At 44.9% G+C, this 245,672-nt stretch overlaps 1 protein-coding gene across 4 annotated transcripts; it reads right to left on the bottom strand.

Annotated features, from left to right (window-relative positions):
* Nucleotides 1–7,851: 7,851 nt before the first annotated feature.
* On the bottom strand, nt 7,852–196,359 carry ASAP1 (ArfGAP with SH3 domain, ankyrin repeat and PH domain 1). Of its 4 annotated transcripts, XM_040431226.1 has the most exons (30): nt 195,980–196,356; nt 163,137–163,223; nt 133,382–133,508; nt 74,991–75,063; nt 69,191–69,336; nt 68,205–68,279; nt 64,830–64,879; nt 64,453–64,582; nt 63,194–63,279; nt 62,984–63,059; nt 59,590–59,676; nt 47,894–47,994; nt 45,797–45,866; nt 35,797–35,884; nt 33,349–33,397; nt 31,460–31,623; nt 28,486–28,619; nt 23,979–24,070; nt 23,690–23,876; nt 22,052–22,137; nt 20,594–20,709; nt 20,000–20,067; nt 19,766–19,873; nt 19,232–19,454; nt 16,250–16,411; nt 14,341–14,410; nt 13,729–13,787; nt 11,279–11,787; nt 9,864–9,986; nt 7,852–8,803 (listed from the first exon to the last, which is right to left on the bottom strand). In XM_040431226.1, exons 2-30 carry the CDS (start codon nt 163,193–163,195, stop codon nt 8,729–8,731), a joined length of 3,393 nt encoding a protein of 1,130 aa, XP_040287160.1. In that variant the 5' UTR covers nt 163,196–163,223; nt 195,980–196,356; the 3' UTR covers nt 7,852–8,728. The 4 variants fall into 4 exon arrangements, with proteins under 4 accessions (XP_040287160.1, XP_040287164.1, XP_040287163.1 ...); XM_040431230.1 differs by lacking the exon at nt 16,250–16,411 and having other exon boundaries at nt 195,980–196,359; XM_040431229.1 differs by lacking the exons at nt 163,137–163,223; nt 195,980–196,356 and adding an exon at nt 140,648–140,720.
* Between the last annotated feature and the right edge of the window lie 49,313 nt (nt 196,360–245,672).

Here is a 245,672-nt window from a genome sequence, read left to right as displayed (position 1 = left end):
CATGTTCTATCTTTGAATCTATCTATCTATCTATCTTTTACCTTCCGTTGTTTCTGCAGATCCATTGAAGTGAATGGTTCCGCATACGGACCGCAAAAAGAACGGAATGGAAAAAAAATATGGTCGTGTGCAGGAGGCCTAAGGCTGAACTCATATGTGACTGCAGTACACAGCATACAGTACCAGCAAAGGGGTTGAGATTTGAAATTTGCAGAATATCAATTTATGCTGCAAATCTTCCCAGCCTCTGCAATGGCAAGGGTGAAGTCGTTTTTTGTCTTGGAGCCGTGGACTTTTTCACTACCATTTCCAATAGTTGTGGACATACCCTAAAAGTACCAATTCTGTTTCAATACTTTTTATTGAGTTTTCAGCACATTGAAATGCATTGCAAATTGTGTGTAGAAATACAATTTCAATCGTAAAATAGAACAGGCAGTTGCGATTACAGATGAAGTATACATCCACTGTAAAGTAGGACAAAATGAAAACCGTAAAACATCAAGTATGAGCTGAATCAACAACTAATATCGATACAATGAGTAAATAAATGAAATAAAGAACTGTCTGAGTCTTTGCTGATCTCATCTATCCCTATTTGTACGAAGGGTGTGATGTCCACATATGCCACAATTTATCTACCTTACTATTATGCAGAAATCTATAGGAAAGTAGCTTTTCATAAGTATATGGTATGTTGAGTGATGCCACTACTTTCAAATCCGGGGTATTTTTTCTCCTTCTAGTGACATACCACCACTAGTTTTGCAATCATTAGAACATACCCCACAATAGTTCGGGCAGTTACCTGGAATGAATCTATATTCAAGAAAAGGAGAGCAAGGTCTGGGGAAGGTTCTAGCTATAGTGCAGTATCTCGGATAAAAGTGAGAACACTGCATTCCAGTAAGAGAGGAGGATAGGGCATGACCACAAAGTGTGGAGTAGTGTACCTCTTTGGCCACATAAACGCCAGCAGTAAGTGGTGAGTTTGGAAAAATGGTGTGTAGTCTGCTAGGCGTATAATACCAGCGTAAGAGAGTTTTCATAGCTGTCTCGCAATGAGTAGTACATCTAAAAGTTGTAGAGGAGAAAAGAATGGCCTTAGTCCAGACGTCAGTTTTTTTTATATTTTCCCAGGATATGATTGGGGTTGTTTTCTCGAATGTTGTGTTATGTAATAGAGCTTCATAAATTGGTCTTATTATTTTGAAAATGTTGAAAAGGGTTAGAATATCAGCATGGAATAGTGTGGTGGTGGGGGAAGAAATCTGTGTAGGGTTGTTAGCAAATGTTTGATCCTCAAGTATTTGTAAAAGTCCCTATTTGGAATTCCATAGGCTTCATGCAGGTCTGTAAAGGATCGTAATGTCTCTTGGGAGTACAATTGTTGGATTGAGTTTATCCCATTCTGTGTCCAATTACGTAAGGACATATCATCCAATAACATTTCTAGGGCCTCTAAGGGGGCGGCTGTAATGCCTACTTGGGACAGTTTACCTACCGAGGAGTGAAGTTTGCGCCAAAGGTTTACAGATTGCATTACCACGTGTGATTTACCAAGATTCATGGCAGGATCTAGTACAGAGCCAAACATTAAGGCTCTAAGGTTTTGGGTGGGGGCTACATTTTGTTCTATATGAACCCAATGCTTATCCGTGTTTCCTATCCACCAGTCTCTCAAAATAGAAATATTAGTGGCTATATGGTAGTAGAGAAGACATGGTAGTCTAGAGCCCCCTGTAACGAGCTATTCGGTTCCGTCAATGTAAAAAATATATTGTCTGCGTATAGGGAAATAAGGTGTCGCCTGCCCCCTATATTGGTTGCTTTAATATTATCATTTAATCGTAGGTGTTGTGCTAAAGGTTCAATGGTTAGTATAAATATCAGTGGAGACAAAGGGCATCCCTGACGTGTCCCATTGCGGATTTGAAAAGTACTCCGAGATAGCTCCATTGGTAAAAACTGTAGCCGATAGATTGCTGTATAGGTTTTGTATAGCTGAAAATATTGTCCCCTTGGAGCCCATATGCTATAACACCGAGAATGCAAAGGACCAGTTATTACGGTCAAATACCTTCTCTGTGTCTAATGTCACCACCACCACCATAGGGACTTTCTGTGTTTCAGCATAATCTAGTATATTCAGCACTCGTTTAGTGTTATTGAACACTTGTCTTCCCCTGACAAAACCAGTTTGGTCAGGCTTCACCAAGAGAGGCATGATTGAAGATAGTCTGGAGGCTATTATTTTGGCATATAGTTTAATATCAACGTTTAAGAGGAATATAGGCCTAAAATTTGGGGGAACGTCTGCTGCTTTTCCCGGTTTAGGCAATGTTACAATCAGTGCAGAGAGCATCTCAGGCGGGAATGGAACACCCTGTGTGGCTTGTTGGAAAACTGATTCCAAGCATGGGGATATTAGTGTGCAGAGCTTCTTATGAAATTCAACTGAGGCCATCTGGGCCTGGGGATTTGCCAGTGGGTAGTGTTTTAATGGTGATGCGAATCTCAGCTATAGTGATGGGGGCACATAAATTATTTAAATGTTCCTCTGTCAGAGTTGGTAGTTGTGCTCTGATTAAAAAAATCTTGTATTGAGGCAGATATGCCATCGTGAGGGGGTTGTTGATCTCCTATATTGTATAGAGCACGAAAGTATGATTTAAATTGTGCGGCAACATCTCTGGGATCTGTATATTTAGCCCCAGTGGCCGTGCCTTTAATATAGGGGATTCTAGAGCAAGAATGTTGGGATTTTAATTTAGAAGCTAAGAGTTTGCCAGCCTTATTGTTTTGGGCATAATATCTGGTTTTAGTTTTAACCAGGGCCCTTTCATAATCATGTAGTAGTAAGTATCTTAATTGGTTGCGTGTATTCCTTATGGATTGAGAAGTGTTAGTTGTTGGGTTCTGTTTGTTCAGCTTTTCAAGTTTGTCTCTCTCAGCCAATAAGGTGGTTTGCTTATGTTCTCTGGCTTTCTCATCTTTATGGCCTATCTTCATTAACACGCCTCTTGAAAAGCTTTATAGGCTAGCCATTCGAAGTACAGATTACATTATGTCCCTGTGATGAATTAGAAAAATTCTTCAGTGGCGGTCTCTATTTCTTTTCCATAGGTGGAATGGCCAAGGAGAAATGTATTATTTCTCCATATTCTATCAGGAGTTTTATCAGAGCTTTCTTGGACAGTGAGCGTTATCGCCGCATGATCCGACCATTTAATTAAGCCAATACTGGTTGCTTGACTCCTATATAATAATGCGCAGTCAACTAGAAACATATCAATACGGGAGTACGTCCCATGCCTTCCAAAGAAGGTGAAATCTTTCTCTGTACTATGGCGTGCCCTCCATACATCAAAGAGTTCCTCTGAGTGTACAAGGGACGCTAGGCCTGAATCAGCCAGCCTATTAGGGTTGCTGGAGTCCATAGATGGATCTATAATGCTGTTAAAATCCCCACAGATAAGTAGGCGTCCCTGTTTGACTTTATTGACTCTTAATTTCCTTACGCAGAAACGAGAGTTGTCTGCTGTTAGGTATATAGAGGTTGACAATGGTGTGACATTGTTGAGGAAACATACTAAAATTACGTAGCGGCCTTGTGTGTCCTTTATTTGCGTAACCTGAGTAAAAGCAACCGTGTTCCTAACGGCTATCAAAACACCCTTTGTTTTCTTTTCTGAATGTGACTGGATAATAACTGGGATGGAATGGTGCTTCACCCTCTGAGCGTCTTTCCCTAATACATGTATTCAGCATGATGTAGCAACGCTTCCCTCCACAGATGAGCTCGTTTCTGTGGACAATTAAGACCCTTCACATTAAGTGACATAAAGTGGAGCACCATTTAACAGGCATTGGAATACCGGGTATAATCGACCCAGGACAGTATACATAAAGGCAAAGAAACCTGAAACAGAACAAGAAAGGAAATCATTGAACAAGAGTCCTGTGAACTTGAAAGGATAAAGAATACGGAGTTCAGCTCTAGGCTGTTACCAGCAGGTTGGGGATATAGCCCCGATGTAGTACCAGGAGGGATTGCAGCATTCTGCACCATTCATTCTTGGTGACGTAGCATAAAGTCAGCCCAGTATAGATGATGGTGGATTCCTTTGTCGATTTTCATTCCTCCAGGGAGATTTCGGATGTTGAGGTGGTCCCCAGTCCGCCAAGTTGAGGTTCCATGAGGATAGCAGCTTCTTACCTTCTTCCAGTGATTTGATTGTATGCATAGTGCCATCCTTGTTCACCAAGATATGGGATGCTGCTCTGTCTCAATGTGACGTAATTGGCGCCAGCACTTTCCTTTGGCGAAGGGTAGTTGCTGAAAGATCTGTGTAAAGCTTGACGATTTGAAAAGGCTCTGGTAGGGTTGGAGTTTTCCAGGCGGCAGATAGCATGGCCTCTTTAACATGGAAGAAGTGCACACTCGCTAGTGTATCTCTGGGCACCGTATCTGACAGATATGCAGGTTTGGGGACCCGGTGTGCTCGGTCTTTAATTACATCTTGAGACGATAAATTAGGAATTAATGACTGCAATAATTTCTGTATATATGAAGTGATGTTGGACTAGGGGCCTGTTTCTGGAATGCTCCACAATTTGATATTATTTGGTCGTGAGCGGTCCTCCAGGTCTGCTAGCTTAGATTTCACCCGCTCCAGCTCCTCTGCCATGGGCATCAATTACATTATTTTGGGATTCTGCATATTCTCCCATTTTTTTTTTAATATGCAAGCGCATCATCAGAATGGCTGGCAGAATCACTGGTCCTCAGCTACCATCACTGGAGGACATCTTCACTGCTCGCTGCAGCAACAGGGCAAAGATTATCTGCGGGGATCCAACTCTCCCCGGCCACAGCCTTTTCACTCCCCTACCCTCCGGTAGGCGTCTTAGAGCCCTACATGCCTGCACCACTAGGCTGAAGAACAGCTTTTACCCCAAAGCAATCAGTCTCCTAAATGCTCAGAGATTATTGCCCCTTCCAAGGATAGAAACTACCACAGACTGAAAGTGACTGCTGCATTCGTGACCCCATGATGATCTCTTGTCTGCAGTGGTGTCTGATCAGTGTGTATATATACTCATAAGCACTTCCTACTTTGCTCTTGCTATGTATATATATATATACTGTGAACAGTAATGCTTTTTAGTGCAATGTGTTTCTTTTTTTCTATTGTAATACTTTAATTTAAATGTCAGTTCTTGTTCCTCTGTCCATGGCATCTAGGATTGCTCCAAACAACATTTCATTGTATTGTACAGTGACAATAAAGGCATCTTATCTTCTCTCTAGCGTCCCAGGCTTGTACAGATTGTACAGATGCTGATATGGGTGCTAGTAATGTCCTCATGGAGGAAGGATTTCAAGGCTAGGAGCATACATTTATGCACGTGTTCAGACACAGGGGAGTGAGATACAGGTAGGGCTGCTAGGGCATCCCGTGTATTACCAACTGACCTTTCATCCCTTGAGGCATTATCCTGCTCATTTGGTAGCTTCTGGAGATCATCAGGGTGGCTTTTCCTATGTCCCAGACTGTGAGGGTCTGGCCTGAAGTGCTGTGGCGCGCCACGTTCATGTTCAGTCGCACGGCTCATGTCTGGTGTTGCTCCTTGTGTGCTATTCTCTGCACTCTCCATTAGTGTGGAGGGGGGTGATAAGGTTCGATGACCCTGTATTCCTGGGACTGCGCCCACTGTATCTGGCTGTGTGAGACCCATTGAGGAGCACTCTGGATCAGATGAAGTCAGGGGAAGTGAGCGGAGCGGTGCGCACATGGCGCCGCCATCTTTACAGCACTCCGGCTAAAAGTACTGCCGGAGGTCATAGTCTGTCTTGTGCTGTACTCTGCGCGTTTTCCCCATCTCGACCGAATCGCTGCCAGGCAGGGGTGAAATAGCCTGGTTTCTGGAAGCTTTATTTCGTCGCTGGGTGCAGGAGCTTCAGCGTTATGCAGCCATCTCTCTCCGGTGCCTGGCCACGACCCCTAAAAGTACCAATTCCATCAGGAATGAGTCTGCCAATGTCTTATGATAGTCCATGGGTGCCCATTCTGGCCTTTCACTTACTCCTCCCATGGGTGCAGCTGTAGGGGTTACAAGTGGTAGCAACTGCATTCAGGGCTTTCAGAGTTTAGGGGCCCCCAAAAGGTCCCTTTGCCACATAAGAGGGGTCATAAATACTATATGCCAGGCAGGGCCAAGGAGCTTCAAAATATGCCTCTGGATCCTCCAAACAATCCATGTCTTTTTAATATCACAGGTCAGCCAGAACGCCCAATATCTTCACCCCAAAAGGTTTATCTTCACTAAATTAAAGCCTATGTACACCTAGTGGGCATTTTACTTACTTCGGGCTACAGATAATTGTTTTCAATAGGCCTTTATTAAAAATGTTCAGTTGTTTCTGAGATACAGGGTTGAAAATCAGGCTGTCAGTTTCCGTTTTCTTTGAATCCCATCATCTGGCGGCTCATACGTAGCTCTTATCTCTGAGATTCAGACCTCAAACACTTATTGAAGCCATATTCTTATCCGTGTGATAATAGAACTATTAGTGCTTATGAGGTCATGAGCTACACCTGAGCTGTCTGATGACGGGATAAAAAAAACCCAGACATGACAGCTTGAGACAGACTGATTTTTAACCCTTGTATCTCAAAAACAGCTGAACATTTTTAATAGACAGCAATTGAAAAAAGTATTTTTAGGCCAATGCAGTGATTAAAAAAAAATGGCCCGAAATCATGCACAAGATTTACATTTTTTCTTTACCTGAGGAGCTTATTTCAATATATGTTTCTGTATTTTCGGACGAAATGCTTATTTTAAAATTTAGTAATACATTTCATTAATATTCAACTATTTATAACAATTATCCTTGCATGTATTTTTTTTTTATAATAAAAACACCACTTTCTATCGCTTTTGTCACTTTATACATTTTTATTCATTTAAAATATGGAATGATTAATAAAATGAGCTTGTGACTTTGCATTAAAAACCGTCTACTGTACCAGGTTTTTCAAATACTCTGCAAGGTAAACTCCACAGACGGAGAGAAGCCAACGTCCCATCAAGTCTCTCTTTCCTTCCCGTCCATGACCCGGCTCTTAGAGTATTGCTGAAATACTTGAAAAATACATTTTTTTTGTTTGTCTCTTTCCCTCCATGCAAAGTCGGACAGATGACGGATAGTGGTATTGCTGCAGCCAAATTTATTTCTCCTCAATCGTCGTACTGAAAACTTAGGCCAGGAAAAAAAAAAAATTATAAATAAAATATTTCTCCATGCAGAAAATATGTGCCTTTAAAATAACCCAAATAATAGTACATAAAAATTATTTTCGAAGTGCACAGGAATGAGAAATTAAAAAACAATAAACAAAAAGTTCTGCCAACTTTTTTTTTTTTTTTTTTCTGGGTCCATGGCGGGGGAAATGATAAAATGGAAACCCTCCTACAATATGTACATTTTTTTTTCTATCTAAACAATTACCACAATGAACAGGTTCCAGTCCATAACACAATGATCCGGCCGGAGCCGTAGGATCCTACAACAGCCCGAGAAGGAGTCGTGCGTCACCCCAAAGGCGACCGGGGAGACCCCGCTCCGGCGTCTGCGTTTTTAATACCTAACAATATACACTGAAGTCCATTCCACTTTTCAGCTATGAATAATTTATGGTACAGTTTAAATAATAAAAAAAAAAAAAAAAAAAAATATACATAGGCATACATACTCATTTCCATGAGGCCCTTTGACCGCACGGATTTGATCCAAATTTTTATTTTTTATGTTACGTAATACTGTCATATAGATCTCTCTACTGGAAAAAATATTCCCCTCGATCCTCACAGCTACAGAACAACTTGGTCTACAACAAAGCATAGGACTACACTTTTGTCCCTGTTTTTTTATTTTTTTCGTATTACAGGTTTCAAGTATTCTGGAGTTTTTTGTTTTTTTATACATTTTTTTTTTTAAATTTTTGTGTGGTTTTCGATAAACGCATGCATAATGTAAACAGACCAGTCGTTTGTTTAGCTGTCGTTAGATTGGAGTCCGATGGGTCTAAACGGAAATGTCTTTTTTTTAATATATATATTTATGTATATTATATATATATATATATATGTATATCACTTCTGATAAAAGAAGCCTTTAGATAGAAATATATTTTCTTTTTTACTACTTGTAGCAAAGTAACAGTTATGTGTCGCAAAACGTCAAAAACAAACGAGTACGGAGCACAGAAAGACCAGATTTTTTCTCTTTTTCCCCCCCCCCAAAATCTATCCTGAAATTGCTCTATCCGTAATAAATACGCAGCGTGATTTGCTTTGCAGGTGGGAATACTGGTGGAGCGGATTTGCACGCCTTCCCTTCCTCCTCCCAGTATTGTGTGTAATTGAAGACGGACATGGAGTGCATAATCTATATACTGTACCTATAGGTATATGGACAAGACAGCTCTTGGCAGTACATGAAGGTTGCCCACAGAGGCTAAAAGTGCTGATAACCGGGGCGGCGGCGGCTTGTCTGGCTATAGTAATACTGGTGGAGGCAGGATAACATAGTACATTTACAATACACAGAATGGAAGTACTGGGAACAGAAGCTTATATACAGACGCAGGGGACACGGGAACGAGCCGAGGACACCGCTCAGGGTGGGGGGATTTGCAACACTTAAAATGTCCAGGCTCTACTCCGACAAGATGTGGACGAAAGACACTGGGAAGACTCCTTTTCTTTCTGGATTCCCTTCGATGTGGCCGATCTGGAAATAGAAAATAAAATTCAGTTTTCATCTAAAGGAGAAAATATACAAAAAGCTACTTGTGAATCCGCCTTACAAGTCTCTTGCAGATTGCAGAGTAAACCCCCTCCCACTAATCATACCCTGGAAACCACCCCAGTGCCTTTCTCCCTAACAATGACAGCAGAGTATCCCCCTTGCAACCCAGCGGTTACTGCAGCATCTCATCCCTTACAGTCACTCCTCCATCCCATCGTTTGGCTCCTAGCAGTCCCAGCAGGGCCTCCCCCTTTTCATCCAGTAGTTACAGCAGCACCCCACCATCAAACCATCCACTTCTAACCCAGGAGTTACTGCTGTGTTTGTCCCCTAGTAGTCACAGCAGTGTCTCCCACCGAGTGGTCATAGCAAGGCCTCCCCCTTTCACCCAGTAGTTACAATAGGATGTCCTTCTTTCATCCAGTAGTTAAAAAAGGTAACCCCCCCCAAAAAATAGTGGGGTCTCCTCTTTCACCCAGTAATTACAACAGGACGTCCTCTTTCCCCCAGCAGTTACAATAGGGACCACCCATTTTACCCAGTAATTGCAGCAGCACCTCACCTCTAATATTCACATCAAAGCATCCCCTTAAAACCCAGCAGTTACTGAAGCTTGTTCCTTAGTAGTCACAGCAGTATCTCCCCCTTTCACCCAGTAGATACAGCAGGGTGTCCTTTTTTCACCTAGTAGTTACAATAGGGACTCCCCCTTTTACTCAGTAATTACAGTGGGGCCTCCACCTTTCAAACAGTAGTTAAAACAAGGACCCCCTTTCATTCACTAGTTAAAGGAGGGCCTCCTCATTTTACCCAGTAGTTACAGTAGTGTTTGTCCCCTCCTAGCCATAGCAGGACCTCGTCCCTAGACATTACAGCATTGTCTTCCACCCACTAGTCACAATAGGGACATCCACTTTCACCCAATATTTATAGCGGGGCCTCCACCTTTCACCCAGTAGTTACAGCTGGGCTTCAATTACCCTTGCTGCTGATTGTCAGACCAATAGGTAAAACAAGAAGAAGATAATTTATGGACACTCACCCACCACTCATGGTCCTCTTCACCAGTCACTATGATCACCTCTCCCTCGACGAATGTCAGCTCATCATCATTGTCCGCCTGGCAGTCGTATATCGTCTTCACTCTCTTCAGCTTGGTTTTTCCCTTAAGAAGTGATTAAAAAATATATTACAGGCTATAGCTACTAGAGAGGGGTCGTTGATCCAGGGAGTTATTCTGATGCCTGATTGGAGTCGGGAAGAAATTTTTTATTCCCCTAAAGTGAGGAAAATTGGTTTCTACCTCACAGGGTTTTTTTTGCCTTCCTCTGGATCAACTTGCAGAATAACAGGCCGAACTGGATGGACAAATGTCTTTTTTCGGCCTTATGTACTATGTTACTATACATATTGTATGAATAGTGGGATGTGCAGAGTCACCGGAAACGCCGCCGAACACCAAGCTGTAATGTGGGAATCAGAGGTTTTCCTCCATATAATGGCTCATGCATATACAACTGTTGTTGTTTTGCGGTCCACAATTTGCAGATCAAAAAAAACATGGATACCAGTCGTGTAAATCCAGAACTGAATGCCCGGCCCCTAATAGAACAGTCCTATTCTTGTCCGTAATGCAGACAATAATAGGACATGTTCTATTTTTTTGCCGATCGGACGTACGGAAACGGAATGCACACAGAGTCATTTCAGGTTTGTTTGTTTTTTGCAGCTCCACATACAAGATGGAAAAAAATAAAAAATAAAAATGAATGGACATGGACAAAAAAAACAAAACCTTGTTTGTGCATAAGCACTAAGAATTGATAAAACCCCAGAATTTCCCTGGCGCAGCAGCTGTCAATCCGGGCATTATGGGCCAAGAGGGGTCGTTCCCCTTTACTTTCCAGCGTTAAAGGGTTTTTTCCAACTTTTTATAAAATTTGCACATTGTCGAAAAAAACAAAAAAGATCTGCAACTTTCTAAAATGATTTGTATTTCAATCCCTCAATACATTCAAGATCTTTGCTTGTTGTCAGTGAATGAAAACATTCTCATACCCTTGTAGAGCAGGGGCATAACTAAAACTACTGTGCCTCAAAAGCAAAGGTTTGAAGAATCAATTATGGAGTCAGGGTTCAAGTGTGAATTTTTCTGAAACTCACAAATTGCGGGACCGATATCTAATGGCGCAGCCCTGACTCTTTAAGTATATAAGAACTCTTTCTTGTAAATGGCCCTATACATAGACAGCCCCCTCAATGGCTGACAGCAAGCAGAGATACTCAAATGGGGAGGAATTGAAACACAGAGTATTTTGGAAAGTTGTAAAACTTTTCATTACACAATGATTTATTTACCTAAAACTTCAATAAATTCCGTTAAGGGAGGCTGTGCTATAATGAAACCTCACCATCCTGACCCCTTCTGTGTGTACGGTTTCCCTGGAGGACACTTACTGTGTTGATTTTGCGTGGAAGTGGCACCGGAGTTTCTGGAAGAGGAGGAGGACCATTGTTGGAAGCTTCAGAGCCCTGCTTCTGGACAGGAGCATGGTCGGCCGGCTGCAAGTTCTGAATCACTTCGGCTGGCTGAGAATTCTGGTTCACCTCTGGGGTTTGAGGTTTGGGGACCGGTTCTGCTACGGGGGTCTTGGGCACCAAGTCTGCCAGGTTAGGTTTGGGTGGAAGATCTTTTAGCTGTGGTTTGGGAGGTAGATCTCCGAGCTGTGGCTTGGGTGGCAGATCTCCCAGCTGAGGTTTAGGAGGCAGTTCTCCGGGCTTTGGCGGTAGATCTCCGATGTGCGGCTTTTGCGTGAATTCTGAAGGTTGCGGTTTTGGAGGAAGATCGGCCAGTTGTGGCTTCTGAGGCAAGTCTCCAGGCTGCGAGGATTTCTGGAAGATGTCCGGCTGCTGGTTGTATTTGTCCATGGAGAGATGATGAGTGGTGTCGATTTTTCTAAGAGCCACTTTGAAGGAGAATGGAAAAAACAGAGGAGTGGGTTGGAGCATGATACCGTGAATACCGCTCTACGGTGCGTCCATATCCCTGCAGACATGGAGCATGATACCCTGAATACCGCTATAATAACGCTCTACAGTGCGTCCGTATTCCTGCAGACATTAAACCCTGAATACCGCTATAATAACGCTCTACGGTGTGTCCGTATCCCTGCAGACATGGAGCATAATACCTGAATACCGCTATAATAACGCTCTACGGAGCGTCCGTATCCCTGCAGACATGGAGCAGCGCTAAATTCTCTCTTGGAAATTTGCATTAGAGGGGTTTCCAGATAAGAAAAAAAATGCATCTTCTTCTTTTCCAGAAACAGCGCCCCTTCTGTTCATGGGCTACGCTGGTACTGCAGCTCAGGTTAAAGGGGTAAGTCTGGTTTCCCAAATTGGGGCTTGGCCTCAGGATAGGTCATCAATATCAGATAGGCGGGGGTCTGACTCCTGGGATAGGTCTCTTCAAACAGCTGATTGTGAGTCAGACCCCCGCTAATCTGATATTGATGACCTATCCATTTAACCCCTTGTGGCGAAACCAACCTCGCCACTGGGTTTCGGAGGGGCCTGGATACCAGCCTCTTGCCTCAGGATTATGGCCCATACTAACTTTAAAGGAGGAGAGACCGGCCGCACAGCTTAAATCTGTCTTTGGAATTGTATTTTGTTATGTGAGGGTACCCAGATAGCTAATTTTATTGTATTTGTGTATTCTGAGTGCCATTCACCTAATAATATGCACTCAGACTTGAGCTATCTGAGGATATGTTAAATGTCTGTGTTTGCTGTGGGGGTGTGACATTGTGTGTTTGGGTGGCGATTTCTGTCCTGTTGTCTCCACATGTGTATTGGCGATTTCCCTTTGTCCTGAGAGATAATTGAATTGCTCCTCGGGTGTCTGCAGGGCAGAGAGGAGGAAACCATGATGCATTATGGGGATGTGTTTTGTCTGTGTTTCCTGAGTGCTACGTATCTGTCCTGTGTCACAGTCTTCCTTCTGGTCCCCTAGGGGTGTGTCCACCAGATGGGGACCTGCATAAATACGGACGGGTAGCCCTCAATAAAGAGTGCCTGTTTTATACTTCATCATGTTGAGGCTGGTGTTTGGGTAACTGATCAACACTGGGGGATTGCTATACGCTGGGAGATTTGCTATACTCCCCTGGCTATAACTACTAGCTCTTTTAAGAGCTGTTCCTGCTCTCTGGTTTTAGGAGAGGTTCACCCACTGGAGCCTGGAGCCTTGTCGTAGGTCCAGGGTGGGTAGGAGACGGTGAGACCTTAACCAAGCTTCGGCGGTTCGTGGGGTCTGCAGTGCGTACGGTGTCAAGTGGAGTGCTTGGAGTCCTCGGAAAGCACTAGGAGCATCTATCAACGGAGGTACCCGGTCGGGGTGCCAGGAGATCCGTTACACCCCTTAAAGGGGTTGTCCCATGATAACTCATCCCAATCCCCAGGAGAGAGGAGTCTGACCTATGGGGCCTCCCGCTGACACAAGAACGGGGGCTTGCGTTACCCCATGTAAATGGAGCGGTGGACAGGAACGTACGTTGCTGCTCCATTCAGCTGGAGATAGCCAAGCGCTTGTATTCACATGTAGCCGGTCAGACACACCATGTATTCCTGCCTGTCGGGGTTACACTGACGATCTGCCAATAGCGGATCTGGCGGCCTTTGTTAGGCCCCTGGCTGCCATGGTTTCCCACCGACACCCTGTCACACTGCAATGGGCCGACTCCTCTGTCAAACATCCAAAAGAGCTACTCAACACATTCAGCTCTGCTACATATGACTGGTCATAAACATATTGAAATGAGCAACAGTCAATAGCAGCCTATACACGCACCTCTGCTGAGCGCGTCACCGTATGTGCTGGGATCAGCGGGGTTACCACTTACCTTTTTGAGGTAGTTTTGGCAAAACTCTGGGCCCCAATGTAGTTTTTGTAGTTCCAGTGCTAAAAGAAGGGGGGAAAAATGTAAAAACTATTTAGAAAAACATCAAAAAATCATGGTAAATGTGTGTGATGTCAATCACTAAGAAGTATTGGACAGATTACCTATTTTCCCATTTTTAACCCCTAAGTGACCGCCAAATACACATTTATGCAGGTCTTTAATAGGATTATTGTAGAGTGCATAATTACAGCGAAAACCCCTTTAAGGCCCAAAACAATGTGGGTAGAAATGCAGCTACCTGGTGGCGGCCATATTAGAGACACATTCGCTGCTGGGGCTAATAGGACTGAGTCACATAGAGTCTGGCACTCTTTCCAGAAAGTACACCCCCCCCATGTCAGGAGGAGTTCAGGCTCCCCCCTTCTATTTCTAGTGGTATAATCCGGCCTATCTAGTCCCCTGCAGCACAAAATCCCCATCGCCCAGTCTTTATCACCACACTGCTGAAAAGAGAGGCACAAAACAGGAAGTGCTGGTCTGTGACAGGCCCTCTAGTGGACAATGTGAAAACTGCACCTTAATAATTCCCTAAATAACAAATCAGGCACCCACCTGGCGGAGTGAGTCAGTCTCTCGAACTTATTCAGAGATTTCTCTCCGGGGCTGTGGCCCGTGTCATTACCTGGCGAGGAACATACACACAAGTGAATAATAAGACAAGACTTGTTGGGTCCCATCATTCAGATTCTGGGGCGGCATCAACATCGGAGAGGAATTGGAACAGGATAAAAGCCTTAAGCAGAGAGGAAAAAGTGCGTTAGAGGCGAAGGAGAAGAGAAAACGTATGAAGAAGTGACGGCAACACCCCGCGCTGCTGAGAAGACTGGATCCTGTATTCCTATATGTAGCGGTGCATGTATTTTCCGGTTGTCCACTAGGGGGAGGTTTCTATAGGAAAACGGTGCACAATAGAAATACTATGCGTTATCCAGGCTATGCGTCCGTCTCTGCCATCCCCTCCCCCACCGTATGCAAGTCAGTGGAAGTATAAAGGCAGATTTTTAGGGAAATCACTGCATAGAAATGTCAGCGAGAGCAGAAAGGAATTCTGGGACATATATGACTAATTATCTAATACAGTATAGATCTTAGGCCCATAAAACAGGAGCGGGCAGGGTGTGTCAGATGTACAGCCTGCAGAAAAACTACAACTCCCAGCATGACCTGACACCCTACAAAACAGTGGTCTGTGCCTCTTCAGCTGCTGGGGATATGAGAATACAAAAAAAGAAAAAAAACTCACGGCCGTTCTCTTCCAGAAACAGCACCACTCATGTCTACAGGCTGTGCCTGGTACTGCAGCGAGAGATAAAATGGGCTGAGTGTCAATGCCCAACACAACCTGTGGATAAGAGCTCATGCACGCTACCGTATGGATTTTGCATTCAGCAAAATACGGATCCGCAAAGAAATACGTCCGTGTGCATTCCATATTTTGCGGAATGGAACAGCCGGCCCCTAATAGAGCAGTCCTATCTTTGTCCGTGATGCGGACCATAATAGAACGTGTTCTACTTTTTTGCAGAACGGACATACGGAAATGGAACGCACACAGAGTAACTTTCGTTTTTTTGGCAGACCCATTGAAGTGAATGGTTCCGCATACGGTCCGCAAAAAAAAAAAAATGGAACGGACACGGAAAGAAAATACGTTCCTGTGCATGAGCCCTAAAAGAGAGCCGCTGTGTTTCTCTTTTTTTTTTAAATCTCCTACAACCCCTTTAAATAGGACCCGTCCCCTCTCCTGACAACGACTAGCATTCCCCGTGTAATAACAATTCTGGAGCATCTATTCTTATGGCTCTGCGAAGTGTCATTCCTCTATTATTCCTGCTAGACGGTATGAATGAATTGCTAGCAGTTTGCAATGAAGGTCCAGATGGGTGTTACCCGTGGGGGTGTGTCCCTGCACAGCCTGCCACTATCCAATCACTGCTGCCAGTGTCAGACTGTGCAGGGACATACCAACAACAGGCAACACCCATCTGGACCTTTATTGCAAACTTCTAGGAATTCATGCACAACTTCTAGTAGGAATAATAGAGGAATGGCACATCATAGAGTCATGAGAATAGATGCTCCAGAACAGTTATTACACGGGGAATGCAATTTGTTACTAAAACAGACATGTCAGGAGAGGGCAGAGCAAAAATCTATTTGGAGGGCTGATGGTTTTGGTTTTTGCTTCCAAGCGTCGTCCTTTCTGTGAACGGCCCTGTTCATAGACCGGTTGGTACCGGGCCCCTTAAATGAGACTGGTGACAGCGCCACCTATCGGACGTTTATGACATAACGAATCCCAATAAGTCACATGGAGCAAGACAGCAGATGAATCCTTTCTCGTAAGACTCAGCTGTACAGGAGCAGGAAAGTAAAAAGGGACAGATGTCCTTAAGTAAAGCTGAGAAAGAGGCACAGAGTCTGGGAGAAGGGGGTTCATCACCTTCATTCCACAACTCACCCCAGGATACCGAGCCCTTACTGTGCGGTAGCGGGCTTGGCGGATCGGAGAGGGTTCGTTTGTGTCCGGGGGGTGGGGGAGGTGCTTTCTTCTTGGACAAAGTGAAGCTGCCGCTAGGGGACTGGGCGCTTAAAGAGAAGGCTGATGTAGGACCGGATGGAGCTAGAAAAGCACACACACAAATCTTACTGACTGAACAAGTCCTGCAGAACAGAAACCATCAGCAATACCGCAACGCGAGACGCAACGAGCACCTTCCAGCAGAGGAGTCGCAGCCTTTTCTAATATACTTTATAAGGCAAATGAGCAGCACATCTGCATGGGCATCCTATAAAAAGCATTGAAAAGGAAATGACTGGGCACACCTAAGGGTATTTAGTGACCAACAATTTATTTAGGTTAAAAAGGCAAGTAAGTTGCGGTAATTGAAATATCAGATATATAAATGCAGAAAAATTAGACAGTAAAAGGTTAATATCGTTTACACACTTGAACAATAATTCATATAAAAAGGTTCATATAAAAATCCATGTAAAGGGTTCTGTGTATTTGTGGTTAATGTGTAGACCAGTCACTAGATGGCAGCAGTACCACTCGTGACTGATAACTACACCTCAAACACAAATGGACAGATGGAATAAATACAAGATAATTGGACTAGTATCAAAACAGCAATCTGATGTCAATAAGAGTTCAATGCAAACAATAGTTAGTGGATAAATAACTTCGTAGAAATATAAACCGTGATCAGATGATGGAATGTAATAATCAGCTTGACATAGGAATTCACTGCCCCGGAGTGGTCATGGGAGTCCAAGGGAAACAAATGTTAGTTAGAGATAGTAAACTGGCCTTGGTATGGCAAAAGTGCAGGAATTGTAAGTTTTAACTTACTCCGTAGCTGACTTAGCGGCGTCCCGCTTTCAGTCAGAGAAGGATCCGACAATATGCTGGAAATATATTAAGGAACAGTCTTACCGGTATTGGAGGGTTTCTCTCGTATAGAAGAAGCCTCAGCCGTCTCTCGGAACTTTATTCCCGGATTTTTCGTTACGTTCAGGTGAATCCCGCAATGAGTAAATAATCTGGGTCACCTGTTACCCGTTTGACTTGCTGCACGTGGTTCCGCTTGTTTGAATGCGGTTGCAGTATCGCAGCCCTCCGGGGGAAAGTTTCAGACCGACTTTTCTTTGTGAAAACGGTACGAACTTGTTCCTGATTGGGGTCGATGTGGTGCACTCACATAATTACTGCACTTTTGCCATCTAGTGACTGGTCTACACATTAACCACAAATACACAGAACCCTTTACATGGATTTTTATATGAACCTTTTTATATGAATCTTTATATGAATTATTGTTCAAGTGTGTAAACGATATTAACCTTTTACTGTCTAATTTTTCTGCATTTATATATCTGATATTTCAATTACCGCAACTTACTTGCCTTTTTAACCTAAATAAATTGTTGGTCACTAAATATCCTTAGGTGTGCCCAGTCATTTCCTTTTCAATTCTTTTCTTTGTAACAGCGGGGTGACGCTGTAAGACTGAGAGCACCCTTCTTTGGTGTATCAACCACCCTGTGCATCCGACTAACACTATTTTATCCTATAAAAAGCCCCCCAATATGCCAGGCCCACCACACTAAATATACTTACCTGGCTCCCAGCACCGCTCCTGGCTCCCCGCACCGCCGCTGCTGCTTCTCCCAGTGTGCGAATGAAAACATCCGGTGTAGGGGGGGGGAGCAGCCAATGGCAGACGGGGACGAGCCTAGTGTCACCCGCGATGCTAGGAAGGCTCATCCCCGTCCCCTCCCCAGACACCGGATGCTTTCATCTGCGCACAGGGAGAAGCAGCAGCAGCGGCGGTGCGGGGACCAGGAGCGGTGCAGGGAACGGGGAGCCAGGTAAGTAGATTCAGTGTGGGGGGCAGTTTATAGGATTGGATAACCCCTTTAAATCAGGTGCTTATGCCATCAATTTCTAATTGATGCAGGTCCCACGTCTGCACCTAAATGGAGCCGGAGTTTCCACAACTACCATAGAAGTGAATGGAGGGCAGTGCACGTGCACTGCCACCTCTACATACAATCTCCGTTCTTAACAGGCCGGTCAGGGGACCCTATTCTCCACATAGGTGGGGGATTTGGAGGTGGCATCTACGTTTATCTGACACGTATGGCATAACCTGTAGTGGGCAGCACAGTGGCTTAGTGCAGGGGGGTGGTATTGAATCCAACCAAGGGCAACATGTGATGACAGCGCTGCAGAACTTGTTACATCAATAAAATGTTCTAGTTGGGAAGAACCATTTAGACAAAGCCCCGTTCATCTGTTACCCCACAATCATACATACAGTAAGTGTGTATTTCAGCTGCCTCTTGTCACCACTAGGGGGAGCTCTGTACACAGTTGAATAATCTCAATGATCAGTGCCACCCACAGCTCGCCCTCTAGTGGTGACAAGAGGGAAGAATGTGTGCAAATCAAATATATTAGGAAAATTTGCTAAATGCAACTAGTTTTTCTTGCTCAGTGCGATACGGTATATTTGATTTGACACCGTTTTTTTGTTCATTGTGTAAAACCTATCTGAAGCCCTGCAGGGCATGTAACAGTGTATCAGAGCCGTGTGCGTTATTTCATCTTCTTGTTTTATCGTGTGAACCGCAATGGTTCCTTTCACAGACTGCAAGCAGAGATCTTGATAAGGCGAGGAGCTGAAACAAAGTATATCACAAAGTTATGTAACTTTGTACGCTTTATCGCTGCACGGCATAATACTAAGCATCCTTACAATGTTATTGTGCTTAGATTCAAGGTTTCTGCTTGCTGTCAGTGAATGGGAATATCCTGCATATAGGTGGGGGTTCCATTGTGGAGGGGCTCCGTGGTGCGTATACCAACGGCAGCGACCAATACATTGACGCCCTGTGAGAAGTTTGCGTGTATTAACCACATCCATGTACCACGTACCTTTGCCTGCATTCCTGGGGGGTAGCGGAGGGGCGTCAGTGTTTGGGGACGTTGGGGACTCGGTGCTGGTGGACATGAAGTTAGTGAACGCTCCGTAAGACAACCTCTGCTTGTCTCGGGCAGTGCTGAAACCCGGCAGAGGCAGCTTGTCTTGAGGGGAGATACTGGAAGAATGGCAGAAGCTCTGGGGTCTTGGGGAACGCTCCTTCTTGATGGGACTTGGCTTTTTAAGACGAAGAAAAAGAAGAAAAAAATAAAATAAAAGATTCTTATGAGAACACAGCACAGAGTATTCCCTATATGTCATCACTGAGGACCCCAGGATATCAGGAGAGGGGGATACTGGGGTTAGCTGCATTTTTAGGTGACCTCACATACGCACAGCCAAACCCAGAACGCCCCTCTACACCAACCTAATGTGTACCGGGGCAGCCTGACCATCCCCTGAGGGGTAGGGAAGACAGATCGGACAGATTGATTTCAAGGTGCATCCTGTGAGCCTCCATTCACAGACAGCAATCGGACACATTATACCTTATCGTCCAAGTCGTCGTCACTCTCGTCAATCTCTTCCTGCCGCAGGTTCCAGTCGTACTCCACGTGGGTATGCGGATTCAGTTTACCGGCCGAGGCTTGAGAAAGCTGTAATGATGGAAATCAGAAGTGAATGAAACTCCCATCATCCGCTCGCTGCACCGGACTGGAGAGCAGCAGCATACGGAAAGGCCAACCCCAGTAATGATGTAACCCAGGGCCGCCGCCACTCACCGGCTCCTCGCACTGCGCTACCCTCAGTCTCTTCGCCATGTCGTACGCAGTCTCGCCAAGCTGGTTTACTACAAGAGAAGAGATCTATAGATACATCTACCATACCAACAGCAGGGGGCGCCATCACAAGTGTGCGTAAAGGAGAATAGAGACATTTCTGAGAAATCCAAAGCAAAACTGTCCTCTAGATTTTTTTTTAACCCCTTAAGGACTTGGGAAACATGCCGTACCGGTACGTCATAAGTCCTTAAGGGGTTAATATCCCTCATGCCCTGGAAGGCTTATCCCCCTCCTTGCATTTCATTCTGGATTGCTCCCTGTAAGAACAGGCCAATCATCCACATAGACTGCTGGTAGCCTCCACTAGGGGGAGCTTGCTGCATACTCTTTTATTCCCATAGACTTCTATGGAAGCTGTATACAATTAGCTCCCCCTAGAGGTGGCTGAAGGCAGTCAGGCAAGCGCAGGATCTCAGTTGAGATATTGGGAATGGATTTGCAGCACAGCTGACTGCAGCTTTGGATGGGAGTGGAGTAAAAGGCATGATCTGAGGACTCTTTCCATTCCCTCACAGACATGGCCGCTCTGCTCACCCAGGTCGATAGTTGGTTTTCCCCTCAGAAGCAGTTTTAAACATTCAGGCTTGTTATAAATACAGCAGTAGTGCAGCGCCGTGTTGCCTTTTCCCGTCGGCTTATCCAAGTTTCCACTGCGGAGAGAGAGAAGGCGAGAGACGGTAGAATCACGTAAGAGAGGAGGACGCAGCGGCCACTGTGGATATCACATGTCGGATAGCCCCACGTCTGCCGTCTCGTTCCTGCAGCGAACGGAAAGGCGGCTGTGCATGTTTAACACTCTCCATGCACTTCTATGGGAGTCCTGCAAATAGCCGAGTAGGCCTCTCCATTTCACAGCAGCTGCGAGATGGGGGGTCCGTTCTCGAGATAGGTGGGGGTCCCACAGACGGATAGGCTATAAATGTCCCAGATGGAATACTTTTTTTTTTTTTTTTAACAATATTAGAATAAACACCACAAAATATAGTTCATCAGTTGTTCTCTGCTTGCTGTCAGTGAATGGAAACATTCTTGATTATATCTCCCTGTGCACATGAACAGTAATATTTTTGATTTACTATGGGAAAAAACAGCCAACGCGTGCCAGCGTATGCCTATACAGTGGCGCATGTCGGGAATACGCGATGCATGAAACGAGATCTGAACTGATACACTGTAGCAAAATCAATGAGAGATTTGTGCTGCGGACTCCTATAGTATTGTGTAGATACAATTGTAACAAACCTTCAGCTGGAGGAATGATAAGGGATTATTCAGACAGATGATTTTCCTGTCTGGGGGCTGTTTGAGAGGAGACCCCCACAGCGCCCAGGCTGGATAATAGCCTGTTCAAAGTCAGTGGGTCAATTCACATGAGCGGTTTTAAACATCCAGCTCCAATTTTTCCCACAAGAATCTATGAGAAAAGCAGACCACACATGGACCACATGCAGTCCGTCCGTGTTTACATAAGTTTCAGCATCGCTCTGCATAAAAAAAGCCCTTAGACATGGACAGGATTTCATTCACTGACAGCAAGCAAGATGATTTTCATATTCAAAGTTGGAGATTCACTTTTTTATTTTAAAGATTTGGATTTTTGTTAGTAAGGAAATCAGTCATCGATCATGTCATCCTCTATACATTTTTAAAGGGGTTGTTGTACTGGTTTAGTAAACCCATTTCCGTACACCCCATTAGGTTATTCTAGGTTAGGGGGGTGGGGGTCCCCCCTAATCTCTTGGCCAGAGTGGAGAGCGGTTACAAAGAGCATTTCTTGCACTGGAAGACCTGTCCTGTCCTGCATCACACAGACAGCCCACTGATGTGAATGGACACTGTGTAATACTTCATTCCTCCTGTGGGGGTGCTGCAGGGAATCTCAACACTTGCTGCCAGGTTTCCTCACAGATCGCAGCTGATCGCTTGGAGTCAACAAAGCAATACCATAAAAAAGAAAAAACGACTCAATAAAGACAATAAACTAATTCTCACCAGTTTTGTACTAAGAAGTCAACTAAGGGAAGGGACGTGTGGTCGGCAGTACGCACTGCGAGGTGAAGAGCGGTTTCACCGGGCTCCTGCAAGACAGAACGAGACCTGATCAATGAATCTTTGACTTCACTTATACCCGCCAGTAGAGCATGGAGGAGAACTTCCAATATGGAGGCAATATTGCATTAGGGAATTGCCTTTCCAGCAATTGTCTAATATCCTACCCTGTTCAAAAATGTATTTACACAGCATTGAGCAAAATTTATATTCTAAGCACAGGGTTGTGATATCGCTAAGGCTACTTTCACACTAGCGTTCGGGTGTCCGCTCGTGCGCACCGTTTGAAGGGGCTCACGAGCGGCCCCGAACGCATCCGTCTGGCCCCAATGCATTCTCAGTGAGCGGACACCTGAACGCTGCTTGCAGCGTTCGGGTGTCCGCCTGGCCGTGCGGAGGCGAGCGGATCCGTCCACACTTACAATGTAAGTCAATGGGGACGGATCCGTTTGAAGATGACACAATATGGCTCAATCTTCAAGCGGATCCGTTCCCCATTGACTTTCAATGTAAAGTCCGAACGGATCCGCTCAGACAACTTTCACACTTAGAAAATTTTCTAAGTTTTAATGCAGACGGATCCGTTCTGAACGGATGCGAACGTCTGCATTATCGGAGCGGATCCGTCTGATGAAACATCAGACGGATCCGCTCCGAACGCTAGTGTGAAAGTAGCCTAAGGCTACTTTCACACTAGCGTTTTTGCTGGATCCGGCAGGGTTCAGCAAAAAGGCTTCCATCACTGATAATACAACCGTCTGCATCCGTTATGAACGGATCCGGTTGTATTATCTGTAACATAGGCAAGACGGATCCGTCATGAACTCCATTGAAAGTCAATGCGGGACGGAAACGTTTTCTAATTGTTTCAGAGAAAACGGATCTGTCCCCATTGACTTACATTGTGAGTCATGATCCGTCTTGCTCCGCACCACATCGCGGACAGAAAAACGCTGCTTGCAGATGGGGACGCAACGGAATGCATTCTGGTGCACTCCGTTTCGTTCAGTTTTGTCCCCATTGACAAAATGGGGAGAAAAAAAGAAGTGTTTTCCCCCCAGATATTGAGATCCTATGACGGATCTCAATAGCGGAAAGGGAAAGCGCAAGTGTGAAAGTAGCCTTACTTAAAGGGGTTGTCCAGGATTTCGATGGCCTGTCCTCAGGAAAGTCCATCAATATCAGATTGGCGAGTGCAGCTACGGAACTGCAAGGTAACAGCTGATCAGCGGAGGTGTCGGACCCCCCCAATGATCAGATATTAATGGCCTATCCTAAAAAAAAGGCCATCAATATAAAAATCCTGGACAATGGCTTTAAAGGGAAATACACTAGGAATACAATTATCAGAGAAAAACGATCATCGTGCAATTCCCTGGTGAAATAGTTAAAGTTGGAAAAGAGGTAATAAAAATCACATATATCCCTGTGCAAACGATTAGAAAAGCTTCAAGCTGTAGGACCTCCCTAGAGCAGCTATTCGGGGGCGGTACCATAAATACAGGAGGGTTGGGGCCAAAACAAATCAACGCCTAACATCAAATAGCACAATTCAGGCATTAGAGGAGTCATTGTCCTTACCTGCCCCGATTCTACTAGTGGTTCCAGGATCTCGACTCCTTCTGCATAGACTTGGATTAGTGCAAGTAAGTCCCTCGACTTCACAGCCTCCAGCAGCTCGCTCTGCTTCTCCGCCCCTGAAGAACAGATCCTCCGGCAGAACTTGTGCTCGATGTATTTGGCTGTGATATATTCTTTACGTGCAGTCCTATGAGGGAGGGGGTGGTGTATGAATCTTCACTGTAAACCGCCATTATCCCACTATTAGTTATTTAGCTCGGAGGGCCTCAGCTAATGGCAGGAAACTTACATGTCGCTGGAAGGATTCGGTTTTGGTGACGGACAAGGTAGATTCCCTTCCATAATTTCATTGAAGCTATTGTTTCCTACGTTCTTGGCCAGCTGAAAAGGAGCAGAAACGCGAGCCGTGAGGATCCGTCATGAACACAGAAGGTACATACACAACGTGGCAAAGAGGCCAATGCATTCACCGTGTTAAAGGGGTCCTCAGCTGTGTAACCGACATGTACTTTACAATTTAAACCTCATATATACATTTATATATATATATAGATAAATCAATTTCTGTCTGTTCTTTCTGCACAGACAAACGCCTGAAGCGGTGGACACCAAATTTGGCACGTAGGTACATTGGGTCTCAGCTCTCTAGGACATAATATTCTTGAGATAATGGGGAGCTGTGAAGGTCACTGATAAGGGGCAGGCACTTTGGAGGTGAAGGTCGCTTAAGGGGGTGGACCACCGTGAAGGTCACTGTGAGGGGGTCACTGTTAAAGGGGGGGGGGGGGGTCCACTATAGAGGCCACTGTTAAGGGAGTCATTCTTAAGGGGATGGGCCACTGTGGAGGTCAATCTTAATGGGGTGGGCTGCTAGGGAGGTCACTGTTAAGGGGGCAGAGTGCTGTGGAGGTCACTATTAAGGGGGCAGGGTGCTGTGGAGGTCACTATTAAGGGGGCAGGGTGCTGTGGAGGTCACTATTAAGGGGGCAGGGTGCTGTGGAGGTCACTATTAAGGGGGCAGGGTGCTGTGGAGGTCACTATTAAGGGGTTGGGGAGCTGTGGAGGTCAGTGTTAAGGGGGCAGGAAACTGTGGAGATCACTATTAAGAGGGTGTCATCTTCAAGCGGATCCGTCCCCATTGACTTACATTGTAAGTCTGGACGGATCCGCTCGCCTCCGCACGGCCAGGCGGACACCCGAACGCTGCAAGCAGCTGAGCGGAGCGGAGGCTGAGCGCTGGCTGGCGGATGCATTCTCAGTGGATCCGCCTCCATAGAGAATGCATCAGGGCCGGGCGGCTGCGTTCAGGACCGCTCGGGAGCCCCTTCAAACGGAGCGCACGAGCGGACACCTGAACGCAGGTTTGAAAGTAGCCTTATAATCCTGTGTGACCTTGAGTCATGTAATCAATTATATTACACTGAATTCTTATCAAACTGCACTCACTATTCTGCTGGTGCAGTCACTGTGTACATACATTACTTCTCCTGTACTGATCCTGAGTTACATCCTGTATTATACTCCAGAGCTGCACTCACTATTTTGCTGGTGCAGTCACTGTGTACATACATTACTTCTCCTGTACTGATCCTGAGTTACATCCTGTATTATACTCCAGAGCTGCACTCACTATTCTGCTGGTGGAGTCACTGTGTACATACATTACTTATCCTGTACTGATCCTGAGTTACATCCTGTATTATACTCCAGAGCTGCACTCACTATTCTGCTGGTGGAGTCACTGTGTACATACATTAAATTACTTATCCTGTACTGATCCTGAGTTACATCCTGTGTTATACTCCAGAGCTGCACTCACTATTCTGCTGGTGGAGTCACTGTGTACATACATTAAATTACTTATCCTGTACTGATCCTGAGTTACATCCTGTATTATACACCAGAGCTGCACTCACTATTCTGCTGGTGCAGTCACTGTGTACATACATTACATTACTTATCCTGTACTGATACTGAGTTACATCCTGTATTATACTCCAGAGCTGCACTCACTATTCTGCTGGTGCAGTCACTGTGTACATACATTACTTATCCTGTACTGATCCTGAGTTACATCCTGTATTATACTCCAGAGCTGCACTCACTATTCTGCTAGTGGAGTCACTGTGTACATACATTACATTACTTATCCTGTACTGATCCTGGGTTACATCCTGTATTATACTCCAGAGCTGCACTCACTATTCTGCTGGTGCATTCACTGTGTACATACATTACATTACTTATCCTGTACTGATCCTAAGTTACATCCTGTATTATACTCCAGAGCTGCACTCACTATTCTGCTGGTGGAGTCACTGTGTACATACATTAAATTACTTATCCTGTACTGATCCTGAGTTACATCCTGTATTATACTCCAGAGCTGCACTCACTATTCTGCTGGTGCAGTCACTGTGTACATACATTACATTACTTATCCTGTACTGATCCTGAGTTACATCCTGTATTATACTCCAGAGCTGCACTCACTATTCTGCTGGTGCAGTCACTGTGTACATACATTACATTACTTATCCTGTACTTATCCTGAGTTACATCCTGTATTATACTCCAGAGCTGCACTCACTATTCTGCTGGTGCAGTCACTGTGTACATACATTACATTACTTATCCTGTACTGATCCTAAATTACACCCAGTATTATACTCCAGAGCTGCACTCACTATTCTGCTGGTACAGTCACTGTGTACATACATTAAATTACTTATCCTGTACTGATCCTGAGTTACATCCTGTATTATACTCCAGAGCTGCACTCACTATTCTGCTGGTACAGTCACCGTGTACATACATTACATTACATATCCTGTACTGATCCTGAGTTACATCCTGTATTATACTCCAGAGCTGCACTCACTATTCTGCTGGTACAGTCACCGTGTACATACATTACATTACATATCCTGTACTGATCCCGAGTTACATCCTGTATTATACTCCAGAGCTGCACTCACTATTCTGCTGGTGCAGTCACTGTGTACATACATTACTTATCCTGTACTGATCCTGAGTTACATCCTGTATTATACTCCAGAGCTGCACTCACTATTCTGCTAGTGGAGTCACTGTGTACATACATTACATTACTTATCCTGTACTGATCCTGGGTTACATCCTGTATTATACTCCAGAGCTGCACTCACTATTCTGCTGGTGCATTCACTGTGTACATACATTACATTACTTATCCTGTACTGATCCTAAGTTACATCCTGTATTATACTCCAGAGCTGCACTCACTATTCTGCTGGTGGAGTCACTGTGTACATACATTAAATTACTTATCCTGTACTGATCCTGAGTTACATCCTGTATTATACTCCAGAGCTGCACTCACTATTCTGCTGGTGCAGTCACTGTGTACATACATTACATTACTTATCCTGTACTGATCCTAAATTACACCCAGTATTATACTCCAGAGCTGCACTCACTATTCTGCTGGTACAGTCACTGTGTACATACATTACATTACTTATCCTGTACTGATCCTGAGTTACATCCCATATTATACTCCAGAGCTGCACTCACTATTCTGCTGGTGGAGTCACTGTGTACATACATTACATTACTTATCCTGTACTGATCCTGAGCTACATCCTGTATTATACTCCAGAGCTGCACTCACTATTCTGCTGGTGGAGTCACTGTGTACATACATTACATTACTTATCCTGTACTGATCCTGAGTTACATCCTGTATTATACTCCAGAGCTGCACTCACTATTCTGCTGGTGCAGTCACTGTGTACATACATTACATTACTTATCCTGTACTGATCCTGAGTTACATCCTGTATTATACTCCAGAGCTGCACTCACTATTCTGCTGGTGCAGTCACTGTGTACATACATTACATTACTTATCCTGTACTGATCCTGAGTTACATCCTGTATTATACCCCAGAGCTGTAGTCACTATTCTGCTGGTGCAGTCACTGTGTACATACATTACGTATCCTGTACTGGTCTTGCGTTACATTCTCTATTATACTCAAGAGCTGCAATCACAATTCTGCTTGTTGAGTCAAGGTGCTGATTACTTACTTTTCCCGTACTGATCCTGAGTTACATAAAAAACCATGGTGGTGTGAGGCAGAGAAGTCGTTATTGACACCATCCCTGGTGGTTTAGGGCAACAAAGACGTAATGTTAGTATCCCTGCTAGTCTATGGCACAGAAGGGGTAAATATGTGCATCCCTGGTGATCTAGGGCAGTGAAGATGTTAATACTACCATCCCTAGGGGTGTAGGGCAGAGAAGGGGTTAGCGTGTTACTGTTAGTGGTCTAAAGCTGAGAAAAGGTTAATACCTCTAGCCCTGATGGCCTGGGGCAGAGAAAGGGTTAATCCCAGTACCCCTGATGGTCTAGGGTAAAATTAGATTAATTTCAGTATCTTTGGTCATCTGGGGGCAGAAAAGGGGTTAATGCAAGTATCCCTGGCAGTTGTCTAGTGCAGATAAGGGGCTAATGTCAGTATCCTTAGTGGTATAGGGCACAGAAAGTGTAAATGTTAGTATCCCCTCGTGGTCTAGAGCAGTGTGGGGGTAAATCCTTTATTCCTGGGTCCAGTGGTTACTCACCGTTCCAGACTCCAGTGTTGTCCTGGCTATGGACACTTCTCATAGGGGTGGGTGCAGCGAGGGGACGGAGAGCGCCGCGCGGCTGCTAGGCTTAGTGGGAACCATGCTCGCTGGCACCATACACCTGATGGGCGACTACATATGTGGCACCCAGATATCGTCCCGCCCCAGACGGTAATAATACTCACCAAGAGTTCAGAAGTGCCTAACTTGTCCAGCTCCAGAGACTGGATCCTAGAGATGTGAACCCCCATTTCCCGGTGTATGCCGGAGCATTCTATACAGGTTAATATTCCCAGGTTTGTAGACAGCCAGGTCGGATCTGCGGGAAGAAATGTAAACAGTAGGTGACAATGGGATGGACAAGACGCGGGGATATGACTAGGAACACATGATCCTCATTACTGTGAGAGTCTACTGGTGCCAGTTACATGGTCATCTTTTTTTTTCTCACTGGTGCTTGGCGTTTATAATCGTCCCCCTCCATGATTAAATCTGCATGGACTCCCTAATGATGTTTATACACAGCAGCCAATGTGATAAAGCAGAGCTGCAGTGTAAAGCATGGGGGAGTGACAAAGACTAATCTTGAACCCCTTATGTAGGCATCTCTGATCATCATACTTGTCAACCAGGCTCATAAGCTCCGACAATTCTCAGCTTGATATAACCAACGAGGCAGATACAGAAGTAGTGTATATGTATTAGCTCTTGTTTTCCTTGTCTTCCTTTAGTTGAAAGTTACTACATTAGTGCCTCATCAGCCCCCACCCACCATATTAATAGATTCGGGGGTTGGGGTGCTGCAAATTCTACAACTGCTCAGACGTGGCAAAAAGTGGTAAAAATCCTATTGATGGCGAAAATAATTGGTAATTGGCAGTTTCATCCAGCAGGTGGCAGCAGACACACACCTGTGAAATGTTGGGCATGCAGCAAATCCATAGGGCCTTGTGTCTTAAAGGGATACTGATGGCATATTGTTAGGCTAGGACATTGGCGGGTGTCCAACTGCTGGGACCCCTATAGATTCTTAAAATGAAGGGGTCACAGTCTAGCTACACCCCTTAACAGATTTCCCGCTGTGCACGGAATAAGCCTACAGGGACATCAGTCCCTTGATTCTTGAGACTGGCGAGGGTCTCAGGGTGGGTACCTACAGAAACCAGAATGTCATGGCATATCCTTATGATACAGGTCATACTCTAAGGTAGGAAGAGTACTTATGAAGGCCATCACAGCTTTCTGCGGCTCCTGAATGACCTCATTATGCTCAGTCCAGCAGCACAGTCGCTTGCTTACCCTAACAGTTTGCTACAATGTATCAGTGCAGGTAAAATCTATCTTCCTGGAGTCTAAAGCTAGTAGCGCGCCCTCAAGTATTAATCAGGACGGGTCTGTAGATTTTCATTCAATGACAGCAAGCACAGGGGGAGAATTGCAGCACAGAGTATATTAGAAAGTTGCAGAACTTTCAGCTTTAGTTCCATTAGACTGGACGACCCCTCGTAATCCGGTCTACATCCCGGGATAAATATTTTCCTCCGACTACGAGATGTGTCCACAGGCCGCGCTGTCCACGGGGGGCGCTTCCATATGAGTCTGTTAACGCTGGGATAATTACATTCCTTATGGCTATTAGAGGGCTAAGCAGTAGAAAATGACGCCGTCTTGGTGAAGAACGAACGCCCTGGTCTCATATTTATGTAACGCTGTAATTATCGTCGAGAGCGTGTAATTTTCTATATTATAACGGAAAAATGTGCAAATAATAGAGAGTTTCGTTCTCTGTAGGTGTGCGCGTACCGTGCAATTTACCAAGAGCTCAAAACGAAGGTATCGCTAACCACAGGGTAACTGGGCACCATGGGCAGAACCGGGCCAGTGCAGTGGAACCAGCGTAGAATATTTCACTTACCTCCCCTCCACCGCTCCGGCCATCTACTCCATATGACATGGGTGAGAGGACCATGACACTTCACACTACTCTCTGCAGAACATTTTATATACCACATCTTGTATTAAAAAATTGCCAAAAAACATTCTTTGTGGAGTGAAATTGAACCCCGCCTGCACAATTCCATTGTTTATTTTTTAAAATTTTTTATTACTTTGATCACTGTGTGTACGATTACGGTTTGCAGATTGCAGTTTTCTATTAAGCTTCACTATTTTTATAAAAAAATAAATAAAATTAAAACTTTTCCCGTTTCTTACAGCCATAACTTTTTTTATATTTTCGTTTACAGAGCTGTATGAGGGCTTATTTTTTGCAGGGCGAACTGATTGGTGTGTATCAGAGTGCGTGCGACCTTTTGATCGGTTTTCATTTAATTATAAAAAAAAAAATTGGGGGGGGGACGGGGGACAAGGTGATTAAAAAAATTGCTAAATTTGCAGTTTTATTTATTTTTCTGTTAAGACGTTCACCGCACAGAAAAATATTTTTGATATTTCAATAGTTTGGAAATTTTGGGACTCGACGCCTGTTATTTTTATTTTTTTATTGTTGTGGGGTTTCGCTCTGGTAGATGGGCTAAGCGGACGCAGTACAGAGGCAAAATACAAGTTCTTAACTCAAACTTCCGTGTTTATTCGCACTTGAGGCAGTTGCAAAAAAAAAAAAAAACTGTCACTTTGCAGTCTTTGGTGTTAATTCACACACAATGGAAAGTTCTTATTGCACAAGTCACCTGGTTGGCAGTTCTGCCTCCAGTAGTCCATGGGCAGGCTTTAGGGAGGGTGTTCCCCCTGCACATGGGTCTCAGCCCTCCAGCACAGCACAAAACCTCACATCCCAACACAGAGACTCAGCTGCTGAGCCCAGCTGCCTATTTAAGGACAGCCAGGTGCTGCCAAAACCCGGACCGGCACTTTAACTCCGGTCCGGTATTTGACCTCACCTGGCTGGAGGGAGCTCACAGCAATGAAATTAATACAGTTTTTTTTTCGTCATGTTTTGTCCAAGAATGTAAGATCCTGTGGATATCGGATGATACGGCCATGTAACGGTACATCACTATGGAGAAGTTTTCTATAGGCTGGGGGAGGGGGCAGGGCAACAAAAGCGTTGAAGGTAGAGGCACGGCTTGGACACATCCCCTGATTTCTTTTTACTGACGGCCAGTATTAGAAGAGTATTATAGGCGAGGAGGCACATACCTGCCGATCCACAATCACAGCAAGCGTCATTTCCTGGTGCCTTCTGCACGTCCTCGATAATTGCCTTCGTCAGATCCTCCAGGCTGCCCTCCCCAGTGCTCTGACCGTCACGGAAGGCCATATTCAGCGCTTCCTCTTTGCTGTTTGTTAAAACCGATATCCAGCTGTAAAAATGAAGAAAAGATAAAACTTAATACGACAACCAACGGACGGAAACCTGCACGGGCCTAAAACTTCTCACAGCTGAGGGTTTGCTACTGTTATATCCAGTCTGGACAATCCCTCTTCTGTCAGGACAGAGGGCAACAATGTATCAAGTGGGGGTAAATGTATCAGTATGGAGTCCTGGCTGGTAAGTTCATAGAGGATTGTGTAGATTAGATACAAGTGTAGCAAACCTTCAGCAGTGGGAGGTATTAGGAGTCTAAAGGGTTTATAGTCTCAGGGTAAACACCAAAATGTTTGCATTCACTGACAGCAAGAAGAGATCTTGAAAATAGTGAAGAACTGAAACACAAAGTACATCAGAAAGTTGCAGAGCTTTATAAAACTGGGCAATGCCCTTCAGAAATGTGTCGCTGGTTTATACTTGTATTGTCCTTTTATATATATTTACTATGGGAGAGTTGTGAAAACCAGATGTCAGCCGCTGATTATTCATCCTTCCTCCCAAGGGCCACAGCATCAACATCCCAAGGGCCACAGCATCACAGTTCTGGGACCCTTTAGCTATGTTCAGATGTACCAGAAACTTTTAGCCAGGGACTTAGGTGCAAAAATGTGGCCAAAGCAGCTCTTGAAATCTACAACCAACAAATCTTCAATGTGTGAATGAGACAAATGAATCACTGTTCTAGATCCTCAGCATCAAAGCATCTCTGATCTAGAACCTCCAAGTGTCAGAGTGCCAAGTGAGGAAGTAACTCTACAACCTCAGATGCCAAAGCACCACTGACCGAGAACCTCAAGTGCCAGCATGTCTCTTTCAGAATCAATGCACCACTGATCTAGAACTTCAATTGGCAAAGTGTCTCCTGCAGAGACACACAAACTGTAAGACCTCCGATCTAAAACCTCAGGTGCCTCAGACACTAGAGGCTCTAGCTCAGTGGTGCTTTGACGCTGGGAGTCCTAGATCCAGTGTCTTACAACTTGTCATTGCAGCACTGATCTAGAATGTCAAGTGCCAAAGAATCTCCAGTGATCTAGAACCCAAGTGTAAATGTGCCTCTGACAGAGTCAATGCCAAAGTATCTCATGCCCAGAATCCTAAATTGTAATACACCTGATCTAGAACCACAGGTATTGATGCACATTTGATCTAGAACCCAGGTATCAGTGCACACTGTTCCAGATCATAGATGTCATTGCTCTGGCCACTGATAGGTGTTGGCTGAACAATAAATATGTCACCTTGGCTGAGGGTCCATGGTATTACCACTGAAGCTACTAATCTTAAGTAAAGCATCAGGATCAGACAGGATGAAGTCTGATATGTCCAATCATTGTTTATCTAAAGGGAAGCACATGGCTGCCCACAAGACTACTCTGAATCTGCTGCTGCGGTCATGTTAAGTGTCACCATAGTTCTGATACCGCAATTATCACTTCTCCGCCCATCCAGGTCCTCAGGAAGTGTCCTTATAGGTGCAAGGGGGGTTCACTACTCCTCAAATGTTCCCAGTATTCTGAAGGCAGCTGCAGAGCCATGTATTCTACACAGGACGCAGCCGGACCTCCAGCAGTGACCTCCAGCAGTGACCTCAAGGCCATGAAGACTCTGCCAGAAGCGCAGATCCTCAGGGAGGGGACGCTACAGATTGAGGGCTTCTGCTCTGCCTTCATTTCTCTGTTATTTCCCAGAGAAGTCTGATAAAAGATCAACTTACGCTATATAATCCTGCTCGTCCTCAGCCTGAAAGTGGTACGTCCTGTTATCTGGAAATAGAGGGAAAGGAGAATTATCAATTATTATCCTCCCAGATCAGCAACCTCCTACAATCCAGCTGCAGATTCAGTATAATCAACCTGGGTAAGGAATAGAATGCCAAACAGTAGCTAAACTGACACATAGAGAGATAACTGGAAGAGGGGGCATCTATTACAACAGTAGAAGAGCAGCTCTGGAGTATAATACAGGATGTAACTCAGGATAAGTAATGTAATGTATGTACACAGTGACTGCACCAGCAGAATAGTGAGTGCAGCTCTGGAGTATAACACAGGATGTAACCAGGATCAGTACAGGATAAGTAATGTAATGTATGTACACAGTGACTGCACCAGCAGAATAGTGAGTGCAGCTCTGGAGTACAATACAGGATGTAACTCAGGATCAGTACAGGATAAGTAATGTAATGTATGTACACAGTGACTGAACCAGCAGAATAGTGAGTGCAGCTCTGGAGTATAATACAGGATGTAACTCAGGATCAGTACAGGATAAGTAATGTAATGTAATGTATACAGTGACTGCACCAGCAGAATAGTGAGTGCAGCTTTGGAGTATAATACAGGATGTAACTCAGGATCAGTACAGGATAAGTAATGTAATGTAATGTATACAGTGACTGCACCAGCAGAATAGTGAGTGCAGCTCTGGAGTATAATACAGAATACAACTCAGGATCAGTACAGGATAAGTAATGTAATGTATACAGTGACTGCACCAGCAGAATAGTTAGTGCAGCTCTGAAGTATAATTCAGGATGTAACCAGGATCAGTACAGGATAAGTAATGTAATGTATGTACACAGTGACTGCACCAGCAGAATAGTGAGTGCAGCTCTGGAGTACAATACAGGATGTAACTCAGGATCAGTACAGGATAAGTAATGTAATGTATGTACACAGTGACTGCACCAGCAGAATAGTGAGTGCAGCTCTGGAGTACAATACAGGATGTAACTCAGGATCAGTACAGGATAAGTAATGTAATGTATGTCCACAGTGACTGCACCAGCAGAATAGTGAGTGCAGCTTTGGAGTATAATACAGGATGTAACTCAGGATCAGTACAGGATAAGTAATGTAATGTAATGTATACAGTGACTGCACCAGCAGAATAGTGAGTGCAGCTCTGGAGTATAATACAGAATACAACTCAGGATCAGTACAGGATAAGTAATGTAATGTATACAGTGACTGCACCAGCAGAATAGTTAGTGCAGCTCTGAAGTATAATTCAGGATGTAACCAGGATCAGTACAGGATAAGTAATGTAATGTATGTACACAGTGACTGCACCAGCAGAATAGTGAGTGCAGCTCTGGAGTACAATACAGGATGTAACTCAGGATCAGTACAGGATAAGTAATGTAATGTATGTACACAGTGACTGCACCAGCAGAATAGTGAGTGCAGCTCTGGAGTATAATACAGGATGTAACTAAGGATCAGTACAGGATAAGTAATGTAATGTATGTACACAGTGACTCCACCAGCAGAATAGTGAGTGCAGCTCTGGAGTATAATACAGGATGTAACTCAGGATCAGTACAGGATAAGTAATGTAATGTAATGTATACAGTGACTGCACCAGCAGAATAGTGAGTGCAGCTCTGGAGTATAATACAGAATACAACTCAGGATCAGTACAGGATAAGTAATGTAATGTATACAGTGACTGCACCAGCAGAATAGTTAGTGCAGCTCTGAAGTGTAATACAGGATGTAACTCAGGATCAGTACAGGATAAGTAATGTAATGTATGTACACAGTGACTGCACCAGCAGAATAGTGAGTGCAGCTCTGGAGTATAATACAGGATGTAACTCAGGATCAGTACAGGATAAGTAATGTAATGTATACAGTGACTGCACCAGCAGAATAGTTAGTGCAGCTCTGAAGTATAATACAGGATGCAATTATGTTAAAATGTACTTGTTATGTCGACATTCTACAGCGTAAGGGTGCATTCACACGTCAGTATTTTTACCTTTCCAGATAAACGTTCCTGTTTTTTGCGGATCCGAAAATCTGGATGACATGAGGATGCTTTTAGCATGTCATCCGCATTTTTGACGGATCCATTGACTAGAATGGGATGACGGAACGCAAAATCGGACAAATAGTAGGACAGGGTATATTTTTTTCCAGGATCCGAATAACGGAACCCACGGAACGGAACGGAATCACGGAATCGGAGAGCACCATGAGTGCTGTCCGATTATTTGCGGATTCCATTGAAAATTAATGGATCCGCATAATGTTCCGTTTTTAATCGGAACGGATGCGGAACACCAAAACGGACGTGTGAATGGACCCTAAGAGGAATGAATCTATAAAATTTTAGACACAATCTATTAAATATTGGATGATGAAGAGATTTGACTTACGTGATATCAGGTCGAAGCATTTCTTCTCATCAGCGTTGGGTTTCACTTGGCAGGTCAGGAGGTTCAGTTTTGCAGGAGGCCTGTTGGACTGCGAGAACGAATACATATCAGAAACATGCCAACATTAAAGTGCAGTACAGGGGGATTGGGGGTTCAAAGACATGTGGGTACCAGAGCTGCCCATAATGATATTGATTAACACAATGTGTTCTAGATTATTTAAATACTTTAAATACTCAGAGGAATAGATTGCAACCAGCAGAATTGCAAATACAGCTCTGGAGCATCTTTTTTATATAAATATGGCAATATTCCAAAGTTACAGAAAAAGAGGGTATGCAAATCAGCTCCTATCAAGCTCTGCCTCTAAGTCTACCAGATATAAGGTAACTATCCTATAAGTCAATGTTCAACCTTTTCAACAGGCCTTAAAGGGAACCTGTCATGTGGATATTTGATTATAATCTAACTAATTATATACAATCATTAACTACTAAAAAGTGCCTTAGATGTATTCACTTACTGGTGTGACAGATGGTTACCTCATAATATACACACAAAGATGCCACATGCCGCATGCTAATGAGCCGATTTGAGTCCAGCGTGATGTCAGTGAGTCCAGCGTTTTTTTTTAATTCAGAGATATAGCCAATCCCCTGCCCACCTGCTGCTGATTCATATGGAAAATAACTGTCAATCAGCAGCAGGTAGGCGGGGAGAGTCAGGAGCTCATGAATATTCAGGACTCATCATTATCAGCTGGAGCTGGAGCTTTTCAATACAAGATGTTGGCAGATTGGGTCAATTAAAGAAAGTGACCCAGCATTGTGCTAAGAGAATCAGTCACTTATTTATGTTGCCCTTCGTTAGGACACCATAAAACTGGTGACAGGTTCCCTTTAAGACATGAATTGGATAATAACTAAGCCAGCATCTCAGCTGCAGACAGCTGTTTCAGGGAGATAGCCTGGCATATAAGACTCCTCACTCCAATTAGGAGCTTTCCATGTGAAGATATAGTATCTTCCGAATCCTGACCTAGGCCTCTCACCCAGTTAAGCCAGTGCTCTCTGCTCTGCACTGATTAGGAGCAATCACCCCGAAACAGCTGTCTGCAGATGAGATTCTGGCTTAGTTATTATTCAAGTCATGTCTCAAGGCCTGTTTAAAAGGTTGAACATTGACTTATAGGATAGCTGCCTTACATCTGGTAGCATCGGAGGAAGAGCCGATTTGCGTACTCTCTTCCGAGGATTCCAGATGAGCATGTATGGCCTATAAGGCTCCTCACGCAGATTAGGCGATCTCCATAAGGAGATACAGTATACCAATGGTAAATACACTCTTGAGTTACTTTAGAAACACTTTGCTTACTAATCCTATTCCTAAGAATCCCTACATCATTGCTTGCTTCCTGTTATGAAAGAGCAGTGCATTTTGGGAGCACAGACGACAGCGACATAGTTAGGTTAGGATTATGGGAAGCAGTACCACAAGTGTAAAAGCCAAGTGTTAATAGTTGGCTTTGTAAATTTCTGTCATAAAGCAACAGTACGAGGACACTCAAGGGATACTGCACCTTCTTACTACGTTGCGTTCTGTCTAGAGTAATGCAGTAATAGAAGAAAGGGAGGAGGAGGGAGATGCAGCTGCCACTGGGTTCAATGAAACAGCACAAGGGGATGTGAGAGGAGAAGCAGTGCAGAGGAGCCATCTGATTGGTCAGGAAGAGCCCCCCACTTAGCAAGTATGGAGAAAGAGGAGGAGCATTTATAAAGGCCAGCAAATGGATGGAAAACCTGATATAACTCATGATCCAGAGGAGATACAGAAAGTAAAGTGTTTACAAACTAACTCCATATTACAGGTAGACTTCAAGAGTATGTGCACCTTCGGGGGCAATTTTGTTTTATGATTGCATTTTACTAATTTTGGGCTAAAAGTTATTTTTTCAATTGGTCTTTATTAAAAATTTTCGCCCATTCTTTCACAAATGTTAACTGTCTAGCTTAGCTGTGAGAATCGTACTTTCACTTTCAGTTTGTGCAGATCATCCAATAAACCTTATCTCTAAATTGTTAAAATGTTATAAACACTTATTTAAGCCACATTCTTATCAGTGAAATAAGAATTGAGCTATAATGAGTGTTTAAGAGATCGGATAAGGAGCCATCAGCTGAGCTGCCTGACGGAACACAGCAAAAACGCAGAGCCTGCTATTAGAGAATCTCAAAGCTGTACAGAGAAAAGAGTTCAACATTTTTAATGAAGACCAATTAAAAAAAAGATTTTTAGTTCAAAATAAGTACAATGGTATCATAAAAAAAAAATGCCCTCAAAGGTGTACATAGCCTTTAAATAAAAAGTGGAGCTACACTGTAACGCCTTTTGCAGATGTACTACTCTAGAACTAACCCCGGTATTTGCTCATGGAAAATGATCCGTGTACTGACAAGTCAGTCGGGTTCGTTCCTGAATAAAGGCCAGAACATGCTCCGCAACGCAGGGGTCATCTGCTCAGAACAATGGCAGAGCAAATATTGACACACGAGTGGTAGTAGTCGCCGGGTAGAATACTGTAATCGCCTATAATCCCCTTCATCGAGTAAAGGATTAGGAGCTGTGGAAGGGAGGATAAAGCCTGACAGCCATGTGCAGATAGGTCCTGTTATTACCCCGCGGGCAGAAGAGGGCACAATGTATTAGTGTGGACCTGGCTTCACTGAACCCTGACATGAAGAATCAATAAAGCCCAGTGCCATACGCCTGTCATCTGGGCCTTTATCGAAAGACTGCTGGCACCAGCTAAAGAACTGTATGCACGCTATTAACCCCTGTTCCCCTGCCCCGTGAGATACTTCTCTCTAACATTTGAAAATGAATGTGCCACCAACCATAAATGCCCCCACAGTGCCCATTATAGGCTTTGTATAGTATTAACCACAGATGCTCCATATAGTGCTCTCTACAGATGCCCAGCTTAGTGCCTGCCACAGATGACAAGCAAGGCGTTTGCCACAAATAGCACCAATCACAGATGCCCCCCACCAGATGCCCACCATAGTCCCCGCCATAGATGCCCCACATATCGCTCTCTACAGATACCCAGTATTGTGCAAACAATAAATGCCCCAAATAGTGCCCATCACAGATGCCCTGTGTAGCACTCGCCAGAGATGCCCTTCATAGCACCTGGCACAGATGCTTAACACAGCACACAGTACAGATGCTCCACATAGTGCCTGCCACAAATGCCCCACTTAGTGGCTGCTATATATACCCCGCATAGTGCCTACCGAAAATGTCCTACATAGTGCCCAACACAGCTAACCCGCACAGTGCCCACCACAGCTAACCCGTACAGTGCCCACCACAGCTAACCCGCACAGTGCCCACCACAGCTAACCCGTACAGTGCCCACCACAGCTAACCCGCACAGTGCCCACCACAGCTAACCCGCACAGTGCCCACCACAGCTAACCCGCACAGTGCCCGCCACAGCTAACCCGCACAGTGTCCGCCACAGCTAACCCGCACAGTGCCCGCCACAGCTAACCCGCACAGTGCCCGCCACAGCTAACCCGCACAGTGCCCGCCACAGCTAACCCGCACAGTGCCCGCCACAGCTAACCCGTACAGTGCCTACCAAAACGGTCTCCCATAGCTACTACCCGTCAGCCACGTTAGCTCCTCTCTAGCTCAGAAATGTAATCCTTCCTGGTTTCTACTGTTCCCACCCTCTGTCAGTACTTCCCGTCAACCAATCACTGTCAGAAACAAGGTGGTTGCTGCAGAACTAAGGGTTCTGGACGCTGGAACTACAAATACCAGCATGCTATGGCATTCTGCAGCTTGTGGATGTAGACTCCTCACAGAAATGAATGAAAGGAGAAACTTATGTGCAGCAAAAGACGGGATAAATGGAAGTCTTGTCTGATTTATTCACCACTGTCAAGATCTCTGCTTGCTTGTCAGTGAATCAAAGCATGCCTGTTTACATCCAGAGCCTGAAAGCCCCACCTTTTCCTAGCCCTAAAAGAGAATTCGGATATGCTTTCACGAGGCGTGCGCCCATGTCAGTTGGACATGATCCAGGTGGTTTTTCAGTCTTTAGATGTAAACAGAATATGTTTCTATTCAAAGACAGCAAACAGTGAAAATATGTTTGAGTGAAGGTATATCAGAAAGTTGTAGAAGCTACCATTAAAGAAAAACCTCTTGGCTCTCCTAACATGATCATTTGTATTTCCCCAAAAAGTAACAGGAATTTCTTTTTGCAGTACTCAGCGTTGTGATGATCCTCTGTTATTCCTCCTGGAAATGAATGACTAAATTGACTACTAGACATGTCCATTTCTCCTCGTGAATGGAGTGTGCCCCTTCCTACTCTGACACTATACAGTCAGTATGGGCAGTGTCAGACTGTGCAGGGACACACCCTACTGACAAGCGGCAACGCCCCGAAGTCAATGTCTTCTATATTTTCAGGCGGAATAACAGAGGAACAGCACAACATCAATGTTGATGCACTAGAATACATACGGCATACGAGTATTTACTAAAACAAGGTGTGTCAGGAGAGCGGTAAGGTACACTTTTAATTTGTATAAAAGTGGAGAACCCCTTTAAGAGTCTTTTTTTGGGGGGATTTTGGGCTGCGTTTTAACCAAGCTCTTTATTTTCTGAGCCGGATAATTCTATGTCAGTTAGCGCCTCCAGTGCTCGGGGGGGAACTTCTGGAGGGACAGGTACACATTTAAACAGTGGAAAAATATCAAATCGCCTATTTGCTTCCGAGCTCCGGCTGTTCCTTTAATTGTGTAAGGCGACTTATTATCGCGGCGTGGAGTTAATGCATAATTAAAGGCACGCTTCGGACCGCGCCGCGGGTGCTCAGAGAGAAAAATACATTGTAAAGACGGCATTAAAACAAGGAGTAAAAAAGAGGGAATGTCGTAGAGCCCATCGGAGGCCAACGTGAAGGCCCCATTACAGCCCCCCTCCCTCCCTGAGGACAAATCGCAGGGCACCAATTAACCTAAGGACCGTACGTTGTAGAAGTGTGGGAGGAAAGCTGCCAAAATCCAAGCCTGTCCTTGTAGGAGTCGAAAACACCTGGCCCCAATGAGCAGCTGCCAAGGGCTCCTGGATAAGACGGGGCCACAGCTTAGGTTCGCACAAAAACAAGAATGAGAAATAACAAAGGGCCAAGCTGTTCTTCAAGGGGTGAGCCGCGGTGGGGGGTCAAACATCAGGTCCTTCATCAGGGCTACTTCGGATGGCATGCTCCAGGTGGGCGAAGGGCCATATTGCCCCATCATTGAGGCATCAGCTGAGGATGCAACCCGAGCCAGCGGAGAATTTGGCTTCTAGCTTAAAGGGAACCTGTCACCTGAATTTTGTGTACAGAGCTGAGGACATGGGCTGCTAGATGGCCGCTAGCACAACCGCAATACCCAGTCCCCATAGCTCTGTGTGCTTTTATCTCAGGGACAGGACTCCTCTCAGGTTAATTTGCATTTGTATCAAATCGTTATTTTTTTCACAATAAAAGCACACAGAGCTATGGGGACTGGGTATTGCGGATGTGCTAGCGGCCATCTAGCAACCCATGTCCTCAGCTCTATACACAAAATCCCGGTGACAGGTTCCCTTTAAAGAGGTTGCGGTGGCTGTCCAGATATTAACACATGATCGATATCTGACTGCTGGGAGTCCAAATTCTGCCAATTAGTTTTTTAGAAGGGACCGAGCGCTGCATCCCCTTCCTCAGCCTGTGACGTCACGTTCATCGGTCACAACGCCTTCGCGCAGCTTGGTGGCATTCAAGTGAGTTGAACTGAGCTGCAATACCAAGTACGGCCACTCTACAACGCATGGCGCTGTGCTTGGTATACTAGGAAGATGCCACAGTGCTGAATGGTTGGACCTGCTCAAGATTCTTTTTTTCCATTATCTCCTAGGAGGGACATCAATTGTGGGGAGGGCAAAAAATTCCAGTATTCCATAGGCAGGCTCCGAAGGTGCTTATAAGGCCGACAGTTCTTCCTCCGGCACACATGCATGCTTTACTCGGCCGAGTGTGCATGTGTCATTAGTGGGGAGAGGGAAAAAGCTGCAGGAAACACCTTTGGCAGCAGTTTATTGGCCATGCTGAAATCCAACAGCCTGATCATTTTTTGTTCAGTAGATGGTTGTCTGGTCCTCTGGGTTCAGCAGACGTTCAATTTAGGCATATGGGCCCCATTAAAGGGGTTGTGCAAGAATGGGGAGGTTTATGGCAACTCCTCCCCCCATTCTGCCGAACCTGCAAAGGGAAGATGACTTACCTGCTTCCCGGCATCAGTTCCCCGCTCCTTCTTCTCCCAGCCTGCGATGCTCCACATCAGGTTTGACATCGCTGCAGCCAATCACAGGTCAGACTCCCCTTGCATCATGACAAATGGTTGCATGGTCACAAGGGGAGCCTGACACCGCCCTGGCCTGTGACCGATGCCAAACTGGATGTTTACAGCGAGGGAGCCCAGCAGAGCATCTCAGGCCGGGAGGAGAAGGGGTGGGGAGCCAGCACCGGGAAGCAGGTAAGTCATCTTCCCTTTGCAGATCCAGTAGAATAGGGGGGGGGGGGGATTGCACCCCCATTTTTGCACAACCCCTTTAAGGATGAAAGGTAGGCAGGGAGCCCAAATCTGGAGTCCTCTCACCCTTATTTAGGCCTAAGGGTATGTTGACACGGGCAAAATACTCATTGGAGAAATGAGAACATGAGAACAGCACATTACAACCCTCAGGTCACCGTGTCAATCGTTCTGTGCGAGACGGCAAGTGTAAATTGCATATGGGCGTTGTGAATTAGTTTTCACGCCCTCCCCGGCAGGGAGATCTCACGCTATCACCACGTAAGATGATGATTACAGCAGCAGACAATGGCCCCGGCACAACAGCTAGAAGACGAGACCCTGCCGCACGTTATCCACATGAGCAGCTGTTCAGTGTGAACGCAGCGGCGCCCCGGCTCCTGTGACTGACTGGCTAATTGTTGTCAGGCCCGAGCGTCTGCCAGCGCGCGTCAGCTGCCGATCCAGGATGGCGAGGGAACTGCAGAAAAAATATTTTCCTCCGCACATGGGAAACATTCGGAGGAGCAGATTTATTTGCTTCAGCTTTGACGTATCCGCCTAAACACGGCGAACAGCGCAGAAGCTTCTCCTCCGGCGAGGTAACGTTTACATCCCCGCAAGATGAAAAATTCTAACACCAACTCGTACGCCAAAAAATTATAAAATGCACAAGGCCATGTACATTTTGCATTTTTTATATTTTTTTTCTACATTGTCAGTGGTTTATTTTAGTTTACGGCCTCATGCACACGACCGTATTTTTTCATGGTCCGCAAAAAACGGGGTTCCGTTGGTCCGTGATCCGTGACCGTTTTTTCGTCCGTGGGTCTTCCTTGATTTTTGGAGGATCCACGGACATGAAAAAAAAGTCGTTTTGGTGTCCGCCTGGCCGTGCGGAGCCAAACAGATCCGTCCTGAATTACAATGCAAGTCAATGGGGACGGATCCGTTTGACGTTGACACAATATGGTGCAATTTCAAACAGATCCGTCCCCCATTGACTTTCAATGTAAAGTCAGGAGTTAATATACCATAGGATCGGAGTTTTCTCCAATCCGATGGTATATTTTAACTTGAAGCGTCCCCATCACCATGGAAACGCCTCTATGTTAGAATATACCATCGGATTTGAGTTAGATTGTGAAACTCAGATCCGACAGTGTATTCTAACACAGAGGCGTTCCCATGGTGATGGGGACGCTTCTAGTTAGAATATACTACGAACTGTGTACATGACTGCACCCTATCTCTTATAGGGGGCTGTGATCCGCACAGCCCCCTGTGTTAGAATATACTGTCGGGAACGCCTCTGTGTTAGACTATACTGTCGGATTTGAGTTTTCCCGAAGTGAAAACTCATCTCTGAAAAAGCTTTTATGCAGACGGATCTTCGAATCCGTCTGTATGAAAGTAACCTACGGCCACGGATCATGGACGCGGATGCCAATCTTGTGTGCATCCGTGTTCTTTCACGGACCTATGGACTTGAATGGGTCCGTGAACCGTTGTCCGTCAAAAAAATAGGACAGGTCCTATTTTTTTGATGGACAGGAAACACGGATCACGGATGCGGCTGCAAAACGGTGCATTTTCCAATTTTTCCACGGACCCATTGAAAGTCAATGGGTCCGCGAAAAAAAACAGAAAACGGCACAATGGCCACGGATGCACACAACGGTCGTGTGCATGAGGCCTTACAGAGATAATATTTTATTTTTCCATTCACTGATTGGCTGCATGACTGTGTCAAGAGGAACAGGAAGTAAAAAACTATGAGCAAATCATGTATAAACAGAGGGAAGCTGATGAGAAGTGGATTAAGATATGGGGTGGTTGGAAGATTTGATTAGTTGTGATAACTGCTTTCTCTTTTTTTTTTTTGCGCATCACAGGTATGGGGATAAGGGGGAAAAAAAAAATATTGATATTGAAGTTGCGGATTATTTATTTAATCCTTTTTGTATTGTAATCTGTTTTGATACACTAATAAAGATAATTAATATAAAAAAAAAAAATAAGGAACAGGAAGTGCACAAACTGGAGGGGTATTCAGAAAGGTCACCTTGTCTGCGGGGCTGCTCTCGCCTTCTTACTGCAGTTCAGATATTTGTTTTTACAGCAGTCACATGGACCATAGGAGCCTGTGGTCTGGGGATGACCCAATGAAGTGTATGGGAGAGTGTTGTGGGCATGCTCTGTGACCTGTGCAGAGGTCACCGTGCAAGGAAGAGGAGGATGTGAGGTGTGTCCATCACCTATGGTGAATGGTGTCTTCTCCTCTGTTATCTACATAGGTGTTACGTGTCTGTGATGATAATGAGATGACTGCTGAGAAATGATCTCTACAGAACAGGAAGTGTATTTCAGAATTTTTTCAGAAAAATACACAAAAAAGGTCTTAAAAATAGGTGCAACATAAAAATGTGATTATAGCAGTTGTCTGGGTTCGAGATATTGTGACAACCCTCAGGATAGGTCATCAAATTCAAATTGGTGGGGGTCAGACACCCGCTGGCGCTGGAAAAAAACAAGGTGGATGGAGCTGGAAGCAGAGAGCTCCATCCACTATGTAGTGGCCGTGCCCAGGCTGCAGTTCAGCTCCCATTCACTTGAGCTGCAGTAACCCGGCACGACCACCACATGTGTTATATCTGGTGACGGCAGCTGCAGAAAAAGGCTGATTGGTGCTGACCCAAACCGAACTGATATCGAAGACCTACCCTGAGCATAGCTCATCAATATCTAGGGATCAGCAACCTACGGCACCCCAGCTGCGGTGAAACTACAACTCCCAGCATGCACACTTTGTGTAAGGAGAATTCTGGGAGTTGTAGTTTCAGAACAGATGGTGTGCCGGAGGTTGCTGATCCCTGATCTAGACACTGGAAAACCCTTAGGCCATGTACTTAGGACAAGTTAACTTTATAAGGTTTTCCCACGAAAAATATTCTACAGTTTTCAAACCAGCACCTGGATCTGAATACTTTTATAATTGCAAGTAATTAAAAATTTTGCATCGCCAGTGAGCTATTCAATAAAATGTATCTGTATAGCGCCACCTGCTGTTTATTCTTTTCCTTATTTCTTTGTCCGGCTCACTGAGATGGCCGCACATGCTCAGTTTCATCCTTCAACTGCCTCCTGAGCTGTGATAGGGAGAGCTGAGACACGCCCCCTGAGCTGCAGCAGAAAGGACACACCTCCCCTTGAGCTACCATCTCCATATAAATCTAGCAGAGCGATGAATGAGGAGATCTCTGAATCCATGTGAGGTACAGGGCTGGTTCTAGCTTTGTTAGAAAGAGGCCGTCATATGATGTCTGATCTTCAGTTTTACATTAGTCATTGGAGAACCCCTTTAAGACAGTCACTGTACTTACTGTGGCGTGGGATATTGTCAGGATGCCATTTTTCACCATACACTTTCTCCTTTGCCAGACTTTTCTCAGCCTGAAAAGAAAACACAATCCAATGTCATCTGCAGCCGTCATATGAACGTGCCGAGCTTCACTATAACATCCGTCATGTGGGAGCTAATTGTTATAATAGACGAGGTGTAATCCATTATTATCCAGCTGATCTGTACATCCTTCTGAGGCACACGAGGAAATTCTACTCCAGGAGACCTAACGGTGCAAAGACACAGCAGGCATAGGCTCCATGTGCTGGTAACATTCCCAGTAACAAAGATGGAAAACCGAAAAGCGAAAGATGGAGCATAAAAAATAAAATATATAATTATGCACAAAAAATAGTCTGTACCCCAGGAACAGTACAGTAGTAACAACATGTAATAAAAACTAATTGGATGTAATGTAAGATCAGTACAGAATAAATAATGTATGTACACAGTGACTGCACCAGCAGAATAGTGAGTGCAGCTCTGGAGTATAATACAGGATGTAACTCAGGATCAGTACAGGATAAGTAATGTAATTTATGTACACAGTGACTGCACCAGCAGAATAGTGAGTGCAGCTCTGGAGTATAATACAGGATGTAACTCAGGATCAGTACAGGATAAGTAATGTAATTTATGTACACAGTGACTGCACCAGCAGAATAGTGAGTGCCGCTCTGGAGTATACTACAGGATGTAACTCAGGATCAGTACAGGAGAAGTAATGTAATGTATGTACACAGTGACTGCACCAGCAGAATAGTGAGTGCAGCTCTGGAGTATAATACAGGATGTAACTCAGGATCAGTACAGGATAAGTAATGTAATGTATGTACACAGTGACTGCACCAGCAGAATAGTGAGTGCAGCTCTGGAGTATAATACAGGATGTAACTCAGGATCAGTACAGGATAAGTAATGTAATGTATGTGCACAGTGACTGCACCAGCAGAATAGTGAGTGCAGCTCTGGAGTGTAATACAGGATGTAACTCAGGATCAGTACAGGATAAGTAATGTATGTACACAGTGACTGCACCAGCAGAATAGTGAGTGCAGCTCTGGAGTATAATACAGGATGTAACTCAGGATCAGTACATGATAAGTAATGTAATGTATGTACACAGTGACTGCACCAGCAGAATAGTGAGTGCAGCTCTGGAGTATAATACAGGATGTAACTCAGGATCAGTACAGGATAAGTAATGTAATGTATGTACACAGTGACTGCACCAGCAGAATAGTGAGTGCAGCTCTGGAGTATAATACAGGATGTAACTCAGGATCAGTACAGGATAAGTAATGTAATGTATGTACACAGTGACTGCACCAGCAGAACAGTGAGTGCAGCTCTGGAGTATAATACAGGATGTAACTCAGGATCAGTACAGGATAAGTAATGTATGTGCACAGTGACTGCACCAGCAGAATAGTGAGTGCAGCTCTGGAGTATAATACAGGATGTAACTCAGGATCAGTACAGGATAAGTAATGTATGTACACAGTGACTGCACCAGCAGAATAGTGAGTGCAGCTCTGGAGTTACTCAGGATCAGTAATGTATGTACACAGTGACTCCACCAGCAGAATAGTGAGTGCAGCTCTGGAGTATAATACAGGATGTAACTCAGGATCAGTAATGTAATGTATGTACACAGTGACTCCTCCAGCAGAATAGTGAGTGCAGCTCTGGAGTATAATACAGGATGTAACTCAGGATCAGTACAGGATAAGTAATGTAATGTATGTACACAGTGACTGCACCAGCAGAATAGTGAATGCAGCTCTGGAGTACAATACAGGATGTAACTCAGGATTAGGGATGAGTGAATTTCTGTTTTAGAAGTTTGGGTTCGGTTCTGGTTACCGCTGAATTGCGTTATGGATCCTGTGACCACGGACCAAAAGCCAATTCAAGAACGGGATGTATAACAGAAAGCCTTTAGAGTCATTCCGTCATAATACAAGTCTATGGCCAGCATAACGGATCCGAACATAAAGGTTTATGAGGCACTGCATACAGCTGGTGTTACACCAGGGCACAAGTCCATGCAGGTGTATAAAGTCCTAGCCCTTACCCATCACTCTTCTTTAACAGATAGCCCTTCTTCTCACTGCCGTACTCCTTGTTTCCTTGGAGCTGGTGCATACTGTACCCTCCCTGTTTGCTCTGGGAGTCCTACAATGAAAGAAAAATACCATGATTTATACACAAAAGAAAAACATCTAAGTGAATAACTCGTTTCTGCAATATGCTCACTATAATAGATAAGTATAACGTAATAAACCATGATAATTAGTTAATTTCTACCTAGTGGTATTCCTGTACATAGGAGCAGTATTATAGTAGTTATATTCTTGTACATAGGAGGCAGTATTATAGTAGTTATATTCTTGTACATAGGAGCAGTATTATAGTAGTTATATTCTTGTACATAGGAGCAGTATTATAGTAGTTATATTCTTGTACATAGGAGCAGTATTATAGTAGTTATATTCTTGTACATAGGAGGCAGTATTATAGTAGTTATATTCTTGTACATAGGAGCAGTATTATAGTAGTTATATTCTTGTACATAGGAGGCAGTATTATAGTAGTTATATTCTTGTACATAGGAGCAGTATTATAGTAGTTATATTCTTGTACATAGGAGCAGTATTATAGTAGTTATATTCTTGTACATAGGAGCAGTATTATAGTCGTTATATTCTTGTACATAGGAGGCAGTATTATAGTAGTTATATTCTTGTACAGAGGAGCAGTATTATAGTAGTTATATTCTAATACATAGCAGGCAGTATTATAGTAGTTATATTCTTGTACATAGGAGCAGTATTATAGTAGTTATATTCTTGTACATAGGAGCAGTATTATAGTAGTTATAGTCTAATACATAGCAGGCAGTATTATAGTAGTTATATTCTTGTACATAGGGGCAGTATTATAGTAGTTATATTCCTGTACATAGGAGCAGTATTATAGTAGTTATATTCCTGTACATAGTGGCAGTATAATAGTAGTTATATTCTTGTACATAGGAGCAGTATTATAGTCGTTATATTCTTATACATAGGAGCAGTATTATAGTAGTTATATTCTTGTACATAGGAGCAGTATTATAGTAGTTATATTCTTGTACATAGGAGCAGTATTATAGTAGTTATATTCTTGTACATAGCAGACAGTATTATAGTAGTTATATTCTTGTACATAGGAGGCAGTATTATAGTAGTTATATTCCTGTACATAGGGGCAGTATAATAGTAGTTATATTCTTATACATAGGAGCAGTATTATAGTCGTTATATTCTTATACATAGGAGCAGTATTATAGTAGTTATATTCTTGTACATAGGAGCAGTATTATAGTAGTTATATTCTTGTACATAGGAGCAGTATTATAGTAGTTATATTCTTGTACATAGCAGACAGTATTATAGTAGTTATATTCTTGTACATAGGAGGCAGTATTATAGTAGTTATATTCCTGTACATAGGGGCAGTATAATAGTAGTTATATTCTTGTACATAGGGGGCAGTATTATAGTAGTTATATTCTTGTACATAGGAGCAGTATTATAGTAGTTATATTCTTGTACATAGGAGGCAGTATTATAGTAGTTATATTCTTGTACATAGGAGAAGTATTATAGTAGTTATATTCTTGTACATAGGATGCAGTATTATAGTAGTTATATTCTTGTACATAGGAGGCAGTATTATAGTAGTTATATTCTTGTACATAGGGGCTGTATTATAGTAGTTATAATCTTGTACATAGGAGCAGTATTATAGTAGTTATATTCTTGTACATAGGAGCAGTATTATAGTAGTTATATTCTTGTACATAGGGGCTGTATTATAGTAGTTATATTCTTGTACATAGGAGCAGTATTATAGTAGTTATATTCCTGTACATAGGAGCAGTATTATAGTAGTTATATTCCTGTACATAGGAGGCAGTATTATAGTAGTTATATTCTTGTATATAGGAGCAGTATTATAGTAGTTATATTCTTGTACATAGGAGCAGTATTATAGTAGTTATATTCTTGTACATAGGAGCAGTATTATATTAGTTATATTCTTGTACATAGGAGCAGTATTATATTAGTTATATTCTTGTACATAGGAGCAGTATTATATTAGTTATATTCTTGTACATAGGAGCAGTATTATAGTAGTTATATTCTTGGACATAGGAGCAGTATTATAGTAGATATATTCTTGTACACAGGAGACAGTATTATAGTAGTTCTATTCTTGTACATAGGAGCAGTATTATAGTAGTTATATTCTTGTACATAGGAGCAGTATTATAGTAGATATATTCTTGTACACAGGAGACAGTATTATAGTGGTTATATTCTTGTACATAGGAGCAGTATTATAGTAGTTATATTCTTGTACATAGGAGCAGTATTATAGTAGTTATATTCTTGTACATAGGAGCAGTATTATAGTAGTTATATTCTAGTTATATTCTTGTATATAGGAGCAGTATTATAGTAGTTATATTCTTGTACATAGGAGCAGTATTATAGTAGTTATATTCTTGTACATAGGAGCAGTATTATAGTAGTTATATTCCTGTACATAGGAGCAGTATTATAGTAGTTATATTCTTGTACATAGGAGGCAGTATTATAGTAGTTATATTCTTGTACATAGGAGGCAGTATTATAGTAGTTATATTCTTATACATAGGAGGCAGTATTATAGTAGTTATATTCTTGTACATAGGAGCAGTATTATAGTAGTTATTTTTTCATAGATATTGTGCAGTATTATAGCAGTTTAGTTCTTGTATATAGAGAACAGTATTATAGAACTTAATCTGATCATAAGGACCAATTATATAATACTAAAATTCTTGTGGGCTAAACTAGAGATAGCTGTGGTCGCTGATTTTGAAAATCAATAAAACAAATTTGAGAATATGAAGGAGTGAATATGGGGAATAAGCTGACAATGAAGTCAGACCGACAAATGATAAAACTTACTCTCCTAGACTTCGATCAGGGAAGCAAATAAGAGACAAGGAGGAAAAAAGCAGAACACTAATTAAACATTACTTACAAGTAAATCATGATCATGTTCACTCACTCCCGCAGGCATCGGTTAAATATTCATCCGCTCATCACAGTGTAATCATACAACCCCAATTCTAACACCACGGCAAAAGATTAATGTCTTCTTTTTCTATGACACTCCATTCATAGAGTATACGACACGTGATTCTCGTCAACACAGAGTTGTGGAAAATCGGAAAAAAATGACATGAATGGAAAAACACAATGCAGATACGAATACATGATTAGTTATATTACGTGGCTGCATCTTGCTTATCGCATATGCATACTGTCCCTTTGTATGTGAATCTAATGTACATGAAATGTAGATAATATATCACAAAGTCAGCTGTTTAAGATTTTAAATTAGCCCATATTATACTCCAGAGCAGCATTCACAATTCTGCTGGTTGTAATTGGCAACAGTCAGCAACCTTGTAGATTTGAATATCTTTAAAGGGCATCTTGTCAGCAGTTTTGTACCTATGACACTGGCTGACCTGTTACATGTGCGCTCAGCAGCAGAAGGCATCTCTGTTGGTCCCATGTTCATAAATGTCCACATTGCTGAGACAAATGAGGTTTTAATATATGCAAATTAGCCTCTAGGAGCAACGGGGGCGTTACCATTACACCTAGAGGCTCTGCTCTCTCTGCAACTGCTGCTCCTTCTCCACTTTGATTAACAGGGTCAGGCGTGATGACATTTACATTATCTGGCCCTGTCAATCAAAGTGGAGAGGGCGCAGGCGTTGCAGAGAGAGCAGAGCCTCTAGGTGTAATTGTAACGCCCCCGTTGCTCCTAGAAGCTCATTTGCATATATAAAACCTCATTTTTCTGAGCAATGCGGGCACATATAAACATGGGACAAACACAGATGCCTTCGGGTGCCAAGTGCACATTTAACAGGTCAGCCCGTGTCATAAGTGCAAATCACCAGAGTACAATCAGTGTAGACGCTGAACTAGCAAGGAGTGCTGACAGGTATGAGCTCTGAATTCTGCAGAATCGTAAATGCAGCTCTGAAAGATGAAAAGAATGCTAATTGTTTTGGGGGAAGGGTGGAGGGGTTATTTAGGGCTATAGGCAGTTTCTTCATTTTCCATATACTGACTGCAGAGCCAAGGTTAATCACAGGTAGAGGTTTCCTGTGCCTCACGTCTCATTACATTGTTAGAAGGCCTTCTGACTAGGGATCGACAGATTATCAGAGTTACCGATATTATCGGCCGATATTCATGATTTTCTAATTTATTGGTATCGGCATCTAACCTTGCCGATAATGCGTCCAGCCCGCTATCACAGAACATGAGCGCGCTGCTGTCAGCGCGCTCATGTTCCCTCAGCAGCACAGGGGAGAAGGAGTCACTCTCTCCCTCCCCCCTGTGCCGCGCTGCCAATGAGGAGAGACGGGAGAAGGAGGGGCGGGCGCACTGCGCCACCAATGAAAGTAAGTTAACGTCTAATACAAATACAGGAGGCGGTGCCCAGCCTATATGACAGGGCGCTGCGATCAGCAGCACCTGAGGGGTTAACTGCTGCCGCTGATCGCAGCTCCCTGTCAGAGGCAGGGTGCCGGCTATGTGATTCTGCCGCCGACACACCCGCCTCCTGTATTAAACGTTAATTATCATTGGTGGCACAATGCACCCTCCCCAATATTAAAAACATTGGTGCGCCCCCGCCACCCCCCCATGTATTAAAGTAATTGGTGGCGCAATGCGTCTTCCTCTCCACCCCCCAGTATTAAAATCATTGGCGCAGTGCGCCCCCTCACACCCCCCCGGTATTAAAATCATTGGTGGCAGTGGCCACAGGGTCCCCTCCTCTTCATTGGTGGCAGTGGCAGCCCCAGCAGTGTAAAAACCTGGAGCTCTGATCGGTTACCATGGCAGCCAGAATGCTGCTGAAGCCCTGGCTGCCATGGTAATCTCACTGCTGCTGTGTGCACTATGCACAGGGCAGCAGGGAGATTGTGAAGTCCTGTTCACCCAAATGGAGATATATTAGGGTGAATAGGACAAGGGATAAAAAAGATCCCAGGTTATAGCCCCGAAGGGGGGAAATAGTTATTAAATAAAAAAATAAAACACCAAAATATTAAGTATAAATCACCCCCTTTCCCAATTTTACATATAAAATATATAAACAATAAATAAACATATCACATATTGCCACGTCCGAAAAGTCACGGTGAACGCCGTAACAGAATATTATTTTTTTTTTTTTCAAAAATGAAAATGCACAGAAAATCGGTATAAATTATCGGCTATCGGCCTGAAAGTTCACAGGTTATCGGTTTCGGCTCTAAAAAAAATCGATATCGGTCGATCCCTACTTCTCTATTTTAGGCAGACAGCAGCATCCTCAGAGTGTACAGTACATTGTCACCCTGGCCACATACTGTACATGGTCATCGTCACAGAGCTGACATATCTGGCGGTACAGCACAGACGGCAGGTATCAATGAATAGTCTGCACAAGACTGTCATATAAAACACAGGAGATCCAAAAGAGAGCATGAAGGGAGATTAGATTAGCAACCCGACGATAAAGTTCCCGACTTACACAGAATCTTCAGTGAGCCGCCACCTCGTAGTAAACTGACTGCATTATAGCGGTACGTATTCTGTAAAGTGACACATTCTGTCAGTTCCTTCCCGCAGGCTGAAAATCACAGGTGACACAACGCCCCCTCTCCCGCTACAATCATTCTCACATTGATACATCTAGGGAAGTTACTCAAATGACAATCCAACTGATAATAGTAGAGAAGCTCCAGGATGCATCTGCACCCGGTGACGGCGCCCCTTAAAGGAAATGTGTCAAACATTTTTTCTGCCAGTTAAAGGGCATCTGTCAGCAGTTTTGTCCCTATGACACTGGCTGACCTGTTACATGTGCGCTTGGCAGCTGAAGGCATCTGTGTTGGTCCCACGTTCACAGGCATGGGATTCAGCCGGTTCGCTCCGGTTCTCCAGATCCAGTTGTTAAAATTACAGCCGGATGGGAGAACAGTGTTGCTGGCTGAATCCCAATCTGGAGCTCGGCAGCAGGTCGGGGAGAGGCTATCAGAGGCTGGCGCAGGAGGAGCGATGACGTCATCGCGTCCACCTCAGCCGAGATTTGTACTGCGCAGGACACAGGCCGGAAGAGGCCTGCATCGCTACCAGCATGGAGGTAAGTATTAGTGTTAGTGTTTTTATTTTATTTTATCAACTGGGGGAATTACTGGCACATGATAGGGGACAGTATGGGGCATTACTGGCACATTATGGGGACTCTATAGGAGCATTACTGGCACATCATGGGGGTATCTACTGGGGGCATTGCTGGCATATGGGGGGCATCTACTGTGGGAATTGCTGGCACATGGGGGACACTATGGGGGCATTACTGGAACATCATGGGGGCATCTACGGGGGGCATTACTGGCACATGGGGGCAACTACTGGCACATCCTTGGGGACACTATGGGGTCATCTACTGTGGGTATTGCTGGCACATGGGGGATACTATTGGGGGCATCGCTGGCACATGGAGGACACTATGGGGGCATTACTGGCACATCATGGGGGACACTATGGGGCCATCTTATACTGGAACATTATGGGGACACTATGGTGTTGGGGGGAAGAACACTATGGGGGCATATTATATAGGCACAATATGGGGGCACTAAGAAGAGGCATTTATACTGGCACATTCTGGGTGACACTATGGGGAAATCTTATACTGGCACATTATGGGGGCACTATGAGGAAGAGGAGAGGAGCATTATGTGGGCATTTACTAGGGACATTATATAGGGGTATTTTATACTTGCACACATTATAGCGGCACTATGGGGACATTAGCTCAACTGGGGGAACTGAAGGGAATATTTTTGTCCTGGCACACAGAACGGGAGCATTTTTGAATTAGTGCACATTATTATTATTATTGAAGGTGGCAGGTGAGTTGTTAAGAAGGTAGGAGGAAGATGGAAAAGTAGGAACCTAAGATGTCTTTTGTCAAACTGCAGAGATGAGAGATGGGTGAAAATCATCATGGCGGTCTGCTCTCAAAGGAGGAGATGAAGAAAGAGAAGGTCTGCATCAGAGGAGAAGTCACTTGATGTAAGAGGTATGTGGTGCTGCATTCTGGATAGCACAGAATATAATATGTCTGCAAATATGTCTTTAGTGCCAGGAACAAATGTGTATAAATGTATATGGTGTAGGTAAATCTACTGTAAGTGTATCCTAGGGGTCATTTATATACTGTATGGTGTATATGTGATTATATGAGTGTAGTGTCTATATAGTCTGTTTATGTATGCATACCTCCCAACCATCCCAGATCTGGCATAACTACTGTGTGGGGGGCACAATGGAGACTAAGCAGGGCTGGGACATGTACAGATAGACATTGGGAGGGTTAGAGATGTCGGCCAGCGCTGGGAAAAAAAAACTTCGCGCAACACTGATAGTTTAGCTCCTTAGGCTTTTCAAAAGTATTGTGGTAAGTGTGTGTAGTGTATACATGGGGGATTTATGTATGTGCACCATGTATATGGTGTATTTATGTGTATGTGTGTTATATATATATATATATATATGGTGTATGCATATGTAAACGTGTTGTGACGCCTCGTATTTGCCATTGAGTAGGGAACCTGTTAAAAATTTGAATCCCACCCCTGCATGTTCCTATGTGCCCGCATTGCTGAGAAATATGATGGTTTAATATATGCAAATGAGCCTCTAGGAGCAACGGGGGCGTTGGCGTTACACCTAGAGGCTATGCCCTCTCTGCAACTGACGCACACGCTGCACTTTGATTGGCAGGGCATAGTGCAGGGGGTGTGGCAGTTGCAGAGAGAGCAGAGCCTCTAGGTGTAATGGTAACGCCCCCGTTGCTCCTAGAGGCTCATTTGTATATATTAAAACATAATTTTTCTCAGCAATGAGGGCACATAGGAACATGGAACCAACACGGATGTCTTCAGCTGCCGAGCGCACATGTAACAAGTCAGCCAGTGTAACCTATTTTCTGATTGCAGTTTTTCTTAATCTAAGTTCTGAACATAATTATGGGGGCAGCCATCCTCCCGGAGTGGTTATGCTTTACAGCAGCCACTATGGGCCATAGACACAATGGACAGGAGCTGACCCCATTGCCTTCTTTGGGAGAGTTTTTTAGGCATGTTCTATGACCTCTGCAGAGTAGATAAGCTCCTGTGAATGGTGGATTCTCTATCTCTCTGTATATATATATAATATCTGTCATTCTAATCCTGCCTGTAATGATAAGCAGATAACTGCAGTGAAGTGATCTGTACAGACCAAGATGTGGCGTCTATTATTGGGCTTAGTGGCTAGTGATCTTTATTTTTTTTGAACAGATACAGACATGGAAAATGAAAAATAACCACCGGAAATTCTTTAACAAAATATGTTTAACCTAAAAACATGATTTAAACAGTAGGTCACTTTGTGTTTCAATTCCTAGTTTTTTTATTTTCCCCAAGGTATTTGCTTGCTGTCAGTGAATGAGGGTCCTCTTTCTTGTACTGGTGACCACAGCTGCTACCTGTAAACACCGGGTAGTCACTGATACGGGAAGTCATCGACAGCCAGGAAGAATGAGGGAGGCACAGGTAAATGAAGACGGGATGATGAGAGTGGTACATTTCCAGCAGCAGGCTGCATTACGCTTTAGTCTGATTAGAGTGAAATCAGTTCTGCAAGTGGAGTTCCCCTTTAATCATCTAATTGACCACATTTCTGCATCCTCATAACTGATGTCCGGGCTCGTTCTCAGCCGTGATCGGATACACTGCATGCCTGATTTTGAGGTCTAATATGACACCGACATTCCGCTCTTACGGGTGTCACATTTTTTCCCACGCGGGGACGGGAGTTTCCCGGAGAAGCGCTGACATTTGACTTTCTTTGACAAATCCCACTGCAGTAAGAAATATTTGTGGAAACTGCGATTGTGAAATAACACAAGATCTCCGCCCCGCACATAACGTGTCCGTATATACGGTGGTACGGTGGCCTCCAACTCCTAGCAGGATACTTACTGACACTTTGCTAGGGCATACTGAGAGTTGTAGTCTTGCGACTGCTGGAGTGACACCGGTTGGAGATCACAGCCACGGGGTGCAATTTAATCGATTATCAGTACATATTAACGGACGGTGATATCCATGGAGTAAGATTCCTTATAGGATTCCCTGGAATAACCTGTAGCGATACACTTTATATTGCACTGCTATACCGTAATATGGCTATATAGCACTAATTTCATATGATGATGCGCCATTATTCTTCTATCATACTTTGATGCAAAGTAACATCTCCTATCTGGGGTATAAACTGTATATGATACTCTGCTACACCACAGTGTAACAGGAAATAGTCCAAATGGAATTCTTCTCCATTATGACATCTGCTGACTCCGACCCCCTGCCCGACCCCATACTGTTTGGTCCAAGGACCATTGTTATACGTTATATACACACAGGGTCTGTACATGATAATCTACAGAGAGTCTTCCTGCAGCGCCACCACAGGGCAAAGGAAGCGTTGCACTGATCCCATTGATATCAAAGAGTCAGGGGCCACCAGTAGAGGAGGGTCCTGAATCAGGGATTCCCTTTATTAGCTCACAATTCCCTTCAATTATATACTTTGTGTTTCAGTTCCTTATCATTTTCTTGATCTCTGCTTGCTGCAAGTGAACGGTAACCCTGTTTCTAAAAAACGGCGAGTCTCAAAGCTGCTAATACTGCACTCTAAAAATGCAGAGTCCTAAGGGAGTAAAGCGACCCCCAAGCTGCCTGGCTCTCAAGCCTATCTGCACTGCCAACCTTAGCGCCGAATGTATGTTCTGTCTACACAGTGCGGCACATAGACTGAGCAGCCAGGGTGGCACAACACTGGTTGCCAGGAACGAGTGTAAACACACTGGCTACCAGCATGGTACAGCACTGACGACTCCACCAAAAGGAGAAGGTGGCACTGACGGCATTAAAACGCACACAGAAATAAAATGGATCAACAAAACAAAAAACTAATATTACAATATCTGCATAATTTTCTATTTCTGCCCATTAATTCGTCACCCAGTGGTCTAGAAACCGCACTAATCTGACGTATCGCAAACAGAGCCCCATGCTGTATTCATCAAAAGATGTATTTTGTTTGTGTATTTAAAAAAACTACTTTTTTTTTTATTTATTTTTTAAGGTCACTGAACAAACATTATCGCCAGAGCACATCTGACCCTCGGACATAATGTGCTATTTACTCAGACATTCCAGATAAAAATCTTAACTAGTCCGGAAGAAAGGTCATACGCTCATGGGAGAAGGGGGAAATTACCAGTCAGATTTTATTTGGAACTATGGTGTTTCCTTGCAACAACAGATTTCAAGATGTCTTAAAGGGTACGTATCGGCAGGACCAACCTTATTAAACCAGGTGGAGTTGATCCAGCTGATTAAAACGATACCTGTCTTGTGAAAATCGGCTGTGGCCTTCCTGAGCAAAAAAGATTTTTGTTCTTTACGCAAGTGAAAGCATCACGACACTAAGGGGTGGGGCCTAACCACTCAGTGCTGGCCACGCCCCTCGGTGCAGTAAAGCCTCTTTCTCAGGAACGCATGAACCGATTTTCACAAGAAAGGTATCATTTTAATCAGCAGGATCAAATCTACCTGGCAGTAGGCCTCGTTTAATGGGGTTGCTCAAAAAGTCTGCACCCAGGGAGATTACTACGGCAGTAGTCTAAGCATCAGACATTTCTCATCAGTTACAGCAGGGATGCACAACCTATTCTGGTTGGGGCGCCACATTGTCAGACTGAAGGAATCCCAAGGGCCGAAAATAAAAGTTAACTCTATCCAGTCTAGCCAATGGTTTGTGGGAAACTACCAAAGATTTCAGCCACTGGTATTAGCTCACAGGGGATTGACTAGGCTGGATACAACAGTAAAAAATTCAGGATAGATGGTCACAAGTGTCTCTATTCACTGTCGGCAAGCAGGTATGGTAAACATCGAAGCAGGAACTAGTCCTTCTACCATAAAATGTAAAAAATAAAAACATATCCCTAGAAGTCTTGGGCACGTGCTGTCTAAAGCTAAGTACGTGGCTCCACCAGTTCATCAGCGGGGTGCCTCCATATAGGCTGGAGGCCTCAGAAGACTCACGGCTCCTGCATTCTCCACATTCCTCCCATACAGGAGAGCAGGTGTATACAAGATATCTTACAAGACATGGAGGATAGCGTGATCTGCAGTACATCAAGTTCTTGCATGGAGCAGATATCATACTACAGATCAACTAACCTTAAAGGGAACCTGTCACATTAAATGTAGTGCCCTGAGGGCAGCACGATATAACGTAGGAGATTAGAGGATGTATATATAGACTCGTGGGAAAAGATTCTGAACATTTCATCCGTTATTGAGTTACATTCCTGGGGACGGTCCTGCTCATATACAGCAGGGTGTCAATCATTCAGCAGGACCGTCCCCTGAAAAAGAAATAAATGAGATTCTTCTGAATATTTCCCCGCAATAATATGTAGTAATCTGCTCTAAAACATGCCGCAAAACAGACAAAAATAAGAAAACTCTTCATCGTTCGCTTCCTTCCCCATCGCTGTGATCACAGAATGAACAGGAAACTACCTAAGGACACCTACCTCCTTCTGATCCAACTGCAGAGAAGACTTGATGAGGTCTCGCAGTGCAGTGAGCTGCTTCTTCTCCTCATCCTGTGTCTGTTTAATCTGTAAAGGAATTTATTACACATAATAAGATATCAGACACGTACTTCAATAAGTCTCCACTCACTTCTTCTACCTGCTCACCTCTATATTCCTGTCTATTGGGGGCAGTATTATAGTAGTTATATTCTTGTACATAGGAGCAGTATTATAGTAGTTATATTCTTGTACATAGGAGGCAGTATTATAGTAGTTATATTCTTGTACATAGGAGCAGTATTATAGTAGTTATATTCTTGTACATAGGAGGCAGTATTATAGTAGTTATATTCTTGTACATAGGAGCAGTACTATAGTAGTTATATTCCTGTACATATGAGCAGTATTATAGTAGTTATATTCTTGTACATAGGAGCAGTATTATAGTAGTTATATTCTTGTACATAGGAGCAGTATAATAGTAGTTATATTCTTATACATAGGAGACAGTATTATAGTAGTTATATTCTTGTACATAGGAGCAGTATTATAGTAGTTATATTCTTGTACATAGGAGCAGTATTATAGTAGTTCTATTCTTGTACATAGGAGCAGTATTTTAGTAGTTATATTCCTTTACATAGGAGGCAGTATTATAGTAGTTATATTCTTGTACATAGGAGCAGTATTATAGTAGTTATATTCTTGTACATAGGAGGCAGTATTATAGTAGTTATGTTCTTGTACATAGGAGCAGTATTATAGTAGTTATATTCCTTTACATAGGAGGCAGTATTATAGTAGTTATATTCTTGTACATAGGAGCAGTATTATAGTTGGTAGATTCTTGTACATAGGAGGCAGTATTATAGTAGTTATATTCTTGTACATAGGAGCAGTATTATAGTAGTTATATTCTTGTACATAGGAGCAGTATTATAGTAGTTATATTCTTGTACATAGGAGCAGTATTATAGTAGTTATATTCTTGTACATAGGAGGCAGTATTATAGTAGTTATATTCTTGTACATAGGGGGCATTATTATAGTAGTTATATTCTTGTACATAGGAGCAGTATTATAGTAGTTATATTCTTGTACATAGGAGGCAGTATTATAGTAGTTATATTCTTGTACATAGGAGCAGTATTATAGTAGTTATATTCTTGTACATAGGAGCAGTATTATAGTAGTTATATTCTTGTACATAGGAGCAGTATTATAGTAGTTATATTCTTGTACATAGGAGGCAGTATTATAGTAGTTATATTCTTGTACATAGGAGCAGTATTATAGTAGTTATATTCTTGTATATAGGAGCAGTATTATAGTAGTTATATTCTTGTACATAGGAGCAGTATTATAGTAGTTATATTCCTGTCTATTGGGGGCAGTATTATAGTAGTTATATTCCTTTACATAGGAGGCAGTATTATAGTAGTTATATTCTTGTACATAGGAGGCAGTATTATAGTAGTTATATTCTTGTACATAGAAGCAGTATTATAGTAGTTATATTCTTGTACATAGGAGCAGTATTATAGTAGTTATATTCTTGTACATAGGAGCAGTATTATAGTAGTTATATTCTTGTACAAAGGAGCAGTATTATAGTAGTTATATTATTGTATATAGGAGCAGTATTATAGTAGTTATATTCTTGGACATAGGAGGCAGTATTATAGTAGTTATATTCTTGTACATAGGAGCAGTATTATAGTGGTTATATTCTTGTACATAGGAGGCAGTATTATAGTAGTTATATTCTTGTACATAGGAGCAGTATTATAGTAGTTATATTCTTGTACATAGGAGGCAGTATTATAGTAGTTATATTCTTGTACATAGGAGGCAGTATTATAGTAGTTATATTCTTGTACATAGGGGCAGTATTATAGTAGTTATATTCTTGTACATAGGAGCAGTATTATAGTAGTTATATTCTTGTACATAGGAGCAGTATTATAGCAGTTATATTCTTGTACAGAGGAGCAGTATTATAGTAGTTATATTCTTGTACATAGGAGCAGTATTATAGTAGTTATATTCTTGTACATAGAAGGCAGTATTATAGTAGTTATATTCCTGTACATAGGAGCAGTATTATAGTAGTTATATTCTTGTACATAGGAGCAGTATTATAGTAGTTATATTCTTGTACATAGGAGCAGTATTATAGTAGTTATATTCTTGTACATAGGAGCAGTATTATAGTAGTTATATTCTTGTACATAGGAGCAGTATTATAGTAGTTATATTCTTGTACATAGGAGCAGTATTATAGTAGTTATATTCTTGTACATAGGAGCAGTATTATAGTAGTTATATTCTTGTATATAGGAGCAGTATTATAGTAGTTATATTCTTGTACATAGGAGGCAGTATTATAGTAGTTATATTCTTGTACATAGGAGCAGTATTATAGTAGTTATATTCTTGTACATAGAAGCAGTATTATAGTAGTTATATTCTTGTACATAGTAGCAGTATTATAGTAGTTATATTTTTGTACATAGGAGGCAGTATTATAGTAGTTATATTTTTGTACATAGGGAGCAGTATTATAGTAGTTATATTCTTGCACATAGGGAGCTATGTTATAGTAGTTGAATGCTATAGTATTTGGATGTCTTAGTGCTCCATTCACACTTGTGGAATCCTGACATTTTCTGTAGTTTACCGGGAGGGACTGTATGTGTGAATGCATACATCTGCATAATCTGTCCCGGACTTTAACCAGACCTTTCCTCCCCAGAGTGAGTACATGTGAATTAAATGTTCCAGAAAATCACAGTGGCCATGCCTAAAGTTCCCGCTCCTCGCCTAGGGACCTGGACCATTTCCTTTGTGGTGAGAACGCACCCGACATGGAACATCTCTGGGGTAGGAGCTACATGTGTGAAAGGCCGACTCTGGCAAATCTCCAGATCTGATAATTTTGGTGTGAAAACAGGTTAAGTACATTTCACTAATAGGTAGACTGCCTGAAGTCTACACTTACCGAATAATTTTTTTTAAAAAAGTGAAATAAGTTGTATATAACAGGAAGTTTCTTTATTGAGTTTATATAAGATTCGTGAACAATTCGCCTTGTACATTTTTTACTTATTATACATATTTCAGGGGGTTACCACGAAATTGACAATTAAAAAGAACGTTGATTGCGGTCTTTTCTGCATACTGAGATACGACAGATGATGCATTGTGAGATGCACAACATTTACACAATCATTTTAGTACTATGTAACACACCTTCTCTCCACGGGTTAGTGCCAAACGCTGATTAGACAAAATGACCGCTGCAATACCGCACACAACCTCTGTACAGGGGTGGAGCTGTTTCTGCAACCCCAATTTAGACAAGGTAATCTACAGCGCCCCCGTTACTTACATTGTATAGGTCCGCAGCCAGCTTCTCAATGTACTGCTTCAGTTTATCTGCGGTTTTCAGGCCGTCCTGGAAGAAACTGAGAAGAGAGACGACTTTAATTTATCATGCGCATAATACGCTGCTGTCATGGGGTGCCGTCAGATGGGCTCCGTATGTGCAGCCCGCGTTTTTGCCATAGGGGGGAGAAGTCGCACCGTAGAGCGCACTCACTTGCATTGCGCGTGGTAATACTTGATCAGATTCTGCAGGAGGTCCACGCCCTTCTTTGTCTTGATTTCATTAACTTTAATAAGATACTGTTAGAAGACAAAATACAGCGGTTATAGATAATTGCACGTGTGGGGGGGGGGGGGGGCTAATTACATAATCATAGCTGTGGTATCATGTTAATATCAGACATCCAGCTGGTGCTAGCGTACAGCAATGTGGAGGAGGCGACTATATACTAGGTTACCATATTGTATCTGTGCAGATACAAAAACTGCATCCAACACCCTCACACACAGCAGTCAATCTGATCCCATGAAACATTTTTTAGACTAAAAGCCCTGAAATGCCGTTAAAGGGGCTGTGCCACCACAAAATGGTATTTTAATGCAATTTAGCATAAAAAAAATAGTTACTTTTACAATTTAATTTCTGTTACAAAAATGTTCCAGTTCCGAGATATTCACTTGAATTCAAATTTATTATCACAGCGCCCCCTGGTGTTCCACCTGTATAGTGACGTGCACGTTTACCTACTGAGGAGGCCGCTCATGTGCCACTGGTCCAAGGGAGAGAACTGCAGCAGAAATTCCATCCGAATTTCAGGGAAAATTTGATTTGCTGCGAAGCCGAATTTCCTCGTGCTTCGTGTCAGCGAATCGATTTTCCCGGAATGGCAGTCAAAAACAAAACGAAACAAAAAAATCACGCTTACCTCATTAGCTGAAGATCTCGCACGAAATCCTGTGCGCGCGACGTATGACGTCATAACCCTGGCTGACGTGATGACTTCATCGTGGGCTGCGCATGATTTCGCGCTAGATCTTCAATCAAGATGGCGGCGTCCGGCTTGTCGCAAATGAATGAGGTAAGCATGTTTTTTTTTTTTGTTTTTTACTGCCATTCAGGGAAAACCGATTCGCTGACACGAAACACGAGGAAATTGCAAGCAAATGGATGAGGTAGGTATGATTCCATTTTTTTAAATTTATTTTACATTGTATTATTACTTTCAGATGCCGCGATCAGTTATGAATGCGGCATCTGAGGGGTACAATGACGGGGGGGAAGGGGGCGCTATCACTGTTCCCTGTCATTGCACCCGCTACTGCCAATTTTGTAAAATTCGGCGAAGCAGCTGAATCAAAATTTTTGAACCCTTCGCTCACCTAGATGAGGGTGTCACCAGTATAAGGGAAGTAAATGGCGGGGGGCAGTGGTTACTGCCCAGATCTATAGAGCGGCAGAGTTACAAATCTCACCTCGCACATCTGCAACTGGAACAATCTCCTCTCTTTCTCCATTTCTTCGGCGATCTCCGCCCCTGTGATCTCCGTCCGGATCATTCCGTGCTGTTTTGCATGCTCCCTCTTCTCCTTTTCAATTTTTGTGCTAAAAAAGAAATAATTAACAATCATTATTAATAATAATAATAATAATAATAATGAACATTGTGCTAACAGGCGGAAAAGCTGCATAAAAATGCACAGTGAAGAGCATGCTGCAAAAAATAATAATAGTAAAAAAAAAAAAAACTACATCCCACATGCCAATCTCTGCAGAATAAAACTAATTAGGCGAAGTGCGACCTTTGTGGTAGTGCACCATGACACACATCAATAATGCGGAGAGAACTCACAATTTGGTTTCATAATCTTTCCAGGCCTTGTCGAACGGCTTCTTGAGGTCCTTGGGAGAGGAAAAAACATAAAACGACAAAAAATAGTGAACCAGATGTAATCAGGAACTCGCTGGACAAGAAAAATATTATTGTATTTATAAAGTGCAAACATGATGCTGTGTAAATCATAGCCCTGCTTGTTCAGTGTCTGCACAGGGATGACTGTGGTTACTTACATTCTGGGAGGTGTTGTCTAAAACAGTCACTGTACAGTAATGTAATGTATGTACACAGTGACTGCACCAGCAGAATAGTGAGTGCAGCTCTGGAGTATAATACAGGATGTAACTCAGGATCAGTACAGGATAAGTAATGTAATGTATGTACACAGTGACTGCACCAGCAGAATAGTGAGTGCAGCTCTGGAGTATAATACAGGATGTAACTCAGGATCAGTACAGGATAAATAATGTATGTACACAGTGACTGCACCAGCAGAATAGTGAGTGCAGCTCTGGAGTATAATACAGGATGTAACTCAGGATCAGTACAGGATAAGTAATGTATGTACACAGTGACTGCACCAGCAGAATAGTGAGTGCAGCTCTGGAGTATAATACAGGATGTAACTCAGGATCAGTACAGGATAAGTAATGTAATGTATGCACACAGTGACTCCACCAGCAGAATAGTGAGTGCAGCTCTGGAGTATAATACGGGATGTAACTCAGGATCAGTACAGGATAAGTAATGTAATGTATGTACACAGTGACTGCACCAGCAGAATAGTGAGTGCCGCACTGGAGTATAATACAGGATGTAACTCAGGATCAGTACAGGATAAGTAATGTAATGTATGCACACAGTGACTCCGCCAGCAGAATAGTGAGTGCAGCTCTGGAGTATAATACAGGATGTAACTCAGGATCAGTACAGGATAAGTAATGTAATGTATGTACACAGTGACTGCACCAGCAGAATAGTGAGTGCAGCTCTGGAGTATAATACAGGATGTAACTCGGGATCAGTACAGGATAAGTAATGTAATGTATGTACACAGTGACTGCATCAGCAGAATAGTGAGTGCAGCTCTGGAGTATAATACAGGATGTAACTCAGGATCAGTACAGGATAAGTAATGTATGTACACAGTGACTGCACCAGCAGAATAGTGAGTGCAGCTCTGGAGTATAATACAGGATGTAGCTCAGGATCAGTACAGGATAAGTAATGTATGTACACAGTGACTGCACGAGCAGAATAGTGAGTGCAGCTCTGGAGTATAATACAGGATGTAACTCAGGATCAGTACAGGATAAGTAATGTATCTACACAGTGATTGCACCAGCAGAATAGTGAGTGCAGCTCTGGAGTATAATACAGGATGTAACTCAGGATCAGTACAGGATAAATAATGTATGTACACAGTGACTGCACCAGCAGAATAGTGAGTGCAGCTCTGGACTATAATACAGGATGTAACTCAGGATCAGTACAGGATAAGTAATGTAATGTATGTACACAGTGACTGCACCAGCAGAATAGTGAGTGCAGCTCTGGAGTATAATACAGGATGTAACTCAGGATCAGTACAGGATAAGTAATGTAATGTATGTACACAGTGACTCCACCAGCAGAATAGTGAGTGCAGCTCTGGAGTATAATACATGATGTAACTCAGGAGAAGTACAGGATAAGTAATGTAATGTATGTACACAGTGACTGCACCAGCAGAATAGTGAGTGCAGCTCTGGAGTATAATACAGGATGTAACTTAGGATCAGTACAGGATAAGTAATGTATGTACACAGTGACTCCACCAGCAGAATAGTGAGTGCAACTCTGGAGTATAATACAGGATGTAACTCAGGATCAGTACAGGATAAGTAATGTAATATATGCACACAGTGACTCCACCAGCAGAATAGTGAGTGCAGCTCTGGAGTATAATACAGGATGTAACTGAGGATCAGTACAGGATAAGTAATGTAATGTATGTACACATTGACTGCACCAGCAGAATAGTGAGTGCAGCTCTGGAGTATAATACATGATGTAACTCAGGATAAGTAATGTATGTACACAGTGACTGCACCAGCAGAATAGTGAGTGCAGCTCTGGACTATAATACAGGATGTAACTCAGGATCAGTACAGGATAAGTAATGTATGTACACAGTGACATCACCAGCAGAATAGTGAGTGCCGCACTGGAGTATAATACAGGATGTAACTCAGGATCAGTACAGGAGAAGTAATGTAATGTAATGTACACAGTGACTCCGCCAGCAGAATAGTGAGTGCCGCACTGGAGTATAATACAGGATGTAACTCAGGATCAGTACAGGATAAGTAATGTAATGTATGCACACAGTGACTCCACCAGCAGAATAGTGAGTGCAGCTCTGGAGTATAATACAGGCTGTAACTCAGGATCAGTACAGGAGAAGTAATGTAATGTATGTACACAGTGACTGCACCAGCAGAATAGTGAGTGCAGCTCTGGAGTATAATACAGGATGTAACTCAGGATCAGTACAGGATAAGTAATGTAATGTATGTACACAGTGACTGAACCAGCAGAATAGTGAGTGCGGCTCTGGAGTATAATACAGGATGTAACTCAGGATCAGTACAGGAGAAGTAATGTATGTACACAGTGACTGCACCAGCAGAATAGTGAGTGCGGCTCTGGAGTATAATACAGGATGTAACTCAGGATCAGTACAGGATAAGTAATGTAATGTATGTACACAGTGACTCCACCAGCAGAATAGTGAGTGCAGCTCTGGAGTAACTCAGGATCAGTACAGGAGAAGTAATGTATGTACACAGTGACTGCACCAGCAGAATAGTGAGTGCGGCTCTGGAGTATAATACAGGATGCACACTGTAAGGCCACAAGTGCACGACAGTATGTGTTTTGCAATCCACCGGTCGTGTGCTGTAGAAAAACAGGACAAATATAGGACATGTTCTATATTTTATGTGGGGCATATGGACATACGGATGTGGACAGCACAGCATTTTTCCCCCTTTGTGATGAATGGGTCTGCATCCGCTCAGTAAAAAATGGATGCGGAGGGAGAATACGGTCATGTGCATGGGGCCTAGCTCTGCTGTGCCACATTATAGATGCTGCATTTACAACAGGAAACATACAGCAGTCCTATAAAGCAATACCTCCCCACATACACACAGCAGAATGCACCGCAGAAGCTTAGTGAAGTGGTCTAGGAAGATCTGGGTGTGACTAGAGAAGACATATGCTTTGCATGAAGATGGAAAATGTAAAATGATGTTCAAAGGCAGAACACACAAAATGTTATAATATAATTGAGTTAGCGAACCAAGAAGGATCCCACACGGACGCCAACAGCTCCTCATTACTTACCCCCTTCACTCCTTTCAAATCCCCTTTAAGAAGTGAATCCAGTGTAAAGATGACATTGTGGCTTAGTCCCTGGAGCTAAAACAAAATGAGGTAAAGAACAAGTCTAAAAAAAGGGCTTTTCCACCAACAATACACTCGACCACTTTACTGAGAAGGTCACCATGACAGGTCCCTTTAAGACGATTAGAGGCTTTTATAATGCTACACAAATTGCACCCACATTAAAATAGTTGTCCAGGATTAGAAAAACATGGCAGATGACTTCCTAAAACAGCGCCACACCTGTCCACAGGTGACACGTGGTATTGCAGCTAGGCCTCATTCACTTCTGTAGGGCTGAGCTGCAATACCAGACACGAACAATCGACCAGGTGTGTTGCCGTTTCAATATAGCTACCGTGTTTTCTAAACCTGGACAACCCCTTTAAGTTTTTTTTTTTTTAGGGTACGTACCCCGATGGTCTGTCCGGATAGGCTAATAATGTGTGATCTCGGGGTGGGGGGCAGCACCAGTCAGCAGAACGGAGGGGAAGAATTAAGGGATGCCTACTGGAGCACCTGACAGAGCGATGCCCATAGGTGTTTGCTGCAGGAACGGACAGAGGTGCTCCAGTGGGCATTACTTCATGTTTGTCTAATGGGAATAGTAGAGGAATATAATCATAAGAATGGCTGCTCCTGATGCAAGTAGTTACTGAAAAAGCCAGCAGAGGTGACAGGACACACCATCAATGTTTAACCCTTGGAGTACCCCCAAAGTATATTCTAAGGGCTGCTTAATAGCTTGTCTCATAAGGTCCTCCGACAAGGTCCAGGATCTGAGAAGGTTCAAATGTTGTGGCCTCCTGGGACCAGGAAAGGCTCCGAGATTGGCACTTCGAAGGTCCACTGGGTGGGTGCAGTAGCGCCCTCTAGTTCCCCTTTGCTAGGACATTGACACACACTTATGTGCGTGGTGACACAAGGCGTGTTCTCCCATCACTTACCAGGTTCTTGAGGAGTGTCGACAGCTCCTTGGTGAGAGTGGAAAACTTCACAAAGGCCGTGCCTAAATCGGCGTTATCGCGGCTCAAGAAGTTGCTCCCGAATTTATCTAAAGCTTGTGCGTAGGTCTCCTCGTTCTGGACATGATCTGAAGAAGAGACAGTGACAACGTCTTACAAGACAGGAGATGTTGGCGTCTCCCCGACCCTTTAAGACCAGGAGCCTTCACTGGGTGCTGCATACAGAATACCAGCCAGATTTCTCACACCTCTGACAAGATCCCCAGCAGTACAGAGTATTTCAGGAGATGAGAGTGCTGCCCTAGTGGAGGGCCAGGAGGAAGCGCAGTGGCAGGCTGCATACGGACAATGAAGGAGCAGGGGACCCAGCAGCACAGAGGATTTCAGTAACATCATGGTCCTGTAAAGTGTTGCACTATATGCAGTGCCACCATATATTTTAGTTTACATAAGTTGCTAACTCCTACAGATCTGAGAATTGAAAAATGGAGGGAATAGGGCCCCTTGCAGCACAGAGTTTTTCAGCAAATGAGTGGGCTTGATCTTACGCGATGCTGTTAGGGAGGACAGGGCTGTAGGCAGCAGGGAAAGGGGCATGATGTGAAGAGGGGGATGGAGACAGAGGGAAGAAGGAACGAGGTCCACAGCAGCACAGTGTGTTTCAGGAGAGGCATGTTTGACCTTGAGAAGGGTCCACTGATCTGTTTTGAGGGAATAGAGACAAGATGGAAGTCACAGGCTGATGCTGGAAGGAGATGCGTCACCAGTAGCACAGAGTGTTTCAGGAGAGGAGTGAAGGGCACTGACCTGTCCACTCATGTGATTCTGATTTAGGATAAAAGGGAATAAAGACAAGACTACACGGTCACTAGCAGCACAGAGTATTTCAGGAGAACAATGTGCTCTTATGTTGTGATGTTAGTGAGATCAGGGTTTAATACGATTGTGGAAGTGTCCCTATGAGAGAACGTGGGCGGTCACAAACTGACAGAAGAACAGGGTCACCATCACCAGCAGCACAGAGTACTTCAGGAAAAGAATGTGCGCATCACATGAAGGTTAGTGGCCCGAGCACTTATGTTGTGATGTTAGTGAGATCAGGGCTGGATACCATTGTGAAAGTGGATGGTCACAAACGGATAGGAGAAGAATGTCGTCAGCAGCAGCACAGAGTATTTCAGGAGAACAATGCGCTTATCACATGAAGGTCGGTGGCCTGACCTCTCATGTGGTGGTTTGTGAGATCAGGGCTGTGTACGATTGTGGAAGCGTCCCTATGAGAGAACGTGGGCGGTCACAAACTGACAGAAGAACAGGGTCACCATCACCAGCAGCACAGAGTACTTCAGGAAAAGAATGCGCGCATCTCATGAAGGTTGGTGGCCTGACCTCTCATGTGGTGGTTTGTGAGATAAGGGCTGGATACCATTGTGGAAGTGTCCCTATGAGGGAGAAAGTGGACAGTCACAAACGGATAGGAGAAGAATGTGGTCAGCAGTAGCACAGAGTATTTCAGGAGAACAATGCGCTTATCACATGAAGGTCGGTGGCCTGACCTCTCATGTGGTGGTTTGTGAGATCAGGGCTGTGTACGATTGTGGAAGCGTCCCTATGAGAGAACGTGGGCGGTCACAAACTGACAGAAGAAGAACAGGGTCACCAGCAGCACAGAGTATTTCAGGAGAAGAATGCGCTCATCGCATGAAGGTTGGTGGCATGAGCTCTTATGTTGTGATGTTAGTGAGATCAGGGCTGAATACGATTGTGGAAGTGTCCCCTATGAGAGAACGTGGGCGGTCACAAACGGATAGGAGAAGAACGTGGTCAGAAGCAGCACAGAGTATTTCAGGAAATATGTAGAGTAGAGCAGTAACATGAGACTCCTATGAAATCTGCTTTTATACACTATGCCATCACGTAGCCCAACAAAACTGTACTGGGATCTGGACTCCAGCAGGGGTGCAGGTAAGGGGGGCAGAGGTTACATAAGATGACGCCAGTATAATAACTGCACATGGATTCACTCCTACCCCCCTGGATTCTGGCCTCCATCCTACCGGTGTAACATCTCTGCAAACCCCCTGGGGTATAATTTGCGCCGCGTGCAGTCCTTCCCCCTCCATACAGTCCATCTCATCCAGCCGTAACATCGGATCTTGCCTGATTATTCAGGCCGCTGTCCAAGCGCTCGCTCTCCTGACATGGCTGCTCGTACAGTGTGTAGTAGAAGTGCCTTCTCCCAGCATATGGCCTTAATCTATTATTTAACAAGTATCTTGGCATCTGCCCAAGGACTCCTGAGGAGCCAACAAGAAAACAAGATTTTTTTTTTTTTTTTACTTTTCTTGCTGAATAATTACATTGTGGAGGACGCGGAGCTATTTATATGATACCTTGTACTGTCATCCGTGAAACCTAAACCGCCGCTGCAGCATCTCATACTGACATTTATAGAAAAAAATAGAAATTAACTAAAATGTTGCCAATAAGTGATTGCTACACTCTAAGGAGAAAATATGAGCCCCGGGAGATGAGGCCACGCTCTGGCTGTAAGGCAACTGGCTGCAGCAGGAGCCCTCCCCCCACAGCTCTGCAATAGAATATCTAGAATGGTAAAACAGCTGTGAAGTCATGGCCACTAGGGGGTCTCACTTCCGCCTACGTCGCAGTCCGCTGTCTGTTGTCAGGCAAGATCCGTCCCTGGTAACAGAAACTCGGAAGACGGCTCACAGAAAGTGGGGGCGCGTCAGAGCTAGCTGAGATCCTGAGCCTGGTAAAAGAACTGCTTCTGAAGATCACTGTAGAGTCCTGCCTTTCTGTAAGTGTGATCTCCCCCTCCTTATCTGTTCTGTGAGCTCCGGAGCTGAAAACAAACAAAGTAAAAAGTAAGGGAGAGGACATTACAGCGGTACAGCGCTGGCAGATTCCACCGTAGGGAGACATTCCCTGCTTCTGAGAGAAATGCATCTAGCTGTGCAGCTGAAACAGGGAACAGTATGGCTGAAAAAGACTTTGTACAAAGAAGCATAGCCATTATGCAAACTTTTTTTTTAAAACTCAGGTACGCTTTAAGCCCTGTCCCTCAGCCACTTGGAAAGGAACATTCTCAGGATGTCAGACCCCCATTAATCAGTTAGTAATGACCCATCTTTAGTGATCTAATAAAATGGGAAAGCCCCTTAAATATCCTGCAATGGAAACTGCATTAGAAAGTGACCCCACAAATACGCTAAAAGGTAAGAATGTAACCATTTCCTGTTTTGGAGATTGTTCATTGGAGGCTAAGAAAAATCTGTTTTCCCGCTCTAGTAGCTGGACACTGAATGCAGCTTTGGAAGTGACTAGAGCATAAAATTCTAATTTTTAGAAAGGCAACACGTTGGCATTTTTTTTTTTTTAACTGTGAAGAATTATATTCAAACGTAGGATTTTAGAATAGTCCACGATCGGCATACTATGAACCAAAATTTAACCTGATCCAAAACGTGTCCGTTTTTTTAAAAATATATATACAAAAATTTTTAGTTCATGTTGAAATAAAGTATTAGGATTTTAATGAAGATTGTGGTGCTAGAGAACACGCTTTTGGTACTTCCACTGAGTTTTGCGGGGTCCTCTCCGTGCAGCACTGCAGAGGTCAGCGTCCGAGGCCAGGAAGTGATTGATAACATATATGAGCGGTCAGTCGGAGACTGATCCATTAGGGACCCCCGACTTACAAAATAACTTGTAGTTTTCCATTTTCTGCCCCCTTGCTCATGCCAGGGGGATGCCTCGTTACCTGGGCCTATGGGCATGTGCTGCGCTGCCTCAAAAAACACACTATTTATAAGAAGCAGGGAAGAGAAGAAAGGAGGCGCTCCGCAGGAAGCGGGTCTCTGTACCGCAGCCAAGACCAATCCTGCCTCTCCACGTGAACACGGCTAGAAAACTAATGGCTTTCTAAGTGTTTAATGACATTCAATTGGCAGCTACATGGACGTCCAAAAGTGCAGGCGGCAATCTGCTAACCGCTGCACTATTTCATGGCACCAATTACACACAAGTAACCGCTCCACATATAATCACCGTAATCCCTCTGTAAAGCAGCGCGCACACACACATCTATCACATGCTTAAAGGCCATGTCGACCGTCACAAGCATTGATTTGTGACCGGCCCAATAAATCAAAAATGTGAAATGAAGCAGCTTTGCTATAGGATTTCATTAAAAATATCCAATCGTTTTGTTTCTGCAGCTCCTATTGCAGGCTATGCATCGCCACGGTAACAGACTACGACGGGATTCTGTGTAGTCTGATCCTGCAGTCTTATACTTCCTTCCATGTGTCCCCTCCTTCTTGCCATCATACATTTGGTTCACACGGCTGCTTTTGGGCTGAATCCAAGCAGATTTGTACGCCTCAAAATTACGTGCGTTTTCACACGCGTATGTGCGCATCTCAAATGGTGCGTTTTTTTCTGCTTCCCATTAATATGAATGGGAAAATCGGCGCCGATTCTGCCCCACGATGGGACACGTGCTGCTTCCAATTGAATTAAATGGGGGGCTGTTTTGAGGCATTTCTGGAGCAGATTTGGAGCCAATTTTGAGGCAGAAACGCTCCAAAATCAGTGCCAAAAAACTCTGTGTGAACTGACCCTAAAAGTCTGCACTACAGGGCGGTACATTTTACCTGCACTGATACATTGAAACAAACCATCAGGACAGAGGAGAGGTTGGTGCTGCTGCTGTTGTATTCATCCCAATGACCTTAGACTGGACGCGCCGATAACCGGACAGTTTCTCCGCAGCGGTCACTGGAAAGATATGAACTGCTGCTGGCGCAGAGGCTCACGGGGGTGTCCTGGGCTCATAGACACAGGGAGCGGACCCCTTTAACCGCCCGCTCTCAGATTTCATTCTGTCCAATGGCAGCTTAATGCAACAAACTAACCGTTAAACCTTCCAGCTACACTATGCAAAAGCTGGTAGAAAAAAACTGAAATACTCTGTGCTGCTGGAGGCCCTAACTCCTCCTACTATCAGTCTGCGACCTCCCACATTAACCCCCTCTGTCACTACAAGTTGACAAGTTACCATCCCCCACAAGATTAGTAAATTCTTCTCCTTAAATGTTCTGTGCTGCTGGAGACATTAACCCCCTCCCACACTGCCCCCCCTCACATCAAACCTATGCTCTTGTAATTACTGGCAACTGAACAGGTCACTGCCACCCACCAGATTAGCGCACTCCTCTCCTGAAATGCTCTGTGCTGCTGGAGACACTAACCCCTCTGTGGTCTTCAGGAACATCATCATATCTGCTGGGGATCATCACCTCCAATATGACCAGTGTAGCATCCTGAAATACTCTGTGCTGCTAGCAGACACTGATTCTTTCGGTATCTATTAGTCTGTGACCTCCCTGCCCTTGTCACCTGCAGCACTGACCTCATTAACAACATCACATGTGGAAAGGTCACTACTTGCTGAAATCTACTCACCCCTCTCCTGAAATACTCTGTGCTGCTTGGACCGCTTGCTTATTCTGCGATGTAAGTCTCAGCCTGACACCTTCCACTTGTCTACATCTCTTTCCTCCCATCATAGCTCCTGTCACACACTACCCTGTGCTCACCACCATCGTCATCACGCGAGTGGACAAGCCATTAACCCTCTCAATACTCGTACACTCCTCTCCTGAAATACTTTGTGCTGCTGGGGACCCTGGATAAACTATGTAAATCTCACCTTAGCACCTCCCACTAGTCTCCACACTATCCGACAGTCAGCGCTTACCTTGCCCTGAATTATAAATGGCTTTGACGGATTTTTTCACTTTCTGCAGTGCAGTCCGATCCTGGTCTAAGGCCTAAAGGGAAAAAAAAGCCAAAACAAAGATTTTTCATTAGAAGACATGTATACAGCAAAAATATACATAATACACATATATTTAGGGATGAGCGAATCATGTTTCATCTGAAGTCGATTCACATAAAACTTTGGCTCATCGGAGCCAATACATTCTAATACTGTACGGAGCTCCTGCTCCGTACAGTATTGGAACGAAATTTTATGCGAATCGACTTCGGATGTTTCATCCGAAGTCGATTCGCTTATCCCTAAATATAGTCAAGATTTCCAATACGCCAGAAAAGTAAGACCTGCAAGACATCAGGAGTTAACGCTCGGCACTGGTGATGAGCGAATTATTGAAAAGTTTAATTCGACTGCATTGCCAAATAAAAAAAAAGAAAATAAAAAAACTTTGTGACGAAGCGCATTTCTTTGTAAGTAGTGGGTGTAATAACAGGGAGCGGCAATTACACCGCCCCCCGTCATCGTACCCCTGAGATGCCGCGTTCATAATATAAATAATAGTGTGTAAAATTTTAAAAAATCTAAATAATATATATAAAAATCACACTTGCCTGATCGCTTTGCTTGCGTCGGGCTGGCTGCCGCTATCTTGCGTAAAGATCTGGAGCAAAATCTCGCACGGCCCGTGATGACGTCATACGTCACCGCGCTCGGGATTTCGGCCGAGATCTTCAAAGCAAGATGGCGCCGGCTGGCCCGTCGCGAGCAAAGGGATCAGATGAGTATGATTTTTATTGTTTCTTACTCTATTTCAGGTTAAAATCGATTTGCTATCGCAAAGCACGAGGAAATGCGGCTTTGGGGCAAATCGAATTTATCCCGAATCGGGGCTTCGATTCGCTCAACACTACTCCGCACCTAAAAGCCAAACTCCAAGAATGGCAGCTCAGTTTTAGCACATGGCGGAGCAAACAGATCAAAAATTCTGCAACGATTAATTTCTCAATAACTTCTGATTCTGAGCTCCAAACCATAGCCATAGAGGGGAAAGATTAAATTCTGGGTATCTTTAGCCGCCACTAGAGGGAGCTCACAGCACAGTGTTTTTCAGTGAACTCTAGAATCACACAGTATACACCAAACTTCTGCAATGCATACAGAACTTTCTATAGGGTTGAGAGAAGAGGGTTTGGACGGATCTGTCCGAACCCGATACGTTCTCAAACTTTGTTCATATTATGCGCTCCGTACAGCCTTACAATGTATGGGCTCCGCAGAGCCAATCTTCCCATCGCTCCCAGTAAAGTGAGACTTGTTTAGTCTTGAGCCTGGCTCGTTACAGTCAGTTTCTGCGCATGTTTTAAATTCCGAATATGAACCTGGGTTTGTGGCTCATTAATGAACCCGGGTTCGGATTTTGAAACATTAATGTATGTGCAGAAACTGTAACGAGCCAGGCTCAAGACTAAACAAGTCTCACTTTACTGGGAGCGATGGGAAGATTGCCTCAGCGGAGCCCATACATTGTAAGGCTGTACGGAGCGCATATTATGAGAAAAGTTATGGAACGACTTCGCTCAACCCTAATTCTATACGTGAACTGTGAGGCAGTGACTATAAATCTAGTGATATTCCACATATACAGACACGTCGGACATGTGAGCCTTTGGCTAAACCCGAATACCATTCACCATGAAGATATAAAAAGGTTTCTGTGAAATTCTCATTTTTTTCGGTGTAAAATAGGCCGACGCAGATGTAGCAGAGCCGATTTCTGCATTCTTCTTTTGAGCACGTTAACAACCTGCCCTTTTTATGTTTAATTCATTTATTAATATATCTTTAGAGCGCTTGATACAGAGCTCCAAACCCCCTGCATAGACATAGAGGTAATTCATAAGTTTCAATAAGTTTTCGTACTTATACCTCCAACAGCCGGCAGAGAATACAAAAAGCAAAGACGCAGTAAAGTTTCCGCGTTCAAGCGAAAGTCCAACAAAAACACTGGTTATATACATAACACCAGGAGAAGAAATCCTAAAATATACGGCGAAAGATGCTTGGCATGGGCACTAGACAACCAAGGCATCCATCGACGGTGGGCTATGGCGGTCATTTACTATTCTGAAATATGGCGAAATTAGGCATATTTCAGGCGCAGATGATGATGCAATTATTAGTTGCGCCGCCATCTGTGACTTCACCCCGCTCACACCAGAAAGCAGTGACAAGAGGACAATGCCACCACATATGACTTGGCGTCCCTACAGATCTGCATCCTCTATAGAGGTAATTCATAATGTTCTATCTTCCTGCAGTCACCACTAGGGGGAGCCTATGAGCTTACTGCATACTGTGTTAAGTAGTCAGCTCCCCCTAGTGGTGGCTGCAGGCAGACAGAATGTTTTTATGTAATGGCATGTATTGACAGAATTGAGGGCATTTGCTTTAATATGATTATGTACATGATTTTTAGGGCAACGGAACTTGATGATTTTTGCATAATTCTAATGGGTCCTTATTTAAGGGAGTCTCCCTCCCTGACATTGATCTGTCCAGTAAAGTCTTATTGCCGTGTTTCTGGGATTTGTCAGACTAGAGAAACTGTATTTTATTTCATCTGTTTCTGGCTCTCGGTACGGAAAAGATGAGCGAGATTCAGCAATTTGTCTGCCACCGCAGGAACGACGACTCATTCAGTATAAGAACTATTCTAGCAGGTCACAAGGCAGCAACGAAGAAAAAAGTATGAGAAGAGCTTATCCACATATACACCCTCCAGCCATAACAAAAGGGAGTCTGTCAGCAGTTTTGACCTTACTAAACTGCCGACAGCACTATGTAGGGACTGGGGAGAGCAGAAAATTACGTATATATCTATTGTGGAGCTTTTCTCATAAGGAGAAGTGAGAATATTAAGTTTTATTCTGCCAGGTTCTGCTCTTTAAGTGCCCAGGAGGTGGAGCTTCACTGTGAAGTGCTCTCTGCATTGAGCTGCATTACAGCCCCTCCCCTCTGCTCTGAGTGACAGGTGTAGCATCCAACCAGGAGACCAGAACACCTGTCACTCAGAGCAGAGGGGAGGGGCTGTGCATCAGCTTAAAGCAGAGGACACTTCACAGTGAAGCTCTACCTCCTGGGCACTTGCAGGAGCAAAATCTGGTAGACTAAAACTTCATATTCTCACTACTCCTGATAATAAAAGCTCATCAAAAGGTTTGTTTATCTTGCTCTTCCAGGTCCCTACTTATAAGACTATCTAGTGACAATGGCTTACATCAAGGGGTGGAAAATATTATGCAGCGAGTGAACAGTCAGTTCTTGAATTTGATGTATTACAAGCTGAGGCTAGCAAAGGCTAGCCCGTCTGGTCCTATAGCACGGTGCTGACAGCAAGATGTCAGATCACACATCGGAGCTTGCTGTGTATGGGGCTACATACCCCAGTCTGGTCACAGACAGACCCCTGTCCTCTACCAAAAGCCCCTACAACGGACATGTGAGCATCAGAACAGGACCAGCGCAAGAAGGCAGCCTGGTCTGATGAATCAGGTTACTACATCACGTGGACAGATGAGTGCTTGTGCGTCACTTACCCACAGAAGAGATGGCACCAGGTGGACTATGGGAAGAAGACAAGCCGACGTAGGCAATGCGATGCTCCGGACATGTTTTGCTGAAAATCTTGGATCCTGGCCTCATGTGGATGTGACATGTACCATTAACCTATCCATTGTACAGACAAGTACCCCTGTCATGGCAGCGGTGCCCCCTAATATCACTGGCCTCTATTAGTAATGCCTCAGCCGCACTGTAAAAACGGTCCAGGAACGAGGGACATGACAAAGAGATCAAGGGGATGACTTGTCTCCAAATCCCCAGATCATGGTCTGAGGGATGTGCTGGAAAAACAAGTCAGATCCATGGAGGCCGAACCGGGCGACTTACAGGACTCCTGCCAGATACTACAGGACTCCTCAGAGGTCTTGTGGGTCAGCGCGGGGGAGCTACACAATATAAGGCAGGTCATTTTAAGGGTGTACAGAAGACATCCCTTATTCTTAGCGTGTGTCTTGACAGGGTCACTTACCTAATGTGTTGCGAGGTAAGTAAATGACTCGCGTCAAGCAAGTCTCTCACCGCAAATGGTTAACTAAGTCAAGTGCCGATGGGTAAAGCGGTTTTGTTCTGTACAATGTGGCGCGGCGAGTGTAACGCAATCCCTTCTGTACACGAGGTGTAATTAATGCTCCGGTGAGGCCCGAGCAGCGGTGCCCCTCTTTACACAATGCTGCATCACTTAACGCAATAAACAAGCTAATCATTATAATCAGCCTTTCCATTCTCCGACGCCGTTCTCAGTCTTCAGGAAAACAGACCATTATAACAGCAAGTAGGGTATAGAGGAAACGGTCGGGAGGACACATCAGACGCTAAAATCCAGGAATCGGGGCTGAATACGCCAAAAACGCGCACAAATAGTGCTCGTAGCGTTCTATCAGGATATCAAGTTGTCACGATTGCCACCTGACAGTCCCCAGGTTTGGACTTCTTGCAGTTCGCGATGCGCGCCCACGAGTTGCGCTGCAGGGAGCACGGCATCGCGAAGTGGGGTCACACGGCGCACGTCACGGACAGTCTCGCCATGTATCCCTAGCCTATGTCTGACGGCCTTTATGTGACCGTCCCAAGGATGAAAGATACAAAAACAGATAGAAATCCGGATTACAGATATCAGAGGTTTCTGCCCCTATCCTTGCTTATGCAGATAAGTGTTGTCATAGGGACATCTTCCCTCAAATCAAGTGCTTCACAAGCCACCATCATAACGGCACCACAAATGTGCGCACACAACCTCCGGTACTATAAAGGAGAAGTCGTCCTGGGTGTCAGGTAAGTACAGCACAGATAAGTGAGCTTCAGTAGGAAGAAGGCCCTTCTGTCTGCAGGTCAGCAGGAGAGGGAGGGGGACGCCGGGCCCCGCTATAATATTAACCTCTTAACATCTCAAATGGTGAGTTTTTTTCTGCATCCCATTAAAGGGGTTCTCCAGGCTTTTTCACATTAATGACTTATCCTCAGGACAGGTCATCGATATCAGACCGACGCGGGTCCGACACCCGGCCCCCCCCGCCGATCAGTTGGTTGAAGAGAAGGCCGCGCTCCGTGCCAGCGCTGCTCGCCATCAAGGATGCAACGGTGATCGGGTGTAATTACAAGAAGCTGTCCCATTAATTTCTATAGGACAGCTCCTTCATATTCAAGTGTAGAAGTGAATGGGGCGGCTTCTTGCACTGCTCACCGCTGCAACGTTGATGGCGAGCAGGTAAACAATGAAGGGAAGGCAGCGCTGGCACAGAGCGCGGCCTTCTCTTCAATCGGATGATCAGCGGGGGTTCTAGGTGTCGGACCCCCGCCGATCAGATAGGATCGGATCCCGAGGATAGGTCATCAATGTTAAAATCCCGGAAAACCCCTTTAGAGGGGTTATTCATATTTACATTTTTCCCTTCCCCTGCCGGGCTCTGAAATTTACTAATGCACATGCGCTACTTTTTCTGTCTCTCTACGGAGATCGGGAGAGTGGTCACGTGACTGCGCCTTCTGTGTGTCTCCTCCGACTGCAATTATTACTTTTAGCAATGATCTATGGTACACTCAGGTCCATAAATATTGGGACATGGACACAATTCTAACATTTTTGGCTCTATACACCACCACAATGGATTTGAAATTAAACAAACAAGATGTGCTTTAACTGCAGACTGTCCGCTTTAATTTGAGGGAATTTACATCCAAATCAGGTGAACGGTGCAGGAATTACAACAGTTTGCATATGTGACTCCCACTTGTTAAGGGACCAAAAGTAATGGGACAATTGGCTTCTCAGCTGTTCCATGGCCAGGTGTGTGTTATAACCTCATTATCCCAATTACAATGAGCAGATAAAAGGTCCAGAGGTCATTTCCAGTCTGCTATTTGCATTTGGAATCTGTTGCTGTCATCTCTCAAGATGAGATCCAAAGAGCTGTCACTATCAGTGAAGCAAGCCATCATTAGGCTGAAAAAACACAACAAACCCATCAGAGAGATAGCAAAAACATCAGGCCTGGCCAAAACAACTGTTTGGAACATTCTTAAAAAGAAGGAACACACCAGTGAGCTCAACAACACCTAAAGACACGGAAGACCACGGAAAACAACTGTGGTGGATGATTGAAGAATTCTTTCCCTGGTGAAGAAAACACCCTTCACAACAGTTGGCCAGATCAAGAATACTCTCCAGGAGGTAGGTGTATGTGTGTCAAAGTCAACAATCAGGAGAAGACTTTACCAGAGTGAATACAGAGGGTTCACCACAAGATGTAAACCATTGGTGAGCCTCAAAAACAGGAAGGCCAGATTAGAGTTTGCCAAACGATATCTAAAAAAGCCTTCACAGTTCTGGAACAACATCCTATGGACAGATGAGACCAAGGTCAACTTGTACCAGAGTGATGGGAAGAGAAGAGTATGGAGAAGGAAAGGAACTGCTCATGATCCTAAGCATACCACCTCATCAGTGAAGCATGGTGGTGGTAGTGTCATGGCGTGGGCATGTATGGCTGCCAATGGAACTGGTTCTCTTGTATTTATTGATGATGTGACTGCTGACAAAAGCAACAGGATAAATTCTGAAGTGTTCTGGGCAATATTATCTGCTCATATTCAGCCAAATGCTTCAGAACTCATTGGACGGCGCTTCACAGTGCAGATGGACAATGACCCAAAGCATACTGCAAAAGCAACCAAAGAGTTTTTTAAGGGAAAGAAGTGGAATGTTCTGCAAAGGCCGAGTCAATCACCTGACCTGAATCCGATTGAGCATGGATTTCACTTGCTGAAGACAAAACTGAAGGGAAAATGCCCCAAGAACAAGCAGGAGCTGAAGACAGTTGCAGTAGAGGCCTGGCAGAGCATCACCAGGGATGAAACCCAGCGTCTGGTGATGTCTATGCGTTCCAGACTTCAGGCTGTCATTGACTGCAAAGGATTTTCAACCAAGTATCAAAAAGTGAAAGTTTGGTTTATGATTATTATTGTGTCCCATTACTTTTGGTCCCTTAACAAGTGGGAGGCACATATGCAAAGTGTTGTAATTCCTGCACCGTTCACCTGATTTGGATGTAAATACCCTCAAATTAAAGCTGACAGTCTGCAGGTAAAGCACATCTTGTTCGTTTCATTTCAAATCCATTGTGGTGGTGTATAGAGCCAAAAATGATAGAATTGTGTCCATGTCCCAATATTTATGGACATGACTGTATTTTAATGAATTTGTGTTATTCACTTTCTTGTCATCTACCATTACGCTGGGTGTAGTAAACTAGACCAACACTTGGTCACTCTGAGCCAGACGCATTTTTTGTGTTCTGTGTTCTTGTCTATTAACTATTGTCCTCGTAACAAGCCGGTGAGCGTCTCCATACACGGATTTATCACAAATGCGTACACGTATTAGGCCTCTTGTGTGTCCCCAGTGGCCCGCATACGGCGGGTCCACAATACACGGGACACCAGCCGTGTGCATTCCACATCCCGGATGCGGACCCATTCACTTCAATGGGTCCGCAAATCCGGAGATGCGGTGCGGAACGGAACCACGGAACGGAAGCACTATGGGGTGCTTTCGTGGGGTCCCGTGCTTCCGTTCCGCAAAAAAGATAGAACTTGTCCTATCTTTTTGCGGAACGGATGGATCGTGGACCCCATTCAAATGAATGGGGTCGTGACCCGCATGTGGCTGGCCCACGGTTAGTGCCCGTCCACTGCGGACCGCAACGTTTGTGTGCAAGAGGTCATACACGGGAGACCGGCTGTGTGCATTCCGCATCCCGGATGCGGACCCATTCACGTCAATGGGTCCGCAAATCCGGAGATGCAGTGCGGAACGGAACGGAAGCACTACGGAGTACTTCTGTGGTGTTCCGTTCCGCAAAAAGATAGAACATGTCCTATCTTTTTGTGGAACGGACAGATCGCGGACCCCATTCAAGTAAATGGGGTTGCGATCCGCATGCGGCTGGCCCACGGTGCAGTTTGCGGTCCGCAGCATGGGCACGGGCAGCACACGTTCGTGTGCAAGAGGCCTTAGGCTACTGCCGCCGAAGCAGTCCTAGGCTGAAACTAGTCATAGCTTTCGGCCCTAAGTCACCTCCATTAACCCCTTCACTATCCCAGACCACAAATACTAAGTGCTGACCACAAAGCCGCCCTGGACCTCTAGGGATGTTAGATATCATCTTACCCTTTACCACCATCACTATTAACAGCTCCATCACACCAAAGCACGCGATACTATGAGTCTGTGATAGAGCGCAGTAATTATACCGGTGGGGGGCGCTGTGCCATCTCCGAGGTGGGCACCGGCACACCCGATAATATATGTCCTCTTCGTGTAGGTGCTCCGCTCCGCTCTTTCCTCTTTACCAGAGCCGCTGACATATAAATAACATTCTATCTTTCGGGTCAATGAGTTTCAAATTCATATGCAAATTTTGCCCATTTGCATACATGCAAAACGGCCGCGGCTGCTTCCCTTTTTGGATTCGGTTGCTCGCTCCTGAAGATCGGCCTGAGAACAGAAGACGCCGAGGTGCCATGTGTTTTCCCTATGGAGCGGAGTGAATCATCCGGCAGCTCGCAGGAAAGGAAGACGAGGAAGAGGAGGCCGACAAATGCTTGTTAAGCCGTGCAAACTGCAGCTTCAGAAAATCTGGCAGCTTCGTGTCATAGAACATATCAGCCTCGCTTTGTTACCCCAGAGAGCAGCGGCACAGAAGCGCCACTTGTCATCTGACTTTGGAGGTTTTTTCGGGTGAAGCTGGATACAAAGCTCCCGGTTGTAATCCAGAACATCTGCATGTGTTACATGGAATTATTAGCAAGAAGGGAACCCCCCATCAAAATCCTGCCCTATATCCTCCCAGCTTCTGGGCATCATATTGGCTGCGGTAATCATACTGGTTTCCAGCAGAGGATCAGTTCCATACCAGGGAGATTTGCCAACTCTTCCGGGAGGTCTCCCCGTTTTCCAGGAGTTGTCAAGTATAATCAATACTAGATGCCTGGCTGCCTTCAGAGACAGACCTATTAAGGGGGAGCAGCAGAGATAAAAATGGGGCAGCTTGACATCATCACGCTTCTAACAGGAGGGCCAGGTGCACCCACCCCAATCGGCACCGGTGGGGACTATGGGGGGAGATTTATCATCTCCCTTGCACCGAAAAGTGGCGTCAAAAAGTAGCAAAATATGTGCGTGCAACTTTTTAAAAAAATTTCGCATCCCTCAGATTTTACGAAGGTTTAAAGGGGCGTGGCCAGCCGCCCTGACAAATTTATCTTCATTTTCGCCAGTTTTCTGGTGCAAATGCAGCCAGATATCTACAGCAGTTCCGAGTGGTCGTAGGGTTCTTTTAGGCGCATGGACTGCGGGAGGAGGAGACTCGTCATAAATTAGGCGCATCCTCCGTCAGAGCAGGGGATATAAAGACCGATGCTTTCTACGCACCCTATGTCCCTGTACAGATTCCCTCTGCCCCTCTCCGGTGTCCTATAGGCGATGCCATGCTGCTGTACACAAGTCTGGAGGATTCCTCAGAGACAACGGCCGATCACACAGGACAACCGAGATCTGCCGTTGTCACCCGATGTTTGAAGGGACAGTCGGAACGAGACAACTGAGAAGTCGCCACTGCAGATTCTTGCAAAAAATTAAGACCAAAATTCCGCTGCATGCCGGGAACCGGACGGACCTCGCTATAGTCAATGGGATCTGCCAAGTGCCAGCGGTGTCCTGCAGATGCCGGATCGGTGATTCCTTCTATATCGGGGGACCAGGTTAGCATCAGAGCAGCAGCAGTGGGGATCGGTGAAAATAGGTATTAGGGATCAATATAGATTTTTTAGAGCCGATACCGATAACCTGTGAACTTTCAGGCCGACAGCCAATAATTTATACCGATATTCTGTGAATTTTTTCATTTTTGAAAAAATAAAATAAAATTCCTACACAAAACTGTGGAAAATGAATACGTTTATTGTTAACGTGTAGTTTTTTTTTTTTGTAATTCTTTCTTTTTCATTTATACTTAACTTTTTTTTTTTTTTTTTTACTATTAGCCCCCTTAGGGACTAGAACCCTTGTCCTATTCAGCCTGATAGAGCTCTATGAGGGTGAATAGGACTTCACACTCTCCCTGCTGCCCTGTGCTTAGTACACACAGCAGCAGGGAAATTACCATGGCAGCCAGGGCTTCAATAGCGTCCTGGCTGCCATGGTAACCGATCGGAGCCCCAGGATTACACTGCTGGGGCTCCGATCAGAAGCTGCCACTGCCACCAATGAGGAGGAGGGGATGGGACCCTGTGGCCACTGCCACCAATGAGGAGGAGGGGACCCTGTGGCCACTGCCACCAATGATTAATACTGGGGGGCGCACTGCGCCACCAATGTCTAATACTGGGGTTGGGGGGGCGCACTGAACCACAAATGTCAAATACTGGGGTTGGGGGTGGGGGGGGGCGCACTGAACCACAAATGTCAAATACTGGGGTTGGGGGGGGGCGCACTGCGCCTCCAATGAAGATAACTCTCTCATTAATTCATATACAGGAGGCGGGAGCTGCAGAATCACTTAGCCGGCTCCCGACCTCTTTGAGCGGTAGCTGCGATCTGCGGTAGTTAACTACCGCAGATCACAGCTACTTGTCATAGCAGTGCGCCCACCCCCAACCCCAGTATTTGACTTTGTGGTTCAGTGCGCCCCCCCCCCCCCCCCCCCCCCCCCCCCCCCCCCCCCCCCCCCCCCCCCCCCCCCCCCCCGATACCGATAACATTCGAAATCCTGAATAGGCCGATAATATTGGTATGCCTACTTTTATTTCTCTAGTCGATCTCTAGTAGGTATGCCTACTTTTATTTCATTTTTTTTTTGCCTATTTTGAGTCCTTTCTAATGACCCCTCCCCCACCCCCTTTAAGAGCCTGGATGGCATTAGGTAAGTAAATTAAAACTGGTAGTTCTAATTGCATATGGCCCCAATAATGCTAGTCAGGAACAAACCGAACACTTACCTGGTGCCCTCCTTTTCACCAATTCCCAGGCTTCTGTCATCCAAGATGGCCGCACCACTTCCCAGAATACCTGGTGCGCGCTGTTCATCAGTAGCCCAAGACACTTCCTGCTTCTCCAGCTCTGCTCTTGGATTGGCTAGCACTGTTCACGTGATCAGTCCTGGCCAATTCGAGGGCAGCAGGAGGAGTCTTGGACTACCAACTGCACAGTGTGCACGGGGCAGTCTGAGAAGAGAAGCGGTGCGGCCATCTTAGATGAGAGAAGAACAGATCTGCTCTGGATTGTCATCAAGGAGGTCACCAGGTTCTGTTCTTTCCCCATTTTATGTGAATATTTTTTCTTGAACTGGGGGAGGGCTTTAAGACCCTGGATGAGAGAGGAAGGGAAGTGTTTAGTGTAACCCCCATCTCATCGGTGGAGGATCACCTAGAGGTTGGGGATACGTGGCAAGCTATTTTCCATCCCCTGACTAATATCTATACAACGTGCATCTCCAATCCACGCTAGATTATCCGAATTTCACTGTACTGTCATTTCAGCAAACAGAGGATAACATACAGAACAGTCAGCTGGAATATGAAATAAATTCCCAAGCATATCTGCCGCGCTCAACAAAATGACGATACGGCAAAACGTCCCTTTGGGTAAAACCGCCGCCTGTCAGAGGGTCCAACAATTCAGCTGATTGTTCAATGGAAAGCTCAGCTGGCTCGTAGGAGCAATGGGGGGCGTTGGCGTTACACCTAGAGGCTCTGCTCTCTCTGCAGCTGCCGCGTCCTCTCCAATTTGATTGACAAGACCAGTGGGATCACATTTACACTGCCTGGCCCTGTCAATCAAAGTGCAGAGGGTGTTACATTGACACAATTCTAACATTTTTGGCTCTAACACCACCACAATGGATTTGAAATGAAACGAACAAGATGTGCTTTACCTGCAGCGGTGTCAGCTTTAATTTGAGGGGATTTACATCCAAATCAGGTGAACGGTGTAGGAATTACAACGTTTTGTATATGTGCCTCCTACTTGTTAATGGACCAGAAGTAATGGGACAGGAATAATAATCATAAATCAAAACTTCACACTTTTTAATACTTGGTTGCAAATCCTTTGCAGTCAATTACAGCCTGAAGTCTGGAACGCATAGACATCACCAGACGCTGGGTTTCATCCCTGGTGATGCTCTGCCAGGCTTCTACTGCAACTGTCTTCAGTTCCTGCTTGTTCTTGGGGCATTTTCCCTTCAGTTTTGTCTTCAGCAAGTGAAATGCATGCTCAATCGGATTCAGGTCAGGTGATTGACTTGGCCGTTGCATAACATTCCACTTCTTTCCCTTAAAAAACTCTTTGGTTGCTTTTGCAGTATGCTTTGGGTCATTGTCCATCTGCACTGTGAAGCGCCGTCCAATGAGTTCTGAGCATTTGGCTGATTATGAGCAGATAATATTGCCCGAAACACTTCAGAATTCATCCTGCTGCTTTTGTCAGCAGTCACATCATCAATAATATCAAGAGAACGAGTTCCATTGGCAGCCATACATGCCCACGCCATATACTACCACCACCATGCTTCACTGATGAGGTGGTAGCCTTAGGATCATGAGCAGTTCCTTTCCTTCTCCATACTCTTCTCTTCCCCATCACTCTGGTACAAGTTGATCTTGGTCTCATTGTCCATAGGATGTTGTTCAGAACTGTGAAAGGCTTTTTTAGATGTCGTTTGGCAAAACTCTATCTGGTCTTCCTGTTTTTGAGGCTCACCAATGGTTTACATCTTGTGGTGACCCCTACTGTATCACTCTGACCTTTTATCTGCTCGTTGTAATTGCGGATAAGGAGGGAATAACACACACCTGGCCATGGAACAGCTGAGAAGCCTGTTTTGGATGTAAAATACCCTCAATTAAAGCGACAGTCTGCCAGATAAGCACTCTTGTTCGTTTCATTTCAAATCCCACTTGTGGTGGTTGTATAGAGCCCAAAATGTTACAATTGTAGTCGAATTGTTAACAATTAGGAGGAGCATTGGAAGCTGGTGGTTCGTTACTCTGCTGCTCGACCAGAATGCATGAGAGCGTTCTGAACAACAATGATTGGCTGACAGCTAGGTAACAAACACGGCTGTCCTCGTAATCTCCTTCCAACTGTCCTTTCTAGTTGGATGCCAGGTAAAGTATATATCCTTAAAGTTAGAAGCTTTGTACACAAGTGTTAGAAGCTTTGTACACTGTGCCTAGCATCCAGCTGAAAAGGACATTTATGAGGCGCATTGGGAGCTGTGGTAAGACACTAAGCTGCTCATAGGCCGCCAGAATAAATATTATAAACAATACTGAGTGACAGCATATGACACGGCTCTCATTTTCCCCCATCCTCCAACTGTCTTTTCTAGTTGGATGCCAGGTACTGTATATAGTATTTATTGGTTGTATATCATGGTTACAAAGACAAGATATAGCTTTAGTAATTCCCAAAACAGCGGAACTGCACATTTCAACCCCATTACTAGGACACAATAACCTATTAAAAAAAAAAAAAAAAAAAAAGCTAGAACCAACGTTAGGGGAAATTGTACGCTGCATCCAGCTGAAAAGGACAAAGAGGACACCTGCCAGGTACGGTATACATCTTATGGCAGTTGATTCAGTACTGCGCTGGTTAAACGAGCGCATGGCTGGCCCCTGAGGGCAAGTTTACGTGACCCTCTTGACTAAACATCACCCATCATACCCACGTATCCCTTTAAATCTGGAAATCAATGCATTTAGCAGGCGATGCTGCGCCCCTGGCGATATACCCGCATCCTCTACATAAATATTTCTTATTTCTGCTCAGATTATTGCTGACAGACCTCCCATCTGTTACTACGTCTCAGCCGCAGCCGAGTAAACGTTCATTCAGAGGCGGCTGAGAACGATGCTGCGGACAATGCAATGCCGGGTAATTACTTCCCCCCCCACGCTAAACTCCGCTCATTAAATTCTAAGCTTCTCGCTGCCACAATTAGTGCGATTTCATTAGCAAAACAAGAAGAAGAAGAAGAAAAAAAAAAAACACAAAAAGAGCCTGAACGAGCAGCGCGCTACTAAGGGAGACAAAGCTCGTCTTGTGCGCGCAGCCCCGGGCTGTACAATGCGGCCTCGCCACGTATAGCATAAGTCCATAAAGACTACAATATCCCACCACTGGGACCCACGACTATCGGAAAGCACACTGCGCATGCGCTGCGTCCTCTCCATTGACTACTATGAAACCTCCCAGAATAGCCGACTGAGCAGTCTTGGCTATTTTTGGAAGTCCCATAGCAGTGAATGGACACCAAGCAGCCCAGGCACCCCTCCATTCACCACAAGGGGACTTCTGAAGATAGCCAATCCAGTGCTTAGCTATTTTCAAAAGTCCCATAGCGGTAGGAGGCTGTACATGCGCTGCTTGCTCTCTGTTCTAGAGATAGGTAGCACCTGCACGTATTTATGGCACAACCTATCGATACACAGTGGTCAGCACTGGTGCCTTGCAGCCCTGGGGTCCTGGGTTCAAATCCAACCAAGGACAACATCTGCATGGAGTTTGTAGGTCCTCCCTGTGTTTGCGCGGGTTTCCTCCGGGTTCTCCGGTTTCCTCCCACACTCCAAAGACAGACTGATAGGGAACTTAGATTGTGAGCCCCATTGGGAAAAGAGTGATGATAATGCCTGTACAGCGCTGGCGAATATGTCAGCGCTACATAAGTGCATGAAATAACTAAATAAAAATAAAATACACCATAAATATCCCTTTAAGCTGGAATGAAATGGTCAGACATGCCTACTGCCGCTCAATGCAGAGCGGAAACCCCCCATTCTCAGGAATACTGGGGGTCCCTGTGGTCAGTCATCCATTTTGCTCGGACTGACGTCAGCGCGCTGCATGCCGCGGCGTCCGTTCATGAAGAAAACTGCGCGCTGCCAGGTTTGGTGGCCTGAAGACACTCAGGGGATTGGTCTAGGGTCTAGTTTATGTTAGGGATTGCTCTGGAGTGGGTGTAAATTTTTTGGGGGAGATCTGGGGTGGGGAGTGTGAATTGGGGGGGGGGGTCGGTCAGTTACTTCGTATTGGGGTGTAAGGAAGATGGAGAAAGAGGAGTTTTGGGGGGTGAGGTCTGTATAAACAGGCCTAAAAATCTTGAGCTGCGCCCACAGCGTGCCACTGATCACACCGCAATCTCCCTGATAACAACTAGGAGTATGTTACTGTGCGGCGGTATGCGGGACGTGTAGTGCTCAGGATTAGGACCCTCCGACAATCTTGCCCATTGGATTTCAACACTAAGAAAACGGAGAAAACTTCAAATCATTTACGATTTTTAAGGAATTTCTCGATGACTTCAAGAATCTAATAAGAAGCTACAGAGATATGTGACATCATCATCATCAACGCATCTGTGGCAGCCATGATGTGCCCCTTGCACGGGTCTCCCGACAGATGTCTGCCAGGGCGGATACACTTCGGTTCCTCCTGGCGAGGGGCCGGCCAGCAGAGGGGCATCGGTGCTGCAGGTGATTGTTCTGGAGTCCTCATGGAAGGGACGTCTACAAAAAACCCTCCAAGATATACAAAGTGTCCGTGAAATGTATAAAACCTAGGCACAATGTAACTAGTGTCACCGGGCGGCTTAAAGGAGTCCTCTGGCTTTATGTAAACTGTAATCACTGAATAACGGAAAGAACATTTCTATGGGTAAATACTGCAGATTTAGGTGTGAATTATGCGCCAAAATCTGGGTGATGTTTCTGTGAAGTTGCTCATTTGTTGTGTGATTGGCTCAAAAGCATCACATGACAGGTAGCGGCACCGCCTTCTGATGTTTGGCATCTGGTCACCACCATACAGATATATATTACAATGGGGTGACCCACAGCATTGTCTCGAGGACCCGTACACCCGAATTTACCGATTTCCTACATGGCGATAGGCTCCCTTTAAATGACACATATCTGATCGGCGGAGGTCCAACTCTCAGCATCCGCTCTGATTAGCTGGGTCAGTGACGCGGCCTCTTCCTCAGCCTGTGATGTCATGTTCATTGGTCACATGGCCTTCCTGCCGCTCGGAATGGGATTGAGCTGCAATACCAAGCACGGCCACTATACAATGCACGGCGCTGTGTATAATATGAAGAGGACGCAGCGCTCGAACGAGTGCTTCAAACAGCTGATTGGTGGAGCTGACGGAAGTCAGACCCCCCCCACACTAATCCGATATTAATGACCTGTCCAGAGGAGAGGCCGTCAATATTCAAAGTCCGGGAAAACCCCTTTAAAGTAAAATTTAGTTTAGGATACAGAAATCACCAAAGGGTTAACCAGGTTGAGTAATTAATAAAAGGACGTCCCAGGGAGTCCAGACGTTGGAGACCGCACAGATAATTACTTCTCCGTGTCCTGGTTTCTATACCGTGTCAGACACCGAGCAATTATAACCCTACCTAGCGGCCTAACAGCTGTGACTGCCCAAATACTGTGCTAAGACGGGGCGCGGCCTGAGCCCACCGCCGCCATACTGACAGTGTCAACTCGTATACATTTATTATAAGTTCATTTTTTCTAAACTACTTTGATCCCTGCTCGCTGACAACAAATGGATGATGATGTTTACACTGCCTGGCCCTGTCAATCAAAGTGCAGAGGGCGTGGCAGTTGTAGAGGTGTAATGGTAACGCCCCCGTTGCTCCTAGAGGCTGATTTGCATATAGTAAAGACATCATTTTTCTCAACAATGCGGGCACATAGGAACATGGGACCAACACAGATGTCTTCAGCTGCCAAGGGCACATGTAACAGGTCAGCCAGTGTCATAGGGACAAAACTGCTGACAGATGCCCTTTAAGTGGGTGCAGATACACAGGGAAGAAAACTTGCTGGGAAGCACTAGGTGTAAATGGAGATACATAAATTTACCGAAAAGGTACAGAGCTAGCAGTGGTTAACACAGTAAATACAAAGTTGCAACAGAAGATATCTTGACTTTCAGTGGCTTGTGTTTTGTTAAAGGGGAACCAAAGCCAGAATACAAACACAAAAAAAGAACAAAACGTAACATAATCTCCTCCTGTGTCTTTGTTATTTGCTCTATACAATAGAAAAGCAGAGCATTGTTCTCTCAGGCTGCAGCCATCACTATTACCCCTCCCTCTCATGATGGTGCACTTAAGGCCTTGCTCACATCTCCACGTCTGTTTGATACCAGTGAAGATGTCTCTGAAGGATCCGTGTTTGGTCTGCATGTCCATTATTTACCCTCCGTGTGATCTTCTATATTACACAGACACCGCTAGGCTGAAAATCTCCTATCGTCGGTCAGTGAAAAACCGAGCAAACAATGATGTTCGATGGGCGTGTTTGGTCTGTATCATGGACTAAAGTGGTGCAGGAAAACCACTGATGTGTGAACAAACACATTAAAACCAATGGCTACGTGTGCTGCCCATGGAAAATGCGGATAGCACATGTCAGTGAAAAAACGGAAATGTGAATGAGGCGTAAGGGAGGATGTTTAGGGGGAGGGGGCTGGGTGTGGTCTGGAAAACTTTTGTGGCCATTTTGTTGGAAGGAATCTCCCAGTTAGTAATACTAAAACATAGATTTGGTGACCACCACGTGGAGCTGTAATAGACAACAAAATACTAAATCTACCAAGATAAATCCCCCTCCTCATTCCTAAATAGTGCCATAGTGAGGCAGATTTGCCTTTCAGAGTCCTGGGAAAGCTGGGTTACTACCATGTGGAGCTGTAATAGACTGCAGAATACTAAATCGACCAAGATAAATCCCCCCCCCCAGTTCAATATATAGAAATATAACCCCGACGAGGCCTGTTCTGATGGAGACCTTCCTCGTCTGCCAAAAATCTGTCAGATCTTCCTCTCTCGTGTGAGACGTTATTACTCAAGTGTGTAAGACTGGTATTATGGGGCAACAGTGACCATTATCAGGAGAGATCTACAACTCCCAGCATGTCCAGACTGCTAACATTACATGGAGAGGGGTATGAGAAGAGAGAACTACAACTCCCAGCATGTCCAGACTGCTAACATTACATGGAGAGGGGTATGAGAAGAGAGAACTACAACTCCCAGCATGTCCAGACTGCTAACATTACATGGAGAGCGGTATAGGAGGTGAGAACTACAACTCTCAGCATGTCCAGACTGCTAACATCACATGGAGAGGGTATGAGAAGAGAGAACTACAACTCTCAGCATGTTCAGACTGCTAACATCACATGGAGAGGGGAATGAGAAGAGAGAACTACAACTCTCAGCATGTTCAGACTGCTAAATATTACATGGAGAGGAGTATAAATAGACAGAACTACAACTCTCAGCATGTCCAGACTGCAAAACATTACATGGAAAGTGGTATAAAGAGAGAGAACTACAACTCCCAGCATGTCCAGACTGCTAACATTACATGGAGAGCGGTATAGGAGGCGAGAACTACAACTCTCAGCATGTCCAGACTGCTAACATCACATGGAGAGGGGTATGAGAAGCGAGAACTACAACTCTCAGCATGTCCAGACTGCTAACATTACATGGAGAGCGGTATAGGAGGTGAGAACTACAACTCTCAGCATGTTCAGACTGCTAACATCACATGGAGAGGGGTATGAGAAGAGAGAACTACAACTCTCAGCATGTTCAGACTGCTAACATCACATGGAGAGGGGAATGAGAAGAGAGAACTACAACTCTCAGCATGTTCAGACTGCTAAACATTACATGGAAAGTGGTATAGGAGAGAACTACAACTCCCAGCATGTACCAGACTGCTAACATTACATGGAGAGCGGTATAGGAGGCGAGAACTACAACTCTCAGCATGTCAGACTGCTAACAATCACATGGAGAGGGGTATGAGAAGCGATGAACTACAACTCTCTAAGCATGTTCCAGACTGCTAAATATTACATGGAGAGAGTATAAATTAGACAGAACTACAACTCTCAGCATGTCAAGGACAGCGAAAACATTACATGGAAAGTGGTATAGAGAGAGAGAACTACAACTCCTAGCATGTCCAGGCTGCCACACATTGCATGAAGATGGGTATAGGAGGTGCGAACTACAACTCTCAGCATGCCCAGACTGCTAAACATTATCTAGATGGGTATAAAAAGGAGAGAACTACAACTCCCAGTATGTCCAGACTGCTACACAGTACATGGAAAGGGGTATAGGAAGGGAGAACTACAATTCTCAGCATGTACAGACTTTAAACATTAGATGGAGAGGGGTATAAGCGGGGCGAACTACAACTCCCAGCATGTCTGGACTTCATTACATGGAGAGGTGTAGTATTTGACAACTAACCTCACACACACAGCACAGGAGCTCCGCCCACTTGGTGACATCACTCAGGTCCTTCACCTCTTTGGTGCACTGCTGAGCTCCCTCTCGATGCGTCAATGGGGTGAAATGAAATTGGCTGGAGTGGAGGGAGCAAGTTAAAAGGGATGGGGGGGGGGGGGGGGGGTGAGAAGCTGCTGAAGCCTTGCAGCCTCCATATTGTTTGACAGTCTGTTAAAACGTGTAGCAAAAATAGCGTAATTGTCAGCCATGTGATGCGGGACCCCCCTGTGCTGGTGAATACAAAGATATTACGGCAGTGATTCCTTATTTCTACAGAAGGTTGCGCTTTTTGCTTTCCAGGATTTAGTGTCCCTTTAAGGCTACTTTCACACTAGCGGCAGCCTTCTCTGGCGGGTGAACAGCCTGCCGGATCCGTGCTGGCGCTAGTGCACGCGTGCCGCCGGAGGTCCGCTTCGGCCCCATTGACTATAATGGGGTCGGCGGGGCCGGAGTTCCGGCGGCAGTGCGGCAAACATGCCGAGATGCGACAGGAATAAAACTACGACATGTTTGCCGCACGTTGCCGAGTGTCAAGATACTGAACGCTACGTCTGTAGCACCGAGATCTCCACCAGCCGGATCGTCACTCCCATTACTGTTCGTTAATGAACGCCGTACAACCCCCGCGCCAGCTCCCCGCAGACCCTGACAATACAAACTACTGCTTTCAGCGACGCAACCTGCGGAGAACGCAGCGACTATATCAGAACCGGCAATTTCACCTGCGAGGAAACCCATCATTTTCTCGGTTACTTCTTTAATTCTTTAACAAAAACCACAATTATTTCAATTCTACTGTGAAAACAAAAGTAGGCGGCGCATCTGCTCATAGCTCCGCCATTCCCAACCTGCTTCCTGAGGACCTCCATCTAAACTCTCAAAAATGCCCAAATATTAGTGAAATCGTAAGTTCCAGTTCTCCCTACAAACCTTTCTGCAGCCAATGGGAAGGGGAATGACGACGGAAGGACATTGACGTGTCTGTGGCCACATTGAATGCCATCATGCAGGCTTGTAAGTTGAGAAAGGAGACCGGGAGACCGGGCGACGCTCTACGATGTATCAGATTTGGTAGAGAATTTCTGGTAAATACATTCACCGGTCTGTAAAATATGCTACATTTTAGATACAATGGAAAGGAAAATTGTCCATAGCAACCAATCAGATGAATCCTTTAATTTTCCAAAGGAGCTCCGAAAAATGGAAGGTGGAATCTGGTTGCTATGGGCAACAAAGCCCGTTTTGTAAATCTTCCCCGAATGACTATTACCAATAGGAAGAGCATTGACGATGAGTGGGCACGACCTTGTCCATGGTAATGTATCGCAGGTTGAGAAAGGATGACCGGGAGTCCAGGACCAACGTCCTGTGATGGAGCCAGTCTGCACAGACATTCTCTTGCCGAATTATGGAAACAAATCCTTCATAAACCAACAGGGAAGGGCGCTTGACAACTAACGGGCGTCAGGTAGTATTGATGTCATCGTGCAATGGCTTGGTCGGTGAGGAAAGGAGACCGGAGAGCAAGACCCGAAGTTTTCTGTTTTAAGCTACATGCACACGAGCTGTTATTTGTTTCCATGTCGTTCTGGGTTTTTTTTTGTGCGGATAGGATGCGGATCCCATAAATTTCAATGGGTCATCAAAAAATGCGTGCTGTTCGCATCAGTATGTCTGTTCCGTAGCCCCACAAAAAAAGTATAGAACGTGTCCAATTCTTGTCCGTTTTAGGCATTGTTACAATGGATCCGCAATAAAAAAAAATCTTTTTTTTTTTTTGCGGACCTCAAAACACATACGGTCGTGTGCATGTAGCCTTAGGGCGTTTTTCTTTTCCGGCACTGAGTTCCGTCCTAGGGGCTCAATACCGGAAAAGAACCGATCAGTTTTATCCCCATGCATTCTGAATGGAGAGTAATCCGTCCAGGCCATGCAGCCAGATGTCTTCAGTTCAGTCACTGAACGGCGTTTTGGACGGAGAAAATACCGCAGCATGCTGCGGTATTATCTCTGTCCAAAATTCTGGAACACATGCCGGAATGCCGAATCCGGCATTAATTTCCATTGAAATGTATTAGTGCCTTAAAATAACCATATTGACGGATCCGCTGTTCCGGTCTGCGCTTGCACAGACCTTTAAAAATGTGAAAAAGAAATAGAAACTGATCGTTTGTCCGTTATGACAAACGAGAGACGGATCCGTTCTTGCAATGCATGTGTGAGACGGATCCACATCTGGATCCTTCTACAAATTGCTGTCCGTTTGCGTACTGATTGATGGAGCCGGCAGGCAGATCTGGCACGGAGCTGCTTGCCGGATCACTCTGCCGCAAGTGTGAAGTTCCCTTACCGTCTGGGAAAAAACGCTGAATATTGTCAAAGACGGCTACAACAAGCGTTGCTCTTACTCTAAATCTGATTGACGTAATCTACCTGGGTCATTATGGTAAGGAGTTCTGATACATTATATTGCATGGGCGGTGGAGGCATACGGATAGTATATCGCATTTTGGCCCGTGTAACTTCTGTTTCAGAATGACTAGTAGATCTCAATATTTCCACAGTCAGGATATTGCTTTCTGCATGTGATAAGATATTGAGAACTTCAACTAAACGGTTAAACCTGTGGTTAACCACCCAAAGTATAATACTTTCCCTGAAAAAACGCCTTCCCTTTATTAAAGTCTATTTTTCTTTTGATGCAAAAGAATAAAAGAATTATTTTTTTTTTTAAAATACACCGTCATAGACTACTGAGCAGGATACAGGGCTTTGTAATGATACTTTAAAGGGAACCTGTCATCAACGTTATGCTACCCACACTAACGGCAGTATAAAGTAGAGACAGGCGAGTTGATATCAGCGGTCTGTCATTTAAAGGTTAAAAGTAAGTGGTTACAGAGAACCGACATCACAATCATTGCAGACTGGGCATGGAAGAGAGTCCCGGCCACCTGAGAAGAGTCCTGGTTATACATGGATTCCTGCTCTCCTGCTGATGACTGACCGTCTTCTACCTAGTTTTCTCTCTTTCTCTCTATAGAGAACTGACAATCATCAGCAGATGGGCGGGGAGAGCAGGAGATTATAATAACCAGGACTCTTCTCAGGTAGACTGGACTCTTCTCCAGGCCCGGGCTGTAATGATTATGATGCAGGTTCTCGGCAACCACTGACTTTTAGCTCATGAGTGACACAGTGACTGCACCAGCAGAATAGTGAGTGCAGCTCTGCCCTCAGTGAGGTCAGCATAATGTTGATGACAGGTTCCCTTTAAAGAGGCACTAACCCTGAAAATTCACCACTCAAACACATGTATATATCGGGACTTCCTGCATTTCGGTGAGCCTCTCCCAAAGAGATGTTTCATGAGAAAAATGAATCACATAGTGGCCATAAAGTTCAACTTGGGAGTACTTATAGTGGTTTTCTCCCTATTACATGCAATAGCACACCACTAGGGTACAGAGGGTACAGCATAACCCTCTGATTCATGCAGATGCGACTGCTAGGACCCCCACCCAGAGTGAAGGGACTGCAGAGCTTTATAAGAGGCCAGGAGGGCTGCAGAGCTTTATAGGAGGCCAGGAGGACTGCAAAGCTTTATAGGAGGCCAGGAGGGCTGCTAAGCTTTTATAGGAGGCCAGGAGGGCTGCAGAGCTTTATAAGAGGCCAGGAGGGCTGACGAGCTTTATAGGAGGCCAGGAGGGCTGACAAGCATTATAGGAGGCCAGGAGGGCTGACAGCATTATAGGAGGCCAGGAGGGCTGCAGAGCTTTATAGGAGGCCAGGAGGGATGCTAAGCTTTATAGGAGGCCAGGAGGGCTGCAAAGCATTATAGGAGGCCAGGAGGGCTGCAAAGCTTTATAGGAGGCCAGGAGGGCTGACAGCATTATAGGAGGCCAGGAGGGCTGACAGCTTTATAGGAGGCCAGGAGGGATGCTAAGCTTTATAGGAGGCCAGGAGGGCTGCAAAGCATTATAGGAGGCCAGGAGGGCTGCAAAGCTTTATAGGAGGCCAGGAGGGCTGACAGCATTATAGGAGGCCAGGAGGGCTGCAGAGCTTTATAGGAGGCCAGGAGGGCTGCAAAGCTTTATAGGAGGCCAGGAGGGCTGCAAAGCTTTATAGGAGGCCAGGAGGGCTGCAAAGCTTTATAGGAGGCCAGGAGGGCTGCAAAGCTTTATAGGAGGCCAGGAGGGCTGCAAAGCTTTATAGGAGGTCAGGAGGGCTGCAAAGCTTTATAGGAGGCCAGGAGGGCTGCAGAGCTTTATAGGAGGCCAGGGGGCTGCTGCACAGGGAAAGTATCTTCTGATGTTTTCTGCATCGGCGGGGCGCCCACAGATCAGACCCCTAATCATAATATTATGAGATATCCATGTGAATGATGTAACATTATATGATGGGAAACCCCCTTAAAGCTGCACATGTCAACAGATTTTACAGTCCAAATGGAAAATTCATCTACAACAAAATGTGGGTCAATTTCTAAATACGCTGCATTTACTATCCTGTACTGATCCCGAGTTACATCCTGTATTATACTCCAGAGCTGCACTCACTATTCTGCTGGTACAGTCACTGTGTACATACATTACTTATCCTGTACTGATCCTGAGTTACATCCTGTATTATACTCCAGAGCTGCACTCACTATTCTGCTGGTGCAGTCACTGTGTACATACATTACATTACTTATCCTGTACTGATCCAGAGTTACATCCTGTATTATACTCCAGAGCTGCACTCACTAGTCTGCTGGTGCAGTCACTGTGTACATACATTACATTACTTATCCTGTACTGATCCTGAGTTACCTCATGTATTATACTCCAGAGCTGCACTCACTATCCTGCTGGTGTAGTCACTGTGCACATACATTACATTACATTATCCTGTACTGATCCTGAGTTACATCCTGTATTATACTCCAGAGCTGCACTCACTATTCTGCTGGTGCAGTCACTGTGTACATACATTACATTACTTACCCTGTACTGATCTTGAGTTACATCCTGTATTATACTCCAGAGCTGCACTCACTATTCTGCTGGTGCAGTCACTGTGTACATACATTACATTACTTATCCTGTACTGATCCTGAGTTACATCCTGTATTATACTCCAGAGCTGCACTCACTATTCTGTTGGTGGAGTCACTGGGTACATACATTACATTACTTATCCTGTACTGATCCTGAGTTACATCCTGTATTATACTCCAGAGCTGCACTCACTATTCTGCTGGTGCAGTCACTGTGTACAACATTACATTACTTATCCTGTACTGATCCTGAGTTACATCCTGTATTACACTCCAGAGCTGCACTCACTATTCTGCTGGTGCAGTCACTGTGTACATACATTACATTACTTACCCTGTACTGATCTTGAGTTACATCCTGTATTATACTCCAGAGCTGCACTCACTATTCTGCTGGTGCAGTCACTGTGTACATACATTACATTACTGATCCTGTACTGATCCTGAGTTACATCCTGTATTATACTCCAGAGCTGCACTCACTATTCTGCTGGTGCAGTCACTGTGTACATACATTACATTACTTACCCTGTCCTGATCCTGAGTTACATCCTGTATTATACTCCAGAGCTGCACTCACTATTCTGCTGGTGCAGTCACTGTGTACATACATTACATTACTTACCCTGTACTGATCCTGGTTACATCCTGTATTATACTCCAGATTAACATTGCTACAGGCTTTACAGCTGAAATCTCCCAGTATTCTCTGCTTGTTCAGTGTCTGCTCATAGCTTGCTCTGGAAATTTGTATTCTGGGAAGCGTTGTTTCAAATCAGACACTTCAAGGTAATCAGATGCCAGATACCTGTAGTGTCGGCCATGCTATTGGTGCTCATGGTATTGTGTGCCGCCATATGGTGCCTCCTCTAGGAGCAATGCTTCAAGGGGAAAGCACCTCCCTAGTACAGCAGGCATATAACATCAATGGCACATAGTAATCTGAGCAGAACACAGATCCATGACACCGCCATGTGCATGAGGATGAAAATTAGGTTGAACAGATGAATGTTGCTTCAATAAAGTGTAAGGCGGTTTGACAGAGATAAGTGGTTCCCAGTTACTTCTGGCGCTGCTTATCTCCAAAGCCTAATTCTTAGTCACCCTAGAGGCACGTGTCAGGATGTGTCTGGTGTGTACTGACATTTCCCACCAACAGGACCTACCTACAGATATGATGATGCCACCCCCCTGCCAGTTACCACATGGCAGCCTCTTGAATGAAACCGCGCCATGACAGTACTATGAGAAAGTGACAAAAAAAAAAAAGGCAAAACGCATCTGAAACCAACGGCTTTCCCTCCCCCTATAAAAAAAACTTAAAAAGAAAGCTGCCGGCAGTCGAGCTGCCTGTGCCCGCATGACAGGAAGGAAGTCTGATGCCATGTACGAGCCCAATACCCAAGTCTTAATATTTCCGGCAAAACTTCCTCCTTTTTTTTTTATCAAGTGTCGAGTTCAGATGCAAGAAGATATAGAAAGTGCTACAAGGAGAAACAATGTAGCCAGATGCTATTAGCCCCTGTGGGTTCCATAGGGAAGAGCCGATACAAACTAGCGCCGTGTATGAAAGTTCTGGTCGCCAGCATCTGCCCCTGGTGGTCTCATCTGATCGTGGTGGGATTCTCTGCTTTGGACAACCCTTACTTGCTAGCAGTGTCTTCTTACAATAAGCTGAACACAAAGTGTTCTTCAGCTTAGGACCTCCAGTGATCATCTGTGGAGAAGAGTTCAATTTCCCTACAGCGCCACCAGAGGGGAAATGAAGTATTACACCGTGTCCATTCATAATGCAGGACAGGACAGGTCCTCCAGAGAGAGACACAATCAGTAACCGCTCTCCACTCTGGTCCTAAACTAAGGAACCCCTACTATCAAAGGGGTTGTATCAGCTGGGACTTTGAAGGCATATTGCTAGATAGGTGCGGGGTACCCCCGAAACTTGAAGGAGAATGCGCCGCGCATGCACTGCATGCTCTCCATTCATTTCAATGAAAGTCACAGTAAGTGGAGACGCACCGCACAAGAGCAGCAACCACTCTATTCAATTCTATAGGACTTCTGGGAATAGCTGAGAATATTTTCGGAACTCCCATAGAAATGAATGGAGGGTCACTTTGGGGGTCCGTTCTGGAAACAGTTTTGGGTCTCAGAGGAGGGTCCCTAACGATATACCACCAATGTCTCAGGTGAGACAAGCCCTTTAACTCAGAAATCCCTAATGGGGTCTACGGAAGTGGGTTTTCTGAACCAGACGACCACTTTAATGAATTTGCATTATTTACGAAAGGCCAACATATCCCAGATCTGTACAGAGCATAGACATCTATACCCAAATCTTTTTTGATAAATCGTTATTTGCTATAGGAAATGACCCAGGGATCAGTCACGAGCCGGTGGCTCCTGGGACGCGCGCTGCCCATCCTGTACAATGACCAGGAGGTATTAAAGGGCCACTGCGCTTACAATGAAGCCTAGCAAAAATATTCACACCTTTCATGTTGGGTTCGTTAAGATCTGGCAATTTATTTCTAGATTCGGGAGCAATATTCTAGCAGTGTAACGTGTTTCATCCAAGCTCTGCTGCAACCATATATTCTGACCTGAGTCAGGTGATCGCCAGTCTGACAACCAGCCAGGACCCTGCTCTCCTGTGTAGACTCGGTGTCAGTCTCTCCTGCATGGCTGACTTCCTGTGAACTATAGGATGACATCATCACCTATCAAATACCTCCTGGCAGCTCTCAGACCCCTCCCCTCCTTATCAAGCCCCGCCTTCATTGTGTCCCTGTAAGTTTCTTCATTCATAGAGTGCTGCTGAAGATATCCTTGCTGCCTTATCTAACAGACCATGAGGGCAGGGGGGTACAATGGGTGAGTCTATGCAATGATTAGGTCCCCTGCCTGCCTACACTACCTGGGAGTGCTGTGTGCAGGATCTCCAATGTATCCTACGAGATGCAGCTTCACACTGCTCTCCCTGCCTCCTGCTTGTTAGAGCTGACAGGGAGAAATCTATCACAAGCAGGAGGCAGGGGAGACGGGCTGAAGCTGCATCACATACACTGAGACTCTGCACTATGTGTTGGGGCAGCACTTGAAAATAGATTGTATCTGAACTGATCGGACAGTATCACACCGTGCAGGGACAAGTTATCAATGACTTCGTAGATTTCCAGGAGGAACAACACAGTTCCAAGAAAAGATACTCCAGTAATAAAGTATTTACTAGAACAGGCATGTCAGGAGGGATTACAGGAAGGGACCATGGGATGGATTCTCATTGCACAGCCAGAAAAATGGCTGATAACAGAAGGCAATAGTAATGTGGGACCTCACAGGGACCGTTGTATTTCAGCTGTAATGTTCCATTTAGATCCTTTTTTTTTTTCTCTTTTCCGATTAACTCATTAGGTTAAGTTGTATCCGCTTTGTGATGCGAGGCCCCCGGGGTGTAAAGTAACATCCCAGCTATTTACGGAGGTAGAGTAAATGTTAATGTCTGCTGCTCCGACCGCAAGAGCATCAGCGCCGGTGTGAGTGCACTTACCGAGGCCGCCATCCCGCCCGACTAATGACTCCCTGCTTACCTTTTATTTCCTGTGATTGTTTTACTAAAATAGACTTAATTCGATGAGAAGAAACCGCGGCAGAAACGGCGAGATGGTTAGATGGATATTTTATTTACTGGAATGAGTTTACCTAAAATTAGAGAGAGAGAGTCCATGCTTCCTGCGAGCCCCGAGTCAACATGCATCTCTACCTCTAGCTAAAGGGGTGCTCTGCTTTAAACACCCCTCCCCCTTTCCATATGCCATATTAGACGATAGGTGGGTGTTCCCTGCTCGAGTCCCATGGGTGCCCATTCATTTTGCATTAGTGATATTAGTTCTTTTTTTTTTTTTTTTTTTTGTAACGTACCCCCATCGGCTGACATATTAAAGGAATCCCTTTAAAGAGGACCTCTCACCTCTCCTGACATTGGGAAGCATTTACTGACACTATTCCTTTATTATTCCTACTAGAAGTCATGAATGAATTACTTGCAATCTGCAAGGTCCAGATGGGTGTTACTATTGGGATGGGGGCGGGGGGGGGGATATCCCTACACAGACTGACCTTATCCAATCACTGCTGTCAGTTTTAGACCGTGCAGGGACATCCCCCACCCAGCTGAACCTTTACTGCAGACTGCTCGTAATTAATTCATAAACTTCTAGTAGGAATAATAGAGGAATGACACAACATACAGTTATAAGACCAGATGCTCCACAATTTTTTTTATTACCTGGAGAAGGCAAGCAGACGTGTCAGGAGAAGTGACAGATCGCCATATACCAGGAGATACGTATCCTGTATATATAGGTATACAGGTATAGCATCCGTCATCATACACTTCCATGTTAGAGAACCCGTATCCTGCGCAGTATATGTTTTTAGTGTCCCTTTCATGGCCCGAGCTGCCTGCGGTTCACATATATCTCAATTGTACGGCCCTATGGTGTGAGCAGAGCCCCACCTGCACCCCCCCCCCTTCCCTAATAAACTCGGCCTCGTACAGACACCATTGATCTATTAATGATTGGGCGCCGATCATATTATATGAAGCATTTAGCAACTGGATTCCTGATAAGAAGCCATAAAGGTGTCAATTAGAATAAATCAGCGCCGCTCATTATTCTTACCAAAACTGCAACTCAGCGCGTCTGCGAAGACCGGACGTGACCCAGGAGGCCGGGATCCAAAAGGCGAGGCTGAAAACTGGAACAATGTGCAGTCTTACCCCGAATCGGGGTGTATCAGCTCTGATAATGTCCGACCTCTGGGACCCCAACTGATCACCATAATGAATGGCCTGCTGCAACCAGCGGAGCTCCTCAGCCCATCCCCCCGCACACAGCCGTTCAGTTAAAAGGCGTTGTCCCACTAGCACTGCGCATAATGTCCACAAAGGTGGTCCCATGCTCAGGACCCCTTCAGAAGGCAGAGCGGAGAGCTACTCACATGCACATGTATGACATGGGATAACCATTCATCTAGCATACAATATCACACCAGTGCTGTCTGGCCAGGTCCATCTTCCTTGGCAAAAATCTGCTGCTTGCCGGGGGTCTAGAGAACCGTGCTGGCTGTAAAGGGGTTGTCTGGGATGAGATAACTATTCTGACTTTCTGCAGCGACCACTAGGGGGAGATTAGAGAAGATTCTGAAAATCTATGATAAACCTGTATGCAGTGAGCTCCCCCTAGTGGTGGCTGCAGGCAGACAAAATTGTATCATTTCGTCACTATACCCACGCAGGGGCTTCTGGAGCCCTGTATTAGAAATACAAGTATATTTAAAAATTAATTACCCCAGAATAATAGACCTGCAAGGATAGGATTACAGCTAAGAAACTGCTTGTGCTGCAGCCATACAGAATCCACTGATCCCTGCAGCAGACTTGTTTTATTATTTCGGCACCAACGCCATTTTTTTTTTGCATGCTCTCCTTTGCACTCGCACATTCCCTACCAGCGAGGGAGGGACAGGGGCGAAACGCTGTCAAAAACGAACTAGGACGATAGCTGCAGTCAAAAGAGCGACATCAGTGTCTGAAGCTAAAGCAAAAAAACAAAAACAAAAAATAAACAGCGTGGACGTCATCGGTAGATCCGTATATCCGCAGCTGCTCGGCTCGGGGTGGCTACGTCGGAATGGAAATTTCTAAGACTGATGAGAAACGAAAATTACTACGCTGCGCTCCATTTTGGGTTCTATTAAAGGATGAGCCCATGATGCTTAGATACAAATACAGGGGCATTTTAATTGGTTTCAGGACGGGGATGACTGATGTGAAAGGTATATTTAGAAGGCAGGCGGTCATTAGACCGCTCACGTAATGTGGATCAGCATCACAGAGGGAGACCAATGCTAGACCCCTCCGTCGATGGGGTGGGCGTCACTTAGATTAATCTCAAAAGATACTTAAAGGAACATCCCAGGCAAAACCGATACATTGTGTTAAAGCTAGAATAGGGCCCAGGAGAAGAAGGATTGGGCAGGTTGGATTTTTAAAAGCCTGATCCTTTTCCTTTTCAAAGGGGTTTGGCAGCGTAATCCCTTCTAACTAGTGAGAACACATGCATGCTTGGCCAATCTGAGTGTGCATACGTATGGGGGGTCAAGGGCAATAACTGTCACCCCCGAGAAACGCGTGGGACCATCACGCGAGTGACGCAAGCACTACACTTGCATTCCCAGGATCGTTAGGGAATGCAAGTGTAGGACAAGGTGATCTTGTTCGCTCCTCTAGTCCTGGAGTTGGACGTAGAAGTAGAGGAGAACGACGACCATGCTGTAGATCTGCACCAGTCAGTCACTGGGAGCTGGCGCCGCGCCAGTACAACACCCTCTTATCGCTGGAGTTGGAGAAGCCAATAACCCAATCAGCTCTGTAATCCTCCTCACTTCCCAATGCAAATGTTTACTTAAGATTGCAGGGGTAAACAGCTGTGGGCGGCTGCGCAGGGCTCGCACTATGCACATGCATTCCATACGGTCGCCCGCCACCTGCCGGGCCCTGAGCGGGAGCCTGCTTTACACCAGGGCTATGCACCGTCTAGGGCAGGGCCCTTCCGCTGTTGCAAAACTACAACTGCCAGCATGCAGTGATAGCTGCAGGCTGTCTGGGAATGCTGGGAGTTGTAGTTTTGCAACAGGTTGGGCATCCCTGGTCTAGGGGTTTCCGGATACCACAGGGTCCTCAGTGCCGCTCCCCATTCCAGCTGTAAACCTCCTATGCATATTGAATTGCTGCAGACTGGTGGATCCTGACGATAATAATCTAATGTCTATAGGGGCTGCCATTACTGACAGTCCGTCCCCATGACTGCTGCTTTCTTTCTCAGGGACATTGACATTTATATACTCCTCTAATATTTCCAAAATAAGAAATGAAGCCACTTTGCGTTAGGTCTTCATTAAAAATTTCCTACCATTATGCTTCTACAGCCTTATGTGTCTCCATGGCAACAGACAACAAACAAACCCATTGTAGTCTGGTCCAGCACCTCACACTCCCTTCTTGCTGCCCCGCCAAACGTACCTCAGCACAAAGTGAGGAACAGATAGGAGGGGGTCTGACTACACAGGGCTTGTTTGTTGTCTGTTACCATGGAGACGCACTGTCTACTGTAAAAGCAAAATAGTATACAGCTGGCTTCATTTTACAGGCATTGAGACAGTAAAATAAAATAAAAATTAACTCTTTATGTAAATTGAGCGATCAAGTATTTAGGCACACATCATATTTAGGGTCGGGGGGGGGGGGGGGGGGGGGGGGGGGGGGGCATTCCAAGGCTGCCTTCCCTGCACCTCGGGGGCCCATTCTGGGCCCATGAATGCAGTCATTTGCCAGATGTTACAGGAGTAGTGAAGGGCTCGTCATACTATATTCGGACGGATCCTCCGGGACGCTGTCATTATTACGCCGCGTGTTCTCCAACGTTCAAAACTCCAAACAAGAAGATAAATCGCTGTTTATACCAAATCAAACCTCCCACATAATAAGCAGCTTGGTCATGTGAACAAATCTCGCCCCGAAAATAAAGCCGTTTGAAGGTTTACAGGCTTAGAGAGAGAGAGTGCTGTGCAAAAGTATTCACCCCCCCCCCCCCCCCCCTATCATTTTTTGTATTTGTTACACTGGTTTCTTATTCTTAAAAAAAATGTAAACAGTCCCTCGTTCCATCAATCTGCTGCCTATACATAATAATGGAGGGGTCCTCAGGACTACCAGAATGGAGAGATGCTCTGGAAGGTTCAGCAATAAGGGAATACGTGGAAAATACAGAGTTGTTCTCCATTTTGGACGCTCCCTAATACTTTTTACAAGGATCCCTTTGATCATAAAATCCTCTCCTGCTTTGACCTCCAGCGATCAACTGTGATCTGCGAGGAAACTGGGGTAGTAAAGGTTCCGTTCCCCTGCAGCGCCCCCACAGGAGGAATGAAGTATTACACAGTGTCCATTCATATCTGTATAATGCAGGACAGGAGAGGTCCTCCAGACGTTCTTTGCAACCGCTTTCCACTCCGGTCAAGAGGTGAGGATCCTGAAGGGACCCCCTTTATTAACTCCTCTAATATGGTGTAAGAAAATGGGGTAAGATGACTTCAGTGATGACGAAAAGCACAAGAGCCGATCTACATCTCAAGTCGGATTCTTTAACGTCGGCACTTGGACAGGAGAGAGGTTGACATCATATTATAGGAGGCGCTGCTAAGGGTAAGGGGGTGTTGGATAACTTGGGTCATTAATAATTCAGGCACCATGTGGCTTCTCAGGTTCCCTTTGTCTAATGACCACCATATAGTATGACAGATATGTAAGCATGGCGGATGCCTGGGGGGAGGGGAGCATTGTATATGAGGGGACCACACCATGGCTGCAACGCTTTATCCACGATTTCTAAGGCATTGTTCACATACGGGTTCAGGGACCTCTGTCGTAGCGTCCGTCAGACAGAATAGAGCAGCGTGCATCGCGGTTCCGTCAAGGAAAATTATTCCCCCCGGTTACAGTAAACAGGGTCTATCGAGCGCCACTGGTGTCGTCATGTCAAGGATCCATCTTTCTGTTTGGCCTCTTGCACACGACCGCATGGAATTTTCAGTATTTTGCGGCCCGTAAAAAAAAACGGATCCGCAAAAAATTCAGTTTTTTTTGCGGAACGGAACAGCTGGCCCCTGATAGAACAGCACTATCCTTGTCCGTTATGCGGACAATAATAGGACATGTTCTATCTTTGAACGGAAAAACGGAAGGCACACGGAGTACCTTCCGTTTTTTTGCGGATCCATTGAAATGAATGGTACTGTATACGGAACGCAAAAAAAACGGAACGTAAACGGAAAATAAAAAAAGTTTGTGTGCAAGAGGCCTTCATCTGTTCCTATGACGGAAGAGAAGAATGGATGCCCCATCGCATATGTGAATGAAGCCTTATACCTCATACTTTGCTTCAATGTGTTACTGTTTTCTAGATCTCTGCTTGCTGTCAGTGAATGGAAACACCGGCCCATTTACAAATGTGACTGCATCAAGACCTTATTGTAAAATGTGCCAAAATTTGCTGCATCTAGCCTTAAGATGTGTTTATAAAAAAAAATCCACTGGAAATGCCGCCCAGGGGGCATGACTTAGCAGGAAAGGGGGGGGGGGGGGGGGGTCTTAGTGGTAAAACTAAGGCTAATTTCACACTGGCGTTTTGGTTTCCGTTTGTGAGATCCGTTCAGGGCTCTCACACGCGGTCCAAAACGGATCAGTTTTGCCCTTAATACATTCTGAATGGATAAGGATCCGCTCAGAACGCGTCAGTTTCGCTCCGTTCCGCCTCCATTCCGCTTTGGAGGCGGACACCAAAACGTGTCCGTCTGACGAAACTGAGCCAAACTGATCCGTCCTGACACACAATGTAAGTCAATGGTGACGGATCCGTTTTCACTGACACAATCTGGCGCAATAGAAAACGGATCTGTCCCCCATTGACTTTCAATGGTGTTCAAGACGGATTCATCTTGGCTATGTTACAGATAATACAAACGGATCCGTTCTGAACGGATACAGACGATAGTACTATCTGAAAGGATGCATGCGGTCGTATTATCTGAACGGATGTGTTTGTGCAGATCCATGACGGATCCGCACCAAACGCGAGTGTGAAAGTAGCCAAAATAGCGTGAATTTAGCGCATCTTTAGACTACATTTACATCCAAAAAGCTGATGATCCAGTACAACACTTCTCACAGCTGAGAGTTTGCTACAGACGTAGCCAGGCTACACATACATACAGCGCAAATCCTTCTCCTTCCCTGATGGTTTGCTACAATGTATCAGTGCAGGTAGAATTTATCCAGCACCAAAACAAATACATTGCAACAATCTAGATTACTGGACAGATATCTTCTAGATGATCAGGTGCCAGAAGACATTACATAGCACTTTAGGACTGTAGTAAATCCCCTCCAGCCTCATCGTATAGTATGTGAGTGCCCCCCCCCCCTCCCGCTGGGGATCCACAGCTATTGCGCAGAGGAGCGTGCCTGGACACAGCATTCACTTTGGCAACCTTCCACCACCATCTCTATTTCAGAACTGCCGGCAGCAAACTTCCTCTGCGCTCCTAGAACTTGTCAGCCCCATCTCCAAAAATTCCATCCTCCGTCTCCTGCAGCGGCTGCGGATTTTAATGTCAAATTTGCAAAAGCCAAAGACTGTGGCGATCAGAAGAGGAAGGGGTCAGACGTCTGGAGTACGACGCCCCGCACCATCGCTGCGTGTATCCAAGCCAAAGGACGCATACGTTGCTGCAGCTGCAGCAGGGCATTCATCCCTATAGCCGTGCAGTATTTGCTGCAGCGTTGTCAGCCTGCCAGCACGAAGCACAGATGAAGGAGACTTCCCTGGGATAGGAGTCCAAAAACTTACAAAACGAGGGGGAGCAAATAATGTCTGCAACGGACATGGAAACTATGCGACTGCCTCGTAACTGACAGGAGCTGGGCGACCAGTCCCTGCGGGAGCTTTGACGGGAGAGGGAACCTTTTAAATGGGGTAAAGGCCGAGAGCAAGACTTCCAGGGGGCGGTACATGACCACCATCAACCAAAGAGAGGAGCTGTGTCATGCTCCGTCCCCAAGGGGCTTGTGCTAGGCCTAAGGTCTCATACACACGACCATGTAAAGTGCGGATCTGCTAAACACGGATATGGACCACGTGTGCTGCACCACTGTAGAAAGGTCTATTCTTGTCCGCAACATGGACAAGAATAGGACATGTTCTATTTTTTCTTTGCGGGGCTGCGGAACCGAAATATAGGGTTTTAGAAATGAATGGGTCCGCATCCAAAATTTGGTTTGTTTGTGTGCATGGGACCTTAACCAGTTCACATCCCCTCTCTGCAAGCTCTCTATAAATCCTACAAAAAAGAAAAAAATCCATCTAGATGAATGCAATAAATTGTAGACAGGAAAGAGAGGGTAGGAGGGGGATGCAGCTGCAGTTTCTCTCCTTCAATGTGTATGAGACTTATGCTGTGAGAGGGGAGAAGGAGCTGCAGAGAGAAGACGTCTGACTGCCTCAGAGCCCAGATCAAGACGTTTTACAACCCTCCTATATGCAGGGGAAGATAAAGCACATGTGCAACAGCTGCACAGGGAGCTCAGTCGCTAAGGGGCCTCCGCCACCTTAAAAGCAGCTTCCTTCTCTAAAGAAGACTGAATGTAAGACGCTAAGCCTGACAGTAAAAGGCAACATGCAACATGCTCAAGAGCGAGGGGCCCATATATTGTCCTTACGTGGCGGCCAACCTCTCCTCTATATTGCTGTGTGCATGCTTTCCTGGAAAATGCAATATTCCACATTAGACTGTGGGGGTCCAACTAAAACACAGAGCAACGAATTGCAGCTCTGCACAGCCATGCTTGTGGGAAAGGATGGGAGAATCATTTTAGTGATTTTTGGGGGTCTTAGGGGATACAGGTTAATGGTTGGGATACCCCTTTCATTCTGAAATACGCTGGTTCCACGCTATTGGCTTGCAATGCATTGTGGGAACTCGGATCCCAATGAACGGATGGAGCATTAACCACAGACAGGATTTAAGTAACAACCAGGAGAATTTTGAGTGCAGCTCTGGATGTGACTGGAGAAGAAGAAATGATGTATGTACTGGAGCCTACATCAGCTTAGATACTCAGCTTTCCCAGAGTATCTACAGTATGAATATGGATTTACTGGTGACAGGAACCAGTACCCCCCACACACACACACATACAGTAGATGTCCCATGGGAATATTCTGGGATACAAAGGGCTCTGAATTACAGACATACCAGCGATGCCTACACACACTGGGGCAGTGCCAGGGGCTGACGCTGCAGTAACGCACCATCGGTCCTCTGTGACGGCTGCGGAGCTCCACAAGCGTCTAGAAATTGTGCCCAAAAAGTCAGGAAATACTACAAAACGAAGAGAGGCGGCATTTCAGGAACAGAAAGTCTCCGGGAGGATCTGTGCTCTGCCTTCAAAGCCTCCTGCAATGTCTATTACCCTATTAAAATGCCTTTGTGTCAGTCTAAACTGCAGTTTGCATTCATTTCATTCAAGGACTGGGATGATCAGGATGCACAAAGCTATAGGGTGTGAAATTTTGCAATGAATGATACCTGGGATGAGACACTGCCTGTGATCGGTGTGTGTGTGTTGGGGGGGCTCCTGCCCTTAGGATCCACAGAACATAGGGGCAGTAGCTGACCCCTTTACTGCAATACCCTGCACAGTGACATCCATACACGTACTGCATGGTTGGTTGGCACTACCCGCCATCAAGGTAAAATCATGGGAAAGGCTTTTAACCCTTTTAGTCGCAACTCCAGATTAGTTCTGCAGTGCAAGACACCAGCGGGCAGCTGATTAGGGCGAAGTCACACATTGCAGATTTGTTGCGGACATTTCTGCGACTGTCTCATTCAGGTGAAAGGAGCTTGTAACCATCCACGTGCTTGCTGCAAAAATAACCCCACGGAGACATAGAAAAGGGAGAGATTTCTGCAACAAATCTGCCGTGTGTGAATACGCCCTTATGTCACAGCCATGAGACCACCGAGAGGGAGCGGAAAACGAAATATTGTATATCCTCAGAGGAATCTGCCAAGGAAACACAAGGAATCTTCCAAGACTCCGTCATCGAGATTTTTTTATTATTTTTTTTTTGTTTGAGAAGCAGATCAGAAAGATGTGAGGACTGGATAGTGTGGAGGACGGAGCCTCCGAGCCGGGGGGAGAGATGGAAGGAGAGACAGAGATAGACCGGTAGATAGATAGATAGACCGGTAGATAGATAGATAGATAGACCGGTAGATAGATAGATAGATAGATAGATAGATAGATAGATAGATAGATAGATAGAAATATGAGAGAGAGAGAGAGAAATATGAGATAGATAGATAGATAGATAGATAATAGATAGATAGATATAAGATAGATAGATAGATAGATAGATAGATAGATGATAGATAGATAGATAATAGATAGATAGATATAAGATAGATAGATAGATAGATAGATAGATAGATAGATAGATAGATAGATAGGAGATACAGTGGGGGAAATAATTATTTGACCCCTCACTGATTTTGTAAGTTTGTCCAATGACAAAGAAATGAAAAGTCTCAGAACAGTATCATTTCAATGGTAGGTTTATTGTAACAGTGGCAGATAGCACATCAAAAGGAAAATCGAAAAAATAACTTTAAATAAAAGATAGCAACTGATTTGCATTTCATTGAGTGAAATAAGTATTTGAAACCCTCTAACAAAAAAAGACTTAATACTTGGTGGAAAAACCCTTGTTTGCAAGCACAGAGGTCAAAACGTTTCTTGTAATTGATGACCAAGTTTGCGCACTTTTTAGGAGGAATGTTGGTCCACTCCTCTTTGCAGATCATCTCTAAATCCCTAAGGTTTCGAGGCTGTCTCTGTGCAACTCTGAGCTTGAGCTCCCTCCATAGGTTTTCGATTGGATTAAGGTCCGGAGACTGACTAGGCCACTCCATGACCTTAATGTGCTTCTTCTTGAGCCACTCCTTTGTTGCCTTTGCTGTATGTTTTGGGTCATTTGTCGTGCTGGAACACCAACCACGACCCATTTTCAGTTTCCTGGCAGAGGAAGAGGTTGTCGCTCAGGATTTCACGATACATGGCTCCGTCCATTTCCCGTTTATGCGAATAAGTTGTCCTGTGCCCTTAGCAGAAAAACACCCCCCAAAGCAAAATGTTTCTCACCCCCATGCTTGACGGTGGGGACGGTGTTTTGGGGGTCATAGGCAGCATTTTTCTTCCTCCAAACACAGCGAGTTGAGTTAATGCCAAAGAGCTCTATTTTGGTCTCATCAGACCACAGCACCTTCTCCCAGTCACTCTCTGAATCATTCAGGTGTTCATTGGCAAACTTCAGACGGGCCTGCACATGTGCCTTCCTGAGCAGGGGGACCTTGCGAGCCCTGCAGGATTTTAATCCATTGGCGGTGTAATGTGTTTCCAATGGTTTTCTTGGTGACTGTGGTCCCTGCTAATTTGAGGGTCATTAACTAACTCCTCCCGTGTAGTTCTAGGATGCTTTTCACCTTTCTCAGAACCATTGACACCCCACGAGGTGAGATCTTGCGTGGAGCCCCCAGAGCGAGTCGATTGATGTTCATTTTGTGCTCCTTCCATTTTCGAACAATCGCACCAACAGTTGTCACCTCTCTCCCAGCTTCTTGCTAATGGTTTTGTAGCCCATTCCAGCCTTGTGCAGGTCTACAATTTTGTCTCTGACATCTTGGACAGCTCTTTGGTCTTTCCCATGTTGGAGAGTTTGGAGTCTGCTTGATTGATTGATTCTGTGGACAGGTGTCTTTTATACAGGTGACTAGTTAAGACAGGTGTCCTTAATGAGGGTGACTAATTGAGTAGAAGTGTCTAACCACTCTGTGGGAGCCAGAACTCTTAATGGTTGGTAGGGGTTCAAATACTTATTTCACTCAATGAAATACAAATCAGTTGCTATCTTTTATTTAAAGTTATTTTTTCGATTTTCCTTTTGATGTGCTATCTGCCACTGTTACAATAAACCTACCATTGAAATGATACTGTTCTGAGACTTTTCATTTCTTTGTCATTGGACAAACTTACAAAATCAGTGAGGGGTCAAATAATTATTTCCCCCACTGTAGATGATAGATAGATAGATAGATAGATAGATAATAGATAGATATGAGATAGATAGATAATAAATAGATAATAGATAATAGATAGATAGATAAATAGATAAATAGATAGATAATAGATAGATAGATAGATAGATAATAAATAGATATTAGATAATAGATAGATAGATAGATAGATAGATAGATAATAGATAGATAGATAGATAGATAGATAATAAATAGATAATAAATAGATAGATAGATAATAGATAGATGATAAATAGATAATAGATAATAGATAGATAATAAATAGATAATAGATAATAGATAGATAATAAATAGATAATAGATAATAGATAGATAGATAGATGATAGATAGATAGATGATAGATAATAGATAGATGATAGATAGATAGATAGATAATAGATAGATAGATAGATAGATAATAGATGATAGATAATAGATAGATAAAGTTAGATAGATAGATAGATAATAGATAGATATAATAGATAGATAGATAGATAGATAGATAGATAGATAGATAGATAGATAGATGATAGATAGATAGAGATAGATAATAGATAGATAGATAATAGATAGATAGATAGATAGATAGATAGATAGATAGATGATAGATGATAGATAGATATACTGCACATAGATTTGGATTTTAGTTGAGTGATGATTAGGAATCGGAGACCCGCGGTATATAGAGCACTCATACATACACACGTCATATATACAGTATATATCCTCCTTCTTCCATCACCCGCTCTCTGCTGGGGTCACATTTCTCGGACCTCTCGTGAGATCTCTTCTCTGCTCTCGGGGGGTTTCGTCTTCCTTTGTCCTGTCAGGCTGCAGCGTCTAGCAATCAATTATTCTGCCGGTAATTATGGCCACAAAGAAGGGCTCCCTGGGACCCGGCAGAGGACTGAAGACTCCATCTTCTATATAACAGCAGCCATGATGCTAATGTGAACAGAGCCGAGCCCTCAGACTGCGCCGTCGGCGCCTGAACGTGTCACCTTGCTGCGGAGCATTGAGACGTCGCGCCTATAACAGCAACGTCAGAGCAAAAATACTAAACGCAGCTGCGGGTGTGTCCAGTGAAATCGCCTGGGCTTCCCAGGATTGTAAGAAGGGTCTTATTTGTCTCCCGGGAATGGCGCCACTCTTATCTGCTGGCGGTCTCTGGTATTGCAGCTGTACTCGGTTATATGGCGTTGAGCTGCAATACCACACATAGGCAAAAGCAGAGAAAATAAAGCAGACCCTTTTCTCTAACCCTGGATCAAGGATCAGCTGCTGTAATACTACAACTCCCAGCATGCACACTTACTCGGCTGTTCTTGTAACTCCTGTAGAAGTGAAAGGAGGATTCTGGGAGTTGTAGTTTCAGAACAGCCGGAGGTTGCTGATCCCTGCCCTAAGAGGATGCCTTTACCAGAGACCAGCAGAATTTTGAATGCAGCTCTAGCTGTGACTGGAGTATAAAACATAAGGAAAGCAAACCAAGTCAGGCTCAGCCTTAAATCGGGCAATCAAGAAGGAGAGAAAAAAGTATTCACCCCCCCTCCACTTCTCAATCACGTGCATTTTGACCATGAAAAGCTCCGGCTGGCAAAAGAGGGAGAGAAAAAAATAAAATACTTTCCAGCAGTCGACAGGTCTAATCCTCGCCGTCATGTGATGATCCTTCGCAGCGTCCAGCAGATTTTGTTTTCCCGGCAGCACGTCTGTCTTTTATTACGCGCGGCCCCTGCCAATGATTATCCCGGAGACGTATGCAAATGAGAAAAACAAAGGCTGAAGCGGCGGACAAGCGAGCGTGGCCCCCTCGGCGCAGGTCACGTGACAGCAGAGGCGTAATCAAAGGATCCTGGGCCCCAATGTTAAAACCTGGAACAGGAGCCCCCACTGCCATGTGCCATTTATAATACTGCCATCCCCTCTGCTTTAGTGAAATGACAGTTCCGGACCATCACGTCCTAGAACACAGCATTGTGCTGCTCCTCTGTTATTCCTCCTGGAAATGTAAGATCGAACTGACAACCATTGACATTCTTCTTCTGAAAGAGGCGCGCCCCTGCAAAATGGGTCCTTGACTGGACAAAGAATGGAAACATCCAGGGGTCAATTCGTTCATGACATTTCTCGGAGGAATAACAGAGGAACGACACAAAGCAAAGTGATGAGAAAAGATCTTCCAGGGGAATATTAAAAGTATTTAAGAAAACAGGCATGTCATGAAATTCAAAAAGGTCCGCAACTTTCTGACATGCTTTGTGTTTCCATTCGGCACTGTTAGCAGCTTCTCTGCTTGCTGTCAGTGAATTGTGGCAGACCATATATTGTTTTGATGTACCCGGTCCCGGACGACCCTGGGTAAGTTAGACTGAGTTCACATCTCTGCTGCACCGCTATATACTGTGAGCGTTTTTTTTTGTCCATACAGTAATTACAGAGGAGACACAATAAAAACATGTAATTAGAAAAACAGTAAATCACGAGCAAAGTGCAGGAGATTTTTAAGGAAAAAAAAACGTAGCGTAACGTGACCTGCGGGGCCGATTTGAGATCTGCGGCATGTCAGTCAGTGTATGCCAAGAATCTCCCCAGCGGATTTCAGAGAGTGTGAAGTACGCTGGCTTTTCCGCTGCAAAAAACCGCGGTATTTGTTGAGGTTCTTGCGGCAGAAATACAGTAAAAACCGTTGATTCTTACGCTGTGTTCGCAGTCACGTGCGGATATAGCCTTAGTGTTTGGATTCCATACAATTATAGCAGATTCTTAGCTCTGAGGAGGACTGGGTCAGAAGAGGCTTTCAGCATCTTGATATAAAACAAGAACGCTGCTATTCACTGACAGCAATCAGAGCTGTGACAAACTGAAATGAAAAAAGTATGTAAGAAAGATGCCGAATTTTTCTTTATACAATTATTGAGATTTGAAATGTATTAACATAAAAGTAAAAAAAAAAAATCTTCACGATCATTCAGTTAGGCGTTCCAGATCTCCGGCAGAGAACAGCCTGTCGGAGTTCTCTGGATCCGGAATGTCCGCCGGCCTCATCAACTATAATGGGGTCCAGCGGAGATCCGGCCGCAATCCGGCAAATATGCCGAGAATCGGCCAGACAGAAACTGCTGCACGCTGCGGCTTGTGTCCGGCCGCTCACAATGCCTCATGCATTCAGTTTACATTCAGTTTTTTTGCGTTCCGTATACGGAACCATTCATTTCAATGGATCAGCAAAAAAAACGGAAGGTACTCCGTATGCCTTCCGGTTTCCGTTCAAAGATAGAACATGTCCTATTATTGCATAACGGACAAGGACAGTACTGTTCTATCAGGGGCCAGCTGTTCCGTAAAAAACGGAATGCTCACAGATGTCATCCGTATTTTTTGCGGATCCGTCTTTTGGAGACCGCAAAATACTGAAAGAGCCATACGGTCGCGTGCAAGAGGCCTTAGTGATACCTGTAGCTGGTTATTTAGTTATACACATGGTTAGCTAGTTATACTTGTGAATTTATAGTAGTTATAATAGTTATACTCTCCATTTACTAGTTATAGTCGCCATTGTGAATACCGGTAATAATCGCCATTAGCTAGTTACACTCGTCATTACCTAGTCATACTCGCCACTAGTTAGTTATACTCGCCACTAGTTAGTTATACTCGCCACTAGTTAGTTATACTTTTGATTAGCTAGCTCATGTGGTAAATACAGCCTAGTCAATGGAACTGCAATACCAAACACAGCCCACAGACAGGGACAGCGCTGTTTCGGAAAGCAGCCATGTTTTCCTAATCCTGCACAGCCTGTTTAATTGGTCGTCAACCCCTTCATTAGGATCATCTCATGTTATGCTCAAGTCACAAACAGAGCAGCATTCAAAATTCGGCTGTCTGCCCGTTAACTCTCGGGCTGCACGGAAGCACCTCTTTCCTCAGCCTCCTGCCAATTCAGCATGTACGCAGCAGTGGAGCATTGTGCGAGATGTAGTGCACCGAAAAAAGTCAAGTCTCCCATCATGCAATGCACCAGGGAACAACACATTATTATGAGCTCCTAGTTACGACTGTTACGTTTTTGGCTGTTGCATTCCACGTGGCAGCTCACAGGTTTCGGAATGCAGCTTTGGATGTGAATGGAGAAGAAGTTCATGTGTTCCAATGTAAACGTCCTGCCTCCCCTTCTGCCGCACATGTCACAATGTTTGCAAAATGCAACGGCAGCGCTCGCTGGTAACATGTTGTCACGCAATCTGTGTGGTGACAGCAACAAAAACAACGTAACGGATCCAATATGGTTGAGAAAACACAACAACCACTGTTACCAGAAGCTGTGTGTGCATACAGCTCTTATGCAACCTTATGGGTCTCCATGACGACAAACAAACCCCCGTGTCCTCTGATCCTGTGGTCCGCTCCCTCCTCTACTGTATATGGGAGAAACGCATGACCGCAGGATCAGACTAAAAGAGGTTTTGTTTGTAGTCTGTAACCATGGAGACACATACGTCGGCACTAGGGCTGCTCACAGATAGTAGTAGGAGATTTTTAACTACTTTCAGACCAGCGCTTTTGCTGGATCCGCCTTGGATCAGTAAAATCGCTTCCGTCATAATAATAAAACCGTCTGCATCCAATATGAACAGATCCGGTTGTATTATCATTAACATAGCCCAGACGGATCCGTCTCTAAAACCATTTCTGTGTCAGAGAAAACGGATCCGTCTCCTTTGACTTAGGGCTCATGCACACAAACGTTTTTTTCTTTCCGTGTCCGTTCTGGGTTTTTTTGCAGACCGTATACAGAACCATTCATTTCAATGGGTCCGCAAAAAAAAAAACTAGAGTTACTCCGTGTGAATTCCGTTTCTGTATTTCCGTTTTGCCCAAAAATAGAACATGTCCTATTATTGTCCGCATTACGGACAAGGACAGTACTGTTCTACTAGGGGCCAGCTGTTCCGTTCTGCAAAATAAGGAATGCACACGAACGTCATCCGTATTTTTTTGCAGACCGCAAGATACATATGGTCGTGTGAACAAGCCCTTACATTGGGTGTCATGACGGATCCGTCTTGCTCCGCATCCCAGGACGCACTCAGAAACGCTGCTTGCGACGCTTTTGTGTGCGTCATGGGAACGCAGTGAAAGGGAACGGAATGCATTCTGGAGCGCTCCGTTCCCTTCAGTTCAGTTTTGTCCCCATTGACAATGAATGGGGACAAAACGGAAGCGTTTTCCTCCGCTATTGAGACCCGATGACGGATCTCAATAGCGGAAAGGGAAAACGCTAGTGTGAAAGTAGCCTTAGACGCATGGGGGCGATTCAAACCGCGTCCTTCTCCTGCTCCCCATACCAGACACATGATACAGAAAGAATGTGCTGCCGAGCGCACATGTAACAGGTCAGCCCGTGTCATAAAGATCTTTAAAGATCTCCATTAGTGATTCCCCCCTCGAATTTTAGTTCAAAACCACACAGAAATATATTTTGGGGTATGCCACACCATTGTAAAACACTCTCTAAACCAAGTGGGATCTGTTGCACGATTCATCCTGGTCTTTCCGGTCCATGAACAGAATGCAAACATGACAGTAAAGACTGACACAGCAGCCGGAGAGAAAGTAAAGTGATAAACGTGTACAGGTTAAAACCAACTAAAAACCATCTACGGGAAAGTAAAGGCGTCTGAAGACGTAAAGAGCAGAAAGCCTGGACTTCTCTCCATGGTCACATTCCTCACGATGTAGCAGAGCCAGGAGATGTGTGGGAGATGTGACACATGCTTCCTGTGATGTCTTCTGCCTGCCCATGACAAGTGCGCCAGCGCTACAGCGTGACGGAGGGAGCCACGAGTTGTTTTTCTTGGCCACCGAGCTGGCAGATGACAAGCGTGGCTGAGGATACACATCCCCAGCGCCCAGGCTTCCTCCTCTATAAATAATTCCTGCGCTGTGCCAACGCGATGGCGAGCTCTGCTACCTGCTCTACCCAACCCCCGGAGGGATCTAAAATTAACGCAATGTCCAATATCGTAACTAAGTCATCCCAGATGGATTGTGTAGGTTTGCATTAAGGAACGTACAGTCTTGTGAAAAAATTAGGACACCCTTTGAAAGCATGTGGTTTTTTGTAACATTTTTAATAAATGGTTATTTCATCTCCGTTTCAACAATACAGAGAGATTAAAGTAATCCGACTAAACAAAGAAAACTGAAGAAAAGTCTTTTCAAGATCTTCTGTAAATGTCATTCTACAAAAATGCCTATTCTAACTGAGGAAAAAGATAGGACAACCCTTGCCCCTAATAGCGAGTGTTACCTCCTTTGGCTGAAATAACTGCAGTGAGACGGTTCTTGTAGCCATCTACCAGTCTTCGACATCGGTCTGAGGAAATTTTACCCCACTCCTCAATGCAGAACTTTTTTCAGCTGTGAGATGTTTGAGGGGTTTCTTGCACGTACAGCCCTTTTCAAGTCACCCCACAGCATCTCAATGGGATTCAAATCTGGACTTTGACTTGGCCATTCCAGGACTCTCCATTTCTTCTTTTTCAGCCAATCTTTGGTTGATTTACTAGTATGTTTTGGGTCATTGTCATGTTGCATGGTCCAGTTCCGCTTCAGCTTTAATTTTCTAACTGATGGTCTCACATGTTCTTCAAGCACCTTCTGATACACAGTAGAATTCATCGTGGATTCTATGATGGTGAGCTGACCAGGTCCTGCTGCAGCAAAGCAGCCCCAAACCATGACACTTCCACCTCCATGCTTCACAGTTGGTATGAGGTTCTTTTCTTGGAATGCTGTGTTTGGTTTACGCCAAACATGTCCTCTGCTGTTGTGTCCAAATAATTCAATTTGGACTCATCTGTCCAAAGAACATTATTCCAGAAGTCCTGGTCTTTGTCAACTTTATCGCTGGCAAATGTCAGTCTGGCCTCGATGTTTCTCTTGGAAAGCAAAGGTTTCCTCCTTGCACACCTCCCATGCAAGTTAAACTTGTACAGTCTCTTTCTGATTGTAGAGGCATGTACTTCTACATCAACAGTAGCCAGAGCCTGCTGTAGTTCTCGAGATGACACTTTAGGGTTTTTGGATACCTCTTTTAGCATCTTGCGGTCTGCTCTTGGGGTGAACTTGCTGGGGCGACCAGTCCTGGCATGTTGGCAGTTGTTTTGAAAGCCCTCCACTTGTAGACTATCTTCCAACAGTGGAATGGCTGATTTCAAAATCTTTTGAGATCTTTTTAAATCCCTTCCCAGACTCATAGGCTGCTACAATCTTTTTTCTGAAGTCCTCTGACAGCTCTTTTGCTCTCACCATGGTGCTCACTCTCACTTCAACAGTCAGGAGCACACCAAACTAAATGTCTGAGGTTTAAATAGGGCAAGCCTCATTCAACATGCAGAGTAACGATCTACTAATTATGTGCACCTGGTGTGATATACCTGTGTGAGATCTGAGCCAATTTAAGAGGGAATACATGTGAGGGTGTCCTATCTTTTTCCTCAGTTAGAATAGGCATTTTTGTAGAATGACATTTACAGAAGATCTTGAAAAGACTTTTCTTCAGTTTTCTTTGTTTAGTTGGATTACTTTAATCTCTCTGTATTGTTGAAACGGAGATGAAATACCCATTTATTAAAAATGTTACAAAAAACCACATGCTTTCAAAGGGTGTCCTAATTTTTTCACATGACTGTATATTCACTAAAGTGATCCGAAAATAAAGCTCTCTCCCCCTCGGTGTACAGATTGTTCTCCGTCTTCCATTTTTACCCTTTTTGTCTTGCTTTACCCTGAAGGTGATACCGAGCACAGACTGCGGCCTCCGTGGGAGGGGCGTGAAACAAGTCTGTGCAGCGTGGAGGGGCAGTGCATTGTACGGCACACGGATATAGGCCGCTTTTACACGATTCTGGGCCATAACGATGGCTGATCAATGGGTGCTTGTTTAAAAGGTCTTAACAGGGAACAATGGAAAGTTTATGTGGTGGGGGAGGAATGATCGTTATTACAATCATTCATTCCCCATACTTTTACATTGTATAGGGAGCACGTTCCACTGTCATTTCCATGCCCCCTTAAACGATCAGATTGGCCAACAAATATGCATTTTCTCATTTGTTGGCTGGTCAACGGAAGATTTACGCGGGACGAACGAGCATTTGCATAAATGTTCATTCCCCAAACCTGGCCCAAGTAGAAAAAGAAGCCCTGAAGGTGGTCATGCCCAGAATTCTTACCATCGTCTCAAGTCACCTTAATATTAGTGTCCCCACAAGGGTCAGCCAAAGACCATCCAACCAGAAAAAGAGGGGTCTAGCACTGCTACCACCAGCCAAGTGCCCCACCCCACAGGGGTCCGCTTCAGAGGCCCCCCACACAAGCTCTGGTCATAGGATACCCTGAAGACCAGCCACGAGGAGCAGCCAGTGAACCCCTCCCACGAGGAGCAGCCAGTAAACCCCTCCCACGAGGAGCAGCCAGTAAACCCCTCCCACGAGGAGCAGCCAGTAAACCCCTCCCACGAGGAGCCGACACTGAGCCTCACAAGAAGCAGCCATCAAACTTACCAAGGAGCAGCCATCGAATCAGCCTCCCCAAGGAGCAGCCATCACCTCTCCGCCCAGGGAGGCCGGCCATCAAACCAGCCCCAGGGAGGCCGGCCATCAAACCAGCCCCAGGGAGGCCGGCCATCAAACCAGCCCCAGGGAGGCCGGCCATCAAACCTTCCCCAGGGAGGCCGGCCATCAAACCTTCCCCAGGGAGGCCGGCCATCAAACCTTCCCCAGGGAGGCCGGCCATCAAACCTTCCCCAGGGAGGCCGGCCATCAAACCTTCCCCAGGGAGGCCGGCCATCAAACCTTCCCCAGGGAGGCCGGCCATCAAACCTTCCCCAGGGAGGCCGGCCATCAAACCTTCCCCAGGGAGGCCGGCCATCAAACCTTCCCCAGGGAGGCCGGCCATCAAACCTTCCCCAGGGAGGCCGGCCATCAAACCTTCCCCAGGGAGGCCGGCCATCAAACCTTCCCCAGGGAGGCCGGCCATCAAACCTTCCCCAGGGAGGCCGGCCATCAAACCTTCCCCAGGGAGGCCGGCCATCAAACCTTCCCCAGGGAGGCCGGCCATCAAACCTTCCCCAGGGAGGCCGGCCATCAAACCTTCCCCAGGGAGGCCGGCCATCAAACCTTCCCCAGGGAGGTCGGCCATCAAACCCCTCAAAAAGTAGGCATCAAACCTCCCCAAAGGAGCAGCCATCAGTCCCACACAAGGACCAGCTATCGAAATTAACCTGCACCAGATTGTCTCCAGAGCCGCCCACAAGGACCGCTGACAGTAGTCACACACGGGCTCATCTGCCACATAAGATGACACCAGTATTATAAATGGCACATAGTAGGTGGGGGCCCTACCGTGTGCTTCAGGTTACACCTCTGTGTGCCCCCTTCCGCCAACAGAGGCCAGACACATGTCCTTATATCCCTATACCCTTACATCCCCAAATATCAGCCAGGAAAACAAGAACGGGCACAGGATAAAGTCACTTCTGCCAGGACAGCGGCACCAGGGTGCAGATGAGGCACCATTGCTTCAGTCACAGACAGCAGTACCCATCTGGGCAGCCCCTGCCAATGTTATAAACTGTACGACTGTCTCTTTAAAGCGCCGCGGGGCCCGGGAATATATTAGAATAGAGACAGGTCTAACAGTTTAAGCAATGCACACCAGGCGCATAGTGAAGGAATGCGCGGATCCTGTGTCGCCCCCATCGCCGGGCTCCCTGGGGCGGCTGAGGATGACGCACCGGCTCCAGTTTACCTGTACATTACACCGTGGCCTACATTCTGCACAAAGGATTCGTCTCAAGATTGGTGCAATCAGGGACAAAGACCAGAGCTGTAAGCACTACGAAGCCTCTGCTCAGAGACAGAGAAGTCTGTACACAGTATAACGGCACATATACCGCAGCGCTGTACACAGAACATACCCCTGGAGAAACACACCCTAGGGCCAATGTTATGTAAGTCTATGAACGGAGCTCACCTCTGTATTACACAGCCCGTTGCGGCAGACGATCGCCTGCTCGCTAGTAAGGAAGACCGCTGCTATTACATGCAGAGATCTCCTCCGTAGCATGAGGAGGAGCGACCGCTACGCCATGGCTGTATAGTGGTCTGCCGGCGGCAGATCGCTATTTGACACCACAATCCCATCTGCAAACGATAATTTTTTAACATGTCAAAAGATTTGGATTGCCTTATCATCGAGCATTTGCTCATTCATCGGGTAATCGGGGGCAGTATTACACGGACAGATGATTGCTAACGTTAGCGATTATCTGAAGGAAAAATCGTGCAGAATAATACAGGCTTTAGACTCCAGAGCTGAATTCCCAATCCTGCAGGGTTTCATTCCTTCCTTGTTCAATATCTGCATTCTCAGACGAGGCACTGTACAGTCATCTGATGAAGGGAAAACTGACCAGCTTGGTGATTGTTTCTAATAACAATCAGCAGAACAGTGAGTGCAGCTCTGAAATAAGGTATACTACTGGTTACATCTCAGGATCAGTACAGGAGACGTACTGTATGTACAAAGTGACTCCACCAGCAGAATAGTGAGTGCAGCTCTGGGGTATAATACAGGATGTAACTCAGGATCAGTACAGGATAAGTAATGTAATGTATGTACACAGTGACTGCACCAGCAGAATAGTGAGTGCAGCTCTAGAGTATAATACAGGATGTAACTCAGGATCAGTACAGGATAAGTAATGTAATGTATGTACACAGTGACTCCACCAGCAGAATAGTGAGTGCAGCTCTGGGGTATAATACAGGATGTAACTCAGGATCAGTACAGGATAAGTAATGTAATGTATGTACACAGTGACTCCACCAGCAGAATAGTGAGTGCAGCTCTGGAGTATAATACAGGATGTAACTCAGGATCATTACAGGATAAGTAATGTAATGTATGTACACAGTGACTGCACTAGCAGAATAGTGAGTCCAGCTCTTAATACAGAATGTAACTCAGGATCAGTACAGGATAAGTAATGTAATGTATGTACACAGTGACTGCACCAGCAGAATAGTGAGTGCAGCTCTGGAGTATAATACAGGATGTAACTCAGGATCAGTACAGGATAATGTAATGTAATGTATGTACACAGTGACTCCACCAGCAGAATAGTGAGTGCAGCTCTGGGGTATATTACAGGATGTTACTCAGGATCAGTACAGGATAAGTAATGTAATGTATGTACACAGTGACTCCACCAGCAGAATAGTGAGTGCAGCTCTGGGGTATAATACAGGATGTAACTCAGGATCAGTACAGGATAATGTAATGTAATGTATGTACACAGTGACTGCACCAGCAGAATAGTGAGTGCAGCTCTGGAGTATAATACAGGATGTAACTCAGGATCAGTACAGGATAAGTAATGTAACACTGTCCTTTTATTATGTTACTCAAACTGAAGTGACAACCACTAACACAACCATTGCCTCTCTGCATTGTCCCACAGACCCTAAATGCCTTTTAGGATGGTAACCTTACATCCCCCTTGCTACTTTCCTGTCTCTTTACCGTGTCATTGTTCACTGCAATTCTAGCATTCAATTCATAAAGCAAAGATGTCAGGAAGAGGTCCTGAAGAATACAGTTTAAAGCTCTGTTGTGTGGGAGGACAGAGGTAAATGGTGACTGCCGTCAGGAAGTCATGCTGCATTTGTGGCTGCAATCTATAGGGTCGTCCTAGAACAGCAATTTAATGGTGAAGCCCCCAGGTCCTCCTCGTGCCCATTAGCCTGAGGTGAGATTTTCTAAAAGACAGAATCGCCAGTGTAAAAATCTGTACAGTGACCCCACAATGCACTGCAGCAAGGTGCAAGCGCCCTGGAGGCAAAGCATCATTAAAAATACAAAGACGACAACCTGAAAAAGCCTAAACCGCTGCCCTCTGCAAAACCCTCGCACCTGCCACCCACATATCCTGTCAGCGCGGCCCTGCACCCTGGTGAGACCGGGGGGGGGGGGGGGGGGGGGGACAACTCTCTAGTCATCAGCTGCTTTTAACTTTCTTACAACCCAATCATAGGATGTCCAAAAATAGAGGCCATAAATACACCCATTATAATATTCAGATGTATTTTTTATATGTTGCTCCCTGTTCTTTCCTATGTGTCAGTCCTTACTGCCACTCTGACATTCTATTCATTAACGCAGCAAGTTCAGCATGAGCAGAACACAAGTATACAGTGGTATATTGTGTATGTCTGGTCTCCCATCCTTGTATGCAACTGTATACGGACCACTCACTACTGTATCCCCCTCCGCCAAAGTGAATCAGTACAGAAGGTAAATTGGTTTTCCCATAAGAGCATCCCCTTTCATTGGGGTACGTGGATGTTATACAGGGGGTCCCCACACTGGGGACTAGATATAAGGATGCAAAAGGTGGACTTGGCTTTTAAACAAACCCTACTTAAAGGGGTTGCGCCAAAATTGAAACTTATCCTCTATCCAAATATCTGAATAGTAGGGGTCCGACTGGAGCGGAAAATGGAGCATGGGACCCTCGTGATCAGTGGAGGCCCCCACCAGTCAGATACTCATCCTACGTAGGGGGAATGAATTTCTATCTTGAAACACCTTTTGCATCCACATGTCTAGTCTTGACTACAAATCTCCTACCGTTTCGTGTCTACAGCTCCCATGCAGACCAATGGGTCTAAACGTGAGTCCCGAATTTGCATTAACAGAAAGTAGGGGAGAGATGGAAAGAAATATGACTTCAAGACCAGACTACACAGGGTTTGTTTGTAGTCTGTAACCATGGAGACCCATAGCTCTGCATAGGAACTGTATACACCAAAGAATGGACAAGTCTAAGTGCAGACTTGCTTCTCTTCATTTTTTTAGTGCAGCTGCATTGGAGCAATGGTTGGAAAGGTGGACCTTCCCCCTGTCAGCGTTCTCATTCATTTCAGTGTAAGGCACAGACATGATAATTAAGATATGAGACATATAAGGTAACGGGAAACAATCAGCAATGAAGACGCGAGTCGGGGCAGACAGACGATCTATAGGCACGTGTATACGTATCTATATCAATTCATACTGAAGAAATATTACGACACATATTTGCATCGCTTCTGATTATTAACGCCCCGCCGTGTCACCGATATTGGATCCACGGCTGCTGTTCACGGAGCTGAATGTCAGTGCAGAGGCAGCAACATCACCAGCGGTTTTTATAAAGAACCCCCAATTTTTCTGGAGTCCCCCTGCTACTTAGAGGACCAGACGCTGCTGTGTCACATCCCGGTGTCCCCCGTCTTTACCTCCTGAGCTTCATCCGGCTTATCTCCACCGCGCTGTAAGCGGCATTTGTAAGAGGAGTCACCTTGTGAGGATTCACTGCAGAAAACACATCACTAAGGGAGAAGACATGTACTGGGGGCAGGTATCCGGGCGTTCTGAAATCACACCCCAGATTACTGGGTCTATACTGAGATTTATGGCCTTTTACCCTTACTGTACTGGGAATGTATACATGTGCATGGAGAACCACACCGGCAATGTAAATGTGTATATGGAACTCCATAGGGAGTGAATACAGGCATGGAGAACTATACTGGGAGAACAGATGTGTATGGAGAATTATACTGGGAGTATATATGTGTGAGGAACTATACTGGAAGAACAGAACTGTATGGAGAATTATACTGGGAGCATCTACATGCATGGAGAACTATGCTGGGAGATCAGATGTGTGTAGAGAACTATACTGGGAGAACATATGTATATGGAGAATTATACTGGGAGCATCTACATGCATGGAGAACTATACTGGGAGATCAGATGTGTGTAGAGAACTATACTGGGAGAACATATGTATATGGAGAATTATACTGGTATATACATGTGGAGAACTATAGTGGGGAAATATATACTATATATACTCGTGGAGAACTATGAGAATATGTGCTTGTGGAGTATACTGGGAGTATATATATATATATATATATATATATATATTATATATATGGATATACTGGGGGAAGAAAAAAAAATAAAAAAAAATATATATATATAGTACATGAGTAGTAGTCCCACCAGTAGCCATGGCCACAGATTTCGCTGTGACTTTCAGACTGGTGCCCTCCTTCAGTGGCTACATTTCTTTATTAATCCCACCCTATGGTAGAGGGGACAATGACAAGTCAGGAGACAGGACAGTCACTTTAAGTTTGGTCGTCCGGTACTAATGGGGTTCATTTATCAAACTGGTTTAAAGTAGAACATAGAAACCAATCAGATTCCACCTTTCATTTTCCAAAGGAGTTGTGAAATATAAAAGGTAGAATCTGATTGGTTGCTATGGGCAACTAAGCCAGTTCTACTTTACACCAGTTTGATAAATGACCCCATAAGGCCTTAGCAACAAGTTCCAGATTCTTCATCACAATGCCAAGGGGAAACCTCTTTTATAAAATGTTATTCATCTGATTTTTAATGTAATTGTAATTTTTAAAAACCCCTAACAAAGAGGCTACCTGCACACGTTGCGGATTATGTACGCTTTCTTTTCTGTGCGGAAAAAATGCGGCATACTCCAGTACCAGAAGTTGCTGGTACTGGATTATGCTGCAAAATCTCATGTATACATTGCTTTTTTATCGTGTGGATTTAGAAACCCGCTGCAGTATAAAGCATGGGGAAAGCAGGAGTTACTGATCACAGCTGCGCTAAAATTCAGTTTCACCCAGAATATTCCTTTAAGAATAGCAACAACCCTGACAGAACGAGAGTATCAGACAGCAGAGGTGTATAGAGGGGTTGACAGTATATATCCTACCCTGTACCGGTAGCAGAATGCTGCTTTACGTGGAAACCCTCATATCACACCGCAGCGCATCCTTCTCCTTAATTGATTAGCGCCACGTTAATCCCTGCACCTATGAGGGAGGCGCCACTTCCATTACATTGCCCCAGGAATGAATACACAAGGAAATCCTCAATTCCGAAATCGGTTTGGCTGGCGTCTCCAGTGACACGTCCTTGAGGGACGTCTAATGAGGGATCTAATCAGCGCTCGCCCCCCGCTTTATATTTAAAAAGAGAAATCGCCGCCATACGCGCGACTCTAAAACCATTGGGTCCGAACAAAGAGATGTCTCCAGAACAGATACAGGTGACATGTGAGATCATTTCATCAGACGTCATCGATGAAGGGCCTCCTGCGCCGAGATCCCGTACGTGCGGTGTATACGTCTCTCAACATCCAGGAGAGTGAAACATTTCAGGATGCTGGGCTAGTCATATGTATAGTATACGTGGGCCCCATCCCCTAAACATATATATAGGTGCCTGATCTATGACATATATGGGTGACGGACTCATATACCAGACCCATCCTCTAAATCAGGGGTCAGCAACCTTCGGCACTTCAGCTGTTGTGAAACTACAATTCCCAGCATGCTCTAGTCATTTCTATGGGAGTTCTGAGACAAGCAGAGCAAGTATGCATGCTGGGAGTTGTAGTTTCATGTGAGCTGGAATGCTGGAGGTTGCCTATCCCTGCTCTAAATGCATACAGATAAAAGTCCCACCATAAAAAACGTACCAGAACCATACTGTAAATGGATACCCGACCCATCACATAAAGATATATAAGAACCGACCCCCCCCCCCCCCCATATAAACAAGTATAGATAATGGAGCCAATTCATAACTATATATAGGTACCAGGCCTATCACATATAGAGGCACCAGGCCCATCACATATAGAGGCACCAGGCCCATCACATATAGAGGCACCAGGCCCATCACATATAGAGGCACCAGGCCCATCACATATAGAGGCGCCAGGCCCATCACATATAGAGGCGCCAGGCCCATCACATATAGAGGCGCCAGGCCCATCACATATAGAGGCGCCAGGCCCATCACATATAGAGGCACCAGGCCCATCACATATAGAGGCACCAGGCCATCACATATAGAGGCACCAGGCCCATCACATATAGAGGCACCAGGCCCATCACATATAGAGGCACCAGGCCCATCACATATAGAGGCACCAGGCCCATCACATATAGAGGCACCAGGCCCATCACATATAGAGGCACCAGGCCCATCACATATAGAGGCACCAGGCCCATCACATATAGAGGCACCAGGCCCATCACATATAGAGGCACCAGGCCCATCACATATAGAGGCACCAGGCCCATCACATATAGAGGCACCAGGCCCATCACATATAGAGGCACCAGGCCCATCACATATAGAGGCACCAGGCCCATCACATATAGAGGCACCAGGCCCATCACATATAGAGGCACCAGGCCCATCACATATAGAGGCACCAGGCCCATCACATATAGAGGCACCAGGCCCATCACATATAGAGGCACCAGGCCCATCACATATAGAGGCACCAGGCCCATCACATATAGAGGCACCAGGCCCATCACATATAGAGGCACCAGGCCCATCACATATAGAGGCACCAGGCCCATCACATATAGAGGCACCAGGCCCATCACATATAGAGGCACCAGGCCCATCACATATAGAGGCACCAGGCCCATCACATATAGAGGCACCAGGCCCATCACATATAGAGGCGCCAGGCCCATCACATATAGAGGCGCCAGGCCCATCACATATAGAGGCGCCAGGCCCATCACATATAGAGGCGCCAGGCCCATCACATATAGAGGCGCCAGGCCCATCACATATAGAGGCGCCAGGCCCATCACATATAGAGGCGCCAGGCCCATCACATATAGAGGCGCCAGGCCCATCACATATAGAGGCGCCAGGCCCATCACATATAGAGGCACCAGGCCCATCACATATAGAGGAACCAGGCCCATCACATATAGAGGAACCAGGCCCATCACATATAGAGGCGCCAGGCCCATCACATATAGAGGCGCCAGGCCCATCACATATAGAGGCGCCAGGCCCATCACATATAGAGGCACCAGGCCTATCACATATAGAGGCACCAGGCCTATCACATACAGAGGCACCAGGCCTATCACATATAGAGGCACCAGGCCTATCACATACAGAGGGACCAGGCCTATCACATACAGAGGCACCAGGCCTATCACATATACAAACATGACCCGTCACATAAAGATATATAGGTACTGGCCTGATTACGTAAAGATATATAGATTCCGAAACTACTGTACCACTTAGGTTTCTTTTACTCGCCTGTGATAAGATGGTCAGTGGTTCATTTGTGAAGAATCTGTACTTGATCCATACGTCCGTTTTTTTTGTTATCCGTATTCTGCGGACACTGCTAGGTGGAATAATAATTTCCACAGCATCTCCTACCAGTGGTCCGTAAAAACTACGGACCAAACATGAATGACGGATCTTCAAAGGGGCGAGACCTGTAAAGGAAAGATGACTTACCTGCTTCCCGACGCCGTCTCCCCCCTCCTCAACCTGCGATGCTCCGCTGGGCTCCCTCGACGTCATGTGACCATTTGTCATTCGCCATCAGATCCCCATGCGTCATGTGACCAGGTATGTGAGAGGATCCGGTCTACCCCGTGGCCAGCGATTGGCTTCAAACTGAATGTTGACATTGAGGGAGCCCAGTAGAGCATCGCAGGTTGAGGAAGGGGGGGAAAACGGCGTCGGAAGCAGGCAAGTCATCTTTTCTTTACAGGTCAGGCCGATTGGGGGGGTTTGCCAAACCCCCCCTCCCCAATTCATGCACAACCTTTTTAATGTGTGTGAGGAATCCGTAATCACAGACAAAATACAGCACGTTTCTGTGGTACGTGTCAATGGGTGTGCGTGCAGTCCGCGGAGACCGTGACCAGCACACGTCCACCATTCCCCGACGTGTGAAAGAGACCTTAAAGATATGTAAGTACCGGACCCATAGCATAAACATATATACAGTAGGTACTGAATCCACCATAAAAACTCACATAAATAATAGAACTATCAAATATATATACCGGTATATATATATACTGGCACCATTATAAAAATGGTAGCTGACCCATGACTTATACATATATATCCACAGGAACCATCAAGTAAACATATATAGGTACCGACCCCATCATATAGGCACAGTGGAGACATTCTATATACTCTTATATATGTATGCCCATCATATATACACACAGGCACCGTCATATAAACATATATATATATTACAGTACATATACAGGCACCGAATATATATATATATTTGTGTGTGTACCATAAACATCCCATATACATGTATACATACTGGTACACATCATATATACATATATCAGTCCAGTACACATCATATATACATATATCAGTCCAGTACACATCACATATACATATATCAGTCCAGTACACATCATATATACATATATCAGTCCAGTACACATCACATATACATATATCAGTCCAGTACACATCACATATACATATATCAGTCCAGTACACATCATATATACATATATCAGTCCAGTACACATCATATACACATATATCAGTCCAGTACACATCATATATACATATATCAGTCCAGTACACATCATATATACATATATCAGTCCAGTACACATCATATATACATATATCAGTCCAGTACACATCATATACACATATATCAGTCCAGTACACATCAAATATACATATATCAGTCCAGTACACATCACATATACATATATCAGTCCAGTACACATCATATATACATATATCAGTCCAGTACACATCACATATACATATATCAGTCCAGTACACATCACATATACATATATCAGTCCAGTACACATCATATATACATATATCAGTCCAGTACACATCATATATACATATATCAGTCCAGTACACATCACATATACATATATCAGTCCAGTACACATCATATATACATATATCAGTCCAGTACACATCATATATACATATATCAGTCCAGTACACATCATATACACATATATCAGTCCAGTACACATCATATATACATTTGTAGGTCGCGGACCCATCACATATACATATACAGGTACCGCAGCGAGCGGTCTCTCACCTCTTCCAGCACGGTGATGGAGTTCCGGCAGCTCTGCAGTCTGGTGGTGAAGCTGGACGTGGTCGGGGAATTGTAATCCTCTGTGGTCTCGGAAATAAACTCTGACACCGCGATCTGATCCGGCATCCTAGCCATAGGGACAGGGGAAAAAACACAAGCAGATGAGGAAATGAGAAGCGAGAGAAGGTCCAGGAGGGGAGGGGAGCGAGGGAGGGGGGGGGGGGGGGGGGGGGGTGACCGAGAGATCCCTCAACAACCTACTGTACACAGCAAAATCTGGGAATGGGGGGGGGGCAGACAATGACTATCTGCAAACAAAACCTCCTTCATAGGAAAAATAACGGGAGCAAGATGGCAAAACCCCTCAATAGTCCTGGCTGATGGCAGAAACGCTGCGCCCAGATGCAATGCAGCACATCCTCAACATCGCCGCCGCCGCTGCTCCCCCGGGGGGGGGGGGGGGGGAACCGTGTGCATTAAACACATCCCGTTATCCGCACAGAGACCATTCCCGGTGACGTTGCAGCCGCAGCAGAGGCCGCGAAAGGTCAGGACGAGCTGCAGACTGCAAACCAGGAACAGGGAGGAAAAAGACAGAAAACGGGGCCATATGGGATTACTGCAGCTTTCAGGGCCAACAATGGAAAGTTACAGATGTAGCAGAGCTGGGGATGTTAGCCAGAGCTGCAGTGGGATGTTACGGGGCCACGGGCTGCAGTGAGGTATGCCTACATAGGACTGCAGGTAAACCCAATCTCAGAGGTTTAGCAGCGGGCTATGTCTGTCAGATGTAGCAGTGCCGAGTCTGTCATTTACTATACCACAATGAAGTGTTACATAGGACTGCAGGTATACCCTTTCTTGGATCAGAAGCACTGCAGCTGGGTTTGTCAGATGCAGCAGTGCCGAGCTTGCCAGAGGTAGCAGAGCTATATTTGTCATTTAGCATAACACATCAAGGCGTCCCATAGGACTGCAGGTAGACCAGATATCAGTGGCTCAACAGCAGGCTAGGTCTGTCACATGTAGCAGGGATGAGTTTGTCAGAGCCAGCAGAGCTTGCTATATTGGCTCTGTAAGCAGATGTAGTGGATACGGGAATGTCAGGTGTAGCTGAGCTATGTTTGTTATTTGGGATAGCACATCTTTGTATTACACAGGAATGCAGCAGACAGAACCCATCTCAGACCAGCAGGCTAGGTCCATCAGATGTAGCAGAGATGAGATGGTCACACAGAGCAGAGGTAGATTTGTTATTTTGCAGAACAAACCCAACATCTGAGGTTTTCTAGAGGGCCAGTACACTCCTGCCGTGTGGATGTAGAAATCCTCTGCGTGTCGATGTTGGTGCGGTTTTTGGTGTGGATTTCACCCTTTTCAAAGCAAGGGTAAAATCTGAGAAGAATCTGCATCAAAAACCGCAAGTATCCAATGCAGATTTGGTTAGATTTCGCGCACAAGCGCACAGAAATCTGCACGGAAATTTGTTCAGAATCCGCACCTGTGTGCAAGTAGCCAAAAGGGTAAGGTCCGGGGCAGAACGGAGGCACGGAACCCCGCGGAGGCACTCCGCATACACTACTTCTTTGCGGTGCGGAGGGACCACCGACCCATTCAAGTTGAATGGGTCTGGATCCGTCTGCAGAATCCGCACGGATGATGCCCGTGAATTGCGGCCGTGTGCATGAGCCCTAAATCAGAAGAGCTGTAGGGGGCTGTAATGGAGCCAAGAAAGTTGGGTGTGCTGAGGTGTTACAAAGGACTGCGGGTAAACTGGCACAGCGGGTGTGGGTGTCTCAGATGTATTGGTGCCGAGTTTGTCGGGGGCAGCATGGCTTGGTATGTCAGATGCAGCAGAGCTATGTTTGTCGTTAAGCATTACACTAGACCATACGGAAACCTTAACCCAATGCATAAATGCCTCATAGAGTTAAATGATAATCTTGGCTCTGCTACATCACATGACGCTACAGAAGGATGCACCCTGGCAGTGAAGGAGTTAAATCCCTTGCTTTGCCTTCCTAATGTGCAGAGAATTCCCATTCATTCTAATACAGAGAAGGGCACACAATGGGGAGCATTTCATGAATAGCAGCAGCCGGAGCCGAACCCTTCATGCATCACGTCCGTGGCAGCAGCTCCCATGTGCCCCCCTACCACGGGGTATGCCAGGGAAATCCCACAGATGACCTCTGTCTGCACAATGTCCTATCAGGGGGCGAACACGTCCACTCCCCCTATTAGAGTGAGCCCCTTCCACCGGATGCAAATGCGCCCCCCTATACGGTAAATGAAGAAGCCTGAGAGTCAGGTAGGAGACCTATTGCATCATGCCGAGCACTGACGGGGGTCTCGGAGCTGGGACAACCCCACTGAGGTCCAGAACCAAAAAGGCCAAATCCCTTCACTGCAGGCAGGAGATTCCCTAAGTTATAGAGACCCTCAGAAGGTGTCGTTAGTGGGGTCCGGGCACCAAGACCCCAGTAATAGCTAGATTTAAGTGGGTATTCCCATGTCATAAAGCAATGGCATACCGGTAGGCATCCTATTATGATCATGGAGGTCTGACCTCTGGGACCCCCACCAATCCTGACCCCCTGCACAGCGGCGCCACTACTGAAGTGAATGGAGCTGGCCGCAGTTCCCTGCACACCGCTGTGCCGTGAAAAAATGGTGGCTTTGTTCTTAAGAACGGAAGGACCCCCACCAATCATAAAGCAGCAAATACCCTAGTAATATACCATCCCTTTATTAAAGGGGCTGTCCAAGTGTCCTCAGTATCTGATAAGTGGAGGTCCGACTCCTGGCACCGGTGTCACGTTCATCGGTCATGTGACTTAGGCCTCATGCACACAAACGTATTTTCTTTCCGTGTCCGTTCCAGTTTTTTTTGCGGACCATATACTGAACCATTCCTTTCAATGGGTCGCCAAAACAAACGGAAGTTACTCCGTGTGCATTCCGTTTCCCTATGTCCGTATTTCCGTTTCGCCAAAAAATAGAACATGTCCTATTATTGTCCGTATTACGGACAAGGATAGGACTGTTCTACTAGGGGCAGGCTGTTCCGTTCCGCAAAATACGGAATGCACACGGACGTCATCCGTATTTTCTGCAGATACGGTCGTGTGCATGAGGCCTTAGGTGCAGCTCAGTCCCTTTGTACGGGGATGAGCTGCGATGCCAAGCACAGCCTCTGTTCAATGAATGGCGCTGTGCTTGGTAAGCCGCAAGGAGGCCAGGGAAGCCGGCGATCGCAGCGCAGTCCGTTTGGGTAGCGGCTGTGCTTGGTATCGCAGCGGGGACTGAGCTGCACCTAGGCCACGTGACCGATGAATGTGACGTCATTGAACAACCCTCACCAGAGCGCCGCGGCCTCTTCAAACGGCTGATTGGTGCCGGGAGTCGGACACCCACCAATCAGGTATCAGGTCATTAGTATTAAACACTCGAAAAACCCCTTTAAACAGGAATACCCCTTTAAGGAGTTTTGGATCCCTGTCCTGGGGGGCTCCTGGACCGCTGGATCACCAGTTCAGGAAACTCGGAAAGGTAAAAGCTGCAATGGCGGCCATATTGGATGTCACCCAGCTTTCCTAGAATCAGATACAGGACATATTTACTGGTAATTATTTAGAGGGTTAATATGACAAGGGGGGGGCAGCACTTGCCCTAAACCCCTCGACGGGGGCGTCACAGATGACATTATTTTTTTCCGTAGCACATTCCTGAGTGACACCTCCACTGATGACAGGATTTTCTGCCACATCACATCCACACGCTGCAGGATCGGACAGTCCATGCCCACACAACACACGTGCCACCTCCATGCCAGGGAGATGCCTCGCTGACCGCCTCATCACAGCAAAGATTTAAAGGCACCTCGTCATCAGTAACCGTACGGAGCGTCATAACCGCAGGTGACACTGGAGAAATGACAAGGACACAACGAGGAGAACGTATCCAGGCCCGGCCGATACATTGCTGAGCAGCAGACAAAGGGTTACCGAGACTGGATACAAGAGCAGCAGAACCTCAACTGGGGGTCTCAAGAGTCTTCCACCTCCCTGACAGGAAGCAGAGATCTTGAAAATAATAAAGAAATTGAAGAGAAAGATATTATAATAATATTGGAAAAAGTGCAGGACATTTCACCATGAAGGTGGTCTCCCACAATATGGCCGACGCACTTTAGGCCACTGTGGGGGTCCCCGCGGTCAGACCCCCGTGATGAGAAATCAAGGGTACATGGGAGGACTCGGGATAAGGCCAAGAATGAAGAAGAACACACGTAACAGGGCACGTATGATGAAAAGCATGGATGTGATAGATGGACGTGTCAGCAGGATCATACACATACCTGTCACCATAGCAACACATTACATATGTACATACCTGTTAGTACTATATACAGAAACATGCCTGTCAGCAGGATCATACATATACACAGACATGTCAGCAGGATCATACACATATCTGTCACCATAGCAACACATTACATATGTACATACCTGTTAGTACTATATACAGAAACATGCCTGTCAGCAGGATCATACATATACACAGACATGTCAGCAGGATCATACACATATCTGTCACCATAGCAACACATTACATATGTACATACCTGTTAGTACTATATACAGAAACATGCCTGTCAGCAGGATCATACATATACACAGACATGTCAGCAGGATCATACACATATCTGTCACCATAGCCATACAATACATATGTACATACCTGTTAGAAGAACTACATGCATACACATATCTGTCAGCGGGGCCATACATATACACAGACATGTCAGAGGGACCATACATATACACAGACATGTCAGCAGGGCCATACATATACACAGACATGTCAGCGGGGCCATACATATACACAGACATGTCAGCGTGGCCATACATATACACAGACATATCAGCGGGGCCATACATATACACAGACATGTCAGCGGGGCCATACATATACACAGACATGTCAGAGGGACCATACATATACACAGACATGTCAGAGGGACCATACATATACACAGACATGTCAGCGTGGCCATACATATACACAGACATGTCAGCGGGGCCATACATATACACAGACATGTCAGCGTGGCCATATATATACACAGACATGTCAGCGGGGCCATACATATACACAGACATATCAGCGGGGCCATATATATACAAAGACATGTCAGCTGGGCCATATATATATACACAGACATGTCAGCGGGACCATACATATACACAGACATGTCAGAGGGACCATACATATACACAGACATGTCAGCGGGGCCATACATATACACAGACATGTCAGCGGGGCCATACATATACACAGACATGTCAGCGGGGCCATACATATACACAGACATGTCAGCGGGGCCATACATATACACAGACATGTCAGCGGGGTCATACATATACACAGACATGTCAGCAGGGCCATACATATACATGGGGGTGCAATTTCAAATGTATGGCAAATACTATATACTGTAGTAGGCAGTAATAACGATGACCGCACATATCAGATGTATGTGCAATGTAAACATATAGATGAGGAATTACATACATGTCATGTAATAGCCTGCATGTAGCAGTGTCATATTACTGTGCGTAACATGTCAGCAGATTGGCGTACATACACACATATCATCCACGGTGGTTATACAGTCACCAAACATATACCCGTACATCCTATATACACACATGTAGTCACTACATATACATGATGACAGGATAAATACATGGCCTCTACCTTAGTACATCATACATACACGCATTAATTTATCTTATATAAATACATGTAGGCAGTACATACACTAAATATGCACGGTACTGGTATGTGCAGACACAACCCATGCAGTCACCATACATACGGCCACAACATCTACACTATCCATGTAGTCACTTTTCATACATCAGCCATGCAGTCAGTGTACATACATGTACTAGTCACCCCACATACATCAGACATGCTGTGTACATACATGTAGCAGTCACTATACATAGATCAGGCATGCTGTGTACATACATGTAGCAGTCACCATACATAGATCAGGCATGCAGTGTACATACATGTACTAGTCAGCATACATAGATCAGACATGCAGTGTACATACATGTACTAGTCACCATACATAGATCAGACATGCAGTGTACATACATGTAGCAGTCACTATACATAGATCAGGTATGCAGTGTACATACATGTACTAGTCACCATACATAGATCAGACATGCAGTCTGGGTACATACATGTAGCAGTCACCATACATAGATCAGACATGCAGTCAGGGTACATACATGTAGCAGTCACCATACAACCATACATACACACATACATAGATCAGGCATGCAGTAGGGGTACATACATGTAGCAGTCACTATACATAGATCAGACATGCTGTGTACATACATGTAGTGGTCACCATAGATCAGGCATGCAGTGTACATACATGTAGCAGTCACTATACATAGATCAGGCATGCAGTGTACATACATGTAGCAGTCACTATACATAGATCAGGCATGCAGTCGGGGTACATACATTTAGTGGTCACCATAGATCAGGCATGCAGTGTACATACATGTAGCAGTCATTATACATAGATCAGACATGCTGTGTATGTACATACATGTAGCAGTCATTATACATAGATCAGACATGCTGTGTACATACATGTAGCAGTCATTATTCATAGATCAGGCATGCTGTGTACATACATGTAGCAGTCACCATACATAGATCAGGCATGCTGTGTACATACATAGATCAGGCATGCAGTGTACATACATGTAGCAGTCACCATACATAGATCAGGCATGCAGTGTACATACATGTAGCAGTCATTATACATAGATCAGGCATGCAGTGTACATACATAGATCAGGCATGCAGTGTACATACATGTAGCAGTCACCATACATAGATCAGGCATGCAGTGTACATACATGTAGCAGTCATTATACATAGATCAGGCATGCAGTGTACATACATGTAGCAGTCATTATACATAGATCAGGCATGCAGTGTACACACATAGATGCAGGCGGGGTACATACATGTCAGCAGCTGGTGGTGCAGTCAGTGGGTGCAGCCTCCTGTCTGGGTCTCTCCGGTGTCACATATACGTCCCCCGGGATGTCTTCTTCTCATTCTCCCGCAGCCTCACTCATCCCTCCCGGGAGCAGGACCATTCCCCGCCGTGCTGCAGCGCTCGGTGACCCCGGTGTACGGCGGCTCGCTCCGGTATCTCACCTTTAGCCGCCTGCAGAGAGCGCTCCGCGGGACACAACGAGCACGGACGGCGGGAGCGCGCACCAGTAACGGGAGGGAGCCCGGGGAGGAGGCAGTGCGCCTGCGCGACCACCCGCCCAGCAACAGCGGCAGGAGGAGGAGAAAGGGGGCGGAGGGGGCGGACGGAGCGGACTCATTCACTCCCCGGTCACATCCGCACGAGAGCGGCCACCGGCTCAGCCCGGCCGTGACCTCTCCTCCTCCTCAGCCATGGAACAGCCGCTCTCCCTGCGTCTCCTCACCGGCTAATAGCTGTCCGCATATGTACAGCCTGCTCATCTCCATACATGTAACCTGCTCATCTCCTACATGTAACCTGCTCATCTCCTACATGTAACCTGCTCATCTCCTACATGTAACCTGCTCATCTCCATACATGTAACCTGCTCATCTCCTACATGTAACCTGCTCATCTCCTACATGTAACCTGCTCATCTCCTACATGTAACCTGCTCATCTCCTACATGTAACCTGCTCATCTCCTACATGTAACCTGCTCATCTCCTACATGTAACCTGCTCATCTCCTACATGTAACCTGCTCATCTCCATACATGTAACCTGCTCATCTCCTACATGTAACCTGCTCATCTCCTACATGTAACCTGCTCATCTCCTACATGTAACCTGCTCATCTCCTACATGTAACCTGCTCATCTCCATACATGTAACCTGCTCATCTCCTACATGTAACCTGCTCATCTCCATACATGTAACCTGCTCATCTCCTACATGTAACCTGCTCATCTCCTACATGTAACCTGCTCATCTCCATACATGTAACCTGCTCATCTCCATACATGTAACCTGCTCATCTCCATACATGTAACCTGCTCATCTCCATACATGTAACCTGCTCATCTCCTACATGTAACCTGCTCATCTCCATACATGTAACCTGCTCATCTCCATACATGTAACCTGCTCATCTCCATACATGTAACCTGCTCATCTCCTACATGTAACCTGCTCATCTCCTACATGTAACCTGCTCATCTCCTACATGTAACCTCCTCATCTCTACACATGTAACCTGCTCATCTCCATACATGTAACCTGCTCATCTCCATACATGTAACCTGCTCATCTCCTACATGTAACCTGCTCATCTCCATACATGTAACCTGCTCATCTCCATACATGTAACCTGCTCATCTCCATACATGTAACCTGCTCATCTCCTACATGTAACCTGCTCATCTCTACACATGTAACCTGCTCATACATGTAACCTGCTCATCTCCTACATGTAACCTGCTCATCTCTACACATGTAACCTGCTCATACATGTAACCTGCTCATCTCCTACATGTAACCTGCTCATCTCCTACATGTAACCTGCTCATACATGTAACCTGCTCATCTCCTACATGTAACCTGCTCATCTCCATATGTGTAACCTCCTCATCTCCACACATGTAACCTGCTCATCTCCACACATGTGATGAGCAGGTCACATGTGTGGAGATGAGCAGGTTACATGTATGGAGATGAGCAGGTTACATGTGGAGATGAGCAGGTTACATGTAGGAGATGAGCAGGTTACATGTATGAGGAGGTTACATGTATGGAGATGAGCAGGTCACATGTATGGAGATGAGCAGGTTACATGTATGGAGATGAGCAGGTTACATGTATGGAGATGAGCAGGTTACATGTATGGAGATGAGCAGGTTACATGTAGGAGATGAGCAGGTTACATGTATGGAGATTAGCAGGTTACATGTAGGAGATGAGCAGGTTACATGTAGGAGATGAGCAGGTTACATGTATGGAGATGAGCAGGTTACATGTAGGAGATGAGCAGGTTACATGTATGAGGAGGTTACATGTATGGAGATGAGCAGGTCACATGTATGGAGATGAGCAGGTTACATGTATGGAGATGAGCAGGTTACATGTATGGAGATGAGCAGGTTACATGTATGGAGATGAGCAGGTTACATGTATGGAGATGAGCAGGTTACATGTAGGAGATGAGCAGGTTACATGTATGGAGATTAGCAGGTTACATGTAGGAGATGAGCAGGTTACATGTAGGAGATGAGCAGGTTACATGTGTAGAGATGAGGAGGTTACATGTAGGAGATGAGCAGGTTACATGTATGAGGAGGTTACATGTATGGAGATGAGCAGGTCACATGTATGGAGATGAGCAGGTTACATGTATGGAGATGAGCAGGTCACATGTATGGAGATGAGCAGGTTACATGTAGGAGATGAGCAGGTTAAGTGTAGGAGATGAGCAGGTTACATGTAGGAGATGAGCAGGTTACATGTAGGAGATGAGCAGGTTACATGTATGGAGATGAGCAGGTTACATGTATGGAGATGAGCAGGTTACATGTGTAGAGATGAGCAGGTTACATGTATGGAGATGAGCAGGTTACATGTGTAGAGATGAGGAGGTTACATGTAGGAGATGAGCAGGTTACATGTAGGAGATGAGCAGGTTACATGTAGGAGATGAGCAGGTTACATGTAGGAGATGAGCAGGTTACATGTATGGAGATGAGCAGGTTACATGTGTGGAGATGAGGAGGTTACATGTATGGAGATGAGCAGGTTACATGTATGGAGATGAGCAGGTTACATGTATGGAGATGAGCAGGTTACATGTGTGGAGATGAGCAGGTTACATGTGTGGAGATGAGGAGGTTACATGTAGGAGATGAGCAGGTTACATGTAGGAGATGAGCAGGTTACATGTATGGAGATGAGCAGGTTACATGTGTGGAGATGAGCAGGTTACATGTAGGAGATGAGCAGGTTACATGTAGGAGATGAGCAGGTTACATGTAGGAGATGAGCAGGTTACATGTAGGAGATGAGCAGGTTACACGATGAGCTGGGAGCTGTCTACAGAACCATGCAGAGATATGGAAACAGTCAGAAGTGGACCATGTTTCGGAGCCCCCGGAGAAGGTATGATGGAGCCAGGAGCTCCTGTGTCCAGTGTCTCCATCACTTGTCTTATATTCCATATACTGTGTATAAACTATGGGAAGGCTTTGCTGCCACCAGTGGTAAGAAGCGGTACTGCACAGGCAAGTAGTGATCCTGTGAATGAGCTGATCAATAGTGAAGCCGTTTTTATGGCAGGAATTAGGAAATCAACCTTTTATTACTGAGTCTATTGAAGTTATGAAGGCACCAAGAACATAATCCATTCATAAGAAACATAGCAATCTACACCTGGGCGACCCTGCCGTCATCATAAAAATAATACCGCCACATCGTCAATGCTGGTTGTGATGACAGTCATCTATGTGGGACTTACCGAAATGATATACTATATAGTCCTATCCCTAGTCACAATCAGGTCGAAGAGGGGAATGTCCAACAATGGAAGTCGTCTTGTAATATAATGGTGGTCTACGGAATAACACGTCTGAAGGCACATCCTGGCCTACAGGGTCCACTCCTGTCCGCTAAGAACTGGGTCACCACAAATAGCCCTGAAGATTGGAAAACCGTCACTTGGTTTGACGTAACTGCTGCTGTACCGTGCGGACGTTAGGGTCATAAGGTGGTGGAGACCCCATCATTAGTGGTCCTGGAAGGTGATGGGCCGGCTGCAGGACACATGGCGAAAGTGGAAGGATCGGAGCAACCTTCACAAGGACCAGATTGTGATAGAGTCAGAGCATCTCCAAACTGGTCCAGATCTAGTCCCATCTATTGTAGAGCAAATTGCTGAAAACCTTGACTGATAGGTGTCAAGACACAGTATAAGGGGCTAAATAGAGAGCAGTCAGACATCCCATGTTGACCTCTGCCCCCCACCAAGAGCCCCTACAATGGGCTGCTGAGCATCAGAACTCGACCACAGAGCAAAGGAAGAAGGTAGCCCTGTCTGATGACCCATGGTGCATCATGTGGACGGGCGTCGCATAGGACTGGACACACCACAGTGAACAGCGGCCTTTAAACAAATAGGACATGTCCTAATTTAGGCCATTTTCACGGCCAGACCGACCCCATTGAAATCAACGGGACCGTTTTTAATGGCCGTTTAGACGGGAGCGCACCCATCTAACGGCCATTAAAAATGGGCACACTGTGAAAAAAGGTAAGGGGTTAAAAAAAATAATAGCTCACTCCTTACGTGAGGCAGCAGGACCTGCACTCCCAGTGTGATGTCACATGACAAGTGCAGGTCCTGCTGCCTCCAGCGTGTGCAAGTGGTTTATTTATTTTTTGGCACTATACTGGGGGCCACTAACAGGAACATAATAGATACTGGGGGCCACTAACAGGGGCATAATAGATACTGGGGGCCACTAACAGGGGCATAATAGATACTGGGGGCCACTAACAGGGGCATAATAGATACTGGGGGGCATTTGATGTCCAGGGGACATTGTGGGAGACATTAGGTATACTGAGGGCACTGCAGGGGTTGGGTTTGTTAAAATAAAAAGCCAATGAACGACGCCGTTAAAAACGGACACAAAATGGATGCACACACTGACGCTAAATGGCCATTAAAAGCTGACGGTGTCTGTTTTAATGTCCATTTTTTTAAGGAAATGGCATTAAAGGGGTATTTTGCTTGTTTCAAGTTATCCTGTGGATAGGGGATAACTGTTAGATCGGTGGTGGTCCTGCCGATGGTGGTCCTACCGCTGGGACCCCCTGCAGCTCTTGGCTATCTCCAGAATTCCCATAGAAATCAATGGACCAGCTGCTCACATATGCGACTGGCCGCTCTGTTCACTTCAGGGGGGTACAGGGCCCCCGTTCTGGTGATCGGTGAGGGTCCCAGCGGTAGGAGTTATTCCATATCCTGTGGATAGGGGGTAACTTGAAACAACCGGAATACCCCTTTAAGATGGACTATAGACAAGCCGGTGCAGGCGGTGTGATGCTGGAAACCTTGATTGTCATCTGGATTAGAAGAACGAGTCCGATCCGTGGCGGAGTAGATGCCTTCATGGTCAGCTGAAGGTGCAGCAAGCCCCGGAGGAGCCGATGCAGAGGATGGGATTGGCGGTGGCCCCAATGATGTGTTGTGTCACCGTGCGCTCCTTCAGGACTTTGCTCCCTGAGCCTAAGGATTGGTGCAGTGGAAAGGTAGTTTGAAGAATGTGGCCAGAAGTGAACATATAACAGTCTCTTTTTACTGAGTGCAAAATATACCGGTAACTTGTGGTACATCCAGCATCGGTAAATACAAAGTGCAGTTTCTGGAACTAGTTGAGGAGGTATGGTGGCTATATATTGACACTGGTGGGTATAGGTGTCCAATGTAAGGTTCTGGCCTGGTGGTGGTTTAGGTGATGGGTGTCTGAGCTGTAGTCCCTCACCTTGCAGCAGTGTCTGTATGGAAAGCTGTGTTTTGTTGATCACTCTGTTGGTCCCCTTGGAGAACCAGATGTTGTTCCCAGGAGTAGGAGCTCTGGCCTGTGCCTCCTCTCCTCACTCTAGATAGAGAGGAACTCCTCCTGGCAGTAAGCAGGAGCGGCCCGCTCCTACCAAGAAGTGGGGGCAGGGTGGTTAGCCTTGTCCCTGCCATCTATACCTCTTCTGCTGGAACATACGGCCAAAACTTAAAATACATCACAATGTAAAACTATCTACAATTGCAGATGCCCCAGGTCTGCGTACCACAAAGGAGGACCTCCACATATTGGGCAGGTTTTAATGTTATGGATTACGGTGTTACAGTGGAGGATATTAGGGTATTTTTGCTGATTGATAAGCACAGCACCGGCGAGCCCTCGGGGAATAAAGAACCGCCTGTAGTAGAACCTACGGCAAAGTAATTATAAAAGCCCTTGAGAAATCGGGAATACCCATGATGCCGCCGGGCACGGCCAGCCCACCACTTCTATGTATCCCTGGACAGGTACGTTATAAATGGTTACAATTACTCATTGATGTCGGATTAAAGGAATGTTCTGCTTTTTAATTAAAAATCTCGACATGATTGATAATGTAAGAGTCGCACTGACCTCACCGATGCAGGGACCGTGTATGGACTGCGGCCAGCAGATCTGATGAAGTCATAGTCTCCAGTGAACCCATGCAGAACGTCTATGTGTAACCCCTCGCAGGACGGCGGCGGCGGCAGGAATGAGGCCAGAGAGCGGCTCCAGCGCAGCTGAGTCAGCAAAAGCTACTGCAAACCAATAAATGTGCTGAGCTCTTATGCCTGATATTACCGGCCGGGAAGGAACGCTCGTTGCCAATAACTGGGAGTCTGTTTATTAACCCTTTCCTAATCAAGATTATCTGCCCCTAACCAGCGCCTGTTGATAATATCCAAGTCGATCAGTGCTCATTATGACTTTTTAGGCTAAATGCACGCGATCAGGATTACGTGCGGATTTCCTGCGCGGACTTGCATGCGGAAAATCCGCTCTGTAGGTTGTGTACATTGTATTCTATGAGAATTTGAAATCCGCACCATGTCAATTTATTTTATTCCATTCACTTCAATGGGGACAGTAAAATCCGCATCAAATCCGCACCAATTGATGCGAATTGACCGCACGGATTTCCCTGCGAACACCTGCAGATTTCAGTGCGGATAGTCCGGACATAAATCCTGAATGTGTGCATTTACCGTTAGGGCTCATGCACGCGACAGTATTTTGCGTTCAGTATACTGGCCGTTTTTTTTTGTTCAGTATGCGGTACATATACTGAACCATTCATTTCAATGGTTCAGCAAAAAAAAACTGAAGTGTCTCCGTGTGCATTCCGTTTCAGTATTTCCGTACCGTGAAAAGATATAACGTGTCCTATTCTTGTCCGCAAATCACGGTGCTTGGCTCCATTCAAGTCAATGGGTCCGCCAAAAAAACTGAACACATACGGAAATGCATCCGCATGTCTTCCGTTTCCGTTCCGTTTTTTGCGGAACCATCTATTGAAAATGTTATGCCCAGCCCAATTTTTTCTATGTAATTACTGTATACTGTACATGGCATACGGAAAAACGGAACGGAAACACAACGGAAACAAAAAACGAAACAACAGCCTTACGGTCGTGTGCATGAGCCCTTTGGGTGCTGTTCGACATAAACTGTGGGTACCGCAGCACAGCTACGAATAGGAGGCGCACCGCGCAAGCATGGTCAGCGCTCCATTCACTTCTATGGGGCTGAGCCAGCGCATGTGCTGTTCGCTCTCCTTCAATTTGCAGGCTCTGTTCTAGAGATAGGTGGGACCTGCACCGATCGGACATTGATGATATATCCTAGCGAAATGCCCCCAATGTATGAGATGGGTCAACCCCTTCCTTTAGAGGGGTATTCCGGTTGGCTAAAGGTATCCCTTATCCACAGGACAGTCAGCGTTAGGACCCCCACCAATCACGAGAACGGGGGGCCCGTGCCCTGAAATGCTAAAAGAGGCCGGTCGCACATGCATGTGGCGGCTCAATTCATTTCTATGGGACTTCCAGAGATATTGGAGCGCGTTATGTACTCAATTATCTCCGGAAATCCCAATGAAATGAATGGAGCGGCCGCTGCGGTCATTGCAGGGGGTATGAGGCCACAGTTCTCGTTATAGGTGGGGTCCTACCCCTGATGGTTATCCCCTATCATGTGGATAACAAACCGCAATACCCCTTTAAAGGACATCATTGCTGTGTAGGTGGCACTAAGGGGACATTCTTATTATGTCGGGACCCTAATGGGATTGGGTAGGATTAGACGTGCGGCTGATTGGAAAAGACAACCTTCCCCGGTGCGCTACAACCAACTGGTTTTGTCCGGCCTTACATTTATTTCACCCCAAGGCAGACCCCGGTATGTGGACATACTTGAGTACCCTAGACTACGGCTGGTTATGTCGTATGGGTAACTGCAAAATACATGTAAAGGGGTCCTCTCACTTCAGCAATTGGCATTTATCATGTAGAGAGAGTTAATACAAAGCACTTACTAATGTATTTTTCCATCATGTTATACACTGCTCGTTTCCACGGTTACGACCACCCTGTAATCCAGCAGCGGTGGTCGTGCTTGCACACAATTGGAAAAAGCTCCAGCCTCTCTAGTGGCCGGGGCCTTGGGAACAGTGATGGCCAGTTCGCCGTGTTCGCCCGCGAAAACACATGCGAGCTGCCATCTTAACTCACAAGTCCGGCGATGCACAGGTAAGCCCTTACCTGTGCCTGCGCCGCGAGCCGGTCTGAAACAAATGCGGTCACCGGGAGCAGGCAGTTCCGAGAACAGCCCGATGAAGGCCCCCGGCGGCTGTTCTCGGAACTGCCTGCTCCCGGTGACCGCATTTGTTTCAGATCGGCTCGCGGCGCAGGTAAGGGCTTACCTGTGCATCGCCGGACTTGTGAGTTAAGATGGCAGCCCGCATGTGTTCGCGGGCGAACTGGCCATCACTGCTTGGGAATGCACACAGTCCAGCACTTTTTTCTAAAGTGTGCAAGCACAACCACCTCTGCAGGATTCCAGGGTGGTCGTAACCATGGAAACAAGCAGCGTATAATGCGCTGTAAAAATGAATCGAGCCAGCAAAGGAGGCGATATGGAGAATCACAGTACATTAGTGAGTGCCTTGTATTAACTTTCTGTACATGATAAATGCCGCTTACTGAAGTGAGACGACGACTGTAACAATGTACCCCGTCCTGCGCAGCGTCACAGCTCAGTTACCGTGCAGTCATGATAAATCCTTTGTTGGCCTCGGCCACAATTATAATCATTAGGGCACGTTACAGCCGCAGACTGAACAATTACATTTAATTTGGTTCCATTTCTAGGTGTTGACTCATCTCCTCTGAGGAATGACGAGGTCACATGACCAGACTCATCGCATCCGGAGCCGGAGCGTCTGTTTTCTTGGACATATCGGTCTTGAAGACTTAATTAAAGGCATGTTGCATGAATGTCCCATAGGAGAGCAAAGTAGGATTGGCGGGGGTCTGATCCTCAGGAATAGGTGGTACTGGACAGTGAAGCCCCAGGACCTTTCATGGGTCCAGACATTATGTAGCAGGTTATGTAGGGCATAGTGCAGGGATGTAATATCGCTTACTAGTTTGTCTGGGCGCCGCTCCGTTCGCCCGCTGTGCCCCCCGTTCACTTTTCCCGCCTGGTATGCTAATGAATAGCAGCGGTACGGGGAGGAGGAGACCGCCCTGTTTCGCCTGTAGCGCGGTCCAATCGCAGCGGAGAGCGTCACAGCCAGGGAGAAGGCGAGTTTTTTTTTCTCCCTGCCTGCGACGCTCTGCGCAGTGATTGGACCGCGCTACGGACAGGGAGGAGGAGACGCCCATTGAGAAACAGGGCGGTCTCCTCCTCCCCGTACCGGCGCCCAGACAAACTATTAGCCCCTTTCACACGAGCGAGTTTTCTACGCGGGTGCAATGCGTGACGTGAACGCATAGCACCCGCACTGAATCCTGACCCATTCATTTCGATGGGTCTGTGTACATGAGCCTTTTTATTTTTTTCACGCATCAGTTCTGCGTTGCGTGAGAAACGCAGCACGTTCTATATTCTGCGTTTTTCACGCAGCCCTGGCTCCGTAGAAGTGAATGGGTCTTCAGTGAAAAACGCATTGCATCCGGAAGCAAGTGCGGGTATGATGCGTTTTTCACTGATGGTTGCTAAGAGACGTTGTTTGTTGAAAGGGGCCTTAAGCGATATGACATCCCTGCACTAGGCCCTACATAACCTGCTAGTTATTTCCGAATGTCTGGACCCATGAAAGGTCCTCTTTATGGGGGTTGTCTTGGATTTATAAAAAACAATGTCCGCTTTTTCCCAGAAACAGGACCACTATCGTCCGTGGCGGGCTGTGTCTGGTATTGGAGGTCCGCTCCATCCACGTTTTTCTAAACCTCCACTTTAATGTACGTGCAGCTGGAGACGAGGCTAGATTGTGTATATGAGACGAGGCCGTGGCCAAGCACGGCGCTGTACGTTATATCGTGGCTTGGTATCGCGCTCAGCCCCATTCACTGCTTCTACGCCATGTGACCGATGAAGGTGTCGTCACTGATCTATGGTAAAGCTGAGAGATGGCGGCGGTGCTCAGAGGAGCGCCGATGTCTTCCTGAGCAGCTGATCGGCAGAGACCCCCACCGATCAGATACTGATGACCTATCCTGAGGGTAGGTCATCAGTAGTAGTCGGAAAACCCCTTTAAAGGGGTCCACTCACTTCAGCAAATGGCATTTATCATGTGGAGAAAGTTACTGCAAGGCACTTACTAATGTATTGGGATTGTCCATATTGCTGGCTGGATTCATTTTTCCATCGCATTCTACACTGCTCGTTTCCTGGGGTTACGACCACCCTGCAGTCCAACAGCAGTGGTCGCGCTTGCACGCTATAGGAAAAAGACGCTTTTGTGACGCCTGAAGGGCTATCCTATTTACGGCATATCCGCAGGTCTCCCCCATAGGCCCATATCAATTCCATCCTCTGCGGCGAGGAGAAAGAGCGGGATAGGCGCGCGCTTCTCTCTCCTCGTTTCGAGACCGGTGGGGGTCTCGGCGCTCAGACCCCCCACCACTCTGTATGACATATCAAAAGTTTTTGAGAAGTCAGAGACCCTTTAAGCACAAGCCCAGAAAGGTTATTAAGTAACGCACTATTACTAGATGTCCTTTTAGAAGAATATATATTTGGATACATTTTGCGTCATTTTCACCCCACTGATGAAAGGTAACAGGGCCGCATCGTCTTTAATGACTAAATGTCAGTGTATTAGTAATTTGCAGCTGGTTATTGTTTGCTGCCGGCGTGAGTAACTCTGCTAATTACTGGATTAGAAGCTAACGAGTAGTCCGCTGCCTTACCCTGCTGTTCTATTACTTGTGTCGTTATTATAATCCTCCTTCTACTAAGCAGCAGAGCTGAAGTCTGGGGGGGGGGGGGGGGGGCTCGGAGAAAGCAGCGGCTGCACCTTTGGGGCTCATTCACACATAACTAAATGGCACATCGTCTCTGACCCCGCTGTTCACACAGGTTGCACTGACGGCCATGCCAGGTATCCTACTTATTCTGGAGTCATTGGGGGCCATTTACAAACATTTTTATGCCAGTTTTTGGAGTAAAAAAGTTGCAAGAGCCGTCCTCGCACTTGGGAGTGGCGGGGTCGGGCTGGAACTGAGATATCGGCCCCGGAAAAAGGACTAACAGGCGTAAATGTTGGTGAAGAACTATTCACGCAGGGGCCGGAGCTGTTTTTAGTCCTGGCCTAATCTAGGAGGAGGCATGAATTAGGTGCTTCCTCCTGCAGCGCCAGGGTAATCAATGACCAGCGTAAAAAGCCGTCCTTTGATAAATGACCCCCATTGCTGTTACAGTCGTTTAGAGGAGTGGTCTCTGACGGGTGACTCCATGATTGGTACAAAACTACAACTCTCAGCGTGTAGTTGTAGCACACGTGATTGCCCTCTTCAGAAGGAAAGCATATATTGCAAGCTATTAATGGCAGATTATAATATGGGTGGTTTGGGCGGTCAGAGGGGCCGAAGTGCCCAAAGATAGGACGGACAGGATGGACCGCTGTGGCAAAACCTGCAACACAACTGCTTTGATCCCAGACCCAAAGACTGGATGCACACTGCAGTTCAGCTACTTTCACACTAGCGTTTCATAGGGTCTCAATACCGAAAAAAAAAAATACGTTTTGTCCCCATTCATTGTCAATGGGGACAAAACGTAACTGAACAGAACGTAACGCTCCAAAATGCATTCCGTTCCCATACTGGAGAGCAGCATGCTGCGGTTTGCTTTCCGTCCTGGGAAGCGGAGCAAGACAGTGAGGACGGATCCGTATAACTCTGACACAATAGAAAACGGATCCGTCCCCCATTGATTTTCAATAAAGTTCATGACGGATCCGTCTTGGCTATGTTACAGATAATACAACCGGATCCGTTCATAACGGATGCAGACGGTTGTATTATCAGTAACGGAAGCGTTTTTGCTGAGCCCTGCTGAATCCAGGAAATCCGCTAGTGTGAAATTAGCCTTAACTGCTTTGTGCAGTGATCTGAAGGAGTGGCAAAAGGACCTGCAAATGGTCACATGACCCCATTAGGTCCTCAAACTAGAGGAGCGAGCAGCAAAGAGGTAGAGCTGTGAGCTGCTTGAATGTGAGCTGTATGTAAGTGTATGGAGTCCAGACTGGGGTCTGTATTAGTTTGTGTTTAGGGGGTCTGCACTTTGCCTGTACTTCTGGGGTCAGGATTTATTTAGGGGGTCTGCACTGTGCCTGTACTTCTGGGGTCAGGATTTATTTAGGGGGTCTCCTCTGGGTGTGTATTTAGGGAGTCTGGTTTGGGGGCACTTTGAATTTATTTAGGGTGTCTAATCTGAGTCTGTATTTAAAAGAGTTGTCCAGTCCCCATATCAATTTTAATCCCTTCTCCCACCGGGCGGGTCCTGTCGGCAGAAGCATACTACCAGTGCCGCAGGTAAACATCCGGCATGGATGAGGTCATGTGCGCCACTGCAGCCAATCACTGGTTGCAGAGGTGATGTGTCCTCCAAGCGGCACATGACCCAGTTACACTTGCATGCCTCACACGTGTCCCTCACACAAAAGATCCATGCCCCACCACTCACCTTTAAGGACGACCTGTCACCTCTCCCTGTTTTAATAACTACTTGCATTCCCCATGACTAGAGTCTCTTTTCTTATAACTGTATGTTGTTATGTTCCTCTATTATTTGTACTAGAAGTGTATACATTGAGGTCCATCTGTGTGTTACCAGTTGGGGGGGCAGCCCTGATTGGATAGTGTCAGACTGTGCAGGGACACGCCCCCAACTGGCAACAGCCAGTTCTACCTTTATTCATACATTTCTAACAGGAATAATAGAGCCATTGAGAATAGATGTTCCGGAATCGATATTGCATGAGGGATGCAAGTGGTTACCAAACAGGCATGTCATGAGAGGGTCAGGTCCTCTTTAAGACACAAGCCACACATAGGACACATCTTGCACATGCTCACACATGCTGTCACACTACGCCACAATCACTCCCGGGGTAGGCTCTTGGTAGAATCCCTGAAGGCACTAGAGAGATAGTCACACACCCCTACCCCTTCAAGCCAATACCAATAAACCACGCTCAAGTAACAATCGGCTCCTGCTGCAAGCTGCTGGGGCCCCCTGTGCCGCTGCAGTATGCCGGCCCCTGGACCCCCACAATGTCTTCCATTCCGTGCACTATCTGGGATTTTAGGGAATATATTCCCCCTTATCTCACGTCCTTCAGCATTCTGTCTTTGGGTTTCAGAGGAAATGAATATGTGTATACTGAGAATTAATTACATTCACAGCATGAAGACGAGTGCGCCAAATTACTGAGCAATATCATTCAGACTGCAAAACTCGAAGCAAATTACAATCAGACTTTAATTCGTAAAACCTGCTGCTCGTGCAAGGTGTTACACAGGGGGATGATAGGTGCTCATAGCCGGATGCTGGGGATAGTCATTACTATCGTATGGCGCTATTATACTGACGCAGCACAGTACTGATACGCTGCTGGCCCTTCCCACAGGTGGCCATAAACACAAGACAACAGTCAGTCTATGTGTATGGGAGTCACCGGACGGCAGAAAGAAGGATCAGACATGTTGGATGTGCAGGATATAATAGATTCCCAGACAGCTTATGCAAACACATAAGGATGGTGAACATCAGAGAGGCACACCGCTTAGTGGTTACAGTTCAACAGAGGCACAATTTTGCCAGTTACAACTCAATGTTTTTTGGTGCAAAATCTCTCCGCCAAAGGTCATCTGTTACTGCTACATCCAGGGAATGTGAATGCCCCCCACTGGCAATACCCACTGACTCTGGTAGCATTCACGGCTCTGAAAGTGGCCGCTCTATTAATACTTTTGGTACCAAGAACCTGCCGCCTCAGGGGCAATAGGAATTCTGATAGTTCCTGAGACAGACCCTCACATCATTCGAGAGGCTATAGCCAGGAGCTTGTATCCCTAATAATTTGCTTTACCCCATAAAACAGAAAAATCCATCATAAACGCAGAAGAATAATTTGATCAACTTGTCATGGTAGCGGCCCGAGGTTAGGTGAGTTTTATCAGTATTAATATCAGGGGTTACATAAAAGATAGGCAGCACAAAAGAGGACTACTACTTTATGGGGGCACAAGGAGAGTTTAAAGGGGACATTACTACTATATCGGGGCACAAAAAGGACATAACTGGAGATGGATGGAGATGGAAAAGGAGGCATTACTGTATAGGAAGTAAAAATTCGGCATCATTACTGTGTGGGGGCCTAAAGGGTGCTGTGTGGGGCGGTAAGGTGGAAATGATTGCTATTTGGGGCACTATGTATGGGTACATGTGGGTAAAAGGTAGAGAAAGCAGTGGAAAAGTGAGGAGCCACTGCATGGTAGAAGTCTTCATGGTGGTCCGGGTTGGATGGAGAAGAACAAGGAAAGTGAACAACTTCAATCAGAAAACACTTTTCTGATTAGATATATAGGGCTCAAGAAAGAGGTCTTCATGGAGGTCTGGGTTGGATGGAGAAGAACGGGAAACATGAATGACTTCAATCAGAAAACACTTTTCTGATTAGATATATAGGGCTCAAGAAAGAGGTCTTCATGGAGGTCTGGGTTGGATGGAGAAGAACAGGAAACATGAATGACTTCAATCAGAAAACACGTTTTTTATGGGGCCCATAGGACTTATGAAAGAAGTCTTCATGGCGGTCTGGGTTGGATGGAGAAGAAGAGGGAAAGTGAATGACTTCAATCAGAAAACACCCTTTTATGGGGGCCCATAGGACTCATGATCATGCCACCCTTGGATGGGGGTATGATGGGATGTGGTATCATGCTCTTGTGTCACGATTTGGTTTCTCCATTTGCAACATCACCTTTTAGAAGTCAAGCGGCTTCAGCAAAGTTGTGCAATTCTTCAGTCACTTCCAGCAAGGACGTTCTTGGCCTGTGCACCCTAAACCCAATGGATGTAATGTGCAGGGTAACTGAAACCAGGTTCCTGACGTGTGCTACACATGTCTGCACTTATCTCTCAGTATACAGGATCATCTCAGTTCATGCGGGAAAACAACTGCATTCTGGGCCTCCGTCCTGCAACGTGTAATTTACTCCTCGGGTTCTGCATGGTTGACATTGGATTTGCTCTTTTTGGAGTAAACAGGCTGAAAGTAAGGTCACATGGTGAATTTACTGACTCATCATTTCCTGTTGTTTTTTCTTCATTTCTTGCCTAATTGAAACCTAAACTTTTCAAGCACCAGCTGTTTCTTGCATAAACACCAAACTCACAATGACGACCCTGGTCCCCATGCCAGCTAACGCTTCGCAGCAGTCATTTACGGATGTTCAGCGAGGCACCAAGTATGGGGCTTGGAAGTGATGAGGTGACTAAGTGTTAATGGACAACCATCTAAAGCGTGTTTAACTCAACGCTCCACCAATGCAACTTTCAGCACTGGTGGACTGCTGCACGTTCAGAGTTGGCCAGGGTGAAGGAATGCAGTCACACAGTGTATTATAATGCTGCCAAAAGTGTTTAAATAATACTACTAATCAGGGTTCAAATAAAATCGCCACTCAGCAGTGATGATCGAGCATGCTTGGCCGAACACCACATGTGCTCGAGCGCAATGCTACGCAGCCAATAAACGTGCAGATAAGTACTGTCCTCAATGTAATGCCGTAGCCATGTTGGCTGCTGGCATTACAGTGACTGGCTGACCGAAACGCGTCATCGAGTCCTATATAGCACCCGATGACGCATGTTCGGCTCATTCTTAGTCAGGGAGAGCTGTGTTGGGGAAGGACAGACAGTGTAGGGAGTGATTTAAGAATATTTTTACCACCAAAACTTTTCAGAGACCCAAAAGTCCTTTTAAAGACTATTGTATGGGGCAGCAGCAATCTATATTTTTAGCGCAACCTGCGCTAAATTGCTAAAACTTTACAGACCCAAAAGTCCTTCTAAGGACTATTGTGTGTGGCAGCAATATCTATTTTTAGCGCATCCTGCAATAGTTAGGCCACTGCAGACAGCGACATTATCTGCGCCACATCTCCAGTGTAAAGTGTGTGCACATCCCAAAAAAATCTGTGACATCCAGTGTACTTTGTCAATAGACGGTGTCCGCTTCTGACAGGGACATTACCAGGGCCACATCTGCAGTGTAACGTGTGCGCTTAAAAAATGTATCTGTGACATACAGTGTACTTTTTACGTAGACGCTGCGGACAGTGACATTACCGGTGGTACCTCTACTGTATAACGTTTCCTCATCCCAAATACCTGTGACATTCCCTGTAATTTTTCATTAGCCGCTGGTGACAGCACTGACATTCTCTGCGGAATATCTCCTGTGTGACGTTTCCACATCCCAAATACCTTTTTAAATTTTTTCGCGCATACACTTCCAAATCTTATGCTACTGTACGTGTGACATACTTGCAAGCATGCATATAACATTTAATATGAAGAAGGCGAGCAGTAAGGGACGGGGAAGTGGTCGTGATGCTGATGGTGCACGCAGAGGCCGAGGCCCTGGGCGCGGTGAAACTGTGCCTGCTGCCAGAGCACAAGAAACACACTCATCCACGATACTTAGCTTCAAGTCTCAGTTTGCAGGGCGGTGCAGGACATCACTCTCGAAGTCAGACCAGTGCAACCAGGTGGTCGGTTGGAATGCAGCAGATAAAGCTTCCAGTCGGTTAAGTACCACCCTGTCTTCCACAAAGTCTAGTCTCAGTAGCCAAGAGTCTGGTCAACAGAATCCTCGCCCTGATCCTCCTTCCTCCCACCATGGAGAGTCTGGGCAAACAAGTGATCCCACACTCGGATATTCCGAGGAGCTCTTTTCATCGCCATTCCTTGATTTGGCCCTCTCGCCAAGCACGCTTGAAGAGGGACATGAGGAGATCTTGTGTCCTGATTCCCAAACTCTTGAGCATCCACAATCACAGGAAGGTGATGGTGGGGAACAGCAATTACTGTTTAATGAGGTGGATGATGATGAGACACAGTTGCCAATAACTCAACGACAATTACTGTATGAAGAGGATGAGACACAGTTGTCAATCACTGAGGTAGTGGTTAGGTCAACAAGTCAGGAGGATGACCAGAGTGAGGAAGTGGAAGAGGAGGTGGTGGACAATGAAGTCACTGACTCAACCTGGGAAGGTGGAAAGCAGAGCGAGGATAGCAGTACAGAGGGGGAGAGATCTGCAGCACCGCAACAGGCTGGAAGAGGCAGTGGGGTGGCAAAAGGGAGAAGGCGGGCCACACCAAACAGGCCCGCAACTGTTCCACAGAGCAACCCCTTGTGGAAATCTCCCTTGCCAAGGGGTAGGTGTTCCGCAGTGTGGCGCTTTCTTGAGGAAAGTGCGGACAAAAATCAGCCGGGGCGTGAACACTAGCAACCTCACCACCACCAGCATGATCCGCCACATGTCATCCAAGCACCGTAATAAGTGGGACGAACGCCTGGGTCCACAATCAGTGTCTGCCGGTCACACCACTGCCTCCTCTTCCCCTGTGTTACGTGCTGGCCAATCCCCTGTCGAAGGCGCAGGCCCGGATGCCTCCCGCCATGCACCTAGACCTTCACAAGCACCATCAGCTAGCACATCTACGTCTGTGTCCGCAATTTGCAGACCGCAAAACAGTTGCAGACGTGTAAATGGACCCTTAGACGCATAAGAGGACACCACTAATTGCACCTGTCAGATGGTGGGCACTGATCTTGCACTGAGGCTCAGGGGCTTTGTGCTCCATCCCCAGGTACTGTGCGATCAATGAACTAGGGCAGGGATGCTCAACCTGCGACCCCCCCCCCCTTCCCCAGCTGTTGCAAAACTATATCTCCCAGCATGCCCTAATAGCTGTAGGCTGTCCAGACATGCTGGGAGTCGTAGTTTTCGTTTTTTGCGGACTGCAAAAAACTGAACGGTCGTGTGCATGAGGCCTAAGTGAGAGAAACCATTACGGTGACACAAATTTTGGGACAGTTACCAGGTCGCTCATGATTTTTTTTTCCCCCATATGGAAAATTCTTATGCAATTTGCTATGAGGTCCTCATGTTTATGCGTCTCTAAGTATAATACAGAGAGGGGCACCATGTGGTCGAGTCCACAGCCCCTTAAAAGATGTCAAAATTTCCTGTTTTGTGCAGATCACTTTTCAGCAGTCATCTCATTATTACAGCCAGGATTACAATGACAGATATAGTGCAGGATCCACCATTCACAGCAGGTGATTTCACAGCTTATCTTCTCCCTTTGGACCTCTGCACAGGGCACAGAGCATGGCACTCTCCCTTACAAGGTAATGGGTTCCCCTCCTGTCCAATGCTGTCGAAGGACAGGAAATTTTGACAGTTTTTAGGCCTAGTGGCCAGTGTGAATACTGCAGGGTTTTATGTTTTCTTTAAAAAAAAAAAAAGATAGTGAAAAGGAAAAGTAAAACAATTAAATCAGCAAAAATTCTAAGAAAATATTTTTAACATTAAAACTTTATTTAAACATTGGGTCATTTTCAGGTCAGGTCAGGGGATCTTCACTACAATTCCTACTTGTTTGAAGAACCTCTTGTTAATAAGCTGATCCAAAAGTGCCCTCCGAGGGACCGTCAGTGATCGCCTGTGATCTATCAAGTGTTCAATTTCTCTATAGCACCGCCACAGGGGAAGCCAAGTACTACACAGTGTCCATTCAAATTCATACATTGTGTAATACGGTACATGTCCTTCAGAGCGAGAGATGCTATTTGTTCTCCACTCGGGCCAAGCGGTGAGGAGCAGATTAGAGGAGCCCTCTATTATCTCAGAATTCTCTAATAGGGTATATGGATTGTATGCAGATATCAGAGGGCCTGCTGCAAAGCTTAATAAGGGCACCAGTGAAATTTCTGATCAATTTCCTTTTTTTTTTAATTCACGGAGGAGTCTTTATCCGACTTCTATATTGTGAAAAGTGGGTTAAGTGCTTTTTAAATGTAATAAAACTGACTTCCTGTAGTCACCACTAGAGGGAGCTCAATGCATAGGAATGTATACATTGAACTTAAAGGGGTTGTCCGGTTATTTCAAGTTATCCCCTACCCACAGGAGAGGGGATAGCTATTAGATGGGTGAGGGGCCTACCACTGGAATACCCATGATAAGAAGAATGGGGGCTTGGTACCCAGTAGCCCTCCAAGATGACGGGGATGCACACTGCAGCTTCATTCAGCTCTCTGAGGCAGAGCTAGCCGAGTACAATGTTCTGCCATTCCTGGCAGGTCCCATAAAGGCCCGACCTGCTTCCCCAGTCATCTGGAGGGGGCTCTAGGGGGTAGGTCAGTGGGGGTCTTACCACTGGAATCTGAGGATAGGGGATAATGTGAAATAACTGAAATACCCCATTAATGGAAGCTGTAAAAATCTCTGTGTACTGAGCTCCCCCTAGTGGTTGCAAGAAAATGCTATTGTATCATGTCGAGTTCTGCGCGGCCCCCCTGTCACCAAGGGCCCCACTGCAAAGGCGTGATCTGCATCCATAGTAAGAACGTCAATGTTTTCCAAACTGGACAAGTCCTTTAAATCTGTACTACAGACTGATTCCCTTTAATTAGAAGAATTTCTTAACTGGTTCTCTCTGGTCTTATAAAGTTGTGGATTACAAATCCAGTTGATAAAACTTTCCAGATTATCAGATTCCAGATTAAAGGTTCCATATAATGCTGTTTGTACCCAAAGTAAGTTGATAAATAATTAGTGAGTGCAGAGATAAAAGGCAGATTAATTAGGGAAGGGTCTGCTTTTCCTGGCTGCTTGTAATCCCACTGGATCGTTGCGTTGCCTCGCAGTCATCTGTTGAATCACTTGTGTCTTCTGAGCTAATCGAGATCTCTTTTGTGAACATAACACCGGCGCGGAGGATGCGCCTCCAGAGACAGTAGTTATAAAATGCACGTGGAGTAATGTAAGCATCTGACTACTACGGCCTTGCTGCGTCTCGTGTGCCGGCAGTAATGGCTTTAAATGGGGCTATTGATTCCGGCATCAATTTGTTGCTCCAGAAATATCTATTTAGTAGCTTAAAATTGAATCAAAGCTAAAGATTGTCTCGGGCCGGGATAAAGGGTAAGCAGAAGAGTCACGTGTCCCTGGCGTAGCAAAAAATGGTCACCGGGTCATTTTAAGTCCAATATTCTGCCTTGATTAATTTCTTGATATATATTTATAGGGAGCAGGGCTTCGGATTTCTGATACACAGCACCAAAATCTCCTGCATAGCCATAGAGTTTAATTATATTGTTGCTACCTGCAGTCGCCACTTGAGGGAGCTGAAGAGCTGACTACATACTGCGCTATTATTGGGTTCAATCTTACGACCTGCAGTAGCCACTTGAGGGAGCTGAAGAGCTGACTGCATACTGCGCTATTATTGGGTTCAAGCTTGCTACCTGCAGTTGCCACTTGAGGGAGCTGAAGAGCTGACTGCATACTGTGCTATTATTGGGTTCAATCTTACGACCTGCAGTTGCCACTTGAGGGAGCTGAAGAGCTGACTACATACTGTGCTATTATTGGGTTCAATCTTACGACCTGCAGTAGCCACTTGAGGGAGCTGAAGAGCTGACTGCATACTGTGTTATTATTGGGTTCAATCTTGCTATCTGCAGTTGCCACTTGAGGGAGCTGAAGAGCTGACTGCATACTGTGCTATTATTGGATTCAATCTTGCTACCTGCAGTTGCCACTTGAGGGAGCTGAAGAGCTGACTGCATACTGTGCTATTAAGCAGAAGAGTCACGTGTCCCTGGCGTAGCAGAAAATGGTCACCGGGTCATTTTAAGTCCAATATTCTGCCTTGATTAATTTCTTGATATATATTTATAGGGAGCAGGGCTTCGGATTTCTGATACACAGCACCAAAATCTCCTGCATAGCCATAGAGTTTAATTATATTGTTGCTACCTGCAGTCGCCACTTGAGGGAGCTGAAGAGCTGACTACATACTGCGCTATTATTGGGTTCAATCTTGCTACCTGCAGTTGCCACTTGAGGGAGCTGAAGAGCTGACTGCATACTGTGCTATTATTGAGTTCAATCTTGCGACCTAGAGTTGCCACTTGAGGGAGCTGAAGAGCTGAATGCATACTGTGCTATTATTGAGTTCAATCTTGCTTCCTGCAGTTGCCACTTGAGGGAGCTGAAGAGCTGACTACATACTGTGTTATTATTGGGTTCAATCTTGCTACCTGCAGCCACCACTTGAGGGAGCTGAAGAGCTGACTGCATACTGTGTTATTATTGAGTTCAATCTTGCTACCTGCAGCCGCCACTTGAGGGAGCTGAAGAGCTGACTGCATACTGTGCTATTATTGAGTTCAATGTGTGACAGTATACAGTAAGCTCCCCGTACTGGTGATTGCGGGCACCCAAATAGGGTTGGATTTGAGAGAATTGCTTCAATAGCAATCCCTCTGTGTAATATCATAATCATCAAGCTCCAATCTGATAAAAACACTTATGTCTGCTGAAGGAATATCAATGGCACTAAGTTCTCCAGTTTTCTAGTTTCATGTTTAATCATTGTGCAGCAATTCTTCATCATTTTCAATGTCTCTGCTTGCTGTCAGTGAATGGGGACAGTCATTGCTTTCGTCTAGAAGCTTAAACTCCTGTACAGATTGAATACTTTTGGTGTTTGCTATAGTCGTATCCATTACGGAGAGTCCCCTTGTGCCTCCAGTGAAGGCCGGGTCTCACTAGTGGTCGGAGTCCATGCCAAGATGCGGTAATGTATAAGTGGTAAGAAGTGCACAGAGTCCCACAGAGCCCTCCAAACGACCCAGCGCCCCAAATTTTGGCCATGATGTGCAGCTCTGCAGTTTTGTCACACTGTGCTCTCAGTGGTCACTACATTTACCTTCTCCACATTGCTTGGGAGGCATGTTGCGCTTCTCCATGTTGTTAACATACAGCTGTGCCGTGTGCATGGTGACACCAATAGGCATAATTAGGGACCATAGAGAAGCATTCAATCTGGTCAACAGAAGTCAAAGCAAAGTTTTCCTGTACCTGGTGCACTGATTCAGTCATCTGCCGTAGCCCTATATATGAGCTCCCCGCTCCCATGGGTACTCGCCACCTAGTGCACATCCCCAACCAGCCGCTCCTATGGTTACGACATGTCACTAGAAGGCGATATACAGCACTGCCACCTGACTAGTACTATTATACCTGCACATTTCATGCATATTCTGTTATAACAATGTGATGACAAGTGACAGTGTAATAATATCGATGCCACGTGTGAACAGCTTAGATGAGCAGATAATTAAACGAACCCACGGTTTCTCCAATAAATAAAGACCCTACAATATAGCAGGTCCTGGATTTATGTGTATTAGTCCTGGAGCGGAGAATGAGTCGTTGCTGGGTATGAGCTTAGGACATAGGGTCTCCATAATAAAAGGTCACCTACCGAGTCCATAATGAGTCCCTGGATGAAAAACTTGAGAGCCTGGAGGCTGACGATCGCATGTCTCAGCTGTCACCGCCAGAAAATTACCTGCGATAGAAATGAGAGAAAAGCTTATGACACAGTAGCTCCAAATGTCGTCAATTTACTTGTTTTCTTGTAGTTTACTGTTCATAGCTTAGAAAACAAAAAGAATGACTCATGATATTTAATAGGAATCGTGGTTCATTTATAATACTGATAAGACTGTCATTAGCACCAACACAGTCACATTTCATCAATCCCTGCCTACAATACAGTAGAGTATGCTGACTATCGGGAGCGCAGGTGTCCTGTATTAACTACTAAAAAAACTGCCTCCTGTGTACAAGAATATAACTACTATAATACTGCTCCTATGTACAAGAATATAACTACTATAATACTGCTTCTATGTACAAGAATATAACTACTATAATACTGCTTCTATGTACAAGAATATAACTACTATAATACTGCTCCTATGTACAAGAATATATCTACTATAATACTGCCTCCTATGTACAAGAATATAACTACTATAATACTGCCTCCTATGTACAAGAATATAACTACTATAATACTGCCTCCTGTGTACAAGAATATAACTACTATAATACTGCCTCCTGTGTACAAGAATATAACTACTATAATACTGCCTCCTATGTACAAGAATATAACTACTATAATACTGCTCCTATGTACAAGAATATATCTACTATAATACTGCCTCCTATGTACAAGAATATAACTACTATAATACTGCTCCTATGTACAAGAATATAACTACTATAATACTGCTCCTATGTACAAGAATATAACTACTATAATACTGTTCCTATGTACAAGATTATAACTACTATAATACTGCTCCTATGTACAAGAATATAACTACTATAATACTGCTCCTATGTACAAGATTATAACTACTATAATACTGCTCCTATGTACAAGAATATAACTACTATAACACTGCTCCTATGTACAATAATATAACTACTATAATACTGCTCCTATGTACAAGAATATAACTACTATAATACTGCATCCTATGTACAAGAATATAACTACTATAATACTGCTCCTATGTACAAGAATATAACTACTATAATACTGCTCCTATGTACAAGAATATAACTACTATAATACTGCTCCTATGTACAAGAATATAACTACTATAATACTGCCTCCTATGTACAAGAATATAACTACTATAATACTGCCTCCTATGTACAAGAATATAACTACTATAATACTGCTCTATGTACAAGAATATAACTACTATAATACTGCTCCTATGTACAAGAATATAACTACTATAATACTGCTCCTATATACAAGAATATAACTACTATAATACTGCTCCTATATACAAGAATATAACTACTATAATACTGCACCTCTGTACAACAATATAACTACTATAATACTGCTTCTATGTACAAGAATATAACTACTATAATACTGCCTCCTATGTACAAGAATATAACTACTATAATACTGCTCCTATATACAAGAATATAACTACTATAATACTGCTCCTATATACAAGAATATAACTACTATAATACTGCACCTCTGTACAACAATATAACTACTATATTACTGCTCCTATGTACAAGAATATAACTACTATAATACTGCTCCTATGTACAAGAATATAACTACTATAATACTGCCTCCTATATACAAGAAAATAACTACTATAATACTGCTCCTATGTACAAGAATATAACTACTATAATACTGCACCTCTGTACAACACTATAACTACTATATTACTGCTCCTATGTACAAGAATATAACTACTATAACACTGCCTCCTATATACAAGAATATAACTACTATATTACTGTTCCTATGTACAAGAATATAACTACTATAATACTGCCTATGTACAAGAATATAACTACTATAATACTGCTCCTATGTACAGGAATATAACTACTATAATACTGCACCTCTGTACAACAATATAACTACTATAATACTGCTCCTATGTACAACAATATAACTACTATAATACTGCACCTCTGTACAACAATATAACTACTATATTACTGCTCCTATGCACAAGAATATAACTACTATAATACTGCCCCTATGTACAGGAATATAACTACTATAATACTGCTCCTATGTACAAGAATATAACTACTATAATACTGCTCTTATGTACAAGAATATAACTACTATAATACTGCTCCTATGTACAAGAATATAACTACTATAATACTGCTCCTATGTACAAGAATATAACTACTATAATAGTATTCCTATGTACAAGAATATAACTACTATAATACTGCTCCTATGTACAAGAAAATAACTACTATAATACTGCTCCTATGTACCAGAATATAACTACTATAATACTGCTCCTATGTACAAGAATATAACTACTATAATACTGCTCCTATGTACAAGAATATAACTACTATAATGCTGCTTCTATATAAAAGAATATAACTACTATAATACTGCTCCTATGTACTAAAATATAACTACTATAATACTGCTCCTATGTACAAGAATATAACTACTATAATACTGCTCCTATGTACAAGAATATAACTACTATAATACTGCCTCCTGTGTACAAGAATATAACTACTATTATACTGCTCCTATGTACAAGAATATAACTACTATAATACTGCTCCTATGTACAAGAATATAACTGCTATAATACTGCTCCTATGTACAAGAATATAACTACTATAATACTGCTCCTATGTACAAGAATATAACTACTATAATACTGCTCCTATGTACAAGAATATGACTACTATAATACTGCTCCTATGTACAAGAATATAACTACTATAATAGTGTTCCTATGTACAAGAATATAACTATTATAATACTGCCTCCTATGTACTAAAATATAACTACTATAATACTGCTCCTATGTACAAGAATATAACTACTATAATACTGCTCCTATGTACAAGAATATAACTACTATAATACTGCCTCCTGTGTACAAGAATATAACTACTATTATACTGCTCCTATGTACAAGAATATAACTACTATAATACTGCTCCTATGTACAAGAATATAACTGCTATAATACTGCTCCTATGTACAAGAATATAACTACTATAATACTGCTCCTATGTACAAGAATATAACTACTATAATACTGCTCCTATGTACAAGAATATAACTACTATAATACTACCTCCTATGTACAAGAATATAACTATTATAATACTGCTCCTATGTACAAGTATATAACTACTATAATACTGCCTCATATGTACAAGAATATAACTACTATAATACTGCCTCCTATGTACAAGAATATAACTACTATAATACTGCTCCTATGTACAAAAATATAACTACTATAATACTGCTCCTATGTACAAAAATATAACTACTATAATACTGCCTCCTATATACATGAATTTAACTACTATAATACTGCTTCCTATGTACAAGAATATAGAAGGCAATTTTTAAGTAGTTATATTCTTGTACATAGTAGACAGTGTTATAGTAATTATATTCTTGTACATAGGAGCAGTATTATAGTAGTTATATTCTTGTACATAGGAGGCAATATTGTAGTAGTTATATTCTTGTACATAGGAGCAGTATTATAGTAGTTATATTCTTGTACATAGGAGCAGTATTATAGTAGTTATATTCTTGTATATAGGAGCAGTATTATAGTAGTTATATTCTTGTACATAGGAGGCAGTATTATAGTAGTTACATTCTTGTACATAGGAGGCAGTATTATAGTAGTTATATTCTTGTACATAGGAGCAGTATTATAGTAGTTATATTCTTGTACATAGGAGCAGTATTATAGTAGTTATATTCTTGTACATAGGAGGTAGTATTATAGTAGTTACATTCTTGTACATAAGAGGCAGTATTATAGTAGTTATATTCTTGTACATAGGAGGCAGTATTATAGTAGTTATATTCTTGTACATAGGAGCAGTATTATAGTAGTTATATTCTTGTACATAGGAGCAGTATTACAGTATTTATATTCTTGTACATAGGAGCTGTATTATAGTAGTTATATTCCTGTACATAGGAGCAGTATTATAGTAGTTATATTCATGTACATAGGAGCAGTATTATAGTAGTTATATTCTTGTACATATGAGGCAGTATTATAGTAGGTACATTCTTGTACATAGGAGGCAGTATTATAGTAGTTATATTCTTGTACATAGGAGGCAGTATTATAGTAGTTATATTCTTGTACATAGGAGCAGTATTATAGTAGTTATATTCTTGTACATAGGAGCAGTATTATAGTTGGTAGATTCTTGTACATAGGAGCAGTATTATAGTAGTTATATTTTTGTACATAGGAGCAGTATTATAGTAGTTATATTCTTGTACATAGGAGCAGTATTATAGTTGGTAGATTCTTGTACATAGGAGGCAGTATTATAGTAGTTATATTCATGTACATATGAGCAGTATTATAGTAGTTATATTCTTGTACATATGAGGCAGTATTATAGTAGTTACATTCTTGTACATAGGAGCAGTATTATAGTTGGTAGATTCTTGTACATAGGAGCAGTATTATAGTAGTTATATTTTTGTACATAGGAGCAGTATTATAGTAGTTATATTCTTGTACATAGGAGCAGTATTATAGTTGGTAGATTCTTGTACATAGGAGGCAGTATTATAGTAGTTATATTCATGTACATAGGAGCAGTATTATAGTAGTTATATTCTTGTACATATGAGGCAGTATTATAGTAGTTACATTCTTGTACATAGGAGGCAGTATTATAGTAGTTATATTCTTGTACATAGGAGCAGTATTATAGTAGTTATATTCTTGTACATAGGAGCAGTATTATAGTTGGTAGATTCTTGTACATAGGAGCAGTATTATAGTAGTTATATTCTTGTACATAGGAGCAGTATTATAGTTGGTAGATTCTTGTACATAGGAGGCAGTATTATAGTAGTTATATTCATGTACATAGGAGCAGTATTATAGTAGTTATATTCTTGTACATATGAGGCAGTATTATAGTAGTTACATTCTTGTACATAGGAGGCAGTATTATAGTAGTTATATTCTTGTACATAGGAGCAGTATTATAGTAGTTATATTCTTGTACATAGGAGCAGTATTATAGTAGTTATACTCTTGTACATAGGAGGCAGGATTATAGTAGTTATATTCTTGTACATAGGAGCAGTATTATAGTAGTTATATTCTTGTACATAGGAGCAGTATTGTAGTAGTTATATTCTTGTACATAGGAGCAGTATTATAGTTGGTAGATTCTTGTACATAGGAGCAGTATTATAGTTGGTAGATTCTTGTACATAGGAGCAGTATTATAGTAGTTATATTCTTGTACATATGAGGCAGTATTATAGTAGTTATATTCTTGTACATAGGAGGCAGTATTATAGTAGTTATATTCTTGTACATAGGAGCAGTATTATAGTAGTTATATTCTTGTACATAGGAGCAGTATTATAGTTGGTAGATTCTTGTACATAGGAGCAGTATTATAGTAGTTATATTCTTGTACATATGAGGCAGTATTATAGTAGTTATATTCTTGTACATAGGAGGCAGTATTATAGTAGTTATATTCTTGTATATAGGAGGCAGTAATATAGTAGTTATATTCTTGTACATAGGAGCAGTATTATAGTTGGTAGATTCTTGTACATGGGGGACAGTAATATATTTCATCCCTGTATTGTTTTCCCCCAATCCTTTCAGTTCTTTCTTATGTTCTCATTATCGCCCCCGTTGAATAAACCTCTTCAGATCAGGTATCGTGAGAACACAAATGGTCACCTTCCCCCATACTTACTGTGCAGATTACGTTTGGTTCTAGTTTATAGTTTCTTACATATGAGTAGATCACATTTCTTTACAGATACCATTATGGTGAAGCTATTGTTATCTATGAAGGTAATGTTTTCTATGTCCTTGGTAGGTATGACATTTTCTATTAAATATTTTATTAGTCCTCTCCCTGGACCTTTCCAGAAGGACCTCATTGTTTTTTTATCATGAACTTGAAGATAAGAATCTTTGACTTTTAGACAAAGACATGTGTGATAGTGTGAGTGAATGTAAGGCACCGTGAATTGCATAAGTTTATGATCCCCTTCAGCAGCCATAACATGGGACTGGATTTTATCAGGTGATACATTCCTGTGATACTTGGAATTACAGCCTAATGAAAGTTCCTATGGGTGTTTCTGTAGATGCACATAGAGGGGCTTTACATCACATGTTTAACTGTAAGGTATGAGGGAAACAGAAGTGGACCCCAGGGGTATTGCAGAACAGGAGTTTTGTACATGACATGATATTTGAGGCCTCTAGTATGAATGGTAGTAATAGGGGGCGGGGCTGTGACAACCATACATTCATTTCTATGTAAGTAGGTCTGTTATAGTATAGCAAAATGATTTAAAGGAGAATTCCCTTTAAAGCGGTTATCCGATGAATAATGTAAAAAGTGAAAAATCATACACAATCTAGTATATTACAACCTCTTTCTAAGGCCTCCTGCTGCGGGCCGCAATGCACAAACACTGACTGTGCGGCAGCCGCAACGGATCGCTGACCCATTCACTTTGACGGCTCCGCGATCCGCCCATTCTGCAAAAAGATAGGACATGTTCTATCTTTTTGCGGAACGAAAGTACGGGACGAAACCCCACGGAAGCACTCCGTAGTGCTTCCGTAGGGTTCCGTTCCGCACCATTCCGCATCTCCAGATTTGAGGACATGGAACCAGCTAGGTTAATTTCAAGCTGTCAGCTTGGGGGCAAGTCCTTTCTCAGGGAGTGTGTCCTTTCTCAGGGGGTGTGTCCTTTCTCAGGGGGTGTGTCCTTTCTTAGGGGGTGTGTCCTTTCTCAGGGAGTGTGTCCTTTCTGCTGCAGCTGGTGACAGCTGAAGGATGGAACTGAGCATGTGCATCCATCTCAGTGAGCAGGACAGAGAAATTAGAAAAAGAGCAAGCAGCAGGTGGCGCTATACTGATAGATTTCATTGAATAACTAAGTAGCTATAATATATTTTTAATTACATGCAATCACAAAAGTGGTCACATCCAAGTGTTGGTTTCAAAACCGTGGAATATCTTTCATGGGACAACCCCTTTGGGGTAAATGCACACGCACAGGATTTATGTGCGGACAATCCGCATTGATATCTGCAGGTGTTCAAAGGGAAATCTGTGCGGTCAATCTGCATCAATTGGTGCAGATTTGCATGCGGATTCGATGCAGATTTTCCTCTCCCTATTGAAGTAAATGGAGAAAATCCGGTCAGGAAAAATAAAATAAATTGACACGCTGCGTATTTTAAAATCCGCACCGCAGGTCAAAATCCGCACAGAAAAAAATCTGCATCATGTGCATGAGAATTTCAAATTCTCATAGAATATAATGTACACGACCTACAGAGCGGATTTTCCTGATCGTGTGTATTTACCCTTCATCGTCTATGATTAGTGTGGGGACAGAACCCGAGACCCCTATGATCAGCAGTAGATAGACTGGAGGCTTGGGCAGAGAAGTGACAGATGAGGTTTAACACTGACAAATGTAAGGTTATGCACATGGGAAGGAAAAATGCAAGTCACCCGTACATACTAAATGGTAAAACACTGGGTAACACTGACATGGAAAAGGATCTAGGAATTTTAATAAACAGCAAACTAAGCTGCAAAAACCAGTGTCAGGCAGCTGCTGCCAAGGCCAACAAGATAATGGGTTGCATCAGAAGGGGCATAGATTCCCGTGATATGAACATAGTCCTACCACTTTACAAATCACTAGTCAGACCACACATGGAGTACTGTGTACAGTTCTGGGCTCCTGTAAACAAGACAGACATAGCAGAGCTGGAGAGGGTCCAGAGGAGGGCAACTAAAGTAATAACTGGAATGGGGCAACTACAGTACCCTGAAAGATTATCAAAATTAGGGTTATTTACTTTAGAAAAAAGAGGGGAGATCTAATTACTATGTATAAATATATCAGAGGTCAGTACAGAGATCTATCCCATCATCTATTTGTCCCCAGGACTGTGACTGTGACGAGGGGACATCCTCTGTGTCTGGAGGAAAGAAGGTTTGTACACAAACATAGAAGAGGATTCTTTACGGTAAGAGCAGTGAGACTATGGAACTCTCTGCCTGAGGAGGTGGTGATGGTGAGTACAATAAAGGAATTCAAGAGGGGCCTGGATGTATTTCTGGAGTGTAATAATATTACAGGCTATAGCTACTAGAGAGGGGTCGTTGATCCAGGGAGTTATTCTGATTGCCTAATTGGAGTCGGGAAGGAATTTTTTATTCCCCAAAAGTGGAGAAAATTGGCTTCTACCTCACAGGGTTTTTTGCCTTCCTCTGGATCAACTTGCAGGATGACAGGCTGAACTGGATGGACAGATGTCTTTTTTCGGCCTTATGTACTATGTTACTATGTTACACAGCACCTTTTCCTGTGTTTGTGGCTATGCCTGGTACTGCAACTTCATGTCGTTTAAAGGGGTATTCCCATCACAAACAATGGGGGCATATCACTAGGATATGCCCCTATTGTCTGATAGGTGCGGGTCCCAGAGGTGGAGCCGATAACGGAGCAGGAAAAGTGGTGGCTGGAGGACCCCGGGGTCCGGCCAACACCAAGCACTCTCTCCACCGCTCCCTTTCATCGCTATGGGGCTAGAGCTCAGCTATTTTCGGCGGCACCGTAGAAATGAACGGAGGGCAGCTGCGCATGCGCAGTGCGCCCTCTACCACCTTACCCGTTCTGTACTCGGTGCAGGTACGGGTCCCAGAGGTGGGACCTGCACCTGTCAGACAATGGGGACATATCCTGTCTGTGATGGGAATGCCCCTTTTAACTGAATGGTGCTGAACTGCAGTTCCAGATATGGCCAGAGTGGTGCTGTCCTGATTACAGCAGTCAAGAGCCCTTCTGTTTTTTGATTGGGGAGATTTCAAGGATTCACTCATAAATGGTCTGTGCTACTGAGAGGCCGTCATCTTATCTGCAAGAAAACCCCTTTAAATCCTACAGCTCTGCTCCTGTACTGACCAGATTTGGTGTTTTAGTTACTGGACCGAACAGATTAATTATCTGGAATGGTGATAATTAAAGCATTGATTAACTTGATTGGAAATACCTGCGATAGTAAATGAGATGGGTCCTGCTGGACCACGGCTTCTTCTACCAGGAAGATACACGTTAACGCTCCATGATTTAACCCCTCCCTGCCTGTCTGCTGCTGCTGCTGTACATAAGACGGTCAAATACATTGGCATTCTGCCTCATTGAAATATTCTCTGCTTTCACATACTGTAGTACTTGCAGCTTTCATTTCCGTGTTGATTATTTTTTTTTTCCTTAAAGGGATAGTCCACTTTGAGTAATCTTTTTTGTTAGAAAGATGCCCCTTTGATAAACTAATCACAGCTATCGGGACCCCCAGTAATCAGCTCTAATCAGTGGAGAAACTCCACTACAGCGCCACCACAGGAGAATTGAGTATTACATAGCTCCTATAGAAATCAATGCACTGTGTGTGTGACGTATGACGTTTTGGTTCTCCCAGGGACATAGATGCTCTTCTTTCCCATTCTCTTTTAAATAAGGGTTCTGAACAGGAGACCCCCTATGGAGAAAGAAGAAATTGTGGGGGCATTACATACCATAGGGATTTCTGGGCAGGGGCAGATTGGCCATAGACCTTACAGGGAATTTTCCCTGTGGGCCAATGCCCAGGGGGCATCACAGAGGGACAGCTTTTTGGGGCAATATATTGTGCTTCACTGTGGTATGGTATATGGTTTGGTATGGGACGGTATTGTGCGCCATGGTTTTGCTGATCCCGCCAACTTGTGGTGCCCCCCCCCCTAGAACATGGAGCCTCTTTAAGTTCCCAGCCCCCCTCGGTCTCTGGGGCTATATGTGAGGGACTATTTTGTATGTAGGAGAGAAAAGAGTTAACAAAAGATAATTGCAGTGAACCCTGGGAGATGTAGGTGCTTGACTGTCTAATGTAGGGGCGCTCACCTGGTGGACTGGCCATAGACCTTCCAGGGAAATTTCCCGGTGGGCCAATGCCCACCTAAGCCCTCCTCTTAACCAGAAGCAAGGTACATAAAGATCTAATGCTCTCAGCATTAATTAATTTAGGCAGTATTTTGTGCTGCACTGTGGTATCTGGGGGCCACTTTTAGTTTTTTTCCAGGGCCACTTCAAGTTCCCACTCTGCCCCTGCCTGGACCCCTGTATGTCCTGCATTCTACAGTAGAATATGATGGAGAAGCAGGGAGACGTCAGCTTCCTGCTTCACGATTCCCCTGCTATCTGTAATTCAGCTCAAGCAGGCGAGATGTAGTGATGTCATCACACCTGCTGCGCTCAGCCGTAGACAGCGCAGAAAGTCTGCTCCTCTCTGTTTGTCGGGGGAACGTGGGGTAGTTAAGTATTCAACCTGGATGAACAGGTCTGTAAGAGGGGGCATAACTGAAAGGTGGCCACTAAAGGGGCATAACCAGCGCCGTACACGTAGAGCGCTGGGCAAACATGGTGCCCACTCGTGCGTGCAACGGGCGTCATGGCCGGTGGGTCTCTGCACAGCAGGGACCCGCGGTTAATGCCGTGATCAAGTGATGCTTCTTACCGGCATCCTCTGCGGCCAATGAGGATGCCGGTAATTTAATTCAATACCCTGGGTCTCTCTGAAGAGACCCAGGATATTGAAGCTGCAATTCAGGGTATTGAAGCTGCAGGTGGCAGGACAACATAAGAAATGAGCAATTCTGTACAAATAATGGGTCTAAAAGACCCATGATTGTTCCTAATAATAATTAAAAAAAAGGATTTTGTAGGCTCAAATACGAGCTTCAAAATCATAACAAAAAATGTTTAAAAATATATTAAAAATTTGAAATATAAACGTTTTAATCACCCCCTTTCTGTATCATAAAAAAATAAATACATAAATAACAAAAAATATAAACATCATGGGTATCGCTGTGTCCGAAAACGCCCGTACTATTAAAATATGGCCTCATGCACACGACCGTTGTTGTATTCCGTGTCCGTTGTTCCGTTTTCCGTGATTTTCTGCAGACCCATTGACTTTTAATGGGTCCGTTGAAAACTCGGATATGACCTGTCCTATTTTTTTCACGAACAACGGTTCGCGGACCCATTCAGTCAATGGGTCTGTGAAAAAACACGGAGGCACACAAGATTGTCATCCGCGTCCACGTGTCCCCATCCGTTTTTTTCTTATCATTTGCAAGGCAAACTTTCCTTCATGTCTGGTGATCCTCCAAAAATCAAGGAAGACACACGGAAACGGATCACGGAACAACGGATCATGGAACAACGGAACCCCGCTTTGCGGACCGTGAAAAAATACTGTCGTGTGCATGAGGCCTATTAAAATATTTTTCCAAGACGGCGAATGGTGTAACGGAAAAAAAGGTCAAAATGGCCAATTTGCAATTTTTTCATCGCGTCTGTTACCACGGACCATAATGCAATTCTATGACAGAATGCAAAACAGAATGCCTTTAGAGGCATTCCGTTATTCATTCCGTCATAATAGAAGTCTATGGGCTGCATAACGGATCCGTTCCCTTTCCGTTATGCAAGGGAGTCCTCTCCTGATCCTGAGTCCTCTCCTGCATAACGGAAAACGGGACGGATCCGTTATGCAGCCCATAGACTTCTATTATGACGGAATGAATAACAGAATGCCTCTAAAGGCATTCGGTCATAGAATTGCGTTATGGTCCGTGGTAATGGAATCCATAACGCAATTCACCTTTTACCAGTAAACAAATCGCAAACGAATTTCATAACCGGAAATTCGCTCATCTCTAGTGACCACTAAAGGGGGCATTAGGCCTCATGCACAAGACCGGTCTTAAAAAAAAACGGATCCGCAAAAAATACGGAAGACATCCGTGTGCATTCCGTATTTTGCGGAATGGAACAGCTGGCCCCTAATAAAACAGTCCTATCCTTGTCCGTAATGCGGACAAAAATAGGACATGTTCTATTTTTTTGCGGAACGGAAATACGGACATATGGAAATGGAGTAACTTCCGTTTTCTTTGTTGACCCGTTGAAGTGAATGGTCCGCAAGAAAAACGGAACAGACACGGAAAGAAAATACCTTTGCGTGCATGAGCCCTTACTCTGTGTGGGGCAGAAAGCGTCCGTGTTTTGTCCTTGTAGTGCAGAAGGACTGAAGATTTCTAGGGACCTGATGGAAATCTATAATGCAGTCCCGCATTTCTATCTAGTAGTATTTATGGTACAGAGTGAATGTTTTTGATTTGCAGCACTTTGTGGACCCCAGCAGCAATGTTCTGCGAGAAGAGCCTCCATAGGTTAGTGCCAAGGACACTATATAACGGCTTGTACTATTAAAGGGTTTCTGTCACCAGAAATACCTACATTAAACAGGCTGACGTTAGCGATGTGCCAATGTCGGCTGAGCCTAACTAGCCTATTCCTAGTTGTATCTCCATAAGGGCTTGTTCACACGACCGCGTGAAGCCCGTGCCATGGACTGCAAATTGGGGTCCGCAATGCACGGGCACCATCCGTGGGCAGCCGCATGGGGATTGCAGACCCATTCACTCGAATGGGTCCGCGATCCGTCCGTTCCGCAAAAAGATAGAGCAAGTTTGCGGAAGCACGGAACGGAACCCCAGAAAGCACTCCGTAGTGTTCCGTTCTGTGCTTCCGTTCCGCATCTCCGGATTTGCGGACCCATTGAAGTGAATGGGTCCGCATCCGTGATGCGGAATGCACACGGAACGGTGCCCGGGTATTGCGGATGGGCAAACGCGGTCCGCAAAATGGCAACAGGCAGCACACGTTCGTGTGAATAAGCCCTTATGGAGAACCGGGGGCATGGATACAGCTAGGAATAGGCTAGTTAGGCTCAGCTGACATGGGCACATCGCTAACGTCAACCAGTTTAAGGCTAGGTCTACACGACGACATTTGTCGCGCAACAGAAAGGGCACAACTACACTGCAACATTTTGCGCAACAATTTTTATAACGGTTGTCTATGGTGTCGCACTGCAACACGCGAATGGATTTTTTGCGACTGTCGCGTCGCAGCATGTCGCAGTGCGACACCATAGACTACCATTATAAAAATTGTCGCGCGACATTGGTGCGACAAAATGTCGACGTGTAGCCCTCGCCTAATTTAGGTATTTCTGGTGACAGGAGGAATATCATGTATTCCCGTGTTGGCCACACCCCTCGCAGTTTTTATTCTATCACCATTTTTTTTTCTCTGGCACAAAAAGTTGCTGCAGTTTTTCGGAAAGTCTCTGAGCCTTCTGTAGACAGACCCCGACCCAGCGTCATGTGAGGGGCAGCAAATATAAAAATACATCCCAAGAAAATCTTCCGCCCGTGTTATTCTTCCACTTGAGTGAGCGGGCCTGAATTATTCAGAGGTGAGGTCTGGTTACTGTGAGATCACACACGTGGCACGTGGCCACTCACTCCTCTGTTATTCTGGGAGGGAAGGGGGGTGCTAATGAAAACAGCTGCAGATTGTGGTGGCTGCTCCCCCCCTGCCTCATGGCTGCTGCTTCCTACTTTAAAGGACGTCCAAAACTTTTTACGTAGAGTAACTTCAATGATTGCACAGCTGAGGGTTTGTTACAATTGTATCCAGTCTGCTCGATGGCATCTGCTGCAAATCTCCCTCTTGCTACAATGTATCAGTGCAGCTGAAATATGTGGACAGGAAGGGTCTTAGGGCTCATGTACACAAACGTATTTTGTTTCCGTGTCCGTTCCGTTTTTTTTCTTCTTTTTTTCTTTGCAGCCTGTATGCGGAACCATTCACTTCAATGGGTCCGCAAAAAAAACGGAAATTACTCCGTGTGCATTCCGTTTCCGTATGGCATCATGCACACGGCTATTCTGCCGCTGTCGTGCGGTCCCCAGTGCACGGGCAACATGCGGCGGCCTGGACGGATCAAGACCTATTCAATTGAATGGGTCCGTGATCCGTCCGCACCGCAAAAACATGTTCTATTTTTTCGCGGTGCAGAGGCACGGACAGAAACACCACGGAAGCAATCCGTCGTGCTTTTGTGGGGTTCCGTGCCTCCGTTCCGCAGCTCCGGATTGCGGACCCTGATGCGGGGAGCACACGGCCGGTGCCCGCATATTGCCGTGTGCATGAGGTCTATATGTCTGTATGTCCGTTCCGTATGTCCGCATTACGCTCAAGGATAGGACTGTTCTATTAGGGACCAGCTGTTCCGTTCCGCAAAATACTGAATGCACACGGACCTTATTTTCTGTGGATCCGTATTTTGCGGACTGCAAAATGCATACGGTCATGTGCATGAGCCTTTACTCATACAGACAATGCTTCTCATAGCTGAGAATCTGGTACTATTGCATCCAGTTCAGACTCTCCAGCCTAGCAGTTCTATCCTGTCTTGGCTGTGATTTTCAAAAAGAAAAAGAAAAATTGGAGCGAAAATCAAATTGCAATGGACCAACTCAAAGAATGTCCTGGTTGCAAATACAGAATTCATATTTCTCAAAGCTGAAGGTTTGTTACAATTGTACCCAGCCTAGGCAATCCTCTTTGACCTAAACACATCAGCAGCATTTGTTACAATGTATCAGTGCAGGTTAAAATGTTTCAGTCTGGGATCCATCCAGGCTGCACTGCTCAAGGAAGATTGTCTGGATGCAAATGTAACAAACCCTCAGCTGTGTGAAGAATTAGGTCTGGAATAAAATGTATTTTTAATAATGGGCATGTTCATCAATGTTTTTCATTGTTTTTTTTTACATATTTTATTGAACAACTGCATGCCATAGTTTACTATGCTATAGCATCTCTAGTAATGTTAGGAGTAGTAGTCCATAGAGGCACAGTGAACGGGCAGCCCTGAGGTCCCAGCTAAAATACATTTCTGCCCAATTATAAAGGAAATCTCTGTTGAAGCCAATGATTTCCATCAAAAGGGTAGACCCCCCCCCCCCCCCCGATCTCCTGGTTAAAGGGGTTTTCCAGATTTATTATAGTGATGACCTATCCTCAGCATTGGTGGGGGTCCGACGCTGTATGAAAAGTCTGAGGTGCTCGGTGAGTGCTGAGGCCTCTTCCTAGGCCATGTGGCGTCACATTCATATCAGTCACATGGTCTAGGCCAGGGATCAGCAACCTTCGGCACTTCAGTGAAACTACAGCTCCCAGCATGCAAATATGCTCGGCTGCTGTTCTGACTCCCATAGAAGTGAACAGCTGGAGTGCGGAGGTTGCTGATCCCTGGTCTAGGCGCAGCTCAGTCCTATTCAAGTGAATGGGGATGAGCTGCGATACCAAAAACGGCCACTATACAATGGACGGCGCTGTGCCTGGTGAGCAGAGAGGAGGCTGCAGCACTCAAACAGCTGATCTAAGGGACGGGGGTTAGTCAGGTTAGCAATATGATAATCCTAGAAAATCCCTTTAAAGGGATTGCTCCACCAAAAATGTTTTTCATTTTTCAAACCAGCTCCTGGATCTGAATACTTTTGTAATTGCATGTAATTAAAAATTTTGTACAGCAAGTGATCTATTCAATAAAATGTATCTGTAGAGCGCCACCTGCTGTATGTTCATTTTCTTATTTCTTTGTCCACCTCAGTAACATTGCTGAGGTGGTCGCACATGCTCAGCTCCATCCTTCAACTGCCACCAGCCAGATCTATTGTTAGAAGCTGTGACAGTTACAGGGAAAGAACTGCAGCAGAAAGGACATGCCCCAGGAGAGGTGATAGGGGGAGAGCTGCACCAGAAAGGACACCCCCCAGCAGAGGTGATAGGGGGAGAGCTGCACCAGAAAGAACACCCCCAGGAGAGGTGATAGGGGGAGAGCTGCACCAGAAAGGACACCCCCCAGCAGAGGTGATAGGGGGAGAGCTGCACCAGAAAGGACACCCCCCAGCAGAGGTGATATGGGGAGAGCTGCACCAGAAAGGACACACCCCAGGAGAGGTGATAGGGGGAGAGCTGCACCAGAAAGGACACCCCCGGAGAGGTGATAGGGGGAGAGCTGCACCAGAAAGGACACCCCCCCCCCCCCCCCGGAGAGGTGATAGGGGGAGAGCTGCACCAGAAAGGACACCCCCCCCAGGAGAGGTGATAGGGGGAGAGCTGCACCAGAAAGGACCCCCCCCCCAGGAGAGGTGATAGGGGGAGAGCTGCACCAGAAAGGATACTCCTAATGAATGAACTAGACACGCCCACTTTTCAAAAGCAAAAGTTGCAAATTCTTAGTTGCCAACTGTCCCGAATTAGGCAAGACCGTCCCTGATTCTCAGAGACAGTCCCAGCAAATTTGGGCCGTTCCATGTCAAAAATGGGCGAGGCTAATGTAAACCCCACCCACAAGCTGACTGTCCCGGGCGTTTCCAGGGGCGGGGCTTAGATGCCTCAATTCAAGTAAGCAAATCGTTGCTCAAAAATGAGGTGTACCAACATTTGTGACTTTTTTTTCCCACCAGAATCTGGTGAAAAATGGAATGATAAATTGCACAACACTTTTAGGAGCAGAATATAAAATGAAAGCTGTGCTGTGATTGGTTGCTATGGGCAACATAGCAACAAGGATGTTTTCATCAGCCTGCCCCACTGTGAGGCAAAATAAATGGTGAACGTGTAAATGGGCAACAATGACAGTTTTGTTAAATCTTGAAGGGGTTATTCGATATCCAAAATATCCTCCCGCCCCATGCCCGGGCCCCTTGTATGGATTATACTTACCTGCTCCCGGAGACGGGAGGTGCAGCCAATAGCAGGCCGTGACAGTGACCAGCCTTAAGGGGGCGGACGTTTTGATCGGATCGACGCAGATGACGGGGTGCAGGTAAATATGATCCTAGGCATTGGGGAGGATATTTTAGATATCGGATAACCCCTTTAACGCATAATGTTGTACATGTACGGCATTATGCTGCGCTGAGCCCGCTCCATACATGGCAGGTGCCAGCTAACAGCAGACACCTGGTAGCAATGACCGGGATCGGTGATGACGCTGAACAAGGTCTTTTAAGCCTTCAGATGCCGTGATAAACAGCAATCGCGGCATCTGTGATGTAAGGCAGAGGGATGCAACTCCTTCTGTCTTCCAATCAGAGCCCCCACAGTGAAATCACGGGGCTCCCATCGGTTACCATGACAACCTGGGGCCTGCTGGAGGTTCGCAGGCCTGTCATGATAACCTGACTGCTAAGCTTTGCACGAGACACAGCTCAGCAGGGAGCGTGTCACAATCCCCTTCACTCTATTAGGGCCCATGCACACAAACGCATGCCGTAAGTGGGACATATGTCCCGAAGCAGCATCGATCGCGTGCACCGGAGCGCACAGCTTCATACTTTACTATGATGCTGTGCGAGTCGGGCCGCCCATGGGACTACTGTCCCGCACTGATCTGATCATAGTAATCTATAATGCTGTGCTCTCCCCTGCACATGATTGATGGCGTTCTGGGACATACGGCCCGCTGACGGACCATATGTTTCAGAAGGCATACAATACGTTCTTGCCCTTATGGTGATTGGGACAAGGGATCAAAAGATCCCAAGTTCTAGACCCCTAATGTGGTTAAATGTTATTAAGTAAAAAAAAAAAAAAAATGTTACATATAAAAATATATAAACAATTAAAAAATGTAATTATCAGGTATCGCCACCTCTGAAAAAATGTCTGAGCCGCTAAAAAAAATTTTTTTTATTTCCTGTGTGGCGAACACCGTAATGGAAGACACAATAAGAACAAGCAATTCGCCATTTTTTAGCCACCTTGTACCCCAAAAACAGTTGAAAAAAGTTGTATGTACCCCAAAAATGGTACCAATAAAAAATACAGGTCGTTCTGCAAAAAATAAGAATATGGCGATCCAAAGAAAATTTAGATTTTTTTTAAAGGTTTTTATTTTAAGTAATAGACAAGTTTTGAGCTGCAGAATAAGGACGTCATATCATGTTTAGCGCACATTGAATGCCGCAATGTCAAAACCCCCCCCAAAAAAACTTTTTTTTTCTTTCAATTTTACCCCACAAAGAATTTTTTTCCCCGTTTTCCAGTATAAGACATGGTAAATTAAAGTCATGTTGTCCCACAAAAAATAATCCTTCATACTGTATGTCTTGGTGAATGGAAAAATAAAAAAGTTATGGCTATTGGAATGTAGGGAGGAAAAATCAAAAATGCAAAACGACGTTTCCTCTCGGCCGCGCCCCTATTTATCATCTACAGTGCGGGAGTTTTGCGCACAGCTCTCCCCTTCCTCCATGCTTGCTACATGTGTCCGTTCTGGGTTCCATATGGGAGCCCTCAGGCGCGTTGTGCAATTTTCGCCTCGTGTTTTCCTCGCCAAGAGCTTCCTGGTTATTGTGGATCAGCACTCCCATCGTGCACACATGGCGTACCGCGCCCAGCTGTTCACATCTGCTGCAGACCGCCTGCCGGTCATTGCCCTATCCCCCCCCCCCCCCCCCCCCCCCCCCCCGCGTGCCACGAACACCCTGTTAATTAAAGGCAGACAGGACGTGGGATCGCAGCAGAGCTTTCCTTCCTCCATGGAGGGTTTCCTGCCATTGCCGCTCTCGGGGTGTCAGAGCCGGATCACATTTCACAAAGTTCCTGCTGATAGGAATCATGCCTGTTGCGCTACAGAACTGCGGTATCCGAACATGACCTTACAGCACGATTCATCCCGAGCTCCCTGGTGCATGAATAGAATGCCGAAACTGCAGTAAAAACTGACACTGCTGCACAAGCGTGTGGAAAATACCTATCTAGGGGCAACTGACCATTGCCTCTGCAGTCCCCCTAGTACGTTGTCCCAGATTCGGGCTACATTCACACAAGCGCGCATGTTTTGCGGAGCTCAAATTGCGGATCGGCTAAATACGAATGCGGTCTGTGTGCATCCCGCACTTTTCGTGGGCCCCATTGAAAAATCGCCTATTCTTGACTGCAAAATGGACAGAAAAATAGGACAGGTTCTATCTTTTTTTTTTGCGGAACGGACATATGTGTGCTATCCGGATTTTTTGAGGACCCATAGAAATGAATGGGTCAGGGTGCGATCCGCCATAAATGCGGATCGGATGCGGACTGAAAATACAGTCGTGTGAATGTAGCCTTGGGCCTCATGCACACGAACATTGTTTGTTTCCGTGTCCGTTCCGGGGGTTTTTTGCGAATAGGATGCAGACCCTATCATTTCCATGGGTCCGCAAAAAATGCATCAGTATGTCCGTTCCGTAGCCCCTCAAAAACAATAGAACATGTCCTATTCTTGTCCGTTTTAGGCATTGTCGCAATGCGGACCGCAAAACACATACGGTCGTGTGCATGTGGCCTTATGTTGTGCCACTTGCTCTGGAATTCTGTGCATGGCGCTGCTACCGAGTATATAATATATGGGCACTGTATGGCAGTATTATTTACACCATAGCAGCATTATATGGCAGTAGTTCATTCCAGGGAATGCAGTCAGTGGCCGTTCTACCAAGGCTTAGTCAGGACTGTCAGCCATCTGCATCCGGGATGGCAGCACAGGGCAACTTTCCTGCCAGCAAACTGCCCAACAGCTGCAGAGCATTGCACCTGTAGTCTTGAAGCTTGTGGTGATGTCACTAGATGTCGGTGTAAATTGAAGCACTTGGGCATGTGTGATTTCTAATACTGATATCTTCCTCTAAGGCCTCCTGCACACAACCGTTTTTTTCCCCCGTTTAATGGCCGTTTTTTTGCGTTCCGTATAAAAACGGAATGTACTCCGAATGGATTCCGTTTCCGTTTTTCCGTTCCGTTTAAAGATAGAACATGTCCTATTATTGCCCGCAAATCACGTTCCGTGGCTCCATTCAAGTCAATGGGTCCGCAAAAAAAAACGTTTCCGTTCCGATTTTTGCGGAACCATCTATTGAAAATGTTATGCCCAGCCCAATTTTATCTATGTAATTACTGTATACTGTATATGCCATACGGAAAAATGGAACAGAAACGGAAACACAACGGAAAAAAAATACTGAACGACGGATCCGTGAAAAACGGACCGCAAAACACTGAAAAAGCCATACGGTCGTGTGCAGGAGGCCTAAGAGCCCAGATGCAGCTGCTACCTCTGCACCTTCCATAGCTGGATGTCTCTGCCTAGATGGCATTTTATCTTCTGCAAAGGTCTGTGTCTCACAACCGCCACTAGGGGCACTGCACTGAATGCAGATTCATATAGCAATGAAATATTTCCAGTAAAGAGGACCCGTCACCGCTCCTGTCATGTCTGTTTAGTAAATACCTGCATTCCCCATGTAATAACAATTCTGCAGCATCTATTGTTCTGCTATTCCTCTATTATTGCTAGAAGTTTATGAATGAATTGCCTGAAGTCTACAATAAAGGTCCATCTGGGTGTGACCAGTTGGTGGTGTGTCCCTACATAGCCCGACACTGTGCAGGGACACCTCCCCAACTGGTGACACCCATCTGCACCTTCATTGCAAACTGCTTGTAATTCATTCATAACTTCTAGTTGGAATAATTGAGGAAGTACAGTACAATAAGCCATAAGATGCTGCAAAGTTGTTACTACACGGGGAATGCAAGTAATGACTAAACCAGACAAGTCAGGAGAGGGGAGAGCTCCTTTTTAAGCTCCTTAGCTCCCCCTAGTGGTGGCCAGAATTGAATAAAATAAAGTAATGGGATGTAATTTACAGTTGAAAAATCAGCCACGGATCCACAGCAAAATCCGAATCCCTCGAAGAAGCTGCCCATAGAAAACTATTAGGCCACCTGCACACGACAAATTTCATGGGCTTTTTTTTCCATGTGGATTTTGAAATCTGCAGCATGTCAAATGTTTGTGCGATTTGTGGTGCAAAAATCTGCAAGTAACGTGTGGTTTTTGGGCGGAAAACGCACAGAAATCTGCACAAAAATCCATACACATTTTCTAAACGCATACAATGTGCATCGTGTGCAGGTACCCTAAGGCATCGTCCACATTTCCGTTTTTTCACCGACGTGTGCTGTCTGCATTTTCCGCGGACAGCACGCGTTCCCATTGATTTAAACGTGTCTGTTCACATCTCAGTATTTTGTTTCCGACCGCGGGTCAGTAAAAAAGATCACGGAGACGTGCACTACTTTCATCCGTGATGGGGACAAAGCACGCCCGTAGAAGTCTATGGTTCTGTGAAAATCTCGGACACAACACGCATGGCATCCGTGGTGCGTCCGTTTTTCACTGAAGACTAATAGGAGAGTCTTTGGAAATAGATTTTCAGCTTAATTATGGATAGTAAAAAACGGACACACGGACCAACCGTGGATTCTTTACAGGCATCTTCACGGATGAAACGCGTACGCTTTTTTTTCACGGACGAGGAAATGTGGACAAGGCCTACAGCTGCCTGCACACTGTGTAGATTTATTTGCAGAAAATCCGCCAGAAATCTGCAGAAAACCACAAAAAAACAAAACCGAATATAAATCTGCACTATTTATGGTGGTTTTGGTGCGTTTTTTGTGCGGGTGTTTTTTTGTTGCGGATTTTCTTTTTATGGTGACAGCCCTATTGAAGTCTATGGGGAAATCATTCTACAGAAGGTGCGCAATCGCAGAAAAACTGCACGTATTCCGCATAGTGTACAGTCACCACGGTCATCACATGGTCCATCACATGATCTTTTACCATGGTGATGGACCATGTGATGACCGGAGTGACGTCACCACAGGTCCTGTTCCTGCACACAGCAAAGAAGAAGACAGAAGAGATGCCGGCTGCGCGATCAAGTGGATTAAGGTGAGTTAAATTATTTTTTAATTTTTTTTAACCCCTCCATCGCTATTGTACTATGCATTCTGTATTCAGAATGCTATTATTTTCCCTTATAACCATGTTATAAGGGAAAATAATAATGATCAGGTCTCCATCCAGATCGTCTCCTAGCAACCGTGCATGAAAATCGCACCACATCCGCACTTGCTTGCGGATGCTTGCGATTTTCACGCAACCCCATTCACTTCTATGGGGCCTGCGTTACGTGAAAAACGCACAAAGAGGAGCATGCTGCGATTTTCACGCAATGCACAAGTGATGCGTGAAAATCACAGCTCATGTGAACAGCCCCATAGAAATGAATGGGTCGGGATTCAGTGCGGGTGCAATGCGTTCAACTCACACATCGCATCCGCGCGGAAAACTCGTCCGTGTGAAAGGGGCCTTAGGTCACTGTGTTCAGTTTACAACTTACCATAGAGTCATTACATCCAATTGGCTGCCATGTTTTTCTCAAATCCCCCTCCCCGCCCCCTTAATTTTGTCTAATGACCACTTAGCTTGTCCTTACATGGCGGTATTATTAGACTGCGCGTCCAGCAGAACTAATCGGAAATGCTGCAGCGCTCATTCACTACTGAACTCTGCTAAGCCTGCAGTTTTATTCATTACCTATACATATTTAATCACCTATGATGTAAATTGTAATGAATATACAATGGCTCTAGTTAACCCTATAGGGTGCTCCAAGCTCTGAAGCAGCTGAACACCAGTATTATCCAGGGCTGATCTGTAATGTGTGAGGAATTGGGGGCGCTGTTGCATTGGCGTCTATGAAAAATACTTGCCGCCATCAGTGTTAGAAAGTGGTACTGCAATTAAAAGATTGAGGGCATTGTCCCAAAATCACAACTTACCACCAGGGTTGCCAACTGTCCCGAAATTTCTGGACAATCAGTAGAAATAGGCTACCTTTTTCTTGTGTCTGTGAAAAAAAATAGATGTGTCTGCGATTTTTTTATTTTTCCGAGGCTGGTGGTACTTGACTAGATTGTTTTGGGGGTAATTATCATCACTTTGCAGCTCACAGGAAATGTTAGGTTATTTTAAAATATAGACATGTGTTACGTATAATGAGAGATGAGCGAAGTTATGAAAAATTTGATTCGGCTGCTGCATCAAAATTCAATTTGTAACAAATTGCTTTGTCGCGAATCGCATTCCTTTGTATGTAGCGGGCGCAATGACGGGGAACAGCGATCGCGCCACCCCCCGTCATTGAACCGCTCAGATGCCGCGTTCATCACTGATTGCGGCATCTGAGAATAAGGCCTCATGCACACGACCGTATGTATTTTGCGGTCCGCAAAAACGGATCTGCAAAAAATACGGATGACGTCCGTGTGCATTCCGTATATTGCCCCTAATAGAACAGTCCTATCCTTGTCCGTAATGCAGACAATAATAGGACATGTTCTATTTTTTTGCGGAAAAGAAAATACGGACATACGGAAACGGAATGCACGCGGAGTACCTTCCCTTTTTTTTTGCCGACCCATTGAAATGAATGGTTCCGTATACGGTCCGCAAAGAAAAAAAGGAACGGACACGGAAAGAAAATACGTTCGTATGCATGAAGCCTAAGGGTCCATTCACACATCCATGTGTGTTTTTTGCGGATTCGCAAAACACGGACATCGGCAATGTGTGTTCCGCATTTTGAGGACCTCACATCGCCAGCACTATAATAGAATATGCCTAATCTTGTCCGCAATTGCGGACAAGAATAGGAAACATTCTATTTTCTTTTGGGGAACGGAATTGCGGACCCGGATTTGCGGGCAGCACATTGCAGCAAAATGCGGAACAGAATTGCGGACGTGGGAATGGACCCTAATAGTGAGGGCTTTCAGGGCTTAATCAGGGTAAAAAATAAATAACTACTCACCTCCTCTATTTGCGTGCTAAGAGGCGGCCACGGCCATCTTGATTAAAATCTTGCGCTGTGATTTGATGACGTCATCGCTGATACATCATCCCGCGCGGTTTCTGCAATCAAGATAGCCGTGGCTTCCTCCTTGCGCACAAATGGATGAGATGAGTATGTCATTTTCTTTTTTTATTGCCATTTCAGGAATAATAGACTCGTTACAACGAAGTGTGAGTAAATTTGGCTTCACGGCAAATCAAATTTTTCCTGAAATACGGATCTAAGTCAATTCATTTGGCTTCAATTCGCTTAACACTACTTATAATCTTTATCATTCATTATGGTTTTCCAATTTGTCCGTAAATAATGTTGTCTGTCCATTATTTTGGGATAAGTTGTCCCTGCTTATCACCTTTCCTCTTGCTTGATTGCTGAGGGTTCAGCTGCTGGGACTCCCACGATCACGAGAATAGGAGTCTCCCATTTAGGCCTCATGCACACGACCGTGTTTTGTTTCTGTGTCCGTTCCGTTTTTTTTTGCGGATAGGATGCAGACCCATTCATTTCAATGGGTCCGCATCAGTATGTCCGTTCCGTTGCCCCGCAAAACAAAACCAGTGCTTGTCCTATTTTTTTCTAGTTTGCGGACAAGGATAGGCATTATTACAATGGATCCGCAAAAAAAACGTCATCCGTCATACGGTCGTGTCCATGTAGCCTTATATGAAGGAACACACATGCACGGTTTCTGCAACAAAAATCTGAATCCGCTTCCAATCCGCCAAAGTGTGCATGAATTGAAAATCAAAGTAAGGCCTCATGCACGCAACCGTTGTTGTGTTCCGTTCCGCAAAATGGGGTTCCGTTGTTCCGTGATCCGTTTCCGTTTTTGTTTCCGTGTGTCTTCCTTGATTTTTGGAGGATCACCAGACATAAAGGAAAGTAAAAAAAAGGCTAAGTCAAGTTTGCCATGCAAATGATAGGAAAAAAACGGACGCGGACGCGCGGACACGGATGACAATCTTGTGTGCCTCCGCGTTTTTTCACGGTCCCATTGACTTGAATGGGTCCGCGAACCGTTATCCGCAAAAAAAAAATAGGACAGGTTATATTTTTTGGACGGACTGGAACCATGGATCACGGACGCGCATGACAAACGGTGCATTAGCCGAGTTTTCCACGGACCCATTGAAAGTCAATGGGTCCGCAGAAAATCATGAAAAACGGAACAACGGACACGGAAGAAAACAAGGGTCGTGTGCATGAGGCCTAAGGCATAAAAATCACATAAAAAGAGCACGAAGAAGTGCTATAAAAACTGCACCAAATGAAAAACTGGACTTAAAAAAGTACGCAAAATGTGAAATTCTGATGGATTTCAAGACAACTATGTGAATGCACATACATGTTTTCATAAAGCTAAACCTTGTGCCAAAAGGTATTTTCTTGCCACTTTACATGGAGTTTGTCACTTTGCTTCCATGACCACTGCCGCCAATCACAGGTCTCAGCAGTGATGTGCCGTTCAAGTGGATGGGACTGGTCACGGTACCAAGCCACTTCCTGGTTCTGCAGCGGCACGAGCATGGGACACACATGGGGACCATAGAGGTTGTCGGCTCTTAGGCCTGACAACCCCTTTAATCTATAACACAGGCCTCTATTGAATTATTTCCATCCGTGATTGTTTACCAAAACGAGGATTGGAGCCTCCACAGACGTAAGGTATTTGGGAAAGATCTGCACCTGGTTTTGGCCCAAAATCACTGATGGAAATCACTGACCGAACACTGACACTAAAAGTCGAAGGGGCTCTGTGAATAAAATCCAAAGAAGACCTAGAGCAGGGGTACTCAACTGGCGGACCGCGATTGCCAGCTGTCCGGACCAATGCTTATCCCACGTTCAACTGTATCTGTGTCCTGAGGATGCAGATCCAGTCGGCCTCTATGGTGATTGGGACCGTGGGAGTGCCTATAGGCTGGTGCAAGCACCGACACCTCTGCTGGATTTTAGGGTGGTCACATAACCATGGTAACAAGCAGTGTATAATGTGATGGAAAAATGAATCCAGCCAGCAAAGGGATGAATGCTATTTCCCGAACTTTCAAAACCCCTTCAAGGATACATCTTACTATGTGAGGGGGGCACGTAGAGAACATCACTTTGTTCTGGGAACTTTTAAGAGGGGCTCGTTTTGTGTGAGGAGCACCTAAGGGATCATCCTACTGTGAGGGGGCGCTTAGGGGAATAATACTCTGTGGGGAGGAACTTAGGAGGGATCGCAATGTGTCAGGGGCATCATGTGTGGGGGCACCAAGGGATCCACTCTGTGGAGCACTAAAGGGATATCATACTGTCTGAGGGGCATTAAACGGGCATCATTATTGTTAGGGGGCACTGAAAGGAGATTAGGTGGGCTTAGAGGTGTGGCTTGTTGTAAAAAAATAATAATAATAATGCAGCGCTACACGCCAATGGTGTTGTCCCTCCTTATATATTTCTTTGTTTTGCAGCTCGGACCTTCATCCTACAGCAGTCTCAGGTATCTGGACCTTTGCAAAAAGTACTTGAGTACCCCTAGAGGGACCTGGATCCTATAAGAGGGATATCTGGGAGCTGCGGGCATTTGCACTTCTGCGTGTCAAGAAAAGCATGTGATGTGTTTTTTTTAAGTACTTTCCACAAGCTGCTGCATGAGCAGACGGCCATGTCCGGCTTCCTGCGCCAGGATGGGGAAGTAGTCCGCAAACAGCCACAGCACAACACCTTATAAGATGCTAAGTTTAGAAGCGATGCTTGATGGGTTTGTAATATTGTAAAACACAAAAGGAATCATTTTACCCGAAACCTACAAAAGGCCATGAAATGTAGCAGCCCATGACAACTAAAATCAGCTCTGCTACATCTGTAAGTCTGTATATCTCTACCAGGAATGAAAAAGTCAGTGTGTAAACAGAGCTTAGGATCTTCATGTACGTCTTAATTACAGTTTGGATATTAGCCAAGCGCACCAGGCAATCAATCTCCAACATGCACACAAGCGTCCCCGGCATGCTGGTTTCCACAATGCAAAGGGTCTTGATAGACATCTACCTCCCTCAAGGACATAATCCCAGTTGTAGTTAATTTTGGATATAATCACTGAGGGCTGAAAACTGCAGATCCGCTGTTCTTTCAGCCGCATGTTTACATTTTTCATATTATCCCTCCAATGATTTGTTAACACATATTCAAAAGAGCAGAATAAAGAATCTATTCCCCCCCCCCCATATATATTCCAGAATTAGGATACGCAGCAAGAGGAATGCTTAAAAGAAAACTCCACGTCTGAATAGTCATTTACAGAATTACATATTTATCATCAACGTGGAAAGTTAATTACATATGTAAACCCAAGAACTACTATAATACTGCCTCCTATGTACAAGAATATAACTATTATAATACTGCTCCTATGTACAAGAATATAACTACTATAATACTGCTCCTATATACAAGAATATAACTACTACAATACTGCTCCTATGTACAAGAATATAACTACTATAATACTGCTCCTATGTACAAGAATATAACTACTATAATACTGCCCCTATGTACAAGAATATAACTACTATAATACTGCTCCTATGTACAAGAATATAACTACTATAATACTGCCCCTATGTACAAGAATATAACTACTATAATACTGCTCCTATGTACAAGAATATAACTACTATAATATTGCCTCCTATGTACAAGAATATAACTACTATAATTCTGCTCCAAAACACAAGAATATAATTACTGTAATACTGCTCCTATATACAAGAATATAACTACTATAATACTGCTCCTATGTACAAGAATATAACTACTATAATACTGCTCCTATGTACAAGAATATAACTACTATAATACTGCCCCTATGTACAAGAATATAACTACTATAATACTGCTCCTATGTACAAAAATATAACTACTATAATACTGCCCCTATGTACAAGAATATAACTACTATAATACTGCTCCTATGTACAAGAATATAACTACTATAATACTGCTCCTATATACAAGAATATAACTACTATAATACTGCCTCCTATGTACAAGAATATAACTACTATAATACTGCTCTTATGTACAAGGATATAACTACTATAATACTGCTCCTATGTACAAGAATATAACTACTATAATAATGCTTCTATGTACAAGAATATAACTACTATAATACTGCCTCCTATGTACAAGAATATAACTACTATAATACTGCTCCTATGTACAAGAATATAACTACTATAATACTGCTCCTATGTACAAGAATATAACTACAATAATACTGCTCCTATGTACAAGAATATAACTACTATAATACTGCCTCCTATGTACAAGAATATAACTACTATAATACTGCCCCTATGTACAAGAATATAACTACTATAATACTGCTCCTATGTACAAGAATATAACTACTATAATACTGCTCCTATGTACAAGAATATAACTACTATAATACTGCTCCTATGTACAAGAATATAACTACTATAATACTGCCTCCTATGTACAAGAATATAACTGCTATAATACTGCTCCTATGTATAAGAATATAACTACTATAATACTGCCTCCTATGTACAAGAATATAACTACTATAATACTGCTCCTATGTACAAGAATATAACTACTATAATACTGCTCCTATGTACAAGAATATAACTACTATAATATTGCCTCCTATGTACAAGAATATAACTACTATAATACTGCTCCTATATACAAGAATATAACTACTATAATACTGCTCCTATGTACAAGAATATAACTACTATAATACTGCTCCTATGTACAAGAATATAACTACTATAATACTGCCCCTATGTACAAGAATATAACTACTATAATACTGCTCCTATGTACAAGAATATAACTACTATAATACTGCCTCCTATGTACAAGAATATAACTACTATAATACTGCTCCTATGTACAGGAATATAACTACTATAATACTGCTCCTATGTACAAGAATATAATTACTATAATACTGCTCCTATGTACAAGAATATAACTACTATAATACTGCCTCCTATGTACAAGAATATAACTACTATAATACTGCTCCTATGTACAAGAATATAACTACTATAATACTGCCTCCTATGTACAAGAATATAACTACTATAATACTGCCTCCTATGTACAAGAATATATCTACTATAATACTGCTCCTATGTACAAGAATATAACTACTATAATACTGCTCCTATGTACAAGAATATAACTACTATAATACTGCCTCCTATGTACAAGAATATAACTACTATAATACTGCTCCTATGTACAAGAATATAACTACTATAATACTGCTCCTATGTACAAGAATATAACTACTATAATACTGCCTCCTATGTACAAGAATATAACTACTATAATACTGCCCCTATGTACAAGAATATAACTACTATAATACTGCCCCTATGTACAAGAATATAACTACTATAATACTGCTCCTATATACAAGAATATAACTACTATAATACTGCCACCTATGTACAAGAATATAACTACTATAATACTGCTCCTATGTACAAGAATATAACTACTATAATACTGCCTCCTATGTACAAGAATATAACTACTATAATACTGCCTCCTATGTACAAGAATATAACTACTATAATACTGCCTCCTATGTACAAGAATATAACTATGCCTCCTATGTACAAGAATATAACTACTATAATTCTGCTCCAAAACACAAGAATATAATTACTGTAATACTGCTCCTATATACAAGAATATAACTACTATAATACTGCTCCTATGTACAAGAATATAACTACTATAATACTGCTCCTATGTACAATATAGGAGGTAATACTGCCTCCTATGTACAAGAATATAACTACTATAATACTGCCTCCTATGTATAAGAATATAACTACTATAATACTGCTCCTATGTACAAGAATATAACTACTATAATACTGCCTCCTATGTACAAGAATATAACTACTATAATACTGCTCCTATGTACAAGAATATAACTACTATAATACTGCTCCTATATACAATTATATAACTACTATAATACTGCTCCTATGTACAAGAATATACCTACTATAATACTGCTCCTATGTACAAGAATATAACTACTATAATACTGCTCCTATGTACAAGAATATAACTACTATAATACTGCTCCTATGTAGAATAATATAACTACTATAATACTGCTCCTATGTACAAGAATATACCTACTATAATACTGCTCCTATGTACAAGGATATAACTACTATAATACTGCTCCTATGTACAAGAATATAACTACTATAATACCGCTCCTATGTACAAGAATATAACTACTATAATACTGCCTCCTATGTACATGAATATAACTACTATAATACTGTCTCCTATGTGCAAGAATATAACTACTATAATACTGCTCCTATGTACAAGAATATAACTACTATAATACTGCTTCTATGTACAAGAATATAACTACTATAATACTGCCTCCTATGTACAAGAATATAACTACTATAATACTGCTCCTATGTACAAGAATATAACTACTATAATACTGCCTCCTATGTACAAGAATATAACTACTATAATACTGCTCCCTGTGTACCACAGTACTTTCCATTACCGTGCGTTGCTGGTTTTGTGTAGTCAGCACTATAGGGCTGATTTGCAGGATACGGGGGATCACTAAGTGCTCGGTCATGTGCCGGTAATAGATGCGGTGTAAATTGCTCGGTATGATTTCCCCGGATGCTTTCTGAGAAGTCATCGGGGTTTCTACCATTAAAGCTTCTACTACACAAGTTCCTGCTGGTACATTGTGTCAGCAACAAAGATGATACATTCATGGATTTCCTGCCGATCAGTGCTCTGGTCCCACCTGACACTCTGTTCACAGAGACGCCATCGGGGACATGCTCTGTGTATTGTATGCTGCAGCACGAGGTCCCATGTGACGGTACATTTTATATCATATATAAACTACTTCTTCTGATGTCAGGAAATCAATGTTGAGAACATCAACTGTTTACAAGATGAAATCATCAGAAGAAACCAAGACCGTTAAAGGCATTGTATAAACTTCACATCTCACTTTCTTACCATTATTAAAATCTCTGCTTGCCACCAGTGAATGGAAATATGTCCATGACCTGCTTTCTGTGCTTGTTGCATATTTCCTAATATTTGAATCCACGTTCAGGTGACATTTTTAACCCTGCCTCAGTTTGCCCATAAATCTTCACAGAAGCGCCCACTTTCCTGCCCACTTGTATGTCCCCCCTCCTTTGGACAGTTGGGAAGTATGTTACCTCTGATATATTGGCTAATTGCAGAAGCCACTAGGGGTAGCTCACTGCATACAGAATTTTACAGTTTAGAATGACAGTGGTAACAGTGGTGTAATGCAGATTTATACTGCATTGCACTTTAGTTAGTTTTGGACACTATATGGCGGTGGTATAATGTAAGGTTCCTAGCACTGTTTTGGGATAGTAAATGGCACTATTATTCGTGTACTGTATGGTGTTGTCATTCAGATTCCAACTGTTGCGCACTGTCGTTTTAGGCATTATATGGCAGTGGTATAGTATATGGTTCCTAGCGCTGTTATTTGGGCACTTTAAACTGCATTTCACTCTAGTTTTGAGCACTTTATGGCGGTGATATAATGTAAGGTTCCTAGAACCTGAATGGCAATATTATTGTGCACTGTCTGGTGGTGTCATTCAGATTCAAACTGTATTGCACTTTAGTTTTTGACTGTATATGGCGGTGGTATAGTGTATGGTTCCTAAACTGTTTTGGGACACTAAATGGCACTTTTATTAGTGGGTTTTGAATGGCACCATTATTTGGGCAATGTATTGTGGTGTTATTTAGAGTCACACTGCATTGCACTTTTGAGCACTATATGGTGGTGATATAGTGTATGGTTCATAGCACTGTTTTTGGACTATTATTGTGCACCCTATGGTGGTGTCATTCAGATTTACACTGCATTGCACTTTGGTTTTGGGTACTATATGGCGGTGGTATAGTGTACAATAATAATCTTTATGTAGAGCCACCATAGGATTGTTTTTGGGCACTAAATGACATTGTTATTATCAGGTAGGGAATGGCACTACTTTTTCGGCACTGTATTATGGCATCAATAAGATCAGCACCGTATGGGAAGCACATGAATCACTTTACGGTCACTTTACGGTAGTATAGGGTATGGTATGTGGACCTATTTTGGGGCACCCTATGGCAAATATATTAGGCTAGGTCTACATTGTGACTTGCGACCGTGCGACATTAAGGTCACACATTTGCAATTGAGCCCATGTGCAATTTCATGTTCCCCCCAGTGGAAATAATACACAATACTGCACACTGATCTACCGCAATCACATAGTACGGTACTCATGACACACAAAGCCATTGATCAGCTTTTCTTCACCCAGGACAAAAATCCAGTTTGCTGCTCTAGCCTTGTATCTAAATACCCTGGCACAGGCAAAGCGTCTCGTTAGTGCCCCCTGCGGTCCATGGCATGTGCTCCGCCAGTCCCTCAGCTGTGCTCCTGATGACATAATATCACACACTACTCCAAGTATAAATGTGGCAAAAAGTGTATCCTTATTTCCTTTGTTACTGATGCAGCAGAGCTGAATAAGTTTCGAAAATGGGTTTGTCTTTTGGTGCTGACGGACATACGACATGTGGCGGTTGTAAATTTTTTGTACAGGACTGAGCGACTTACGGCCAGTGATGCACTTTGCTAGCCCAAATTTTTTTTTAGATTTATTGCAACCCCAATTCACAAAGCTCATATAGCCGGGATGCTAAAGAGCCGAGTATGTAGCACACCTAAGTTAAAACTCACAGGGATATTACAAGTTGTGGTGGATCCGTGTTTTTACATAGGACTGCAGGAAAACCCACCATATCTCAATTCACAAAATTCAGCTCTGCTACATCTGCCTAACAATTTAACATTTGCTTTAAGTTAGCACGATGCTCACCACCACGCCTAGCAGAACTCACCAGGATGTGTTCAGCTCCAATTTCCATTCCAAGTTGCTGCCCCGGATTGAAATCCATTATTCCATGGTCCAAGAGCGTGAAAAGCGGAGCTGGGCGAAGGAGGCCTGAGGACGTGCCATCCAAATATCAACTGCGGGGACGTATAGATCCGGAGGATTCCTAGCACAGGGACGTATGGATCGCATCCATTGACTGTCCTCTCCTGTCTGCTCACACTTCAGCTGGAGGAGAACAGGAAGGAAAATCTACCATGTGAGAGAGAGAGAGAGAGAGAGAGGGAGAGCCGGCCTGGAAAGCCCTAGGGTGCAAAAGGACGGATTTCAGGAAATCTATACAGTTCAACAGGAAATCTGAAGACTGAGAGCACATTCCAGAGGCAGGAGAGAGATACAGCGGACTGCTGCACTTACTGGGACTGCTGCTCTGGTTATTGGGAGCCCAGTATTGATCCGCAGAAGAGGAGACCAGGAACTTACTGAAGACTAAGTCATCTTAAGACTCTCCGCAGCCTAATATAAAAAAATATTATACAAGCAATGTTCAGTTCATTCATTCATAATATATTTTTCATCCATTCATTCTCTAATTATTTCATTAATGGGGTTGTCCCACAAAAAAAATTCGACATTTTTCAAACCAGCGCCTGGATCTGAATACTTTAGTAATTGCAAGTAATTAAAAATTTTGCATCGCCACTGAGTTATTCAATAAAATGTATCTGTATAGCGCCACCTGCTGTTTGTTTGTTATTTTATTTCTTTGTCCGGCTCACTGAGACGGTCGCACATCCTCAGTGTGATTCTTCAGCTGCCTCCTGAGCTGTGATAGGGAGAGAGCTGCGGGAGAAAGGACACGCCCCCTGAGCGGCAGCAGAAAGGACACTCCCCTGAGCTGCGGCAGAAAGGACACCTCCCCTTAGGTGCGGCAGAAAAGACACTCCCCCTGAGCTGTCAGCTTGATATAAATCTAGCAGAGCAATGAATGAGGAGATCTCTGGATCCATGTGAGGTACAGGGCTTATAGAATATGTTTTTTTTTTACATTTAGCGATAGCCCCTTTAACCCGTAGGATACCAGCGCCGTACAACAGGGTCACAAATCCCAGCGCCGTACAGCTGCGGCGCGCTGATTGGGCGGGGGCGCAGAAGCTGGCATCAGTGAAAACACAGATGCCGGTGCATTAACCCTTGCACTGCCGCGGTCAGCGCTAAAATAAAGTTAAAAATAAATGTAAAAAATAGGGAAAAAGAGAAAAGTAGACGTATTAGGTATCGCCGATTCCATATCGACCGGCCCTATAAATATATCACTTCAACGCCAGGTGAACGCCGTAAAAAATAAAAACAGTGCCAAAACAGCCATTTTCTGGTCACCTTGTCTAACAAAAAGTGTAACACCAAGTGATCAGAAAGGCATATTTAGCCCAAAGTGGTACCAATTAAATCGTCATCTCAAATGAGATTATACCTAAGACAATCGCCCAAAAAATAAACAAAATAGCAAATGGCAACACAAAAACAAGATTTTATTCTGTTCAAAAAGGCTTTCACTGTGTAAAGCTTAACAAAAATAAAAATGATAGACATATTGGGTCTCGCCGCGTCCGTAAAAACTTGCTGGATAAAAATGCCACATTATATGGCCCCTCAGGTGAATGCTGTAAAAAAATAAATACATTTTAAAACTTTGCCAAAACAGCCATTTTTTTCACCTTGCCTCACAAAAAGTGTAATACCAAGCGATCAAAAAGTCTTATGTACCCCAAAATGGTACCAATGGAAACGTCACCTCATCCCGCAAAAATTGAGCCCCCACATAAGACAATCACTAAAAAAAAAAATAAAAAATGGCACCCGCAAACCAATCCATCAAAATCTGTGCTTCAAAAGCCATATGGGGCTCCTTCCGTTTCTCCTTCCTCCTACCACCACATATAGGGTCTCCTTATTCAGGAGAAAATGGGTAACAAATTATGGGGTGCTTTTTCTCCTGTTACCCCTTGTGAAAATGAAAACTTTGGGGCTAAAGCAACATTTTATTGGAAGAAATGAAACTATTCATTTCCACAGCCAAGTTTTTCCAAATTCCGTGGTCAGTACCCCCCTTAATATATTCTTTAAGTGGTGTAGTTTCCAAAATGGGGTGACTTTTTGAGGGTTTCCACAGTAGGGGTACGTCAGGGTCAAAATTGTGCCTAAAAACCATTCTAGCAAAATATGCCTCTAATACCCATATGGCGCTCCTTTCCTTCTGACCACTGCCACATGCCCATAGAGCAGTTTACTGCCACATATGGGGTATTTCTGTAAACTTCAGAATCAGAGTAATATATATTAAGGTTTATTTTGCTGTTAACCCTTGCTGTGTTGCAAGAAAAAATTGATTAACATAAGAAATCTATCAAAAAGGTGATTTTTTTTTTATTTCACTTCCATTTTCCTTCTTTCCTAATTCTTGTGGAACACCTCAAGGGTTAACAAAGTTTGTAACAACAGTTTTGAATAATTTGAGGGGTGTAGTCTCTAAAATGGAGTCATTTATGGGTGGTTTCAATTACGCAAGCCCCTCAAAATCCCTTTATTACTGAACTGGTGCTTAAAAAAATTGTTTTGGAAATTTTGTTGAAAATTAAAAAAAATTGCTTCTAAACTTCTAAGGCTACTTTCACACTAGCGTTCGGAGCGGATCCGTCTGATGTTTCATCAGACGGATCCGCTCCGATAATGCAGACGTTTGTATCCGTTCAGAACGGTTCCGTCTGCATTATAACTTAGAAAAATTTCTAAGTGTGAAAGTTGTCTGAGCGGATCCGTTCAGACTTTACATTGTAAGTCAATGGGGAACGGATCCGCTTGAAGATTGAGCCATATGGTGTCATCTTCAAGCGGATCCGTCCCCATTGACTTCCATTATAAGTCTGGACGGATCCGCTCGCCTCCGCACGGCCAGGCGGACACCCGAACGCTGCAAGCAGCGTTCAGGTGTCCGCTCACTGAGCGGAGCGGAGGCTGAGCGCTGGCAGACGGATGCATTCTCAGCGGATCCGCCTCCACTGAGAATGCATTGGGGCCAGACGGATGCGTTCGGGGCCGCTCGTGAGCCCCTTCAAACGGAGCGCACGAGCGGACACCCGAACGCAGGTGTGAAAGGAGCCTAAGCCTTCTAATGTCCTAAAAAATTAAAATTACATTTACAAAATGATGCCAACATAAAGTAGACATATGGGGAATGTTAAATAAATATTTTATGAGGTATCACTTTCTGTTTTAAAAGCAGAGAAATTGAAATTTTGAAAATTGCAAATTTTTCTAAATTTTGGGTATTTTTTTTTATTTTTTCATAAATAAAGGTGAAATATATTGACTCAAATTTATGAAGTACAATGTGTCACTAGAAAACAATCTCAGAATGGCTTGGATAAGTAAAAGTGTTCCAAAGTTATTACCACATAAGGTGACACAAAAATCAGCCTGGGATTTAAGGTGAAAAGTGGCTCGGTACTGAAGGGGTTATAGGGGTTTTCCAGGATTTGCATATTGATGACCTATCCTCAGGATCAGCACCCCCGCCGATCAACTGTATGAGAAGACCGCAGTGCTCCTGTGAGCATCATGGCCTTCTCGCAGCTTACCAAGCACAGCTCCATCCATTGTATAGTGGCTGTGCTTGGTACTGCAGCTCAGCCTCCAGGCCATGTAACTGATGAACGCGACTTCACATGGCCTAGGAAGAGGCTTAAGCACGCACGGAGCGCTGCAGTCTCTTCGTACAGCTGATCAGCAGGAGGGAGTCAGACCCCCACCGATCAGATACTGATGCCTATTGAGAGTATAGGTCATCAATATGTAAATACTGGAGAACCCCTTTAATTCTTTCTCTATTTTGTCTCATGAATTCATTCATGTTGTATTTCAGCATTTAATCATCCAGTTGAAAGGGTTTGTCCCATGAGAAATATTCTACAGTTTTCAAACCAGCACTTGGATCTGAATGCTTTTATAATTGCATGTAATCAAGGGAGCACCCAGGAATTTTGTCTAGGGGGGGACAAATGTGGCATGTGTAGTGCGCTGTGCCAATTCTTTTGCCTGCCCATTTTTCAAAGCCCCCTTTACATTTAAAGATGCGGGGGGGGGGGGGGGGGCGTAGTGTGTTGCGCTGATTCTTTTACTTGGCCATTTCTAAAAGCTCCATAGGAATAGAACAATGCGGCCCCGCCCATTATTAAAAGCCCCTCCTACATATAATAGGCCACTCCCAACAAACACTGTACAGCTGACATTCTATAGTTGAGGCCTGTCTACACATCATACGGAGAGGGGGGGCCCGTCCTGGCTGCACTGCCTGCTTATACAACAAGCTACAGCCAGGAAGCTCCTCCGCTCTCCTCCCTCCCCAGATCCTGCTCAAGGCCTGTGGTTCCCCCCACCATCTGCCACCCGCCCGTGGCCTGCTGCCCCCTTTGGCCGTCCTCACCCAGCTCTGAATCCTCCTTCTGCAAATGGCAGGAGGAGGAGCCGGAGCATCTCCTCTCCTACATAGCACCATGATGATTTTTCTGCCATCTCCCGTCTCTGCAGAGATTGACAAACAGACATTAGTTTCCCACATTTCCATCATCTTCTGAACACCCTTTCCTGCCACCCCCAATACTATACTGCAGAAACAGTCCCTCTGGAAATACTACTACCACACAGATAGTGCCCCCAATACTGTGCACGCTGTGCCCCCAATACTATACTGCAGAAACAGTCCCTCTGGAAATACTACTACCACACAGATAGTGCCCCCAATACTGTGCACGCTGTGCCCCCAATACTATACTGCAGAGAAAGTCCCCTTGGAAATACTAATACCACCTTCAACAATTATTGGCACACAGTGCTCTAAAAAATAACTGCGCCCAGACACTAATAGTATAAAGATAATGTCCCCCAAAAATTATTGTGCTAAGCTGATACTGTGGCAGGGTGCCCCCCAAAGTAACAGGGCTCCCCAAAATACCACCAATAGAAATAATTCTCTGCCAGAGCACACTTAGTAGTAATAATGCCCCTATAGTACCCATACTAGTAATCCTGTTCCTCATAGCCCCCCAAAAGTAGTAAAGCTAATACCCCCTAGTAGTAATAATTCTCCCTATAATATGACCGTACATGAAATACCCCCGCTTAGTGCCTGCAGTTGAGCTAATGTCCCCATAATGTATGCCAGTATAAAATACCCCTATATAGTGCCCCAGTAAATGCCCTCATAGTGCTCCTCTCGCCCTTCCCCATAGTGTCCCCCATAATGTGCCAGTAAAAAATGCCCCTTCTGAGTGCCACCATCTGCCCCAATAGTGCTCCACTCCCCCATAGTGCCGCTCTCCCCTATAGTGCCTCCTATAATGTGCCAGTAAAAAATGCCCCCTTAGTGCCACCAGATGCCATAATGCCCCCCATAATGTGCCAATAAGAAAAAAGGCCCCTTTAGAGCCCCCACTTCCCCATAGTGCCCCCAAATAATGCCCCTATAGTGCCACCAGATGCCCCATAGTGCCGTTCTCCCCTATAGTGCCCCCCATAATGTGTCAATAAAAAAAAGCCCCTTTAGAGCCCCCAGATGCCCCCCATAGTGCTCCTCTCCCCCATGGTGTCCTCCCCATAATGTGCCAGTAAGAAATGCCCCCAGAGTGCCACCCCCAAAAAAAATTGGGCTGTAAGAATTGTCAGATGCCCCCATAGTGCCAGTCCCCCCCCCTCCAAAAAAACAAAAACAAAACAAAAAAACACTGATACTTACCTCCATCAGCAGTAATGCGATGCAGACCTCTTCCGGACTCTGTCCCTGCTGTGTGCTGCCCGGCTCAGGCGGCGCGATGATGACGTCATCGCGCCGCCTGAGCCGGCCTCTGATAGGCTGCAGGCCCCCCCACCGCTGCCGCAATTACATCCAGGGCCGCGCCGCCTGTGGTGATCGGCGGTGCGGCCCTTTGGCAGAGTAATACAGCAGACATCCAGCTACATCCACGCAGTGTAATATTGAAGGGGAAGCAGTGCTTGTATGAGCTCCACCTCCTCTTCAAACAGCTGAAAAGTTGGGGTGTGTCGGTAGTCCGGCCCCCGCCGATCAGATATCGATGACCTATCCTGAGGATAGGTCATCAATATGTTCTGGCTGCACAAAACCGTTAAGCTCTGCGGTACAACTTAGGCTATGTTCACATCAGCGTTCAGCCTTTCCGTTCTCTTGCTCCGTTATAGGAGCAGGAAAACGGAAAGGACGGATTCGGCTCATAACTGAGCCGAACGGAGCCTACGGCCCTCATAGACCCCCATAGACTATAATGGGGTCCGTTAGGTTTCCGCTCAGAAGATGATTTTGGAGCGGAGACAAAAGTTGTGCGCAGGACTTTTGTCTCCGCTCCAAAATCATCTTCTGAGCGGAAACCTAACGGACCCCATTATAGTCTATGGGGGTCTATGAGGTCCGTAGGCTCCGTTCGGCTCAGTTATGAGCAGAATCCGTCCTTTCCGTTTTCCTGCTCCTATAACGGAGCAAGAGAACGGAAAGGCTGAACGCTGATGTGAATAAGGCCTTATGGGAAGCCCGTTTGAATCACATACAGTGCAATAGTATTCTATTGCATTCTATAGAAAAGTAATTAGAGGATAAGATTTTAAAGTCCCCTGAGGAGACTAAAAAGTACAGTCAAAAATGTTGAAAAATGTTTTAAAAATAAAAAAAAACACATGAATATAAATAATTTCAATTACCCCCTTTCCCAATAGAAAAAAAAACTATATTGCCACTACCACAAATGTCCAAGCAATTAAAAAATAAAAATATTTATCAAACTTTGTAATTGGAAAAAAATAAATAATTGGCTGATCTGCCATTTTTTTTTGGTCCCCAAGAATTGAATAAAAAGTGATTAAAAAGCTGTATGTACCCCAAAGTAGCACCAAATTATATCTCATCCTGCAAAAAAACTAGCCCTCACACAACTCTTTAGTCGGAAAAATAAGTCAGAATATGGAGGTACAAAGAAAAAACTTTTTTTCAAAAATTGATATTTTTAATAAAGTAGTAAAACATATTAAAAACTGCAAACATTTGGTATTGCTGTATCCGTCCTGACCTGCAGAATAACGTCATCATGTCATTTTTTAGTATCGTGAACACTAAAAAAAAAAAGAGACAGACTTTTGTTTCTTTTTCCCCCCACAAATAATGTTGTTTTTTTTTTTTTCTTTTTCCAATACATGATATGGTAAATTGAATGGTGCCATTAAAAATACAACTTGTCCTGTATGAAAAAAAAGCCCCCATCTGGCTATGGAAACAGAAAATAAAAAGTTTTGGCTCCTGGAAGGAAAGGATGCAAAACAAACAAAAAACTAACAAAAAAAACAAAACAAAAATGTTTTTTTTTTTTAAATTGTCTGTGTCTTTAAGGGGTTAATCTTTCCATGTCGCTATAATGAAATAATGAAAAAGTTAGCGTTTTTTCAGACCCATCTGATGTGCAGATTTCTTTTAATTTGCCGGCAAATAAACGAATGAAGTGGAAAATGTTAATTCGCAGTGACAGGTGCACTTTAAATGGCAGAGATAAAATTAACGTTCGACTCTGGCTGTAATAGTCTGACTTGTCAGTGGCAATCACAGATAAAGTAAGGGACAGCCTCGGGCTTCCCAGAAAACCACCAGCAGAAATCCAGAGCGCGAGGAAATGTTTTATCACCTTCAGGGACGAGGGAAAAAAAAATCAATGTCAAGTGGAAGTCAACTCCAACTGTAGAGAAACAGGAAAGTTACTGGAGAGTCTGCGTCAGGCTCCTCCTGCGTCATCAGCACTCGTCTTACTGGACTCTTGGACGTAGGATGTGCACAGAAAAAAGACTTCCCCATCCAAAAAATAGCAGAGGCAGCGTGCACCCTCTGGATAGAGTTCAGGATCTGTTGGCGCTTCTGCTCTGTCAAATTTTGGTGTCTTTGGACAACATGTGGTCAGGAGAAGACTCTGTCATAGACTATGAAGATAGAGTTGACTGGAGCTCAAAGAAACATTGGCAGAACACTTCTTCCTTTTAGCATTGAGCCCACTTGCCCTTTTGAAGTTGGCACTGGTGATCCAGTGGATTGGACCCATTCTGGTGATCCAGTGGATTGGATCATCCTTGGTGCACTAGTGACCTAGCATCTATCCCCATGATGAAAGAGGGATAGAAAAATGTCCCCTCTCTTTCACGTATCCAGTATCCACTGCCGAGCGTTGCTTTGCTCGCTTACTCCGGCCAGTACAGGGTCCCCTCCTATATTTTGGGTTGCCATGGTAACCCAGCAAGCACTGATAGGGTCACCCTGCCGGATTATCTAAACCTGGCTCAGGCAGTGGGACGCCACCTCATAATTTGGGTAGTCTCCAGCGTTCCCTTAATCAGCCCCAGTTTCAATGTTCTTTTCAGCTCTGCTATACAGTTTAGCTGCATCAACTCTGCAACTTCGGCTCTGCTATACAACTGTGATTATCAGCTCTGCTATACAATTCTGCTGCATCAACTCTGCAACATCAGCTCTACAATACAAAACTCTGCAACGTCAGCTATTCTGCATCACTCTCCAGTTTGCTGATATAATTCTGCTACATCACTCTGCCACACTGGTCTCCAGCACACTGCTACAGCACTGCTACATCACTCTGCCACACTGGTCTCCAGCACACTGCTACAGCACTGCTATATCACTCTGCCACACTAGTCTCCAGCACACTGCTACAGCACTGCTATATCACTCTGCCACACTAGTCTCCAGCACACTGCTACAGCACTGCTACATCACTCTGCCACACTGGTCTCCAGCACACTGCTACAGCACTGCTATATCACTCTGCCACACTAGTCTCCAGCACACTGCTACAGCACTGCTATATCACTCTGCCACACTGGTCTCCAGCACACTGCTACAGCACTGCTATATCACTCTGCTTCACCAGTCTTCAGTCAATGTTGCTATATCAATTCTATTACTCCCATCTTCTGTTTAACTCTGCTGCAAAAACTCCAACCCCAGTGGTTTAACCTTTTGATGCTGATGCCAACATCAGTTGTGGCACCCTGACTGAAGCCCTGAGGAGTTGTCATGACAGTGGCCAGGCAAACACTTTAGGCCTACCATGTATTTGTGCTTATTAAGCTGGTACTCACCAGAGCCGTGTCCCGGTGAACCGCACCATCTCCTCCCATTGGGTAAGTTCAGTTGCTACAAAACTGGATGCTTTTTCTCTTCCTGATTTACATTAAGTCTGTTCTGGTTTAATTGTTTTGCTTTGTAACCAAGATAACCGGCACCTGACGGCAGGCCCGGTGGCCTATTTCAAGGGTAAACATCCTGGAAATTAAGGTTTATTCTGTCCTTGCACTTGTTCTTGCATTTCACTATTGACTTCTTTGATCCTGATTCAGACCTCTGCCTCGTTCCTGACCATGGTCCTGCTTTACTTGGTACCTGTTGTCCTGTTCCTGGCTCAGCTGTTAGCTGTCTTCCATGTTCCTAAGTTTATTCTCTGGCCTGTCACATTCTGACTCATCTCCTGATTTTGACCCTCTGTTGCTGACCATGCTACTGCTGCTGCCAATCTATGACTATTTTGGGGACCTTGACCTAATCTTCCTGCAGCCCAGTCCACACCTTCTTAATCTCAGTGCCTCAACCTAGTCAGAATCAGACAGATAGCAGCTTAGAGAATGTAACATAGGCCCTGAAAAAAGCAGGTACTAATACAGTACAATACTTGCCAGTGTAACATACTGCACAGAAATCACATGGCAGATCATATGGCATGTGCACAGCTAGATAATAATAATAATAATAAGAGACTTTGGCGACTTTCCAGCCTGTGCACTGAGGAGCTAGCAATTTTCCACATTTACCATAAGGGACTATGCAGAGCTAGGTTTTGGAGGGAAAAACCCAGACACAGTAAACTTTTGACCATCTGGTTTAGCTCTCTCAGATGGTTGTTTATGTCTGGAAACTGCTACCTATTGAGGCACAATACAACTCTATGGCAGCGGTGAACTGCAACATTGTTTCTGTTAGGCTGTGCTGTTCCATCTTCATCCCTTGAACTAGAAGGCTCTGGATTAGTTAGAAACTGTATAAAAGTAAACCAGTCAGAACTCAGAACCCCTAGGGGGCCGGCAGAATGGGACCAGTGTTTAGTAAGACTCTGCCCGACTGTACAAGTGATCAGAAGAAGATGCTGAGATGGGGATATCCTGCCATAGACCCTGGGCCACCAACCCTTTGGCCAGGGTAATAGCCTTCTGAGAGAGGGACAGGAGCTCAGGCCTTTCCTGGAGCCTGGAGAAGCCAACTTAGTGCTTTGCCTGTATTCTTTTGCACTTGAGTTCCTCCAGTAAAGAAGCATAATGGTTAACTGCAGACCCTGACTATCTGGACCTATTTCCCACTGGGGTGCACCCCACCTTACCATCCTCTCCAGATAGTAACCACGCCAAAACAACGCCACACCTCAACCATGTCTGGAGGATCCAGTGTAGTGTTGGGGTCACCTCAAGTTTGGTCACTACACTTACTATCTCTGTTCCCTCGATAGCTACACCCCTGAGGTTCCTACCAGATAGGACACAGAAGTAGCAGATGTCATTGTGGAAGAATACAGTCAAAAGTGGAATAAATGGAAAGATACAAGAGTAATATATGTATCAGTATAATAAATGTTTTAACTTTAGCTGCTGCAACTATGAGGCCTCCTGGAATGACCCTTTATCGACCATTTCTAACATGTTTCCTTATCTACTGCACAAATATACATATCCTGTTAGTCATGAGTGTCACTAACCTTTCCTTCTTGCGTTTGTCATCCATCCTGTTATTTCCTTTCAGCAGAAGGACGTTCCTCCCTCAGCACTGAGAGTTGACAGCTCAGTCCCGTTTCCTTCTGAATCACAGGACCACACAAAAGACACTTCTCATTGGTATATTATGAGGAATCCAATTTTATAATTTACATTACAAATGGCAAAACATTGGGTAAAACTTTAGCAACAAATGCCAGGAAGCTGTTGCCAAGGGTATACATTAAAAAGGTTGAGATGTCTCTTTACAAATCCCTAGTAAGACTAGTTTTAGGGGCAAATTATTTTTAAAGGTTTTTTTTGTGTTGCTGCCCATGAGACAGATGGCAAAATCCCCCTCATGAGTAACAGTCTAGGGCAGATAAGTGTATATCTAACTGTATTTTATCCGTAGGTCTAGAATTCTCATTATGCAACCAACCGATCAGATGAAAAAATTCTGTCTTCCTGCAGCTGCCACTAGAGGGGGCTAACTGCATACAGATTCATACAGAAGCCATTGAACTCAATAATAAATGAATATGCAGTGAGCTCCCTCTAGTGGTCACCGAAATATATATAATTTTATTTATATTTTTTTACATACCTCTCTACCTTGCCCCTAAGTTTGCCTATGAGTTTTGGGCACATATGTATAAAAAGGATATAGCTACTGTAAATACACTTCTTAGACGTGATGCAACTATAGCAACGATCTATGTTCAACCTTTTGGATGTGAATGCAAATGCCCCCATTCACTGACAGAAAGCAGAGATTTTCCTTTTGGTGAAGAATGGAAATGTTATAATAAAGAGTTTTAAGTCTTATTTATATAAAATGGGAACAGACTTTCAAAATGAGAAAGCTATTATAATCACTCGAGGTTTCAGGCCTAAGGCTTGAGGCTGCACTACTGATCCCAATGACAATACGGTCCCTACATATGTGAGGTCATTTTTATTGGGGGGGGTTACACTGCACTGACTTCTCATGCTTCACCTTCTAAAAACCAGCGCAAGGGCCATATATTGTCTGAAAATGAAAAAATAAACTAAAAATCGCAATGCAAGACAAACACATTAAATCCACAGCAAAATGAATAATTCAACACTATAGTGCAAGCCTATAATCATAAATTATACTCGCATGTCAATCCCCCAGGGGAGCAGGCGCTGTAAGGAGATGCTGACAAATGAGCTCTCCTAAAGTGAATATTCACCCATAGGCTACATGCACACGACCATATGTGTTTTGCAGTCCTCAAATTGCGGATCTGCAAAACACGGAAACCGCCCGTGTTCCTTCCGCAATTTGCGGAACAGAACAGGCCGGCCATTGTAGAAATGCCTATTCTTGTCTGCAAAACGGACAAGAATAGGACATGCTACATTTTTTTGCGGGGCCACGGAACGGAGCAAAGGATGCGGACAGCACACGGAGTGCTGTCCGCATCTTTTGCGCCCCATTGAAGTGAATAGGTCCGCACCCGAGCTGCAAAAACTGCGGCTCGGATGCGGACCACAACAACGGTCGTGTGCATGAGGCCTTAAAGACCAGTTTTTAAAATTCTGCGCTGTTTAGTTTCTCAATTTCTCTTTACAGTGTTGGAGTTACATTTTTCTGATACACAACATGCTACCTACTAGCACCACTAGAGGGAGCTTAGTGCTTCCTGCTGGTATATTATGCAATGAGCTCCTATGCTCCCTCTAGTGGTGGCTGCCGGCAACCTGAAATTTATCATTTAACATGACGGGGATTTAGTTTATTTGGAAACTACATCATATACTGTATCTGATACCTTTTGTATATGTCACTTCAAAACCCAGGTAGGATTTTCTAGCTGCCTGCAGACACTACTGGGGGGAACTGCTGGCAGCATACAGATTTATATAGCATCCAGTGCGTTTAGTGGAACCTGTATACATCTATATGCAGTAAGCTCCCCCGAAACCAGCAGCAAAGGAAGAGTGAGATTATTGCTATTATTTTTTTCTTTGCAGGTTGGTGAGTATTTTTTTTGGGAAAACTCTCTTAGATGACAATGGAACATCAAGAAGAAATCAAGAATTAAAGTTTTTAAATACAGTAAAAAAGGGGTAGAACCTATCATAGGTGGTAAGGGGTCAATGAGCCTTATTGCTCAGAGGATCACACAGCTCCCAGTCGGCCCCTATATCAATCAAGTTACTTAGTTCTGCCATTTATTTACGGGGGCTGGTCTGGGGTCTGTTTTACTTTTTAGGGAGCTGACGTTTTTATTATTTTAGGGGGTCTGTATTAGTTTAAGGGGTTCAGTTAGAACCTGTATAACTTTAGGGGCTCTGAGATCTGGGGTTTGTATTAATATATGAGGTCTGGGGTCTGTATTAGCTTTTAGGGGGCTGACGTTTTTGTTAGTTTAGCTGGTCTGTATTCGTTTAGGAGGTCTGATTTGGGTTCTGTATTAGTTTAAGGCGTGCAGTCTGGAATCTGTATGACTTTTAGGGACCTGGTATGGGGTCTGTGTTAGTATAAGAGGTTAATTCTGGAACCATAATAACTTTAGGGGGTCTGGTCTGGGGGTCTGCATTAGTTTAGCAGGCTTTGGGTCTTTGTTTAGGGGGCTGGAGTCTTCATTAGCCTAGTAGGTCTGTATTTGTTTAGGGGTCTGAATTAGTGTAAAGCAGGCATGGCCAACCCGAGGCTCTCCAGCTGTTGCAAAACTACAACTCCCAGCATGCTCATACTGCCTACAGCTATCAGCCTGCAGCAGGGCATGGTGGGAGTTGTAGTTTTACAACAGCTGGAGAGCCACAGGTTGGCCATGCCTGGTGTAAAGGGTTCAGTCTGGAATCAGCATATCTTTAGGGGTCTGGTCTGGGGTCTGTATTAATTTAAGAAGTCTGGGGTCTAAAGAGGTCTAGGGTCTGTATTAGTTTAGGAGGTCTGGGGTCTTTATATAAGTTTAGGGTGTCTGGTCTAATGTCTGTATGGAGTTTGTTATATCGTCTGTATAACTTTTATGAATATGGTCTTGGGTCTGTATAAATATAGGAGGTTTTGGGTCTGTTTCGGTTTTTAGGAGGCTGGAGTCTTTGTTAGGTTAGCAGGTCTGTATTATTTTAAAGCATCACTAAATTTTCAAAAAACTTTTGATATGTCATAGAGAGATATTGAAAGTTTAGAACGCCGGGGGTCTAAGCATTGAGACCCCTCCCCTTCTTCCCGAAAGTGTGCATATTGCGCTCTCGCTCCATAGAAGTCTACGGGCCCGTCTTAATTCCGTCCTCTGCAGTGAGGAGAGAACATGACACATGCAAGCTTCTCTCCTCTCTTTCTAGAGATTGTTGGGATCTCAGCGCTCAGACCCCCACTGATCTGTACTCTTGATATGTTTCTATGACACACCAAAAGTATTTTGAAAAATTAATGACCCTTTAAAGGGTTTGGTTGAAGCCGGTATAATTTAAGTGGGTCTGGTCTTGGGTCTGTATTATTTTTAGGGGGCTGGAGTCTTTGTTAGTTTAGTGGGTCTATATTAGTTGAGGGGGTCTGTATAACTTTAGGGAGTCTGGTCTGGGGTCTGTATTAGTTTTTATGAGGCTAGAGTATTTGTTAATTTAGTGGCATTGTATTAATTGAGGGGGTCTGTATTAGGTTTTTAGGGGGCTGAAGTCTTTGTTAGTTTAGTGGGTCTGTATTAGTTGAGGGGGTCTAGTCTGGGGTTTGTATTAGGAAAACAACTCCACCACCAGCTTTTGCCAAAACAGAATTTTACCTACACGTGGTAATGAACACAACCACAAATGCTAGGAACATACAATAAATTTACATACACCCAGCCCGGGTCTGCTCTGCATCCGCTGGTGACATCAGCGTTCCTGGAAGCAATCCTCATTCCTCTGGTCAGGATCAGGGTGTTGGACACAATCAGCTTCACTTAACTGCAGCTCTGGTCACTGATGTATGCTCTCACACCTGGATGCTGTCGGATCCTCTGCTGACCCAGTTCCTCAGTCTCAGCTCCCTCTAAAAATGGCTGCTCCCTTTCTCTTCCTCTCCAGGCTCTGTGTGTAACTCCACCTCTAATGAATATGGAAATATGCAGTCTGTAGCTGTGTTTAGGAAACAGCGGCATCTTCTGGCCAAACAGCAAAATGTCAGTCCAGATCATTTAATTTAATCTACACGGTGTTCAGACAAGGAGAGCTGCTTCCCCATCTCACATTAGTATAAGAGGTCTTGGGTCTGTAGTTCGGGTGATGAAGGTGGTCATACTTGTGTATTGAATGCTCTAGGTTGATGGCATTACCTTTATAAATGGGCAGGGTATAAGGCAGTGGCGTAGGGATCGCCATAGCAACCACAGCAGTGGCTATGGGGCCCTACGCCACTGGGGGCCCGTCCGGGCCACCTTCTGTTGATTTTTTTTTATTTATTTAGACACACTACACACAGGCAGCCAGGCCCGAGCCACGGACCGCCCGCCCACTACAATTAGTGGGCGGTCCGTCCGTGGCCCAGGCCTGGCTGGGGAGTGGGGAGGAGTCAGGAGCAGTACCAATGCCAGCAGTAGATAAGGAGGTAGGTAGATAAGTAGATGCCAGCAGTGATAAGGAGGGGCACACTCTTTTGGGGGGCACACTCTAGTTCTGGGGTCCCCCCCCCCTTATATGACAGACTAAGGGTACTTTTACACTTGCGGCAGGTCGGATCCGTCCTTCCGCTATTTTGCTGGACCGCTGCTGCGTCCCCATTGACTATAATGGGGATGGGGCGGAGCTCCGGCGCAGCACTGCGCGGTGAGAGGCCACCGGACGAAAAAGTCGCACTTGCAGTACTTTTCGGCCGCCAGCCTTTCACCGCACACTGCCGCGCTGCACCGGAGCTCCGTCTCCGTTCCCATTATAGTCAATGGGGATGGAGTGGCGGCAAGGCAAAATAGCGGCAGGACGGATCCAACAGGCTGAACAGCCTGTCGGATTCGTCCTGCTGCAAGTGTGAAACTACCCTAAGTTCTGCTCCTTATTGAAGGTTGCTCAGGGCTGGTGGTCTGGTGGTGGCAGAGGCACTACTGTGGCAGGCACCAGGCTAGTCTGGACTGGGAGTCTCTCTCATCTAACTGAAGACGCATGGTAAGGCCCCATTCACACGTCCGTAAGTGTTTTGCGGATCCACGGGCCCGTGGATCCGCAAAACACTGACATCAGTAATGTGAGATCCGTAATTTGCGGACCGCACATTGCCGGCACTGCATAGAATATGCCTACTTTTGTCCGCAGTTGCGGACTAGAGTAGTACATGTTCCATTTTTTTTTTTATACTTATTTGTTTTTCCTCTGACTTTTCTATGCTCATGGCGGTGGGAGATCTAAGATGGGTGTTTGGGTGGGAGCTCTGGAAGGGGTGGTGGGAGGCCCGATAGATATGTGGAGCCTGGGGGAGGCCCATAAATTTTTTTTGCTATGGGGCCCATGCATTTCTAGCTACGCCCCTGGTATAAGGTGAAACATCGCTTTTCAGAATCTCCCAGAGCCTTATTTGTGGCATAGTGCCGCAGCTCGGAACCGCGGTTCTGCTCCACTATTACTTTTGGAGATCCAGTTTTTGAGTGAGGCATATATATATACACTCACCTAAAGAATTATTAGGAACACCTGTTCTATTTCTCATTAATGCAATTATCTAGTCAACCAATCACATGGCAGTTGCTTCAATGCATTTAGGGGGGTGCTCCTGGTCAAGACAATCTCCTGAACTCCAAACTGAATGTCAGAATGGGAAAGAAAGGTGATTTAAGCAATTTTGAGCGTGGCATGGTTGTTGGTGCCAGACGGGCCGGTCTGAGTATTTCACAATCTGCTCAGTTACTGGGATTTTCACGCACAACCATTTCTAGGGTTTACAAAGAATGGTGTGAAAAGGGAAAAACATCCAGTATGCGGCCGTCCTGTGGGCAAAAATGCCTTGTGGATACTAGAGGTCAGAGGAGAATGGGCCGACTGATTCAAGCTGGTAGAAGAGCAACGTTGACTGAAATAACCACTCGTTACAACCGAGGTATGCAGCAAAGCATTTGTGAAGCCACAACACGCACAACCTTGAGGCGGATGGGCTACAACAGCAGAAGACCCCACCGGGTACCACTCATCTCCACTACAAATAGGAAAAAGAGGCTACAATTTGCACGAGCTCACCAAAATTGGACTGTTGAAGACTGGAAAAATGTTGCCTGGTCTGAGGAGTCTCGATTTCTGTTGAGACATTCAAATGGTAGAGTCCGAATTTGGCGTAAACAGAATAAGAACATGTATCCATTCTCTGATGGCTACTTCCAGCAGGATAATGCACCATGTCACAAAGCTCGAATCATTTCACATTGGTTTCTTGAACATGACAATGAGTTCACTGTACTAAAATGGCCCCACAGTCACCAGATCTCAACCCAATAGAGCACCTTTGGGATGTGGTGGAACAGGAGCTTCGTGCCCTGGATGTGCATCCCTCAAATCTCCATCAACTGCAAGATGCCATCCTATCAATATGGGCCAACATTTCTAAAGAATGCTATCAGCACCTTGTGGAATCAATGCCACTTAGAATTAAGGCAGTTCTGAAGGCAAAAGGGGGTCCAACACCGTATTAGTATGGGGGCACTAATAATTCTTTAGGTGAGTGTATATATATATATATATATATATATATATATATATATGTAATCTGTGGCACGTTGCTCTCTGCCTAATTGAGAAATGAGATGCTGAGAGTTGTAGTTTCATCACCTCTGGAAGGCTACAGTTTGCAGATTGTCTGAGAGTTTACGGCACCTTAATTTCTGAGCAGCACAATGACATCTGAACAGTCCTCCATGGGTCACGGTGTAAGATCACGATCAGCAGCACTCTTCATGCTTATATTATAGCAGACCGTTAACTTCCCAGTCAGAGCTTATTAACTTCACCTTTGTCATTAACTGGACACACTTCAAACGGATACGCCTGACTGACATGGGACTGCAGCCAACAACTGTGAACCTCTCCATCTCTGATCACTGACTCCACCAGCAAAACGCCAACCAGGGGACAGGCGACTGCGTTCTGCTGGGTTGTCATTGGCAATGCAATCATGAATTAAGCAGAGAGAGCCCCAAGAGGAAACTTACATAACGCTCACCTTCGCAACCAATATTTTTTTATTGTTCCAAGTCCAGTTTAAAATCTCATTGTTTTGTGTACACAGCTCCTAGGAAGACTTATGCATCTCCATGATTACAGACTACAAACAAACCCTTTCTAGTCAGATCCTGCAGCCATACTTGAGCTTGCTGGTTCATGAATAGAATGCAAGAATTTAGTGCAAACTGGCAGAGGGACAGGCAGTACACTGGCACAGGCAGAGCTGTACAAGACAGGAAGCTGAGTAACTGAATATTAAAGGGGTTTTGCCAATATCTAAATATTGATAACCTATCCTCAAGATAGGTTATCAACATCTAATTGGTGAAATGGCTTGAGTTGCAATACCAAGTGCAGCCACTATACAAGGTGAGTAGGTACGGTGTTTGTTTGTTTTTGTTTTTTTAACACAGACGAGGCACAGATGGCATTTCTACTACAAAGGGGGCACTGAGGAGAGGACATTAATACTACAAATGGGACACAATGGGCATTACTACTAGAGATTAGTGAATTGAAGTTGACTAATTTGATTAGTGAATTGAAGTTGACTAATTTGATTAGTGAATTGAAGTTGACTAATTCGATCTGAATTTCAGGAAAAATTTGATTCTCATCGAATCCGAATTTCCTCACGCTTTGTGGTAACGAATTGCATTTTTTCCTAAAATTTGGGGTGTATTGGTGTAAAAAAAAGTGTTATTAGCTGTTCAGCGGTGCAGTTATATGTTCTAAAGCCTTTTTTGGGGTGTATTAGTGGGAAAAAAAGGCTTGTTAGCCACTGTGTGGTGAAGTAACAAAATTACAGCCTTTTTTGGGGTGTATTAGTGGAAATAAAAGTTGTATTAGCCATTCAGCGGTGCAGTTATATGTCCAAAAGACTTTTTTCGGATGTATTAGTGGAAAAAAAGAGGGCTTATTAGCCTTTGTGCGGTGAAGTTACAAAATTACAGCTTTTTGGGGGTGTATAAGTGGGAAAAAAAGGCTTGTTAGTCTTTGTGCGGTGAAGTGACAAAATTACAGCCTTTTTTGGGGTGTATTAGTTTGGTAAAAAAGTGTTATTAGCTGTTCAGCGGTGCAGTTATATGTTCTGAAACCTTTTTTAAGGTGTATTAGTAAAAAAAAAGTGGATTAATAGCCTTTGTGCGGTGAAGTTACAAAATTACATCCTTTTTTGGCATGTATTAGTGGGAAAAAAATATATTATTTGCCGTTTTTGGGGTGTATTAGTGGGGGCCTCCATCTGCAACTTACTGCCTCCATCTGCACTGCATACTGCCACGGTGTCCAAACACCAAAAAGAGAAAAAGCCAATGGGACACATAGATATAAAAAATTATATGACAATCTTTATTATACAAAATATAAATATCTGATCAGTTGGCAGAAAGAGACTAGATGGAAAAAGATGCAGGGAACATAGCAAAGCACAGGTACACAGGGGTGATCTATATCTTGAACAGTAGATTACAAATATTTAAAGAATTAACTCCCTACAGATGTCTGTCCTCTTATGCGTGTGCGTTATGTAAAGTAACAAACCACTTCATGTAAACATATGCCCCCACATGCACAGAACGTATACCCTGAGCATGTGTATAATATCATAAAGTAAAATCTCCAATGAAAAAATAACGGCACATATGTAAACACAAAATGGTAATCCTGACGAAGCCAAAAGAGGTGAAACGCGCATCGAGGTGTCAGCGCTTGGGGCAGGATTTTTTTTCACTTGTGGTGCATCATGTCACAGGGTATATTCCTTAGGCCTCATGCACACGACCGTTGTGTGCACCCGTGTCCGTTGTGCCGTTTTCCGTTTTTTTTCGCGGACCCATTGACTTTCAATGGGTCCGTGGAAAAATCGGAAAATGCACCGTTTTGCAGCCGCATCCGTGATCCGTGTTTCCTGGCCGTGAAAAAAATATGACCTGTCCTATTTTTTTCACGGCCAACGGTTCACGGACCCATTCAAGTCAATGGGTCCGTGAAAGAACACGGATGCACACAAGATTGGCATCCGTGTCCGTGATCCGTGGCCGTAGGTTAGTTTTTATACAGACGGATCCGAAGATCCGTCTGCATAAAACCTTTTTTCATGCTGAGTTTTCACTTCGTGAAAACTCAGAACCGACAGTATATTCTAACACAGAAGCGTTCCCATGGTGATGGGGACGCTTCTAGTTAGAATACACTACAAACTGTGTACAAGACTGCCCCCTGCTGCCTGGCAGCACCCGATCTCTTACAGGGGGCAAGATCAGCACAATTAACCCCTTCAGGTGCGGCACCTGAAGGGGTTAATTGTGCTGATCACGGCCCCCTGTAAGAGATCAGGGCTGCCAGGCAGCAGGGGGCAGACCCTCCCCCCCCCTCCCCAGTTTGAATATCATTGGTGGCCAGTGCGGCCCCCCCCCCTCTATTGTAATAATAGGTTGGTGGCCAGTGCGGCCCCCCCTCCCTCTATTGTAATAATTCGCTGGTGGCACAGTGTGCGCCCCCCCTCCCTCCCTCTATTGTAATAATTCGTTGGTGGCACAGTGTGCGCCCCCCCCCTCCCTCCCTCTATTGTAATAATTCGTTGGTGGCACAGTGTGCGCCCCCCATCGGCCCCCCCTCCCTCTATAGCATTAACAACATTGGTGGCCAGTGTGCGGCCTCCCATCTCCCCCCCCCCCCATCATTGGTGGCAGCGGAGTTTCGATCGGAGTCCCAGTTTAATCGCTGGGGCTCCGATCGGTAACCATGGCAACCAGGACGCTACTACAGTCCTGGTTGCCATGGTTACTTAGCAATAGTACAATAGTAGAAGATTCATACTTACCGGCTGCTGCGATGTTCGTGTCCGGCCGGGAGCTCCACCTACTGGAAAGTGACAGGTCTGTGCGCGCATTGCTAAATGAACTGTCACTTACCAGTAGGAGGAGCTCCCGGCCGGAAGCAGACATCGCAGCTCCCAGGTAAGTATGAATCTTTTACTATTGTACTATTGCTAGTAACCCACTGCCACCAATGATCGGGGGGGGGGGGGGGGGGAGATGGGAGGCCGCACACTGGCCACCAATGTTGTTAATGCTATAGAGGGAGGGGGGGCCGATGGGGGGCGCACACTGTGCCACCAACGAATTATTACAATAGAGGGAGAAAGGGGGGGGGGGGGCGCACTGGCCACCAATGATATTCAAACTGGGGAGGGGGGGGGGGGGGTCTGCCCCCTGCTGCCTGGCAGCTCTGATCTCTTACAGGGGGGTATGATACGCACAATTAACCCCTTCAGGTGCGGCACCTGAGGGGTTAATTGTGCTGATCACGGCCCCCTGTAAGAGATCGGATGCTGCTAGGCAGCAGGCGGCAGTCATGTACACAGTTTGTAGTATATTCTAACTAGAAGTGTCCCCATCACCATGGGAACGCCTCTGTGTTAGAATATACTGTCGGAAATGAGGTTTCACGATCTAACTCATATCCGACACTATATTCTAACATAGAGGCGTTCCCATGGTGATGGGGACGCTTCAAGTTAAAATATACCATCGGATTGGAGAAAACTCCGATCCGATGGTATAAAAGGGACTCCAGACTTTACATTGAAAGTCAATGGGGACGGATCCGTTTGAAATGGCACCATATTGTGTCAACATCAAACGGATCCGTCCCCATTGACTTGCATTGTAATTCAGGACGGATCCGTTTGGCTCCGCACGGCCAGGCGGACACCAAAACGACTTTTTTTTCATGTCCGTGGATCCTCCAAAAATCAAGGAAGACCCACGGACGAAATAACGGTCATGGATCACGGACCTACGGACCCCGTTTTTGCGGACCGTGAAAAAAAACGTCCGTGTGCATGAGGCCTTATATGTATATGAATACTTTTAAGTTACAACTGTCCATGTTTGACTCAGGCTTCCTGGCATGATTGTGGTGCCTAGTGTTGAACCATTTGGTGTTTACATATGTGCCGCTATTTGTTCACTGGAGATTTTACTTTATGATATTATACACATGCTCAGGGTATACGTTCCGTGCATGTGGGGGCATATGTTTACATGAAGTGGTTTGTTACTTTACATAATGCACATGCATAAGTGGACAGACATCTGTAGGGCGTGTATCCTTTAAATATTTGTAATTTACTGTTCAAGACATAGATCACCCCTGTGTACCTGTCACGGCCACGGTTTTGGCTGTGACTCCTTGGGAGCCGCAGACGGTTGCCCGCGGTTTGGGTTGTTGTTTCAACCGCAGCTTGAGGCATGATGTTGTTTGCCTCAGGTGCGGTTGCCGCGGACAACAGGTATGTGTCCGGTCCCTTTGGAGTTTGTGTGCGTGTATGTATGCACTGTCCTTTGTCTGTGTGCACTCTGTGTAGTGTGTGTGGTGTGCACGGACACCTTTCCTGCACTGTGGTTGCCCGTGGCAACGTTTGTCGTTGTGTACATGTGGTGGCAGTGTCCCGGCCTTGGGGCTGACTCCCAGGACACGGTTGCCACCCATGTTGTTGCCTGCGGCAACAACCACAGTGTGTTTGTTGTGTTGGACACTTTCCCTTTAAGTTGGTGTTTTCCCTTTCCTGTGGTGCTGGAAGGGTTAACTCCCTTCCCAGTGTGTGTGATGTCACTGGGTGTGTCTGACCGTTGGGTGTGGCCTCTTAGGCCTATAAAGCCTCTCACTTTGGCATGGCTCAGTAGGTTGCTTCAGTCATGCTTTGCTGTTGCAGCCTCCTGTGATTTCCATCTTCTTGTAAGGGCCACCCTTCTGGTCATAAGTTCTAATACCGTGATGTGTTGTTGATGTCTTGTGTCTTTGGTCTTTGTGCAGCTATGGATGTCCTGGTCTTCATGTGTGTGCTGTTTACCTTTGTCTGTGTGGACAGCCTTTCCTTAGCACGGGTTCCAGTCAGCAAGGCTGAAACAGGTTTGTGTGGAACTGTTTGGTTCACCTGTCTTATCCATAGTCCTGTTTATGTACCCCCTTCTTCATGCTGCTTGGCCAGTGAGACTCCTGCTCCTCCGTGCCTAGGAGGAGTGGGTTGTCTTACCCTGCTCCTTAGCCCAGGGACTGGTCGGAGGATAAGTCAGGGATCCGAGGTTCCTGCGCATGGGTCCTCCTACCATCAAGGTCGGCCCATGCAGGTAGGAGACAGGGTCAGCGTTAGGGACGCAACAGGAGGTGGCCTGCTCCCTAATTCTGTGTTCCTGGCGAGTAGCGACTGGACATCTTCTATCACCGCACGGCTGAGGATTTCCCCCATCCTCAGCCGTGACAGTACCTGCCCTTTGCTATGTTCCCTGCATCTTTTTCCATCTAGTCTCTTTCTGCCAACTGATCAGATATTTATATTTTGTATAATAAAGATTGTCATGTAATTTTTTATATCTATGTGTCCCATTGGCCTTTTCTCTTTTTGGTGTTTGGACACCGTGGCAGTATGCAGTGCAGATGGAGGCAGTAAGTTGCAGATGGAGGCAGGGAGTCCCTCCGAGTCACTTGCGCAAATGGCCCACTGCATTCTCACTTGCTTGGGTATTGACAGCTGAATTGTCACCATTCGGCAGAGGGATAACTTCTGGCTCTCGACCTTGTTGGACCCTCGCTACCGGTCCAAAACAAGGGCCTTTTTTACACCAGCTGAGAGGGAGGACAAACTGAACTACTATAGAGACATTCTATGTAGTCAGTTGGCCGCTGCCTATATGCACCATCGCCCATCCTCTTGCATGTCTGACTGGGGGGCCCTCTGCGCTCACGTTCCACTGCCATGGCTGCTGTGGCAGGGTGGTGTGGGAGTAGGAGCAGTACCAGCTCCATCAGCAACAACTTGAGTCTAGAGTCGCTGATGAGCAGCTTTCTTCACCCTCCTAGTGAAGAAACTCCTGACCAGGAGCTAGACCTGGAGCAGAACCTGAACCAGCAAGTGGTGGCATACTTGGACAGCACCCTGCCACCCCACATTGAAGATCCGCTGGACTACTGGGCAGCCAAACTGGATTTGTGGCCACAACTGCTGAGTTTGCCCTGGAAAAGTTGTCAAGCCCGGCCAGTAGTGTGGCATCAGAGCAGGTATTTATTGTGGCGGGGGCCATAGTTACCCCAAGGAGAACTCGCCTGACCACCCAAAATGTGGAGAGACTGACTTTTGTCAAGATGAATCAGGCGTGGATCAGCCAATGCCTGATGCATCAGACTAGATCAGGGATCAGCAACCTGCGGCTCTCCAGCTGTTGTGAAACTACAATTCCCAGCATGCTCCATTTATTTCTATGGGAGTTCTGAGAAGAAAACAGCAAGTAGGCATTTTGGGAATTGTAGTTTCACAACATCTGGAGAGCCGCAGGTTGCTGATCCCTGGACTAGATCATCCATGGTGCCACACCAACACTTTGACAAAAGAGACCGGTTTCTTCTGGCTACCTGCCTCAGCTACTATTCTGATGCTGCCACCCGCCTGATGCCACACATCTGATGCCAAGTGCTCCTTCTTACACCCATCATCGTCAGCGGGTACTGTTATTGCCACCTACCTCCCCACTCTGTCACCGGGTCACTCTATGGTCTCCTGATGCTGCTGCCACCTCACCACTCAGGTCTCCTCATGCTGCTGCTGCCACCTCCGCACTCTGTCATTGTGCCATTCTGTGGCCTCTTCATGCTGCTGCTGCCACCTTCACACTCTGTCATTGTGCCACTCTGTGGCCTCCTCATGATGCTGCTGCCACCTCCACACTCTGTCATTGTGCCACTCTGTGACCTCCTCAAGCTGCTGCCAACTCACAACTCTGTCTCTGGGCCACTCTGTGGTCTCCTCATGTCGCTGCCACCTCCACACTCTGTCATTGTGCCACTCGGTGGCCTCCTCATGCTGCTGCCACCTGCACACTCTGCCATTGTGCCACTCTGTTGCCTCCTCATCATGCTGCTGCCGCCACCACGCTTTGTCATTGTGCCACTCTGTTTTCTCCTTGTGCTGTTGTCACCTTGCCACTCTGTGGTCTTCTCATGCTGATGTCATTTTGCCACTCTGTGGCCTCCTCATGCTGCTGCCACCTCCACACTCTGTCATTGTGCCACTCTGTGGCCTCCTCATGCTTCTGCCAACTCACAACTCTGTCTCTGGGCCACTCTGTTGCCTCCTCATGCTGCTGCTGCCACCTCCACACTCTGTCATTGTGCCTCTCTGTGGTCTCGTGCTGTTGTCACCTTGCTACTCTGTGGCCTCCTCATGCTGATGTCACCTTGCCACTCTGTGGTCTCCTAATGCTGCTGCTGCCACCTCCACACTCTGTCATTGTGCCACTCTGTGACCTCCTCATGCTGCTGCCACCTCCACACCCTGTCATTGTGCCACTCTGTGGCCTCCTCATGCTGCTGCTGCCACCTCCACACTCTGTCATTGTGCCACTCTGTGGCCTCCTCATGCTGCCACCTCCACACCCTGTCATTGTGCCACTCTGTGGCCTCCTTATGCAGCTGCAGCCATACTCTGTCATTGTGCCACTCTGTGGCCTCCTCATGCTGCTGCAGCCATACTCTGTCATTGTGCCACTCTGTGGCCTCCTCATGCTGTTCCCACCCTCCCCACTTCATGACTGGGCCACTATTTTGCCTTTTTGGCCTGGTTGACATCATCATTTATTTGACCCTTCTTCTGATCTGTCAGAAGAAAGGAAAAATGAGACACAAAATGGATCCTGTCTATGTAGCAGCTGTAAGGCCTGTATGGTCCCATCAGAATTGGCTTATGATTTGGTAGCCAACACCAGAAGCGGGTACAAAACACAGAAGAAATAACCATTTACATGTCATCTCTGTTTTGGATCCACTCCTGTTTTTTTGGGCTTTAGCAATACTGATGGATTACTGACCAAATGCTGACCAAGTGAAGGCTGATGCTCAACAGACAGGATCTGTTTTTTGGGGGTTACTGTTCTGGCGGATCAGAGAAAGGGCAAAATAATCAGTGACATCAACACAATCTTACTGCTGACACCCTCTCCACTCTGTCGGGGGGCTCTACTTGTATAAGTGTTTAATAGAACAGGTTCTGTAGACATCTATGTGGAATCAGCTGACGACGGTGTAAAAGGAATGCTCTTCTTCTTGGCGCTAACATCGACCTGTAAGGCTGAGTACAGACTTGAGTTATTTGGTCAGTTTTGGCCCATGAACTGCCCAAATAAATGAAGTGTGCCATGATTCTAAGAGCAACACCTGTCATCTGCGTGTCCTACTGACCCACATCATTGTTTGACTACCACAGCAGACTCCCTATGCGTGTTACTGCAAGGCACAGTGTTCTACACCACCATACAGGCTTTCTGAAGCAAGGAAATAGCAGTTTTTTAACGTGATTCGCCACTAATAAATTCGGATCGAATTGAATCTTTTCGGAAAGTTCGACAAACCGGCCGAATCAAATTTTTCATAAATTCGCTCATCTTTAATTACTACTATAAGGTGTGTACAGTGGGCATTACTACTACAAAGGGGGGCACAGTGGGCATTACTACTACAAAGGGGGACACAGAGGGCATTACTACTACAAATCGGGCACAGTGGGCATTACTACCAAAAAGGGGGCACAAAGGGCATTGCTACTATAAAGGGGGGCACAGAGGGCATTACTACTATAAAGGGGCCACAGAGGGCATTGCTACTATAAAGGGGGCACAGAGGGTATTGTTACTATAAAGGGGTCACAGAGGGCATTGTTATTATAAAGGGGGCACAGAGGGCATTGCTACTATAAAGGGGGTACAGAGGGCATTGATACTTTAAAGGGGCCACAGAGGGCATTGCAACTATAAAGGGGGCACAGAGGGCATTGCTACTGTAAATGGGGCACAGAGGGCATTACTATTATAAAAGTTCACAGAGGGCATTACTACTATAAAGGGGGGTACAGAGGGCATTGCTACTATAAAGAGGGCACAGAGGGCATTGCTACTATAAAGGGGGCACAGAGGGCATTGCTACTATAAAAGGGGAGACAGAGGGCATTACTACTTTAAAGGGGACACAGAGGGCTTTACTACTGTGAAGAGGGCACAATAGGCATTATGACTATGAAGAGGGCACAATAGGCTATAGTACTACTGTGAAGGGGGCCCAGAGTGCATTACTAATGTGAAGCGGGCACAAAGAGGCATAACTACTGTGAAGGGGCATAACTATTGTGGGGGCACAGAGTGGGCATTACTACTATAAAGGGGCACATTGGGCATTACCACTGTGAAGGGGGCATTACTACTTTGAAGGCGGCACAATGGGCATTACTACTGTGAAGGGGCCACAGAGCGCATTACTACTCTGAAGGGGGCACAGAGAGGACATAACTACTGTGAGGGGGCACAAAGAGGGTATTACCACTTTGAAAGGGGCACAGATTTGTCTGTCCCTGTGTGTGTCTCTGTCCCTGTGTGTATGTGTGTCCCTGTATGTCTGTCACCATCACCATGCCCACAGTGTTCCTATGTCTTGATGCAGCTGCATCAGGACGTTCTGTGCAGGGCAAGGAGAAGAAGAAGGAAGAGGAGGCAGCGCCGCCAGCATGGAGTCCAATGGAAGAGGCACAGGGAGGCACACTAAGGATGTATGTAACATTACCACATGATCTACAATAGTGTCATCTGTGGTTTTACATAGGACTGCAGGGAACACTACCACATTATCAGCACTAGTGTTATCTGTGGTTTTACATAGGACTGCATGTAACACTACCACATTATCAGCACTAGTGTTATCTGTAGTTTTACATAGGACTGCAGGTAACATCTACTATATTATCTGTACTCAGATTTATCACTGTGTTATCTGTGCTGTTACATAGGACTGCAGGTAACATCTACTATATTATCTGTACTCAGATTTATCACTGTGTTATCTGTGCTGTTACATAGGACTGCAGGTAACATCTACTATAGTATTTGTGCTCAGAGATTTATCACTGTGTTACCTGTGGTGTTACATAGGACTGCAGGTGATATCAACATTATCTGTACTTGTACCGCAACAGATCTGGCAGGACAGTCTCGGAGTTCGGGGCTACTTGGCTTTCATACTATTTTTTAATGGGAAGGGGGTGCCATTTAAATTTTTGCCTCAGGCAGAAGATGGTCTAGAATCGGCCCTGGCCGAAGTTATGGAGAGGCCTGTGTCTAGACTTATTACCCTACTTGGCATAGGATAGAAAAGAAAATGAGCACCAGCCTTGTGATGCGCATGCGCAGAATGTACAGCCACCTGACCAGTTAGAGCACTAAGCGCGCTGCCTAGACTTTACTGTTGTGAAAGTCTCACTAAAGTATTGGATTTCTCCAAATGCATCCTTGTCTCTAATACATCATTATTAGACTCTGCTTTTCTGAGTACTCTGCTGCCTACTGCTTCTGTGCACTTACTCAACTCTGCTACAACACCAATCTAAGGGGGTGCACTGTAAATGGCACACTTTCTCCTGTGTATATGCCTTTCAGCTGTGTTGTATTGTATTTTTCCCTGACTGAATGTACATCTGTAATGTTACCTGCTGCCACTAGATGCCACTGTTGTCCCACAGACTGTCTATATAGGTCCTGCAAACAGGAAGAAGTCAGTGTGTGGCTGAGACCACATGGTGTACCTGATCAGTCTTTGCAGATGGGACAGCTGGCTGTAGCCTCCAGAAGATCAAAAAATAGAGACTCCATGAGTACTTGCCAGGGGAGAGGAGAAGATTTGGAATTTAGAAACAGAAAGGCAAACCAGTGGCAAGGCAGCAGCAGTAGTGATGGGAAGTTCTAATCTTTTAAATGAATCGGTTCATTTGAATCAGTTCATTCAAAAGAACCAATTCTTGAATCAAATCTTTGATTTTATTACAAGACCCGGAGGCTCGTATTGCTATTCTCCTTCTTTACTTCTGACCAATAGCAGCAAAGAAAACATAAAAATATTGAAACATGTCATCAGCCCCTCCCCATAGTCTCTCTATAACAGGCCACACCGCCTGCAAAACCTCCTCTTTCTTTGCTGCTGACCGCAGATAAGTAGTGTGATTTATTGAGCTGTATTTGTGACCCACATATCTAGTGTTTTAATGTTCATTTTATCTGTATTTTATCTTTTTCCCCCTTTCTGGGGCTGTTACTGAGTGTATATTACACAGGTTTTCTTGTCCCTGTGTTCTTACTAGGTTTTTTATAGCCTGTTCGGTTACCAAGGAGTTAACTCGGCGCCCCCCCCTCTGTATGTGGAGCGCTTGCTCCCTTATCTTATCTTAGCCTTACTGTGACCTTCTCCTGTTCCTCTTGCCGACGGACCATTTTCCCGCCGCTTCTTACCTCAGTACGGCTGCCTGCTACCTCGGTCCGTCCCTCGGCTCGTCTCCTCTTCAGGTTTCTTCTTTTATCCCCTTTCTTACTGGCCTGGGGCAAATCCCCATCACCAGTACTTATTCCACATCTACTATTAACCCTCTACTCCCCGATCGCAGTATATAACAGAGCTGTTTAGTGATACAGTTTTCACAGCTCACTGTCAAACGCCATTGCTGCATATCTTACCATCAATAAGCTCAATATGCCAAACAATGTGCATAGTGGCCAGGGCCCTGCAGAGGAGGAATTTCCTCAAGCTGAATTAACCCCTTCGGGGGAGGATGGTCATACTCTGACCCCTGGTAATCAGTCCTTTGATATTCAGGCGTCATTGTCAAGCGCCATAGCTGCAGCCATGGGATCTATGACTTCGGTCATTTCCCAAACAATTGCCCAGGCCCTTGCTGCCCATCCTGCTACCTCCCATACCCCGCAGCCCGTCATGGTGTCCTCACCCACCGGGCCAGGGCCATCTGCCTCCAGAAAACGTAGTAAAGGTGATGATGTTTCCACCAATGTTGGCGCGCTTGGTCCGCGCAAGAGAGCCTGTACGCGTCAGGCAGAACGCACGCGCAATTGGAAAAGTGCTAGAGCACTACAGGATGTGGATTCCGACTCTGATATCGGATCCGATGAGGAGGCCATGGATGATGCCTTTGATGAGGCAGAGGAGGACCCATCAGGGGTCATAGATGATACCCCCCTACCCGGGTGTAGCTCCCTAACGTCCGTTGCAGAAGGTATGCCTGCATCATTAACGGACCCCTCTGGGGAACCTTTGTTCGACCCAGACTCGCTCCACCACCCCCGCTCGGCTGAGTGGTTACCATTGGAGCACGTCTCCAAATATTTGGAGGCTAGAGTGCGCTGTCCTCTTTCCAAAGAGGCTCGCAATAAGCTTAGGGCGGAATGCCCCAGACCCGTCATCCCTAACAGGGTATGCGAGACTCCTGCTGTTGACCCCAAAATGACGCAGTTCCTCGCAAAAACCGTCTGGAACCCGCGTAGGGGTCTGGAGTCGGCGTTAAGGTCCTGTCAGGACAAGCTCCTGGACATATTTGGGCCGCTAGCCAAACTATTTGACCTGGCGGAGGTAGCAAAGGCAGAGAACAAACAGGTTGACCCTATGGAATTGCGCGAATGGGTACAACGTGCCAGTTGCATAGCAGGAAACGTGAATACGTCCCTGGCTATAGAAAGGCGGAAAGCAATTCTTTTCAAAATCGAACTCAAGCTATCAAACCTAGCTCTTACGGAGGCCGGTAAAGAGGCCCAGGGCCTATTATTTGGAGAACCTTTTATTAAGGATCTTGGGAGGTTCGTTGGGGCTTTCACTGCCCTTGACAAGGCCCAGAGCTCCATGAAAAGAGTCTTTCATGGTAGGGTCTCTACCAGGGCCGGCAGCTTTAGGGGCCGCCTGTCCGGCCGTGCCCAGTTTCAGTCCCGAGGTTCGGGCCGAGGCTCTTTTTCGCAGAGATCAACCTTCCAGGAGCACAGACGGGAGCCGTCATCTTTTTTCCCCTCACGAGGAGGTTCCTGGCGTCCAAGAGGATACAGAGGAAATCCTAATTCCAGACGCCCCTATGGTGAGTCTACCAACTCATTCCAATTCTTTAAGTGTTTGTGTACGGGACAGGTTACGTCTTTTTTCTCCAGCTTGGTCCCGTATCACCTCAGACCAATGGGTCCTATCCACGGTCAGGGGTTTCCACATCGAGCTGACGTCCTCCCCGCTGTCCATCCCACATCCACATCCTGTGGTGCTGTCAGCGGAAAGCCGCATACTGGTCGACTCAGAACTGTCGGATCTTGTCCGCAAAGGGGCCATAGAACCAGCTCCTGTGTCCCCTTACAGGGTGATCAGCAATATATTTCTAGTGGCAAAGAAGGGGGGCCAACTTCGCCCCGTAATCAATTTACGCGCCCTCAACGCGTTTGTCAGATACCGCCATTTCAAGATGGATGGCATCCATCTCCTTCGGGACCTTCTACAGATGGGCGATTGGATGGTCAAGTTGGACTTGAAGGACGCTTATCTTACTGTCCCAGTAGAGGACGCGTCCAGGGATCTTCTCTGTTTTTCTTGGCAGGACAGGATTTGGCGGTTCACATGCCTCCCATTCGGCCTCTCTTCAGCTCCCTGGTGCTTCACCAAGCTGATGCGCCCGGCTATGGCATGGTTACGCAATCGAGGAGTTTGTCTCATTGTATATCTGGACGACATCCTGATCATGGCCCAGGATCGGTCGGTACTGCTGAATCATCTGCATTGGACCATGGATCTTCTGGCGGATCTGGGTTTCCTCATCAATCAGGAGAAATCTTGCCTCATCCCGTCTCGCGAGTTGGAGTTCTTGGGTTTTCTGGTGGATTCCACGGCGGGAACACTCAGCCTACCTCCGGCCAAGGTTCGGTCAATACGGAAGGAATTGTGCAAAGCCAGGTCATCTGCCCAGATTCCTTTACGCCAACTAGCCAGGATCATCGGTCTTCTGGCCTCTTCTATCCAGGCGGTTTTTCCGGCTCCGCTTCACTATCAGGCCCTTCAGCGCCTGAAGATTTCCCACCTACGGGCGGGAGTTTCCTACGCGGATTGGATCTCACTGGATGAGGAGACCAAGGAGGAGCCTTCCTGGTGGATCCACAATCTGCAGGCTTGGAATGGCAAGGCTATCTTCGGCCATCGTCCGGATTTCGTGGTGGATTCGGATGCCAGCCTGTCAGGCTGGGGAGCTCATTGCGAAGGGATTACAACTGGAGGCGGTTGGTCAGAGGCCGAGGCAGGATTCCATATCAACGCGCTGGAATTGTTGGCGGGATCTTTCGCGATCAAGAGCTCCACGAGGGACACGGCCAGATCCTGCATCCAATTACGCATGGACAATGTGTCAGCGGTGAGGTACATCAACGGCATGGGCGGAACCCGTTCCACCATCTTGGCTCGGTTGGCGAAGGATTTCTGGGACTATTGCCTAGACAAGGAGTTGGTTGTTTTAGCGGAATATCTTCCAGGGGTCCAGAACATTCATGCGGACTGGAGTTCTCGGTATCTTTCCGATTCCAGCGACTGGCAGTTAGATCCAACGGTTTTCCGTTCATTAATGTCAATTTGGGGCCCTTTCTGCATCAACCTCTTTGCTTCCCGTCTGAACTCACAACTAGACCGCTTTTACAGCTGGCGCCCGGACCCGGAAGCCGAAGCGGTGGACGCGTTCCTGCAGGATTGGTCCAGAGATCTGCTCTACGCATTTCCTCCATTCCAGCTGATTCCCAGGACCCTGATTCAAGTACGACGGTATTCGGCGGATCTGGTGCTACTGGTTCCGTTTTGGAACTCCCAGTCATGGTTTCCCCACCTTCTGGAGATGTTGATAGAGATCCCGTACCTGCTCCCGACATCTCAGACTCTCCTCCGAGGTCCGAATCACCAATTTCACCCTCTTCTCCTGGACGGATCCCTGCGCCTGTTGGCGTGTCGGATTTCAGGGGACCCTGGGAGGTCCCAGGTGTTTCGGGAACAGCTAGAGTCCTTTTGGAAAATGCATGGGCCCCAGGCACCAGAAGATCTTACAGATCAGCCTGGGGATCTTGGGCTCGCTGGTGCGTGGCTAGGAACTTGGATCCCGTATCGGCACCTGTAACGGAGATCTTACATTTCCTATCTTCTTTGTTTGACCAGGGCAAGGCTTATCGCACAATCAGCCTGTTCAGGTCGGCTATTTCTGCCTCCCATCAAGGTTTTGATGGCACTCCTGCGGGGCAACATCCTTTAGTATGTCGTCTCCTGCGCGGTTCTCGGATGTCTCGTCCTCCTAGGCCTAGATTTTCTGCCACTTGGGATGTATCTTGTGTCCTTTCCTTTTTATCTTCTTGGCCTCAGAATACGGACCTTTCCCTGCGGCAACTGTCGGTGAAGCTAGTCACTCTTTTTTGTCTTATTTCCTGCAAGCGGGTTTCAGACGTCCGGGCTTTGGACTATGATGCACGCTCGTACACCCCGGAAGGGGTCTCCTTTGACATCTCTAGGAGGACTAAGACCCACATACGATCAGTCGCTTATCCTGCTTTCCCGGCATCGCCTTCTCTTTGTCCCGTAGCGTGCCTCAAGGAATATGAGGCGCGTACTTCTCTTCATCGGTCACGAGAGTGTCCCCAGCTTTTCCTTTCTACCATTCGTCCTTTTGCCCCAGTGACCACTCCCACGCTGGCTAGGTGGATGAAGTGGATCATGGAGCTGGCGGGCGTGGACACTTCTATATTTTCGGCACATTCCGCTAGGGGGGCATCTGCTACCTCGTTGGCGGTTTCTGGTGCCAGACTGGAAGACATTTTGAAGTTGGCAGACTGGTCCAGAGTATCCACGTTTAGGGAATTTTATTTTCGGCCAGGTCCTCACGTTTTCTCAGCAATTATTGAGAATTTGTCTTAACTTTGAACTAGCAATACGAGCCTCCGGGTCTTGTAATAAAATCAGGTGATTTTCCTATTTCATGACGTAAAGTCATGATTTTATTAAAGACACGGAGGCGAGTATTGCCCACCCTATGTTTTCCCTCCCTATTGTTGGTTTTTTTTAAAATAGACATGATTTTGACTGTATATTATTTGCATATTGCTTTAACTCTATGAGTTTCTTCCTGAGTAGGTTTATCGCAACCATTTGTTTTGTGAATACATGTCACAATATGCTTCTATCATGGTTCTGTTTTTCACCTTTTTTCAGGTTGAGATCGGCCTAATAGGCGGTATCCTGTGGTCTACATCTTGGTTCGGAGGGTCGGCAGTTTGGTTCCAGCCGATCGTGTGATGTGGACAGCTTCAGGAGACTCTTCAGAGTGGTTCCTGTTGTTCCAGTTCGCTTCCAGATGGATGGCGCTTTTGGTTCCAGGCTGTTCCGGTTCCTGGTTGGCGGTTCTGTTGGACTTTTCGGTTTGGACTTACAAAGAAAGAGGAGGTTTTGCAGGCGGTGTGGCCTGTTATAGAGAGACTATGGGGAGGGGCTGATGACATGTTTCAATATTTTTATGTTTTCTTTGCTGCTATTGGTCAGAAGTAAAGAAGGAGAATAGCAATACTCGCCTCCGTGTCTTTAATAAAATCATGACTTTACGTCATGAAATAGGAAAATCACCTGATTCACTTGCTGAGTCTGCTAACAAGCAAGTGAACCAAAGTTCAGGAGTAAAAAAAACAAACAAACAATCATCCAGGGGGTGGGGAAAACCCAGGACTGGAGTGGAGGGGTAATTAATATAATTAAAATAGTTGCAGACCGGGTGGGTTGGAAGGGCCCAGCCTTCACCCTAGGATCATGTTACACAAGACCTGCTAGAGTCTCTGCTACCTCACACTGAGCTGCCTCAAACGGATCAGCTCAGTCAGATGAATCGACTCCTCCAGTGAAAGGAATCGATTCAAAAGAACGATTCAGCCTACTATTTCTATTGTGTTACATGTGCAGTGGCCAGGATACGGGTTGTTAATGCTCTGTATTTGTCGTGACTCCAATTGCAGCGTGCGCAGGGTACTATCCCTGGGCCCTTCCAAGGTGTTCTAACGCACGTCCCAGACGAGGAATGCCAGAGTGGTGTAATGGCCTATAATATCTCTGTAGTGTAGTGATAGTTGTGTCACGGTGTCTCCTACCTGGGTACGGCCGGACTCCTGGCTTCCTGGCTCACTTGCAATAAATTTGAGTGTAGTGATAGTAGGAGTAATAGAGGAATTTTGCAGAAGAAATGATGTCCAGACATTTAGATGAAGTTCAAACGTTTCTTTACTTGAAATAACTTGCATCCAAGCGATATACAGCTTTGGTCTCTTGGTCCCAGCAGGTTTTGGCAATCATTGGCAAGAATGAATACTTCTGCTTTAAATGTGGAGCTTGCAGGATAAAAAAAAAGTCTGCTTGGTAGCTTAGTGACTGTGGCAGGGTTAGCTTCTGCACTTATCTGGTAGCTTCTGCTTTGTGGGGACAGACTAGTTGAGGAGGATATGGCTTCTCCTAGGACTCTGGACTTATTTCACAGATGGATTCTCAGGGGATGCTTTCTTCCTGGAACTCTGGAGTTTGTCTGTAGTTTTCTGCTTTTCTTGATCCAGCTGAGCTGAAGGTGCTCAGACTGGGAATATGGCCAAGTCTCAGCCGAGACTAGGTCCTTGCTGTCTTCCCTATGCAGGGGAACTCGTAACACACACACCCTACCCCTAGCAGGGGATGGGCTACACTCTGACTAACTTCCTTCTCCACCCATGCTGCAGGATGTTGGAACTGCCCACTTCTCTCACAGAGGGGGAGCTAAGCTGGAATAATCCATTCCAGCCTAGATTCACTAAACAAAGAGCTGTACTTGCCAATGAGTTGCTGCCACCTGCTGGTGAACCTGGAAAATTACAATAACAATTGCATTAAACATGGATTTGTATGCACATTTGTGGAGGACATTAGCAAAATCATATCAGATGACAGTACAAAAGCTCTTAGAAGATAGTAGCGGGGTAGAGGCGTGTAGTAACACAACTCTGGGGTGTTACACATTCACTATACGGTTCAATCATTTACACATTCACTATAGAGCTAGAGCTGCACCCAGTTCCTGAGGGTCTAGTGTTAATTATTAGAGGGCATACCCCATCATGATCCATAGAGGCACTTAGCTGAAGCAGGGAAAGACTCTGGAGGACTTCCTGCCATGGTCTAGGTCCAACGCCTGATTCAGATCAGAAACATACCTGTGCTCTGTTAACCTAAAAAAAAGTTCAGTGGAAAGGGAATTGTGAAGGACCACTGTCCTGATTAATGCTTCTATACCATGTACTTGGCTCTGCTACATCACTGTTACTGAATCCCATATTGCCTGAATACTCTCCACCTACTGAATTGCCTGACTACTCTCCTAATTATTGCTTCTGTGTCAGGTACCTGGCTGTGCTCCAGCACTGTTATGAAATCCTGCTTTGCATGACTCCGAGCACCTCGACCATGTCTAAACTTATGGGAAAGGAGGGTCATGTAGGTGAAATTGTGTTACCTGGTGGTTCCTTTCTCTGTGTTTCATAGGAATCAAGTCATCACAGCCATAGAGATCAATTATAGTATTCGGACCACCGGCAGCACCACCACTAGGAGGAGGCCACTGATATATACAGCTTGTATTGAGATCAATAGCAGCTGTATTGGTCTGTATGCAGTGAGCTCCCCCTAGTGGTGTCCGGTGAAATAATCTGTTACCTATCATTCTGACTTTTTTATGCACAGAGGATATGTAATAAATGTCTGAGAAGTGGGGGAATAGGGAATTCTGCCCCTAGTTCAGCAAGGATCAGACAAAAGTGTGGCTCTCTCCATTAAAGTCTATGATATTAGCAGAAACAGATGAGCAGGTTGTTTGCCAGGGGACATCCCTTCTCCAGAGGCAGGACCCCCACCTATCAGAAATACATGGCATAACCAGTCTACATAACCAGTGGAAAGTGAATCTGCTCAGATCTTCAGTAACAGAGAAGTCACTGCGTGTCTTGGCAGACTTGGCTTTCAGGAGTCTGGGAAAGTTGGGGGAACTTTTATGTTACTATAAACATTAAAAATGCATTGTACTTCTTTGACAAAAAAGAAAAAATGTGCAGCAGCACTACGAAAAATATAGAGTGTTCCTTACTGTGGTGGTGCTCGCTGTGTCAGAAGCCAGTCCTTAGCTTCCCCAGATCCAGATGCAATTGTAACAGAAAAACTGCAGCACTCTCCAGCCTTGATCCTTAATGCTTTATTTCACCAACAAATGCGACGTTTCGATCAGTGTGATCTTTCAAAGATCACACTGATCGAAACGTCGCATTTGTTGGTGAAATAAAGCATTAAGGATCAAGGCTGGAGAGTGCTGCAGTTTTTCTGTTACAATTGCATCTTGTACTTCTTTGACATATTCCCTTAGAATCACATAATAATAACCATACATAATATTCAGATTATTCATAGTCCCGGGAATTTGAGGTGTTGACCGACGTCTCACCCCCGAATTCAATTATGTAAATAACATAGCAGATGAAATATTTACTTCTCTGCTCTGATGAGTGCATTGGAGGGATAAGATGATGTGATGCGTGCGAGCAGTTGTGTGGAGTTGGTGTATAATGGAGCGCTATTGTAATGCCCCAGAGTGCCGTTACCACCTTTGCGCCTCACTACTGTCTTTAATGGTTAACCTAGTGTCATCTGTGTATTTATTGCAGGACCGTCACACTGTGCATTTCCTATTCTGTAACTGTTTATGTTCATGTAATATGCCTGGTTCACCAGTAGATGGCGGCAAGCATGGCAGAGTTACACTTGCAGAGGATGGAACCTTCTTTTCATTCTCTTCTCTCCCTCTAGGGAGGAGTTTAGTTAGTTAGAAGTCAGTGGAGAGTACCCCCTGCTTGGGGAAGGAAGCAGGAGCCCATCCCTGCTGGACGAGCCCTGTCTGGGCCAGCTTGAGCACCTTCAGTCAAAGCAAAGAGCCTCATAAGCCAGGAGGAAAAAGTTTTCCCTGGATAAAGCTAGAGACAGACCAGATTACAAAGTAAAGTACAACATAAAGAAGATGTTGAGTTCCATAGCCACCCTGATAGCACAGCAGAGCCAGAGAGTAACAGATGTAGCAGAGAGGAGTTTGCCTGCCACAGTTAATGCCAAAGCCTGCTGGAAACCAAAACAAAGCCTGTAAACTGTTTGGAGCAAAGTTTATTCAAGTAAAGCCGTTTTCAACTTCATCAACTACTCCCCTTTCTGTGGTTCCGGAGGGCCACGTCTGGGGTTCCAGCATATCCAGGTAGGAGCACCGTGACACATGCAACACCATTGAGAGACATTTTAGACTACCCTACACCACTCTGGCATTCCAACACTTGGGTACCATCACCTACTACATCACTAAAAGGGGCCCTGTGCCCTTGTTGTTTCACTGCAACTGGCGTCACGACAATTATGTACTTTAAGAAACCACAATTAGTGTGTCCGACGTCATTGCACTATCTCCGGTAGTGGAGTGGCAATACGCACTTATAACGCCCCACAGGACTGCCATTATTGTGACTGGCGGTGGTCCCATTGGTCGGTGATCTTCATTCTCCAGCTCAGTACGAATCCGGCGATACCACATACAGTACAGACCAAAAGTTTGTACACACCTTCTCATTCAAAGAGTTTTCTTTATTTTCATGACTATGAAGGCATCAAAACTATGAATTAACACATGTGGAATTATATACATAACAAACAAGTGTGAAACAACTGAAAATATGTCATATTCTAGGTTCTTCAAAGTAGCCACCTTTTGCTTTGATTACTGCTTTGCACACTCTTGGCATTCTCTTGATGAGCTTCAAGAGGTAGTCCCCTGAAATGGTCTTCCAACAGTCTTGAAGGAGTTCCCAGAGATGCTTAGCACTTGTTGGCCCTTTTGCCTTCACTCTGCGGTCCAGCTCACCCCAAACCATCTCGATTGGGTTCAGGTCTGGTGACTGTGGAGGCCAGGTCATCTGGCGCAGCACCCCATCACTCTCCTTCATGGTCAAATAGCCCTTACTTTCAAAGTTTTCCCAATTTTTCGGCTGACTGACTGACCTTCATTTCTTAAAGTAATGATGGCCACTCGTTTTTCTTTACTTAGCTGCTTTTTTCTTGCCATAATACAAGTTCTAACAGTCTATTCAGTAGGACTATCAGCTGTGTATCCACCTGACTTCTCCTCAACGCAACTGATGGTCCCAACCCCATTTATAAGGCAAGAAATCCCACTTATTAAACTTGACAGGGCACACCTGTGAAGTGAAAACCATTTCAGGGGACTACCTCTTGAAGCTCATCAAGAGAATGCCAAGAGTGTGCAAAGCAGTAATCAAAGCAAAAGGTGGCTACTTTGAAGAACCTAGAATATGACATATTTTCAGTTGTTTCACACTTGTTTGTTATGTATATAATTCCACATGTGTTAATTCATAGTTTTGATGCCTTCAGTGTGAATCTACAATTTTCATAGTCATGAAAATAAAGAAAACTCTTTGAATGAGAAGGTGTGTCCAAACTTTTGGTCTGTACTGTATGTATACTTTTCCTTGCGTTTTGATGCTAAAAAAAAAAACAAAAACTTGAAAAATTATTATTTTTTTGCTCTCATTTTCTGACCCCTATAACTTTTTTGTAGTTATGTTTACGGAGCTGTATGAGGGCTTATTTTTTTTTGCAGGGCGATCTGTACTTTTCATTGATACCATTCAGGGGAGTGTATGACTTTTTGATAACTTTTTATTAAATTTTTTGTGGGCAGAGAAGCGACCAAAAAATGGAAAATCTGTCTTTTTGTCCCTTTTTTTGTTTTGCCTTTTTCCATATTTTCCATATGGGACTAATGGTTTATATTTTGATAGTATGGGCGTTTACACACGTGGCAATACCCATGATGTGTATTTATTTATTTATTTTTATACTTTTTTTTATGGTTCCCATAGGGAATTATAATAATCGATCATTTGATTGCTGTTATCATAGACTTCAATGCATTGGACTCTATGAGGATTTTACTACTTTCCTATGGAGCCCTAATACAGGCAAGGGCTCCATAGGAAAGACTGTGCAGCAGCCTCGTATCATTCACACAAGCTCCAGCTCCTCAGATCACCGCACGGGGGAGCCCGAGCATAACCAGAAGCGTGTGGCATCTGGTTTGACCACGGCATCTGAGGGGCTCAAATGTCCGTGATCGGCATTACCGCCGATGGTGGAGATTAGCCACAGGTGTCTGCTGTAAGAAACAGCAGGCCCCTGGTTGCTATGGCGCCCGCTTCGCTCAGGAGCGGGCACCATCTCTAAAGACCCGAGATGTGACGTAATAGTACGTCACATATCTGGAAGGGATTAAAGGCTATGCACACCTTTGGAGGCAAAAAAAAATTCTGATTGCATTTTATTCATTTTGGGCTAAAAATAATTTTTTCAATTGGTCTTTGTTAAAAAATATTGAGCCGTACTGTCACAAAGGTGTGTGAATTGTACTTTTTTACTTACACTAAGAGGTCATAAACACTTATTTAATCCACATTATTATCAGTAAGATCTATAATGAGTGTTTATAAGGTCAGAGAGCAGAGATAAGCTGATAGAGCAGAGAGAAAATTTAGATCCCGCTATTAGAGCATCTCAGCCCTGTACAGAGAAAAGGGCTCCATATTTGTAATAAAGACCAATTTAAAAAATGATTGTTAGCTCAAAATGAGTAAAATGCAATAATGAAAAAAAAATTGCCTTTAACCACCTCCGGACCGCCTAACGCACGGATGCGTCCGGAAGGTGGTTGATTCATTCCTCCTGGACGCATCCGTGCGTCATCTCGCGAGACGCGAGATTTCGGTCAGAGCCGGCCCGCGCATGCGCATCGCGGGCCGGCAAAAGTTAAAGAACAATTTCGTCACCAGCCTGCCAGCAACGATCATTGGCTGGCAGGCTGGCGATTTTCAAAAAAAACGAATCACAAGCCGTATAACAGATCATATTAGTAAATATGATCTGTTATATGGCTTCTCTGCTCCTCTGCTGGTCCTTTTCGTCGGTTGGATCCAGCAGAGGAGCAGACTGAACTGTGAGTAGCACCAACAGTACACTGTAGCCCCAGATCACCCCCCTGCACCCCAATTAACCCTTTGATCACCCCTTTGATCGCCCCTGTCAATCACTAGTGAAAGGAAAAAAGTGATCAGTGTAAACTGTCACTTTTTTTTTTCACTGGTATTGACTGATAGGTTTTAGGATAGTTTAGGCCCCTTGGTTAGGTAGTTTAGGGATCAGTTAGCGCCCAGCCCACCGCACCGCAGTCACTTATTCGCTGTTTAGCGTATCGCTAATCAGCATTTGTACTTTTATAGTATCTGTAAGTGATCAAAACTGATCACGGTCAGATCTACAATTGTATTAGTGTCACCTTAGCTCGCCCTCCACCCAAAACGCAGTGTTTGCCCGATCAGGCCTGATCGGTCGCCCACACGTGCGTTCACCCACGCCCGCCCCGCCGCCGTAGTGAGAAAAAATATATTTTTTTTGATCACTGCACATTCACTTTACACGCGCTGCGGCGATAAAAAAATCAGTTTTTATATTTTTTATCAACTGCAGCGGCCTCCGGTACTTCGCTAGCCTCCCCTTTGTAAGACAGGCTTGCTTTTTTTCTTGGGTAGTCTCAGGGAATACCCCTAAATTTAGTAGTCCAAATGTCAAACAGGGGGTATTCTTCTGAAGAGGCCTACAGGATTCTGACCCATTCGGATGAGGAGTGGGAACCCTCATCTGACGAATCTAGCGGGTCAGAATATGAACCTGTGGAAAGCAGTGGCTCTCTGACCCAAAGTTCGGACGAGGAGGTGGAGGTCCCTGATACCACCAGGCGTACCCGGCCCCGTGTCGCTAGACCACAGGTTGCGCAGGATCCGCTTCAAGAGCAGCAGAGTGGGGCTGTCGCTGCCGGATCACGTGGTGAGGCATACACCAGCAGCGCAGCCCTCCCTGGACCTAGTACCAGCACTGCCGTACAACATGGTGAAGTAGCGAGCACCAGAAGGGCAGTTGAAGCTGGTACGGTGGCACATGCAGTAGTTACCCCGTCGCAGCCACCGCACAGACAGGCCCGTAGAGCCCCTAGAATCCCTGAGGTGCTGGCAAACCCTGATTGGCAGTCACCAACTTCAGCCGCACCATTAGTTCCCCCTTTCACCGCCCAGTCTGGAGTTCGGGTTGAGACGGCTCAGATCGGTTCGGCCCTGGGATTTTTTGAGCTGTTCTTGACTGCGGAGCTCTTGGACTTAGTTGTGGCAGAAACAAATCGGTATGCCACACAATTTATAACCGCCAACCCGGGAAGCTTTTATGCCCAGCCTTTCCGGTGGAAACCAGTCCAAGTTTCCGAAATTAAAATTTTTCTGGGCCTTCTCCTCAACATGGGTCTAACTAAAAAGCATGAATTGCGGTCATATTGGTCCACGAACCCAATTCATCACATGCCCATGTTCTCTGCTGCTATGTCCAGGACACGATTTGAGACCATCCTGCGTTTCCTGCATTTTAGCGACAACACCACCTCCCGTCCCAGAGGCCACCCAGCTTTTGACCGGCTCCACAAAATTCGGCCCCTCATAGACCATTTCAACCAGAAATTTGCAGATTTGTATACCCCAGAGCAAAACATCTGCGTAGACGAGTCCCTAATACATTTTACCGGGCGCCTTGGCTTCAAACAATACATCCCAAGCAAGCGTGCCCGGTATGGGGTCAAATTGTATAAGCTCTGTGAAAGGGCCACAGGCTATACCCACAAATTTCGTGTCTATGAGGGAAAAGATCAGACCCTGGAGCCGGTCGGTTGCCCTGACTACCTGGGGAGCAGTGGGAAGACAGTCTGGGACTTGGTGTCACCCTTATTCGGCAAGGGGTACCATCTTTATGTGGACAATTTCTACACAAGTGTGGCCCTCTTTAGGCATTTGTTTCTAGAACGGATTTGCGCCTGTGGCACCGTGCGACCTAGTCGCCGGGGCTTTCCCCAACGGCTCGTTACCACCCGTCTTGCAAGGGGGGAGAGGGCTGCCTTGTGTAACCAAGAACTGCTCGCGGTGAAATGGAGAGACAAGCGTGACGTTTACATGCTCTCCTCCATTCATGCAGACACGACAATCCAAATTGAGCGAGCAACCCGTGTCATTGAAAAGCCACTCTCAGTCCACGACTATAATTTGCTCATGGGAGGGGTGGACTTCAATGACCAGATGTTGTCTCCGTATTTAGTTTCCCGCAGAACCAGACGCTGGTATAAGAAGGTGTCTGTATATTTGATTCAATTGGCGCTGTATAATAGTTTTGTTCTCTACAGTAAGGCTGGGAGAACACGATCCTTCCTCAAATTTCAGGAAGAGATCATCGAGAACCTCCTGTATCCAGAAGGTTCCGTGGCCCCATCCACCAGTGTAGTTAGCCGTCTACACGAGCGACATTTCCCCAATGTCGTTGCTGGTACCTCAACCCAACCGTCACCCCGAAAAAGATGTCGTGTCTGTAGCAGGAGTAGAATAAGGCGTGACACCCGCTATTTCTGTCCTGACTGTCCTGACCACCCTGCCCTATGCTATGGAGAGTGTTTCCGGAAGTACCACACACAGGTACACTTAGCATAGGGATTGCATCTCACAGGACAGGCACACAGGGCTATTAGGGCCCATTCTCTCACAGCTGCTGCAAACGTCTCCTTTCACCTGGGACAAAGTGCATAACGCACTTCGCCACATCTTTGGGCGATTTGTGCTTTGCACATTGTCCCATGGGGAAGGAGAGGTTTGTTCTATAAAGGTAAAAAAAAACAAAAAAACTAAAAAACACCAGTAAGCAAAAAGGTTAATGTTCAGCTCAAAAAGTTAAAGTTTAGATGTTCTCTTCCAAAGTTAATAAAATTATTGTGTTGCGGCCTGGTTTTTTCTTTTTTTTTTTTTTTTTTTACCTTCCAGGTGGACCAACCGATCGACTAGCTGCAGCACTGATGTGCATTCTGACAGAAGCATTGCGCTGCTGTCAGATTACACGCAAGTCGGTGTATGCGGAGCTGCAAGACGAATTTCTCCTCTGCAGTAAAAGATACGTTTGCCGAGGCATATGAGCTGAGGAGGTGGCGGTGTTCATATGCTTTGGCAAACACTTTGTATATAAAAAAATAAAAATAAATCCCGGCAATGATTTATTCATCCACATCGATTGATGTGAATGGAGAAATCTGGTTTGCCAGGGCATACGAGCTAAGTGGGTATGGATGTTGGGCGGAGCTCCTATGTCCTGGCAGACGCCTTTCCCCTCCTTTTTTTTTTTTGGCAGAGATTTTTTCATCCACATTGATCGATGCGAATGAAGAAATCTGTGCCGTTCATTTTTTTCTTTCAGCCCAGAGGCTGAACGGAAAAAAAAAAATCTCATTACCCGTATGCTCAATATAAGGAGAATAGCAGAAACTCCTAATGCTGGCCATACATGTAATGATTGCGGAGACCCTCAAATGCCAGGGCAGTACAAACACCCCACAAATAACACCATTTTGGAAAGAAGACAGCCCAAGGTATTCGCTGAGGGGCATATTGAGTCCATGAAAGATTGAAATTTTTGTCCCAAGTTAGCGGAAAGGGAGACTTTGTGAGAGAAAAAATCAAAAAAATCAATTTCCGCTAACTTGTGCCAAATTTTTTTTATTTCTATGAACTCGCCATGCCCCTCATTGAATACCTTGGGGTGTCTTCTTTCCAAAATGGGGTCACATGTGGGGTATTTATACTGCCCTAGCATTTTAGGGGCCCCAAAGCGTGAGAAGAAGTCTGGTATCCAAATGTCTAAAAATGCCCTCCTAAAAGGAATGTGGGCCCCTTTGCGCATCTAGGCTGCAAAAAAGTGGCACACATGTGGTATCGCCGTATTCAGAAGAAGGTGAAGAATGTGTTTTGGGGTGTCATTTTACATATACCCATGCTGGGTGAGAGAAATATCTTGGTCAAATGCCAACTTTGTATAAAAAAAATGTGAAAAGTTGTCTTTTGCCAAGATATTTCTCTCACCCAGCATGGGTATATGTAAAATGACACCCCAAAACACATTCCCCAACTTCTCCTGAATACGGCGATACCAGATGTGTGACACTTTTTTGCAGCCTAGGTGGGCAAAGGGGCCCACATTCCAAAGAGCACCTTTAGGATTTCACCGGTCATTTACCTACTTACCACACATTAGGGCCCCTAGAAGTCCAGGGCAGTATAACTACCCCACAAGTGACCCCATTTTGGAAAGAAGACACCCCAAGGTATTCCGTGAGCGGCATGGCGAGTTCCTAGAATTTTTTATTTTTTGTCACAAGTTAGTGGAAAATTATGATTTTTTTTCTTTTTTTCTTACAAAGTCTCATATTCCACTAACTTGTGACAAAAAATAAAAACTTCCATGAACTCACTATGCCCATCAGCGAATACCTTGGGGTGTCTTCTTTCCAAAATGGGGTCACTTGTGGGGTAGTTATACTGCCCTGGCATTCTAGGGGCCCAAATGTGTGGTAAGGAGTTTGAAATCAAATTCTGTAAAAAATGGCTGGTGAAATCTGAAAGGTGCTCTTTGGAATGTGGGCCCCTTTGCCCACCTAGGCTGCAAAAAAGTGTCACACATGTGGTATCTCCGTATTCAGGAGAAGTTGGGGAATGTGTTTTGGGGTGTCATTTTACATATACCCATGCTGGGTGAGAGAAATATCTTGGCAAAAGACAACTTTTCCTATTTTTTTATACAAAGTTGGCATTTGACCAAGATATTTATCTCACCCAGCATGGGTATATGTAAAATGACACCCCAAAACACATTCCCCAACTTCTCCTGAATACGGCGATACCACATGTGTGACACTTTTTTGCAGCCTAGGTGGGCAAAGGGGCCCATATTCCAAAGAGCACCTTTCGGATTTCACCAGCCATTTTTTACAGAATTTGATTTCAAACTCCTTACCACACATTTGGGCCCCTAGAATGCCAGGGCAGTATAACTACCCCACAAGTGACCCCATTTTGGAAAGAAGACACCCCAAGGTATTCGCTGATGGGCATAGTGAGTTCATGGAACTTTTTATTTTTTGTCACAAGTTAGTGGAATATGAGACTTTGTTTGAAAAAAAAAAAAATCATCATTTTCCGCTAACTTGTGACAAAAAATAAAAAGTTCTATGAACTCACTATGCCCATCAGCGAATACCTTAGGGTGTCTACTTTCCGAAATGGGGTCATTTGTGGGGTGTTTGTACTGTCTGGCCATTGTAGAACCTCAGGAAACATGACAGGTGCTCAGAAAGTCAGAGCGGCTTCAAAAAGCGGAAATTCACATTTTTGTACCATAGTTTGTAAACGCTATAACTTTTACCCAAACCATTTTTTTTTTATCAAAGACATGTAGAACAATAAATTTAGAGCAAAATTTATATATGGATGTCGTTTTTTTTTTGCAAAATTTTACAACTAAAAGTGAAAAATGACATTTTTTTGCAAAAAAAATCGTTAAATTTCGATTAATAACAAAAAAAGTAAAAATGTCAGCAGCAATGAAATACCACCAAATGAAAGCTCTATTAGTGAGAAGAAAAGGAGGTAAAATTCATTTGGGTGGTAAGTTGCATGACCGAGCAATAAACGGTGAAAGTAGGGTAGGTCAGAAGTGTAAAAAGTGGCCTGGTCATTAAGGGTGTTTAAGCACTGGGGGCTGAGGTGGTTAAATTGGCTAAATAAGTTTAATACAAGTAACGAATTTATGGCTAATTTCCAATTATCTTAGGTGCAATATAAAGTTTCTAGGAAATGCTATCCATTGCTTCCTAGTTATTAAATGTTGTTTTTCAGGGTTTATGGGAGATAACCAAACTGTCCTCCATTCATCTTCATTATCTATATGTTTGGAATGTGTTAACAAAGTAAGTTCCAGATGTCGAATCATAAATACATTTTTTCATATTAAAGTGATTGTCTCACCTGCAACATTAGTGGCATATTGCTAGGATATGCCACCAATGTCAGATAGGTGCTGGACCCAGAGGTGGGACCATGTATCTAGAATGAGGCTCCCAAAAGGAATATCAAACAGGCGTGGCTACCCTCTTTCATTTCTATGGGAGTGCCGAATATAGCTCAGGCTATTTTCGGAAGTCCCATAGAAATAAATGGAGAGCGCACCGTGCTCTCATTCTCTTTGGGAGCTTCATCCTAGATATATGGTTCCACTCCTGGGACCCGCACCTTTCTGACATTGGATCTGACACCTATGTGACATCATATAAGGGATAAGTTGATTTTGTGGTACCAGCTAATTATCGGTGAGAGGATGGCTGTAATATACAGCGGCACGACCATCACAATGGCTGGGATGAGAGAGAACCAATCCCAGCAGTTAAAGGGGTTTTCCTGACTAAGGATAGGTCACCCATGTCCAGAATTCAAATATATGGGCTTCGCAGAGGTGAAATTTGTATATCCAAAGTCTCACGAGACTTCGTAGAATAACTTCGGACTATGATTATTCAACTTGAAAGCCATTTTAAAACTGGGATTCGAAGTTGGCTTCAATACCCAGGTACCAGCTGGTACCGAAGCTAACTTCGGATCCCAGTTTTAAAATGGTTTTCCAATTGAATAATCATAACTAGTGTTGGGCGAGCATACTCGGCCGAACACTTTTTTACTCGAGCATCGCGATGCTCGGCACATTGCCGTGTTCAGCCGAACACCGCGTGTGCTCAAGCACGATGCTCGAGTCTCCTCCGTTGGTTGGTTTCTGTGCAGCCAATAAACGTATAGGGAAGTACTGGCACTCACTGTAATGCAGTAGCCATGTTGGTTACTGGCATTACAGTGATTGGCTGGCCGGAAAGCGTCATCGGGTGCTATATAGCACCTGATGACATGTGGTTCGGCTCATTCTTAGTCAGGGAGAGCTGCAGCAGAAGGGACAGATAGTGTAGGGACAGGAATTGTTTTTTTTATTTAGGCAGGTTTTACTGGTGAAAGGTGTTAGAGACCCAAAAATCCTTTTAAGGACTATTGTTTTATCTGGCTGCCATATATATTATTAGCCCTACCTGAGCTAAATTGTGTACAATTGTTTGGCCGCTGCTGAAAGTGACACAACCTCTGCTACATCTGTTGTGTTACATTTGCCTGTGAAATTTAGCGGAATTGTTTGGCCGCTGGTGACAGCAACATTGCCTGCGTTACATCTCTTGTATAACGTTAGCGCATCCTAAATATCAGTGACATTGAGTTTAATTTTTTCGCTGCTGGTGGCAGCGATATTGCCTGCGCTACATCTCCTGTATAAAGTTTGCTCGTCCTAAATATCAGTGACATTCAGTCAAATTTTTTCCGCTGCTGGTGGCAGCGACATTACCTATGCTACATCTCCTGTATAACGTTAGCGCATTCTAAATATCAGGGACATTCTGCCTAATTTTTTGGCAGTGACATTACCAGTGCTACATCTCCTGTGTAACATTTGCGCATCCTAAATATCTGTGACATTCTGCCTAATTTTTTTGCCGCTGGTGACAGCGACATTACCTGCGCTATATCTCCTGTATAAAGTTTGCCCATCCTAAATATCAGTGACATTCTGCCTAATTTATTTGCGCATACACTTACAAAACCTGCGCTACTGTACGTGTGACATACTTGCAAGCATATATACCATTTAATATGCTCAAGTTGAGCAGTAAGGGACGGGGAAGTGGCCGTGCTGCTGATGATGCACGCAGAGGCCGTGGCCCTGGGCTCAATGAAACTGTGCCTGCTGCCAGAGCACAAGAAACACACTCATCCACGATACCTAGCTTCATGTCCCAGTTTGCAGGGCGGTGCAGGACATCACTCTCGAAGTCAGACCAGTGCGACCAGGTGGTCGGTTGGATTGCAGCAGATAATGCTTCCAGTCAGTTAAGCACCACCCTGTCTTCCACAAAGTCCAGTCTCAGTGGCCAAGAGTCTGGTCAACAGAATCCTCACCCTGATCCTCCTTACTCCCACCATGGAGAGTCTTGGCAAACAAGTGATCCCACACTCAGATATTCCGAGGAGCTCATTTCATCGACATTCCTTGATTTGGGCCTCTCGCCAAGCCCGCTTGAATAGGGACATGAGGAGATCTTGTGCACTGATTCCCAAACTCTTGAGCATCCACAGTCAGAAGAAGATGACGGTGGGAAATGGAATTAGTGTTTCCCGAGGTGGATGATGATGATGAGACACAGTTGCCAATAATTCTACCGCAAATAGTTTCTCAAGAGGTTGTGGATGAGACACAGTTGTCAATAGGTGTGGTTGTTGTTGGGTCAACAAGTCAGGAGGATGACCAGAGTGAGGAAGTGGAAGAGGATGTGGTGGACGATAAAGTCACTGACCCAACCTGGGAAGGTGGCAAGCCGAGCGAGGACAGCAGTACAGAGGGGGAGGGATCAGCAGCACCGCAACAGGCTGGAAGAGGCAGTGAGGTGGCAAAAGGGAGAAGGCGGGCCACACCAAACAGGCCCACAACTGTTCCCCGGAGCACCCCCTTGCGACAATCTCCCTTGCCAAGGGGTAGGTGTTCCGCAGTCTGTCGCTTTTTTGAGGAAAGTGCGGACGATAAAAGGATTGTCATTTGCAACCTGTGCCGTACCAAAATGAGCAGGGGCATGAATACTAGCAACCTCACCACCAACAGCATGGCATCAAAGCACTCTAATAGGTGGGCCGAATGAATGGGTCCAAAATCAGTGTCTGCGGGTC

Source organism: Bufo bufo, chromosome 5 (assembly GCF_905171765.1).
Source record: "Bufo bufo chromosome 5, aBufBuf1.1, whole genome shotgun sequence".
Taxonomy (NCBI): Eukaryota; Metazoa; Chordata; class Amphibia; order Anura; family Bufonidae; genus Bufo; species Bufo bufo.
Note: the sequence above shows the minus strand (reverse complement) of the source record. Positions and strands in the feature narration are given on the sequence as shown.

Bases quoted from the DNA above. Each gene is read 5' to 3' on its own strand.
- ASAP1 (XM_040431226.1), bottom strand. From the start codon at position 163,195: ATGCGATCGTCAGCCTCCAGGCTCTCAAGTTTTTCATCCAGGGACTCA. The intron at 133,509-163,136 runs GTAGGTGACCTT...CCCTATGGCTAG, and splicing joins AGGGACTCATTATGGACTCG to GATGCCGGATCAGATCGCGG. The intron at 63,280-64,452 runs GTGAGATTTGTA...GTCTTCTAACAG, and splicing joins TCCAGTTGCAGATGTGCGAG to TATCTTATTAAAGTTAATGA.